This window comes from Myiozetetes cayanensis, unplaced genomic scaffold, assembly GCF_022539395.1.
Source record: "Myiozetetes cayanensis isolate MyiCay16 unplaced genomic scaffold, myiCay2020 scf4, whole genome shotgun sequence".
NCBI lineage: Eukaryota > Metazoa > Chordata > Aves > Passeriformes > Tyrannidae > Myiozetetes > Myiozetetes cayanensis.
Window position 1 is genome coordinate 23,824,474 of NW_026087631.1, and position 288,358 is coordinate 24,112,831.

At 38.3% G+C, this 288,358-nt stretch overlaps 3 protein-coding genes, 2 long non-coding RNA genes and 1 other non-coding gene across 32 annotated transcripts; 3 read left to right on the plus strand and 3 right to left on the minus strand.

Annotated features, from left to right (window-relative positions):
- The first annotated feature begins 40,237 nt into the window (after positions 1-40,237).
- MEF2C (myocyte enhancer factor 2C) lies at positions 40,238-56,256 on the plus strand. Its single transcript, XM_050329794.1, has 6 exons — positions 40,238-40,256; positions 41,101-41,273; positions 42,487-42,510; positions 43,449-43,578; positions 44,435-44,570; positions 51,482-56,256. The coding sequence occupies exons 1-6, from the start codon at positions 40,238-40,240 to the stop codon at positions 51,801-51,803; spliced, it is 804 nt and encodes a 267-aa protein (XP_050185751.1). The 3' UTR covers positions 51,804-56,256.
- A 20,325-nt stretch (positions 56,257-76,581) lies between these two features.
- On the minus strand, positions 76,582-82,733 carry LOC126646880 (uncharacterized). 8 transcript variants are annotated; one of them, XR_007630435.1, is made up of 5 exons: positions 82,663-82,732; positions 81,022-81,128; positions 80,392-80,517; positions 79,136-80,166; positions 76,583-79,044 (listed from the first exon to the last, which is right to left on the minus strand). It is a non-coding gene; the product is annotated as an uncharacterized LOC126646880 (long non-coding RNA). The 8 variants fall into 8 exon arrangements; XR_007630433.1 differs by having other exon boundaries at positions 79,136-79,239; positions 79,398-80,166; positions 80,392-81,128; XR_007630434.1 differs by having other exon boundaries at positions 81,022-81,073; positions 82,663-82,681.
- On the plus strand, positions 82,234-202,431 carry LOC126646882 (uncharacterized). 15 transcript variants are annotated; one of them, XR_007630443.1, is made up of 9 exons: positions 82,882-82,953; positions 84,082-84,546; positions 84,692-87,206; positions 91,626-92,402; positions 129,005-129,334; positions 133,722-133,828; positions 173,225-174,518; positions 194,976-195,189; positions 197,937-202,431. It is a non-coding gene; the product is annotated as an uncharacterized LOC126646882 (long non-coding RNA). The 15 variants fall into 15 exon arrangements; XR_007630449.1 differs by lacking the exons at positions 129,005-129,334; positions 173,225-174,518 and having other exon boundaries at positions 197,937-198,781; positions 199,248-199,346; positions 201,334-202,431; XR_007630438.1 differs by lacking the exon at positions 173,225-174,518.
- Positions 158,899-158,971, minus strand: TRNAD-AUC (transfer RNA aspartic acid (anticodon AUC)). Its single transcript has one exon. It is a non-coding gene; the product is annotated as a tRNA-Asp (tRNA).
- LOC126646879 (uncharacterized) lies at positions 180,902-216,411 on the minus strand. Of its 4 annotated transcripts, none has more exons than XM_050328568.1 (5): positions 216,220-216,411; positions 211,207-211,303; positions 193,402-193,451; positions 182,943-183,084; positions 180,902-182,375 (listed from the first exon to the last, which is right to left on the minus strand). In XM_050328568.1, exons 2-5 carry the CDS (start codon positions 211,238-211,240, stop codon positions 182,311-182,313), a joined length of 291 nt encoding a protein of 96 aa, XP_050184525.1. In that variant the 5' UTR covers positions 211,241-211,303; positions 216,220-216,411; the 3' UTR covers positions 180,902-182,310. The 4 variants fall into 4 exon arrangements, 3 of the variants coding, with proteins under 3 accessions (XP_050184525.1, XP_050184524.1, XP_050184523.1); XM_050328567.1 differs by having other exon boundaries at positions 180,902-182,378; XM_050328566.1 differs by lacking the exon at positions 180,902-182,375 and having other exon boundaries at positions 182,522-183,084.
- A 13,842-nt stretch (positions 216,412-230,253) lies between these two features.
- On the plus strand, positions 230,254-272,448 carry TMEM161B (transmembrane protein 161B). Of its 3 annotated transcripts, none has more exons than XM_050328550.1 (12): positions 230,254-230,294; positions 238,535-238,638; positions 243,054-243,134; positions 247,297-247,394; positions 249,088-249,244; positions 253,961-254,112; positions 254,636-254,696; positions 256,395-256,535; positions 259,900-260,013; positions 261,130-261,304; positions 263,359-263,455; positions 264,244-272,448. In XM_050328550.1, the coding sequence occupies exons 1-12, from the start codon at positions 230,292-230,294 to the stop codon at positions 264,516-264,518; spliced, it is 1,458 nt and encodes a 485-aa protein (XP_050184507.1). In that variant the 5' UTR covers positions 230,254-230,291; the 3' UTR covers positions 264,519-272,448. The 3 variants fall into 3 exon arrangements, with proteins under 3 accessions (XP_050184507.1, XP_050184509.1, XP_050184508.1); XM_050328551.1 differs by lacking the exon at positions 230,254-230,294 and adding an exon at positions 230,402-230,451; XM_050328552.1 differs by lacking the exon at positions 256,395-256,535.
- The last annotated feature ends 15,910 nt before the right edge of the window (positions 272,449-288,358 follow it).

Sequence of the window (288,358 nt, forward strand, 5' to 3'; positions counted from 1 at the left end):
ACCAGTCACTGGATATTTGCTGGTTTCCATAAAATCCTCACTCTTTTCCTCAGACAATTAGATCCAGTATTAGTAAGTCTCAGTCTCTTACAACTATTGAAAAAACCATGAGTCCTAACAAGCGAAAAATCAGAAAACAAATGAAAAAAATTATGAATGGATTGAACAAAACATTAACATTTCTGGCTTTTACTTTTTACTAGCAAATTACAGGGCTTCTCTCCCTTTCTCTTTTTAGTTTGGGCATTGTTTGTTTTTTTTATTCTGAAGCCAACCTCATGGTTGAGGATCCAGTTTGCTATTTCTCAAAAACTGGGGATTGCAATGCTGGTGATTTTATAACATTTCACTGGCTTCCAGAGTCCTTCTATTATGTTGTTTTCACTTTCCCCCTTTCATCCTTTTCTTCCTCTCTGCCTGTCCCATTTCCAGGACCAGCTCTGGAGCTTCCCTGCTATTCCTGGAATGTCTGACCAAAGACCCAAGGAAAGGCACCAACGTCTTAAAAGCTCAAGTCTCCTCAGATTACAAGTAACATCGAGGTAAGACCAAATGCTGCTTGTGCTACCCACAGCCACTCTCATCCATGTCAAACTTTCATTGACAACAGCTGATCTCTGGCAGGCAGTTGAAAATTTGGAGGATTCAGGGGGAAAAAAAAAAAAAAAAAGGAAAAAAGAACAAAACAAAACCCAACAAACCAAACAAACAAAAAACACAATAAAACCAATCCAATGTTAAAAAGAGCAAACAAATTGACAGTAACATGGATCACTCACACTGACTTAATAGATTGCCCTAGCTCTTCAGCATGGGTGACTTTACAGCCACTGCTATCCCAGCATAACTATTGCTGATCATGTTGCTCTGCACTTTAATAAAAGTAAGACTTCAGAAGGAAGTGTGGTGGAAATTTCCAGAACACAGATGGTCTGTTTGAATAAAGACAGGCTTTTTTATACTTAATTGCTAAGCCTGGGAGTCTTGGCTGCCCTGCCCACTGTCTCTGTCTGGTACACTCAGATGGGTTTAGGTCAGTGGGATCCCCTGCGTATAGGGGTGTTCCCTTCCCCTAACATCACTTGCTTCTTTCTTCTTGCTGGACAACTATTGAAAGGAAAAAAAGTATTTCCATCAGCTTTGTTGCTAAGACTTCTGGTTTTCTTAGTTCTGGATGAGTGCTGTCTTTTGAGGCAGCCAGAACAAAAGAGAAATCAGCAAAATCAACACATCTCCCACCAGCTTAGAATTTAGTTCTATTAAATATTTAAGTGCTTTTCAAGTGTTGCCTGAAGAAAATAATTTCTGTGGCATAAGCAGGGCTTGTCTTAAAGGTTCTGTAGAGAGAAAGGACCTTCACTCATCAATAATTAAATAAAACAGTGAGCAGTCTCCTGAAGGCCGTGGGATATTTGCATGTAAAGAATGTTTCTAAACTGTATTAAAATTAATCACATATTTTCAAACATGCTTGAGGTTTTTCTTGAAGGCAGTAGGTAACATAGTTGCAAATTTCCAACTCATAACAGCTCTGGGTTATCTAAAAATAGACCATCAGGTTCTATTTTTAGCAACAGTGGTATAAATCCAAAGAAACCTCAGTAAATTCAGAGTAGCTGCCTTCTATTTGTATTTGAATTAAAAATGTCAAATCAGTCTCTATTTTATTGCTGCACACTACTAAATGCAAATCTCTGATTCTGCAAACAAAATCTCTTAAACTAATTCACACAACTGGAAATGTCCACACTGAGTCTGTGCAGCAGGCACAGGAATGAGAGTTAATATTCTCAGGTAAAAAAAGGGTGTGAGTATTTTTTACTGCCAGTCTGTTTTCCTATCGTTTTGTGGACTGGGACAGCTGAAACAGCAATCGCTCTGAATGCTTTTTAAGCACCATTTTTTTGTTACCTCAGTTACCTCATAAAATTTTCTTTTGCAACCTAGAAACTGACTTATTCCTTATATAGTTTTCAAGTATTTAAAAGATTTGTTCACAATGCCAAGCTGCAGTAAAATCTAGCATAATGTAAATCACTCTCTGATACTAATTTTCCTTTCTCTTTCTGCATAGAGTTACAAATGCAATTAAAAAAAAAAAAAAAAGTAGTGTTTTGAATGGCATCAGTGGAGAAATTGGTGTCAGGGATGGGGTTTAAAAGTCATATCATCTGGTTAATAGCTAAATAAAGTATTTCCTAAGTTGGAGTTTGGCTACACTAGTCTAAATGTTTGAACATTTTTTATTTTAATAAGGAAAATATTTTAAACTGCTGAAAATGGGGAGAAGGTAACATTATCCGCTTGGCACATTTAATAATACGTACTAATGCAGCCCGTATTTCCAATGTAATTTCTCTTCCCTGTTAATTAATGCTGCAAATTGATGTATTTTTCAGAGCAGCAAACCCAAGCAGTAATGTGTTCATGGGAAACTGGAACAAATGATCACTTGCTCTGGAAAGCAGCACACTGCCAGTTTGAAGGCCTCTGTGTTTACATAGTGGCTTGACTCTCAGCAACAGGTCATAGCCGCAGAAACAAAAGCTGCCTGAAATATCATGTAGGGCCTGTAAACCCAGGAATGTGCTGCATGCTACCAGCAGTGCCCTATAGGATCTCAAGCAGAGAGATTTCTGTCTTCCCTAGACCTGGGAGGACTGAAAACATTTCTGATCAGATCTGCTGGGCTACGATTGCATTGGCAGAACTCAACTCATTAAGTTGACAAGGAAGCTTGAAGTCTTTCAACTGCTAAATACTGTAGTAACTCCAAGACAAAGATGTTGCTTACAACAATGATCCCACTATCACTGTTCCCACTGTAAGTCTTCATTAAAAATTTATCCATTTTGTTTTGATGTATGTTTTTCAGAAAGCAAAAAACCCCACTTAAACCTCAACTAAGTTGGTGCATAAACACAAGATGCCAGTCTGTGTTTTCTCTCCAAATGGAAAGAAAAAAGTCCACAAGATTTTATTCAATGAGGTATAATATGTGTGATTATGCAGAGTGTTGTCCTTTCTTACACCATGAGAATCAGTACCTTGAGAGGCGTGTTATACTGATTCTTTGAATCAAAATTCTCCTTTCCTAGACTTCATGTTTTTTCAGAGAGCAAAAACATGACAGGCAATTCAATACTGTTATAAAGAGTAATTCCCTTTCAATATGTGGACCCCCAAGACAGCATCTCTGTGGAGCTGATTTACCTATAGAGTCAGCTAACCATCTCAAGCATTCCTGTGTCTTCCCCAAAATCCAGAAACCTTGTCAATGGCATCAAAACCATGGCTAATTTGGAAAGCATACTTCCTAGTTCTGTGGTCCCTCCTAAGCCTGTCAGTAGATCCATTTTACTTTAGATAGACATTTCTACCTTCTCCACTCATACATAAATCTTACTTGTTATGGTTAGCTATCAATTGGCATTTCCAAAAGCACCCATCTCCATCCACCCACAAAGTAGTCCAGGATAGCAGGGTACCTATTACACAAGCCAAACCAGTCAATCTGTTCAAGGGTGTGAAATTCTGAGCTGGCACTGACTAGTAGCAAAGAATTATTCAGAAGCACCACCACGTACACATTTTAAAATACATTTAAATTCTCAGTTCTTAGACTGCCTGTAAACTTTCTGAGTTGCAGAGGCTACACTCGGATGTAATTAAATACAAGGCTGCTGTCTATAATTATAATGACTCTTTTAAAGGTTTTCATTTAAAGGCATAAGTGCGGTGGCCTTGAAACAACCAGTGATAGTATGTGTGGCTTGATTTCAAATTTCTGTACTTACACAAGCAGAGATCAGATGAAACAAGGAATTTTGCCACTCTTTCTGTGCCAAATGAAGAACGTCTAATCTCATTTCTATAATAAAATCAAAAAGGCACATTAGATTGCTTTTCATACTTAGGATTGCAAGAGCAAGCTAAATGCGAAGGGCCAGCCCTGAACATACTTATTTTCCTCACTAGTGTAATGGAAGAAAGTAGAGCTCCTGATTCACTGGAACTTTTTTGACATGTGTGTTTGAAGAACTGGGCCATTATGGTTTAATTTTTGGGTTTCCAAAATGTGCCTGATCCTTTCAGAAAAGAAAAAGGCTATAACAAAGTACTTTCAAATGGCTGATGCCATCCTAGTTTTCTATGACAAAGCTTATTATGACATGAAATTAAATAGTATTGCCATGCAACAAATGTAGGTTTTGCTGTTGCTACAGGATCCCTTGTCCCTATAGAGTGCTACCTACTACCGTTGAAGAGACACTTTTTAGATTTAACAGATAGTTAAATTGTATTCTCATTAACAAAGTACATTAGGCTACACACTAATAAAAACACCTTATTTTGGACCAGCAAAGCTTCCATTAAAATTGAAGGATATTTTTGCTGCAGAGTCGTAAATTATGCACTTTGTACAGGATTCTTTCAAATCCCAGCCTAGTGAAATACATGGATATACTTCCATTGACTTTAATGACATTTTCATCAGGATCTGAGGAACTGCTTATATCTTCTTAAGGGAGATTCACAGGGGAAGAAAAAAACAATTTTATTATAAATGAAGATGTTCTGAAAGGTTTTTTTACCTATATTAAAGATTAGTGAGTGGAAACTAGATTCATTATAATGTGTAATTCTTTATCTTACCCCAGTCAACAGTGCTAACTTGATTCTCCATAGCTTTGTCAAAATCACCTGAAGATTTGAAATCTTAAGTGAGGGCACAAGGTGTTGAATTGCCAACAAAGAAATCTGTATCATGCCATTTTTTAACAAAGAAAAAAGTCATATTAAACCTTTCAGACAATTGAAATAAAAAATTATTTCCATTTCAATTAGTAGTACTTCTGTTCTTTGTGAGGCAAATCTTAGAAGAGAGGTAAGCTAAGTTTCCCTAGCAAAACTGAGTACACTGTTATCCACTACTCTGTGTCAAGCTCTGTGTACAGGTAACAATGATGGAACATAACAGTGGCATTCCAGACAAGGCACATCATCAGTGCACACTCTGATCCTCAGTGCAAAATGAATACAACAGTGTAAAAGGGCAAAATAAGGCTTGGAGCTCAGAAAATTTGTGTTCCACCTTGTCACACTTGGGGGAAACGAAAAAAGGAGTAAAAAATTCCCCTTTCTAAGGTCTCAGGAAGGTGATTAAAGTATAAGCTTTCACCATAATCCTTCTGGTACTTATTACCCAATCATCTATTGACACACAAAAACGCTCTGTGTTCTTGCTGTTGCTTCAGACATATGTAGAGCACTTTGCTGCTAAAGAACAATTTACATAGACCAGGAAAGTGCAATACAATTTTGCACAAAAGGTAAAACACATTCTTTGTGTTATTGTGACACAGTTTTGGTGTCAGGAGGGGAGCCGACCAGCTCGGGGTTCGCAGCTCTGCTGTGTTTGCTAATAGCAGCAAGAGTCTGTGGGCTAGCTGAGACCTACATGCACCTGCGCAACCCAAAATAAGAGGAGGTGGGACACAGGTGCAGGTCAAGTGTCAGCCAAGGCTGATCTAATTTTATTGAGGGAAAGTAGGGGTTTTTATAAGGTAGGGAGAGAAGGGTCTGGAAGAAGGGGAGGAGGATGCAAATCCTCGTACAGGGATTGGACAACTGGGGATGAATAAACATAAGAGGGTGTAACTGGGGAATGGCTAACAGCCAAAGCCCGCCAAATGGTTTGATTGGTAGGTACCTCACAGTATTCCTACCAATGAGGAGTTGTTGTCGTGCCTCGAGAGGCAAAGTCTCTGAGGGAGAGAAGAAACATAAAAATGGAGGTTCAACCTACATTTAGGTTTAATACTCCAAAACGTTTTAAGCATAAAGTCCCAGGTGGTTGTTCACTCTTTAGGGATGTCCTCCAGGCTACACCCATACACAAATCGTGCTTTCCGCTCGGTAAATGATGTCTTCTCTGGCTCCTCTGGTGCAGGTTGTTCCCCAACATTATTGACCCCCACCAGTTTTGTTGCCCACATGGGGGGCCAGTATCAGATGTAGCAACAAGAGATTCAGCAAAGGTCAAGAGACTCAGTACTACATTTTCCTTGATCTTCCATCTGCTGGAATTCAGATAAAATACTTGTCCCTAGTCCTAAAATGGTCCAAATTCTACCTTGGATATATTCTCCTGAAACTGTGCACTGGAGCCAGGACAGTGTCATTGAAATTACCCTCTACACCATAACTATTAGTACCATTCCTGGGCCTGAGGTGTTTTTTTCCCTAACAAAACATACAACAGTTTGGATTGATTATCTGAAAACCAGACCAAGGCAGTGGGGTGGTGACTGCAATCTTGAGGGACACAGCAGTCTTTTCATCACCACTTGTGTCCAGTCATAGGAGAATCGCAGCTCCTGCACCATCACTGCTCAGGGATCAGGTGTACTAAAGAGGGTCAGCTGGGGAGCAGAGTGGCCATCTCTCCTCCCCTAAAATCAGTCAGAAATGTTGAAGTATGTGCACTCTTCTTTCCCAAAGTCATATATCATCACCCATCTGATGGACAGGGATATCCTTGTATTGGGCCTGGTGCTGCCACACTTACACCAGCATTACAGGGTATAACTTTGGTAGCACCCTGTACTCTGCAGTTGTGCCCCAAACATCCCAGCAGGGCTGGAAGCACCCCATGGGCCCCAAACATGTACTTTCCCTCAGTTATGTTTTTATCACCTTCCAGAAGAAATGTTGCCAATTTAAGCACACCTTCAGCTCTGGTATTCTCTCTGATTTCAGGGGTATCAGCCTTTTCAGAGTATCATCAAGATATTTAGAGGACCTGGCACCAACAAAGCCTACCCATTGTAGTAGGCCATGATAGGTCTGGAATGGCTTTATAAATCAGTGTACAAAAATTATGATACTTGAGGAAGAAATCTTACAAAGACATTCTTGTGAATAAGCTCCTATTTTCTATTTTAAGAACAGTTAGATTTCTGAGGCAGTAGATACCCAATTAATTATGCAACTATCTAAACAAAGACAGATAAAATGAATATATCACACACACAAAAAAAAAAAACCCTCGTGTTTTCTATGCAAAACTTTTTTTATCTTTTTCTTGGTCACAGCCACAGCTCTTGAGGTGGAGGGCAGATTCTAAAGATTGAGATGTTGCTTCCCACAGTACATAATTTTTAGATACGGATCACAACTGTGTTATTCAAGATTTAAATGAATCAAGTAAGACAAAGAAAATCTTGAAAATTTGCCTAAAACTAGATACATTCAAGCTTCTAAAGAATTTGGGAAAATGAACCTCATGTGCATGTACCTTCCTCTTAAAAACATAAAGGAACTTTTTAGCAGTTGTTTTGCTGTTTTCACTACCAGCACATAAAAACAAATTTCTATTATTTTTCTGTAAAGGGCATTCTCTTACAGACTACCAAACAATCAGCTCCTTTATCCTGAAAGTCTGCTGCATTTCCCTGATCACTTTGGGAAAGATGAGGAGTCCAGGGATCTCAAAATCCAGACAGAAGTAAATTAATATCTTGCATACCTGTAAGACCTTGATTTAGTTGTCACATAATTAATTGATTTTTGACACTTTACCTGAACCTATTTTATCAGTGTTTTACATCTTCCTTGAATATGTGAAAAACTTTACTTCAGTGTGCAAAAGAACATCCTCAGATTCTCATTTTTTCGACATTGGACAATTCAATTAGAGTCTGTTAAGCCTGAAAAACTCCACCTTTCCCAATATTTTTTTTACTAATCATTACTAGGTCTATAGTCTTCAAAAATAGGTAGATATATATAGGTTTCTTCTGGTTCACAGGAGGTTCTTTTTCTGGCCTCGCTTTTCTTGAGTGGACAGCACAGAGTGGAAACAATGTTTTCTGGGAATAGATTTACAAATAGGTGTTGATAAATTTGTGGTATATCTGATAAAAGTTCAGAGGTTGGTTGTCCTATACATTTGCAATTGGTAAGACATGCTGCAGAATTTTAGGTTGGATTTAACCCTGCATTAGAAGTGTCTCTCTGCATGCAGAGTTGGAAGAAGGGGTACACAATTAGTTGACTAAGTTGAATTATTTATTGCCCATGCATTGCACAGTTTGTGTGAAGAAAACCTTAAAATGTAGCTGAAATGATGGCATGCATCTTCAATATTTATGATTAAGCCTTAAAGTAAGAGCAGCAGTGATTGAAAATGAACTTAAATGAAAAGCTTAGACTCAAAACTTTTCCTGCTAAGAATCTCACCCACTGTGCTCAAAATGCCAGCAGTGGCTTAGTATCCTTTCCACTGTTCCTGTGGCTTCAGCCAGGGAAAATGAACTGTAGAAATAGAACATATAAGCAAGTGTGTGCAGGCATCTCCAGAGACTTCCCTCCCTTGTTCTGCGGTGCAGGTTCAGTATGGGTTCATCCAGCATATGTTAAGAGATTTGTCATAAAGCTTGGGAAACCTAGCTTATTCAGTGTACAGAAAGCAGAAAATCAAAGGGAAATTTGGCTGTTTCCCTTATCATTTGTGGTTAGAAATTCTTGAATGTTTTGTCTTTCACTTCAGGTATGGAAATAAATATTTCCTTTTTTATTTTGCATGCTGTTTCTCCATAATCAAGTCCTATCAATGTTATGTCTTCTAGCATCATGGCCTTGAGTAATGAGAAAATTAAAGGCCATGATAATAATGCAACTGAAGAGAAAAGAAAAAATGCAGACTGACCGTGGTATAGCAGAGATCTGGAGGGGAGCTATGTCTGGACAGGCCTGCTTACAGGATCAGGGCCTTATTTATCCCACTGTATGTTTGTATCCACAGTTGTTGTGTGTCAGTCTCGAGCCCTCATCTTCCTTGTGGTATCTAGGCACAGTTTTTTTGGTTGAGCAAAAATGAGGTTGTGAGACAAAGCTCATTCATTTTGCTGGAAAGCCAACAGTGACCCATGTGGACATCATGTCATGTTCCTTGAAGCTAGGGGTTTATTCCCTTCATCTTTTTAGGAAAAGTAGGCCCAAAAAAATTGTCTAAACCTTCATGTCCTTAAAATGTTTAATTGACAATTGAAGGGAAACATTATGTTTAAATGCTATGTTAATTACATTTACTTGGACTTCTGTTCCATAAACAAAATTTTGTTAACCTTTCAAATTATGCAATGTTATTTTGACTTATTTTTTTTTTTTTTAGATGCCTGAAAGGATAATAAAGGATCTGAAAGGCAGTAATTATGGACTTATAGTTTGAACCTTCAATGCATTTATTTTTACTATATAATGTAAAGGATGCTTAAAGAAGGAAGGAAAAAAGTAAACCTAGGTCAGGAATGAAAAAGTTTTGGGAACTTTTTTGAGGAAAGGCATCAAGATCTTTTAATTTAGTTTATTGCTTATCTTCTACTTTTTTTTCAAAGTGCATTATCACTTTTTTTCATGAATCCTCATGCAATATCATTTACAGTCTGAACAACAAAGGCTGCCATTAGAGTTAGTGGGATTTCATAGTCTTTTCAGACCTCGTGAATGCTCTGTAACAATGAAAGCACATGTATTAAAGACAGCAAGCTAATATAAAATGAAATAATTACTTCAGAATTCATTTTCAGAGTCATCTGGTTTTTTTCTTGAAGCTTGTCCCACAGGCTGAAGATTATCTGGATATTCTTTTGCTAGCCACTTGAGAAATATTTGGGATTCAGGAGACAGTTCGGGAGACAGAAGACATGCAATGTTCTTGGAAACTATGTGTCAGCCTCAATGGCTCCAAATAGAAAAAAAGTGTGCAGAGAAATCTGACCAACACCAAGCAACTGTTCTGAAGAATGTGGCTTTAGGTTTTCAAAGTGGAGTCAGCCTGCTAATGCCTGCAGCTGTAGTGGGGCAGCTCACAAAAGCAGAGAGCAGACGGGGTACAGAGAGAAGCACTCCCATTTCATCAATTCTTCATGAAAGATTTCCCTTCCTAATATGTCCAGATTGAAAAGTTCTTCACTCTAATTGACCTCAAATAATAACTGCTGATAGAGAGATTTATTAGCTGATAATTACAGTCCTTCATTTATGACATTTAGGTGTTCGACCATAGAGCCTGAGAATGAAATGTGAGTCAAACTGCTGTTCTCTCAGTACAGAGTATTGGGGTATAACTATTTATCCAAGACAGTGGGAGGAAAGAAGTGTATTGTCACCTTGCATTTCAAAATGACCACATCTTTCTGCAATATTGCTTTTAGTGCTGCACCTCCTTTTATTCTAATGATGCAAAATGCAAAAGTAATACTGGTTTCTGTTAAGAGAAAAGCCCCACTTCTTACACTTGTCATAACTTTTATTTTAAGCATGGTAATTATAGGAGGCACAGGTGGTGCTGCCCATAGCTAAGCCTGCCCATGATTTCCCATAATAAGATTCTTTTTTATAAATTTGTTTATATTATAGCATAAAGTCTTGAAATACAAGGAAATATGAGAATTAAGATGAGGACTACATCTTTAAATTACCTCCTTCCCTCTTTGGTTGTGTGTATTATGTCATGCCCTTCAAATACCTCATCATAAACTTCTATGTCTATCAGATTCCAGCCTCATTCAGTATGGAGAGTAGACCATTTTGTGGGCTTGAACTGGGCTTTTCTACTGAAGAAGGCTTTTGTCTGAGGCAGTTGTTTTGGGATTTGGCTGGACACCAGCAAATGTGTCACTGGGTTACAAGAAGAGAAAAGATGGTTTCATAATTAAACACCATCAAATACTACACTATCAAATGCTGCCCTTCAGTATCACACTCCATTCCTGTACAAGCCTGTAAGAAAAAAAAAAAAAAAAAAGATAGATAGCTTCAGATTTTTCCATATCACCTCACAGGCATAGACTCATCTACGATATTCCACGATGTGCAGAGCATCACATTGGAGAAACATGCAGCTGAAATCCACATCTTCCTCTCCCTCAGGATCTTGTCAGAAACCTAGGTTTTTCCAATGAGTTTTTAGTAGATACAAAGTGGAAATCTGAGTATGTTTAGATTAACAAAGTCTACACTAATTTATATGAGAAAATCCCCATGGGTTTGTTATGAGATTACGTTGTTGAAATTGGCTTCTTCCCACTATTTCCACACCCAGACATGGCAACAAATCTCTGAGTCTCATGGCTTTGACATCTTACATAAAAACTTCAAGGTCAATAGGATGGAAGATATGACTGTGTTAACTCAGACCCATTTCCCTTGACAAATTTTTGGCTAAAGAACTGAGTTTTCCCTCTTTTCATCTAACTGATAGTGTGGAAAAAAATATGGAAAAGGTGACCAGTGTTCTAGGTAGAGTACATGCATTGATTTTCACATATAAATATGAAATATTCTCAGAAGATAATACAGTATAGATTATTTGTCCAAATTAAATTCAACAGAATGTGGACATAAATTGAAGTGGCAAGTGACACTAGAGGAATAGTGATAATTCACTACTGTAGTGCTTTACGGAAGTATATCATGCTTTAGACTGCTGTCTAGACAAATTTCTTCTTACAAAGATATTTCAGTAAACTCCTTGGAAGTGCATCATCTAACCAAGTTACGTGAGTTTGAGTTACAAACATGGGCTGTTCTTATCTAGAACTTAAGGTCAGTAGCAGATGTTGCACATTCCTATAGACGCATGCCCAAAGACAAGGACTTTATTTTTTTTAATGGTAGAAATCTGCTAGCTATTCTTGCCTTATCTGCAACAGCTGAGCAATCTTTCAGTGCCACGAGGAGATTGAAAACTTGGCTCATATCTAGCATGGACAAGCTTGCCTTAATCACATTGCTCTTTTACATGTGCACAAGGACATCAACATTGACAGTGCTACAGTAAAGCAGCCATTTGCTGAAAACAACTGTCAACATTGTCAAGTTTTTTGGAACCTTTTATAATATGATTTCTATGACAAAGCTTGTATAATTTTGTTTATCAGCTGCAGTAACAAATTTCCGTAAAGGGGATACATAGAGAAACATACTGCAGATGGATTTGCCATTACTAATTCCTACCTGATACTCTAAAGCAAATGCAATAGAAGACATTACAAGATAAATGAATTGCAATAGCCAGGTCTTCCAGTCCCATATAAACCAATTTAAACCCTCTTTCAGACAGTCTCTAATAATTTACTGTGCCCTAAACTGCACACAGGACTGGAGTTGAGGTAGCACCAGTGAAGAGCAGAGTGGAACCATCACCTCCCTTGACCAGCTGGCTATGCTGTGTCTAACGAATGTTGAGATTTTTCACAAAAAGTTGCAAAAAATAAAGTAAAAAGATTTTGTCTTTGGTTTAAAAGTCAGGTTTTCTCTAATTTCTTCATGTGATTTTATTTCCATGCTAGTCCTGCCATTGAACTTGCAAAACTATGTTTGAAAAAATAATAATTGAATTATTTATGCTAATTGATACCTGCATTTTTAAAAATCTCCACATGTAAGACTCAGAATAGGCACAGAAGAGTTAAATACTACAATGTGTATAGTGAAATGTTGCAGAGCGTGTGAGAGATGTTATTTAGGTTGCAATTAATTTAGCCTTGGGGCTGATGCCTAACCTGTGCCTATACTAGTTATCGGCATTTCTCAGCTCTTCTATCACCTCTCAAGACCAGTCTCTCAGCACCTGCCACTCTTTCAGTTACTGGATCATTGACACAAATCTGCAAATGCATCTTGTTATCTCTGGCACCAAAATCCTTTCAGCTTGCTATATTCCACTTTCATATTTTTCTATGAGTATGTATTATTTAAATAAATCATCAAATTAATAGTATTAAACAGAGTTCTATTAACTACAATGTGAAAGCATTATTTCCAACCAAATTTCATCCCACAGGCTTAGTGCTATATCTGATTATCCAAAATCCTAATTCCTAATTCTGTGGTTTGCCTTGAAGAAGTGGTTGTTTTCTCCCTTTCAATGGACCATTCTTCCCAGTGATCCATAAAGTAGGATGTAAAGAAGAACAGGGTATGTTTGCTCGAGATCCTGTCTCACATCTCAGATAGGTTATGAAGACAGCTCTGAGTTCGTTCCTTTAGTTCTCTTCAAACTGAGCACTAATGCCATGGAAGGCACTGGCCCCTGAACTGTCCCTGAAGAATGCTAATGAGGGCTCTAAACATTGCCTTTAACAACGAACTCTCTGTGTATCATCTTAATCACAATTTCTAAAGATGTCTTTTATATATGTATTAGCTGCTGATGATCTGAGCTGTTCCATTGCATTTTTCTAACAGATACTTGCAATGTCTGGGAGATAATTCAATATAAACTGTACAGTTACTGTTATTTATCTTGAATTAAAGTGAAAGGGGGGAGGAGAGGAGGGATTGTGGCACAGTATGCATTAGACCCAGAGAGTTTCATAACTCCCAAGAGAATCCAGTGCACACTGTCAAAGTGGATAGTGACTCACAGTTAACGTGGTTGGTGGCCAGAGGCTACAAATAATTCTCTTGCCCACATCCCAGGTTATTCAGATGTATAAAAAGCATGAAAGCCTTATTATGGCTTCTGCAAGGACTCAAAATGGTGGTTATGGTTTTGCCATGCAAGGGAAGCATTAAGTGATATAGAATTGTATATGTGGTGCTCTGAGCTTATGATGTAATGTGTTTCTAACTGTTCCTAAAGTTTCAAAAACCTAAAATAGTTAATCTTCATGATGACAAAGGGAAGTAGGAAAATAAAGAGACACACTTGAATGAACTGTGAGGAACTAAAATGCACAACATGTGATAATGCCATGACTCTCTGTTACTGTGCATTTCTGGGCTGAAAAGATATGGCTTGATGGGTAATTTGTCATGGTGTGCAATAGAGAACAACAGTAAAGAGACTTCAGACAGAAGAAAATTACACAAATAGTAGGGTGGAAAGGTATAATTGAAGATGGCAAAAATCTGAAAGAAAGACATTTAAAATTACTGTACTGACCTACTAAATGCACTTGGGCGTGGAATTCTGGCCTCACAAGAAGAGGCATTAAACGATTGCAGGCTGTGACACTACTACAGGATAATGTCAATCTTATGGAGCTAATAGAAGATTAAAAAAAAAAAAAAAAGGCAAAACAAAAAAAGTGAAACAGTTTTAGATTAAATAAAACAGACCCTTATTTTACACTTTTATGAACAGCCTTAAAAATTAGTGAACTTACAACTAGGGAAAAGTTACCTGCAGCCAAGCTTGCAGGCAGTAATCAGACCCATAGAAACACTAGCTCACAGTCTTCTCGTGAACTGCACCAGGATTCATTCTCCACTCCAGGATGTGTGTCTGTAGACAGCCCTAGTGACCTAAGTGAGTATTTGCTGCTACTTCTGATAATTTGTCCACTTGTCTCTGAACAGAGAAATTATACCCAGAGATATCAGTGCTCACTCCAGAGAAGCTAACAGAGGAGAGAGCCAGCAATGTGTCTCTTTCTGTTCAATATGCCCACTTCTGTTCAAACTCTTGGTTCTTCAGCAAACGCTGTTGAGAATCAGACAATCATAGTAGAAACCCATCAGGATCATCAAGTCCAACTCCTGTCCCTATGCAGGAAACCCCAAGAATCACACCATGTGCCTGCGAGCATTGTCCAAATACTTCTTGAACTCAGACAGGCTTAGTGCCTGTCATGGGGAGCCTGTTGCACTGGTCAACCACCCTCTGGGTGAAAAACCTTGCCCTGATATCCAACTTAAACCACCCCTGACTCAGCTTCATGCAGTTTCCTCAAGTCCTGTCACTGATCACAAGAGTGAAGAGATTTGATCTGCCCCTCCACTTGCCCTCGTGAGGATGTTGAAGACCACAACAAGGTCTCTCCTCAGTCTCCTCTTCTCCAGGCTGAACAAACCAAGCGACCTCAGTCACTCCTCATAAGATTTCCCCATCCAGACTTTTCACCATCCTCGTGACTCTCTTTCAGACATTCTCTAATAATTTACTGTGCTCTAAACTGCACACAAGACTAGAGTTGAAGCCACACTAGTGAAGAGCAGAGTGGGACCATCTCCTCCCTTGACCAGCTAGAAATGCTGTGCCTAATGAACTCCATTAAGAAGTGTTTGTGCCTCTCCCTAGAGCATAGAATCATCTAATATAGAGACAAAATGAGATGCCTTCCCACAAAGTAACTACAAGTAACCTTCCTTTAATCCTTCTTTCTCTTCTTCCCATACTCTCCCACCACACCAGTGAAAGTACCTTAAAGGAAGCAGAAGGAGACCTTGTTTTTCCTTTTGATTTATTACATGTTACTTACTTATCTTGGAAAGATATTGTGATCTGAGCCTTTCAGAACCATCAGGGTGAAGAAGGCTACCAAATATTGAGATAACATCTATTACTGACTGCCACGTCTCCATGAATTTGAAATGTTTGTATTACTAGCCAACTTCTTACATTCACTGAAGCACTTCTGTATTACACAGAGAATACCACTAGCATGCTAATAGCTTTGTTTTCACTTCAGGAGACTTTTGAATTTTACTTCATATCTGCATGGTCTTTTATTCAAGACAAATCACAGAGTATACCTCTTGCTTCCCTCAGGGCTACCCGAAACACCAAAAAATCATCCTGAAATGAGTTTCCCAAGGTTCCCTTGTCATGGGTCCAGCACACTGGACAACAAGGAAAACCTTGCTGAATTAACAGTTTCACAGGTTCCTGAAGCACCCCCCCTGTGTGAAGCCTCAACTGCAGAAAGCCAGAGTAGATGCAGAATGAGGCACTATCCTGTTGTAGAGATACACTAAAACATTTTGCTACTGTACAAGCATTTGAACCATAAAAATAAATTATCTAAGTTGCAAACCTGCACATAGCCTGCTGCCAAGTTAAATAAACAATGAAGCAATCCAGATACTCCAATAGAAATTGTTGTGCAATTTGAACCTACACTGTTCAAAAGGCTACTTACAGTACATTTAAGTATTAATGAAGAGAATATTTCAGCAAAATTAGCTTCTGTGTTTGTTTTTGAGACACTATTTGGTAACAGTCAGGGTCTTGTGTGATTTTGTGGCAATTAAATTTGCCAGAGAATCCACCCACTGCTGCAGACGTACATTGCAGGATGCAGACTGTCATTTTTAAAACTAAAATAGGGCCTTTCTTCCCCTTAGTAGCAAAAGAACCCTTCCAGATGTTAACTGGAAAAAAAAGTCCTGTGGAGATACATGCCCAAGTTTGCAGGCACTGTAACACAATGGCTCTAATAGGCATGAACCGCCCTTTGGCTTGAATTCTTAATTAAACCAGAATACTTTACAGTCATTATTTAAATGGTCAGTGATGCTAAGTATTTCACAGCTGCTTGTTATCCTAATCTGTACTTCCCAGACCATCTTCATATTCTTGCCAAATCTTATAGAATTCACCATATCTACTCCTCAAGCCTTCTGTTTCTAGGTCTTGGTAACAATATTGCAGTCTGAAGCTTGCTTAAAAATGAAACATTAAGTCTGGCATAAAAGCAATAGAATGGAATATAAGATTAAATGACATACAAGGCTGAATTCATGGTATCATTTTTGGTAAAGACTTCAATTTTTTTTTTTTTTTTTTAACTTACTTGCAGCAGTGCCTGAAATCTCAGTCTTTTGCAACAGAAAGCTGCAACAGAATTTAGGTCAAGTGAGCTGCAGCATAAGATAGGGTCACAAAGAAAAAAAATATCATAGTATGCCAGCTAAAAGTAACAGTTCTGATCCAAGTCCTCATGTAAAAGAGTAACACTGTGCTCATGTATCTTATCCATTTCAAAGCCTTTGCACTTTATTGACATTTCCCAGACTCTGGTATATGAATATAAAAGTAACATAAGATCCAGGACCTCAGCTGGCGTAAATTAGTGTCTGTTCAGTGAAGTAGTGGCTTCAGACTGGTGCATAGAAAATGCTGGAAAAATATATATCTGGAATTATGTAAAATGCTTCCTATTAGTAACCTTATGTTAAAGCATTCCCAAAGAGATAAGAGGCCTCGTCCTTGTCCTTGTCCTCACAAAATGAAAAAAACTAAAAGACACCTTTCCTCCAAGGATGCCCCATCCTTGGAAGTCTTCAAGGTCAGGTTGGTCAGGGCTTGGAGCAACTTGGTCTAGTGGAAGGTGTCCCTGCCCATGGCAGGGTGTTGGAATGAGATGATCTTTAAGGTCTCATTCAAACCAAACCATTCTGTGGTTCTCTGATTGACTGATTCCTTGAGCTTACTTCTCAGTAGGATACAAAAACCACAGCTCATCAATAAGGGGTATTTTCCTATGTTCTGTTTTTAGGACAGAAATTATTACTCATCAAACTTGAAAAAGAAGTTAGGAATCAGAGAGAGAGTTGATTCTTGACAGGGCACAATCCTTGCCTTGGCAAGGAGAAGTTCCTGTCCTATTCCCCTCGCACGGCTATGTAAAAAGGTATGCTTCTGATCTGATTTATATAGCCACAGATTTAGGAAGAAGTCATGGAACAAAACCTTGGACAAATCCCACAAAGAAATCTTCAGCTTAAAATTGTTCTTAGCACATAAGGCTGAATACTTTATTCACTGTAAAGTAGGCCTTCATGCTGGATTTAATACTGGAAAACAAATTCATATAATCAACATAAGTGGTACAAATCAGGGGTCATAGAACAGCTCTGCTTTTGGCTTTGCTTTCTTTCAGGTGGGGTCAGAAGCAAGATAACTTTTACCTAAATAAATCCATACTGTTACTTAAAAGAAAACAACAACAAAAACAAACAAACAAACAAAAAACCAAAGCAAAACAGAACCAAAACCAACCAACCAACCAAAAAATTATGAACTGTCTTTATACACAGTTAGTAAAAACTCACTCAAGGCAACATAGAGAAAATATGGGATTTGAGCTCATTTCACACTATTTTGATCATACTTATGGTCTGAATAGTGATATCTTGCCCTTACCAGAATTTTCAAGAATTTTCAAGGTGGCATTTTCAAGACTATTAATTTTCATTTGAAAAGGGAAAAGAGCTATTGCTAACTAGAGGGTCACAAGTTGATCTCATGGATTTATACTGTAAGTAAGCTTTAAGTTGTCAGAATCATCCAGCAAAATAATTGCATCAAACCTGCAAGTTCTGCCCTAAAAAACATCATCTGTAAAGTGTATTCTCTAGCCTGAGGTTTTAGTCCCAACTTTATTTTCCCATCAGCATTCCAACTCCCTTTCTCAAGCAGCTACATCCATAGGCATTGCCCAGAATGATTACAGGAGGAAACTAAGCTGAAGTTTTTTCTTTCCTCAAAAGGAGGTTCTAAGACATTTCATAACCTGTGACTTCAGTTATAGAGAGCGGAGCCCTGATGCTCTCATAATGATGCTTGCATGTCTCTAGGTTTGCATTTGCAGAACAGGTGGGTCAAATCCGTCACTTTGTCATCGCTAACTCATTTGTGAGAAAAGTGAGTGTCCCCAAACTATACTCCAGTAGATCTAATTTAGGGAGTTTTCCTCTCCCCTTCCTGCCCTGTTGTTGCCCTGTACTAGGAGTCATATCAAGTGATTGGCCTGTCTGAGATATAGAAATTGTGACTTCTGTGCTGAGTGGTAAGGTGATCAGGAGCAGAAGGTCCTCTTCAGGCATATCTACTGTCTACTCATGTCTCTGTAGGTGAGAAGGCTCCCAGCCAAGCTGCATTTTATACAGGTCATGAAAAGCTTGGATTTTTCTGACAATGGAATTACACCACTCTCCACATATGGGAAGATCAGCTGCAGTTACAGAAGTTTCCCATGTCACTTTTTTATGCCCTGTTCTGGGAGGTGGCATACTCTTTCTACCATTGATGACACGAGAAATACAGCCTCCTGCAGTTTTTCTTCTTCTTTTTTTTATTCAACTGTTGTTTTACTTATGCTAGGACAAAACCAGTTTCCCCCTGGACTCATGTCCTGGGAGATGATGAATTGGCTGTTGCAGGCTCTCCTCTATATATGCCCCTGTTATTCACTCTGCTGACATCATCTTATTGAAGAAAACTCTCCTGTAGCCCAATGGAGCTGTGCAGTTGTATCATCAACACACACCGTATTTTCTCCTAATTTGTTGATAAGGATTGCAGCTAAGCTTGAAATAAGATGAACTAAGAACATTTCATCAAATATGTGTCCTCCCGCCCTCAAAAAAAAACCAAGCAAAACTCCCCAGAGTCTGCATGTATGACCTATACTGCATTTCTATGAACACACTTGCAACACGAGGACATGCTTTCAACTTCCATTTGTAATCTAAACCTGAACTCATCCAAAACACATCATTCCACAGGGCCAATATGAGGAAAGGTGAGTTAGGCAGATGCATTTAGTGAATCCTGTCTCTGCAAGCATTAATATGTGACAGAGAAAGGAAGAAGCTATCATGACCCTGATTGCCCTGACAGGCTGTTATACCCTGATAAGCCTTCCCTTCACTCATGTCCGCAGACCCAGGAACTCCCTTTAAGTTCAGTACAGGCCTTAATTAGTTGTTTTAAGTGCAGTAGTCTCTGGATAGACACCAGACTTTGCGGTGGGTAGTTGTCTCCTGTTCAAACTGTCCTCTGCTTTATCACCAGTCCTATCTTTGCTCTGCTGCCTGGATGGGCATGAACCATGCTGTAGCCTCATCTCAAGCCCTGTCCCTGATCCACCTCCTGCTGCTTCTGACTATGCTCTCAGGGTGATCCCTGAACCTGTCTGATTACTTCACCCTGTGCAGACTGTAATTACAGTGTTCATCTGGACGGTAAGAAATTCCCTTAAAATCTACTTAGAGCAGCTCATCAGAAAGCTGGAAGAGTTAATGGCCAAGGAATATTCATCCAAAGTGAAGTCATTAAATTACTAAGTAAGTTGATCACAGTAAGCATTGTACATTTCCGATTTATGCATCTTATCTGATGTACTTCCACTGTTGTAAATACTATTGTAATCACTCCAGTTTCATGGCAGCTGATGTGCTATACATGTTTGAGAGTGGTATCAATTAACTACGTTATCTATAATGCCATGTCTGCAATTACTACTACTTCACAACTTATCATTAATGCATTTGACAGGGGTTTTCCAAAGTAACACTTATTTAACACTTATTTAGAGGTTCATCAAAATTCCTAAGACTGCCATTTATTATAATCTGATTTTGGATAATTGTTCAAATCAGTGGCTCTTAGAGGCAGCAGTTTTTCAATGAATATGGTACATCAATGCCAAAAACAACAGAGGATTAGAATTATATTTTTTTTATACATACAAGCAACCGCAACAAAACTCAATTCTTCAGAATATTTGAATTCTACTAGAAATTTTTCTGACTACTACTCCAGAACACTGGACAATGCTTGCTATCACAGTAAGAGAGGGAGGGTTGGACAAAGAAAGGAAGTCAAGGTGAGGTTAGCTCCCTGTATCATTTCAAGGAACAGGAAAAAGGAGTAAAGGGAGAAAGAACAACCTGTATATTCATTCTTTTATGCTAGAAATTGTGACCAAGCAGACAGGGAGCAGACAGCAGCCGGCACATCTATCCATACACAGTGCAAAACTTACACAGTTTAGTGTGCACCCTAGTAATGCTCACATTCTGGATAATAATATTAAGTCCAGTGCTTAAAATACCACAAATATCAGAATTAGTTGCCATACAGCTCTAAGCAAGTTGGTTCTATGTATACAGGTATGACAACAGCTTTTAATCACTTACCCTCTGTGATGCCAGATTTCTGACTGAAGTCTCATACAAGCATACACAGCCTGGTATTCTCCTGGCAAACTTCTCCTTGGCACACACACTATTGATCAGGCAGCAGGTATGGTCCCAAGACTATCCCTGCATTTCTTCCACTATTCTAAAATCTGTAGGTGTTACCGATTACCAGTGAAACAACTTTACATGTTTTCTTAACAGACATAATCTAGAATACCACTCTCTTGTTCATTTCAACTTACTGCTGAATGATTATAGAAAATCCAGCATAAGGCACATACCCCAAAAGCAGGTAAAATTAATTAAATATTAAATTGTAATGGTTGAAATTTGGCAATGCACAAACAATGAAAAATCTTAATGACAAATATTAGGCAACTATGTCTATGTCTGTGGTATGAAAACTACCTACAATAACAGACTTCCAATCAACTGTATAGTATGAAAACCCTAAACAAGAAGGACACTCATTTACTGGTTTATTAGTAAACATCTGGTAGTCACAAGGTCAAATGCAAAATAAATCTTTTCTCTATTGAACAGAACATATTTTTAAAACTGAAGGTTGCATGATTTTGGGAGACAACAGCAAAATATGAAAAATGGTTTGCAGGAAGACTAGTTGAATCATTTTTACATGAAACTGGGAATGTTTAATGATACCCCTTATTCCACTGATTCTTTCCAGTGTTTATTATAAATACTCCTTTTCAAATAATTAATTTGACAATATACCATATTGCTGATTTGCACTAAAATGTTTTACTTCTAAAAGCTTATAACATTTTGAGGGTTTTGCTTTGCTTTTAGACACTGTCTATGAATCACTACCATATTTATATTTCAATTCTTGGGCAACTACACTAGCAATGACTATGTGAAACAGTTTTACAAAACAACATATCAGTCTGTAATAAATCATACTTCAGCACAGAAGGTCACTAGTAATTCATTACTTTAAAGTAACTTGTAACCAGTGTAACTGTTCTGCAGTAAACATTCCTGGGGAAGCTCTCTTCTCTTTCCTCTGTTGACAGAATCCTGCAGGACATTTAAATTAATGGCATATATTAATAGACTGCAGATGTTTACACTGCTTTCGCTCCAGTGATATAGACGCAGTCATATCTATCTCAGAACTGCTTTTTTCATTTTAACTATGAGAGAATCTAATATGGCAGGTTTGTTGTGAGTTAGGTATTTGTAGTTCCTGGAACAAGCCTTTCTACGGCATCAGCCTGTCACCTAACACCTGCATGTGAATCTAGTGTGGCTGAGGCAATACTGTAGCCTGCATAGAGCTGAACAGAGCTGCGCAGAGGCTGCTCTGCATGAGACACCAAGTTTGGGCCCTATCATGCCATGTCCTCCCTTATTGCCTCTGTATGCTTTGCATATTGGATCACGCGAGCACACTGGCTACCCAGTGCTCCTGTATGTGTCAGAAAGTACATCCTCTACCTACATGAGTAACTTCTCCCATGGTTTCTTTTAAATCTTTTAAAGAAAATATACAAGTAGGGGTAATCAAGGTGCTTGTGTAGGTACATATACAGCTCTCTCAGGTACAGCATTTCAGCAGAACCAGTAACTCACTGCAAGGTCAGATTCTGCTCTCTCCTTCACCCATCCACACTTCCACTTCAGTGCTTTTAATTTTCATTTCTGAAAAGTTGCTTTCATTTCAGGACATAAAAAAATGGAAAAAGTAGAGAAGAATGTTTCAAAGTTTTCTTTTTCCTCCACCTCATGTGTTTTTCCAAGCAAGGTTGGGCCAGATGATCCTTGATGTCCCTTCCAACTTGGAATTCTACGATTCTATGATTATTCTTTCCCCTGCCTTTAGTTGTATTTATATCAAATCTGACTATTTCTGCTACACAGCACGCATCTGCTTCTGCCTACAAACAGCCTCTGCCACAAACAGAATTATTGAACACCATCTCTTCCCTCTATCTCTTTCACTACCTCCTCTCTCACTCTGTATTTACTCCATTCTTCTTCTAAACTTATGGATCTCTGTACTTCTTAAATTTTATTGTGCAACCTTTTTCCTAAAGTTCTTCCACTTTGAATGTTTGCTCCCCTGCACTGTTAACAGTCATTTAAATGGACATTAAATCTACCTTAATGCTGCCTGACATCCTTTTCACATAACGGTTCAGAGTGCTGCAGCTAAACTCACCCTTTTCTCTAACACCTCTACTGTCGGTATACCTTTCAATTTACTTTTTCTTGGGGAAAAAAATCTCAACTCCTCTTCTCTCTAGGAAAACTTACATAACATCGCCCTCCTTCTCATTTGCCAAATTTATATGTACATCCTTTCTGCCTTCAGACTCTGCACAGTGACACGGGGGGGCCAAATGCAACTTCACACATGTATATTTACTGCTGTATGCAACTATTTGATTAAATTTATGAAAGGGGAGTTTCACACCCCATCACTTCATGGTTGTGAATGTGTGTTTCCCTCCTGGTAAATCTCTGCTCCTACCACTGGAAGCAGATTCTGTGTTTTCAGTATTTCCAGCATTTCATGTTTTTCGCCCATTTTCAAGCCCATATTTGAGCCACTTTTGTTGCGTATGAGTTCCTCAAATGTAGCTGCTTTTTAGTCAGTCAGATTTCTTTCTCTGTCTTTTTCAACTGGATATGTTTCAAGAACGGAAGAGTCAGAATTTAAGGCCCGTTTTTGCTCTGATGACTCCAAAATAACAGGAGGTGCTCCTTGGAGAATTTCATGTCTACATTTTAGTTTGCTGATGATCCTTAAAAGCCTTCATACAACTTAGCTCATGCTTGTTTTCACAGCAATGTTACCTACTCCTTTGCCATATTCTTAATTTTTTTCCTTTTTTTTCTTTTACCACTTATTTGTATTTGATATATAAATTCAGAAAAATATTCAGTGAGTCTTTATTTTTGCAAAGTACATCTAAGTTGATGTTGCTAGAAAAGTGATCTGTGGAAAACTAAAATAGTAATAATAAGTTAGGCATATGATGATCTAGAGTTGTATAATATGCCCATTATCATACGATCTGTGCAGTTTTGTCATAGCTTTTTAGCACCTGAAAAACTGAATATAGGCCAAATGTTGTATCTCTATTTTACGTGATGGAGAAAGGAGACAGATTTTATCTGCAATATGCTCAGGCTGACTTTCTAGCATTTTGGAAGTGATTCTTTAACAAATGCTAGAAAAAAAGACATCTTGGATTAAAAAGCTAAAAATCATAAAGCTGAGAACATATTACTTAGATTTATGTGCCCAAGAGATACCACTACCAATTTCCCTCATCCCTTTCTTTCCCAAAGTCTGTGGCTAGGAAGAATTGGATTTTTGCCAGTTACACAGAGGCAACAGGGCATGCTTCCCCCACGCTCCAGGGTCAAGCCCAGCCTTCACTGTATTTTGCAGTGCACCTAAGCAATCCTGCCATTCAAGTACGCAACTGAAATTTTATTTGTTCAGGATGAGGAACAAGGTCAGACTTGTCTACATCCGGCTGAGAGGGCTGATTTGAGATCAGGCTCTCTTTCTACTACCCCAGTTAGTACCCCAGCAACCTTGTAGCAAGGTCAGGCACATGATGAAAGGGAAATGAAAAAATTGTCATGTGTGCTGCATCCTTCTTTGAAGGTTGAAAGTTTCACCTCTCTGATATGCTTAGTTGGCTCAGAGTAAAAGTTCTTGAGAGCAATCACAATCCTAGGTCTCATATGGCAATCTACAGAGCAAAATGGGCCAGCCGACAAGCAGATTACTCACTGAGGATTTCACAGGAGGTCGGGCAGCTTCAACTGGTCCACACCACAAGCATACTTCTTAAATAAAACCTCTACACATTTGTAAATTTACTTTAAAAAAAAGTATAAACCTGGTAGAGAATCTGGCATGTGACAAGGTAACAACTTTTATCATACAGCAAAGTTGTACAGAGTTTCTATACAAAGACCGTTCCAGCCAAATCAGAGAGGAGAGATCATTTGTGCCATCTGCACTCAGCAGGGACTGTGCTGTGGAGACAACATGGCAAATAAAAACAGTAACAGAGGTAAATGAAAATAATATGTAGGGATACCAACTTAGCCAATCAAGACTCTAAAACAGTTGGATTTCAGTGAGAACTACTGGATCTTTCCAGACAGAAATGTGTTTTTCTGATAGGAGTTGTAATTAGCAAGGTATTTTACTGTTATAGTCTGGCTCAGGTGAAGAAAATGTTTTCTATAATCAAAGTTAAAATAGGATTTTTAGAAAACACATACAGGATATTAAATAATGGATAGCAATAACTCATTTTCATACTTTTTAAATCAAAGTACATTAAAAGCATGCATTAGTTGTATCAATTAATAGGTGGAATTCCAAGAGAATTTTGAATTTGAGCCAAGTTAATGTTGAAATACTTACATTTGTTCTGCGAAGGACGTTGTTCAGAACGACAGTTTTTAAAACAAAGGTAGTTCTTTTTCTGAGTTCCTTTCTCTGCATGGGAATATGGAGACATAAAATCTCCTGTTTCTCTTAGCTTTATGCTTTGATATTTTAACTAAGTCTTGGGGCACACATCTTAATAGGAAAATTATTATTTTGCTTTTCACTTATTTCTTTGTGAAAGCACCTCTTTTATTTTCAGTGTTTTGGTTCAGTTTCAAGAACATTGTTAAGCTCTGAACTTCTGTGACCCACTAAACAGTGACATAGGTGGGTGTGGCTGTTGCCAAGAAAAAATAATCTACTTTCTTATTATTTTTCCTACTTCTTTTTCAGAAATACAGAAAGCCAGACTAGTTTAATTCAATTAGAACAGCAACTAAGTCTGATGATAATGTGAACTACAATCATTGTTTTTCAAACAGTAATGGATAATGAAAAGCTTCAGAATTTTCATTCATTAGGACTTTTAGAACATTAATTTTAATATCAGAATAAGACTGATAGAGGCTTAAAATGAAACACTTGGTTTTATCAAATATGATGAAAGTGCAAGATCTTTATTATGACAGATATGAACCCCAAGAACCAAGCTTCCATAAAGGAAATAATAAAAACAATTACTTATTTGGTACTCAGCTCTTAAACCCTGAATAAGAGAAGTACATATTGAGAGAGAGGTACTTAAAATGTTTCCATGGATACAGGATGATGCCAATAAGGTCCATGTTTCTATCTGAAAGGGTGCCCCTGCAGAGACATACAGCTTGGTGAGTGCTTGTTTATACAAGTAAGTAAATAGAAACCTTGTTTATCTTACAAAGAGCTCCTGACCCGCAGTTTTTCTCATCATTTTTTCAGAAGGAACATTTTGATCCTTTTAAACAGCATATTCTAGCAAAGTACACACTTCTGAATTTTTTTCCTTAAAGTCCTTTGAGTTTATGGCACAGTTTTCAAGTAGAAAGTGGAGTATCTAGATATGCTGCTACCAATCCAGGCAAACCTATGTTGGTGACTCTTTTTTTAACTCTGTGAGAAGACACACTGATGCAAATTACATCTTTCTATTTCAATTACCAGAAGCCACTTCCAGGAAGGGGAAAAAAAAAAAAAAAAAAAAAAAAAAAAAAAAAAAAAAAAGGCAGGGGGACATATAAATTATAAACACCCTTAACTTAATCCAGTAAGGACAAGAACACCAAGTTTTGATAGCACCTCTCAGAAGAGTCTCCATTTACTTTAGGTCTCATTTAAAAGTAGATTGTTCCTAGATTACCACTGCATAAGTGCTACGAACATGTAATTTTGACATCCAGTCTCTCAACATTGCATGCTTTCTAATTTTGGGAATACCTTCTATTTGAGACGTTTCAGTCTTCTAATATTTCTTTGGATAAAAAAGCACAATAAGTGAGTTAAAAGAAAGGTAATTAACTTTAACGCTTAACACAATTTAATAACATGAATTGAAATTTGTGTGTGCTGTGTTTTAAAAAAAGTTTTCTGCCAGCCACAATTAATAGAACAAAATCTCATCTTCTTCAGAGATTATTCTTGGAATAATGCAATTTTAGCATCTATGTAAAGGAGGGACTTTTTTGCCACGTACAAGCTATTTGGCCTTCCTTCTTCTTGAAATGATTTCTGGATAAGATGACCAAGTTGATATTTTCCATTTGAACTCGCAGTGTACTTTTGAAGGGGGATGGCAATGCTGTATTCATTTGCCAGCACTGACAAAGGTCTGCTTGTCAGTGATACCTTTTACAGCTAAATTTACTTGGGAGTGACAGAAGCAGGTGCACCTTGGCCTGCCAGACACTTGTGCACCCCCATCACACAGCCTACAGGTCAACTTCCAAAGGAGAAAAAGCCTTGGTCTGCAGAGCAGAGGGTGAGTGAGGCAAACACAACCCAAACTGGGGGGCTTCTCTTCAAAGCCAGCTGGTCTGGCTTTATTCTACAGGAATTTTTTTACCTGCCAGTTTCATCAACGAAGCCCTCAGCAGGTGCTGACGGGTACAACTTCCTGGAGAAGCAGAAGAAGGGCACTGGTGAGTTTTAATTGAGAAAACAATTAAAAAATAATTCTTATATCATTGGAGTGTTCTGCTTGTCACAGCACCGGGTGATTCAGCTCTGGGGTCGTGGTTACACTCACAAAGCTTTCTTCATGAGAAAGCAGATAAGTTTTGTAGCCTGCTTGGTATTCTATTTGATACAGTGTTTGATTTTAGCTTCTGTTGCCAAGAAAAGTTTCTTGAAACTGACTGGATATTTATAGTCAGTTTCTTTCAAACTGTTTCTATGATTCTCAATGGAAAGAACATAGAGGATTACATGCAGGAACAGCAGAAGCCAGACAGTACTGGCTAGGGTTGTACTCTGTGCCCCCCATCTGCCTCCTTTAAAATAAATTATCCCAGTAGCTTCCAAATAAATCAAAAGGATGTGTTGTCTCTAGACTGCTTACGGTACTTGGAGCTTCAGCAGACAATTCTAAGCCTTAGAAACTCCTTCTGAACACTTACTAAATTAACAATGTTTAGAGCATTTTACAAGACTCAATAATCAAAGGATTATCACACAAAACTGTTGCCTTTCACTAAAGTGAAAATGTAAATTGTAAAACAGAGGCTACAGAGTATTGCTTGACGTGATCCTCTTTAAAGATGATATCATGAATTTACACATTTCCTTATTTTAAAAACCTGAATTATGCGTCTGTGTGTGTTCTTTAATTTGCATAAGAACTTGGAAACTAGACAATGGGGGGAAAAAGATTTATTTTTTCTAGAACAATAAGATTTCAATTAATGTGGAAATGCAGGAAAGTGTGACCACATGTTAAAGTAAATATTTTGGAGGATAGAAAAGCATTTTTATTATGAGTTCTATTTCAAGAACTCATTCTTTTAACTTTGTTTCACAGTATTTATTACGAATTGTTGTGTTAAATTGAAAACATTTATTTAAGACAGTAAACAGACAGAAAACTCGACCATATGATTCTTTTTCAGTAAACAGATTCCATATTCACAATTCACTGCACACCACAGAAGACACTAATGGGGGAGAAAAAGGAATCACATGTCAAAATACAGTTAGACTGTTTCTGCAGTGACTATTCTCCACATGTGAAAATAAATTATTTATCAGCAATAGGTAGCTTGAATAGTAATACCTGAATAATGCCCTTTTAAAGTTCCCTGATCTTTGATTTTGTTTCTGCTAGGCTGACTGATGTGGGACCAGTACAGTTGACAGGGAACTCCAACCTCAGTAGAGGTAGATCAGGCATAATCCAAAAATAATCAATTTTCTTCATTTGAGGAGACAAAAAAAAATGCAGAAGATATTATTTTTGTCTCTGAAATGTGCAGCATGAAAATAATCACGATTTTGTTTACTGCAAAAATATCCTACCATAGGTGAGAATAAAAGGCCAGTAGAATAAAACATTACTAGTCAAAGCATAAAGTAAACCTCTAAATATGAAATATACTTTTTCGGATGGAGCACTAAATGTAGAACAAAGCAAAACCCCCAAAACTAGAACTGCTTTTAAACTGAGCAATGCCTGTAAAACTTTGCTGTTACACGCATAACGTTTGTAATGTATGGAAACCAAATCCCCTTAACAGTCATTAAAACCAAGCACTGTTAAATCCAAAGTCAGTAAATAGGAATGGCAGTTCCTGGAGTTAACTAGACACTGAACATACCACACTAACCATGAAAAACATTGGTTTAGAGCCTTTAGTTCTGTACACTCTAAGTTCATCAGCATTTTACTGTATTGATTTTAAAGGCTCAGAATCAGTAATTAATGTAAAAAACTCCGGGATCATTTCATAACATTCCAGTTAAGTTAGTGTGTATTTCACTGCATTCAGGGAAAAGAGTATTTTGTAAAATGGAAGTTCAGTATAAGATGTTTTGCTTCTCTAGAAAAAGATTGTTTAATGTTTCAAAATTACTCACTGGATAACTGATACCATTAAATTTAAGTGTGTGACCTTTATTGGTCTTTCTGATCTTTATTCTTGTCATCAACAGACTTCAGAACATTAAGTGAAATTCTACAATATTTCTGTTATTAATGAAATACTGACAGATTAAGAAATAGGAAAGCATTATTTAACTCATTGAAACTTTATAATTATTTCGACTAGAAATAGAATTAGTCCTAAAATGGCTGGTATAATCCTTTAGTTTTGTACCAACTATTCCCCATTAACCATAATCTCTTTTGTATCTTTTGTAAACTATGGCAATTTATTCTACAACTAGTTTTTATAATTTTTTTTTTTATTTTGGAAAGCTACAGTGTAGCTCAGCTTTCAACACATGTTTGTCTTTTTCAATTAATCTAAGCTTCAGTGTCAGGAGGACATTTAGATTAGTTATTCCATAGTGCTTGTAAATAAAAAATGGGATTTAACCACAGAATTTTGGTAAAAATCACATTTTAGTGGCTCTGGGTTGTGTTCTTCAAAAGTTAATTCATGGCTTTTCATATGGTGTTACACGGTATTTTCAAAGCATCTCATGCCTTCTCCTTTCACTTATGCTGGTGAAAACTGGAAGCTTTCCACCAAAGGCAATGAAGTTGCTTATAAAAGTTAGATAAGAAGATGAGATGCATGATAAAAATCCAGAGCAGAAAGTAAGAGGAATTGCCTTAATTACTGCTTCATACAAGAGCACTTAAAACATACAAATTTTCCATTTTTTTTTTTATTATAAAGTGTATTTACATATATATAATATATATATCTGTGTATATAAAGTGTATGTATGTCCATATATATATATATATATATATATATATAAGAATGCATATATACACTTTAAATTTGTAATTATTTTCCCCTTGGTACAGTAAGAAAATCTTATTATATAAAATATATAACTTTCTTCATGGACTTTCATTAAGTAATGTTTTTATTCAGACATTCATTGGTTATTAGTCTGAGATGGTCTCCCTGGAAATCAAAGGATGAGGCCATGTTAGGAAGCAGTGAAGAATGCTCTGCCTTGACAGTGTGCTGCAATGTATGGAACCATTGCCTTTCTTGGGGGCTTCAATGCCCCTGAGCTGTTCTGGTGCCTGCAAAGAATGGCTCTGAAGCCACTCCCCATGCATGCACCCCACTGTGGCCCATTCCCAAGTGAAGATGCCTCCAGCATTCACGCACCACTCTCCATGACTGCTTGCAGCTCCTCCCTCCTATCCCATTTTAAAAATGCTGTTGCACTGTACATTCACCATAAACAAGGAAGGTCTCAAAATATATCCCTTGTCACAGTGTATAGGTACACAAACTGTTAACGGAGTTGTCTTCTCCAATCAGAGTAAGGACAATTTATTGCATTGTCAGACATGGGGTTTGTTCCTCTGAAAGCAAACTAGCATTATAAGGCAAATTCTGAAAGCACCACTTAAGAAATTTTCAATAAAGACAAAAGCAACAGTGCATTCTACGCGTAGTTCTAAATGCACTGCATTCTAAATCAAGTTCAAAAAATACAGCTTACAAAGAATAAACAACTAGATTTAAGGTAAGGTATACAAGTTTGCTGGAAGCATGTAAAATAACTGCACAGATAATAATAATAATAAAAATAAATAAAATAATACCCACAGTGAATGAAACAGAAATTACAGCTTTATACATATATACAGCATTACAAATATATATATATCATTAAAAATACATATATATAGTGTACTAGTTCTACTTATATACTTGAAAGTTGTGCTTACAGCATATAAAGCATGTGAAGTTCAATCTAATGTAATGCGTTGTACCCTGAAACATACAATCATCTGTCAGGGTAAAAAGTTGAAAGCTGAATAAAATGATATGCAGCTGCTAAGGATTAATCCTCCAAAACAAACCTTTCTGTATCTGTGTTTCTGGGTTTTGTCTTCTGTTTAGTTCGGGGTTTGTTAAACAAAAAAGCTCTCCCCCAATAATTTTCATCTCTCTCTCTACTTTCTTTTATTGCTATAACAATGACAATACAGAAGTATACAAAATGGATGCTTACTATAGTTTTTGTTATAGATATCTGCAGCATTTGTTTGTTTTCTTTGCTTTCTAAAGGGGAAGCAGGATACTCTCTATATAATATAACATAACTATACTGCAAATAACCCTTTCTCTAGAATCCATACATCTCCTGAACTTGAAATTATCGTAGAAAGAATGCTTGGTAATCACAATGTATTATTGTATTTAATAATTTCAAAGGAAGAGCATACTAATGGTGAGAAAAATAGAAAAGACTGTGAAATAATCTACTTGTATATCAGGAGATAGTTCCTACCCTTGGAAAGATATGGCTGTCCATGTAATAGTAAAAAAAAAAAAAAATCTTGCAGTGAGTGTCATATGCAAAGATAAGCATATATCTTCAGTAACTCATGTGACCTCTTACCAAAGAAGAGATCCAAGCAAGCTCATTCTCAGAAGACATCAGTGAAAATCTGTGAAAATTCAGCCTTAGTTAGGTTTCCACAAGTTGTGTAAGTGTTGACTTAGTAATTTATTTAGTTATTCTCTGTCTCTTCATTGCTCTAATCAACCGTGTCTCAATATTTGTATTTATAAAAAGACAGCTTGAAACAATTGAAAGGCCCTAAGTTCACATGTAATGAACAATTAAGTGAGTCATACAGACTGGTTCTTTCTAAGTGGGATTTTAAAGACAGGCATGATTGACTTCCTTTATGACAAAAAGTTTCAAATGTTCCTCAAGACTGATTTGGATTCTTTAGATAAAATCCTTTTCCTCTTGAAGTCTGGGGGAATTTTATGCTTTCCTTAACTGAGACAGGAATTTCACTGTTTTTTCTGTCTGTGCATTCTTGTTCACTAAGACATCACACTGTCTTCTGTTGCAATCCATAATCTTGTTCAAATTCAGAAAGCAGAAGAAGGCATTGCAAATTAACAAACATCTTGGATTTCATGCTTGTCTTGAATCCTGAAAGGAATAGTTGATGCCTCCTGGATCTGGAATGCAACAATGACTTTGCTGTGAGAAAGCAAGCAAGCTCTTCTTTTAAGCTCTTGAAGCTGTGACTGCAGCTACTCATGGAAGCTCCTGACAGTTTCAGTTAACATGACCCTTGCTTTTTAACTCTTAGCATGATTCCTCAATTAAGATATTGAATCCATAAATTCCATTTGTTTTCCAAATCTCTTATGAGCTGATTTTTCCTTTGTTAACAGTTGGAGCAGTCTCCCAAGTAATAAAAACCAAAGGAGACAGAGATGGGTTAGGTACTGGTCTTTTCTTTGCACTGCTTAAATTTCAAACCAAATCTAAGTAGTATTATGTATGTGCAAAACACTTTACTTTTGCCTGCATATTCCAAAAAAAAAAAAAAAAAAAAGGTTAACAATTAACAAATATTTCTAAAATTTCTTACTTGAAGCAGGAAAATACATTTTCAAATAAGGTCTTCTGTTTATAATTTGAATTATTCTCCTCTTGAAATATTTTTCATTGAAAAGGCAGCTTTCTCAATATAGTAATTGATTTCAAATAGCCTGAAAAGGAAATTATGTGTCATCGGCAAATAATTTGTTAAAAACAGATGATTGACAAAAATGTTATAGCTTTAAACTGAAGGAGGGCAGATTGAGATTATATTTTAGGAAGAAATTCTTAACTGTGAGGGTGGTGATGTACTGGAACAAGTTGCCAGAAAAGCTGTGGATGCTCCATTCCTGGAAGCATTCAAGGCCAGATTGGATGGGGCTTTGAGCAACTTCTAGTGAAAGGGGTCCTTACCCATGGCAGGGTATTTGGAACTAGATTATCTTTAAGGTCTCTTCCAGCCCAAACCATTCTGTGATTCTATGATATGGTTTGTAAAAGTCTCTCACAGGCAGTCAGAAGAGATAAGTCCTCTACTCTTCTCAGGCTTGTATTTTTCTCCTATAGAGCTCCAGCAAATATTATATTTTTCAGCAATATAGTTTCTTCTCTGACATGTCACATTCTGGGTTTTTTTAATTATTGTAACTCAGGATCAACACATACACCAAAAAAAAAAAAATTAGTTTATTTTTTGCATAAACAGAACTAGACAGGAGTATCTTTTCAGCTAGCATACTTATAAGAGGGCAGCTAGGTCCTGCAAACATATTGTGGAGAGGGGTTTATCTTGGACCAGTAAGGGTCAGATAGGAATTGTGCACCTTTTAAGAGACCAGGTCTATGCCAGTAACTGCAAGATCTTGGAAAAGCTGTGATGTGAGTTGAGTTTCAGTTAACTATGGAAAACCACCGTCAATATCTGGTGTTGGCCTCTCCTACTAGACTAAACTGTAGTGTGGAAGATCAGTGTATTTCTAGTGCAGAGCATGGACTAACATTGCAGATGTGAACAGTGAATAAGGAGAGACCATTGCCCAAGGTCTGGGATGTTGTAGTGTGCCAGCTCCTCATGGTAGCAAATATAACACCAGTAGCAGGTGCAAGATAGCTGTTTTACCATGGTAAGATACTTCTAAATGACTCTGATCCCTGACATTTTGGTTGGACCTTACAAAACTATAACACAAGAATATATTCTTGTTGTTCATTGTGCAGTGCCCACAAGTCTAAACTACAGACTTATAATATTTATAAAGCACAAAACTGAGGACCTGTGTCCTTAAGTGTAATTGCCTTAAGTGATTTTTCTCAATAATTACAACTTAGTTACTGGTGCTGATTAGGTGAATTTTCAAGCCAAATAAGATGCTGAGATGAGCATAGCTGTTGATAAATAATGGTGTTAGAACAAAATAGTGCTGTGGAAGTTGAAATAAATCAATCAATACAATCAGAAGTAAAGATACAGGAAAGATAGTGTTTCTGTATGAAAGCTGTATGATTTGAGATTCCTGAAATTAGGTGCCATTAAAGAATTATGAAAGCACATAGTGCTACGGTGTTCTATGGTGTGATCAGACATTATATCATAAACACAGTGACAATACTAACTGTACTGCAAGTTTAAAAAAATACAAACAGGACCTGAACTTGAATCATCTATTGCCCTGTTTCCTTGCTGAGGAAAAAAAAAAGAGGAATGGTGATCATGGAAGAGGAAGAAATAGCATCATCCCTTCTCTCAGTGTATAATTTGCCACAGACCCTCACTGCCTGTGACATACGCCCCTATTCCAAAGGCTGCAAGGAGGGAGTCCATGATGTGCTGAAATATCTTCCTACCGCTTGGGAAAAGTAATTGCAATGAGAAATGTTTTGAAGCATTTCTCACAGTTCCTTGCGTGGGTAGTCACAAGCTAATTCGAGACAGTCAGGTGCCACCTTTGCATTTATTTTATTAAGGTGTGAACTCCTAAAGTGGGAGAATAGTTAGTGCAAGAACTAATTTAGAAACATTTAAATATGGCTCTTTTTATAGCATTAAAACCTAACTACAGGGTTGGTGATCAGGCTAGCTTCCCATGCACTTGACTCAGCAGTAAAGTATTTGCATGCAGGTTTAGTGGTCTGAGATGCACAAGTCAGGTTTATGTTCTCATGGTCTTTAATCCTCCATCTAAATAAACTCATTTATTTCTCTATTCAGCTGAAAAATCATCTTCAATTTTTAGCCTCCCGGATTTGTGACATGTCCTTAGATTTTCAAAAATGTATTTTGCATATGTTTTTCATTGTCAAGTGGCCAAAGAGCCCCTTCTTTACTTTCAGCCTCTGCCTGAGAAACATCGTCTCTGTCCAGAACAAAATCTGAGCCCAGTTGCTGCAGTATGGGAGAAAAGTGACCTTTTGCAGCAATAGTTATGTGCACTAGCACATACAGTAGCTTGTCAGGATGTTCCAGTTTTTCCATGCAGTCACCCACAGGTTAGAAATAATTTTGGCTAGATCATTCATGTTTACAGTTCACTAAGATAGCCAGCAGTACTCAATATGAAGATTTTATAAGGAGAGTTAATTCTTACTTGAGGAACATGCCACCGGGACACACTGGGGTCAGGGAGTAGCTGGAGTCCTGGAACAGCAGAGATTCCTGTGGGTGCAGAGCTTGTCTTCACAGGCAGGACGCATCCCACTTCCCCAGCCAGGAAGCAGGGACAGGGAGATGGCAGCCCCGGGCAGACCCAGAGCCAGGCATCAGGCACCTCCGTGGGAATGGTGATAGAGCAGAACGTCAGCCTGTGGATGGGCATCTGGTGAGGCAAGCCATTAGACTGTTTAGAGGACTATTAATGGCACTAAATACAACATTTAGCAGTAAGACACACGCAATCTCAATGTGTACCGTAAGTGCTTGAACCAGAAAAGGGGCAAAGCAAAACTGAATATTGTGAGTCACAGAACAGAGAAGTCACTTTCTTCATAATATCCTACAAATATAAGGAAATCATACGCAGAGTTTTCCTTGGAAAATTTGAAGAGACCCTTTACCTCCCCTGCAATGGAAGCACTGGAGATTTTCTTGATTTCCAAAATGAGAACTCACCCAGAATAATTAAATGGGATGCACAGTCTGACCTTTAGCTTTGTGCAGTCCCAGTGCAGATGGCATGTACACCTAAATTGCCTACAGTATTGGGAGTATTTTAGTGGTTCCCAAATACTATCTTTTTTCCCACACAGGACAAAAATGCCATTAGTGCCCTTTACATCTCTTTAAAGGGCAAGTTCCCATTGACAGGTATGCAACCTGCATGGCAAGAATGGGTGACTAGAGAGAGACAGCTTAGTTGTACATTGCTGTAGAAATCTCTACCTTCTTATTTACTCTATTTCTAAATGTTTAGTTCTAAAACTAGCAAAAAGAGTTTGAGATAGTTTTGTCCTCTTTCTCCTCCCATTCTTCTGAATGCCTATGTGTTCTCCAAACTGCCATCCCATTTCAGCTCAAAAAGCAGCTGATATTTCACAGGATTCCTGAGAATTCTTTCACCAAAACTCAGTAGATTTTGTGTGAGTTGACTGTCTGAGCTGACTCCCTGTAATTCAGTAAAGAATTAGTTCAGTGTTGTGGGAATGGCAGTTACTTTAACATAAAGATTTCCTTTTTTCTGCATGAAGATAGGTGCAGATTGGTTTTCTTTTCCTACTTGCAGTTAGTAAAGGTTGTGTACTGTGAAATGACTAGCATTTGACATATGAGTAAGAACATTTGATTACCTTTTTTTAAATTATTTTTAGATGAACGCCAATACAGCTTCCTAGCACTAATGCTGTTTATTTTGGGTGGTAAACCATAGCCTATTCCAATAGTGTACATGTGTAAAAAAAAAAAAAAAGACATGATGTAAGAGAGAAAAGAGAGAAAATTGTCTTTTAATTACGGGTAGGAACAATTAGCAGTCCTTCAGAAAGTGGGAAAATGAACTGAGTGAAGACTGCAAAACTGGGTATAAATTTAGCAAAATTTCTTCTACTGTATTTATTTTTTTTTTATATACATATATTTTGGAGTTGATTTGTGGCATAGTTTGCTCTCATGTATATATAGATTAATTCTACATTTAACATTCTTTTTAAGAGGCTTGGTGGTCAGTCCAAATGTTGTATCTCTGGGATATGCATTTAATGTAATCCAGTAAGAACCAGAAATCCTTTATGAAATTGAAAGTACACATTCACCTTGGAAGAAATTTTAAAATTTTCAGAAGTAAGAGAATACAGTTGTTGGAAACTTGAAAGGAGCTTTGATATTTATTAAAACTCCTTCAAGAATTTGGATGTTCTTTTCTTATTACAATTAATGTAGGTAGACATCCCAGATTCCTAAAGATCTCTTAAGTTCTCAATACATATGGTCAGTGAAAAGCACTAGAGTAAAGAAAAGAGAAGATGTATAAATTGTGTGTCTTATTCTTTGTGTTTGTAGGACTGCCATAGAGGATTTTTCATTCAGTATATTTTTATATGTTTGAAACCACTAATTTAAAAAAAAAAAAACAACAATGTAGGAACATGACGGTTTCAAAAGTTCAAGAAATCAAAGTATAAAAAATTTCTAATTTTTCAAGCCTTAAGGGCTTGGAATTATGACAATGCTGTTCAAGAATGTTGAGAGATACAGAAAAAAATTATTCTTTCCTCATCTGTGTTACCTTAACACATGGAAAGTTTCCTGGCTTTAATGCTCAGTACGAAATTATTGACCTAACTCTGAGAATATCAAGAATTGCAGCCACTTGGCAATACCTATAAACCAATGACCATAACTCTTTCTAAGATACAGGTGTTCCTAATGGGGGATGAAAGGAGAGAAGTAAACTTTGTTCTCAGTTGTGTCCTGAGTAAACTTGTGCCCTTCTGGTATCGTTAAATTCTTAAAATATGGAAGGGACCATTTAAGATTGTAATACAGTTAAACCATGAGTAAATGGATTTTTTTCTTTTTAATAATTCTTTTTGAATTAATAACTCCTGGTGCACAAAAGTACATTTTCTGGATGTTTTTAAAAAGCGGTATTGCTGGGATTATTCTTGCAGTTTGTACTTGTATGGAATTCCTTCTAAAGTCAACGGCACCTATGCCTAAGTGCGCAATGTGGGAACATGCCCAAGAAGAGTGTTCAGTGCTCAGAAGGCACTTGTCCTTGTATCCTGCCATTAGTCCAAATGCAAAGTCTGGCACTGCATCTCTTGACAGGTTCTGCTCCACTAACTCTTTCTAGAAATAAGCTCTTTTCTGTGTAAAATATTTTTACTCTTTCAAGTTAGTATAACAAACAGTACAAGGAAATATAGTTTTCTCTGAAAACTTATTGAATTCAAAATGCTGTAAATTTGCAAATTCTGACATATGCCCTTTAAAAGTTGTGCATCCACTGTTTGTATTTTCATTATGCACTACAGAATATATTTGTACTTTTTAAAAATGTTCTATTCCAGCAGAAATATGGCTTTTAACCAAATAAAAATGTAAAGCCAACTTGCTCTAAAATCCATCTGGTTTTCATTTTCTTATAATCTATAATCAGGAAATCCATTCATACACGACATATAATTTTTCCTCTTTCAAGTGGATAGTGAAATGCAATGTTCTGCATAGAGTCACATCTAAATTGATAATTGTCCAGGCAAAGTGTAATTTGAAAGTATAGCATGAAGGTTTAATTTGTACATTAGAAGTCTTATACATATTTTTTTGCCTCTGAATGTAAATGAGGCTATTCTCTTCAGTCGATTTTTCTGAAGGTGGGACAGCTGCCTCAGAGCAGGCCACAGCCCTCTTGAGTTAAAAGGATACAGTTTAAAGAGCTGGTTTAAATGCAGACTCTTCTGAACTGTAAACCGCATGCATGCATTCAATATTGATTTCCAAATGATGGGTTTTTGTATCATTGGTTTAAGGTCCACAGTCTTACATTCCTGAATCCTCATTATACCAGAAGAATAACAATTTGGTGGTTGGAAAGAGGAATGATTATTACATGGCTTTAAAATGCTAGCTGGCATAATATGCCATGAACAGCAGAAATCTCCTGGTAAAGAGAAGATTGCAATAGTTCTTTAAAAGAATTTTATGTTTTTAAATATAAATGTAAGTAATCTGATCACTGTTCAAACTATTCGACATCAGTAGGTGAATAAAATAAAGGTCAGATGAAAGTTTCTGAAGAGTTAAGGTTTTTACAGAAACATTTCATCTCTTAGTGTTTAATAGTGAATTATATCAAGTAAATTTTATGTAGAAAATGGGAGTTCTTTCTTGTAAGGGGTTTTATTCTCCAAAAATCTCAATTAGAAACAAATGTATAGAGTACAGTGCATTCTGGTTTGCTGCATATCTGCTTCAAAGACTTTCATTGTCACTCTCTGAACAAGTCCTTGTCATACAACAGATTTAACAGGGACTTTTACGTCCTGCTGGAATAACATAGCCTGTAGAAAACCAACACCAGAGAAATTCTACTTTTGCTTCAGTTCCCCCTGTTGATCACTTCTCAACACATTACTTTTTCAGTATTCAGTTTGTAAAAGATGAACTTTTAAAAAGCCCTATGTTTTCTAGGAGATAATATTGTCATATATTCAAAACGCACCTTCTAATCTCACTGCCTCTAGTAACACATAGCATTAATTAGAGTATAATAAGTAGCCAATCCATGTTGAGACTATTGTTTGTTTTTTAAAAAAAGCCTACTGACACAAAATGGAAAATTCTTGATAGTGTTCTGCTGATATAGCTTGATAAGTGTAAAATACACTTCTTTTCATTAACATTTTATCTTACTAACTGTAAGATATTAAAGAAATAACAGGATTAACTACGAAAAATATTTTAATACAAAATCTCTGAAGTGATCTGAGTGCTTTTAAGTTTTCATTTTTTTGCAAAGGACTGTGAGATCATGATAATACGAAGCATGAGAATAAACAAGCCAGGCCACAGCAGTTACTAAAGGTACACCATAAATACAGAAGTCAAACACTTTTTGATAATTTTCCTGTGTCCTAAGCCTAGTGTTCACAGTTCAGGGTCTTCCAGAGCCTGAAGTGGTGTTTTTGTATTTAAAAGCCTTTGGCAGATTTTATTTCTGTGAATTTGCTGATCTGATAAATACAATTAACTGATGTGCTTGAGGATTGAAAACATGATTTAATCTTAGTCATGCTTGGATGCACTTCATTGTCCTTAACCAAAAAAGCTAATCACTCTCATGTACTGTCATTTTTATGCCCACCTCATAGACATTATCAAATTTAGTTCCATAATCCATTTATGTCTTTTAGGGCTGTAAACTCCATAAATTTGGGGTGTGTGGTGGAGAAGTGAGATACTTCTTCTTCACTGACTTTGGGACTACAGAGCAAATTTGAAGGTCCAGGATTTCTGACCCACAGGGCTCTACCACTCTCACTAACTCATCTTCTCAAATGAATTCTAGGTTATGTGTCACAGCTCAAGAACTATGAACAAAAGCTGAGCACAGAACAGAAAGTCTTCCCTAGCATTTTTTTCCATGGCATTTGTATGTAAAAGTTTTCTCTTTCTTTAATAGTTTTTGTTCTATTCCCTCCCTGTGACTGGGCTGTTTCTGTATGTCTCTTGAGACTATGCAGACAGAATTTCAAGGTTAGGCTAAAAAGTCATCTTTTACCCCAGTCTTTGTTTGGGTAAGAGGTGAAATCAGGCAGAGAAAATAGAAAGGTCTCATTTTAGTGGAATCGTAGGTCAGTAACCTTAAGGAAACACGGTTGTCAGTCCTGTGTGGTGAGAAAAGGAAACCCTTTTCTGAAAAAGGCAAATGAAGCATTCCCTTGTCAGAACTGTTCCTGGAGCCTGCAGCAGAGAGATGAAGATGAAAGATATGGTGGTATTTTCCAAATAAAGTTATGATCTTGCTCCCATTGACTTTAGTGTTGACGGAATCAGGTCCAAAAAGTGTAGTGAAAGAAAGCCAAAAGCATTTACAAATCTTCTTAGTCCTCCTCCTGCTTTTCTGGAAATTATAGCCTTGCTATACTCATCCTTTGTTTAAAAGCAAAACAAAATCATGACCTACAAAGGGCTGAGTCAGGAAAGGCATGATGCTCTGTAGTTGTCGAGAAAACATGGAATAACTTTGACATTTTTTAAGCCCTTAAATTATCTGACTTTCCCAATTCTCTTGTAAGGCAAATGTCAGATGCTGGCTGCTACAAGGGCACAGTATATTGTGTTATATACCAGAGTGCTGTAAACAGTCATATTTCAGCACATCTCTAAGCTGTCAGCAGCCATGAGAGAAAGCATTTGAAGACCAATTGTTCCAAATATAGCATGTGTTGTATTTTTCCATAAAGATATATGACATAGGTATTTACCATGAGTTTTTTACTTTGCATTTTTAATGTTGAGGTTTCAAAAATACACAGGAGTTTATCAAACTTCTCTCTCCCCTTTTTTTTTTTTAATTTCTCTTTTTTTACCTAAACAGGAAATGGATATGGCAACCCCCGCAACTCACCAGGTCTGCTGGTCTCACCTGGCAATTTGAACAAGAATATGCAAGCAAAATCTCCGCCTCCGATGAATTTGGGAATGAACAACCGCAAACCAGATCTCCGTGTGCTTATTCCACCTGGCAGCAAGAATACCATGCCATCAGTGGTAATGCATTTTCAAAGCTTTTCTTTTTCTCTTCAGATAAGAGTTACTTGAGAATTTCAAGGCTGGATCAAGCAATTAAATTCTTGCTTGTTTGGTCTGTCTTCATAACCTTAAGGTTTGACATCAAGCTGAGGATGTAGGCTGAGCCTCTTTGATTGCTTTTTTGAAGTCATATTTACTTCCTCCCTTTTTTCTGTTAGTTGCAAAATAGGAACTGTGTCCTGCACAGTCTAAACTCCTGCAGTCTCTTTCCTTACTAGCTGAAAGAGCCTTTCCTGGGTTTGTTATAAAGACTGAATTTAACCCTGAATATTCCTAACCTAATATGTTTTTCTTAAACATTTAGCCACACAGACTCTCAGCAAATGGCATATTAACTGTAAATAAATTGATTTGAAGTCTATTACTCTGAGCTCCAAATTTTGTAATGATAAGAGCAAAAGAAGAGGAAGAGAAAAATGAGCATGAAGTTGTGGTGTCTCCTGCCAGGATTAGTGAAGTTTATGCGGTATATTACGCTAGAAGGTTGAATTGGGAAGGTTTCATGTGCATGTCTTGTAATTCCCTTCAAAAAGTCAACTAGTGTTTGCAAGTAAATCTTTTGTGGGTGATTTAACATCAAAAGTGAGCTTAAACTAAAAGGTATCTTGACAGTAAATTTAAGTGACAATATAAAGGCAGCTTTCCATTATGTAACAGACATCATTAAAACAACTTCCAAGTTGGTTACTTTAGCTTGATAAAAAAGAAATTAACCATCAAACTAGAAACCCCCATAAATGTGGTGCTACCTTCTAAGCAAATAAGTACCAAATAGTGCTACAGGGCAATACTCAAAGTCAACCAAGGCTGTAGTAAGCTGTTTGTGTCAAATTATTTATTTCAAGGCCCTTAAAACTGATATTTTCCAAGGGATTTTTTGAGTCGTCAGGTGTAGCATGATAGTCTGCAACCAACAGGGCTGTGGAAGAAACAGTGAATTCTTAACGAAAGTCTTGTGCTGAAAACTGGATAAATTGCCCCTAGAACTGAGACAAACATTCCATTAGAAGGACAAATAAGAGATCTATGACATGTTATTTTTCCAAACTATGCTCAGAAAATGTTTAATTTGCTACCCCTATCAGATGAAAACAAACCCTAAGCTAGAAACCTGCATCCTGGAAAATATTTATATTCACTATTTTTTAACACTCCTTTCCTATGCAATCAGTCTGAGGATGTTGATCTGCTTCTGGTAAGTGGTAATGATGTTCATCTTAATAACAAAAAAAAGAAAAACAGTTTATTTTTCATTATGTAGGTGAAATGTTGATTGAAATAAAATGGAAAATGCTACCATAATAAATATGTTTTGAACAGATAGCTCATTGTAATTTTTTTGGTAGAACAATATAGAAGACCAGGTGTAGTTGTTGCACATATTCAAATTATGCCTGCCAGAATTAATCTTTCTTGTTACTGATGCTTTAAGAGCATGTAAACTTTTATTGCTGAAGGTGGTACAGCCTTGTTGTGGCTCTCTGGTCATTTTTTCCTGCCACTCACAGAACTAGAGTTCTCTAGTGTAATTTTTACAGTGCAACATCTAGTGCCTTTGAGTTAAAGATAAGCGTGTAACTGCTGTGCTATGTAGGAGCCTTGAAAGTTTTTTTTAGTGCACAAAAACTACTCTGAAGTAGTCAGAGCACCATCTGCTGGTAAGAGTTCAGTGTTCAGCAGCCTGGGGGTGTCCATCACTTTCAAAATCCAGTGGAGCTGTGTTTGGGGGTTTTTCTTTCACCTTTTTGTTTTGTTTTGCTTTGTGGGTTTTGCTGCTGTTGTTTGTGGTTGGTTTTTTTTCTGTTTGAGTGAAAAGGAAAACAATGGGAATGGAGCTTATATATTTCATAAGTTTTTCACATGATCTGTTCTTCTACCCACAATAAAAGCAATCTTACAAGTTCAGTTACCTAGGAGATACTGATGTAATGTGTTACTGTGGTGACAACTGGTCTCTTGAAGGCTTGTAAATGATAGGGTTGGCAGAGTTCATCAAAGCCACATGTTAAAGGATTAATTTCTAGAAATTTGTATCAGCCTGTATTTCTCATGCACAGAACATACACAGAAAGAAAATACACTCCAATAACTTAAAGCTAGTCAATAATATGTTTATTTTACTTACTTTAAAAGAATCAAAGGATAAATAACTCCCAGTCTGCTCAGTCATTGGCTACTCCAGTGGTTTCCGTAGCAACTCCTACTCTACCAGGGCAAGGGATGGGAGGATACCCATCAGCAATCTCAACAACATATGGTACTGGTAAGTATGGGTGCAGGATGCAAAGGATGGGGGAGGGAGCAAGGTGCTGACAAGTGTCTATCTTAGTACTAATGAATTAGCTAATGTTCCTTGGGAGAAACTGAAAATTCGTAGCTGATATGCTTTTGCACTACATTTGCTTATTCTGTACCTGTCACTAACTTCAGACACATCTATTTTAAAGTCAGCTGTCTTGTTTGAATGAAAGACTGATTTGGTAGCTTTCTTTCCTTGGTTTTAATAACATTAAAAAAAAATGTAACTTAAAAGACAGTTCTTAGTCTTCTATGCAGGTACCTTCTATGTAGTTGAGTGCACCATCCTAAAGCCATGAGGGTAGTGGGAAGGAGCAGCTTAAGTGTCTCCACACCAGAGTTCAGTAACTTTGTGGGCTATCACACAGTTATTGGGAGGGCATAGAAATGAAGCCTCCAGAGATCCATTGCAGTTCCTGTTGTGTATTGCTACTGTACAGAGTATGCTAACACACAGATCCAATGCTCTTAGAGAAGACACATTTTGTTCTGCAAGGAAGACTGTAATCAAAATATTATGTTTTTCAAGTCTTTCTGACAGTGCATTTGTAGTTACAGTGGATATACAGTCTAAGAATGCTTTGGTTCTTTCAAACTCAGTAAATCCCTGCTAACAGAATAATTATTAGTGCTTTATTTGCTCCCAAGTTAATGAGTTGAGGGAAGAGGAAGGTTTACTTTTTCTGCTGCAACTTAATGTGATTGATGTAATTAAAATTAAAAGGCTTATGAAATGATGTGAAAATTACTATGCTAGTTGTTGTTTAATTGCTTCCTCTTTAATTCTCTCTTAATTATTGTCTTTCTGTTTTCAAATCTAGAATATTCTCTGAGTAGTGCGGATATATCATCTCTCTCTGGGTTTAATACAGCCAGTGCTCTTCATCTTGGTTCTGTGACTGGCTGGCAACAGCAACACCTACACAACATGCCACCATCTGCCCTCAGTCAATTGGGGTAAGCAGTGTTTTCTTTATTTTATTATCCTAGAGCGACTTCAGTCTCCCCAGTAATTACAAATGTAAAATATGTCAAGATAACATATCAGCACATATTTACTCTGTGTAAGAATTCCATTTTGCAAAACTGGAACTACATATTCAATGGAACGTTTGCTAAGTAACTACTATGAAATATTGTGTCCATGACATTTTCTTGGTAGCGTACTCTTTATGTTTTAGTTTTTATTTCTTTAAATAGCATTTTATTTCAATACTAAAACCAAACTGAACACCTATTGTACTATTGCTATATTTTGCTATTTATGCTTTTTATTTCCAGTTACTATAGCACAAACATTTACAGTAAACTTGAAATTTTTCTAAATATTTTTAATCAAGTAAGAATTACACAATTATTTGACCTGAGATTAAGCCTTAACCTTATCTAATAATCACTATTCCCTTCTACTCAACTCTGACATAACAGAAAATAGCATAATTAGGCCTAAGAATTGTGATCCCATAAAAATCATTGTGATGTGCTGATGTTGAGGAGTACAGATATTCCTGTCGTCTAGTGGCTAATTTTGAGATATTTATTCAAGTTTTTGAGAAGCACACTGCTCGATCATTTCAAAATCTTTAGAAGTGTGAAAATTCATGAGGGAGATCACCTAATGCATTCTTGAACATACAATCTGTTGGCTCACTGAAATTAACAGTTGTATGATTTTCAGATATTCTGATATCTTCAATTTCTATTAAGTAAGAACGTAGGCAGGCAGCAGTGTGGCACACAGACCTGTATGAGTAGACATGTTTGAATTTTAAAAGTTTCAGTTATAAAAATAGAAGTTGAAAACAGCAGGAGTGTATTTAGGAGGGGTAATTTAATTCAGATGCATTTGAATTTTTTTTCAGAAAGAGTTGTTGCACATGTGCTATTTTTTCTTCAAGATTGTTGCCATAATGTAGAACTATTTAATAGTATAAATGTGGCTTAAACTTCAAAATTCTTTTTCCAGTTTATCTGAATGCTTTTTGTAACTTATTTTGATCTCTTTACCATGTACAGACAATCTGGGCTTTTAAGGAGAGCTATACAAGTGTCTCAAAGGAAAAAAAAATTAAACCTCATTTCTGTATAAATAAGTATCTATAGATACTAATGATAAAAAACCATACAATTGAAGTAATTGCTGATATAGGAAAAAATAGTCTTAATTTCTTTCTCTTAAACTTCTATTTTCTTTTTGAGTTTACACAGTTTCTGGGGCAGCATTCAGACTAAAGGTTCAACTAAAGACATAAAGTCTCGGATTGAAAGCTCACATTGGATATCAATGTATAAACTTCCAATAAGATGATTGTTTTCAGTGGCATACCAAAGAATGTAATAAGGCTATTTGTTTAACCAAAGAAATGTATAAATTAAATCCTAAACTAACTACATGCCTTTTCAGATATGTCACACATCATGATCTGTTTCTAATCCATATCACAGAATGTCAAAGTGTAATGACTGTGGCTGTGGAATATATTCTGAGTTGCTACTTTTATTATTATTATTTCAGTGATTTGTAAATTAATTCAGCTATGAAAGTCTTCACTGACAGTTCTGAAGAAGTCTTCTATCTCTGCAGAAAATCATAAACCTTTATTTTAGTCACTGAGTTCTGCATGCAAAGGCACCTGTGCTAACTTTTGGATTATTTGAAAAACTCGAAATTATATAGAACATATTCAGTCCATGTCAAGATGAGCTAGAATTAGCAGGAAAATTTAAAAATCAAACAAAATTACAGTCATCCTCTTATATTTGAGAAAATACATCTAGAAAGCTTTTGACAACTTTGCTGACTTAGGTCCTATACTGAACAGATTTGGCAACTGTGAGATGTTTGTTGTTATCAATAGACTGTAAAGATCTGTGAGAAAACAGGTGAGTTAGTGGAAGAGACATTCTAGTTCTCCCTCAGGTTTTGTTTTTCAGCAAAGTCTAAAGGTGAAAACCGACTCTACTTCCGCAGTGCTGGACAAAAGAATTTGGTTAGTAATAGAGTAGGACAGGGTTAAATGTATTAGCATGCTCCAGATAAGTCCCCAACAATTTCAGCAGCACTGTCAGAACAATCTTTAAGGTCATTGGAGGAGATCTCTGCAACCTGGCTCTTAATTCATATTGACTCTGCAATTAACAGCCATACTAGTTCTGGTTTATTTGAGGGCAAATACCTGAGGACAGGGTTCATCTTCCCTGTCTGTGCAGCTTTTGGCCTCTTGCAGAGCCTGGTGAACAGCATAACAATGTAGAGCCTGTTTTGATAAGACTGGAACACTAAAACAAGATAGACTTTTCAACTTTTTAGGTTAAAAAGCAAAATGGTCTTTTAAATGGGTCTGCATCTGGAAAAAGATACACACAAATTCTACTGAAAATCATTCTATTCCAGACTTTGGGATTTGGTCTGAATATTGCTTCAGTGTCTCTTACAGAGCAGGTTATTGTTTATTTAAAATGTACCAAAGAGTTTAACAGAAATTAATTGCTGATAACCAGAAGAGAAATTCATTCCAAACATTATAATAAGGGATCCAAATTTTTGGCACAAATCCATTATATGGATATGTATTCTTGCATCCATATTTCCCAGTTTAAGTCACTATCTTTTCTTCCTAAATTAACATCCACAGGTGAAATTTTGGCTTTCCTAAAATATGAATACAAACATAGAAACAGTATTTCACCTGAATAATCTTCAATATAGATAGTTGTTTGCATAAGAAAAGTTTTTCCAAACTTCTACCCACCCAAACAAAGTTTTCCAAAGTCGTATGTATTGTTGACTTATTCTGTGACCTTAAATAGCAAGATTATTACTTAGCAATGATTACTTTTGATTAGATAATAACCACAGCTAAATATAGGCAAATATCCTCCATTGAACCATTTTTACTGAAAAATTTATATACAGTGATGTCAAGTTTAATGAATTTGTATCAGTTCTGCCAATCTGCTTGTTTTGAATAAAAAGCTCATGTATTTCAGATTGAACCTTTTATTCTTGTGCCTGTATTGGAAATAAGATGTTCCAGTGATTCAGTTTCTTGTTACTATTTGTTTAGAAATGCCTTTTTAAAAAGTATAAATCCTAATGTGTCAGAGCTAATCAAAATACCTTGACACAGAAATTCTTATTCTGCTGCTACTTTGACCAAAAAATTCATATTAAAAAAAGCCAAACAACAACAAACTACCTAAAGAAAAAACAAAGGGGAGGAGGGTTGCATTGCTAGCAAGGCAAAAATATCCTCTATTCTCCTACCTACAAATTAGCACATAACTAAATTTTGCAGTGAATTTTCAATGGTTCGTTACTTGTATTTATGGGGGAAAATTGGATGAAGTGAGGAAGTAAACTAATCTAGAGATGCAAGTGTGTACGTAGGTATGTGAGGCTCCATCTTCCTTCAATAGATTACTTTCTCCTACTGGAAAAGCCTACCTGGTGCATGTTTGTGTCCTCCCTTGTCACCTACTCAGAGCTGCACTTCTGCCTGTGCACGCTGAGCTTCAATACCGGTTGGAGATTCAAATAGGTGGCGACACACAAAGAACTGATCTCCCTGGCATCAATGACGACCAAACTCCCTTCCAAGCTCATGACACCCTACCTTGCTCCCCACCTCTCACACAGCAGAGCTGTGAAGTTCTTCCATGTGGAACCTAGATAGGAACCAACATTTCTCCATATGCCCATCATAATCTAAATAAACACCACATTTTCACTACACTGGTCTAAACGGGAACTGCTGTGCCAAAATAAAACATTAATTTTCTTCATTATCCCCATAAAATTAAGTATTTTCATACAATATGTGGAAAAAGGTGATGACATCAACATGAGTGGACTGCCAGGCACCTATTGAGTGCACATAATTATACACCAACTTTGAAGTCATTTCCTTTACTTTCTTAGTGGGTTTCCCGTATTCAAATCTAATTTGTTTTCCAGAGAATTTAGTGTAGGTTTCAAATGATAAAAAGACGTCATGCTTGGACCAAAATCATGTAATTATATGAAGCAACAGTGTAAAATATGCATTGTAATGTATCAGTGCAAACAGCTGTTTGTACACTCACACATGTATACAGGAAATTAAATAATTTTGTAACTGGCACAATTCTCATTTTTTATAATAGATCTTCTATTCTAAATAGGTCAGTCTTCTGTTTAGAATACAGGTCTAAAGGCTGCACCTAAGTATATAGTATTTCACATTTCATGTGTATGTGTAATAGTAGGTTTCCCTTGTAAGTGACCATTTTAACTTAGATGAGATTCTCAGAAAAATATGTCAGAAAATATTAATGAAATAATGTAAATTACAGTCAAATAAATAGATATTTAAGTTTAGAAATAGTTTTGGCAGAAAAAAAACTATATTTAAACAGGAAAAAAAATTGTGAATAAAAATAATTGCTGCAATTTATTTATGTTGTTTTAAACATCAAAAATTCAGTCCTGACCTGCCAAAATGACTTCTTAACCTTTTTTAAATTTATTTTAAAAAAAATGTTCAATGTGCAAATCAACCTGAAGCATTATAAAACTGCCTCCAGTTTGTATGCCAGGTATTTATGCAACCCTGCTGATAAATCACAAGGAGTCTCTGGAAAAGTCTATAGAAATGCATTCTCATACTCACTTCTGAAGCACTGTTAAAAAGGCAATATTGCAGTACAGCAATACCAGCCATCTTTCACTGAAAATTCAGCTTATCCCTCTAGGTTAGTTACTTTGGGGGCTGTCACACAATAGAATGCAAGTATGTTCCATGTGAACACGTTTGACTGAATATGGTTATTTTTATCTAGCATGGGTTTTTTAGTTATCCCGGGTTTGCAAAGTGACATGTCATTTGCTCAGATCAAACACCTCTAAATCAAATCCCCAGGCTCCACCATCCTTTATAATGGGACTTTCAGGTTTATCTATAAGCTTGGCATCTGAAATCATATGTAATCTTATCATACATGCTAAACTGACAGCTTGTTTATTCAGGTGAAGTCCTAGGATCTCCTAAGCAACTGAAAAATTAAGTCACTGGAAACGAAAAGCAAAAACAATAGGGTAGAAATGTGTATTTGATTCTTGTTGGATTTTTTTAACAAGTTTTCAAGAGGAGTGGAATATTCCAATAACTTGGAATGGCAAAGTCTTATATTTACAGTTTCCTCTATGTGTTAATTTAATATCTACAAAAGCAAAACCAAGGAAAATGTACTCATAGCAAAAAAAAAAAAAAAAAAAAAAAAAAAAAAAATAAAAAAATTCCACATTTGCTACTATGAGTACTATTACTCATGAACTCGGTAATTTATGAAAGGGCTTGTTGCAGATTTGGCACTGTCATCTGTATAGGAATGAAGGGTAGATAAAAGCAATTGGAGGTAGAATGTCCTCTTTTCTGTTTTCTAACAGGATCCATTAATTATTAAACACTGCAGTAATTCCTGATAAAAGCAGCTGATATCATTCAGTATTGAAGGCATGTAGTTTTATTTTAAACCTGTCAAAAGAAAAAGAAATCCATTTTGTCTTTCATCATAGTAGTAAATGTTAATCTCAATTCTCAGCTGATGAGATACCAGGAAAAGTGAAGTATTTCAATAAATGAAAAGACCACATCTAAACTTAACTGTGTCTTCTACATGCTTAAAAATTTCTTCCAAATCCCAGTGTTGCATCTTCTTGAATTAAAAATGCCTGCATATCCCTTTGGGTTTAAAATTCTGTAAAACCAAGTGGTCTGTTGCCCCTACTGCCTCCCTCTGTCTGTATAAATGAGTAGAAACCTTGAAACTGTGTCTGTGGGGTTAGACACTAACTTCAGCCTAGCAGATGGTCTCTGAAGTGGAACATAATAGGAACTTGCATGTCAAGAACTCTATTTTAATAACAAAAAGTTAGGTTTTGCCAGGAGGTGGTGCTTTTGTACAACATATTGTGCAGATACAAATGAGCTCATTTCTCCCATAGAGAGAATGCATGTTCTCAGTATTCACTCTCCTCCCTGCTTGTTTCATCTTTCCTCTGGTATTACCTGCCCACAAAAATGCACAGGATAAAAAGAAAAAAAGAGCTTAGAATAATTATACAGATTAAAAAAGTTAAAAAGTTTCCCTGTAATATTCTGTCTGCTAACAGCATCCTCTGATTTGGCTCTCCTACACACAAACAGTATAGGCCTCTGACACTACTTTTTGGCTTCTCTTTGATAGTTCATCCAAAAGTGTTCTGGATTGAATTACAGATTCATAGATTTAAATTGCAGAATCACATCTCAATCCTCGCATTCCAATGCTATTTTATTCCTGTCAATCCTAGGACCAGTAATTTCAACTCTATTCTGAAAGGTAAAGGTATAAAACATCCCAGGCCAGATTTTTTTTTGTTTCTGTTTTGCATCTGAAGTCACATGTCAAAATGAAGAGTGATAGAAGCAGTTGGGTGCATTCAAAGTAATTGGATTAATCCCAGCAGAAAGCCTATGCCTCCCCTGTCTCAGCCGGTGCATACACACGCACAGTGTTAGTTACACAGAAACCTGTAGGTGGTTCCAACAGTGCAAAGGCTCGCCTCACCAAATTTGTGGTGACATTTGATTTTAAAAAAAATGGAGACAGAGAGATTGAAAGCAAGACCTCCTTCCAAACTAAGGGCACGTCCCACTCAAGTCGACCACTTTGTGGTGCTTTCATCTCCTGGAATTTGTGAATTCTGCCCAGACAACAGTCCCCATGCTCTCTGTGTGCTCTGGTCCTGCGCGAGCCTTTACACTGGTGTTTTGTGTGAGTGTTTGTGCATATCTGGGGGCTCCATGCCTCCTCCGTCTGTAACTGGGTTTCCTTTCCTCCTACAGAGCTTGCACTAGCACTCATTTATCTCAGAGTACAAATCTCTCCCTGCCTTCTACTCAAAGCCTCAACATCAAGTCAGAACCTGTTTCTCCTCCTAGAGACCGTACCACCACACCATCGAGATACCCGCAGCACACGCGCCATGAGGCGGGGAGATCTCCTGTTGACAGTTTGAGCAGCTGTAGCAGTTCCTATGATGGAAGTGACCGAGAAGATCACCGGAACGAATTCCACTCCCCCATTGGACTCACCAGACCTTCGCCGGACGAAAGGGAAAGCCCCTCTGTCAAGCGCATGCGGCTCTCTGAAGGATGGGCAACATGATAACATTATTACCTATTAGTTGTTTTTTTTTTTTCTTGCAGTGTGTGTGTGCTATACCTTAATGGGGGGAGGGGGGAGGGGGTCGATATGCATTATATGTGCCGTGTGTGAAAAAAAAAAAAGTCAGGTACTCTGTTTTGTAAAAGTACTTTTAAATTGCCTCAGTGATGCAGTATAAGGATAAACAGAAATGCTGAGATAAGCTTAGCACTTGAGTTGTACAACAGAACACTTGTACAAACTAGATTTTAAGGCTAACTTCTTTTCACTGTTGTGCTCCCTTGCAAAATGTATGTTACAATAGATAGTGTCATGTTGCAGGTTCAACGTTATTTACATGTAAATAGACAAAAGGAAAACATTTGCCAGAAATGGCAGATCTTTACTGAGAGAGAAAGCAGCTGTTATGCAACATATAGAAAATGTACAGATGTTTTGACAGACCCAGCAGTTGGGTGGCCATGAATTGATTCTAGAAAGAGACTGGGTCACCTAACATACCGAAAATTCTCACAAACATGCAGGCATATTTTTAGAGTATGGCACTCATTTAAAAAGGATCGAAACATTTAAAGAGGACCATACTTGTAAAAATGTTGAGTTCGAGGGCTGACATATTTAATTTTAAAAATTCTGGGTCTGCATCACTTATTAAATAAAAAAAAAAAGTATAAAAATATGTACATTACATTTTGCTTATTTTCATATTAAAAAGTAAGACAGAGTTTGCAAAGCATTTGTGGCTTTTGTAGTTTCCTTAAGCCAAATTGTGTTCTTTTTTCCTTGATAGCTTTGCTAATCTTTTAAACAGTCCTGAAGAAACAAACAAAAAAGGACTTTTTGTATAGAAAGCACTACCCTAAGCCTTGAGGAACTCCATGCTTTGCTAACCAAGATAACTGTTTTCTCTTTGCAGAAGTTTTGTTTTTGAAATGTGTATTTCTAATTATATAAAATATTAAGAATCTTTTAAAAAAATCTGTGAAATTAACATGCTTGTGTATAGCTTTCTAATATATATAATAATTATGGTAATAGCAAAAGTTTTTGTTATCTTAATAGTGGGGAATTATATTTGTGCAGTTGCACATTTAACTATTTTCTTTCGGTTTTCTTTTACTGGGTATACATTTTACAGATCAAAGTCAGCTGTTGAAAGACTGATCTGTAAACAGTTAGACTTTACCCATGGTGTAACAACCTAAATCATTTTAATGCAGCATTTTACAAACAGTTGGGTGAACTGCGATCCATTGTATATACTGATTAGTTCTTTCATGCTGTTTTGTGCATTGTAACAAGTTAAGGGCCCTTCTATTACTTAACGTCCTGCGTATCTTGTAGTTTTCCATGGGTTAAATGACAAAGTGGCGTAACTTGGCCCTTTCTCATTAATGAAGCTGGTATTCTGCCTGTCAGAATTGGGTGTGCAGCTCGAACGGCTGTCAGCTTACGTGAGTGCAGGTGAATATGTGCCGAAGCAGCAGAGAGAGGCAAAGGGAGGGATCAGCACAAATGTGCCTGGTATAAAGATTACTCCCCTCTCTCACAGACATCAAACTTCTACAGAGATCATCAATTAAAGGATCAAACAAAGTCAACTGATCTTACACAGCCAATGTTGGCCATCAGGTCCCTGATTCTCACGGACCTCCGCAGTCACGTCATCTCACAGTGGGCACGTTGTTGAGCAACGCTCCCTGTGTGTTTACACCAGAGCAGGACTTGCTTTAGCATATGGCATCCACATTTTGTCCAGCCTCATACTGTTCCTTTGACTAAGATAACTTGACCAGAGGGAATGTGTCATTTTCTTCAAGTCCCTCTTTGTTCCTCTTGTTTATTAGAAAAAAAAAAAAATGGTGTATTCAAGTGTTTCAGTTGAATCTTTCTGTTGGAGGGGAAAAGTGTTTAAGCAAAATGTTAGTGCCATAGTAAAACTGTAATATATCTCCTTTTTTCCAAGAGTCCTTCCAGGTCTCGCCTACATACATTGACACTATGATGAAGGATATAGCTGCGACAGCGAAATGTCAACACAAAATATTTTGTTAAGGGAAATCCACACTCTTTTTCCCACCTGTATGTGCAGTTGCTGTGCACTGCTCAATGATAGAGTGTACCTCTCTTTAGTAGAGAATGATGATCAGACTACAGTGTGCATTAGGACATAGGCTCTTCACTTACCATGACTTTACAGAAACCTGCCTTACAGGCACTGTCAGCCGTGCAGGGGCTAGTGTATAATCTGGAAACTCCTTAAGCAGAATACTGTGCTACTAATGCATCCATCTTTTCTCGTGGAGCAAACTGCAGGGTAAACAAAGATACGCATGTTTAAAAACAAAACAAAACAAAACAAAAAAAAAAAAACAAACAACAAAAAGAAAAAAGCACAAAAAGAAAAAAAAAGTCAAATGGGGCCCATAATTAATTTTAAAACACAAAATAACCTGTTTTTGAAACCACTTTCTTCACCTTCAGATGAATCAATACTCATATTCTCTTCTGAGAATATTAAAGTTTGATGTGTCAAAAATATGCAAATATATCATAAATGTACCTTGTCATTTCAAGAAAAAAATACTTTATCGGTATTGTAGTAGAAACTTGTCAGTGGGGAAGGGGATTTGGTCTATTGATACATGAAGAATAGCCATATTAATAGTTTACCTTGCGATTTGCCTCAGCAACGCATGAAAAAAATGAAAGATACCATATTTAATGAAGATGCAGTATAATATATTACTGCAAGTAACTAAGCAGAAAGTAGCGTGAAAAGTATTGCCTGGGCAATTTATATTAACTCTGACAGTGATTTTTGTATAAACATGAGTAGAACAGAATCACGTGAAAATAAATGCCAGTTGGCCCTCTTGTCCCTTTTGCAGAGGGCAACTAACTTATACTGGCAAAATTGTGGGGGATAATGCATATTTGCAAACTGATCTAATGATAAGAAGCACAACATTGATTGTGAAGTCACTTTCTGTAAACTATAACTGTCTACCTTTCTTGTTCCTTTATCTGTACCTTACCATTTATTGTATTTGCAAAGCTAATTTGGGTTTATTGTGTGATTCCTTTGTATTTAAGGAGTTTAGGGCAGAGCCCTGAAAGAGTATTAACATTTACTTTACCTTAACCCATGTTATATGATGTTTTAGGCAACATTCTTAATTGTAAGTTCAAACACCTGAAGTGGCATTCTAGACATCTGCAAGTATTGTTATAGCTAAGCTAACCCCTATTAAAAGGTGTTGTCAGTTAGTGTTTAATTGCTGGTGACAATTATATGATATACCCTATCTGCACAACATGTATATTGTATGCATTGAACCATTCGCAGTAAAGCTTTTGTCATTTCAGTGTCTTTCAAAAGTTGTGTTTTATAACAAAAATGGCTTATATTTTTCCCAGAAGAGGAATTTAGCAATTTTTAATGAATAATATAAAAACTATCTGTTGTCCTCAGATCTTTTTCAGGTAAAGCTAGCATAAGAATAGAAGAACTGTTTTCAAGGATGTCAACCCTTTTGTATTGTATGTGTTATCCTATATACCCTCTTTTATCTATAGTCTAACACCTGTTTTGTTTTCCTTCTTCCTTCGCCTGGAAGGTAAATGCTTTGTAATTTTTTAAAAGCCACTTGAAACCTCAATAAAGGCTGTTGCCTAAACATGGCATACTTCATCTGTTCCTGTTTGTGCCATCTGCTGTGATGTCGTCAGTTATATGGCATTAATTTCCTGCCACTACAGGTCTCTTGAAGGACTGATGGAACATTGGTATCTGTTAGAATGCTTCAGACTGTAGATGTAATAAAAGGCTTTTGTTAATACATTTTAACCAAAGATGTGGAGCAATCCAAGCTTTGAGCCACAGACTTTATGCATCAAAAGTATGTTTGATTATTTTCGTAATCAGGTGTTGCATTTCTACCTTCCCGTCATACCTCAGACTGATCCGTACCTCAGTTTGATTCAAAAAAAGGTCAGTTAAGTCATTTAAAAAATAAAAATAAAAATAAAAAATGCAGTACCAGAGTCTTTTGTGGATTAATTAATATCAGACCTGGGTTACTGCAGGCATTACACTTGGATTGCTTCAGATGGTTTGTTGTATCCTTTTTTTTTTCTTTTTTTCTTCTCTTTCATGGGGATTTGCTTCCATAAAACAATGGTGATAACAAAATAGCTTGTAAATGGGAGCATACAAGCATTTGCAACAAATATTAAAGTAGAGGCTCACAGCGGCATAAGCTGGACTTTGTCGCCACTAGATGACAAGATGTTATAACTAAGTTAAACCACATCTGTGTATCTCAAGGGACTTAATTCAGCTGTCTGTAGTGAACAAAAATGAGAAAATTTCAAAAGATTCTCCTGCTGGAAATAAGGTATAATTTGTATTTTGCAGACAAATCAGTAAAGTTACTGGCTTTCTTAGTGATACGGTGTCTGTGGTGCATTTTTTTATTAATTTAAATAGTGTTCAGTTTTCACTGTTTCGCACTGTAACACATGAAAGAATCAGCACTTTAACTGCCAGCAGCTGCCTCGAGGTCCCACTGCCCATTCCTTGTGCTTGCTTTGAAAGCTAAGCACCTTTTCCTGGCACACATCACCCCACCAATTTAAAGAAACTCCACTGTTGCTCTGGAGTCAATATCATTTGGAATGAGGTCATCTGAATCTGTCTCTGTCTGATTAGCAGAGGACCTAGGTGAGATAATGCCTGGCTTTTGGTGTTTAGTCACTGACAGAGAATCCAGACTCTTGTACATACATGTCCTGTGAATCTACCCTTGGAGAGGACCATGCAAAAACCCTAAAAAAAAACATGTTCTGTGTTAAAATAACACATCATTGGTTCTACGCTCTGTCTATATTTTCTAACATAACTGCATTGGGACTGTGTCTGAATTAATCTGTTATCCTTTATGGACTTTTTTCTAGGTTTGGGTGTTTTAATATTTTTTTTACTGACTAATATTTATAGTTTTGGAGTCTAAGAATAAAAGAATTGCTTTATTTTAACAAGATGTGTTTTCATGCCAAAGGCAGACAAGCTATTAATAACTTAAGGAGGTTGGTGAATGTGGCAATTTCAAAAATAACACTACAAGGCCTAGTTTCTAAAGATGTTTATGAAAGAAAACAGCAGTGCTGTTATTTACCTTTTCATGACAATTTCTTTTAAGAGAAATGTTTCCAGTATTGCAGTGTTGGACACAGCATAATAATTGGTTGCTAAAACTAAGATTAAATGTCTGTCATTGGTTTTCCTACATAATACGTTTTTTTTCCAGTAAATCACTTTTTTGTCATCATTGGCAAGAATAAGCAAAATATTTCTGAGTAATAGTCTTAGAAAATTCATATCCTCGAGTCCTTCCTCCTGCAATCAATCAAATGTGTGATTGCTAGTGATAGTGCTATACCTGCACTGGAAAAGGAATGACTTAGCAAATAGAGTCTGTTATATACTTTTTTCTGTTATTTATTACTCTGGGAAAAAATAACCATAAACATACTGTTTATTTTGCTTTAAACTCTGTGAACTGTATTTATAAAAAATTCTTAAAATTGTGTTATGACGGAAGGGAGGAGGTCACCAGTTCTTTAAATACACTGTAGGCTCACATATGTCATCCTAAAAACCTATTGTGAAGTGTACACTTAGAATTAAATAAACCACATGCCTTCACTATTCATAGTGTTTGCTTTCACAAAAAAAGTTGAGGGATTTTTTTTCTTTAGCAAAAATCAACATAGCATCTTTGTAGAACTGGGAAAGTATGCTGAGACAGTTGCTGCATGTGCCCCACAAAGGACAGCACAAACTTAGCAATGTGGCTCATTCCTACCTAACCCTTTCTCAAACACAAAACCTACATTTCCAGAGGCAAAATATTGGGATGAGAGAATCCAAGGAGAAGCAAGGAGAAATTATTTTAGAACGATCAGATCATTAAGTCTGTAAGCAGCAAAAAGAGGTTCCTGTCTCTATTGACTATTCCCCATTAATTCTATTTTTAAATGGAATTTACCAATGCAGCAAGGTTTTACCTACTCCATCTAAACTGATATATGGCAGTCCAGTTTTCTGGAGATCCTGATTTTCGGAAGCTCAGACTGCTTAGCCATAGGGCTACATTTATTTTGTATTCATGTACTGCACTTGGTGCTTTATATTAAGTATTCAGAGCACCTGCAAGACATAAATCTATAGTGCGTTCTCTGCAGTCCATGTAAACACATTCAAGATAACTCTGTTTTTAGCAGGTATTTTGGTTAGCAGTAATATTTGCACTGTTGAAGGTATTTCTTCCTCCTCTTCCAGCAGATTTTGTAGCATGCTTTAGTTCCATTCTGCATCACCTTGATTGCTAGAGATACTGAAAGCTAACATGAGGGTACTCATGGGAATGTTGGATTTGAAATTAATACATTGGTTCTAAAGGCTGCAATGTGTGCTATTGTAATTGTCCTTTCTACCCTGCTCTGTCTTTGTGCTTCTGTCTGTGGTTCATTCAGAATTTTCAGTGTTAAGTATCTGCCTGTCTGGACAATGGTCTGTAAATTCATTTAGACTACAAAATATGTTGCCTCCTTCTGGAGGGCAGTATTTGATCACTGTTAGCTATGCAGGTTTCGGTTCTCTGTCTGAAGACAAGAAGCAATGGAACAGAAGATTTAACTGTGCAGGAAAAACTTAAAGGTGACAAAACTTAAAGGTAGTATGTTTGCATGATAAACATAATTGGTATAAACCACAATTTTGTTATGACAGCGCATTGTATAGCTGATTATTTTCTGTATTTAGGAGGGTTGCTCAGCATAGGTTGTGCAGACTTACAGTGAAAACACAGCATCCCGTGACAAATATGTACAAAAGTGTATCCCAGAAAGTATCAGTAAAACTCTTAAGGAGAAGACAAGGAAAAATTATCTGGAATCTGGCTACAGAGAGTTGACAAGCCAAGGTACAGCAATGGCCAGTAGAAATGCAACTGATTCATTTACCAGGTTTCATTTTGAACCACTGAGAAAACCATGATGAAGGAATTTAATTTTTCTTTTAAAAAGCATATAAATCTCTGCCTTTCTATGCCTAAATACCTGAATATATGTCAAAAGAATGGTGCTTGAAATACAACTTTTATATTTCCTCTGACACTTATTTATCAGGAAAGCCATCACTTTCTTTCATTATAATTTCCTGTATCACATATTAGTTAATCTGGGAAAGCTTGAAAAGAGGTTCCTGGAATAAGTGTGTTTAGTTCATAGTTAATATCCAAGGAAAAGCAGACTGATTTACAGTGGTGCTTTCAGACTGTGGGCACTGAACTTTAACCCAGCAAAGTTTAAGACACAAACTTGGAGGAGAGTGTAGATCAGCTGTTGCCTCAAAGCAATTTTGTGTACCTTCACAGATAAGCTTGTGAAAATATAATGCATGTGGCACTTAGTCATCCGAAGTAAATTTATCTCTCCTTGATGGAGGCCCAGGTCACTTTTTTTGAAACTTTTTACACTATGTTAGCTTTTTCTCTTTTTTCAAGGAACTGAGAGCTGGAAAATACCATTATGACATTCTTTGCAGTTGCATTTTTACAGTGGGAAACCTTGATCTAGTACATATTACTCCACCTCAAAATGAAAACAGAACAGGATGAGCTGGGGACAAATTTGCTTAAAAGGAAAAATTACATAAAATATGAGTTTTCAGATTGGAAAATAAACGAACAAGAGTATATCCTTTTGTGACTGGCATGGAGACAGCAGATCTGCAGGAAAATGCTATCTGCTCTCTCTCAAAAACAGTAGAAACATGGGATGAGAGAAGAAACCATCAGACAGCAGGTTCACAATGATGCCCACATTAGGTGTAATTAAATAATGGGACTTGTGGCCATAAAGCATTGTGAAAGCAAACAGCCTGGATAAGTTCATAAGGGGTTAGATAAATTAAAAAGGCATAGCTCCATTTGTCTTGTTAAGCATGATGATACACTTACAGTAAAGCAAGATTTTCCGCAGCTTATTTTTGAAAAATGAGAGGTATTGTAAGGAACAATTCACATATGCCTTTTTTTTTTAACATTCTCCGCCCTTCAAATCCCCTACAGACCCTTGTCAGAGAGAAGATAATGAGATAAATGGAATTTTGATCTGATCCCACATGGCACTCCTTGTGTCTAGACATCACATAGTATAACCATCCTAATTTTCCCTGCAAACCCTTTTTTTTTCAGACTATGAGTATTGATTTTACAGTGTTGGAAACGAATACAATAGAAATGAAGCATTTAGCATGCATAACCAGTCAAGAGCTAAAACTGTTGTTTAGCGTAGCTTTCCTTTCACAGGAATTCTGGGGAAAAAAGAGAGTTTATGACCTTTGGAAGAAGGGTCAAGCAACTCAACAAGAGTACAAGGATGTCATTAGGTCTTGTAGAGAAAAAATTAGAAAGGCAAAGGCTCAATAGAACTCAATCTGGCCAGTGCTGTGAAAGATATTAAAAAATGTTTTTATAAATGCATCAACAACAAAAGGCAGGCAAAGAGAAATCTCCATCCTTATTGGACACATGGGGGAGCATTGTCACCAAAGATGAGGAAAAGACGGAGATATTTAATGCCTTCTTTGCCTCAGTCTTTAATAGTAAGACTGGTTATCCTCAGAGAAACCAGCCTTTGAGCTGGTAAACAGGAACAGGGGGAAGAACAGACCCTCTGTAATCCAGGAGAAAGTAGTTAGTGACCTGCTGAGCCATTTAAATACTCATAAATCTATGGGACTGGAAGATACACTTCATCCAAGTGTGCTGAGGGAGCTGGCTGAAGAGCTTGCCAAGCTGTATCACCAGTCCTGGCTAACCAGGGAGGTGCCAGATGACTGGAGGCTGGACAATGTGATGTACATCTCTAAGGAGCACCAGAGAGTGGATCCAGGGAACTACAGCCCTGTCAGCGTGACCTCGGTGTCTGGGATGGTCGTGGAGCATATCATCTGGAGTGTGATCAGACAGCACCTACAGGACAACCAGGGGATCAGGCCCAGCCAGCAGGGCTTTCGGAAAGGCGGGTTCTGCCAGACCAAACTTAACTCCTTTTATGACCAGGTGATCTGCCTAGCGGTTGAGAGAAAGCCGTGGATATTGTATATCTGGACTTCAGTAAGGCCTTTGACACTATCTCTCCTATGGCATTCTTCTGGAAAAGCTGGCAGCCTGTGGCTTGGGCAGGTGCTTCTCTGCTGGCATAAGAACTGGATGAATGGCCGGGCCCAGAGAGTACTGGTGAATGGTTCTACATCCAGCTGCCAGTTGGTCACTGGTGATGTCTCCCAGGGATCAGTGTTGGGCCCAGTCCTGTTTGTTATCTTTGTTGATGAACTTGGCAAGAGGATTAAGTGCACCCTCAGTAAATGCGACACTAAATTGGGTGGGAGTTTTTTATCTGCAGAAGGGCAGGAGAGCTCTGCAGATGGGTCTGGACAGGCTGTATCAATAGGCTGAGGCCAACAATGGGTATGAGGTTCAACAGGGTCAAGTGCCAAGCCCTGCACTTTGGTCACAATAATCCCAGACAGCACTGTGGTTGGGGACAGAGTGGCTGGGAAGCAGACCAACGAAAAAGGACCTGGTTGTCCTGGTCAACAGCTAGTAGAATGTGAGCCAGCATGCACTCAGGTGGCCAAGAAGGCCAAGGAAAGATATTGAGGTGCTGGAGCAAGTCCAGAGAAGGGCAACAAATCTGGTGAAGGGTCTAGAAAGTAAATCACATGAGGAGCAGCTGAGGGAGCTGGGTTTTTCTGCCTGAATAAAAAGGGGGCTCAAAGGAAGACCTTGTCACTCTCTACAGCTACATGAAAGGAGGTTGTAGCAAGGTGGGGGTTGATTTCTTCCAAACAGCTAGTGATAGGACAGGAGGACATAGCCTCAGGCTGTGTCAGTGGAGAGTCAGGCTGAACAGCAGAAAGAAAGTCTTCATGAAAAGGGTTGTTAAACTTCAGAACAGCCTGCCCAAGGAAGTGGTGGAGTCACCATCTCTAAAGGTTTTCAAGAAACGACTGTACGTGACACCTAGTACTGTGGTTTAGTAGACAAGGGGGTGATCAGCCAAAGGTTGGATTGGGTGATCTTCAAGGTCTTTTCAAACCTAAATGATTCTGTAATTCGCTGCTTTTCCAATATTGTGAGGCACACCCAATTGATTTAAGGATAAACATGCACCTGTTTATTCCACAACAGCCAGGAAAAATGAGTAAATGCATAAATTACAGACACATGGGTACAGTTAAGGATGCATGATTGATGGAATTAATATGCACATACAGGAATGAGAAAATATCAGTGTGTAAGTATAGAGATGGGAAGTGAGAACAGAAGGGTGACATGAATGCAAAGGTGGGTCTGTAATTTCACATACCTGCTGTTCAACCATGCCCGAGAACTTTACTAAAATACAGATTTGTAGTTGGCTGCAAAGTGCCAGCTAATGCAACAAGACTGCTCCCATCATGAAAAAAAAATGCTTGCATGTGTAAATATGCCAGAATTAGGCATCACATGTTTAATTAATAAAATATATATACACAGAAAATAGATAATTAAGTCTTTGTTCCCTGTCAGAGTACCCAGTTACACAGAAGATTTCACAGAACAACATTATCAGGACATATATTCCATGTCAGAGCTTAAGATTGCTTCTGCAAGCAGCCCATCAGACCAGCATGCAAATGAATATGCTGAATTATCCATCCTATGCAGACTTTATTTACTGTATCTAGAGTGACTGGCTTAACAAAGGATATTACTGGCTGTAATTTTATCAGAATCAGAGGGCTAAGTGTAGAAAATCAGAGCAAAACATCACAGATATGTTACATGGATCAAACTCAAAGACTGTCAAATTATGTTTTTTACTGCCTCTAATATCTCTGCACATAGACTGTGATAATTTAGAAGTTTCCTCAAATGTTTTTGTATCTCTGAGACTGTGAACTAGTCAAGTTTATTAATAGTCTAACCATGAAATCATTTACTGAGGATAATTTTGCTTCTCATGAGAAATGCTCATGACAGATGCGGCATAAATACAACAATCATTCTTTAAAATCTGTCTTGTATTACCTTAACATGCAGAGGTAGAGGCTGAGCCCTTGTCAAACAGAGCCTCCTGCAATGATTTCTTTCCTGTTTATACACCTGGGATATTAGCTGAACAATTGAAGTTATTTAATTCTTGCAGAAAAACAGTCTTTGTCCCAAGGTAGAAGACAGATGGACAAATGAAAAGCATACAAGAAAAGCAAAAATTTACTGCCTTCTTTTTGAAATCTGTTTGAAATCTCAGCTGTTCTAAATTTGAATTGTTAAAAATACTGAAGTTACATTTAAATAGCGGTAAACTTAATCCTGGACAGAGGAAGAACAATGTGGCTTAAGCCCAGGTTTTCAGAACAAAAATGACTGATCAGCAAAATAGAGCAAACTCTATTGTAGCAGAGGAAGTATGTGCTCTGCCTCCTGAAAACATTGGAAAAAGTGTTTGAGACTGATTCAGTCTACATCTTCAGGATGAAATGTGGATATACATCAGGTACAATTACCATCATTATGGTTTGGTACAATTAGCAGGTCTTCTTCCAACATGCAACAGATACCTATCAATGACCTCCTGAGATTTTCATTGAAATTTCTTTCCACTGCCGGCCCTTCAGAGCCTCTTATCTATTAAATACTAGATATAGGCTGCAATTAAATTCCTGAGTTAATGTGTTAAGTATCTAATATTCCCTCTCTTTTGTTCTTATTATTCTAAGAATTTTTTGAGACACTAAAAGGTACAGACCCCATAGTTATATCCGTATGGCTCAGACAAAGCAAAATTCTTTCTGCCACAGAAATTTGTGATACAAACAGCAGCTTTTGAAATAACTGAACTGTTTTTTTAGGGAAAAGTAGTCACAGGAAAGCCACAGAAAAATAGATGCTCCAGCAATTTGCATAGTTTCTGAAGGCAATGCCATAGCAAACATTCAGCTGTTCCTCTCTCCCAAAATGTCTTCGTTCCCCTATCCCCCTTCTACTGTACTACCTTAGGTGTGCCCTGCCTGGAATCATAAAATCATTTAGGCTGGAAAAACTCTTTAAGATCATCAGGTCCAACCCTTAACCTAACACTGCCAAGTTCACCATGAAACCATGTCTGAAAGTGCCGCAGCCACACACCTTTTAAATACCTCCACCAGTGCCCCGGGCAGCCTGTTCCAGGGCTTGACAAACCTTTTGGTGAGAAAAGTTTTCCTAATATCCAATCTGAACCTCCCCTGGCACACCTTGACACCATTTCCTCTCAACTGGAGGCCATTTCCTCTTGTCCTACTGTTTGTTAACTGGGAGAAGAGACCAATCCCCCCCACCTGGCTACAACCACCTTTCAGATAGTTGTGGAGTGATAAGGTCCTCCCAAGCCTTCTTTTCTTCAAGCTGAGCCCTCCCAACTCCTGCAGCTGCTCCTTATGTGATTTACTCTCCAGGCCCTTCCCCAGCTCTGTTGCCCTTCTCTGGACTTGCTCCATCACCTCCCTGTCTTTCTGGTTGTGAAGGGGCCCGAAACTGAACACAGAACTCAAAGTGTGACCTCACCAGTGTTGAGCACAGGGGAACAGTCACTGTCCTGGTTCTGCTGGCCACAGATCAAAACCAGGATGCCCTTGGCCTTCATGACCACCTGGGCACATTCTAGCTCATGTTCACTGTCAGCAAGTACCCCCAGGTCCTTTTCCATCTTTTCACCAGCCTGTAGCACCACATGGGGTTGTTGTGACCCAAAGAGCAGGATCTAGCTCTGAGCCTTGACTATGAAATACATTTTTTTTTATGTTGGACCTCAGGGATTTCTTACCTCCTTCTAACATATTTTAAGATTGAGGACAGAAAAGAGACATGACTTAATGTAACAGCATTTCTGTTTGGATTTATTTTTAAGGAGATGTCCTCATGCAAAGTGATATCCCAAATTTCTACTCACTTGTCATGATTTCTTCCTCTTTTTTTTTTTTTTTTTAATACATGTATACAAGGTACTGGTTTATTTCTTTTTAACTTTTTTTTCTGGTAATATTTCTATATAAATTAGCAGAATGTAGGGAAGAATGCTATCATATCAAAAAGAATTAATTATATATTTCTAGAGAGATAAATAACTTTAATCAGAAAATCAGCTGAGAATTGGTAAGCAGTCTACTTGTTGCTGTTTGGATGCATTGCTGTTTAATCCCAGGCTGAGTAACATCTGAATGAGGGTCTCAATGAAACAAGGAAACTATAATTAACTGCTTATAACTCTAAAGCTTTTCTAGTTTTTTATATAATGAAGGTCTTTTCTTAAATAAGATTACTTCTTTCACTGGTTTTTCCCTTCCGCTGCTGTATCATGTACCCCACAGGTGATGCACCTGGTATAGTGGGGGATTGTTATCTCTTTGTAGATAACATCTGCTTGTAGTTTGCTATGTGCTTTGTTTGGAAGACTGTGAGAATCCAAGAATTTTCTTTACTTTGGCTCTTACTATTTTAGGCAGACAAAATCCTCTGGAAAAACAGGGAGACAGAGCCCTCCCAGGGAGACAGTGTGCAGTTTTTCTGGAATGATGTACAACTGAAGGCTGAGCAGCAGCAGGATACTGATGATGTACTCACAAGAAATCTCTTACCGAGAAAATACTAAAACGAAAGACAGAAGGACTGTTCCCTAGGAGGCTGAGGGGAATTGTCTGAAGATTATACAGTGCAAGATGCCATCAGTTGTTTCTGGAATGGAGCACAAGAACAATAATGAAATTACAAAGTACAGAAAGAGAAGGAAGTTAACTCCCCTACCCTCGTTTAGTATCTCCTCCTGCAGACCTGATATTCTGCTATTAAAAGTTTTCTTGTGTTTAGGAATTAACCTTTTAAGAAAACCTTGCTTGAGCCATAACACTAGTGAGAATGTTCACAATAAGACAGACGGTGTCACCTGAAAGCTCAGCTCAGCCAAGGCTCTCATCACACATCTCTTTGAGGATACCAAGACTCAGCTTCTAGCTTACTGTGGCTGCACAAACAAACAAACAAACAAACAAAACAAAAAAAAATCAGTTAGGCTGCACCGAAAGGTTTGATCTGTGTAAAGTTGTAAAATCACCTTCTGCTTCCTTACTAACTGAAAAATTACTTTTCCCTAGTCATAAGCTGGAAAAAAGAACAGAATAATGTATTTATCCTATGAAGACCCAGTTTGCATCATAATTATTTGGCCTGTTTACCAAGCATGGAAAGTTAAGGCTATATAAAAGACAATTCCTTAAAATAGGGGTAATTTTTCAGGAGGCACTGTGATCCTCCAGATCATTTTTAGCCAATATAGTCTCTTATCATTAAAGTTTTTATAGATGTGAGAATGTGAGCTGCCTGCTTATTTCCTCTGACATAGCTAAACAGACCAACTGTTTCTGAGAAACCTCTGTAGCTGTGCTGGCAGCTGGGGTAAGGCCATATAGCTGAGCTTGGATAGTTTTTCTACTAATGTTAACATCAGTCTCCTTCAAATAATCTATGAATAGCTGCTCAAGAGACAGGCATTAGCCAGATCTTTTCTCTTCTCACTTTCTGAATGTCAGCAGATTTCTCCAGGCTTCTCCAGGATTATAAGGAAGGTAATTTTTCAATAAGGAGAGGTACCTGTCTCTCCAACACAGTTTTTCTACCCTGTTTTTTGGAGTCACAGGGTATTTAGGCTTCAGGAGGATGCTTCCTTTCCATCTCCCAGGTATTTGGGTTTTCTCTGATCTTGCTCTTCAGCAGTCAGTGACTTCAGACTGTTCCCCTGCTCCTTATTAAAAACAAACAAGCACAACACTCTGTCTGCTCTCATACTTCACCCCTAAATTCCTCTGATTTTTGGAGTACAGGTGCAACAGGTGGTCTCATTCCTGTGCTTTGCTCACTATACCATGTTTAGCAACCTTTTAGCTGGTAAACGCAAATCATCAGCCAGGGAGGGACACACAACCTTGGCTCAGCCTCACTCCTGTTCATAGTGAGGAAGATTTCATTTCCTTGAGGTTAATGCTCTTTTATACCAGAGTACAGGCTAAGGTAAGCAGGACTGGGTTTAATTTACAGTGTAAAATTCTTCTCTGTTGTTACAATATGTGGGAAAATCTCATCCTGTACTCACACTACCCAAAGCAGAAAAAAGCAACTTGTTTTGCTCTGTTGGGTACTCGGGTGATGGAGTCATATGTAGCATCATGATACTCTGTCCTGCTTTAATGCTGAAGTAACTTTTTATGAATATTAGGAGATTAAAATTTCAGTAGTGAATAGTTTTATAACCAGTTGGCTTGAACTGCCCAGTCAGATTTGCAGTGCGTGTTTCAAGATGAAACTCATCAAAGGTATTAAAAGGTCTTTGGTTTCCTTTAACAGTCTTTGGAGCAGGACCTATCTGTTCAAAGGCACTTCCCTAAGATTCCACAGTGACCTTGAAAGCTGCCTGACCATTGCTGTGGGCAGATAAGGTGTGGACTGCCTGGCAGCATCCAGGCATTTCCTTTATGCGTCTGCCAGTTTTGCTGCTCAGATCCCATTAGTCCAAGCTGTACCCAGAAAGCAGGATCTGTCCTTTAGTTTGTTAATCCCTGCTCCTGGTGCATGAGTTTCACAAAGGAAAAAATGGCAAAGAGAGTGATTTTTAAAGCTTCTTCCCCCTGGTGGAAGCTTAAACCTGCATCCCTCCTTAATGGTCCTATTTCAACTCCTGGATGAGCAGCAGGAGCTCCTTTTCTCCTACAGGAGCAGGTACTTATCAAAGTGGGATTGGTGAGAACAGGTGTTGTGAGACAAACCCAAACCCACTGTTTGTGTGATCCACAGTCCCTAAGTTTAGAGCTGCTGGAAACAGTCACACACTCTTCTCTCTGTGTGTGGTTGTGTTAACAACTCTGTGTTTTGATGGACACATGACAACAGTTCCAGTAAAGAAGAGTAGCTGTGGAAATGGCTAGTGCTGCTGCTGGTCTCAGCTCACAAGTTTTTGGCAAAAATATAGGAAGATAACATCAGCTATATGAACGTCTACATCTTGAAAACAGAGACGACTGACTCTGTCATGCAAATGGTTGTTTCTGACCTTAAGTCTCAATGTAGAGATGAAACTCTGCTCTTTTTTTATGAGTTTACATTATCTTCAGATAAACCTGTGGTGTATTTGAGGAGACTTCGAGGATTATTCAAAATTATATCTGAGTTTGCAATTAAACACTATATGGTCAATACTTTAAGTAAGACAAATTAGATATATAGTTATGCTTAAGACTATAGTTGTGTTACAGGTAAGTTTAGCATTTAGGATACACAATAATGGAACTTAAATATAAAAGTTTAGGAGACTTCATGAGCTTAATATAAAACCCTGTCTTTGTGCAAAATCAGTAGCAGGTGAAAGTTTATCATCAGTGGATGTTCTTTTACATTCATAGTGTTTGTGAGGGCATAGTTTTAAGGTAACACACCAGACAATCCATATTAAAAAAAGCTGCCCACAGGGAAAATCTATGAGGATGTTTACCTGCTTGTATAAATTTAGATCATGAAATAGAACAGTCAGCTAAAAACTTGAATTATCATCTCCATAAGTCAAACCTAAGAACATATGGCTGTATGAATTTCCTCAAGGCAAAGCTGTGACACAGCACAGAACTATTTTGCATTGCAGACACTCCAAGTTGCATTTTTCCTCTGTCCTCTGATGCACAGGGAGAAGTAATGGGATTTGACATGTTTCTATATAAGAAAAAGAAGACAGAGGTAACACTATTAAAAATCCAAGTTGGGAAGCTTGAATTGCCTGAAATATGTCAATAAAGATGAAAAAAAGAGAGTCAAGAAAGTCTAAAAGAAGATGATGAGACTCTCCTTTTCATAGAATCATAGAATCATGGAATTAACTGGGTTGGAAGAGACCTCTGAGATCATCAAGTCCAACCCTTGATCCAACCCCACTGTTGTTACTAGATCATGGCACCCAGTGCCACATCCAGCCTCATTTTAAAAACCTCCAGGGACGGTGAATCCACCACCTCTCTGGGCAGGCCATTCCAATGCCTGATCACTCTCTGTCTAAAGAACTTCTTTCTAATATCCAACCTAAACCTCCCCTGGCAGAGCTTAAGCCTGTGCCCTCTTGTCCTACTGATGATTACACGGGAGAAGAGACCAATCCCCACCTGGCTACGACCTCCTCTCAGGGAGCTGTAGAGAGTGATGAGGTCTCCCCTGAGCCTCCTCTTCTCCAGGCTAAACAACCACATCTCCCTCAGCCTCTCCTCACAGGACTTGTGCTCAAGTCCCTTCCCCAGCCTGGTTGCTCTTCTCTGGATCTGCTCCAGCACCTCAATATCCTTCCTGAACTGAGGGGCCCAGAACTGGATACAGAACTCCAGGTGTGGCCTCCCCAGTGCTGAGTACAGAGGAAGGATCACTTCCCTGGTCCTGTTGGCCACACTGTTCCTGATCCTGGCCAGGATGCCATTGGCCTTCTTGGCCACCTGGGCACACTGCTGGCTCATGTTCAGCTTCCTGTGAATCCAAACTCCCAGGTCCCTTTCTGCCTGGCTGCTCTCCAGCCACTCTGTGCCCAGCCTGTAGCGCTGCAGGGGTTGTTGTGGCCAAAGTGCAGGACCCGGCACTTGGAATCATCCCATTGGAATCAGCCCAACTCTCCAGCCTATCCAGGTCCCTCTGCAGAGCCCTCCTGCCTTCCAGCTGATCGACACTCCCTCCCAACTTGGTGTCATCTGCAAATTTGCTAATGATGGACTCAATCCCCTCATCTAGATCATTGATAAAGATATTAAACAGGACTGGGCCCAGCACTGATCCCTGGGGGACACCACCGGTGACCGGCCCCCAGCTGGATGCAGCCCCATTCACCAGCACTCTCTGGGCCCGGCCCTCCAGCCAGTTCTTAACCCAGCACAGAGTGCCCCTGTCCAAGCCGTGGGCTGCAGTTTTCAGGAGAATTCTATGGGAGACAGTGTCAAAGGCTTTGCTGAAGTCCAGATAGACACATCCACAGCCTTCCCCTCATCCACCAGGTGGGTCACCTTATAATAAAAGGAGATCAGGTTGGTCAGACAGGACCTGCCCCTCCTAAACCCGTGCTGGCTGGCTCTGATCCCTTGTCCATCCTGTAGGTGCCATGGGATTGCACACAGGATGATCTGCTCCATAACCTTGCCAGGCACTGAGGTCAGGCTGACAAGCCTGGAGTTGCCCTTTTTTGTAGATCAGTGTGACATTCACCAACTTCCAATCACCTGGGACCTCCCCAGAGAGCCAGGACTGTTGTTAAATGATGGAGAGCAGCTTGGCCAGCTTCTGCCAGCTCCTTCATCCCCCTAGGATGGATCCCATCTGGTCCCATGGACTTGTGTGGATCCAGGTGGCTCAGTAAGTCACTGACTATTTCCTCCTGGAATACAGGGGGGCTATTTGGCTTCCTGTCCCTGCCTACCAGCTCCAGAGGACAGTTGTCCCAAGGGCCACCTGTCCTACTGGTGAAAACTGAGGCAAAGTAGGTGTTAAGTACCTCAGCCTTCTCCTCATCTCTATTAACTATGTTTCCCCCCCAAGTCCAACAAGGAATGGAGGTTTTCCTTGCCCCTCCTTTTATTATTAATGTATTTATAGAAGCTCTTTTTGTTATCCCTGACAGAAGCAGCCAAATTGACTTCAAATTGCACTTTTGTCTTATTTTCTTTCTGCAAAGTTATACCCCTAAACTCATTTTGAGTAGACAGCCTTATCTTCCACAGTCAGTAAGCTCTCTTTTTATCCCTGATTTCTTTAAGAATCTCCCTGTTAATCCCTGTTTTCAAATATGTCCAATTTCAGAATGCAGTAGCATATATTGAAGAGAGGTCTTGAGGGACAAGGTCTAGTGAAAATCGAAAGAGGTGACTTTTTTCCACTGTCACCATCTTTTAGCATTTTCATTACCACCTTGAGGGCCACTGTTGAGCCTAGACCTGAGCTGTGGGACTCAAGTAGAGTAGGACGGGAGCTGGTGTTGCCAGGTCACTTATTTACCATGTGGCTTACCAGGTGTAGTAGACAGTACTTCCACAGGGTCCTGTTGTTGACCCTGGAGGGGTCATCAGGCCACCCAAGATATTATGAGGGCCCGGTCCCAAACTATGGACTGCCTGTACACTGGAACACAGCAATTTTTGTGAGTGAATGTGTGTGTGTTTTGATTTTCCTTGTTGTATAGAGGAGCATGTGGTTTGGCGGCTGGAATTTTTGCATTTTCAGGAACACAGTTTTACATCTTGGTTTTGCATGAAGAAAAGCTCAATTCTTGCTGTGCTAACAGTTTAGTCCCCACCTTTGGCTCCCATTGCCTGCTGCAGAACACCACCACAAACAACATCACCCAAACAACAGAGACAGATGAAACAGAGCCTCACAGTCTGACACTCCTGCCCCAGAAATTTATGTTGTGGAGCTGGCATCCAAATAACTAGGCATGCCATTCATGTTGACATCTGTTTCAGAGGAGAGTTTAATCTTTCAATTAACTGTCTTTGTTTGCTTCTTTGCAGACACTGCACCTTCTCCCAGAGACCCTGTTTCCTGAGACACTTGAGACAACACTTTTGGGGTGTCCTGTTCCCCTCATTGCCTGCATAAGTACTATTCAGGTGCCTCCAGCTGCCAAGGAGCAATGTACATACATCAGCACCATGTCACCCCTGCCTTATCACCAACATAAGGAAAAAGTTCTCTTTCTGGACACCCTGTACAGCTGTTAAAAAAAAAAAAAGCTCCTTTTGAAAACAGTCCCTAAATGCTCTCACAGAGGACTCTGTCTCCCTCCAGTGACTATTGAGTATCTACAGCGAATAGCTCCTCAATTGTTTAAACTTAGGTGGCTTAAGTGATTCCCCCAGGTTAGAAAACCAGATCGAACCTGAAGTCATCTCAGCTGACTTTTTGTGTCTTCTAGGATGTAGATTTTCACATGAACCTACACGGCTCTTACTGATGTGCCAAAATACATCTTTGAGGCAGGATAGCAAGGCTTAGCACTTCCCTTCATTTATACTGGTGGCATCCTTTGTCCATCGAAGATTTGAGCCTGCTTTTGACAAATGCAAATACTCCTAACAAATCTTTCCATTTGCATTTTTCCCTCCTTCAGAGAAGACCCCTTCAGTATATTTCACCCCATAAATCTGTTTAAGTCAAGGAAGCAACATTTTTTTTTTTTTAATATACACTTATGTACCTGACTTAGGCTTTCATTTTCCCCAGCATTCAAATAGTTTTTAGGGTGCTTTCCAATTTTCTGGTTTTAAAGGCAGATCTCAGAATGTGTGAACATGAGGGAGTATCCTGGTTTCAACACACTGTTCCCAAGTTGTACAAAAATGCAAAACAATATTTCTGCACACACTAGTTCGTTATCATCGTTTGAGAACAGATTAGTCTTTTTTTCAGCAATCTCAAGACAAGACTTACTGTTTAATTGCCTGTAGATGCTCAAAGAGGCTATTGATTTTCCAAAACAGCACCACTCTGCAGGTGGCTGCAATCATTGACACATGGTGCACACAAAATTACTGACCTAAGTCAAAACTGGAATACACTCTAAGACTCCCATATAACTCACCTTATTTCTCTCTAGTCCAAATATTATACATCTGCAGCTGCCAGTTGTAGGGATTTTTTTGTTTAGTTTCAAATAGTTGATAAAATATTGGAAAGAAAGAGCCATCAATTGATCAATAAGAATCCTGTCATGAAAACACTTATTTGGGAGTTTTTTACACCAGTTTTTGAGGTCTACTGGTTGGCCAGTTCCTAAGTGCATTGCTAAATCAAACTGCACTTTTGCTAAATCAAACTGCTAAATCAAAGTGCAGACCTGCAATTACTTTTATCAGCCAACCCTGTTGTCTTATAATATTTCATAAAACTGTTACTTGACACTAGTTGTGCTGTATCCTGCAGTTTCTTCTTACTTAATCATACATCAATCTCTTCACTATGCTTTGTCTGATGATAAATTCGTTATTTTTTTTGTCCTGTGTAACATGATGTTATAAAAAATTAGGACTACCCATAAAGACAGAACTTTATCACAAGTGATTCAGGACTGTCCTTGGTACCTTTGTAGAGTAGAAAAAGGGTTGTTACTGGTAATAATATACATCTTTTGAGAAACAAAAATTAATTGTAATCCCCACCAACTAAAAATATTGCTGCAAAATGGTCCTGAGTAGCTTCAATTAGGTACAGCATCTACCAATTTTGCCTACATTTTCATTCTCTCCTTCAAATTGTGGTCTGGATTTGTTGTTAAGCAAAAAAACTAAGAGACTTTATAGCTATTACTATAGTTATTCCTAAGAGGTGAAACTGCATCATTCAGCAATAAATCACTCAAAAGACAGAGAATTGGAACTTTAATATTAAGTGAGCTTCTGGTGACAAGACAAGCAGATGGCTCTTTGCGTTACCTAACACTCAAAAGGTGATAGTCACGATGCTGATTCTGTTTTCCATCAGCTGGAGGATGCTGAAAAAAGTACAGGTGCATCACCCAACTTACCTTCTGCAGGTATATTTTCCTTGAGGAAACAATCGCATCAGGGAACTTCAAGGCACAACACTTTAGTTTTTAATCTGACATGTTCTTCAAACAGGTAAATTACTACAGAGAGCCTTCAGTGACCTTACGAAAAAGTGGCAATTTTTACACTTAGTGTATATGCTTTCCATCCTTCTTTGTAGCAGAGAAACAAGGTTATGCAGAGTGTTTTCATATGAAGTGGGATTTATCTTGTCTGTCTCTCTTTGTTCTCACTATCCAAAGCCAAGATCTTACCGTTCATCTTAATTTTCATAGTAAACTAAATTTACTACTTTCGATATAAAAGAATGAGAAAAAAAAATCCTTACTCAGTGCTATTTCTATTACTCTAATCCACAAAATTCAGTGGATTTCATCATGTTACAGACATATCACTGAAGAAAATTGCCATTTTTCTCAACTAATAGGGAGCAGTATTTTTCCATTCAGTTTACTGGGGGGAAGAAAAAAAACTTAGTGGCAATGGGAATTATGGATATTACAGACTTTCTGTTGCTAAAGATGATCTTATTGTCTTAGTACTAAGAGTCCATCACATTGGGAGTAGCTGGAAAGAAATGTTAAATACACACCTTCTAAGCAAGAACAAGCCAGAAGGTATAGCAGCCTCAGAAATGGGATTTAGGAAGAAGACAAGACATGGTCTTTAAGACAGAGGCAGATCAAGGAGTGTGTAATTCTTAAGGAGAAACCTATCAGTAACTGAAGATAGATCCATCAGAGCAGACAAGATGAATGTTGGCTTAATTAGTTGGGGTGGCTGTAGGTGAGGAGGGAGGCTGTGAGCAGTTCACCAAAGAAACACAATATTTTGTGTAAGAGAGCAGAAGGGTGATCAGAGGACAGGTGTTTGTGATCTATTTGAGACAAAAAATCTGAGTCACCTCTGCCTTCCAGACAAGAAATCCTGTGCTGAATGATAAACGAACATGAGATATTAACCTACCAGTAGCAAATGTGAAAATCATCATTTGGACAATTCAGGAGGGAGGGTTGTTGTTGTTGCTGTTAAATGGCTACAATATGGTGGGAAATAGGGAAAACTTGCCTTGGTCGCCAGGACAATAAGCTGAGGGAAGGAAAGCTTTATAGGGAAATATCAACAGTTAATCTTGACCTGAAAACCTAACCAGCAGTAGCATCGGAAAAGAATGGAAAACATAAGAGGACATTGGGAGGAAAAAAGGGTTATCATATGCCACATCCCTCTTTTGGCAGCACAATGGAGGAGGTTGCAAACAAACCAAGATCTTACATGATGAGTAGTTGCTTGTGATGAACAGATCAGTAATTGTGAGTTATTAGAGAAAACTATGTGGTACGTACTTGGCTGAATCACTGATTTCTGTTGCTGAAGGGAATCAGTGTCCACAGCTCACTCAATCTGTGCCACCAGCAGACCTCCTTGAGTTGCCATCATTGCTGGAAACCCCAAAAATGTCAGGGACAATCCAGATCCTGCCATTCAGTCCCTCTAAATCTCACACTGGCATATTGTGTAACGGTACTGAATTTCATCAGTGAAGGGAGACCACTGTCCTGGTGTCAAGAACAAAACCATTCAAAATAGAAATTAAGGACTCTTCAGGGATGCCTGAACAGCTCAGTATTTTATCCCAGTCTCATTTTAAAATAGTGAGATCAGCCTATAAGGGCAATGTGTGTAGTAGTAAAAGCATATGATGGGGTAAAAAACACCTGTCTGTACAAAGGGTAACTTTTCTTCATTTTTCCCGTTACTAAATAAGTAACAGAACAATCTGTTTAAGTCAGCACTGTCTTTCAGTAGTGCTGCCTATACTATAATGTTTTAATTACTCCTTTAGGGAAAATTGCTACTAATATCATAACTATTTGACTACCTGGTCTTTCCCACTTGTAAGCAAAAACTGCAAGTATAGTTTTATGTTTTGTTTTCTGTTTTTTACTTAGTCACATTTTCTTCCTCTGTTTTATAAGTTGATTTGTTTTTAGTGGCAAATGAGGGAGACAAGTGGTCCCTTTTAGGAAATTGGAAGATTATGTTTGTTGTTAAAAATGGGGTTTTAAAAGGAAAAAGTTGTATTTTTCTAGAGTATAGGTGCTTGTTTCTTTTAATCTCTACTGGAAATTTGATAGATATTATTTGCAACCAAAAAAGTAACATTTAAAAGAATACTCAGTGTACACTCCAGAGAGTGAATAATTGTTGGTTTCTGGCCTGCCAAATATTTGTCAATCTGAACTGTAGCAAGCATCAGTAAAAAAGTAAACTTAATTTTAAAATTAATTATAAGCAAAAAAGACAATTTAATTGTAATTGTGTTTAAAATTCTTCTTTCTTTTTCTGAAGATAATTCCATTAACAAAAGCGTTCATTTCTTCACAGCTGAAATATGGTGTTATGAGTCTTTTTGACAGACTCCTACTTTCCCATTGGGGATCAATCTCAGAAACAAACTTCTGCTCTCACCCACTTCACAAAAATCACAAAATGTCTTATCTGAATTTTTACATGTGTGCTTATTAAATTTTTTAATCTTGTAAATGTTTGCAAAGTGAATGTATTACCTTAGAAATCATTATAGTTACAGTCTGCCTGTGCTTCTCAATGCTAGTCCAGTGTTGTGGGTTGTACTTTTGGGACTGAAGCTCCTCTCTTGCTTTGGGGAAACTTAGTGGAAGTCTTGTTATTGCTTATGCCCCAAGTCAGGAGGCTTCACTGCAGTAAGAAAAGCAAGGATCTACTAAGATCACCTCTGAGTTAGAAAGTAAAGCTCTCAGGGTGACAATAGGCCGTAAGAATCATAGCATTACATCTGTATGGGGCAGCAAACCTGAATACATTTTGGGTCTACATTTTAATTTTAAAAATACATGACCTCAGTATTGCTCAACATTTTAAAAAGCATTTTAGTCCTAAAAGTGTAAAAAAATGAAAGGAAAGAAAAGGAAATATGAAGTTAACTTTGATATTTCATATTTTTTCCCCTATAATAAGGTCATTTATTTGATTAGTGATTAAATCCATTACAAAAATAACAGTGGTGTTGTTACTGCATCTAAGAATGGAGGAGGGAGTAGGCAGCTCCAAGCCTTAAAAAAACGTTCTGGTATCTAGCACCTAACACTTATGTCTACTGCTCTGGACACTGCAGGAAAAAAAAGTGTAGTTATTTCTATTCGTTTCTATCTTGCTCTCTCAAAATTGTCCAACAGAGAACAGATTTTTAATTTTGTTTTATTAATTGTATGATGGGCATTTAGGCAGTGTTGAGGACAAGTAACTGAGCATCTAGCCATTATATTTAACAACTGTCCAACATGAAGTCACATAAGGAGACTTTTGTATGCATCTCTGTGAACTAAAAGCTAGCCCAGAAAATAATCTTGATTGCAACCATCTTTAGGCCAATGAAAGATCATTTGATTTTCAAGTATTTAGAGCTTTATTTTCATTGCACTTCTGCATGTCAGTTGCTGAATACCAGATAAAACATTTTTCATGTTTATAAGTTTGTCTGAAAATTCATGCAAAACAAAACAAAGTTCCATGATATTTTAGAAAGAAAAATTATTTTTCCCCATGTTCCGGATAAGTAATCACAAGCAAAGCAGAAGAAGGACTTTGTGGGAAGCAGAGCCTGGCAGCAGAAACAAGACTCTGATTCTTCATCACAGTCACAATGAAAACAGCTTTGAATGGGTCAGCTGACACTGAAGTAGCAGTTTTCTACCAATGTCCAAACTTGCTGGTTTTACTCTCAGTAGCAACAAAACTCTGACACTGAGAGGGGTCTGTTAGGCTCAGTAAAGCTAAAGTCCACTAATAAACATGCATTTCCCTTCAAGAGTTAGTTATTCTTGGGCTTTCTGATGAGATTTGGTGACCAATGAGAAGAGGGATGGCTGCTGGGAACTTAATCCTCGAGTTATGCTTCCTGAAGAAAACTTTCACCTACAGAGACCAAACTGTCTCCTCTTTCTCTGGACAGTAGAACCTCCGTGAGGATGTGTGGGGCAGGATAGGGAAGACCAGGGAGCATCTGCCCCGGCTGGCAGAACTGCTGCTTGCCCCTAACAGAGGATAACATAAAATTATAAAAATAAAATTTTAATACATAAATAAATAGATAAATAAAACCAAACAATGAAACCACCAAACCAAACAAATGCAATAAAACCCACACAACTCCCAGCAAACATGTATAAAAAACCAAACAAACAAGCAAAAACCACACACACACACACACACACACACACAAAATCACCAAAAAACAAACACAAATGTTCTTTTCCACATTGCAGGTGATTTTTCACGTCCATGTCATGGACATGTTTTTCAGCCACCCTCCTACCTGCACACCCATGTTCAGTGTGACCCACCTCCTTGGCCTCATTCCACCGCATTTTCTTCAAATTTTCTCCCCCCTTCCCTTTCCTCCTCCCCTCACCCTTTATAATTTTTTTCCCTTTTTCCCTATATTTCTCTTTGGCCACTGGTTGCTCCAGAGGGACCCACCGCATTTACCTTAAAAAACAGGAAGTGTCCTTTATTTTTCAGACTTATTCTGATTCGGTTTTTTTTTTTTTTCTCCCGCCTCGCCTTCGCACACCTTGTCTGTACTGTCACTATTTTTCCTGCCTATTCTGATGTTTACCTGTTTCTTGGTTCTCGAGGCAGCGGGAAGGTGGTGCGGGATGTCCGAGGGAGCGGGAGGATGCACTGCGTGTGAGGAGCGAGGCGCTTCCGTGCGGCACCGCCTGGGGGCGCCAGCGCCTCATCACATCACCTCCGTCCCTCCTCGAACACCCCTATCCATCCTCGATCCCCGCTTCCCTCTCCTATCCCCCCGTCCCTCCTGGGTCCTCCAGTTCCTCCTCGGTCCACCCGTTTCTCCTAGGTTTCCCCCGTACCTCTTCGATCCCCCTGCGTCCTTCCCGCCGCTCTCTGTCTCTCCGGGCTCGGCAACAACCCATGTACCGACCGGCGGTGAACAGTGGCTCCCAACGAAATGGGGAAGGGGGCACCGAAGGGACACACCAAGTCTGACCCTTCCTCCCTGTCTGTCCGTCCTACCGTCTGTCCGTCCGTTCTGGGGAGAGGGCACCGCTCCACAGGTTGATTTCTTTGTGCTTTCTCTTAATAATAATGCTAATGAGGATTATTAATAATCTTATTTATCATGGTAAGAATAACAGGTCTAATGTAACATACTATTTGAGGGTTGGGGATTTTGAAATTATGTTTATCTCTCCGGAGGGAGAGAGGAGTGTGCATCCATCCGTTCAGAGCAGCTTGGAAAGTAGGCAGAAACCCTTATGCCGGGATGAAAAACCGGTATGAAGGCGTTTGGAAGGGGTGGGTGCGTGCAAAAGCGGGGTTTGTAGTTGTTATTTTCCCGAATGCTGGAGGTTTTACTCCGGTGAAGTTCGCTGGTGGTGGCAGGGCTGGCAGGGAGTCCCCGGCGGAGGCGAAGAAGCGGGGGATTCTCCATCGTCCTGTCCACGTGTCTTCTCTGGATGGCGCTGTCTCCTGCCAAACCACACCAAAGAGAGTTTTCCCTGATCTGGAGGTGTGTCCCTACGTCCTACTCTCCTTCCCGTTCCAGTTTTGGGCAACCTACCGGTGAGGAACAGGTTGTTTTTTTCTGGAAGTAGGAGGAAAGAGGCCATGTGCTGCTGGTGCCTGGAGAGAAGCTGTCCGAGCAGAACGAGGAGGCTTCCTCATCTGGCAGAGACTACGGCTGGGAACCCTTCCTCAACACTTCTTTGCGTTTGGTGACCTAAGGTCTCCCTTCTGACCAATATCTGTCCCCAACAGCAGAGCCGCAGAGCTCAGAGCACCGCAGGTTACGGGAGTGTTTGCAGCACCACAGGGACACCTACCTGCTCCCTGCCGTAGTGGGGATTGCAAGTTTGCTCCTACACAATGTTGATTACATCTCCTGGTGGGCCCCCGGCAGCAGATCCACGATCACTGTAAGCTGAACCACTCCTTAACTTCCTCGGTCTTTATCGAGTCTAGTTGTTCATTTGGGAAAAGAAAAAAAAGAAAGCAGAAAGAAGAAATAGAAAAGGGAGGGGATGGGACAGGAGAGGAGCTGACGGGACGAGCAGAGAAAATAGTGATCTTTTTTGAAGATTTATGCTGTTATTCCTACACTTCTTAAGGAAAATTATCACCTTTAAACGTACCTGGAAAATGTACGCACACACATTTAAAAAGTAACTCGTTATCCTCCGATGGAAATAACGATCCCAACTGAAATGGGTCGGCGGACTCAGGGAAGAACCGCCTAATGCTCCTCCCATCCTCACATACCAGGTTGGGATGCGCCGGTTGGTACCTTCTCAGCAGGAAAACCCCCACCTCGTTTTTGAGGTCGGACAGGTTCCCAGCTCCCCTTCCTTACCCACACAGAAACCGGAGATACCACCGTGTCCCTGCCGCCGTGTGGCTCCGAATTCTCCAGTCTTAGAATCACAGAATCTCAGCATCATGGAATCATAGGATAGTAGGATGGTTTGGGAGTGAGATGTCACCCAATTTTAAAGACTTCAACTCAAACCTGCCCAGCCAGAGCATGTTCAGAAGTTCTCAGAACTTCTCGGTTTATTACCTAGACACACTTTTATAATAACACGCCACTCGGACCTTAAAAAAAAAAAAAAAAAAAAAAAAAAATTCCAGAGAATGCAGCAAACTTTCTATCCTCGTTTTTGAGACAGTCCTCAGTTCTTCGGCCGAAAAAATGTCCCCTCCCCTAACGGAAGTTTTGACTGAACAGCAGCAGCAGGACTGAAGTCTACCTTAAGTTATTTAAATAACTAAAACAAAACAATACATTTAACACTTACGATGTACTTGAAGAGATTTTACCTGGTGAAGAGGAGGATGAAGTGTGCCCTGTTTAAAGCCATATTCTCTTCAGGGAGTGCCACGAACCGACCGAGTATCCCGATCCCATCTCTCACTGTCTGGACAGGCAGTTTTCAGAGTGGCCTACTGTTTTGCTCAGCAATGCAGGTGTATTATTCGCGGTGAGAGTTTTAGGGAGAGAAAATCATTAGTGGAAAGACCTAAATATAATCAAGCGTTTCACTTGGCCCGAATAATTAAGCAGGATTTTAAGTGTTTCGTCCCCTATTGTACGGCTTCAGGCTCTTGGCAAGACTTTTTCATCTGATATTTATGTTCCATACAGGTGCACGGCTGGAACTCTAATAAATTCGGGAGTAAACAATTTTAAATTGATCAGATTCCTCCACCCCCCCTTAAATTCCTTTAAAAAATCTGGATATAGCTTGCCTTTACCTGCCATATATTTATATGTAAGTTTAACAAGGGATGAATTTGAGAGCTGCATTTTAAAACAAGCAGCCATACACCTTTGTAACTTGAACAACTGAGCCAAATTACCCCCTGTTAAAAATCGGTTACACGGATTTCAATGGTTTTAAAACCAATTTAATGATGATTTCATGTCTAATAATTCACTTTTTATCCCACCTGAATTCTTAGAGATCCGCAGCAGCTGATGCTTATCATCACTGGAGCTGACCTGCCCAGAAAGAGCTTAACTGTTTTCTGAAGTTAACAGCAATTTTTAAGAAAACCTAATTGGGAAAAAAAAAAAAAAAAAAAAAAAAAAAAAAAGGCTCTGACGTTGTCAATATATCCAAGAACTACTGAAGAAGAATAAACCTGAGTGTAAGTGTGTCTGGAAAGATGTAGCACCAGAAAATGGATGATCTATACGAGAAAGTGAGTACAGTAGCAGTAGTTACAACCAGGGTAAGGAAAAAAATTGCAGATTCAGGAAGTTTCGTGTTAATTTTTGTCTACTTCGGGTAGTGGCACATTACAGTAAGGATATGCAGACCATTGTTCTGATACCAACTCTTCTTACTGTGAAATGAAGTCAGTTCTAATACATTTTAGTTTCTGTTTTGAGGATAAATAAATTGAAAGGAGAATATTTCTGCAGTTATTGGAATGAACATTAATCGAAGGATTTTATTTAATAATTTAAATAATAATTCACAACATGCTCTGACTTACCTATTTTTATTTATTATATTAATCATTTTATATAAAACCAGAATGGTTAGAAACTAAAGGCAATTTGTGAACACAGTATAGGATGCTTAAAATGTCTTTTCTTTTTCTGTTTATGCCAAAGAATCAAGCAATCTGGTTTTAAACATACTGTAATTCTTATTAGTTTAATTCGGTATTATTAGCACAATCTCTCATTACTTTTTTTGGGTTTTGGTATATACTACATAAAAGATATAAACATCTTGAAACACGTTGACAAATATTAGTATTGGCTCATTTTCACTCTGTTTAAACACGAAACTTGAATAACCCCATAGAAACCACAGCCTGGTTCATGCTATACGGCAAAACATACTTTACCCTCATTTGCACTATAGAGGGAAGAAAGTTTAGAATGATGCTATCTCTGGCATGCAAATCGTGTGCAAGTCGTGACGGATGTCGCAGTCACAACCGTGGGATTGTACCTGCCGGGTGCCAAAACTTTTCGACAAACCATTGAGAGAAAATTTCCAAAAAAAGGTCTGACCAAGGAATGAGTGGGGCAGTGGGTGAAGCTGTAGCACTGGAAGTTTCAAGGGGATCTGAGGCGAGACCCCTCGACCCCAGCCGGACCCCAGGTCGGACACAGATGTGGTGCCCTGGTAACGGGGCAGGTGCCGCTCACCGACCCCCGGCTAGCGCCGGCGCTCCAGCAGCGATGCACAGACACCTTCTGTCCGAACCCACTGCCCCCCTGGGGTGCTGCCCACCGGCAGAGCCCACCCTCCCCGAGAACGCTCTTCCCCCCGTGCCCTCTGTCTCCTCCGGCCCCGCCGCCAGCCCCCTTTCGCAGAGGCCTCTTAAATTAACCAGCAGCAGCAGTAGGAATAATGATGATAACAACAACCAGAGGCGGCCGGGAGGACTATGCCTGGTGCATGGAGAAACTTTCCCACCCCAGCTGCCAAAGCACCCGAGACCCGACAGTCCCGTTCTCGGAGTGGGACGCGAGCTGCCCCAAACTCGAGCACCGCTGGACCCTACAGGCTGAGCCCCGAACCCTCACCCTGCCCGACCCGGATCCTGAAGAATGGAGGACCCCCTCACCGCAAGACGTGTCCTCGTCCCCCACAGCTGTCTGCCTTGGGGCGGGAGCGGGGGAGGTAAGTAAGTGGGAAATACCGAGCGAAAAGCGAGGAGGGAGCCAGTCACCGTCCGATGAGGGGCAGCTTTCGTGGCCGCTCCCCTCTCTCCACCACCAACCTCGTCCCCGGCCCCTCCGCCGCCTTTTCTCTTCTTCACACCCGTCCTAGTGGGGCTGGGAGAAGTCTCTATCGGGCTCCCTTTGAGTGACGGCGCCCAGCGGGCGGCTGCGGAGCGCGGATAGGAGGGAACGGGGTGAGTACGGAACAGGGGTGTCTCCGGGAAGGGACGTGGGGGAAGCTTCGTGCAGTCCGGCCGTGCCGTTCCACCCTGAGGATGGAGAAGCGTGTCCGGTGTTGAGGGTGAGGCAGTGCGCCGTCCTCTCTCCGACCTTCATCTCTCGACCTCTTGTAATAACGAGGGAGGTTATACTTTGGTGTCCGGGCCGAGTGGAAAGAGGGGGACTAGCCAGGAAGGCGTCCCTTTAGGGAGAGGGGAATCCTCCGCCGCTCTCTTTTATCTTTAGCACCCTCATGCTCCCTACTTTCTTACTGTCAGTGACCAGTCTTATTCAAGTGAGAGGAAGCTATTGGATTTCAAACCTGATCAGCTGACGTGGGTTTGCCCATGGGCTCATTAAGCACATACACACGCGCGGGTGTTCGTGGGGTACCCGCACGGCGCTGCCTGCACCCTGACCATCGGGCTGCACAGGCACAGGGGTTAGGGAGCGGGGACAGGCCTGGTGAATGCCCCTCGGGATGAAATGAAAATCAGTGGGGTAGGAACGAGGTGATGAGGTGCATTCCCGGGATTGTGTGGGGTGCGACGGTCTGTACTGGAGAGGGTATAGGTCATAGCCTGTGCGAGAGGACAAGGTACAGGTCTGTATTCTCCCGCCCAGTGTCCTTTCGGGGATGTGAAAGAGACGGAAACTGAAATCCTGTAAGGGTAGGGGGAAATGGTTTGACTACCCTGTACAAGCAGGGCCCGCTACACAAACGCGATCCCCGGTCAACCCTCCCCAGGTCTCGCAGCGTGGAGGCTGAACGGCGAGCTGGTGTCCGCTGCGCATCCTTAACTCCATTTCTTGATTCTTCTTGTGGAAGATGGGGAAGACAGGAGCGGGAGTGGGCTGGCAGGGCAAGGGGCTCTACGTGCTTGCCCTGCTCGACGCGCCGGGGAGGTGATCCCGGAATCCCTACCCCCTATACCGGGGCCAAGGGTTTGAGCTGGGAGACCTCTGAAACTTTTTGTCAACAAGCATCAAAACGGTGACGTTTTAATGAGGGTGCTGCGGTCCCGGCTCGGGGGGGTGGGTGCTCCGACAGCGTGGGAACCGGCTCCAGTAGCGCCGTCCGTCTGTCCTCTGTCCGTCTGCAGGGCGCGGTGCAGCGGGGAGATGCGATACCGACAGCCGGGGAGTGAGACGCTGACGGCGACATGGTATCCAGGGGCAAGGATGAGTGTCAAAATAGTCCTCAGCCGTTTCGGGTGTTACTGGGACAGAAAGACAACATCCTAACCAGAAGGACAGGTGGACAAAGGTCGCCGCCGCGTCTCCTCCCCTAGAACCTCCTCAACCCATAGGGGTTCTGTCGTTCCTTTTAATCCTTATTTTTAAACCGCCCCGAGCAAGACCGGCGCTCAGATAATCTGCTCGGTCCTTGGGCTGAGATACCTTTGCTCAGAAGGGCACCTCGAAATTGTTATCTTGGTGAGCGGAGGACTAATTTATGCTCAGGTTTTACTACCTGGGAGATGAAACCGAGTTTCTGTGTGTTTGCCTCAGTGCGCATCGCTGGGACACATCGGTACCAGCAGTACAACAGCTAAAACACGCGAGAGGTAGGCATGTCACGCGTGCTTTTGTAACAGCATATAGCCTTCACCCCCCTTTTAAATTAAAATATTTGATGGCCGTGCGCCCACAGCCTTTTCTCAGATAAAAATAAAATTCACCTTTTTTTTTTTTTTTTTTTTGTCGGAGAAGAAGAAATAATCTCCTGAAGGTGCAGAAGAAAAGTCCTCTGAGACACAGCATAACAGAAGTTACTCTTCTGCCTGCTCTCAGTCTGTTGATATACCAGACAACGAAAAATTCCTAAAAGGAGATCAGGAAAATTTATTACCGAATCACACCAACTTGGAGGAAGCTCGGCTAATGAACTAACAAAACAAAACAAAACAAAAAAAAAATACGGGGAGGAGGAAGAAGGAGTGGTTAATCCAACCAAATGTAACCTCCAACTTCTCGGGAGTGCATCTTCCTCCTGACAGCCTACCGCGATTAGAACTCTTCACGACCTTTCCCGCAAGTAACAACTGCATTTCCGTAACATCAAACCTTTCGGTTTCATTACTTTTATTAAAAGACGAAGGGAGAATCGCAGGAAGGTAAAAACCTCGTGACCAGCGACCAAGTGCTTCCAAGTAAAAGGTCTTTCCAGGCAGCACTGGTACAAATTCAGTAAATAACGAGGGGCCATTCTGCAGGGAGAAATATCGAAATATTACCGTTCCCTGGGATATTAGAGCCTCCCCTCCCCGCCCCCTGCATTTCGAAAACTTGACTTGTCTTCAAACAGACACCCACAGACCGAGACCGTATTTTGATCTCGGCAATTAACATGCGAAGCACGTGGGGGAATGAGGGAGGCGGCAATTACACACATATCCCGCCCCAGTGCGGACGAGGGCAAGGAGTTCATACGAGGTGGAGGGCCCAGGGTGCTGCATATCACCCCAGGGATGGTCTACCCGCAGAACACCCTCATTACCGCTAGGTTTCTCGTCTCTCTCTCTTTTTTTTTTTTTTTTTTTTTTTTTTTTAGTGAAGCATAGCCCAGTTGCGAGGGGTAGCGCTCGAAGAGCACTGGGAGGAGCCGGGAGACAGGGGGGGCCGCGCTCGGTGCGGGTCCTGCCCGCGGGCCCCGGCAGGTGCCGCTGTTCCCCCGCCGCCGGCACCGGGGCAGCGCACGGCGGGGCAGGTTCCGGAGCCCGCCGGGGGCATCTGGGCATGACACCGAGCGGCATCGGGTGGGGAAAGGCCCCACGGAGGAACTGGGTGTCGCTCCCACCTCCTTCCAACTTTTTTTCCCTACTCAGAAACGGGGTGCGTCCTGCCGAGGGGTTGCAAACGGGACGAGCAGTGGTGGTGACAAAAAATAAACTCCGCACCCACAGAGTGAATTTAAAATCAAAACAGATCAATGAAACAAATAAAGAAAAAATAACACCAAAAAAAAAAAAACACAAACAAAAAAACCCCCACCAAGTTCACTCCTTTCCACGGGAACATATTTATGGAAAAGAGCTTGCATTTAAACGGCGTCTTTATGATAAGTTATTTTTTACCTAGGTATAAGCTGGCTACGAAAATAAAAGCAGAAGGAACGTCGCGAAAATGGGGCTCATCCCCCTTCAGCCTGTGCTGAAAGCCAAAACCTCGCCGTGCGAGGAGATTCGACTGCTCTGTCTGCTCACCCCGGGCTGGAGCTGAAGTCGGCTTTGTGCATGCTTACCAAAACATGACAAACTCTGACGAAGAGTTTGCTGTACTTCAGACTCTGGAAACCTCAAGAGCTACAGATTATTTGAACTACGGATGAAAGTATCTCAGTTTTCACCCCCTCTTCTCCTGCCGCTTTTCTCTATTTCTGCCTCTGTACCTCTAATAAGGAGAGATGTACTTAACCAGAAAAGAAAAGGCATTGGCTTATTATTATTATTATTATTATTACTACTATTATTTTCAAAGGAGATGCACCATGAGGGTGTATTTGTACTGGAAGTTTTTAGGTAAGGAATTAGATTGTGTGCGTGTGTGTCTATGTATGTGTGTAGAGAGAAAGCTCTAAATTTATTTTTTTCCTTCCTGAAAAATAAATTAAATATTTTTCTCCACCAAATTTCAGTTACTTCACCTAATATTATCTGTTCTTCGTTCTACATGATTTCATTTCAATTTTAAGTCTTGTGGAGAAAAAAAAAAAGTAAGTAATTAAAAGAAAATACTTTAAATTACCTTCCACTATATCCACAGTACGTGCACCTCCACTTTTCTAAAAAATAATATTCACATGTACAGCCATATGCACTTCGGATTATTTACATATATGATAAGAAGACAAGGATGAAGACACAAGGGAGAAAATTTAAGTGTGACTTAATGAATACTGAGTTTAGAGGACCATAGTTATTAAAAGCACTGATGGGGGGAAAATAAAAAATAAAATAAAAAATAAAAAAAATGGAGGGGAAAAATAATGAGAAGATGTGGAAGTGGATTTATTTCACGTATTCATTTATGTTTAGTCTGACGCCCTATCTCATCTTTGTGGCTGCAGCGGCCAGCCCAAATCTGACCATCATTAGCGCTGTTATGTATTCATTTGTTTGTCTATCCTTGGACGAAAATTCAAGAAATCGCCGACTTCCATGGCATTTCGATCACCTGGGATGTTCGGTGCAGGCTCGTATTTTTAGCAGCAGAAGGCCGATATTAGGTAATGCTTTGGCGGGGGGGGGGTGGCAGGGGAGAACGGGGGCGGTATTTATTGTTCCCGTTCCCCCCATCATGTTCAAATGGTAAGTGTCTGGAAGGGGGTGGGGGACACGCAGCACTACCCACGCTGCTCGTGGAACAGGCAGCGGCGCAGGCAGGGCGGGGGAGGGGCGCACTGCCAACCCCTCCACCCCCGGGGCTTGTTCAAAAGCCGCCGCTGTGATTCGCGGGGCCGCCGTGCAGTAACGCGGGGCGAGGAGGGGAACCGGGGTGGGGGGGATGCTGCGAGGCGAACCCCCGGTAGCCCGGCCTGGGGGGTGCTCCGGGGGTGCAGGTGGCGGCTACCCCTGTCCCGTCGTGGCTGCGGCGAGGCCCGGGGTAAGGCACCGGGGAGGGGGCGGGGAGGGAGGGAACGATGCGGGATGCGCTGCGGGGACAGAAAAATGGACGGACCCGCTCTCACCTCCTCCCGTCTCCCCGCACACGCTAATGCGGGTCCACAGGGGAGCGACAACTGCACGAGCGCTAATTAAAAGGGACAGGGAACGGGGATGGTCAGGTTGCGTCCGCGGGCCGGGAGTCCCCGGCACCCACTGTTGATAAAAATGTGTAGAAATAGTACTTTCCTAATGAATTGTTGGTAGATGTGGTAAGAGTTAACCTAAGGGATGACCATGCCGATTTCCGTTTTGGGGTGGTATTATTTCTTTAAATGTATTACGTGTAGCCATCTGACCACTTTTTACTGGATAGCATATCCGCGTACGGCTCGTAAAACTGCAAGGAGAGGTAGCGCGGGGAATTCCGTAAGAGACGACAAAGAATTAAAGTATACTTGTGGTGAACCAGGCACTGAGTAACAGAGATGCTCACTACTTGTGGTGAAACAGGCACTGAGTAACACAGACACTCCACTCTTTATTTAAAAAAAAAAAAAAAAAAAAAAAAAAAAACCAAATATGCATGTCAGTCTTTCGAGAAGGCCAACTTTTGTCTGATAAGTCCATGCAGGTAAGTCATTCATAGTGTAATAATCATCTATGCATGCACTTGAGTTTGCTTTTTTGCCCTTTTTTTTTTTTTTTTTCCTTTAAGGGAATAAGGTTCTTGTTTAAAAACATAACATTCCTGGACTATAAAAACAGAGTAATATTCTGGGTTTAATCATATTTAAACTAGTCTTATTGCTACTCTTCTTTCTTTTTATTACCCGTTAAGGTAAATATGCTGACAATCTTTTTCATATAATTCAAGGCCTGTGGATTTTCAGGTAAAGCAGGCGTAAGGCTACAAGCATATGTTAAAATAACATCTAAAATCCACTTTTTCTATAAAGAATTATGTAGTGGACTTAAAGCTGCAAGTTAAAACGAGGTGTAATACATTTAATAATGCAACAATAAGACAGAAAATACAAAATGTCTTCCTCGGAGAAAGCTTTCCATACCTGGCTCTGCACATTTTAAGAGAAGATTTTGAAATAAACGATTCCTGAAACCAAGGCAGATATAAGTGCTTTTATGGGTCATAAGACAGTAATGAGATATTATAAGTCCATTTACACAGTCCCCCTTACACACATTATCTGTATTTCTTCATACCCTTAAACGGGCAGGAACGGACGTGATGGTGGTTTTAAAATTTGTTTCTTAATATGAACTTAATTAGGCAAACTCCCAGTTTCGAGAGAGCTGTGTGATAGCTGAGCAGGGCAATAAGATCCTCCTCCCTTCTTAAGGCCCAATAAGCATCTTGTGCACCTTGATTTGTAGTATTAGCACTGTACATAATCTGTAACCTTTTACAAACAGAAGCATGGAGGAATTGGATATAAAGACACACCGCAGAATCTCGCCAAAAACCGGGGGAATAGGTAGGGGAAAAAAAAAAAAAAAAAAAAAAAAGAAGGATATTTAAACAGATAGAAGAAAGAGGGCAAAGGAAAAGTGTTCGGGTGCGACTTTCAGTAAATTAAAAACAATGCAAATATACCTTTACATATGCATCAGTATTAAAAGTAACACGCTCTGGAGCCCACAGGAGCAGGAAGAGGATAAGAGAATGGCGCAGCGGTGGAGCCCTGCATTCACACTGGGGCCTCGGCCGCCCTCTCCCAGACAGGCTCTTCTCCGCTCAGCAGCCTTGCTCCGATCTCTCATTTCGAGGATGTTTGTTTTGTTGTGGGTGATGATGATGTTTGGAAGAAGAGGGAGGCCTGTTTTTTATTCCGTTAATTAAGATCTTCCGCAAATAGGGACGATTGCTCTCAGAATCCACGGTCTCTTCTCTGAGCAGGAGGATTTGCATATTCTATTTTTTTTTCAAATTTTTTATGCCCTAATTTCCTTGATGTATGTAAATGCAGGCGGACGTGCAGTATGCCTTCAGCTGACGTCAATGGACGTGACCTCTCCGCTAAACCTTGAACCTGAAGCGGGGATGGGGGACGCGGGGCAGAGGCGTAGCCGCTGAGATGGTCTGCGCTGTTCCGCGGGAGTGTAGGCTCCCGGCCGCGCTCTGCCCTATGAAATAGGCTCTGGCGGCAGCAACAGCAAGCAGCAACGCTGCCCGCCCCAACGCTTACTCCCAAAAGAAAGCCCACCTTCCCCCAGCACCACCGAGTCCCTCCTGCCTTTTCCCTCTCTCTCTCTTTTTTTTTTTTTTTTTTAATATATATATTAGAAATTATTTACAGCTTCTTTTCATCAGGAGACGTGCGGGAAATAGAAATTTCTAACCAATTTAAAACGATTGTAAGAAAATTTCTCTCCTGTCTCCTAAAAATATTGCATGACAGAGGAGGGTTGAGCCAGTGGAGGCGCAGCATCCATCCGGGCGCCGTTTCGCAGCGAACCGCGGGTACGGGACTCGGAGAGAGGGAGGGAGAGAGGGAGGGAAGGCGGGCGGCTGGAGGAGTGGGATGGCCGCAGTCTCAGTTTCAGCCCTCGCCTCTCTGTTCTGCAAGTCCAAGCCGCTCTCCCGGCTTTACCGTGATCTCCCCATCTCTCCACGGGGAGGAAGGGCGGTGTGAACGGAGAATCGATGAGTATAGGGTGGTAGCAGGTGGTGGGTGAGCGGTGTGTGCTCCTCTTTCCTTTCCACCTCTCCTTCTGGAGACTCTGCGGTGTATCGTGATGTTTGGAGAACATTCGGAACTTCAGCCGGCGAGGCGTCAGGATGAGAGGGGTGTTCTCTGTTAAGAACCGAATTTCTCTCCTTTTCTGCTGACTTTTATTAAGTCCTTTGTCAGCCTGCTGTGAGCCGTTCCACAGCCCCTCTGAGGACCTTGGCACAACCGTTCCTAGGGCTGCACCACCGCACACTCACTCACCGCTTCTCCTTTCAAGCATCTCAACTAAACTTCAATGCCGTCTCCAGGAAGCGGAAACGCGAGTGTTTTTCTGACCAGGGGAGCAGTAGCGACTTGTAATTTTTTTTTTTTTCCACTCAGAGATTCGTGCTAAATTCCTTAGGTTCTCTCAGGGCTGGCGTTTCAGTCCTCACAGAGATCTCTTTGTCCACCGGATCACCGGGGCTGTGCCGGCAGGGGATGCCGGGCTGCCCAGGACTGCGGTGGGGATTTTCCCGCAGAAACACTCCGCGGAAATCCGTGCCCGAAGACAGCGGAGCTCCTCCCCGCTCCGTGGAGCCTCGCACTCCGGGCGGGACACACATCTGACATCATATACATACACACACACATTTTTTAGATAGATAGATAGATAGATAGATAGATAGATAGATAGATAGATAATATATATGTAATTACATATAGACATGTCTGTGTGTGCGCATCTGTAGCTTGTATATATACATATATTTATTAATTTTTGAGCGTTGTACCTCCCCCCGCCCTCCCCTACCCCTCACAGCCCCCTCCCCACACACATACCCACACTCCTGCACTGCCCACGCGGGGCGTCGTGTAAATCCGACTCACAGTGGGGGGTCAGCACGACAACACCCCCTCCCCGTCACATCCCATACACCCCTCAGGCGGGGGCTGGGGTAGGAATGAGCCATCCTACCGCCCCCTCGCCCTGCACCATCTCCTTCTATCCCTCCTCCGTCCCTGCCTTCATCCCTTCCCCTCTGCACACCTCCCATTCCAGTGCACACCCAAACTTCTCCCCAGGCACCCCCTGCGCCCTAAAACCCAACCGGGGCCTTTACGTGCGTTTTCATGCTGTTTCCAAACCAGAGCGACAGATGAGAGTGGACAGAAGGATCCGGTAGCACTTTAGGACACTCTCTTTCCAGCTACGAGAGGTCACACTACAAGTTCGCATGACAACAGGGATGGGAAAAGGGTATTTTTTGTTAACAGAGTGATTGTTTTTCTAATTTTTTCTTTCTTTTTTCCTTTTTTTTTTTTTTTTTTTTTTCCTGCGCTTGACCGGCTGCTTGGTTTGGACAAAAGTTGTACAAAATGGCAGTGCCTTTCAAAAACAAGACTCGGATGAAACTCTTCTTCAGAAATTAATTGGAGGAAAACATCTTAGAAAACTCGACCTTTTTCTTCACTTTTTTTTTTTCCCCCTAAGTTTCCAAAGAAATGCGAACTTCCCTTCTTCTCTAGGAAGAGGTAGCCATTGCTCTTCTTCACACTAGACATTTCCAATTTGTTCCGTCCGTCAAAATGGGACTATGAGAGGTATTGGTGCAAATTCATTATCTCTGGCAATGCATAACCTATAATAGGAACTGAAAAAGACCGTGGCAATGGATGAACAATAGGGCTTCAGTTCATCAGCAACAAAAGCGTTGGGAAATTGCTTGAATTTCAGAGCACGTCCTCCTCAGCAGAGAGGGCTGGACTAGACCTTGGCCAACCCCCCCAAAAAACTTGCAGAGCCTCACATACAACAGTTCACTTTCTACTCTGGGGCATAGGAAGCATCGTGGAAAAAAAGAAAAAATATAATGGCAAGCCCAAGCCAACTTTCTGTGTTTCTCTCCCATTTTTCTGGATGGAACATTTCTAACTGGTTTAGAGTCATTGGAGCAAGGAAAACACCGTGGAGCTAAGCAGCATTTTTAAATAGGGATGGTGAGGCGGAAGACATGAATTTCTGGAAAATTGAAAGACCTTTCTCTGGTTCGAAGGGCTTTGGCTTTGGGGATCTTTGTTTGTCGCCGTTGGCTCAGCTTTACCTATATCTGAGGTCACATCTTTCCCTGATAAATGCGAAGAAATGTAAGTACCGCAGTGTTTATGTATGTGTGTCGGTGTCCTCAATTCCAGGCAATATTTGGCATGCTGAGCCCCGGGCAGATAGAGGTCTCCCGGCTCCCTGTGAGTCCGTGGAGGCCACCTCTTGCTGGGTAGACCGAGAGGGTCTCCCCAGCGGAGCTCTGGCCACTTCCTCTCGCTCATGGAGAGACATTTGATTAACAAGGCAGGGGTTATGACTGGACACGGCGGCTTATGCCGGTGAGACGATTTGTGCGTCTGAAGCTAAACCTGTTGGTCGTGGAGCTGTATTTGGTCACGGGAAATGTTGATTATCCAGCAGACCACCATCAGTTGCCGAGCTGTGGCTTCTGAGAGAGCCCTTTTTTTGCAGTGCCTGGGTGCCCTCGGAAAGTGTGCAGGTGTGCAGGCACAGGAACAGACAGTCACAGAGCTGAAGTATAGCAGCTAACTCCAAAGGCCTTTACATAGCCGAGATTAAAAAACTCAAACAAATAACAACAACACAAAAAAAAAAAAAAAAAAAAGAAAAAACATAAAGGAGGGAGGGAAATGGGGAGGGGAAAAAAAAAAGAAGGAAGGGGAAAGATAGAAGTCAGAGGCATATCTTGCAGCTGGTCGAGGTGCATGGGATTGCTTGCAGCAGTTTGTTCATCTGGCGTCTCGCACGTGTGAATCACTAGGAACAAGCAGCCATCACTTCCAGGGTTCTCCAAATCCACCCCAGCCAAAAAGGCTCGGCTCAGGAGTGTACCTGGCAGAAGGGTGTCAGGGATAGGGCAGTTCTGCCAGAGTTCGGGGAGGGCTAATTAAGTGCGGCCCGACCACTCACCACGGCCCAGGAGTGTCCCCATGCATCTTTCTATCCACTAAAAAAGTGGTGGAAATCCTTCAGCAACCCCGGTCCACAGCAGTCCATGGGATGGGTGAAACGGCTTCATTGTAATATCCAAGAACACTGTTGTTCCCTGGGAAATAAGACTTTTTTTTTTTTTTTTTTTTTTTTTTTTTTTTTTTCCCCGTCTGAGGTTGCTGTAATGGATATAATGCAATGAAAGCGAACAGCTGAAGTTGTATTTATTTACTCCAGTGGCCCTTGATAAGCTTTCGGGGCTGTAAATAGAGACCATGCCTTCCTGGTAATTCAGGTTTCAGGACAGCATTCAGGTCTGGAAGAGCTGGGAAATCCAGTGGGGAAATGCTGGCTTAGTATGTTTTGCATGTTTTGAACTGAAGGCTAGGTGGAGCCTCCATCCTTTATTAAGTAACTGGCAGCTTACAGTATGCAAATCATAGATATGCCTCTATAATTTTGGTCACTTCTATTCAGCAGTCCAAATAATATTTTTAGCCTTTTCTTTTTAAGCATAATTCTCCAGAAATAACAACAAAATTTTTAAAAAAGTATATTATATTATTCATAGGATTTCCTGTAAATATTGATTACTATATTTAACCCTGCAGATACAGGAGGACATCACTCGTACCTGTTTTCTGTCATATTAAATCATCTGCAGGAAATATGCCTAGTTATTTCCCCATTTAGTCTAGAGTCAAACGTTTTAGTGATTTATCTAATAATCTCAGAAGTTAATATACTCAGTGCCTTCTAAACACATAGGTTTATCCATTCTCATGTACTCCTGGAACAAGAATCAAACACTGAAAGTGTTTAATTTATGATCCTTTGGTGGTTTTTTTTGAGGGGGAGGGTACTATTTTTCAGGTTTAGGCAACACAGACAGACCACAGGTAGTGAAATCACGACAAGAAACAGTAATTTGTTTATTTGTTTAATAAAAGTCAGACAACGACATGCATCACCTACAGATATGAATATATGTTCTTTAACAGCACATAGTGTTTCCATGTGTAATCACTGACTGTGTGCAGGTTTAATATTATTTTTTTTTCTGAGGCTGAATTCTTGATACTTTTTTTTTTTTTAGTTAGTAATTTGGATTTGTAGTAGATATCCCTTTGCATACTATAGGTTTAACATAATGGAAGTGTAGTCTGTGGTTGTCTGTCAAATGAAATAGTGATCACAAAAGAAAAAATGAGGCACCATTATTGGAAGGTGAGACAATCCAATAACTTACCTGGCTGGGAGGAAAAGGATGCTGCTCTACAGGGAGAGATGGCCTGGGTTGCACTGGCATGCCATGGTGGTTTAACTCTACATGAATTCTGTCATAATTTAGTGTGAAAATGGAATTTATGTAACACTACACCCTCTTAGGTACCTCACAGCAGCTTAATGGGGATTCCTGTGTGTCTTACCCACAGAAGGTAGGGATGCTGGAGATAGGATGAGTATCTGATTGCAATAATTAAAGAATCATAAGCATTCCTCTTTAAAGTCAATAGATACTGTTTATCCTTAAGAAATCCATGCAGGATATTCCTTCTTTATGTCACAGCCATCTGGAGACCTATAAAAAGATTAGAAAGCAAGCATGGCAATCACATAGTAATCTACAGGCCATCAGTGGGAATTTATTAGGCAACTAGGAGGAAAAAGTCAGTGTTTGTATTTCATGTCTTCCAGTAGGCTTCTACAGTTTCTACAGTGACTTCAGAATAAATAAGTTTTATTCAGTTATGTAAACTGGAAGAGAGCAGGCTGTGTTAACTACTGCTTTTGACAATGCAGGTGATGTTTTGGGTAGAATTTTCAGAACTGTGCATTGCTTAAACTTTCCACATACTAGGCAACACTGAAATCTTGGAAATGTGCTTTACAACTGCTGCAAACATTTTTGTAATATTCAGAATAAGCAAATACTTAATGGACACATGACGATTTTAAGGCCTTACTAAGTGTATGAGAACTAGGAAATGTAATCGGTAATATGGCTAATGAACAGCTACATCATTGGTTCTTTTGACATAATCAATGAGTAATCAACAAAAACTGTGTATTGAAGTTACTTCCCAAGTCCGAGTGTGAGATGGTTGTGAGAGCAGAGCTTGATGTTTTGAAGGTGCATCTTTGAAAAATACCTATTTGTAATAATATACCTTACATTTAACTGTATATCCAGTGACACATGACATCTGGTGACATGCTTGTATTAACATGTACATATCCATTTGTGTTAATATGGTTATATAGAGATATGTACATATACACCTGTGTATGTACATATACACCTAGATAAGCATACACGCACACACATACATGAGGATCACTTGAATTTCCATACCTCTGACTGAAAGAATTTAATCCATAAGCTCATAAGCCTGTCGTCATAAGTCAACACATGCTTGATCACCAGCACTACTGCCCCTAGCTATTGCCATAAAAACCACATCTTTCTACCTGTCTGCCAATTCAGAAAAACCCATTAGAATTTTACATAATATCAAGGTGATCATGTGCCTCTGGACGTATCAGATGTCTGATTCAGTTGCCCCTGTTGTGCCTGAACAGCCTGAAAGGTAATGAAGAAGCTCAGTAACTCATAATGCAGCATTATAAGTATTCTAACCATTCGGTGTGAGTCTCTGAATTTTCCACAAAGAACACTGGCACAATGAGCTCTCATGTCTCTCAGGTAAAAAGCACTGATGGCAAAAAAGTAGTCTATAGGAGGATAAACAATATGTGTTTAAAAAAAGAAATGCTCAATTTCAAGGGCTTACAATCTGTAAGGAGAAATAAATTAGCAATATTTCTTCAGTATTCAAGACTTAGCAGACTGGCAGATTAGCAGTGTCTATGTGCTGCTTCTTGGTGGCAGTATTAATTTTTGGAAGTGTCTGACAAAGGAGATTGTTTCCTTGTTTTCATGTTTTTGTAATTATGATAAAAATTTGGGCTGGTTAGTTGATATTTTACAGTATAACTATGTGTATCTGCATATACATTTTATCTCAAACACATACACAGACATGTTCCTAGACTGACATATGTACACATGGCTCCCCTGCATACACATAAGCACACATTTCCTTTATCATAAAAGCAAGCTCTGCAGCCAACACAGAGCAACAACAACTTCAGTTTGACTCCATGCATTTAAAAAATTCCACCTAAAAAATAGTAACCTAGGCAAACACAGGTTAATTTACAAACAAATGCATTTAAATGCAGTATAGCATATTGACTGTGATTGTGAGGGAACATAGTGCATAATATGCTGTGTTTTATTTTGCACCTTAGAAGAGGAGTAGCAGCATGAATTTTAACTGGTTATTCCTTTAGGAGTTCTGAGCAGTTCATAGTATGTGTGTGTGCTGAATTTTTTGGTGTATGTCTTATAATGACCACAGCACACAGTAGCTGTTGAAGTGCATTTTTTAATTTCTACAGAAAATATGGTAGATCTCAGAATGTTCATTACTCACATATACTCAGGAGGCCTTTAATGTTCTATGCAAATTATATTGTTAAATAATTCAAAGTGTACTGTTCTTTTTGGAGAGTGGGGGAGGGGGAACTGAGAGAATTAAATCCTAAAACTGCACGTAACGCATCCCAACAGTTTAGACTTGCCTTCATTGGTTCCACGAGTAACATCACCATGCATTTCTTCGCTCTAGGTACAAGGTTAATAAAAATAAACGATAAATCAGCGTTTTTATTAAGCCAGATGATGCATGGCCTTAAACAAATGTTGCTGCAACGTTCACCTGTGCTGCATTCTAACACAGACACAGAGAAACTCTCAAGCTGGGAGGGAGGGGGGGAGGGAAGAAGGGTGGAGAGGTGGAATAGATGCCACAGAATACACTGAACCTGCTGCTCTCAGCTTCCCCCACGGGCAGACAGGGGAAAACGCCTTGGACCGTCCTGATGCGAAGCTCAACAGAGATGTGGAGTCAAAAAAAACCCAAAACACAAAAACACCAACCAAACAAACCAAAACCCGCCAACCAACCAACCAAACCAACCCCAAACCAAAACAAAACAAGAGGAGAAAACCACACAAACCCCTCAAACAAACAAATATACAAAAAAACCCCAGAAACCCAAAAAGCCAACCAAAAAAAAAAAAAACCAAAACCAAAACAAAACAAAAAAAGCCCTGCAGATACCCTACCACAGAGCAAACTGTCAATGTAATTACACATCGACTCACTGCGTAGCACAGCCCTGCTCCCGGCCTCCGTGTACCAGGCCCCGTTCCCGCCGCAGCATCGCTGCGCACCCGCGGGGGCTGCCCGAAGAGGAGCGCGGGCTCCCCGGTGCCCCCCGGCTCTTCCCGGGGCCGGAAAGGTTGCTTCCCGCCCCGGGGGAGAGCGTCCTGCCTCCCGGCCTCTGGATGTTGGAGCGGTCTGTGATGCCGAGGAGGAGGAAGGTGACAGCGGCGGGCGGATCCCCCGCGATAGGACGGCGGAGGCGGCGATGCCGGAGGCGAGACCGGGCTCGGTCCCGGCGCCGGCGGCTGGTCGCTCATGCATATCAATAGCCGTTTGTACTTGAGGTTTCTCATGACATCATCATTACCTTGGTCTCCCGCGGTCCAGGACCTTTGACCTTGCCTGGTTGGCCCGCATTTTGGCACTGAAAGCCCTCCAATGATGGCCCTTTCCTCCTTCTTTCAGACTGGGGACAGCAGCAGCCGGCAAGTCCGCGTCTTCTTCTCCCTGGCTCTGGGAGCCCCGAGAAAGCGAGGATCTTCCCCTTCTAAAACACACACCGCACGCAGATATTTGCAATCAAGCTGCCACCATTTGGCAAAGAGAACTATGCCGTGCATAATCTAAAGGGATCAGGAGACGCATCCTCGAACCATCTTGTCACTTCTACTAAATGGAATTTTTGTTTCTTCTTCCTCCTTACACTGCGATGGAAATTGCCGATGGCTTTACATCTTTATAGAGGCTAAAGAGTCTTTCGTGAGAACGAGGCGATTTACAATGCAAATAGAGGCCTGTAAAAGGATGGATGCTCTTCTCTCTTAACGCAGCTTGAGGCATCTTAATAGCCGGTTTTATTTTCTGATTTTAACAGACGAATTGTTGGCTCTCCCTACTGGAAATTACTGGCTGAAAAAAAAAAGTTCGGAATAAACTTTGAAGGCAACAGATCTCTCCTGGATATTATTAGGTTCACATACATACAGAGACACTTGCATAAAAGGATGAACATAAAAGGATGTTTCCTCCACGAGGAGGAAACAACATACCTTTTTGCCAAAAAACTCTGGATTCTAGCAAGGACTAAAAAAAAAAAAAAAAAAAAAAAAAAGCTTTGAGGGAAGCGAGGAAGTGAGTTGTTATCTTTGGTTATCTAGCTGTATGAGTGTTTTGGTCTTCATAAAGCTAGATAACCGAAAGTAAAAACTCCTTCAAGATCATCGTACAGCGTGTGAAAATGAAAGACTGCTTCAAGAGACAGTAAAACTCGAGAAGGGTCAGTAATGCTTATTGAAACTAATATTTTTACAGCTGGGGAGTGGAGGAAATTAAATGGCATACTTATTCCAAAATATGAAGTTATCAGATGGCACATAATGGATAGCCACCCGCTGTGCAGAGGACATGGTACTGATGGTAAACAATGCATGTCCAACCATTGCTGTTGAATAAATAAATAAAGAGAAACCCAGACTAGCCAGCCTTAAACTGGGCAAAGAGCATATACATGATTTATTTTTCTATTAGAAAGCTAATTATAAGTTTCATTTTGCGAAGTGATTCATTGCAATGAAATGGCCTTAAAAACAAAGTAGTTGGTAGTTGGTGATGGTGAAGACGGTGGTGCTAATGATACAGAGTGGACTACTGAACTGAGGAAAAAACCCCCAAACCAACAAAAAAGCAATAAACCAACCTAAAACCTGTCTGTGTGCATCTGAGACAAGGCATCGAGGTTAATTTCAAATCCTGTGAAAGCAGGCTTTCAGAAAAAGTTTACACTGAAGTGTAGGCAAGCTTAATAATTTATATCTACTGAGAACCCGGCGGAGCTGCACAAAAATGGGGAAGAAAAAAAAAAGTAATGGCCGATTTTTATTCCTCTATTCAAAACACGAGACAGATGCTTCTCTGTTGCGAGAGGGTTTCCTTGAGGAAGCTACTGAAGCAGAAAGACATGATGTAGACGAGATCGCCTCCCCCCTGTCAAAGTGTAAAAAAATGTTCTGTGCCTTACTCTGCGCCTAGCATTGGAAATGAAAGTGACATTTACTCCAAAACCCACGTGTGCGCCTCCTCTCTTTTTGTTTAAGGATGATCAGATCTATCCAGGAAACAGCTCTGGCATCCCATACCGAAATAATTAGGACGTATATAGTCCTGACTAAAAAAAAAAACAAAAAAAAAAAAAACCAAAACACACCACCAACAAAAAACCAACAAAAAACCCACACCAGTGAGGGGAGGGGGCGTGCGGGGTTGGAGAAGCGGAGGGTCTGTCTTGCCTAATTGATTCCGTTAAACGGCGCGCAGGAGATGTGAACGGCTGGGCGCTCCCATTCCCACGCTCGGGGCAAGCGGCAGCGCCGTGCCCCGGCTGCCGGTGACAGACAGCCCGGTGGGGGCCGGGGCCGGGGATGGGGCCGGGCGGGGGGAGTCACCGCCGGCACCCGCGACAGCACCTCCCACCCGCGGCCATCCGAGGGGTGCCGGGCGAGTGGACGCCCCGGCTTCCCCCGCCCCACCCCTGCGGAAGAAGGGCGGAACCTGAGCTCGGGCGGAACTTGCGCCATTCTCCTGCGGAGGGCGCGGGCTGGGGGATGCGGAATTTAGTCCCGGTGGAGGAAGGGAAAGACAGGCTTGCCTGTCTTGCGAAAATCCCCGTGTTTTTAACAAATGTTAGTTCGGGTGCTATTCAACTTTGTTGTTACCGCGGCTTAGGCGCCTCGTGCAGTGAAATCTAGGAAGATTAATTGTTCGGGGTAACATACTTCCTCTGGACTTAAGACCTAAGCGTCTTCCCGGAGGCACACTGGCATGTGATACTGTGTTTAAAACCGAACGTTCTTCACAGCAGAATAAAATAAGATCAGAGATAAGGAAACGGGGCTCAGCGGTCTCCATCTGTCTGGGGCTAACTCTCTGTGCACCGCTTTTTATTGTTATTTAATTTTCTTTTGTATTTTTACTCTGCTCTTGAACTGGTTATATAAAAGATTGGTTTCGGGCTTGTAGTGGGAACATTCTTCATCACGCCGCACACCGTGGGAGGGATGGAACAGGGTGTCCTGGAAGTAGCAGCCTTGCTATCTATCTAAAACAAAGAATTTGGCCCCAAAAGTTGCCCCATCCTCCCTGTAGTTGTTAAAATAACCTCAGTTTCGTCAGAGGGTCCCGCCTCTTGGCTGCCGTCAGTTCCGTCCGGGGCCCAGGCCAGGCAGTTTTTGAGGTTAAACCTCCCTTTTGGCTGCTCTACGCGTGCCAAAGTTTTATTGCTGCAGCGCCCGGAGAGGGGAGCCGTGTTTATTTACATCGGAACAGTGTTTGTACCACCAGCCTTTCACCGACGAGTGCCCGCACGCCTCTCATTTACTGCTTGTCTGGGGGTGCTATTTACCTAGAGCCATTGTCTACTACAATTAACATTTACATGACAAAGTGCGAGATTTCCTTTCTCAAATAGCTTCAATTAAGGCCATAAGCTGTTTTCTGGGGAAACCCATTGTTTACTTAGTCATGAATGGGGTCAATTTACTTAAGCTGCTGCTTGTGTCTTGGTTTCCAGTGTAAATTTGTGAAGGGAGATACCCTAGAAAAATAGCAGCATGTCGGCCATTGTCACCTTAAGTTGTTTTGTACATTATTAATGTTACGTAATCAATCAATAAAATACGACTGGCTATTATTACTATTATTATTACTGCTTCACTTCTTCAGAAGCAAAGCGTTTCATTTTGCTGCATCTTTTCTCTGGCACAGCTAACTTCTGACTTGGGGAAAGAGAGCATTTTAAAATGTGGTAGCAGGCCCTCAATTATGCTTTAAGGGGCTCATGCACCAGGTAACTAGGAAAAGTAATTCTTTCCTAGGATTATCCATCTGTTAGGTGCTGTTCCCTTAAAACTTGTGGGGAAAGAAAAATCAAACAAAAAAAACAGTAAAGCTTTATGTAACATATAGAAAAATCCCACAAAATAAGAAAAAAAGTTTAATTATCAGTGGAGCAGTTCTCTCAAAGCCAGTTTTAGGACTGGAAGAGACCAGATCGAGTTTATTTAGCATACCACTGCATTGTAAAACAGTTGGAGTGTAGTTGCAGGTTGCGTGAGTATGCATGTTAACTAGCAGGGACCCGGGCTTATTCTTTGTGAAAAGGGAGCAGCACATTGCTGTGCAAGGCCAATGTTAAAAAGGCAGCTGAATTTAACACCATCTGGAAGAAAAGATCCCTTCACGACTTTCTCACACCGTCAGACAAAACTAGTGTCTCTTGTTCTGAGCCCTTGTCTATGGAACCATGCAATACTGAGTCATTATACTTTTGCTGAGAGAAAATTTGAGAACACAATATGGGTAACCAGTGAATGACCAAGTTTCATTGTGCCTGCTTAAGTCGATTGAAATCTACGTCTAGAGCTATGAATGGCAGCATTGTTTTCCTCACCGGGGCTGTACTAAATGTCAGCACAGTGTAAAGAAAAACTTGAAGTCTGCAAATAACTTACCAGATCTCAATTATAATATTTTCCCACACTAGAACTAATATCATTGCCAGGGTCTACAATGCATGAAATACAATAAAAAAGGTGGAGGAAAAAATGAGTTCATTTACAAGTTATTTTAGTCAGAGAAACATTTTAATTTTTTTAAAATGAGTTCAGCACATAGAGTTGACTAATTTGTCATGAAATTTAAAAAATTAACTGTGCAAAAAAACTTATATTCAGCAACTATTTTAACCCTCCAGATTGGGATAGATAAAACATTAGTAAGTGCATTCCACAGTACATGGATTGCTTCTTCTATTTCTTCTTGAATGGTTAGCAGAAATAAGCAAAGCAAAGGGAAATATATTTTACCAGGTGTTGGAGGATATTCATCAGGGCATCTCAGTGTTGACACAGGTACCAGAAGGAAAGCTTCCAGTTCTTTTAATTTTTAACTACTGCTTTTTTGCCCTCACTTTATAATGGTTTCTGTTACGAGTGCTGTTCAGTTCAGTCCTCTGCTTAGCATTCATGCACAGTGCAAACTAAGGAGCAGCTCAAAGGCATGGTGAGGAGTTAGTTGTGTGTGCTTTGTTAGAATATCTGTTTTAAACCTAAGTGACCACGACTCTACCTGTGTTTCATAAAGCACTGTACAGTTATCAGCATAAAAACTTGAAACAATGACTAATTACCCTTGTGCCCAATAATGCATCCCTTCAGCTGCTCCACCTGCTACCTCTCCCAGCAGGTCCATCACCTGCAACACTGGACACTGGGAATGTTGGTTCATAGTGCAGGCAAACAATCATCTTTTCTGACTTTCTCATGTAACCACTTGTGAGTGAGGGGCAGCTGGTGCCATCTGAGAGCAGAACAGAATCAGGGCAACATAGGCAGGTGTCATGGAGGTTTAAGGAGAAGCCAGGCCTTCACCACTTCCTTGCCCACCATACAAAACCTGGCAGCTGTTGGAGGGTGAGTTTCTTCACTTCTCCAAATAAGAGAGTACCAATACTTGTACAAATAGGCAAATTCATGTATGCACCTCCTCTTCCCTGAAGTTGCCATGAATATGCAATAGCATAGAGTGGATTAATTGTTTTTGTTTCAGTTAAAATAGATGTTGTGGAATATTTCCTTTTGTGGAGGAGCCAAGGACATGCTGCCTGTTAGGCCAGATCCTACCCTTTCCATGTGAATTAAAAGTAGTTTTCTGATTTGTATTGGTTACTCCCAGAAGGAGGGGTAGGTGTGCATAGCTGTCCCACAGACACATAGTGGAAAAAGTCCATTTCAATTTTTAAAATGTGCACTACTTCCATAGATTGCTCACCCTGGAGTGAGTGCAATAATTACCCCTTACCTCCTCCATTGTTTAATTTAGAAGAAAGAAAATGTCAGACTCTAACAATTAATTTTCCTATAGTAAGTCCTTGAGGTAAAAATTATGGCATTTCTTATGGCACTTTCTAGGAATGGGAAACGAGAAAGGAGCCCTTTGACTTTGCTGTTGACTGTCAACAATAACCTGTTTTGTTCTTCCTGAAGCTCTCCCTCGTGTATAAACATATCACTATAAACATACATGTGTGCATGTATGCATATACACGCATAGCACGTGATGAAAAGCTAGTGTGACCCTGCCAGGGTCAGAGTCTGACACGGATGAACTTGTGCCATTGACTTTGCAGGGATCAGGATCGAGTCAGGCTGCCTAACCTGATTTGAGAGTATACGTATGTAATGCAGTGCGAAAAGAATATAGTGTTCAGTCCATGTCTTTAGACCTGGTGCTCAAAAACCTGTTTTTCTCTAATTCCACAAAAGTAATGCTAAACCATGCTTGAGGTGCGGAGCGGGGGAGGGTCGGAAAATCTCCCGGCAAACGGGGAGGCTGCGCTAGGCCCGCGGGCTCCCGTAGCCGCTGGCTGCCCTGCCAAGGCCGCGCATCCCTCCACAGCTCCTCAAGCAGATCCCCCGCTGGTTCGAAGTCCGAACCACCGGCTCGGATCCACCGAAGCCCATCCCCGTCGCCGAGGGGATGCCGGGATCCAGCCGCCGGGCTCCTCCCCCGCTTCCCGGAGACCGCTCTGATTGGTGTTTCCCGGGAGACAGGCGGTGGCGCGCTCGGGGTGCGGCGGGATGCGCTGTCCGGAGCTCCGAACCTCTGCTCTCCCCGTTGGTACTCAGTCCGTGCCCCCGTACCTCATCGCCTGCCCCTTTCTGCTGTTAATTGCCGTCAGTGGTAGCGCTGCCCTCCCGACCAGGAGCCGTCTCTCATGGCACCCAGTGTCCTCTCCTCCCTGTGCCAAGTAAATGAGCTGTTATCGCGGCTGATCCGCCTCGTCGGTGTGCTCCTCCGATCAGGAGGGTTCCGAAAAAAAAGATTCGGGTCTTAAGCTGTTACTATAGCCACTTAATAACATCATGCATGGACATTTAAACTTCTTGTAAGTCGCGGAAAGGATTAGGGAGAAATCTCACTGCGCGGGGCTAATGATACCGTCTTGGCTCCGGAACGCTGTCAGGTGGAGCTCAACCTGCCCACGATGGTGACTGCCCCGCACCCCTCACTGCAGGCACTCTGCATGGGCCGCTAAAAGCCTCTTTGGAGGGTCCTGCTGTCACCTCGTACCCAAGGTGCTTTTTAACTTTTTTTTTCCCCCCTTCATGCCAGACCCACGTTTGTGTCAAACAATTTCATGGTGAAATGGGACAACCCCCATCAGGAGCAGTCATCTCCATGTTGGTGCTGTAAGAATAGGTCCATTTTTGGATGCCGTTATGACTTTGATTACCTTACTTACACGTGTGGTTTCTTCCAGACCTTGTAACTAAAGGAGTAACATATCTGAAAGGACTCTTTGGTGCCCCAGACATTTGGGATGCTGTTCATTTTAAAATCTGTGACCACTTGCCTTTCAAATTTCTGTGTCTGGCCTACATCATAAGAACACCTTTTAGAAGTGGTTTATGCTAGAATGGTGAACATACTCATATTTAATGTAAGGACAATATTGGGATATTTAATGTAAGAACAAGTCAGAGCACAACTGATTTTTCTTCTCCAGGTGTAGAAGCTTTGTTGCCATGTTTTTCAGTTCCTTCAGCTCTTACTGAAATCACAGAATCATAGAATGTCCTAAGTTAAATCATAGAATCATAGAATGTCCTAAGTTAGAAGGGACCCACTGGGATCATTGAAGTACAGTTCCTAGCCCTGCACAAGGGCCTGACAGGCCCAAGAATCACAACATGACAAATGGTAAATGGATATTCCCTCGTCCTAAACACTGATGGTTTAAATATCTATGCTGATGTGCAGTGTGTGATAAGAACATAGATCTTTTTTATTTGCTTAATGACTGTTATGGCTCTGATAATGCTGTGAGCCATAAGGCACGTGAGTAAGGTTGCAGCAGGGAGCAAGACTGGCAGACCCATGTGATAAAGTAAGTAAGGAAACTGCCAATGCATGGGAAATTGTGATAAGGGATCACCTTCTGCTTAGCCTCCTGATCTCCCATTTGTACATCAGCATCACCAAAGTGGGAGCTATTAAACCACCAAAGTGGTTAAAATTAATTCATAAGTAAAGGTCTGCGGGAGGCAGTCAGTAATTTGTTTTCTTTGGAGCGTTAGAAGAGTTTGTTGGGAAAAATTAATATCCCATGCTTTGGGTCAAAACTTGGTAGGTCTATATTTGGTTCAAATAGGACCGGCATTTCACCCTTTGTAAAAGGACTTGTGTGGTCTGAGTGGGTTTATTTTCCTTCTAAAATAAACTGTGTCAATGCAAAGGGGCATATAATTGGTTTTTTCCAAACTTTTTTTTTTTAATTATTTTTTTCAATTGCATTTATTCTGTTAATAATACCAGCTCTCTGAAAGGAGCATTAACATAAAAAATACTCCAGTATCATTGTCATATATAATTTTATCTTCAGAAAACAAGAGTTTGGGTTGTAATAAAATAATATAATTATCACGAGACTAATGGTACTAGTTTAATGTAATTGGAATCTAACATACAATAAATTTGTATAAGAAAACTAGAGTTACTAACAGAGAACCTGCACAGAAAGGATAATGTAATGCATAGGCAGTTTCTTCTCACCTGCCTAACTTAGCACCAATTGTGGTACGTGAGAATAGGTAAAAATTAACCCTCTTTTGTATAAGTATGAATTACTATCTTTAGCAGTTCTCTGTCACAGAAAGCTGTAGCAACTCAGGATTCACTGTGGATGCATAGGAAAGTACAACCTGGTGGTGGTATGGGCTGTAACAGATCCATAGACAATTCTTCACTTATTTTTCATATTAGAAAATTGTCTCAAAATAAGCCATTAAAATCTTTTTCTCTATGTCTTCAACTGATGTAAGCATACATTATATAGCTCCCTGTTCAGCTGAGTATTGGGGATTTTATGAGGTACCAGTATTTTACCAGTGAACATAAATAGAATGTTGGGAAATATATGAATATTAATTTTATATCTTCCTCTGAATTCCTGTATTCTTGTATGGCTGGGCTCATATGACAGCTATATATATTTTCTTTTTATTTTAGGAGCATGTACATGGATAAAATTGGCATATGCAAACTCATATGTATTTGTCCATGTAATTTTGAAAACAGAAATCTGTGATCTGTGTCAGCATGTGCATTGTCATGAGGTGGGTTTACTATGTTCCATGCTATCAATAAGCTCTACGTCATTTGCCTCAAAAAGACTTCTTGTGGTGAGGGAAGATCCATAGTTAACACAGTTCCATAATACAGATCAATAAAACAGTTACCAGGAGTGAGTCACCTCTGTCACCAGTCTGTGTGTATTGACAAGACAGAAAATTTCCATTTCTTCCCTGCATTGTCCTTTAGCACTGATGACCAATGAGATAGACTAAAATAACTACACAAAATGAAGTAACCACTTAATGATATTATAATTAAATTGACATTTCCTCTAATAATTGAAGAAGAGAGACTCCAGGACAATATTAATGATATTTAAATTTAAATTTTATTCCATTCTAGTGGGAACAATACATTATTTCCTAGAGAATGGTTTAATTTCTATTATGTGTTCAAATTCTTTCTTTGTCTTAAAACTGAAAAGAGAAACCAAAGATTTACTTTCATATTTTACGAACAATCCATCAAATATAGCTCTGTAATATATTACAACATCTTGCACAGTACTATATTATGAAGTTAACCTGATACCCAGAGTCACTACACACATTCCTGGACGTCCTCCTGATATCTCTCCAGTCCACTGGATTTTGAATTGTGATTATGTAAATTTTTTACTGATAAATAAATTACAGTAATTGTAGTTGAAATACCACTCAAATTCTTAAGACTGTTGCATCTAAATAATATATTATGCATTCCTTAATTATTTATCAAGTCTAATTAAAAAACTGTAGGATAAAGCATATATTTAATTTTAAAAAGCATTTTTTGTGCCAGGTCCAAAAATGTTCCAGATATCAGAAAGAAAATAAAAGTGAGGAAACACAGTTTCCATCATTAAATGTAAAGAGTTTGTTTGGATTAATAATATTGTAACAGTGGTACCATTCTTACTGTGAACTTGCTATCAATTATAATATATCTTGGCCAATATATAGAATTTTTATTGGCAGGAAGACAAGAAGGGAACAATTAACGTGGGTAAAAAGTGACTGTATGGAACAATAAGAGAAGAACAGCAGTTTTAACTTGCACTGAGAAACAGTGAGGAGATACATTCTAACCCCAGTGTTCAATGCTAAATGTGTAAAATCTCAATGAGCTGCCTGGTGGTTATGAGCAGCACTAGACTGTTTTCAGGGGAACTATTTAGCTATACTTGCAAAGGAACTTTATTTTTAGTCTCATGCAAATTCTAATTCTCGACTGGGTTCTAATCACCATGTAAAAATCATCACAGGCATCATAAGATCTCAGTGTCCATATAACAGTCTTTATTTCCCCTTTTCAGAACAGACCTTTATCTGGTTGCTAATGAAATACAGGAGATTGATTGCAGAAAACCTGCAAGGGGATATTTACTGTACCAGATATAGGAAGCCCCATTTGGTGCATTAGCATTTAACCATTTTATGCAAATTTAGTGAGAAAATGACTCATGTATATGATTTAATATGCATCAGCGATAACTCTTTACATCCTTATAAGAAAAAGGAAATTAAAAATTCATTAGAAAACTAGACTAGTGATGCTAAGTAGTTAAAACATTAAAGCATATTTCAGTGTTTTGCTTACACTAGTGTTCTCATCATGGTGCCACCATTTCATGACAGAGTGTAGAGGAGGAAACATTCAACTTAAAATGTCTGCAGGCACACATCGCTGGATTTTTATGTCACTAAACAATGAACGAGCATAGCCCTGAATACCAACTATTTAATTAGCACTTTTGCCAGCCATGCATAGAAAATACCTCCTTTACATGTATCATGCTTACCAATTATTGCCATAAAAAGCTACTGGTTTTTTTTAATGTATGTCACATTCTAGTAAGCCCACACAAGAAAAGCAAAGCATCTGTTATTATCTCAAAAACCTCAAAATTCAGAAATTGAATTAAAACAAGGAAAGTCTTTATTTCTCTTGGAGGTGTATTTTAATTATTTAATTTAAACTTAAGTGTACTATAAAAGGCTGGATACAACTAATAATTAAGAACTTCAAAGGACCACAGAAACCCTCCAACAGTCTGCAGTTTAATTAAAGGCTATTATTACGAACCTCTTGAACATTTAATGACAAGTGGTGTCTTGTAAATGATACATTTGAAAGGTACCACTCCTATTCCTGTTGTTAGACAATGCTGAAATATGCACATTCTCCCAGTGAAAGACTCTATTTTGAGCATAAATGCGATACATTTATGAAATTAAATATTTCTGTCACTTGGAAAGTATACCATTTTGAAGCATTTTTCTTGGAAATATTCTTTAGTTTTGTTCATGTCCCTCAACATCTGCAAAATGAATAGAATATCACTGAAGAGATATGCCATTAATATAAATGAAAGCCAGCCGTTTGGTCATATTTTGCTGGTAACATACAGTATGCAGAAACATTCCCTGGAGGTACACACAGTAAACATAAGATACTATATTTAAAACGAAGATGTAATGTCTCAATGTAATTTAAAATATTCCACCTTTGAAAGAAAAATTCTGTGTATTTTACAGATTTTTCACAAGCAGCATATATTCAAGAATTTGTAGGAATGTAGGCCAAAATACCTATCAAATCAAAATGTGTTGTACTGACTCTTAGTCATTGAGCCCAATCCTGTAAAGTCCCTGTTTTTCAGGTAGTCTTCACTGTCTTATGGTGTCTTTCAAATTTGGCCTCTCCTATAAATAAGAGCTACTAAAATAAACAGAGGTTTAAGTTTGCCTTATCGTACAAAAATTTGGCATTTCTCATGAATGGATACAATCTTATGTATTTTGAGTTTTCAACTGGATTTTTACCTGTTCTTTCTGCTTTCATCCCTCTGGTTTTGCACTCTCAGGTGAAGCCAAATCCTGTGCTTAAAACCCACACTTTAAGAGAATGTTAAGGGCCACATGATATTTGAACTCTCAGGTGTAAAATGATGAGCTTGCCTAAAAATGAACTAATGAAAATGTAATTTTAATGTTCTAATGATTTTAAAAATTAAGATTTTCCCCCCAAAATGTGCTTAAATAATTGCACACACTTTCGTGATTTAAGGTAGTTTATTGTCTAGGTCTATCAATACTGGACTTTAAACCTGAAAGTACTTATTTACTAATAATTTAGAGAGGGCACATGAAACAACTCATGTTTCTGTATTTGGAGAGGCTATAAATACTTATGGGAAAAATGAAAGAATAAGCATAAACAAAACAGGTTACTGACGTTGTTTGGAAAGGAAAATATAAGATTTAACATGGAAAAGAAAAAATACATGGGTGAAAAAAAAATCTGAAATACATATAAATATTCAAAAGAAACATATACTTAGTAATAAGAGATCTAAGACTGAAGTGAACAACAAGTTATTGGGTTAAAATGTGATTTAAAAACAAAAGACAATGAAGTAGCATCAATGCCTCTTATGCAGTATATTTTTAAGCATCGTGATGAGAACCCATCATTTTGGCCTAAGAGTATGAGACTACCTGGAATATAACATGCCTGTTATAATGTAAGACCTGTAATGAGTCAGACTCATAAGATGCAGAGAAAAAAAAGGGGGAAACAAAGTGACAGAATGGAGGGATTGCTTTGGAAGGAAAGCTTGAGGGAAGTGATTGAGCAAACTGATGACCAAAGCAAATGTGTGGGTGTTTGGATAATGAGTAATTCCAGCTACCAAAGACTTGCATTGTGTCAAGTGGTCATTGTTTGTATGCAACCAGAACTTTCTCTATTGTTAACCAAAACCGGGCTAATAAAACACCAAACAAAATGCAGTATTAGGACAGTGCTGACATGATGGTATATGTACCTAGGAAAGGTAAATAAAGTGAGCGGAAAAGATGGCTGTCTAAATATCTGGAAAAATTCCTAGAGAAGAGGTGCATGGTGGGTTAGATTGGTTCTCTGGAGAATACTCCTGAGAACTCATTGCAGGCTGCGATCTTGAGTACTTAAGAAGATTGGCTAGATTATCTCTTAGATCTTTTTTCATCTCTAAATTTTTGTGACTACACAGTTATTTGATTCAGGTGATTCTTTTGCCTAGAGCTAAATCTTCAAATAAAATGATTTCTAAAGATAAAGCTGGATAGTTCATTTGCATACTCAAGAAGCACATGTGATAGAGACCTATCATGATAGTGTTTGTTGCCTGGACATCATCACAGGAGTAATAAGAATGCAATCATCTTGAAACATAAAAGTAAAAAATCGCAAATGAAAACAGTTGGTTTAAGATTCACAATCTTAAGCTGAAAATCCCAAAGGTATAATTATATTAGGTATAGGCATATTCCTTCCATTTATTTGACATAGATAGATATTTACTGCCTTTGCCCTTTTATTCACAGTTTCCCATAAGACAGTGTCTTAATTATTCCTTTCTGTGAGCAGGTGAAATACAAATATAGCATGTTGCATATGGTTATATTATGGTCTGTAGCAAAATATCATGTTTACAAATACAGTGGTCAAAAAATTTATCTTTTAATGTCTATGTCTTAGACAGTTTGCATTGTTCTTTAAAAACCCTTGCATCTTTCCACTGAAGTCAATGAGTGATGCTGGTCTTGGTGCAAAGACAGGATTTCTTTATGAATATCTGTAGAACATTAAAATGATTGAGTCTCAAACAATTTATAAATTATTTTTTCTGAGTAGACACTGACAGAATACCCGATTAGCTTACTTACAGAGGGATTTTTCCTGATTTCACACTTCATTTTCAGTTTGAACATGGTGTGAGCATTTGGAAACCTTGTTCAAATAAGAGTTACTCCAGCCTGCCAAATACAAGTACTTTTATAATATATAATCTGAGAGCTGATTTGGTGTCTCTGAGTTGTTCTGTGTGTTTTACTGGCATACATCCCTGTTGTGCAGTTTACATTTATACATATATATAGACAGAAATATGTATGCAGAAATATGTAAAATATATTTTATATACAATATACGTGTACTACCTAGAAAGAGTTTACTTCAGTGTAGAATTTATTTGTGTTATTGTTTCCTAAATTAGAGAGAAAAAGATGAACTTTCAAAATAATAAATATGTTGTTTAAAAAGGAAATAAAAGGAGAGGGAGAAAAAAAAAGCTGTCAACCCTAAATACATTTTAACTTATTTTTTTTCCTGATAATTTCCAACAATGACTAAGCATGACAAAGTGAGTGCTTTCTCATATGGTATTGTTTGCTCTAATACTACCATGCCATTTCATGGCACAAGCTGTATGTTGGTTTGTATTAGGTACCACAAAGGGTTGGTGCAGGTGTGAGTACAGCCTTCTTCACAGGACCTATGATTTGCAATCCCTCCACACTCCACCTCTTGTTTTTCCCCTCTTAGGCCTTCTTCTGTGCTTGCTGTCCTTTCCCCAGTACCAGTGCAGGGGAGGATTTTGTTGTAAGATGTAAACACAGAGAACAAGCACAGAGCTGGTGCTCTCAGGATGAGAGCTTTGCTGTCCTTGAGGGTAACTAAGTGAGGAGAAACTTGCTGCATTGAGCATCAGTGTTAGAATTCAACCTTTACAAACCAGGGCATTCTCTGAACTATTGGCTTTGGTTTTTTCCAGTGAGTGTTAATAACATTAATTCGGATTTGCCTTGATTTAAAGTGAGAACTGAATTAAATACCTTTTTTTTTCTTTTTTCCTTCTCCCCCTAGGTTTACCAGTCTTCTTTTGTGTTTTTTTTCTTTTAATTTCAATAAAAATTATACCATTTCTCCTCCATGCATTTTTGCACTATTTAAATAAGTGATAAGGTTGTAAAATTTGTGTTCTAGAGCCAATCAAAGAAATATGGTAGGTGATGGTAGAAGTAAGATTGTAAAAAAATAATCACATATATATCATGTACATCCAGCATCTCTGGTTGGTTCACTGTTTGCCAAACAGCAGGAATTGATCCGTAGGGTATAGACTTAAAGAGAAAAAACTGTGCAGTGATTAAGAAAATTAGAAGTTCCTTAGTCAATCAGAATGTAAAGCATTGCAAAGTTAAGAACAAACTTTATACAGCATTTGAGCATGTCTGCACAGTAATTTTCAAAAACAAGTCAGTTTTATTATAATTTTGCTATGAAAACTCTTTATACTATGTGCTTGTGAAATTTATTTTTCATAGATCGGAGTGAAAATTCCAGATGAAATTTTATGTAACATATACAAATTTGGATATAAATAGATTATTGCAACAAAGGTCGTAGAGTTCTGGAACTGCTGCTCCAAAACGCTAAGTTCTGAAACTTAATAATAAAGTATAGAGATATTTTTTCTTTTTCATGAATAAATTTAACAAAATTACATGATTTGTGATTTTGCCCCTGGGTTTCTCTGCAAGTTAGATATAAAATGTGTGTATAAATTAATAATAAACCTTTCTGTACAGTAAGTTTGGGGCAGATTATAGGTGGATTAACTGTAGTTTAACAAATATTTCACAAACCAAGTATTTTAGTCTTTTTCACAAAGGCAGAAAACTTATTGAAGGAAATAACATCAACTCTCTCTTAACCAGTTAGGATGTAAGAAGACTTCTGATCTCCTTTTAAATTCATCTATGTATGTTGATTAGGATCTAACATATTCCATAAAATTTAAATATCTAGTAGTAACTGAATAAAATACAAAATTATGGAGTATTCTAATTTATAAAAATGCGATCTGTTGATCTTAACTTATAAATCAGGATGAAAGTAAAACCACTTCCCTATCTTTAATTTGCAAAGACATAGCAAGTAATATCCTTACAAAACACTTGGCATGTGTATATGTGTATGTGAGTGATAATACATGTAGATGCATGTTTAAATTTATGTATAAGATCTGTAGGTATATGTATATGGAGAGAGGACACCTCTCATATCAAATCATTCATAAATGTTTATTAATTAATCATAAAAAAAAGGTACATTTGATTGTGAGGCTGATTGTTTGGTTCTGGGTTTTTGTTATTCAGGGAAATCTCTCAACTTTGTAAACATTGTCTTTCAGAAGATCTTGAGAGAGGACCTTCTATCACCAAAATTATATATAAATATTTTTAAAAGCTATTTTCTATATATTAAGAAAACCTGAGAGAATTATCATTCTGTCAAAATATTTCTGATTTAATTTGGAATTCTACTCCCCATGAAGGATCTAAATGTCTATGTTTTCCCTGGGAAATTTATCTTTTGCAGTCAGCTTCAGTCAATATTGGGCACAGCTGAATTGGTACTGCAGGTACTGACTTGGACCTTATTTATGCAGGTATAATTAAGGAATATTCACTATTGTTTGTGAATGAAGGTGTTTAGTGTGTGATGAACATCTGATACATCTGATACAATTTTTTTTTGCCAAAATGAGTCTTCTCATTAGACATGACCTCAAAGCACAGATGAATCAAGGGCATATTCAGCACTGCTTTTTTCATCTTAGCTGCGCATTTAGGTGACAACTGGGTTATCTTCAGTGAAGAGTACTACAGCAACTTGATATCTAGTAGCATAATGACATTAGAAGACTGAAGAAGTTGAAAGCAGGGCAACTTGGAAAGGAAAACAAATTTTAATCTATTACACATTTTACTTGAGAAGTCATTTGGTTTTAATAATAAAGGCACATTTTAAGAAGAGGTGTTTTTGACTTTTGAATTAAGAGTTAGATGCAACTTTACTTGTTTAACAGGACTGTGGAGAACTAAATATTCATACTCAGGGTCCTAATATTTTGATATAAGAGAAACAGTCACCCAGGATAAGGGTGTTGTCAGAATAAGGGTGACAACTGTATCAGTAAGTTAAATATCAAGGCAAGTAAGTCCTGAATCTTCCTACCACTGGGATCAAGCACTGTATTCATCAGGCTGTCATACAAAGCCTGTGTAGGTATAAGACTCATGATGAGTTTATCCAGGAGATTAATCTTCAAAAACTAAAATCAGAACTTTTCTTAGGGAAGAAATAGTCTGGTGATGCATGTGACTACTTTATTACTGAGTGTCACTGTTTCATGCCAGTCTCATTTTGATGCGTTTTAGTTTAATCTTGATGGACTCAGCTGTGTATTTTACACCTTCATAAGTGAATTCTGAAACTGAGTAATAATAAATGCTTTATACATAATTAAAAGGGTTCCCTTCCTCTCCTTCCTTCTCTCCCTCTCTTTAGAATTTTAAATAAAAGTCTGTAGTGAAAGGAAAAGAACCCAGCACATGAGGTGTGCATAGGTTAGTTCAACTGAAGTTCTTGAAACTTTCATGCTTTGGCCAGGTGAATCCCTGCCTTCCCTCCCTTCCCTCCCCTCTAAGGACTCAGCAAAGGTACAACCCTGCAAAAAGCTAAGTGCCTTCTGTGATATGCTCATTTTAATTTTAATGGAAGCTGAGGTTGTTCAGCACCTTGTAGTAGACACTCAGCAGCTCAAAGGCCATCAATTTCCTTCTCAAATGCAGGGGAAAGGACAATAAAGTAAAATCTCAAGACAGAGTCAATGTGCCCTTAAGGAAATTTCTTTTCCAACCCAAATCTAGCAACCAATGAAAGGTCGTGTTGGACATCAGGACTTCCTGACAGAACAAGCTGTGGATGGAACCTGACTGTTCCTTTCTGAACTTTAATATCTATCTCTACAAAACTTATGTAGATCAGGAAAATAGAAGAGTGGGAGCTTTCTAGTTGACTGCCATCAGTGGAGCTGGGATAGGTTTCTGCTTTCCATCAGAGAATCTCAGTCTTCTGGTGGGGGCACCTAAAAGAGATTAGTATGAATAGGAGCAAATACTACACAGTGGCCAATCAATCGTCTCTGTTATTGGGTGGTCAAATTTCCCATCAGTCTGAGAGAGCTTAGCTGGTGCACTCCCTACAGAGGCAGAAAGTGGAGCTGTCATACAACTCCACTTACAACTGAGTCAAGTTCATAATTCCTGTTGCTTTCCTGATGCTGAATCCTTTATCTTAAACTCTGAAGGGAGATAAAAACTATTTTTATACACTGGACTAAACCCTTGCCAAAATAAGAAGGAAATATTCTTAAGCTTTACTTTACTAGATGCAGTATGAAAATAACCAAAGAATTCTGCTTTGCATTTGTGATTATTATTGTTATTATACATAAGCTCTGTATGTCAACAAACGGGTTTTGGACATATTTTAAATGTCAATATTTTTATCTGATTTACTTTTTGTAAATACTATTTGTTGTAGCTTACTAGTGAGCCATGTAGTGGTTTTTCTTTCTCCAAGGTATGCAGTGTGTTGTGTGGATATCTAAACTCTTGCAACATTGATTATAAAACTCAATTTTGAGATGTAGGGTATCAGTTCAGATACACTTGATAGTTGCTATATGTGGTTCTAACCTGCCTGTTACTGACGGGTTCTTGCTTTCATTGAGAACAAATCCTGTCTCTTTGTTGACTGAGGTCAGAAGAGAAGAATACAGGAATATAACTGCTTGAGAACAAGACTGATGGGAAAAGAAACTACTACTGAAGACTTTCTAGTTTACTGAAGGGTTTTGATCAGGAAAAAAAGACAAAACCAACCAAAATGTTTGGTCTTACCATTATTGAACTACATCTCTCCGCATTCTAATATTGTGTCATGGGGTCAAAGCTGAGATTCCTTCTCTCCTGTCTAATCGAGTTCTAGCCATGTCACTGGAGTTGCATAGCTGTAAGTGCCTGTACACTGAACAACAGTCCTGGTACATAAAGGAAAATAACCCCAATGCCATAGGAAGACTTTTAAGCAAACATGGTGCAAGATTTATGTGTGGAAATACCTAATATTGCAATTAGATTTTGAAATGCCAAAATAAGGAATAATGGGAAACTGACTTTTACTATAAATTTTAAAACCTGGAAAATTTTATAGTTGCATTTGTGTTCTAGAAACAGAGGCTACCCTTATTTCTCACAGAGAGAAGAATCAGGAATGGATTTAAATGGAAGAAAGAAATAAAAGGAGTTGAAAAATAAAATAAAAAAAAATAAAAATTGAACATGCTAGTTAACATAATGAGCTTAATCTAAGTATAATATCATAACTGCTAAATCCAAGAAAACATTATCTTTGTTGAAATAATCTATGAAATTCAAGTATATGTATTCTTACCTAAGTTAAGCAAAGAGCTAAGAACCATTTTTCCAACGTTTTCCAGTTCCCCAACTTATGCATCCATTTCAAAGATCACTTTTATCAGTTTAGACAATAGAATTAAAATCATGACCAGTAACTACTGTAGGTAAAAAGTGGCTGAGTAATAAAGAACAAGATTCTTTCTGCTATGACAATGAATAATTTAAGCAAACATACTGACTTCCCTGCTCAGAAAGTTTGCAGATTCCCAGCCTATAGAAATGAAGAGCTAAGATCATGTCTCCAGTTATTTTTAAAAGTGATTTTAGACACAGCAGTCACCATGAAGCTTGGTAGTATTATCAGGTAATCTATAGGAGCAGATATTGAGCGTGGATGTCTAAAACCCCGTCTATTGTTCTACACAGACAGTAGTGCAGACCTCAATTTCTTCATTGGATTTAATTATTTAAGTTTACATTCCTTCACTGATAACATCTGATTCTCTGTTCACAGGACTTTAATACAAAGAACAGAGTCCCCAGATTTTTTAATTGCAAGTCTGGAATTGCTGTGGCTATTAAATGTGGCCATTTCAGCTTATCAAACAACACCCCCCCCCAACAACAATAAAAATAAAACAACAAAAAACAAACAAACAAACAAAAAAATGCCAAAACCAAACAAGAAAAACCAAACCCACAAAATAAATCCTGCTTTTTTTCTCAATTAACTTAATAAAGTGAAAAATATTTACATAAACATGTTCACTTAAGACTATGGTGTACTCATCCAAAATAAGGAGGGAAAACATTTTTCCAGTTGGATCACAGTATTTTGGGGAAACTTGTTTTGGTGTCAAGCATACAAGCCATTTAAAACTATAGATGGTCTAGTTTAGGATTAAATAAAACATTTTTAAAATTTCTTGCTTCTAGATATATTTTACATCCAAGATTAATTTCCAAATGAATCTTTCAAAGCAGTAGTTCAGGTATTCTGATGGTTCTTCCATTGTACTTAATTCAATATGTGGGGAAAAAAAAGTTCATAGCTACATTATAGTGATTTTTATAACTTTAACAAGTATCAACAGATGTCACAATTTTAAAATTAATCTGAAAAATTTGACTACAATGTACCAAAATCAGCATATAAAACTAATTTACTAATTTTAAACCAAAATCAAAATAATAGTTCAGATATGGCAGTATTTTGAGATAGTTAACAGAAAAGTAATGCAACATACAATATAAATATAATTCCCAGTTATTGTAATATTGTCAGGGTACCAGTGGTGTAATAGTTGTTTGAAATGAGAAATATGTAAGAGCATTTAGGAATGTAAATTATTACTCTAAAGTGATAAAAATAAAAAAGGAATACTTTCTTGATAATTGCATTCTTTATTTACTAAGCATGAAATATATTGAAAGGAATGTAGCAAAAATCTAACATGGATAATTGATATGAGTTTTTTTTTTCTGTCTGTTTCTCAGTCCAGAGATTGTTTTTCCCTATTTAGCTGGAAAGTAGTCAAAACCCAAAGACAATGCATATGCTTCCAATTTTGCATCATTAATTTCTTATTTTCTGATTTTCTCAAAGACTATTTCAGTCAATATCAGATTGTGACATTGATTGTGAATTAGAATTGCCACTGACTTTATTAGGAGGTTCTGCTGAGAAATCAGTTCCCTGGTCAGGATTATTCTGGAAGAAAGTGAGATTCCTCTGAAAGAAAGAAAGAACCTGATGTCTCATAAAAATAGGATAAGGATATTGTGGTAGTGGTATGAAAGTTGGAAAATGAAAGAGGAGTTGATACCAAATGATACACAACAATAGAAATCAAGTTAAAGATGATGTTTTTGCTTTTGGCTCTTTTTCAGACCATAAGATAAAAACTAATATTTTTCTATTTCTTCAGCCTGAGGAAGGCCTCAAAGACAGAGGAATGCCTCTGATGTAGTTCTGTACTTCAACATGTGTTTGAAAAACTACAGGAATGTTATTGGGGCAAAAGTGATAGGACAAGTCAGAAGAAAACTGCAATTGTTTACCTTGACTAAAGAGACTCTGAGAAGTAAACACCTGGAGTTACTCTAAATTCAGTATCCTGTCCAGGGACACTTCTGGTAAATAATTAAGACTATTAGTGACTTAAATAAGTCCAGTTATAGATCTAAACATTCCTCTGAAAATCACTGTCTAAACATTTCCCTGGTGGATTTTTTTTTTTTTTTTTCCGGAGGACCTGGTTCAACCATCCTGAGTTTCATAGTATGATATAACTTGTGCATGAAGTTTAATTGAGATTAAAAGGCCAAATTCTAATCTCATCTGTACAAGGGGTACATCTTGGATAAAGCTATTAAGGTAATTTGAGTTCCTTTAGATTTACTGCAGTGTAAGTAAAAGCTTATAGGGTAAATTCACATAAAATTTATTTGTACTTGTACAGGCTACATGCCTGGGCACCTAGGTTTTCTCTGAAAGATAAAAGTTTCAGCTTTTATGTCCTGTATTATAGCCCTACTTATTTATATATTCCTGTAAATTAGTGGGTTATATTCCATATGTAAATGCAAACACTTAAAAATAATCTGGTTTTGAATCTGAGGAGAGACTTGGGGGAAGGGGAACAAAAATACTTTTTTTCCAGCTCAGGAATGGCAGTTCATTTCTTCTCTCAAAGATCTTGTATACACTTACTCTTGTAGCATATTTGCTAGCATGCTTTGCTAAAAATGGTTCTGCCTTTGACAGATGTGGCCTTAGGCACGCAGAGGCTGTGACATTCATGGGCATAATATATGAAAGTCTAAAACACAGAAGATACATCTTTCTGATTACCTCAGAATATAGTGAGGGAATCACATCGACTTTGTATGGGTAAATGCAACCTCCAGAAGAAACCAAAGTATTATTGTTTAGAGTTACAGGAATGGGCAAAACCAAAAACTTCACACATTTTTAGCATGACCTATTCACAACGTTGCACAAGCCTTGACTAATTCATCAATAAGATAGGTAATTTGACATGAGGTCTTTTCCACTGAATATAATTATGTCTTGAGTAAAAAAAATAGTGTGTATGTATATATACATATACACTATATGTGTGTATATATATATATATAGTGCATGTCATTGAACAAATTATGTCAGAGAACAAAACACAGCAAAGTCTACACAGCCATGAATGTTTCCATAACAGAAGTATGCAGAGTATAATACAGAAGGCAAAATAAGGACACAATGGTTAAGGCATATTCTATTTCCTTCTAGGCCTAATTTTTTTCAGTTAGGTTAACTGGGAATTTTTCTGTTGTTGTACAGAAAAGAGTGCAATGTTTTACAGAGAAAAAAAGCCCACCAACACTCTTGGAAACTATGGAACCGTTTTGAAAACAGGAACCAAAATATTTTGATAAATACAGCAATCCAGAGAAACAATAAGTGAGATTTAAAATCCCCAAATGGAACTGTATTATAGATTTTGAGATAACAAAAAATAGGGGAGGGTGTCACTCTTATGAGTTTGAGGCTTACAGTGGGTTTAAATTGCAAATGTATGCGAAGCACCCAGAAAATGCTCTGGTAGATAAAAATGGCAACTGACACAATTAGCAATAAACCAGACTTACCAAAGGCAGTGTAAATGTAGCTGAGAATCAGAAGTGTTTTTCAAGCACAGGTTTTAGGATTCTAGATTATGGAATGAATAATCTTGAGCAAAGAAAATGAGGAAAATACAAAATATTTGTTGAATATTGATCTACTGGGGACTAAAATCAGTAGTGTTTACTGAAATGCTTATCGCCATCTTAATATGTTTCATAAACAAGGACCCAAGTCTTGTTTGTAAGCTAGGAAAATATATTTTGCACTTATTTTGTATTATTTACATATCAATTGTAGAGTTTAATTTTTCATATAAGCAGTTTTAGTTACAGTTTGAGATTATTTTTTTATTTTTTCTGATATTAAAATTTTACCTATACATATACATTGTTTTTGGAATGAACGGTAATTCATGCTCCTTATAATTTGATATTTCAGTGGATTACTTCTGACTTCATGGTTATATTCCCTTACAAGTAAAAGCTGCTGGTTCTACCTATCCATTAGGAAACTCTAAAGCAGTGGTTTTTATCACATTTCTCTGCTATTGGGCTTTTAACTGCTCAACATAACTGTGTATGGTTGAACAAGTGAAACAGTTGCAGATGTTATTTAGTAACTCCTGCCATAGAAATTAAATCAGACTGCATTTAATGAATGAAATAATTATGAAAAACTGAAAGGAATAATTTAAACAAGATGAGAGGAAGTGATATTTCTTGAGTTAGCTGCATAATTGATGTGTTAGAAGTCACTTCCAAAGACAATAACCAGGATGACACTTTAGCAAAGTATTAGATATGCTATCACAACTTGAGTAACCACCTGATATGAGAAGTCAACTGTGTACAGATAAACAATCAACAAGTCAAATAATAAAACTTTTGTTCTGGACTGGTAACTTCATCATGGGCCTTTTCTGTTTGTAAATGATTTTTCTTTTGTTCAGATAATGCTGGCCAACCAGACAGTCAGGATGATCTGATCCAGGATATCAATTCCAATGCTTTTTTCCATTGGATACATAATTCCTACAGAACTAATGGAAATTGCACCTACTACAACAATGGCTGAATTTTTTTTAGCATCGTGGTTACAAAAAAAAAACCCTAACCAAAAAAATAAGTCCTTAGAAAAATTGTATAATTTAAATTCATAAAACAATGTGGTCCTTCAGTTGTACAAATGGAAGATATCTTAAACTTAAGAATTTTATAGGACATCAATAATTTTATAATTTTAGGGCTACAGTGTTTTAAATCTCAGCAAATATGATTGAAATAAGGTTTCCTTAAGCTACTTTAAAGGTGTTCTTTCTTTAATATGGCTATTTGACAGATCAAATATTCCACTGGAATTTTAAACTGAAGCTTTCTTTTTATCTGTAAGAGTACTGTAAACGCACAAAACCCCTTCTTCTGTAAAATCTGATGTAAGCCATGCATCTGAAGTCCTTTTCTGCAAAATTTAATCCACTTTCCTTTGAAACAGAGCAAGACTCCTGCAAGCCTTTTGCGTATATTTTCTTTTGCCATTCTGGTTTCTTTTCAATCTGATTTTCATATAGGTTTTTTCTTTCTATCTTCCAATAAGCATTTTCTTCTCTCCCTGAGTCTCTGTGAAGCTCTTCTGCCTCTTTCTTCTGCACACCTTTTGACTTTCCTACCCCTCTCATTCAAATACTCGCAGATGATGTTTCTCTCAAGTTAGTGAAGTATCTCCGTGTCTGGATCACTTGTGCTGTGAGGTTATACAGTTATCTGTCACACCAGCCAAATATTCCAAATTGGTTTAGTTACTTTAATGAACAACCCAGCATAAATAAGACAAAACCCTGCTCTTTTTTATGTGAATGAGAAAACTTGTACATTGCTGGAATCATTATTTAAAGATTTTTTTCTGATTGTGGCAAGGATCACAAGACCAAAATTACAGTGCATTTTATGTATGCTTAGCCATCATAGAAGTAGTAAAAGGGAAGACAAGTTTACAACCCTGTAGAGTATAAAACTTCTCAAGATCACCTCGATGTGTGCATATGCATTCTGAGACTACAGAATATGGAGAATTTAAGGGCAGGCTAAATCATCTCAGCTCTTTGCCATCCAGTTTCAATAAAAAGATACATATATCCAAGATTTATTAATCAGGTTTGCCTATACACAAATATGCACACTAATTGGACATTACTGACAAGACGTTGTTTATTGCTGTTTCTTAATTTGACTTCAATCCTGAAGTCATGTCTCAGAATGAACTGGTCTCATTTTAAGATCTAAGAAACATCACTTTTGTTAGTATATGTTTCACATTGACTAAGAAGTGAACACTTTAAAAATTATTATTATTATTATTTTTTTTTAATTTTGGGTTATCTGGAATTGTATGCTAAAATAAAAATAATAAAAAAAAAGAAATTAAAGGATTTGCTTTCAGAGGATTTCAGACCTCTGACCCAGCAGACAGTCAAATACAAAGTATAGGTAACCAGAAAGCACAACAATTAGATGAACCAAATCTTTTCTTAAAAGTCCCAAGGTCCACCTCAGGCTTGGTATTACACTACTGTTTTGATGGGATGATATAATATTTTATTTTTGTTTTTTTTTTCCCTGCAAAAAAAAAAAAAAAAAAAAAAAAAAAAGAGAGAGAGAGAAAAAAGTGAAATAAAAGTCTTTAAAATAAAATAAATAAAAAAATTTGTTAACCATGTTTTGTCTACATTCAACTACCCTTTCTTGACCAAAATAGTCAATTCCATTTTGTTTAGAATGTTGAGAATCAGTGTTTTGTCAGGGTCAAAATGCTCAAGAGTTTCAGAAATATGTTTATCCTCAGAGGCCAAGTCAGCCTCAGTATAAGCCAAAAACCTTTTAGGTTGCTATATAATTTTTCTCAAAAGCAAGACGTTCTTCTGAAGCATTATCACCCACATGGTGAGAGATGGAGAGAGACAACAGATGTTGCACTAGAATATGTAATTTACCTTCTTTCAGCTTCTCTGACTCAGTTTCTGGCCTTTATTCTGTTACATGAATAGGGATTAGGCATTTCTTCTTGGAATTAGAAGTGTATTTTATAGTTTTAGTTATGTATTTTGAAATAAAAATATAAGATTCCAACAATAAAGGAATACAGAATCATCCTGGTATGTTTCTATAATAATTTGCTCTGTGGAAGCCATTATTATAGAACTGTACCAGGATCATGAATAATAGCTTCAATGAAGATAACAGCAATAAGAAAATCGCTATATTAGAAAAAAAAACATTTAGTCTGGGCCTCTGTTTTAAATGATTGTATATCTCACTTCAACGGCACTATGAAGAACTTATCATCAGTGAGGTGAAAAAAATAATGCGTACTAAATCAAACACAGCAAATCAGGAGGTGCTGAAAGGTTATCTGCAAACTTCTAATTAAGAGAAGATGTTGAAAATAGAATGCAATGACTATGGAAAAGAACTGGACTTGTCCCATTAAATACAGATTATATAGTACAGTACCCTATGAAGGGCAGCATGACATGGGGACAGCAGCTGCACCTGCTTACAGGGAAGATCCCTGAAAATTCTTTCCTGGTATTTTTGGAAATACGCATGTAAACATCATTACAGGAGGGCAGTGCAGGATAAGTAGCACCCACAGTGTGCCATTGTGAAGGTTTCCAGTGGTAACAGCAATCAGGCCCTTGCACTGTTTGTGATTTTTAGGTAACAGTATTGATCATAACTCTTCCCTGCTTGCACCCATGCCACCTTAAGAGCAGGCATGGGGCCAAAGGAGTTTTACTTCACCTTTCTTACAATATTCTCAGGTAGAATGTTACAAAAAAAACCCTGACACTGAAGAATGGGGTTACCACTGTTCTATGAAACCACTTCTTCCTCCTACAATACCATGGGGTTTTCTTTTTGGAGGATGAAAGGAAGAGTGCGGCCTTCCTTTCCTAGATCAGAATAGTGACAGTGATGACATGAAGCTTAGCAGTGTTGTTTTTTTGCACTTTTTACTCCTCTGTTTGGGGGTTCTCGTTGCAAACCTACAGATCCAGGGATGATATTAATCCAAGTACTGGACTTCATACCAAGACTTCTCCGTTGTTTCATGTATGACAGAACTGATTATTTTAATTGTTTTTAATTAACAGAGTAATATTTTCAAACTATTTTTCATAATATTCTGTGAGAAACTAATTTTCAAGATTACACAAAGTATTCAAGACAAAAAAATTTCTTCAATAATAGACAGGTAGGGTTTGATTAGGGCTTTTTCTTCACAGTTACCTTCTGTAAAACAGTATTTTGCACAGAGAAATGTAATACAATGTATTACTCTCAGACATTTTTACTTTTTCAAATGCTTTATATTCTGATTTAATACTTAGGTTGCACAGTGTGCAGTATTATCTTGATTTCTTGTTATCACCTACTGTTTCTTAATTCATGAGTTTTCAGGACAGATGTTTTTTCTGGACTAGGACATCTGCACAAACATATATTTGCAAAAGTACCAACATTAACATTTTTGGTACTTCCACCTCAAGGTAAAAAAGACTTTCTTACCTGCATTTTTGGTGATCACACTGACATTAATGGATAAAAGTTTTTTCCTAAAATAATATTTGTTGTTTCTTTATACTGTTCTATTTCTCTGGTTCTATTCAGTTCCAGAGAAATTAAAGATGGTGAAGACTTAATAGGTTACCTAATGTTTTTCTATTCCACTGAAGGATTGTTCCTTAAAATGTTTTCTCTTGAAAAGAACTGGAAGTCCACTATGTCCCCTGGGAAACTTTTAAACAGTCTAATAGAACTCACCATTAGAAATGTTTTCACCTTGTTCAGTTCACATTTTCCTTTCCCGCATTTCATTCATTTCATCATCCTCACTTCTATTTAATGACAATAATCTGACAATCAGACTGCATTGTCTTTCCAGATACATTCCCAAACATTTAGAACCTGCAGTCATTCTGCAGTCATTAATAATGCACAGTGACCTACAAGTGATGAAAATTCAGTCTCCAAAAGCAATTCTGCAAGATGCTGGGTGTACCCTGCTAAGTGCTGCACAGCCCTCAAATTCATCACCTTGTGGTTAAATTCAAGGCTCTCATCTTGGTATTCAAACTTTATTTGACCTAGACATTTGACCTGCTTCTGCCCTCGCTTTTCTAATAATGGTGTTACCCTTGGTGGCCTGGCCACCTCCTCCTCTACTTGTCTGTGTCGTTTTAACTCCTCCTCTCCATTCACATCTTCAGGAAACTGAATCAGGGAACATTCACTTTCTTCTTAGCAGGACCTCTGCCTAAACTCTAGTTTAGGCATTAAAATTAAAGCAATTCCTGTGATATTTCTGAATGTTTGGAAGTATATTTATTTTACAAATTATAAATATTGAAATAATCAACCCTAAGGTAAACTTGCTTTCTCTAAATAACAGAAGTTACTTAGCTTTTGCCATGAGGTTTACATCTCTGCTCTCATTTCATCCTGTTGTCAAAGTCATCTTGAGACTGCAGTAACAGTAAACATCTCTGGGGAAAAAAAATATTTGCTTTGGAAGTACAACGTCTAAGAAAGCTAAAAAAGAGTTAAAAATAATTTAAGAAAGTTAAAAAATGCTTAAAAAGTTATAATTTTTAATTTAAAAACCTTAATATTTAAAAAATTAAATGCTTCAAGAAAATTTAATGCTTAAAAAATTAAAAAGTTATAAAGAAATTATGTATTCTTAGTAGTAAAACAATGATAGTAGTAGTAGTTTGATCCTGAAATTTCAATAAAGAAAAAAAAATCTGCAATTTCCAATATGGTTTGTACTTCAACATCAGATGTGGGTTGGGCTTCAAGTAGATTAAGAAATAGAAGGTAATTGGAGGAAGATTTAATTTTTGGGCATAACTCAAACTTTTTTGAGTGGAAGAAGTAACAGGAATTTCCCTGTACGTGCAAATACTTCTCACTTGAAAAAATAGATGCAAAGAATGGTTTAGGATGCTGAAGCCTATTGATGACTAACCTGCTTGAAATGAATGACAGCAGTATTTGCAATCAGTCTGGATGAGGTTTTGAACTGCATCTGTAAATTATTTGAGCTTGAGCTATTTGCTCAAGTGTTATGGGCAACTTTTTATAACTTTGTCAAAGCTGTTTGTTAGATAAACATAAATCTATAGCTCTCTATTGACAGGATCTTTAGAGTTCCCAGGCTGATGTGCGTATTTAGTCGGAAGGTACTCATGTGCTGCAAAGTGCTATATGAGGAGAGCAAGGCAGAAAAAGTAACCATGCTGTATCCATCCAGTGATGCTGGATTAAATAAATGACAGGGGAATTTCATTCAAGAAACATTTTAATTTGAGTTATCAGAAAAAAACCCACCTTTTCCCCATGTTCTTTCTGATCTTGCATGAAAACAAATATAGAAAGAGCATCTTCTCCTAATTTTGGCCCTAGTTCTGTTAATATCTTTTATTATCTTCTGCTACTCTTTTGGGAACTGTCTTGGTTTCATTTTTCATTTGACCTGACATCAGTATCTCTCAATTTTACAAGAAGACATTTTTTTGTTTCACTGATATCTGAATTTTCTTCCACTGTTTGCCTCAGGCCTGACTTGTATTATCTACGGACAGAGGCCCATGCACCCTTATGGGTCCCCCAACATTTTAAATTATCATCACTTAAGAGTTTTGCACAAGAGTCTTCTGTTCTTAAAGGGGGAAAGAATCTGTATTACAGTTATTTGTACACCAAAATACTTCAGAATGCTTAGCCTATGAAAAAATAGAAACAAAAAATAAAATTGTGTTATTTATCTGGTTAGTGAAAACAAAGTATTTTTAAAAATATTTCATTATTTTAAAAATCTTGTGATTTGATATTTTGGGCAAATCTACCCACTCATAAGTCAGTCTCCAACAAAATCATGATTATTTGAAAATGAGTTTGGTAAAATTGTGCAGCTTAATGCCTTCGCTACTTATCTTTCCCTTTTCTCTGAGCTACAGAAAACTGATACCAAAACTTTCCTCTATGAACTTACTTTTACTTGAAATGATATCCTTATGCATGGAATAGAGAAACTCTCTTACTGTCATTCCTAACTACCTTAATGCCTTTCTACAAAATCTTAATTGAGAAGAAGAAATTGTAGTCCTTCATTTATTCCTAACTTGATACTATTTCTTTGAAAAATGAGAAGCATAGGAAAAAGAGAGAAAATTCTGTGTGCACACGTGCTCTCATACATCTGGCCATCACATTGCCAGATGACAATCACAGACTTTTACTTTGCTCATATACAATTTTAGTTGTGTTTGACTACTCAGCTACATCCAATCACCAGGTTCTTGTGGGAATGGGACTATACAGAATTCAGACCCTTCACACAGGAGTTCATTGTTCATCACTGAAAAGTGGCTCTGCTCCAGACTGTTGCCCCCCCTTGGAAGGGGCCAGTCTTTTACTTTGTCTGATTAAACATTGATTGCTTTTTTATTGGAGTCCAGTGAGTAGATCAGAGTAGGGGCTGATTTGTCAGCTGAGGAATCCTGTGAACAATTGCAAAATCCATGTCTCCATTTGCGATGGACTTTGTGCTGAGAAAATTTGTGTGACTTAAGAATGTATTCTCATGAAACCAAAATTTAAATTTTAAGCTTATAATTCTTGTAGTACTGGATAAATAGGAAAAACCCTGAGTATTATGCAACTGATGGTGAATTTCATGCAATTCATTGTTATGCTTGGGGTTTTTTAAGCCAGCAGAATGCTAGAACCTGGATTTTGTTCTGAACAAAGACATTTCTGGCAAAATAATGCAACTGACTGCTCGCCTGAGTGTTTAATATAATGCTCACTTGTGCAGAAGTATGCCAGCTGCTGATGCATAAAAACTACATCTGGTATCACCTATCTCTTATCTCAGTCACTGACATGGCCCAGCTTTACTTAGTTTAAGAAATATGAGCACTGCTTGACTGCAGATAAGTACACATCCTTGTATCACTGAACAGAGTTATTCTACCCCAGTGTTTACAACTTATATAATTTGATGCTGATTTCCTTGGTACTATCTGTTTTTCTACAAGACTTTCTGGTATATTATAAACTCTTCTTATACAATCTTTTATTTTAACATTATTTTCAACTTGGCAGTATTTTGCTACTGAAGTTTTGAGGTAACAAACATAGTTGAGACTCTTTAATCAATCTTCTATTCCACATGGAAAAGATACAGTACTTTTCAAGCCTGTGATTTGATGATATTCAGTGGAATGTCAAAGATAGCAGAGCTTACTTGTTTTTATTTTTCAACCTGGCAAATTACTTTGAAAATCTTAGCACAGATTTCTTGTCCATTATTCTCCATATTTCCAGAAATGGTAAGCAGTCCCTCTTTCTGCTGAAAAAAATGAAAACCCACAGGGTTTCTACAAACCAGATTTTCAATATGAATACATTAATGCTTGGGTTTTTTCTTACAGCAATTATCTGTGCTTCATACTATTTTGCTGTTAGTATTACTGTAGAGATAATAGTAAAAAAATAAGACTGGTCATCTTGCTAGGAGTTGAGGCTTTACTTTCAGGTTTTTTTTTTTTCTTCTCTTTTCAGAGTAAGCAGACAAGTGAAGCTGCAGAAAGTGGGGATTATTTGTAAGACTATTTCCAGTACCATCTTGAAAATGCATTTTGGAAAATTGGAATGGAAAGGAGGGATATTTTGACACATAATCTGAGAGGAAAACCAAAAATGTTTAAAATGGGAGTCCATACTGATAACTCAACGAAATTGCTGGAAGGGGTTGTTTTATTGATAAAAGTCATGTGACACTTTTTGGCCAGGAAGGCAATTCCTGGCACAGATGCTGCCCACAGCACGCTGCAGTAGTGGGAGTGAAATAACTGCTGCATCACTAACACCTGTGAACATCACCTGGGAAAGGTGAGCTCGGGTGGGGGTTGGAGGTGGGGGCTCAGACGTTGGGGGGCAAAGGAGGGGGTGCTGGGTGGTAGTGCCTGGCATCAACTGCCACTGAGGGATGGGTCGTTGGGGAGGGTCATTAATAAGCTCACAGAGAGGGGCTGGTAGTGCCTATGCACAGAAGGAGAGGAAATCAAGGGTGCACCAAGTCAGGGAGTGCAAGAGGAACTGTTTCGAGTGATGGAGGAGGATGCGTGGTGTGTGACAGCTGGGTCTCCTGGGTAACAGGGCTCACTGGGAGCCGAGTTGCGGCAAGGCGGTAGAGACGTGAACAGGAGAGGGGGAGCTCAGCAAGGGCCTGAGGCTGCTGTCAGAGCATGAACGAACTCTGAAAGAGGTTCAGCGTCTGCAGCAGCAGGGTGCTGACATACAGGAGGATGCTGAAGGGGCCTTTGCCCTGGGGATGGAGATGTGAGTCATGTAACTCTTTTCTGAACCTGCTGGTATTGGAGTGACCCTTGTTAAGCAGCCTGAACAGGGTTCTTTTAACATCCCCACTGAAATGGGAAAGTTGTTTCCTTTGGAATGCAAAATATTAATTTTTTTAATTCTTTTTAAAGTAGTCTTAAAATTTACAAGCCTGAATTTCTAATAATTACTGTTCCAGCTCATATATAATTTCTGTGTTGCTAGGATCTGTAACACAGCACTTACAGCTAAAATTGTTAATGAAATAAAGTCTTTTTGGGTGACCTTAATCAAGTTCTAAAAATTGTTTTCATATTTAGTCATAAAGCTTTATAAACACTTTACAAAAGCCTGACAATCTAAGGGGGAAAATGTTGGTTTTCACCACACTGTGTTTTCAGAAGTTTGAAATAAGAATTTAACTTTTCAAGAAATTGATTTTTATTCTCCAAGGTAAAATCATTAGAAACTTAACTTTCTTCTCTCAGTATATAGCAGGAGAATCACATATGCATATTATAAAAATTTAGCAATCCCTTAAATGCTGCTAATAAGGGGAATAAGTCCTTTTGTGTGTCACATTCTCTCCTTTACATGAGAGAAAAACTGCAGTATTTTGGAATCTAGCATATACCCAGCAAATACATATATATATATATGAACATGTATACATATACACATTACATTTATGTAATAATAATAATAATAATAATAATGTAAACAAACATAAAAAGGCAGCTTTCACATTTTTTTAACCTTATGTATCTTGTGATCTACAGAATGGACTCAATTTCTCTCTCTTTTTCTCTCTGTCTCTGTACCCACCTTCCCCTTTAGTTTTAGCAGAGGCAATGAATAAGCTCCGTTGTCTTGATTGTATGATTTAAGTCATCAGACTAAAGACTAGGAGTAAGATCATATAAATGAAAAGAAAAAACCCAACAAAAGAACAACTATAAGAGATTGAGACAAAACTGTTCCTTCTTGTGCATCAAAAATATGTCACTTTGCATTTTGCAAATACTTATGCATGCAAGAATCTCCTTCAGGGTATTTAGATGACTCGCATGCATAATATTACACACAGATACTGCAGCATCGCGGTCTTGTTTGTTGAGTTCCTCTTAGAAGGTCTTTTATTCATGTGAAAAATGTGTTTCACTATAGATAGCCCTTGCCTACGTGTAACCCCATCACAGCTCAGCCTGAAGAAGCAGTTCCTCCAATGAGATAATAACTTATTTTCAGGACTAGGATACTGGAACGTGTTTGTGAGAACTGCAGTGGAAAAGTGCTCTGTGTAAATGGCTAGAGATTATGTAAGAAGGACAAAAATAACAAAGTAAGAGAATACCACATTAGTGATATAACCTGTATTTCTAAACTATTATACAATGAGTGACTTAGTTTGGGATGCTCCTGTTGAGTGGTCCCTTTAATTTTAAGTATAGATGGCTGCTTCTCATTTTGTGTGGCAGATCATGAAGAAAGCAGTCTTATTCTTTTGATATTATTTGCAATGACATTACTAAGAAATCAAGTAAAATGGAGTAAAGAGCTTGTTTGTTTGTTTGTTTAATGAATTGCTACAGAAGCAGAGTTGAAATGCTTTGTGTCTTAATTGCTTTTGAAGGTCCCGGTCCTGTAAACACTTTGGCTCCAATAGTGGCAGGTTTCTGTGCTCCCATACTGAATCAGGGGGGGTTCTGCATGGATTCACTTCCCTGCCCCCGTGCTAATGTTTACTGGCTCAGGGCCGAATGCTCATGCTTAACTTCACGTGCATTAGTCATGCCATTGAACTCAAAGCGGGGAGGTGACCTTAGGAGGCAGCTTACATCAGGGATGCACAAGGCATTGTTCTTATGGCAGTTCTGCAAACACGGGCAACAAACCTGTCTTGCACTGCAGCCTCACAAAACCAGAAAGACAAAGCAAATGGGTAAGAAACTTTAATCTAATATGAAGGTAAATTTATAAGGTGAAGGATAAGCAGCTCCTGAATGTGTAACGCAGCTTTGATATGATTCATTTTTGAAGGTAAAAAAAGAAAACAAACCAATAACTAGTATGTTTTTAATGTGATTAGAAAAGTATTTCTGAGAAATATTTTCTACAAAAAATGTTGTATTTTATGTCATTACATACTTGTAAAATGCTAACTGAATTCACTTCAGAGAATGACAATGTCTGGAGAATATAGGTAGTGAATGACCTCACCTATACTACATTTACGTATATTTGAAATTTGAAAAAAGGTATTTTACATAGCTTCATTGAATGTCTTGAGGTTATGAATAGCACTGACTTGAAGTTGTAAATGATAAATGTCTTTCCATCTCTCTTCTCTTTAGACAGTCTGAACTTTGTTACAACTTCAGAATGGCAGCTTGTGCTAAGCATAGTCATTAAGTAATTCAGAATTGTATCAGTATCAGAATTGTATCAATACAATTGTATTGTATGTAATATCAGAAATGTATTTTTTTACCCAGATGTAAAACATACAATCATTATGCTAGGGGAATATTCTCATGTAATATTACAGTTACTATCCTGAGAATTTTGCCTATTGAATGTTGGAAATATGTACTCTTCCACATCACTTACATTAAGGCACACTCTAAAAATAATTTTTCTCAACCCTAAATTTCCTTGCCCATTTACGTCTCTGTAGTAGGTCTTTCTAACACTCTACACTGGGACACCGCGTGCAGCTACATTCCAGTAGCCTGCTTCCTTTTTTAGTTACCTGATGTATTTTGGAGTGCGTCTTGATGCAATTTCTGCTTTATATGTCTGGGATGGACACAGTCAAATTTGGAAACGAGATTCGGTGCCATCAGATGGATGTATGACTGGGAGCTGGGTTCCTACATTCCTGAATCAAAGTCTCCATCCCTTTTATCCAGTTCTGCAGGGACTGCCTACTGATGTATTTGGCCTAGTGATAAAGACAGATAAGCCTTGTGTGCATCTTTAGCTCCACTCTCACTAGGATAACTATCTAAATATTGTACCAATGGCTTGATCTGCCCAGTCTTGGCTGCCCAAAGGTCAGCCATCACCCTGTGTGTGATGCTTTCTGCAGAAGAAACAATGAGACTATTTCAGACAAAAACCTCCCTGTAACCTGTTACCTGGGCTAAAGAAATGATCAAAGAAACCCAAGCTCAAATACAGAGCCAAGATTAATGGGACAGTTTCAGAGTAGTCCAGATTGCTTGTATTTGTGCACTTGAAAAAGAGTTTATTCTGGTCTTTCTGGTTAGATACCAAAGATAGTTTGGAACTTCAGCTAATAAAATGGTAGCAAGCTGAACTAAACAGGTGCTGCTAAGTTCTGCAAAATTATCTTACAAATTTCTCACACTCTAAGCTGTTTCTTCTTCAGTAAATATTTTTCTAGAAGAGGTTTCTTGCATGAATGTCCACTATTATATAGTGCTTTAAAACAGTACATCTGCTTTGAGGTAAAAGGCCTCACAATCAGTCACTGTGGTAAAGATTAAGTTATGTTTTTATTCCCTTTTCACAGTCATAGAGGTATACACAGAGGTAGAGTTTGTTTAGAGGTCAAGTACAAGATATTATCAGAACTAGGGTTAAAACTAGGGATTTTACAATGCTGTTCATTTACTTAGAGCACTTGCTATTTCTATTTCATTTGTCCTTTAATACAAAATGAATTAATTACAACAAGAATGTTCAAAAGCAAAGTATCTTAAACATTATTGTGTGCTTATTTCTGTGTCAGGTTACCTGTAAAATTAATGATTCATCCTGATGGAGGAGCACACATCTACATCAGTGTATTCCACATAGAAACAAAGAAAGGAGGCTTTGTTATTTAGAGTTTGATTTAAAGTAAAAAAAAAAAAAAATTAGTAAGCTTCATAGCAAACATTTTTCTAATACACTTAATAATTCTATGTTTCAGAGTAGTGTATGGCTAGTGACTTTTCTTCCCGAGGAGAATGGCTGAGATGTCTGTTTGGAGTTATTCCTGGAATTAGACCAGCATGAGGTCTCCTCTACCAATCAGAGGTAATACTGCTAAAAGGCAAGAAATCTGAAGTGATATATGTCCAATTGTCTGTACATTGACAATATCAACCCTGGAAAAAGTTTTATCTGCTTGGTTGCAAAGAAAAGATTCAGAAGAATGGGTAAACCTGGTAACATCAGTCTCTTCTGAGGCATATTGAGTTGGTGGAGACAAAAGCTTCTCTAGGTAATGGGCAGGTTTTATTAACATTGATAGCCCAGACTTCTGCCACAATGAAGTACATTATTGAAGGTTAACTATTTATTTACCTAATAATACGCAGCATAATGGAAAATACATGAGTGTTGTTATTTTTGGTTAGTTTGTAGAGCCTTTATAACCTCAGAGACTCCACTAGAAGAAAATCAGACAACTTAATATGAGAATGTGGACAGTTAGTTAATATATATAATTAGTGGTATATTAGTGCTCAGGCCTAAACCTTCTGCTAGAAAAAAACCACTCAAATTCTGGTTTTCTGTTATCTAGTGTTCACCAGAAGAGGTTTTGGTTGCAATTATTTTCTATCAGGGTGAGCCTGACATAATATGAGGGCAGAATCAGCCCCACTAGGATCTACACACATAAGTAAGAAAAATACCATTTGCCAGGTGATATGCATGGAAACTAATTTCCTTGCTACGGAATGAACTTTTGAAATGTTTTTGTTTGGGGTTTGTTTTTTTTTGTTCTTTTGTTTCTGTTTGTTTAGTTGGTTGGTTTTTAAATGGTGATAGCTAAAAAGCAGCAGAAAATATGTCCAGGTCTGAGATATACCTGTCTCATTCTGCGTTATTGAGGTTACATAAACTGTGTCTGCCCTCTTCATTTTAGATAGTAGTCTGCCCTTGGAAAGATTGAATTATTATGTAATATCTTTCTCTAATTGTTTCTCCCTTTAGAGTATTTAAAAATTGGATTGTGTTGACGACAGTAAAAGGATAAAGAGTGATAAGATATCTGTAGTATAAAATAAAATATTGCTTCTGCTAATAATTTTAACAAGATAAGTCAGTATGATTTTAATAATTTTATAGGTACATTGTTCTTCTGCCACCTTTTTTTGGGAGGTGAAATAAATTGCCAACATTCCTGTTGTTTATGCAACCTGAAAAACCTGCATCAAGACGTTTAAATTACTATCAGATAGCAAATTAAAATATCATGAAACATATTGCAAACAATATCCTTCATGTTAGAAATCCCATTTATTTCAAATGGGTGACCTAATTTAAGTGGGAGCTCTATAAACAGGGGGTTGCAAATCTAGGCTCTTAATAAAAAAAATCCTCACTCCAAAAATAGAGAGGACAAGAAACAAGCACATTTTAAGGAAAAGTTTGAATAAAAGCATTTTTCACACATTTGTCAGTTATTTCAGTTAGCAAAACTCATGTTTACACAAGTTAATAAATACCTTATCTACTAGGACACACTTGTAAGTTTTATAGGTATCTAAACATCTCTTGAAGACTCTCTTAAAGTTGCTCAATTTCTTAATAACTGCCTCAATTGCATAACTCCTCTCAAAGGGTGTCACAATACATATAAATATATATGTATACAGTTCTCATTAAGAGGAAATATGCATATACTTATGTATGTATTTAAATACGTATATATATATATGCACATCCTTCTCTAATTTCTAGTGGCCTCTACTTCCAGATGCAACCGGACTTGTCTATCTTGCATTGGCCTTTTTAGCCCTTTAGCCCTTTAGCCCTTTTGAGCCCTTCTCAAATCTTCATTCGCGAAGCCTAGCCATGAGTTCCAGAAGTAAGTGAAATGTTTATGCTGTTGAGGGGCATTCTTAAAATGCCCATTATTCTGTAACACGTGCCAATTTCTTAATTTATTAAGAAATATTTTATTAACTTGAAGTGCAACAAAACACTTAATCTCTCCACAGTTTTAAATTGTATCTCCACTCTGTGAAACTATTAATAAGATCTTAGACTGACTTTAATGTTGCTCACCTTGGTCTTTTCTTAGATATATGTAACTCAGGTGCTGGTCTTTCCTGGTACAAGCTAAAGACAATAGAAAAGGTAGCATATCTAGAACATGGGAAAAAAGAGTACTGCATAAAAATTAAGCTTTTTGAAAAGCAGCAAATACCTTATTTTAAGGTATTGTTAATCGAGGAGTAGCTTAATTTAAGAATTTGTTTTTATGCGAACTCACGAATGCAAATTACCTTGCAGTGCTACACAGCTGCTCATTAGCAAAGTTTCGATGTGGTTTCATCTTGACTGTGAAGACAGAGTGAAGCTAACTAAGCTAGCCAACAGCCTCAAGGCTGCCCCACCCCTGCCAAAGCATTTAGGTAGGACAAATTTTGTGTTCAGTTGTGCTGACTTGGATCAGTAAGGTGGCTATAGTTTTTGTGATGTCTATATTCTGAAGAATAGAAACTTTTGGATATAATACCAGCGGGTATTTTTTTTACTTTTTATAAATTACTTAAAACATGTATAGGAGCAGCATCAGCAGCTCCATCTCTGGCCTAAGGAATCTTGAGCATTTCTTCGCAAGTTGAGCAGGAGGGAGGAGTGAGTGCCCTCACTTAGGAACTACCCATTCCTGATGGTGCGTGATAGTTCTGACTTTCTCTTCAGAGATAAGACCTAGAGGCAGCCAATAATAAGGACAGGCAGAAGGATTTGGAATTTAGTCTGGCTGAATCCAAGCCAGTTTAATCTAAGTAACTCCTCCATTCTGACATCTCCAGCTCTAACAAATAGGTCACAGTCTGGTGGTGAATCTATGATAGACATATGTATGGAAAGCTGAACATGTCCCAAACAAGGCTATGTTTTTTTTGATTTGAAAAGTAAGGGTCCTGAGTCAAGTACTGTCAACACTCTCCTTGTTTGTTTCTTTGTTTTTACGAAACAATGTCTTGAAATGGGCTCTCCTATCCTGAAAAGGCCAGGCTTTAATAACCAGGATGAAAGCTAATGGTAAAATACATATCAGCAGCAAACACAAACACCTCTTTACCTCTTGTTTCATATCATAAATGTTGTTCAGTTTTAAATAACTGATCAGTACAAGAAGTGATAAATGGTGTTGCTGTTCTTCCAAGGTCTACACGTTACTTGAACAGGTGCTCCTTTTGTCATCATTTTACAGAAAAATAGTGTCATGCACTGGAGTTTATTTGGCAAAGATAAAAAGACAAGTCCTTCTCCTTGCATGAATACCTTGTAAAGTTATCAGTTTGGGAATTCTGTCTAAAAGTTCTACTAAAAGAAAATTGTACAGTCGAGCTCTGAAAAGTTTTGCAGTGCAAGAATTAAAGCTTGCTTTGAAGCCATTCTGATACTGCCACATACTGTTTTTCTCACTTATTCAACCAGCAGAGCTTGATGGTAGGATTTTCAAAGCTGCAGCACAGGTTACTTTCATTTGAGCCAACAGAGTAACCAGTAACCGAAGTCAGACACTTTTCTGGACTTGGGCCACACTTAGAGGGAGACATCACATATATTTTATCTCCAAACTATGTATCAGTGAAATTCAGGGTAGGTGGACTGCTGGGCTCTGCATCTGGAGCTCGGGTGGGCTTGGTAATCCTACAGTTCTACAAGAACTATAATCCTGTGGGAATTTTATTTGCAAAGTGGGTATTTGTTGACTACCTGTGAAGGGACTATCATACTAAGAGATAAGGGCTATAAACTGAGTGGAATTCTTCTGAGCACAATGGAAAAGAAATGAGAACAGTCCTCTTGTTTCCTGAATCACACCTAGGTGTACTTTGTATCTGTAAATCAGCTTTTTAAAGCTGGTGGTGTTCTTCTTTTTTTAATCCTTAGATGTTATATATAACTCTCTTTGCAACAAAGGAAGTACTATAATATATATATGTATGTATGGAAATAAAACTAGGAGACAACAGAATATGGTGCATTTTACAGGCAGAGGGAAAAAAGAATACCCTTGGAGAGCTCTGTCTGAAGACTGTAAGGCTGGTTTTTATTTTCAGAGGTAATGTTTTCAGTTTTAGCTCATTTTCTGGAATAAAATCTTTTTAACAAATAGTTAAAATTTATTGTTGCTCTTATATCCTATTCAAGATATGGTGCAAAGGTAAAGCTGTGAGAATGTAATAGATGGATGGATGTTTGCCAATTCCAAATCCATTTAGTATCCTGAATATCATGGCACCACAGTTTTTTGTTGATAGCTGAGGCACCAGCAACTTTAACTACTGAAAAATGGGTGTAAAAGTGTTAAAGACCCAGTTTGAATCCAGACCGATATTAGGCTAGAGTTTATGTATCACCATAAGGAAAATCAACATTTTGTGCGTGAAAATATCTAGTTTAACTTTTAGAAAAATTTTAGCATCTGCTTGTGTGAAAACAATATAATTTGCTTTTTAACAGATTTTTTTCTAATATATTTTGCATTAGAAAATTTTTTCTTCATATTTTCAAAACAGAGAAAGTGCATGGGTTTGGTTACAACAGAAACATGTGAAAATTCATGGATCTGGATGAATGTTTGTACATATATAACGAAAAATCAGATTTTAACAGCTAAAACTGAAACATTGCTTCCACCCTCTATCACCAACAACATAAGGAAGCAACTGCAAGGCTGAGCCACTCAAAACTAACAGCACTCATCTCAGAGCAGGTCAGTCAGTCCCCGTAGAGAATCTACGAGCTGGATAAGCCAAAACCAACCCTAAACAGACGTGTCTACCTGTTTGCAATTTGTTGACAGCTTCAGAGATGAATTTCAATGCCTGTAGCTGTTGTCTCCCTTCTGCACTAGAGGCAGGTGAATACCTTGCATCAACTTCATGAAATGTTTGTTCATATCACTATTGACTTACTGTAATTGTCTCTGCTGTTTTGTATACAAATATTCTAAGAAAGCAATTTACTGGAGAAAACAATTAACAGAAAATTTTAAACAATTACTAAACATTCATGATACAGAAACTTTTCATTCATAGCCAAGAGTGTTAAAAGCCTCATTCGAAAGGTATCATTAACCCAACAGGAGACAAAAAAAATCTTATGTTACTTACATAGCCCACATAAGGATATTGACTTAGAAATAATTATTTTAGATAAAAAAATGCTAGTTGCTTGTTGAATTAATAAACATCTCAAATATGTCTTTGATGTAAGTATATCAAAGATGATATAAGATAATATTGTGAGATCACTCACCAGTTACTATCCTGGTAAACCAGATTTAACTCAGGGAAATTAATTTCGTTTATTACCGATCATATCAGAATAGGATAATGAGAAAAAATCCACAACCTTAAAACTCCCTTCCCCCCACCCTTCCCTTCTTATTGCTATGGAAACAAAATGCATTCCGGAACCTCACAACCTTCTAGGAAACTCTTTGTAACTGCATACCTAGGAAGGGGCAATTGCTTTCCTTGTCTTGTAAGTTCGTGGTGGAGATGGGAATGGAAAGGCAAGGTGTCTTTGGGTCTGTTTTTTTCATCTCTAGTTTATTTTCAGAATTGTCAGCTGGAACAAGCGTGATAACTCATAAGCATGTTTTCTTTAAAAATCTTCCACAGCTAACTGATTTCTGTCAGCTTCGTAAGTGTCTAATGGAAGGAAAACACCCTTTCAACATTGTTCCTGGGAGTTCGGTCTTCCTAAACTTGCAGATCTGTAGTCCTGGACAGTCTATTTGCGTGAAACAACACCACTGCAAAAGAGTTAAACACTTCACAATGGAGTATGGGTTTACTTTGGAAATTCTTTCATTGTCTAGAAGTGGAATGTTCACAGGCAGAAAGCTCATGTGATGGACTGAGATTCTCAGACCCTGGGTGCAATGTGAAGGCACCATGTGGATTTTGTGGTTGGTTGTTTGTGTGGGTTTTTTGTGTTTTTTTGTTTGTCTGTTTGGTTTTGTGGTTTTTGTTTGTTTGTTTGTTTGTGGTTTTTTGTTTTGGTTTTGGTTTGGTTTTTTGGTGGGTTTTTTTTGTGTGTGGTTTTTTGTTTTATTTTTGGTTTTTTGTTTGTTTGTTTGTTTTGTAGTAAGATTTTCCATAAGAAAAATGGGAGGAAGTTGAGAATAAAGCCCTTGTATCCTTCACTGCATAAAGACCCGGAAACATCATAGTATTTAAATTATTGTAGGCTGGATTGTTCTCTGATTATTTACATACTCACCGATTTGCTGACTTTATTTAGCTGAAAACCCACTCCTGCTCTGTCTCTAACACTTGAGATTGATCTTATTTCTCCTACATTGGAAAAATGTCTCAGGTGAGATCTAAAAGGGATTCTTAGTCATCTCAGACTAAAGCTCTGTAAAAACAGCGTTTTATGATATGGGATGACGAGCATCTAGACTCCTCAGGGAGACTCTGGAGTCAATCAGGTCACGTTGAGTCACCTTTTGGTTTTAAGTGAGGGCTCATCATGAGCTCCAACAGGAAGGAGCTCCTGTTTTCTGCAGAGGAGGATAGTGTTGGCTGCCTATGCAGCGTGGTGATTTCTGTGTCAATCACACACACAGTGAGGCAGAAGCTAGCACAACAGCATGCATGGCAAATCAAAGTCTTTTAGATTTTCTAAATATCACTTATAACCTTCATGAAACTACTGCATGAAGAACTAGGTTTTGCCTTGGGAAAGACAGTATACAGAGTATTGGTATGGATGTGTGTGTGGAGCTCACTGAGGGTTTGGTAGTTTGAGTGATGCGTTGACAACTCCGAGCCCCCGTGTGCATATTCCTAGACTATATCTTCCAGTTTTTGTAGACTATGCCCCACACAAAATAAATGTCATAAGAACAGAAACAGCTGCTACTTCCGTGTATGAAAGATGACCTCATTAATCAGTGCAAGTAATAATTGGAACAAATTCAATGTCACAATTAAAAGTACATAACTCATTATTTTATTTAAAAATATGCACTAAACAAAGCTGTCCAAATTGAATAATTGTGGCAGCTATCAGAAAGGCACAGACAAATTCTTACAGATAATATTTCCTCTCTTGAATTATGAAGCTATTTTATTTATGCTGCATCATATTGATGAGGTGTAGCCAATTTTTCTGCTGGGAATGCTTTGTAACAAGGTGATGTGGACAGTATCCTGTTCTTTAAGACTGGTGTGAGAGCATCCTCCTTTGAGACAGAAAATGCTTTTTGTCTTCAGATTTCTGCAGGAAGGTGATGATGGTGGTAATAAAACAATTGAGCACAACTAGAATAATTCTTGTTTGGAAAGAAATTTAATTATATTGTGTTTGATTAATTCTGTTGTTCCCACAGGATTTTAGATATTAAAGAAATGGTTAATTTCTTATATAGGAATCTCACCGAAGTACAGGTACTTGGTATAATGCAAACTCAAGCAGTCAAATTGTTCCTTTCTTTTTACACCCAAAAATTCCACCAAAGGCAAAGATGTTTTTAAAATTAATTCGTACTTCTCTCAAGTTGGACCCAGTTGTGTTCCTGTAGTAGTAAGTAGGAGTTTACCTTTCCCTTTCAAGGGGACAACTTTAAACTCTCTCTTACCTACTTTTGGACAATAACCAAGAAACTGATTCTGAAACCTTCCCTCTCATCAGCAGATCCATGAAATTGGTGCATAAATCAGGATGAATCTGACACAAATTTCCGTAACACAAAATACAGTTGTTACAGTATAAGAACAGCAAGAAAGTAGTAACACAATTAGGGGACCAAGTCTCTTTATTTTCATATGCAAGGCAACCAGGAATCTTCGGAGCTGAGGGCTGCGTGTCCATGTAGAGCCTTATCTGTCAAATTCAGTATATTTTATAGTCTAACTTTATCAAGATACATATAGTTAGACATGTAGCAGTTAACTTACTTGTTATAAATAAGCAGGTATTTTTCAATTGTTACTACCACTAGTGTGTTTGCTTAAACTGTTAACAGAAAAATTGGATGTTTATAAAAGCAAAAGTTTTTTGGAGATAATTTAGACATCAACTTATTATTTTCTCACATGATAATAAATCTGTGAGTATTTTGTAAGCAAGAACTTTCATCTGGTTTAATGTTGAATTTTATTGAAAAATTAAATGCTAATATTGGGAGATTGGAACAATTTTAAAGCAGGAAAAATATTTTCTCTGTATGTAGGTTTTGCTTTGTCACTGTGCTGCACTCTATATCAGAAGAACAAAGATTATATGCATAATAAGACCATGCAGATGAGGTGAAATCAGCAAAAGTATGGTGGGGGAGGAGAAGCTGTAAAATATGACCATCAATATAACGACCAAGAAGTAGAAAAGTTAAATGTTTAATGCTTGCACATTTGAGTTTATTTTTCTCTCATCTTTTTGAATGTGGAGGCTGAGGCTCTTGAAATACCAGCATGAAAAGATGTCTCTTTTGGACCAAAAGCATTGATAATGTTATTTAACAGACTGTCCAGTCTTCCTGACTTCCTGACCTACAGCTATTTACTTTTATTTTTTAAAAAAGAAGCAGCATGGTAAAAATTAGCAGCAACAATAGAGGAGAGGGAGAAGCACTGCTGTTCGTGTATTGATGAGGGTGTTTTTTCTTGCCCTGCTGCACTGCCTGGATGCCAGCTCCCCATCTCAGCCATGATGGAATCTCTGAGTACAATAGAAGCACAGCAGCAATATGAATTACAAATACATGTATATTTTACTGCACTGACTTTCCTTTAAATGAATGTAGTTTAAAAATATCCTGCTTTCCAAATTGCTTTACTACTGAGGCAAGGTCTTGCAAAAACATTATGGTTACTTATAGAAGAAAACAAAATCTCAAGTCTCAGACTGAATAAACTTCATCTCCAGGCTTAATAATGTTAATGTAAACTCTTCTGCATCTGACTGCAAATTAACTATCTATATGAAAAATATTACTCTCATTTAATATCATGGAGTACATGCTCACATTAAGAGCAAATGTATTTTATTAATGGAGAATTTATGAGGAATATCTTTTTGCCTCAAATAAAAATAGGGAAAAAAATGTAAATGCTACATATGCACATATGGCGGGGGTTTTGTGATTATTGTAGCCCAGTTAAAGTAATGGATCTCAAAAAAAAAAAAAAGGGGAGGAGAAAATACACCAAAATAGTGTGAAATTAATATTAAAAATATGTTTAAATTTTAGAACCAGATTGAGCAAATTTTCTTAGGAGCAACTACTCATATGAGTAATCCATTGATATTGTGGTTTACTCAGATTTGCATAGTGACCTGTAAGAACTTGCAGAATCAAGCCCAAATCTGTAAATACTTAGAAAATAAGTCACTGATTAAATCCTTCTCTTCACAAGATGGAAATGTCCATTTGGCAATTATAAAACATAGTAATGAAAGGTTTTATTAAAGAAGTGAAAATTAGCTAAGTATTAATTACTTCCTTTCAACCAGTTAAATCCTTTCTTTACCCTTTACTGAAAGAATAAGTTTTAGCATTTTAACTCTTTTGCAAAAAACCTAACATTGTCAATATCACAGTCTGGGGCTCGATCAACACAATTGACAAGGATTTACAAACATTTTCATTTCAAATGCATTTACATATATATAAAAATATGTATGTGTACGTAACTTCTTTTTTTACAGTTATTTTACACAAACAGAACCTTAAGTAGCTGAAGTACTAAACAAACCAATCAAAATACTCTTCGTATATCTCTAAGTCCATAAACCTCTTAAAATTATGTCTTTAAAAAAACCCCAAACACATAAATTATGGAAATACAGACTGTATTACAGAATATATGCCAGTTATACCTTGATTCTTGTTAGAAATTCCCACAAGAATATAGGCATGCCAGTGATATAAACTGCAGTAACACAAAGAAAAGGTAGAACACAGGAACTTATAAATGAAACCATGAATAAGAAGAAGCAGGGATGCTAAGATTATGTATGTTAGCAGTACACCCCTTTGCTTGTAAGCCATGAGGTAGAAAGTTGTGAGATGCAATTTTACCAGCCTCACAGAGAGGGGAGTGTGTGTGTGTGTGTCTGTGTCTGTGTGTATGTGTGCAAGAGAGGAGAGAGGGAGCAGGAAGGGAGAGGTGGGTGGGGGGAGAGGAAGGGGAAACAGGAATGGAGGTGAGGACATGCAGAAACAAAAAAAAATAATAATATTCCAGAATGTCTAATGATTTGAATATGGTCCATCTATCTGTATTCTATTGCTATCAATACTGCACGCAGAGTCAGAGAAGCAATTGGTAGTCTGTCAATAGTTTGTCTTTTATTCAGGCACTTCTTGACAATGAAAAATGTATTTGTAACTTCAAGTATGGGCAAAAATTATACGTTTGCTTTAATTTACTTTTCAAGATACAGCAGTGTTTGTGTGCCTCAGATGTTTAATGGGCTGCTTTCCAATCCTAAATACTAGCATATATCTTAGTTGCTTGGAATACCTTATTACTAGCGAATTAATATTAGTAGTCACAACTTATCTTTTAATAATAGCATATTTTAAAATGTTACCGTTTTAGGGATATAAGATGAAGTGAAGCTCAGGGAAAACAATGCATTCCTTTGGTGTTATTTGGCTCCATGGAGGCTGTTCTGTGAAAATATAGGGTATTTTTTTTGTTTGTTTAGTGGATGCTGCAGCCTTAAAAAAGAGTGACTGAGTTGGCTTAACAAAGAGAAGGAGGGCTGAGTGTGTTGCTTGCAAAAGAATAACCACCCACTTAAATGCACACTAAATGTAGTTTGGGTCCTGAGTGGCTTTTGTTTTCCATGTCTTTTGTAAGCTTTTACTGTTTGATTTTTTTTTTCTTCTGCATCAAATGTCAAGTTAATTTACAGGGCACTATTGCTGATATGTTTCCTTGGTCTGTGGTTTTCTGTGAAAGGCAGGCAGCTGAGACCAAGTCTTGGGGTGAGGGGGGGAGGTGCAGAACATTCACTGTATGCCCGCGCCTGTAAATTGGCTTGCCCGTGTGACAACAGGATGAGGGAAACCTCCTGTCCTCATTTGCATCCTGAAGAATATCCAGGGTTAAACCGACTGATTTCCATACAGGATTTAGACCTGACATTTATTATTTGGTTCACAGACCTCTTGAAGGAAAGTTTGTTTTCCACTCAGATGGAAAAACCTTCCAAGATAAATAAAGCTGGCTTAACAGCAGCACCAGCAAATAAAATACCTTCGCTATATTTCTTAGGAATTTATCCTATGTGATTACCAGACAGATGCTTGCCACCAAATTATCGTATTTTTCTCTTTAGCAATTCAAAAGAAAATATGTATCCTATCTACCGCATGTCATTTGGAAAATGTCTCCATTTAATTCCAGAAGTTTACTTGCCATAAATAAAATTATAAAACATGGGTTTAAAGGAAAATTGAAACAACCCTTGAAAAGCTATGTAAGAAAGATTTTACACCTTTCTATCTTCATGTATGGAGATGTCATTCTCTATCTGGTCTATGCATCAATTAGTGTTTTCCAAACAGCATGAAAATTCAAGTATCTCTTACATGTGAATGTGCATGTATTAATTTTTAACATAGAACTAGCTCATTTTTTATCACCTAATAGCTTCCTAAAATATTTTAGTGTTGCTTAGCACTGCAGTTTTAATAGCTAGTAGTGATAAAAACCCAAGATCCAATATTTTAATAAAATTTTAAATAAACTAGGTTTTCACTTTTAATGAGAGCTAGTACAATGCTTTGATTTGTCACTAATTTAAAGGAAGACATTACAGTTTTTACCAGGTGCTACTCTCCAGATGGCTCTCCCAGTAAGTCTGGGATGCAGTATGTCAGCACTTTTAGTGAGGTGCTTAGTGGCTTTCAGGATCAGGGTTTTAGCAGGCATATCCACTTAAACGTGGCTCCCAAATCTCTAGTCTTTGCTGAACAGTTCTTGAAACTTAGCATGGTCTGAATAGTGAGAACAGAGGACAAATGCCAGCTCAGTCTCCAGGCTGATCCTACGAGTGTTAGAGTATGCTAACACAAATATATTCACTGAGAGCATATAGGGGTACAGCCTTAGTGTTTTCCTACTATGTTTTATTCAAAGAATTCATGATCATATAGATTATCCAGAAGCCATGCCCTAATGTCTGTTTTGGCCTCATGTCTGTAAGACACTGAGTGTCTTCAGGTGATCATTTCTGGTGGCTGTATGGAGATGTCCGGAGCCCCTGGTGGTCTAGTGGTAAGGGTGTGGCGCTGTCACCGCCGAGACCCAGGTTCGATTCCCGGTCAGGGCCACTCCCGGGCAGGTGGGGCTCGTTAGCCCTTAAAGGCAACCCACCTACGTCCTAAGGACCTCGCTGCCACCGTCCAAGCTCGCTTGGCCCCGGCAGATGAACCTTAGGATTAAAGGGTGGGCTCAGTTCCGCGCACACTGTGTCTCACCTAAAAAATCCAATGCGCAGGCTGGAAGGTGGAAAGACCTTCCCCGGATCTTCACTCGCAAAGACTGGCCATTATGGAGATGTCCATGCCTAGACCCTTTACAAACAGGGGGAAAGTGAGGGTAAACCTTGGTCACTCCTTCTGCGGCTGACAAAAGCACAATATGTACTCAAGAAGATAAAATCCCTATGCTTATGTCAATGCATATCCACATTTTCTGAAAAGTATGTTTTAGACATTCATTTGATCTTCATGAATGCTCTAGCAGATTATAAATTTTAGCTTTTTTGAACATGTAATGCTTGGGGACCATACTGTTTTGTGCAGATGGGAGGCACATGCATCCATGCTCATGTGCAGACGTGCACATCCATGAACCTGGGTACTCTGGTGAAGCATTTTTCCCTCCTTTCATACACAGTAACACAACCATAAGTTACATTTGCAGTATGTCACAGTCAGATTTATACTGTGAGTATATACAGCTACAAATATGTAAACCACCTGATGTGGCACCCCTGTGTAATGCAAAGTAAAAGCTTCCCATATTGTTTCCTTACATTCTGGCTAATTTCCCCTGTTAAATCTAAGATCATAGAATAATAGAATCATAGAAACAACTGGCCTGGAGAAGACCTCCAAGATCATCAAGTCTTGATCCAACACCGCTGTGGTTACTAGACCATGGCACTCAGTGCCACATCCAGTCTCATCTTAAAAACCTCCAGGGATGGTGAATCCACCACCTTCCTGAGCAGGCCATTGTAATGTCTGATTACCCTCTCTGTAAAGAATTTCTTCCTAATATCCAAACTAAACCTTCCCTGGCACAGCTTAAGGTCATGCCCTCTTGCCCTTCTGCTGGTTGCCCGGGAGAACAGACTGATGCCCACCTGGCTACAACTTCCTTTCAGGTAGTTGTAGAGAGTGATGAGGTCTCCCCTGAGTCTCCTCTTCTCCAGACTAAATAACCCCAGCTCCCTCAGCCTCTCCTCAGAGGACTTGTGGTCGAGTATCTTCACGAGCCTGGTTGCTCTTCTCTGGACCCGCTCCAGCACCTCAATATCCTTCCTGAACTGAGGGGCCCAGAACTGGACACAGCACTCCAGGTGTGGCCTCCCCAGTGCTGAGTACAGAGGAAGGATCCCTTCCCTGCTCCTGCTGGCCACACTGTTCCTGATCCAGGCCAGGATGCCATTGGCCTTCTTGGCCACCTGGGCACACTGCTGGCTCATGTTCAGCCTCCTGTCAATCCAAACTCCCAGATCCCTTTTCACCTGGCTGCTCTCCAGCCACTCTGTCCCCAGCCTGTAGCGCTGCATGGGGTTGTTGTGGCCAAAGTGGAGGACCCAGCACTTGGCCTTGTTGAACTTCATCCCATTGGAATCAGCCCAACTCTCCAGCCTATCCAGGTCCCTCTGAAGAGCCCTCCTACCTTCCAGCAGATATACACTCCCCCTCAACTTGGTGTCATCTTCAAATTTGCTAATAGGACAATCAATCCCCTCATCTGAATCATCAGTAAAGATATTAAACAGGACTGGGTCCAACATTGATCCCTGGGGACACCACTGGTGACCGGCTGCCAGCTGGATGCAGCCCCGTTCACCAGCACTCTCTGGGCCCGGCCCTCCAGCCAGTTCTTAACTCAGCACAGAGTGCCCCTGTCCAAGCCGTGGGCTGCAGCTTTTTCAGGAGTATGCTGAAGCCTAGAAAAAATTGATGAATAAAACAAAACATACATCTATTTTCGTAAGTACAAACACAGTGGTGTATTTATGTATTTAGGAGAGACAATGAAATGTATTATTAAAATTTAAGAAGAATAAGTAAGTTCTACCAAGAACATACACAATTAAAATTAGAGCATTGTATTTTCTCTTTTATATGACCTGCAACATTTTTTCTCTTTAGGCATATCAACATAGAATAATTTCTATTAAGACTGAAGGATTCATAGAATAATGAACCTTCAGTTTTTTAGTGTTTTAGTTAGTGAATATTTTGAGGCATGTGGCAGTGTAAATAACAAAGATTTTATTTTGCAAATTAATTAACTCTACAGTAATATCCAGTAACACTGATGTTTGCAGTGAATGGACAATTTTAATATTCTTTTGTAAAAACCTGGGCTTCAATCTTATTGTTGCATACAAATGTGTGGTGAATATCTACTGATATTTTGAGGTCTCACAGTGCATTACACCTTCATCTACAAGTAGCTTTACTGATCTTAGGTGAAACCATGTCATGAGGTGTGTTAACCTCTTAAAATATCAAGTACAAAAATGCTCACAGTTAGTAATCATTATAAACAGTAAGTTTTTAGACTACATTTCAGTTAATTCTCTAATAAACAGAAGATCCAAACCTCTGTGAGGTACAACAGATCTGGCACATAATTGCAGTTTGCCATAGTTAACAGCAGATCATTTAATGTTATTTTCACTGGGGTTAAAAGAAAATTGAGGAGAAAAGCTTGTTAAATTGCTCAATCAGTTGGCTGATTAGATTATTGAAGTAATTAGACAGATCAAACTCATTTTCAGAAAGTAGCCCAATACTTGAGACATTTTATTCTCCGTTGTTTTCTGTAGGGAATGAACAATAACATGTAAAATATCTACAGAAAGACTTTTGTTCTTTTAATGTAAATAATTTGCACTAAGGTAAGGCAGTCTTACATGGATGTATGCATATGAGTTATGCATTAGAAAACTGAAGCTTTAGAAAGTAGTATGCTAGTAAAATATTTGATTTTAAAAATATTTTGTTCAAATTCCTCCAGTTCACACTGCTCTCAGGAGAGTCCAAGGAAATATTAAAAATACTACAGAAATAAAAAGGAAAAGATATTTGTCACTCTCATTTAAATTGATGTATGCTTCTGTCCTATAAACATCACATTAGATAATCCTGGAAAATTACCATTAATTTCCATAATCATGCATATTCATGGTGGTGTTTTGCATAACACTAGCATCAGTTTGAGGGATGGGGCCTAAGAGGGGAGGTGGGTGATTAAAGACTGCATGGTTTAGAGGACTAAAATTGTTACCAGCAACCTAGAAACAGACTCAGCAACTGTTCTGTTACCCTTGGTTTACAAAACCAAAACAATGTGCCTTGCACTACTCCCATGATGCTTCCAATATGCTGCCAGTTTTGTGCATCATACTTAGCCAAAACGATTTAGCAAGGAGAAGTTACTGAGGGACACTCATTTTAATTAGGAGCACCTCTTCTTATTATTGGCAATTGTAAAGAAAACTGTGAATGAGAAACCAGTGGAGTGCTTTTTCAAAATTGCCTTTTTTTGTGGAGAGTAGAAGGATTGCGCTTCCAGCACCTGTTCACCGGACCCAGGTGAGCCTGTTGCAGATTCAAGTGCATCCTCACTTCTGCACTTAAGATGAGGTCTAGGCAATATTCAAGCAAAATATAGAAAACAGGAGAGACAGAAAGGTTGTTCTACCTCTGCTCAATAACTTTTTATACTGAAAGTGGAGAGCAGAGTTAATCAGAGGCTCTAGAAGTAATTATTGGCAGGGTTTGGGCAACATGGATGCTTGGATAAACAGCTATTGTTCTTTCCACCAGATTCCTAATAGAAATAACAGTACTGGCATTGTCCTCCACTTCTCATTAAGGGGCTTTGGAGAGGGAGCTGAGTGTTGGGAGGAGGGTGGGAAACTGACAGTCAGACAGTGCTGCCGAGGAGCCTCTCCTGATCCTGCTGCAGTAGGCTCTGGCTTTTGGCATCGGTGGTGCATGGGGAGAAGCCAAACCTGTCATACCATCTTCTTATCAAACCTTCAGTGCGGTGTCAGAAGTGCCGTTAGAGCCTAATGAAGAAACAAACACAAGAGTGTTTGTTTAACACACAAGTTTGTTTGCCCCCAGGGAGATCCCGCCACAGAATGTTTCATTTGTGGCAGTTCTTGTATTTGTCTTATTGTTTGTTTATTAGTTTGAGGGTTTTGTTTGTTTGGGGGTTTTGTTTTGTTTTGGTGTTTTTGTGTTTGTTTTTTTTCTTTTGTTTGTTTGGGTTGGGTTGACTTTTGGGTTGTGTGTGTGTGATTTTTCTTTTTTTTTTTTTTTTTTCTTTTTTTTAAGGGAGAGAGCACAACATGGATAAGGTGATGTTACCTGTTTCTTGTTACCTGTTTTTTAGACATCATGTCATGACCAGTGGTAACCTGGGAAATTGCAACTGACTAGAACTGCATTTGCAAATACTCTGTCAGTAGCCACAGAGTCCGTGAGCCTGTGCTTTCAAAACACTGATATTGTCAATACCGCACCACTCCCATTCAAAGTGTTCCTTTACACATTCTATAATATGAATGCATGCTTTTGGATAAAAATTGTGCACATCTTTGTGTGTTGCTAAATTCAATCCACTCTTCAGGATCAACATCAGCATGTAAGGGCCTCAAATTACTCCTAGACCAGGTTCCAAGCTCTTCACCCTGAATGACACTCTCTTCCATAAGCCACCAATCCATCAGTGCTTCTTTTGGGCCCAAAGGCTGTGTACCATGAGCACAGGAGTAAGGAGTTGGACTCAGTCTTGTGGGTCCTTCCAGTGCAGGACATTCTATGACTCTAGTTTTCCTGTCGCATTTTGTGCTTCTGTGTTCAGAGTAAGGCAGTCTTAATCAGGGTACCAACACAAAAACCTTTTGCATATCCTATTTATGATGTCTCCAACAGGATTGTTGTGCTTGCAGCTTGAAGAATTAAAGCCCTGGTCTGCAAGTCTCTAAACTAAACTGTCTGCTGGAAAGGCTGACACTGAATAATGGAAATCTGTGTAAAGTGGCTTGTAGAATTATATCCTCAGTAATGACTCATGATTTAGCCCTCTATCAGGCATTCTTAGATGTAAAGGTACACCTAAACGTGAGAATTTGTGTGCTTGAATGTATATTACCAGAAAAATGAACTTGGGGAAAACATACACACAGTTTTTTGTTGAATTTATATCATTAGGTAATTTGGAGGCTGGAGGTTATTTAAATATTTTTATTTATAAGGTATTGAGGTACAGATAAATGTACATGTACATAAAAATATTTCTATTTTGTGTTTTCATAGCTGGGTATGTGTGAAAGGAAGCCAAACACTGCAAACAGTTCTCAAGTGTTTCTTGCACAGACATGTACCTATTTACCTGAAAGTGGTCAGGAAGTTTGACAGGTATTATACTGCAATTATTGTTGTTGTAAGTAATCAGTCATCAGCAGAAGGGTATGCTCTTCACAGACCCAATGTGAAGTTTCACTTTGTTTATACTGCATTTAGCTGTCTGTCAACCACAGGATGCTGGTAGTCTGTTTTAAATGTTAATATTCTAAAGAAGACAAGGGAATCTTAATTGAAAGATCTGTTTGTCAAGCTACAAGGCATGCGCAGAACCTGTACAAGAAAGTTCTATAAAAAATCCCTATTCTTAAATCCTGGGTGCATGTTTGATGAAGGTAGACTCTTGCTATAAAACAACGATTCAGAAGGATGTAGTATCTGATTGTTAAACAGGGACTTTGCAAAGCCAAAAATCCTTTATGTTTTCTGGTTTGTACAGTCAAATTTTTAGAAGGATGAACTGAGAATTGTTCACAAAATTCAGTTCCTCTCAAAGTATGCTCTGCTACAGAACCAAAATGCATAAATATCAGAAGTATATAAAACATTCATTTTGTGAATGCTGGCACATAACACCAAGTCCTCAACAGACTAAAATACTGTTTGTATGTTACATTTACGAAAACTTTGACTTCAGTATGTTTCCATATTCTGACTCACTCCTGACTAGTTGGCAAGAAGAAAAAATGTTTATGATGCGCTTGAATTGCAAAGCAAGACCTATTTCACACAGTCTCCACCCTCTGGGATCTCAGTTAATATAAGCCCTATTTCATTTTTGCAATGTTCAGTATCATTAACACACATTATTAATTTAATTTTATTTCCCAAAAACTAAGAAGTATCTTTCTATTATGAGGCTTAGCATTACCTTTTCAACACATAATGGTCTAGTGTTTTGTCAGTTGTTTTATGAAATAAAATTTCTTTCTTTGTGAAATGCTTCTGCAGATTCAGAGACACCTCAGACAAAGTCCTAATTTTAGTAACAATCCTAATTATATTATTTGGTTAACTATTTACTAATCAGAAGTCCCCTGTTGTGATTTTCTGCTATTTTTTGTGAGGCTGCTCATTCAGGATCAAAAATGTATGATTTTGTTGTGGTGGTTGTTGCTGTTAAACTGAGCAGCAGCCCTCCAGCTATTTTCAAGGAAGGGAAAAAAAGTTGAGCAATATTGCTAGAAGTGCAGTGCCATAGGGCCAATATTAGTGCAGTTTGCAACTACAAGAGCATATTTTTCTTTACACAAATAAGTTAACTTTGGAATAACAAAATCTAAGTTTGTTATCAATTACAGAAGAGCTAAATAGATTCTTAGAAGTGTAGCTAATGTAATAATGTATGTGTGAGAATTGTGCAAAGTACAGCTACACTGTTTCATAGGTGATTATTTGTCCCTTTAAGCATTTCTGGGTACATATACAATTATAAGATTAAAAAAAACAGCACCTGAAAGCACTGTTTAGCTTATGCTACCTACTATAGGTATGTCATGAGGTCCTGACACACATCAGTATAATATTTAAATATCCAGTGTGATGCCCGTATACAGTGCTTTTATCTATTTCATTTAGATATGTGATTGTTGGTGCCAGATCGATACAGAGAATATTATGATAACCACTTTTTAAAAAAATTCTGTTGCTGGCCAGTCAGCAGTACTACAGCCTTCAGACTCCAGGAATAATTAGCCCAAATTATGCTTTAAAAAGCTTTTGAGAAAAATTAGACTGCATATACAAAGTCCTTTGAGGATATTATTGAAATGTTTTCAAAATAAATGTAGTGATAATGCCTCCCTTTTAATGCTATTTTGTTTGAAGACAAAAAGGTATGTTTCAAAGTGTTTAAAAAATCAGAAAGTGCACATTTATGTATAAACCTCTATATACACATGCTTACAGTATCCAATGTGTACATGTAGAACATGTAGAATATTTATACATGTATGGGATATTTATACACATATTGGATATTATATATAATACATATTATACACTGTGTTCATATTGTATTTAAATTTAAATATAGATATATAAAAATAAGTGTGTAGATATATACATATATACATACGTATCTATGTCTGTAGACACATTTATTATATTTAAATATACATATAAGTACGTGCAGCATCCTCGAACTTTTTATCCAAGTAAATTTTCATGGTTTTCATGTAATACGACACTGTTACTATAAAAAAAAATACATCAAGTATAATATAAAAATACCAAGTATAATGTCAAAGAACAGACTCATTCTTACAAAGCTTAAGGAAAATAGCAATAGTTTATAAAGCTTGTGTTTTCATTTCTCCTTCTTTACTAGGAAAGATAATAAATAAAGGAGAATAAAAACCTAGTAAGATATCACCATGTTGTTTACAATGAATCATTTAATAAAGTTGTGAATATGCTTTTTTTAATTAATTCTGTAGTATTCCTGTGAATAGCCTTCACCAGAACTACTTATTTAGTTAATGACACATAATGCAAGTGTAAATTGCAGAATTAGACTTTGAAAGGAATATTAAAAATACTAACAAAATCACCAGTGCAACTCTGCAAGATACTGAGTAGTTTGAAGCTAATCTGACATGAACTCATAGGCAGGATAAACTTAAAGTGTGTTCTCAAAGTTAAGAGTTATACACAGGTTTATCTGCTTTACTGAGTGGGAGAGAAAATGAACAGAACTATGCTGCTCTGTTTTTTCGTGGCTTTTTGAGTAATATTTTCCTGTGTTGAGAATAGCTCCTTTGAATAAGGAAAATCACTCAACAAATGTATGGGACTTAGGTTTTGCTCTCAGCCCTGCCAGAGATTTCTTTGTGAGGAAGGTCTGCCTCATGATGCCAAATTCAATCTGATTGATTAGATTCATTCCCAGCGAAATAAATACAAACAGTAAAAATTATTTTTGTCTTGCACAACTATAGAAGTGTTCCATTTGTTAACACTGGGGCATTATCATGAGGACATGTTAAAGTCCTCATGTAGCATAGAGCTGGTGAGCACCAGATGGTGGCTGGGAGGATGTCCTGAGTAGAGTCTGAGCAGTGATACTGATGTTATCCAGAGGAGTTCACCAGTCCAGCTGGCTGCACAGGGTAGGTGAAGCACTAGATGAAGGAGGATGAAAAGGCCCTGTACAGGTTTCACTTAGAATCATAGAATCACAGAATGGTTTAGGTTGAAAGGGACCTTAAGGCTTATCTAGTTCCAACTCACCTGCCATGGGCATGGACACCTTCCACGAGACCAGGCTGCTCCAAGCCCAGTCTAGCAGACTTTCCAGGGACTGAGAATCTACAACTTCTCTGGACAACTTCTTCCAGTGCCTCACTACCCTCTTAGTGAAGAATTTCTTCCTAATATACAATCTAAAACTATTCTCAGTTGCATCTATTCACTACCAATGAGCTCTACTCAAGCAATGCAAGACAGAGTGGCAAACTCAAAACACATCAGCGATGTGCTTTACAGAGCAAAGAATATATTAATTGATGTCCAAAGTAGAGTTATTTTGCAGTTTCTTGAAGAAATTCAGTGTTTCTGCCGGGGGGGGGGGGGCTATTTTGGAAATAACTGCTTTTTAGTGTATTCCTCAGGCAAAACAACCACTTTTTATGAGTTAAGAATAAAAGTCAACCTTGTCAAAGTTGTTTTGGAAATTTATAGAGAGAGACATGAAATACTGGAGGCCACAACATCTTTCCATCCCCCTTCAAATTTGGCACCAATATAGAAATCTAAATATCAGTGTGATGTGCCTCTAGACCTACTGTTTTCCAGCAACAACTTCAGCTTTCCTGTTCAACTTTCTTACAAAAATATTAGTGTTAAATAAGGAGCTGTGCCACAGACATGTCCATCCCCACAGCTTTATGTGTATCATTCAGCTTTCTGCCTTTTATGTTTCTATTAGTTTTCATAGAAAAAATTTACTATTTCCCCTTACTTTATTTTTTCTCTTAGCTCACCATTACTGGGGGCTTTTTGTCAGTCTTTACCTTCAGAGGTAATTGCCTGCCTTTTGTTTCTTCATTTTGTCTCCTTTCCCCTTTTCTTTACCTCCCATTGCATTTTCTCCCATATGCCTCCTGTTCATCCACCACCATTCACTGTTCTGACTCTCATTTGGTGTGGCCACACCTTCCAGTTTTCCCTACTCACACAGCCGTGCTCAGTTGTTCTGCCTCTGCAGACAGCAATGCTCTCATCAGGTCCCTGGCATTGACTTCACAGCCACCTCTCACTCACTTGTGCACAGCCAGGGATTTCTTCTGCTAGGCACGATAAGGCACTTGGTTGGGTGGCGCAGATCCCTAGGATTTTGAAGCCTAATTGGGAGGCACTTTTCCATCCAGAGAAGTGCCATGGATGCATGTGGCTGCTCTTTTAGGTACAGGAGGGCTAAAGAAAACTCTTTATCAGAAGAACTTAGGTTACCACTCCTTTTGGTAGACAGTGCAGTTGAATCACAGTTTGCCTTACAAAAGCACCATCTTCATGTGTTAAGCACTGCAACTGTTGAGGGTGGAGAGATGGTACCAGTCCTGTGTGCTATCCAAGGATCAAATTGCTCAGTCCAGTTTTGTCACAGTCTGTTTAAGAGTGGATTTTAAATTATCACCCGTATGTTAATTTTGAAACATACCTGAAATATTTATTGCAAGTGTAATTCTACGTACATTGTTTAATATTATGAGCAGTAACAATATTTTTTTTCTGCTTTCAACTCTTCAGCCTTTCTTATTTCTTATAAAAGTACAGACATGCAGTATCTGTCTTGTAGTAGCAAGTCATCACCCAAATTCTTAGCTGACCTGCACGATGTGCAATTATTAAATCCAATGAGTTGTGTTATGTGAAAAGTTCCCTGCAAGCTTGTGTAGAAAAGTTCCTGTGCTCCTCAGTGCACAAAGCGGCTGTGAAACAAAGGTTGCTGCACATCCCAGATGCTGGGTTGTGTTCTCAGTGCTTTTCCCAGGTAACCACAGAGCAATAGAAATTAGTTTGAAGGAGTTGTTTTGTTCCTATCAATATGGATGTACTGGCCAGAATGCCCAACACACAGTGCATGCCCAGGCACTTGCTCTTAACTTAAATCTTACCTGCTCTGCATGTGGTGAAATGTGAGATTCTCCCTCAGCTACTTCTGTGTGATCCCCTACAGCATCCCGCAAAGTGTTCTTAATTTGAGTGAAACATTTAGCAGTCATATGAGGTTTTTCTAGGTAACCTTACTAGTGCATGAAAAATTCTGCTTTACTATTTTATAGATACCATTGTACTTTCAGATATGACCACATACATTTGTATTAAATCAAATTTGCTGAGTATGTCTGTATGTGGGCTAACAAAAATGAATACTCCAGTTGTAGGCACTGCTGGGACATAGACTAAATTTCATTCCTAAGTCTTTCTGTATTTAAAAATTAATTTAGCTGCATGCACTCTCTGCCAATTAATTCTTACTTTATTTATTTCCTTATTTTCTCAATATCTTCCAAATGAAATATTGACTCATTTTAATGAAGGAGTTTATTCTTAGTTTTAAGTGTCATGTAAAGGCCCTCAAGTGGAAATTGTTACTCAGAAACCTCAAGGAAGTGATCAAACATACAAGCTTTGGCAAGGATAGGCCCTCAGACTGCTGTGGAAGTCTTCTGTGGGAAAAGTTAGTGAGGTTTGCAGGACTAAGTCCAGACACAGTAAGTGTGAATGCAAGAAACAAGAAGTTTGTAGAGATGTTAGTTAATGACAAATGTATTTGTATTTGTAAAAGATGTTTTCACCTCTGGCATTCATAAAATGTATACCATAACTCTATATTGTAGGTGTCAATATAAATACCAAAAAAATTCTCTAGGTGATATATTTATAAAGTGAACATATTTCACATAAAACTCTATGATTCAAAATAAAAAAAGATAGCACCAAGTGCCCAGAATTGCAGACAGTGAAGCACACAAAGCTTTGTTGACTTCTGTGGGACTGCTTATACAATGAAAGTTACTTGTACTCGTAAGCGTTCTCATTATTGTGTTCTAATAATGTCGTCTCTTTTTATTGAAAGCACTAGCACCCTTCGAAAAGAATAAAGATCCTGCTACAACATCGGTACAGGAAAAGCCACTGACTAGCTCAACAAGTTTATAAGGATATACAAACGTGTATTTCTGTTACATTGGTATCCACTTCTATTTGGGCTAGACTGCTCCACTGAGCAGTAAGTAGTGTGCAATGATTCACATAAGAGAGACCTTCAGGAAATCAGTACTTCTTTTTTTGTTCACCTCTTTCTCCTGAGAAATATTAATCTGTAGGTGACCTTAATCTCCGGATTAAGGACTGGATGTGGCACTTAGTGCCACGGTCTAGTAGCCACGGTCTAGTAGCCACGGTGGTAGTGGATCAAAGGTTGGACTTGATGATCTCAGAGGTCCTTTCCAACCTGGCTGATTCTATGAATCTATGATCCTCTGTATCCCTGTACCTGCTGAGGGTTTGGAGATGTTGTTCATCCCCTGTGCTTGGCTCATGCTGTATCTGCTAAAGAAGTGCAAAATGATTGCATATGGGAGTTGAAAACTACTCTTATATGCAGTAAACCAACCTTTATTATTATTATTTTCCAGACTTTCTGTTAGTAGATAAAGCCAAGTAAAATCTTATGTTCCTCACTAGAGCATAAAACACTTTGCAGATTTTACTTTTGTGCCAATTATTATCGGGTAAAAGTATGAAGCTACGGGATTGCATTTATAAAGAAATGTACATAAAAGGAAAAAGAACTTTGAGAATGTCATAAGGTTCTCCATTGTCCTCTCTAAGGGAGCAAACTAGTCCATGCAGAAGGAAGGGGATCAGAGCTATGGATCCAGGAGATCCTTCAAACCAGTGACAAGTAAAAAGTGCTCTGGATAAGAGTCTTGCAGATGAAAAGCAGCACAAGTGACTTAGAAGCCACGCTGGCGAAACTTCTCCAGGTATTGTGATGAGCAGTGCACAGGGCCCTCTGAAAACCAGCACAGTAGCTGAGGATGGAAGCTAATACTGATGAATTGGCAATTCCTTGCAGAATTCACTGGACAACCTCAAGCAAAGTGTGCTGTGGAGGCTTGTGTCATTTCCCAGTTCAAATCTTCCCTGTTTCCATGCTGCTCTACTGCCTTTTAGGGGGAATTCTTCTGATCATACTCACTACTGTCATAGTTTTTTGGTACTCATGGAAGGGAGAAAAGCACCAGACTGATCTGTTACTTTATGTACTTAGAAATACAATGGCTGATTATAATAATAATAATAAATAATGGCCAGTCTTCGCGAGCGAAGATCCGGGGAAGGTCTTTCCACCTTCCAGCCTGCGCATTGGATTTTTTAGGTGAGACACAGTGTGCGCGGAACTGAGCCCACCCTTTAATCCTAAGGTTCATCTGCCGGGGCCAAGCGAGCTTGGACGGTGGCAGCGAGGTCCTCAGGACGTAGGTGGGTTGCCTTTAAGGCTAACGAGCCCCACCTGCCCGGGAGTGGCCCTGACCGGGAATCGAACCCGGGTCTCCGCGGTGATAGCGCGGCGTCTTTACCACTAGACCACCAGGGGCTCCATTAATGGCTGATTATACTTTGATTTCATTACACCTAAATGTCTGTTCTGATTGCAGTGTGATATTTTTCCACAATTTTCTTATTCTGCAGTGTTTGTGAATTCTTGTCCTTGAAGTACAGACTTCAACTTAAGTGTTCACAACATCCTTGTTTAATAAATTGCCTTTTTTTTTTTTGTAACAACAATACTATTGTAGACTTCACAGACAAATAGCTACAAAATTGTGTTGTTTATGATTAGAAAAAGAAGACCAGAATTTAATGTGTTTATCTCCTCGCGAATCAAAAATTTCTGTTAAATCACAAATATTATATGATCATAGAATCATAAAATGGTTTGAGTTGGAGGGGTCATTAAAGACAACCTTGTTTCAATGCCCTGCCATGTGCAGGGACACTTCTCACTAGACCACGTTGCCCCAGGTCCCATCCAGGGATGAGACATCTACAGCTTCTCTGGACAGTCTGGTTCAATGCCTCATGACCCTCACAGGAAAGAATTTCTTCCTAGTACCCATTTCTTCCTAGTACCCAATCTTTCTTTAGTTGGAAGTCATTCTCGCTTGTCCTATTGCTACATGCTCTTGAAAATAGTTCCTCTTTAGATTTCATGTAGGGTATCTTTAAGATTTATTATAATGTTACCTTAAAATACTTTTTGAAAAATTTTATTTAAAATAAAAATCCTTAGAAAAGTATTATTCCATTTTCCCAGAGTGTGTCACTGTGAATGAAGACCAACAACCCTTGTCAACAGAGTCAGTTTTTTCATTTTTAATGGAAAAATTGTTGCCAGAAAAAAACCACAACAAACTAAATAGAGATTTTTTGGTTTTTCTTCATTGGAAGAGTAAAAAATTCCATGTGAAACTAAGGTTGGAAACAAAGGCAAAATGTACAAATGCTGAAAAGGCGTTTTTTTCAAACAAGTCTGAAATTTTTAGGGTTTGTTTTTTTTTTTTCCCTCCATGTCCACAGACAAAAAGGTGATTGGAATATTCCTGATACTTTCAACAAAAAATCCCCCATTAGTTCCTACTTTATGGAAGACTTGGTCTCAGCCAGAAGTTGTTCATGACCTGTGATTTACCTTGGGTTGTGTTTATTTGTATTCAAAGACTATCCCACTTTGCTGCCTGCCATATATAAAGGATGAGACCACACTGGTACAGCATTGATAGCCAAAACCAGGCTAAGTTTTCAATTAATCTTAGATGACAAACTTGTAAACATTCTGTGAGACTGCTCAGTGGGTTTAATGTGATGGACAGATGCTTGAGAAAGGGGAAATGTCTTTGTTCTATGCCATGACCATTTCTTTCTGGTAATAGTTTATCAACAAACTAACAGCTCAAACAGAAAAGCCTTGCTTTTTGTATGTTAACACAGCCTAAAAAATTGCTTGCCATGTCATCAGCATAACTACATGAGTTGGGAACGAGAAGACGTCAGAGGACTCTACCTTCTTCAGTGTGGACATTTGTTCTGACATGTCTCCTGAAAAGGAGGGAAAGATGGGAAGGGTCCAAGCAATATTCTCCATAGAGAAGGCCACTTTGTTTACCTATAGCAAAGGGATGCCGTTGCTGGTCTGTACTGATGTGCGTTGTCACAGAGAGATTTGCAGATCCTTACTGTGTCCTGTGTGTGTCTTAATAACAGCACGCTACTGACTGTAATCCACTAGGCTGATCTTCAGGAAAATTCTGTTGTTTTCCATTGGAAAATGCATGCCAGATGCCAGTTGTTCCTTCCTCGCAGTGTAGAGGATGTAACCAATCATGTATTGTTTACATCAATAAACAAGTGCTCTCCAAAATGTGACACTCAAATCAAGAGAAAAATACCTTCGCAGAGCATCTTGTGCCTCCTTAATCTGCAGATACTGATGTGCAACATTTGATTAGCCATGACTGGTTTTGTTCTCGCTTTGTTTTCTGCTGTGAAAATGCCAGTGAGGGTCTGATCAGGATACTGAACATATCGATAGCAACATTGCTAGAAAGAGAACAATCCCCAGCGCTTACTAGCAGGGTCTGTCCTCATGGTGTAATTGTCATTTCAATGCAGGGAACTGGAGCAGAGGAAGTGACAGGCAGTGTTGAAAGTCTGTCCACACGTGTCCACGCTGCAGCTGGGGTCACCAGGATGGGGGGAGGTTCAAGGTCGCTACTGACGTTCACCCCTCATGGCTTCATTGTCCCCATGCCTTCTCTTCTTTGACACATTCAAGTGTACTTTATCGGTGCCATAAAGAGCTAGTCAACTGATACAGTTGCACTCCCCCCGGGGCGCTTGTTTGGGACTGTTGATACAGTCTCAGGTTTATTCATTAGCTGAGCCATTAAAATTGTGGATTCTCCTAACTACACAAGTTTGCTTGTTTGGTCCAAACATTTAGCTATGTCATTTTAAAGTTTTGCATGTTATTCATTAATTATCTACATTTTAATGCCATGTCATTTGTGCCCAATAAAAGATTACCTGAGGAACCCTACCATTTACCAAGTCGGTTTAAATATAGGCATCTGCAGAGAACAAAAATATACATAAAAAATGTAACCAATAAAAATAATCTAGAATAAAAATCTAGATATTTATTTGTTTTGAAATCCAATTACTAAGAAATAGAGTCTCCAATGAGAAAAAGGGGAAAATGTAAGCTTGGGTCAGTGAAAGAGACAGTGATTAGCTCTGTTGTTTTGGGCTCTTTGAGCTTCACTGGTCCAAAAAAAAACCTCATTGGTCCAAAAAAAAAAAACCCCACTTATGAGTCTATTGAACCTTGCTGAACTTTGGAAGACAACTTATGTTGTGGTGCTCATCTGAGTTGTGGTAGCAAAGCGTGTTTATACAGAGAACAGAAAAAGTGCTTCTTTATTAAGTGCTTTCCCACACAAGCCCTACAGAGATTACTGATGATAGCTTACTCAAAAAATATTTTTTACCTGTTAGAGCAGTTCTTTAACTAAAAACATTGATTTTTGGGAATCCTGGTGTTATGTGCTACAGGAAACTTTAAAACTCATTTTACTGCTTTTTTAATAATTAAACCAGAAGAAAGTTTGGGTTTTTTTGAACTTGCTTTGGATATATTTATTTTGATATTTGTCTTGATGCTTGATCAAGGACTTGAAGTGTATACAGCCAGATCTCAACACCATGGTAAACTTTGCCATTGCTTAAGTTGTATATCAGAAGCTATTGGTTGCTAGATGTTCTACTCAGAAATACAGAGTTTACCATACAAAACTATCTCCTTATGTTTTTTCTCCTGTCTGCTTGAGCTGCTTTGTCCCAGGGCTGGTGCAGGAGAGGTTGCAGCAGTGCAAACTTACCACCAGCATGCCTTGTCTGATGGGGAGGAACAACCTCTAGAGGCTGCAAGCTGCTGAGGCAGTCGACAAGCATGTCAATTAGTGTCAGTTGTTGCCATTGTTCTCTGATATGGACACTTGTCCATTGGGAACCAGCCTGAGACCACCAAACTAATTTGACAGAAACCAGTGAATAGGCACCATGTGACAACAGTCTTCAGTTACATATCGGCTATTGGAACCAGCCTGACAAGGGCATGCATCAGGCCTTATTGGCAATGGTGAAGCACACACGAAACGTATGTATCATAATGGAGGTAACAACAGATGTTCAGGTGATGATATGAGGGAGCTCTGGAGGTCAATGGTTGTCTCCAGGTGAGACATCACTGATGTACCCTATGGTGAGAGTCCTATCTACCTCTAGTTGGCTTTACACTTTATCAGCCAGATCTCACCCAGGTTTTAACAATTTAATCTGGGTCTCCAGTGGAAAACTACAACCCCAATTGGTTCATTGTCACTGAGTCAATTAGCAGGTTTTAAAATCACCAGATCAAACACCTGGTAAACTGCTTTAGCAGGAGGTTTTGAGAGATTCGAGGGGTGGTCAGAAAGATCTGGCTTTGTCTGGCAGGCTTTTTCTCTCCTTCAGAGCCATCACAGGACAGACCTGGTAGCCAGAGGCCTAACTCTTGTAAGTTATATGGCTTAGATGGAGATCCAGCTTTAATTTTTCAAAAAAATTTACAATTCGAAGATAAAAAATCTCTTCCTTAGAGGTACAGCATCTGACAGCAGATGGCTCCTCTGTGATGCTTATAAATAAAATTGAGTTTATTTAATCCCACTTACTTTGCATGATCCTTCCCCTGTACATCCAAAGAAGTGAAGCAGTTACTGTAACTGAACATGAACATGCATCCAAAGGCTCTCAAGTTCGTTATCATGTACTTGCAAGTGCATAAGCCCTTGACTTCACATTACACTACACCAGTGCAGCAAAAAAGATTTAACTGAAGCTTTTCTCTGCTTCTTCCAGTTCTTTTTAAACCAGTGCATCTTGGTGAACAGGTGAAACCAGTGATTTCCTGTAGCTTGGAAGAAAGCCAGTGTTTGAATTTAGGCACTGACTGTGTTCTCATTCCTTCAGAATTATTCCACTTCTTCAACTCAGCCTTGCCAGACATTTGAGTTTTATCTCATGTGGGTTTTCTGGGTAGTTCCTGGCTTTATAGGTTGCAGTACAACATGGATCCTTAATAAAAAACATATTCTTGTAAGGATACTAATACATTGCCAAATGTATTATATATAATTTATATAATGTATAATAATACATTGCCTTCATCCACTTCCAAATTCACTCTGAAATGGCCAACAGGAAAAAAATATCAATTTCGTTACAAGGAACATCCCTGTGAGTCCCAAGAAGATGGAAACACCAGCTGTGTTGTGCATCTGGCTTTGCTTGCAAGAGAAGGTTTAGGCAGGACTGTGACTCTGGTCCAAGAAACTGCAGCGAGCAATGGGAGTGAACCCAAATAAAGCTGCTCCCACTATTCTTTGTCCTGTATTTTCTGGGAAATTAAGACACGAGCAAGCAGTGCTAAATGACTATGAAATAAAAGCACAACAACAGCAAAGAGCATCAGTGTAGCACTGTGAAGTTATTTGCATAACACATTTTCCACCACTTTGTATGCATGTGTGTGCAAGTACAAATATACTAAAGGCATTGCAACCTTACTTAGCTAGAGTAGGTGTAGATGTTATTCTAGTTAATCTGTATTTCTGAATTAATTACAAGGCCATGCTAGTAAAAAACTAAACCCTGCAAGTAGACTTCTGAGTCTGATTTTGCTGGTTTGGATGTGTTGTGAAACCAGCAAACCCTATTTGCATCATCAGGAGTTGCAATAATCAGTTTTTATAAAATGAGTTTAATTAGGAGTAAGATTTTCTGAACCTCCTAAACAGCTTTATGGGAGAAGTAAAATCTTTTATTAACTCAATTGAGAGGATACAAAAGGAGAAGTTTTCAAGTTTGTGAACATTTCTTGACATTCCAGCCTCAGAAGAGATATGAACTCTTCCTATAAACTTTGTCTCTTGTATTGAAAACATGATGGCCACAACAAAATTATTATAAAACTGAATATAAATTATAAAATATATAAATTATATCTATTTATATATATTTTATATATTTATATAAATATATAAAACTGGTTATTAATTATACATTTCAGCATTTTATTTTTATGGGCTTAAAATTAGGCTCTCCATTTCTTGATCGACATGACCATGTACATTTTTGTTTAGGGTATTTAGGATTTATAGTGGTTGTGCATTGTGTGGTTTCAAGGCTGTGTTGCTCTTCTGGTTCTTCCTACTGTCTATTATTTTTTTTTATGCCATTTTGTCCTAAAAACCCTTGTATTTCAATGACTTTTTTCCATTTTGTAGACCTAAGTCTTCTACTGATAAAATCAGCGAGACCTACACCCCTGATGGTTGAAGAAATAGAATAAAGTCATATTGCTTGGATAAAATACATCAAACAAAGGTTCTTCTTGTGATTTTAAAGGCTAGTTGATGCATCATTTGCTTTAACAGATTAACTTACCGCCTCACTTATGCAACACATTTGCATTCCTGTACTTCTTAAATAAGGAGTAAACACCACAATGTATCACAAATTTTTCACATGAGATCACTCATGAATGAAGAAGTGTTTAACTGTGGCAATATCACAAAAATAACGTTTAGCCTTTTTTGAATGAATGACAGGAAAAATTTCTGTATCCAATAGTTAAATATAGTTCTGGTGATCTGAGGCACTGGTGTAAGTTATTCTAATTTCCTCTCCTTTTTTTGACCAAAAAGTATACATCTCACCTTACATGGAGTACTGCTTATTTTAATTTTTGTTATAGCCTGCTAAGGCTGTAACCAAATCATTCTTACACATTGTTGGAGGGAGGTTAATTAATTAATAGTAATAAAAATCAACCTTCTGAAACTCAAACTGGAATTAGTCCAGATTGCAACATATTTTGCAGCCGTAATAAATGCATTTTTTGTTCAAAAGTAGACATTTTAATCACATTATCTGATTCTTTAGATAAATAGAAATAATTTTCAGACATAAAAGGCTTGCTGGGAAAATTTAATTTTACCTTTCAAAAATACAGAGTCAAACCAAGCAGTATACAAAGGAGAAATTTTGATAATATTTTGTTCTTGCAAATTAAAAAAGAAAAAAGAAGAAAGAAACTGGGAGGTGAATGAAGAGGGAGAGAAGAGAAGAAGGGGATAGGAATGACTTGCTATTCTAAATACTCTTTGATGTAACTTTTAATCTAAAATTAGAATTAGTTGATGGATTTACTTAGTAAATAGGCGAATATGTAATCAAGACAACAGATTCTTATTTATTGGGAAATCTAAGAATCTAAGAGTATCTCTTAACAGCGTATAGTCAAATACTGTGCAACTGGCTTGCTTTGCCATAACAGTTTTAGAAGTGCCTAATAAGGAAAAAAAAGAAAGCTATCATTGTGTTAATAGCTATGTTAATGTAAAAATAAAGCAATATTTATCCTGTAGGAGTAGCAACTGTGTTGTACTGTTAAATTCAGTGGCCTATGATGTTCTTAGCAATGAACACAACCAGCTCAGCCTGGTAAGAACAGGTAACTTGCAGTAATTCAACGCAGGCTCAAAATTATCTTATTTTTAACAGTTGCATAATTTGCCATTTGTAAATGCGTTTTAGTTCTTTTCATTATTCTTGCAGCAGGCAACTGTGCTGGCATCTTGAAAGTTTTGGGGTTGTTTATTGCTGGCTTATTGCTGATGGTTAGCAGAAGAGACACTTTCAGGTTCAGTTTGAGGAACCTCAGGCTCTCTTTTAGGCAGTTCAGCCTAACAAAATTAAGCCTGACATGTTTCAACTCTACTACTTTGTAAAATAAACATGAAACAATGGTTTAGATTTCTAGTAAAACTCTTGAACCATGTGAAACTCAAACTTTCCCCATTCCTTTACACATCTGTAAATAAAGACCATAAAAGAAGAGCACAACAGGATAAATCAACACGAGTTTGAAATCCACTGCAGCATATTAAATGGTGATGTCTCTCTAAGAAAAAGGGTGACCCTGCAGCTTCTTGCAGTTTGAAGCTAATTGTTTTCGTCAGGATGGGAATGTCTGGAAGTCCATGGCAGTGTCCCACCAGCAAGGCTTCAGTAACTGAGCTGGCTTGCGGAGAATGAGCTCACTTTGTAGCAACACAGCATGCTCAGACACCACCTATTCTGTTCTCCAAACTGTCATGCATAACAACTTCATTGTGCTAAATTGAAGTTGAAAGCAACCAAAGGCTATGAGAAGGAGAGGCTATGAGAAAAGCATGCTGTCAGGACAGGCAAAACCTGACCTGGAAAGTAAGCTGAGAGACAGGAGAATAAAAGACCAGGGCCCATGAACACAGCATATTGTTTCATTTTAAAGTATGATTCCCATACCGGGAAAACTACCAAATGTGATGTAAATTTATTTAAATAGATTCCACAGCTTAAAAGTTTGCCAGCCGCTCTTATCCAACTTTCCCAGCTCTCTGATTCGTTACTTACAGTGGGAATATAATGATATATAGTCATCATTGTAACAGCTTCTTTGCAGAAACACAATGATGATTAATAGCTAGTGGCAACTTTTCGCATGGGCTCTGAAGCACTGTAGCATTAAGCAGCCAAGCACTCCCAAATCCCCCTTTTCTGTTCCACTGAAAAGTACTCTCCTTGTACCTTGCAGATATGAACAAAGCCAATCTTAATTCCAATCAGCTTTTTCTCATTCAAGGAAACTTTGTCTTTTTCATAATTGATTCATGTGAATTTTTCTTTAGTCTTTCACTGAGCCTGACACTTTTCTTTTTGCTGGATGGAAAGAGGAAATAATTTCAGTAATAGGAAGGTTTGCTTTGTTTTTCTTTCCAAAATATTATTTGAGACATTTCCTAGTTACTTGAGCTAATGCACATTAAAAAGACACACAGAAATGAAAATGGAGCCTTAACTTTCCCTTCATTGAAAGATTATTAACTACATGCACTGAGGGATGAGCTCAGAGGAACAGCTTTAGTTGCGTAAGTCAAAGACTGGAGAGCAACAACAATAAACTGTCTCAATTTATTGTATCAATTCCCATTCCCATTCCCATGAGAAACTTACAGTTGAAACTGGAATGAATTCACTTTTCCTTGCAAAATTGTTTCAAAGATATGACAACTTTAAATAGAAGGATTTTATCAGATTTATTTGGAAATACCTAGAAATAGTTTATTTTCATTTAAACGTTTACTCACTGATGTGAATTTATTGTTTTTCCACAAATAGCCTTTCCATGTTGACAGATAAAAAATATTCTTAGGACTGTTTCAGTGTTCCTTTCATCACTTCCAGTGTGATACAACTACACTTGGAGGCAATAATGTTTGATCTACACCAGAATAAGCATGGGGCAGATCAGCAGGATGCAATTTTAATTTTTATTAGGAAAAACACTTTTAAAGAGAAAAAAAAAATTGTACCATATTAGAAAGCTGCAATTTACAAAGAATATTAGTCTTGTTGCCCCTCTGTAAGAAATTACAATTCTATATCTTCGCATATGTAACAAATACACTGTTAATATCAGACTTTGTACATTATTGGTGTTCCACTCATGAACTCATGATTTGATCTGTCCAATCCAGGAAAGTATTCCTTTCCTTCTATTTGCATATTAGATATAGTGTAGACAAGAACTGACTTTGAGAGTAGCATATTGTCTAGGAATAAGTAGTATTTGCTAAAATCCTTTCATATAGCATGTGAGATGGAGAAGTAAATATATCCATCACCAATTTTTCTTTTAATTGCACTTTAAGAGAACACTGTGGCCAAGTTTTCCATAAGTTTGGTGAGCTTGTTGTCCAGAAGAAGTTAAAATGTTCATCTTTAACTTTTGAAATAATGAAAAATATCTGTGAATATTTTCAATTGTTTTTTATTCACAGAAGTTTTTTATTTGTTTTCTTTCAGGGATGAAAGTTTCTAGTGAGATGAATGGCATGGCCGATTGGGTTTATGATTTTCATCAAAATTTTCTTAGGATTACTTAGGAAATCGCATTGTATATCAAAACTCTCAAGAGATCAAATTTCTACTCAATTTCTTTGTATTGCAGTGCTTTGCAGGCCTGTCATGTTTGCTCCCTCTGTATGTTTACAACCCAAGTTACCCTGGGGTAACTCAGCAGAATTATGTATGATTTAATACACATGACCCAAAACTTGATTCAGGCTCATAGGATTTTCTTCAATTATTATTAATGCTCAGGGAAGTAAAAGTTGCATTACAAAACTGCTCTATCAGTGTGTGAGATTCTCCCCTCTTAACTAAAAGACATACTGCTTTGAAGAAAAACTTGCATTATTTTCTGCAAACAGTTTCACTTTTGACATTTAATTGAAATTACTTGGCATTTAATTGAAAGAGTTAAAAATAATTTAAGTTCTAATAGCTACTAGCAAATTGGATATTATTGAATAACACTTGTTTGCAGATATTTAAGAAGGACTATCATTAGAAATATTCCCAGATACCTGGAAATCTAAAGCTGCATATGAATGAGGGTGGTCCATCCACTAGTTTATGGGTCCCAAATCCCTCAGGTGATGTCACAAATTGACCTAGTGTCCCTGTGAGCAGTGTTTTCTCTTTGAAACGCTGAATTTTCTGCAAAAAATGTAAAATCTTGTGTAGTCTGTACACTCCTCATTGACTATGCATCTGAGAAGCCCTACGTGTGTTGTTTATTTCAGCAAATACATAGAATAATACACACTCCCGATAACTTCAGACAATGGTATGCAAATAACTGGCATGGGGGGCTAAAATCTCAGATGACATACCCTTTTCAGGATGTGTCAGCATGAGTACATTCAACATGTCAACATGTCCATGCATGTTTTGGAGGAGAGCAGAATCCCAGCACAGATAGGGTTTCACAGCATTTGTTCTACTTTTTGGGGCTGCCTCCATAGGAGTTTCACAGAAACCAGCTTTATGCAACTGCAGTTTTAGATGGGAAAACTTCCACCAACAGTCTCCAAAGATTTGTAGCATAGGTCATAATCTGCTGAAAATATTCAATGGATATGACCCAAGGGCACAGTCAAATATTCTTGGTCCTTGTAGAAGTTTAGTTCTGAATCTCAGGCTTGTGTACCCAGTGAATATTACACACTGTCTTCTCCTACACTGTGAACTTCTAAGCCTCAAACTTCAGCTATCTTCCCTTACTTTGAAGAATGTTCATTCCCCTTCCACCAGCAATTCTGAGATATTTTCATATGCACCAAGTCTTTCCTTGGTTTCCCCAGGACAGTCCTGTTCAAACCCAAACAATACATATCTGAACTAGTAGAGCGGTTACAGGTTTGCAGGACAAATCTAGTAAAACACTGAAGTACATATGCTTTCTTTTAGTGGGGGAAAAAACCAGTCTGATTTTACCATCTGCACTCACATTGCATGGTAACTTAAGACTTAAATGTAAGACCTGCTGAAAGGGAGCAACCACCAGGAGCAGGAGTCAGAATCTACTTCTTCATGATTTTTGAGAGGTAAAAAAGAGATAATTTTATGGTGTTTTTTCTTTCTCATTTACACTAAGTTGACTTCTTCTCCCTTTCTACATTCAGCTTTATTAAATTTTTCTGCTTTGGCACAATTTTAATACTGATATTTTACCTAGTTTCATCACAATTCTGACAGCTCACAGAGAAAGAAGCTCTGGGAGTTCTTCCTGAGAACCTCTTCTCTCACATGATTCTTCTCTTTCCTCTATGTTTTTTTCCTAAGATCCAGAAGACCCCCCCCCGCCCCACTACTGTTCCATGGACAGACACCTTGACTCTTTCATTACCTTTTTTGACACTCTTTGGAAACTCTCTTCTTCTGAGCTCAGGGACATCTCAGTCCCTCTTTGGCTTTGGAGCAACCTTCTAGCTCACTCTCTCTTTTTGAGTTTGGTGGCATCGTATGAGCTCGTCCATTTTCAGAAGCCTTTGGTCAAATTCTATAAGATCATAGTGTTGTGTAACAATGTCATACCCTCCGTGCATTGAAGATCTCTGATCTGATGTGCCTACTACAGTGGTGTAATTCTCATTGGAAGAGCACACATTTATAAAGAAGAAGGAACTTTGTACAGATCAGTTCTATCTTAAATTTTATCATTCCAGGTCTACACAACTACACATTTCCAACTTAGTCTGTTTCATTATCCAGTTCTAGATCATGACTTTCTTCTTTGTGGGTTTTTAACCTTGTGATGAATCTAGATTACATATCTGAATTAAAATTTTTCCAAACCTAGTGAACAAATTCATTTAATTGTCTTGGGAAACAGCACTGTGAATGCATTTTCATTGCATTTTTTACTTAGTTTCAGCTGCAACAGCCTCTGTTGAGTCAAGAAGCCCAAAAGCTGCAAAGAAAACCTGTTTCAGTTCTAAATCTACTCAGATATTCAGAGTACAGCTTTTTTATTTCTAAATCTCAACTCTGAAAATCATGAAAGAGAAAAAAGTCTTTCTAAAGGTTATCCTAGGATAAGCCCTCATCTCCTATTTTTCCATTTTTTATTTTTGCCCTGGTTTCTGCATATTCTTTGGATCCTCAGGAAGAACAATAAATCATTAGTGTCATTAATATCATAGACACTGATATCCTGTGACATCATGTTTCTTGAATTATTCTTTTGGTCCCTGACAATTTCTGAAAATTTCTCTTCATTGCTCTGAAGGGCGCTTTATGCCTAGAATTCTACTATGTCTGTTTTCCTTTACTTTCACCTCTAACCTTTTGCTTTCTGACTCTCGTGGGTCACCAGCTGTTGTATGCTTATCCAATAAAGGACTTTCTCAGAAAGGAAACTCCGCTCAAGTGTAATACATTATATTTCTCCGAACTTCTAAAGCAAATATTCTTCTGCAAAGAAAAGAAGTACTTCGTACCCTTTAGGAAATAAGAAAGCCAACATACTGCTCCTTAGACTCAATACATATTGCCTCTTGCCTGAATATCATACAAAATAAAGCTCAGTAAAGAATGGGGTATGATGATGTAAGTAAACACTGAGGGGATCTACTGTGATAGTAAACCTCTATGTATTGTGCTGGTGGAAGAGAAAAGACTGAGAAAGGACATGGAGAAGTCATGGATTGCCACAGTTGATGGTAAGAAGGAACATAAGGCCAATGGCTACTGGAGATACCAAAAAAAAATTAGTAAGATTAGGATAAAAAGACATCCTTCCTTCATTAACTCAAAGTAGATTTTCACATTAAAAAGAATTTTTAGAAGTTTTGAGAGGCACTGGAAAATTGGAGCAGGTTCAGTTTGGGAGTAGCAAAGTGATCACAGTGTTGGGAAACTTGACATGTGGAGAAAGGTTGGAGGAATTGGGTTTGTTCTACTCAGGATCAAAGGATCTTGTATCTAAAAAGTTTTTATAGATTAGAAGGTGTTCTTGCTTCACAGTGATTCCTGGTGATAGACAAGAGGCAAAGGGGACAAGGTGCTTCAGGGAAAACACTGTCTGGATAGAAGAAAAACTTACTTAAAAGTACTCTTAAATACTGGAACAGTTTGTGCAGGGAAGTGGTAGAATCTACCTTGCTGGAAATATTCATGTCTCGTCTGAACAAAGCCCTGGATAACCCAGTGGAAAGCCTAGGACGTTGGACCAGATGACTAGAGGTCTCTTCTAACCTAGACTTCTCTATTATTCTGCATCTCATACTAGATCCTAGTGTAGCATTGGGTTAAAATCTTAGAATAAGGTTAATTTTAAAGGCTATGTTAAAAATTAACATACATTTAGAATTTCAAAACAAACCCATATATTTTTAAATTATCTTCATTTAACAAGGGTAACCAGTTTGGCAGTTTTTAAAAAAACTGAGGGTTCCAGATCAGTGTGCTTGGTTCTTCAGCCAGCCATTCTCCACTCTTACCTCAAGATCCCTCTGCCTCCTAAGTAGCTCTGACAACCTGGTTGTCTCAACTGTCTGTTGGTTAATTAAGAACAAGATGCTGTTAACTTCAGTTAACATAAATAAATGACTTTGATTAAAATGTTTATTGCAGAAGCAATCAAACAATATAATTTTGTAAAAACTGAATTTTAATTGTTTTGATTGTATTCCATTATCATTGGTGTAACTACATGTCTTTTACTGTACCTCAATTTTGATTCTAAAAACCCCCTATCACACCCTCTTTAAAGAGCAGTGTGTCTGCTCTTTAATTCTGACAGTGTTACTACCACTGGGATTCTTGTCTACAGTTACAGGGTTTTTTATATAATGTAAACTCTTAATCTTTCTTTCATTATTAGTATTTGCCTCCTATAAGACCACAAACACTATCCTCCATCTCTGAAGTCTCATCTTCTGATGTTCTTTTTGCCACTGACTTAAAAAGGCCAAAGACCAAGTGATTTCCCTCTTCTGTATATCTTCAAATGTTATGTTTCTTGTATTAATTGAATAACTGTACTGCAGTTCTCTGTTCAAGTGCTGATTTTACAGTCTTTCCTGACTTTTCTGCAGCTTTGTTTCTTTCTGTTGTTTGACTTCACTGGAGGATTTAACACTATTATAATCATAAAATCATAGAATCATAGAATGGTTTGGATATGAAGGAACCTTAAAGATCACCTAGTTCCAACCCCACTGCCATGGACGGTTCTCCTTTCTTTTTCTATCATGCCCAGTCATGTTCTTCCCTATGCCCTTGTTTCCTTTAGTAAACTCTTTACTGTACCAAAACCTCACAGTTTTGTGCCTTTATCCTTCTCTCATCTTCAGGCACACGATGTGCTCTCAGTGGAGAAGAGGCTGGGCAGCAGTTGTTGGAGCAGATGCGTGGAGCTTCTGGAGGACTATCTGAGCTGTTGGTGACAACTTCTCATACTCCTTTCCTGGACAGGGTTCTCACTTTGGTACAGAGCACTTCAATACCTAATCCCCTTGACCCCCTCTGGGATGAACATCTCTGGCAGGCTGACTGTTAGCTCAGGAAAAAAATGAAGAAGAAAGAAGAAAGACTTAAAAGACATTCAAATGCTAATGGTCTTCCTCTCCCTGTCCTGGAGTAGGCTTTATGCCTCCAATCCTTTTTCCTAATTCGTTGAGTAGTGCTGGTTTACCACCAGCACAGTGGTCCTTTCAAAGCCATACTTTTGAATGGCACTTCCTATTTCAGCTTTTCTTTAAACAAAACAATTGTGTCTGATCTCCATAACTAGAACAAGTGCAAATCTGGAGTGAAAGATGAGGCAACCTGGCACACCCTCAGTTACAAACTGTCTGGGGGTTCAAATAGCTTTTGATATAACTTAGATCAGCCTGAAGATGATCTCAATGACCTCTATCTGTCCTATAGGAACCAGTGCACTGGGTCTGGTCATGATCCCTCCCTATCCAACCACTGCTATGAACAAGAAAGGGCAAATGGTTGTATTTATCCAGCCTGCTGAGGATGACAACACTCCTTCAGAGTCCAGATTGGACTTGAGCAGTCCTTGACTCAAAAGGTTTCAGCAATCCAGCCATGAAATACCACAAAGAATCTCACCTGGAAAAATGATTAAGGAAACTTATGTCATGACAAATATAAAACATAAATAAACCTATGACTGAAGAAAACAAGAAGGATGAAAGTGCTCCTTATTTGTACAGGATGTTTTACAGGATCTCTGTAAAATAAAAAACTACCAGTCACTTGGATGAGGACTGGTTTGCCTCAAGGGGGAATTTGGTTTAGGGAACAGAGGTCCTTGAAGACTTATTTTCCCACATTCACGTAATTTTTTGTTTGCTCACTTAGAACTGACAACAGGCTTATTGATCTACAATGCACACAAAAAATCCTTTCTATTAACTGTTATCAGTAACAATAAAATTATAGCATACTGTCGTGGAAAATAACTCAAAAATAGGAATAAATTTGGCATGAGGGAAGATGATTATTTTCATCTTCCCTTGTAGAAACTGCAGAGTAAGTGCTTTTAAGATGGACTAGAATGAAAAGCAAGGAGGAGATGTGGTTATATTAAAAAATTCAGATGAACTACAACTTCCCTTTTTCTGAAGAACTGAGGTGAGCTTCTCTTTGAGCCAGCCTAGTTCAAACAGTGAGAGAAATAAGGGAACTACTGTGCAACAGCCACCACGTGATTGACCTCTACCATTTGTCTCAATGAGCCAGGAATGAACTTGAAATACACAGAATGGTGTGACAGGGAAATAAAACAAATCAGTAGAAAACGGAAAAAAAAGCTTTTAAGTACGACAAAACAAAACTTTCTCAAATCTGTTAAGTGTTGGTTCATGGATATGATTCAAGACGTAAACCAACACAGCAATGTAAATTGGGATGGGACTGGACAAAGGGTTATGAAAATGAAACATTTCCTGTAGAGTTCCTGTGCTTCTTTGTTTGCATTTCTAATTGGAAAATAAATCTTGAAGACATGCCTGAGCCATCTTAGCTGTTGGATGTGAAAAACTTATGCTCCGATGCAGTGATTCTAGTTGCTTATTGTTTCACAGCTCCAAAATTCTGTGAAACACTGAGAATAATATAAAAACAGAGTATCAGTGTCAATCTATCAAAAAGAAATCAAACTTTCAATATGTAGGTAATATTGCTACAAACTATGAAGGTGCTCTAATGTCTCATGCCCAAGACCGTATGTTATAAATCCACTAGTTTTTCTGAACTAAGAATCTTTGAAAAGACAAACTTTTATCAGAAGTCCTGTTAAACTTACACCAATGAATGTAATACAACTGTACCTGATACTATTCTTATATCTCATAAAACTGCCTACATTTTGACATTTCCCCTATTTGTTTGTGTTTAACCATGGAAATATAGCAAAGGGAAAACCAGAAAAATCTTGAAATCTTCTGATAAGATACCTTCTTCAAATAATGTTTAACTTGCAATAACTCTTTGAGCTATGTAGAACAGAGTATTTTAAACTTTTCCTTCTCCATCAACCAAGTAATTGTTAAAATAAAGAGAAAGCAATTGAAGTATCACCTAAATGGCAGACAACACATTTTGTTGTTTTGCTGCAAGGTAATCTATACATGCCAGGGCATAAAAGTAAGGGCTCTGTAGCTCTTCTAACAGAACTGCTTCAATGTGAAGTTTTTAGTTTTAAAATTGATAGATTTGTTTCTCTTTTGATGGAATATTAAACTTTTACAATTAAAGTTAACTGTTTATTTGGTGTAAACTACAGCTTTTGTTTCCTGATATAACAGCATTTCTCCATGATGTAAAATACATTAATACTACAATTTTCCGTTCTATTCAAATCAGCTTTTAATTGAAGTTCATGTGAATGGGCTATTCTTTGTGATTCTTATAATCTTATAACTAGTTTATGTTTTTTTTCTGCTTGTCACAGTTCATGTGAATTGAAAAAGTATTTGGTTTAGAGGTGTTAAGAGTGATCATGCACAAGAAAAAGTAGCTTATTTTCTAAACTTTCTAGTCAGATAACATTTTCAGATGAGTGAGATTGAGTACAATTTTCTTTTGAACTGTTCTGTCAAAAATAAAAGCAGTATTCAACAGAGGAAAAATTTATTTTTAGCTAAAAACATCTCAGGAGGATACCTTTGTTAATTGCATGAAATATATTTCTTTAGTTGCTTCCTCTCCTTCTCTTCATTTTTTTTACTGTTCTTAATTTTTCCAAATGTTTACTGTTCTTTAGATTTTTATAAAGGGAAGGAGGGGAAGGTGATTAGACCATGTCTGTGTTGAGAACTAGCTTCAATACTCTTTATTGTTAAGAATGTAACCAGATGCTTAACTAAAATATTTGATACTCTGTGTTTCAGTGCAAAGCTCCTTTTTAAATCACAGATAAATTAAGGCCAAAGGAAAGGCATTACCTTAATTTATGAACTAAGGAAGTAATCTGGGTGTAGGTTTTTGAGATATCTAACTTCCTACATAGGAATTAAGCTAAATCTGGAGGTAGTTTCATGTTTAATATCTTTCACTGAAAGTCAGACCTTTTGAAATCTAATGCAAGGCAGAAGTCACATGTCGAGATTTTGTTTTGAGAGGGTGTAATTGCATTGGTGTAGTGGGTGGACCCTGGCTGGATGCCAGGTACTCACCAAAGACATTCTATCGCTCCTTTCCACAAATGTACAGAGGAGAGAAAACATAACAAAAGATTCACGGGATGAGATAAGGGCAGGGAGAGATCATAGATTACTATCATGAGTAAAACAAACTTGACTTGGTGATATTAATTACATTTATTACTAATAAAAATCAGAACAGGATAATGAGAAGTAAAACAAACCTTAAAAACAGCTTTATCCCATGCCTCCCTCCTTCCCAGGCTCTACCTCCTTCTGCTCAGCGGCACAAGGACATGGGAATGGGGGTTACAGTCAGTTCATCACAGGTTGTTTCTGCTGCTGCTCACAGAGAGGAGTTCTTCCCCTGCTCCTGTGTGGGGTACCTTCTGTGGGAGACAGTTGTCCACAAATTTCTTCACCGTGAGTCCTTCTCATGGCTTCAGTTCATGAACCAGGATGGGTGCCTTTCATATGGCGTGCAGTTCTTAAAGAATGGGTTGCTCCAATGTGAGTCCCCTATAGGGTCACAAGTCCTACCAGCAAACCTGCTCCAGTGTGAGCTCCTCTCTCCACAGGTCTGCAGGTCCCTGCCAGGAACCTGTTCCAGCCTGTGCTTCCCAGGCATTTGCAGACTTCTTTCAAGCATCCACCTGCTCCAGTGAGTATCTTCTCCATGAGGATGCAAGTGGATCTCTGCATCCCTGTTGACCTCAATGGGCTGCAGGGTCACAGCTGCCCCACCATGGGCTGCACCATGGGTTGCAAGGGAACCTAATCTCTGATGCCTGGAGCACCTCCTTCCCCTCCTCCTCCTTGGTGTCTGCAGCATTGTTCCTCTCACTCTGCTGTTCTCTGAGTGCAATTATACCTACACTTTTTTTTCCTTTTTCCTTCTTAAATATGTTATCAAAGAGGCAATACTACCATCTCTGATTGTCTTGGCCTTGGACGGCAGTGGGTCCATCCTGGAGCTGGCTGGCATTGGCTCCATCAGATAGAGGGAAAGTTTCTGGTAGCTTCTCACAGAAACCCCCCTGTAGTCTCCTCTACTACCAAAACCTGGCCACGCAAATCCAATGTAATCAGTCAGTTTAGTCCTAAGCCCTTACATATTGCTTTACCCTCCATTACTTTGTACAGCATTGCTGTAGTCAATGAGCAGAATTTTATGAAGACCTGAACATGATTTTATATAGGTTTATGTATGTACAAATTGGCTTTATAGCACTCAGTCTGAATGATATCAGTCAAGAAGGAATTAGAGAGTCTTTTTTTGTTGTATTATAGCAAGAAATCTGAAGGTAAATGATACTAATGGTGTAGCAACACTTGTGTTCATATGTTACTCTCAAGGTACAAGTGTGGTTTTGTTATATGTTTTGTTTTATTCTTTTCTGTTACAGAGTAGCATAAACATCGTTAAATCAAGATGTTTTTCTGCAATTTTTTTTTAAGGAACACAAGGTCACTTGTTATTGTAATTGTACTCCCTGATAGGGATAACATTTCAATATATGTATGCATTCTATACTGAATGTCTCTTATGTACTGCAACTATGTTAGTTATATCTGTTATGTACATATATTATTCCATCTCCTCTTCAAGCTGCCTTAAACCAGTTGATAATGATCCCAGTCCCACCAGAATCAATGAAAATATATTTTCACTTGATTTCATTAAGTTTTGAACCTGAGCGGTAGAGAACCTCCCTAGAGCACCATAAGGACCATGTTTTCCTTCACAACAATTTTTTAGTTTCTTTTTTGTTGTCCCTTCTTGTTAGCTTTAAATCTTTGTAGCTCTGGTTGCATAAGCTTCAGGGATTGTGCAGCAGAACAAATGGTCAGACTCCTTTGATCTACACACTGTCAACCTCAATCTTCAGATCAGATCTACCATCAGCAGAGGAAAGGAAAATATTCATAAAAGCATTTATACTTATGCACTATCCAGGCAGAATGCTGTCTGGAGACAGGAGATACTAATTTCCTAGAAGGTTGAATAGTTTCTGGACATGAAAATCTGAGAAGTTTCTGGTTACCTACCCAAGCTTGTCTGCTGCTCTGAAGTTTCTGAAAATCTACTGAAGATCTCTGAGAACAACACCGATGTGATCAACCAGCAGTAACTACAGGAGAAACGGGGCAGGAGGCTGCTGGAGCAGGAAGTAGCTGTTGGCCTCTGCTTGCTTTGCTTGTGCCAGGATGTCCACTGCTCTGATCTGGTCTTTGAGGACCATCAGTACTGAGACCAAGGAGATAAAAATCATGGTCTCTCTTACCTTCTGTGAAGAGCCATCTCAGCTCTCCGATGAGCTATGTCATGATTCTTCTTTGATCTTGTACTGTCACTGAATGATGAAATTCAGTTTCCCCTTAAAGACTGAGAAACCTAGGCCTAACTGTGTCATGAAGTCTGCTCATGGTTGGTCCTGGCTAGCTCTCCTCAACAACAGCATGACCATGGCAAGCCTGTGGGTCAAGCCAGGCCATCAGGCAGAGGGGATCCAGTCCTATGGGACTTCATGCTGAATTCTTAACACCCATGTTCTCCTTGGAGGCCATAAAGATATTTCTGTCTTCTGCTGCTTCATCCATGGCAGTGTGTGCATAAAACTGCTTTAAAACAAATAAATCCCGTTTGAAATATTGGGGTTTCCCCCTCCTTTGTCCCAAAATTTAATTTTGAAGGGTTCGTGGAGCAATAAGAATGAAGGTTTCAGACTGACAACTTTGGGGGTGTGGGACTTGTGTTTTGATTTTTTATTTGCTGAGGGGTTTTTTTGTTTTGGTTTGGTGAGTTTTTGTGATGTCTGTTGTCCCCTGGATGTGAAAGGTCCTTAAACCAAGGACACCTTTTTAAAACTGTCTTCTTTCCCCACTGACTGGAGAAGTTTTTCTTGAAAGTCTACATCAGACTCTGAAAATCCTCCTGTAGTCTCTGAGAAAGTGTAGAGCGGAGAAAATATGCCAATAATGCTAGTAGATACCTTGAAATTCAGAACTTATCTCCCCATTAAATTCTCAATATCAGCTCTTATTTCAAAGATTATTTTAGAACTAAAAAAGTAATTTAATTTATTTTCTGTCCGAAGTTCAAGTCATTAGTCTCTATCCAAATCACATTATCTACCTTTTCCTTGCAGCCATAAAGACTAGAAACTCTCAATATTTTTTTTGTCTTTTTTGACCAAATTTTGATCAAATTACTTCTTTTCACAAAATCAATTGGTTTCCATAATTGAGGTCTCCTTAATAGTCCCTGAAATATTGTCCAACACCAGCCAAATTATAAGAGTCAGTCAGACACATCACAAATTAGACTCTAGTTAAAATGTTTATGAATATGATCAATACAGACAGATTACACATTGTAATCTCTGGCTAAACCACAGATCAAGTGCTGTACAGAGTTCCCTGTGTTGTGTTCCCTGGTCACATATAGACCAGGGGATAAATCCTACTTCCATGGTATAATTGCACTTACAGTAGTGTCAGGTTGCTGGAGAGAGTTAATAACGGCCACACTGAAGAAAACAATAAGGGCCATTTAGCTCCAGATGCAGTCCAGAAGTTCTGGGGAATACGTGTCATCCCCACCCACAGCACGCCTACACCTCTCCTTTCACTTCAGGAGGCAGCTTTTCCATTACCATTGAACTCTCAGAGCAAAGTGATATTGCTACACAGGGAAGGAAAGAAATCTCTGAAATACAATCCAGCAAGAGGGGTATATTGGCCAGAGAATAAAGTGAAGTATGAGACAGAGGAAATATGCAGTAATTATGAATTTTCTTGGAAGGAAATAATTATCTCTTTTGCCCCACAAAAGTGTAAAATATACTTTAAATACTTTTGTCCAATACCAGTTGAAAGGAGTAGTGCATTCTCACAAAATACCAGGGATCAACAGAGCTTTACTTGAGAAACACAGCTTTTTAAGGGGCAGGTCTCTTGTTAGACTTGTGATGAATTACCTTTTTTTTTTTTTTTTTTTTTTTTTGCATAGATATACTAAATAGCAGAGATTGCAACGTAAGTTTCTATATTAACTTGATATCATACATATACCAGGTGGATAAGGAAGGGATTTAAAGGCAAATAAAATGTAACTGCAGAGAAGTTTAGCACATCAAATCTGATCCATGTTTGTATGATATGTGCATATGACCAGGGTAGGCTCAGCAGCTTCATTTCTAGATTTTCTGTGGTGGGAATATGTGATTTTTTTTTTTTAGAAAGATAAAATCAAGATTGCCTATAACAAAGGTGTGCTGCCAGCAGAAGCAAAGAATCACTCCGTTTTTCCAGATAATTCCTTCCGTTAGTTAATCATGACAATTGCATAGTGAGCAGTAGGACTGAGATTTCCAATGAAAAGGAAGATTCAGCTTCAGAAGGATTTTTTAAAGAAAAATATGTAATTTTATAGATACATGAAGAACCAAAATTATATGGTTTTCTGAGAACACTTTGAACGTTGAAGAAATAAGACTGAAAAGATATACACACCCTCTGTGAAACTTCTTTATTCCCTTTTTTGCTTGTTTTCCTGATTCCTTTATGATGGAGGTGGGTCTTAATAAAGATGAAAGTGCTCGAAATCTCCTCTTTATTTTTTCTCCATGCATCCAGTGTAATTTCCTTGCACTGTATGTGATCATTCTTCTTTTTCAGAGGTTGAAAACTCTACATAGTGGGGATGAGACATGTCACTGGAAAGGATTTTTTCCATCTACCTTTCTGGTCCCTCCTCAGTTCCTTAACATTTTGATCTTGGCTGCAGACCTCTTACATTAAATGTCACTATATGGGCACTAGGAAATGCAACTATACAAAAATAAGAAATAATTTTTCCATCCAGAATTTGAGCTGAGTTGTATATTCTATAATTAGGAAAACATACATATCATACATATAAGAAAAATAAGAGCAGATCAAGACAAATATAGCAAAATTACATTATTTTCCTTCTTTCCTTCCTTCCCCTTCCTCTACAGCACTGTGTCTGCAAACCATTTGGGTCAGAAAATTATAGATAGATAAACAATGACCTCCACTTCATAAATGTTTTAATACCCATAGTTATGATATCACACTCAGAGATTACATTATACTAACTATTCTTACATGGGTTTTTTGCAGCCTGTTGTACATTGACTCTGCTTGTAAGCATGAACAAGAACAGAGAAATGGATATAAACACACATATAATAAAAATCAGGTATGAATAGAATGCAGGAAATACTATAAACTTAAGCTTCATAAAGAGAAGATTTGGAGAAAAAAACGGCTTTGGTTTTCTTCCTCAAAATTTTACATTTTAAATTTTACAACGTAAAGTGAAATATTCATGTTGTCTTGGATGTGTTTTCTATACCAGAGCTCTTGCAACACCACTATAAAAGGAATGAGCTTCTAAAATAAGTTCAATGGAATGCTGATTCTTTTCCTTGATTATAGCCCTTTTCATGTCAACAGTATTAACTGCACATTGCAATGTCTGTTTCCTCCCAGGGTGAAACTAGCAGCTACGTGACATTTAAGCTGGAAATATCATCATTGTTTTTGGCTGAGGGGAGAGCAACTTGATGATGTGACAGGACAGATGTGTTTGTCGAAAGCTTTTCATATTATAAACAGCAAACATTGAGACATCTTATACAAAAATGTTATCTGTATCGAGTAAATACAAATAAATAAGGACTTTGCTGAGCGGTGACCTGGCAGATACATTTGCTGTTGCAAGATGCATTTTCCAGAGCCCCATGTTCCATTTATTTGAGCATGATCTCAAACAGCCTCTTCCTGGGACAGATGTGTTCTACAACAGCAGCAGCAACTGCTAAGCAAAAGAAGATAAAACTGGAAATCATCAAGGGGGAGGCTGTTTTTCTTTTTAAAGAAGTAACACAGTAAAGCACACTATAAGAATAATCAATGAGCTAAATTAAGCAAATTTCAAAATATAGTACTGTTTAACCTGTAGTAACTAAAAAAGCTATTAAGCTTCCCATACAAATATGCTACATACACATTTTTATTAGTTCATCACTTCTAACAAAACTCTAATAATTGGTTGAAAAGCAATCTATCAATATTTACAATACGAGCACTTTCCAGGAAGTGTTTAGAGAAGTAGGCTATGGCCCTTTTGTGGGGTCCGAGTTTTTGAGCCAGGACACCCAAGGCCATTCCCTGTCGTTCATGTGAGAACAGCCAGAATGGTTTTGTTACATCTGGCAGGCCCAGTGCTGGGGCCTTCATCAATTCTTGTTTCAGTCTTTTAAAGGCTGCTTCTGCCTCCGGTGTCCAGAGTAGAACACTTTTGGTTTTTTTAGCAGTTCATATAGGGGCTTTGCAAGTATACCATACTGGTATATCCATAAATGACACCAGCCTGTCATACCTAGAAAGGCACGGAGATCTCTCACTGTTTCCGGTCTGGGCATCTGGCAGATGGCTTCTTTCCTTTCCGTTCCCAGAGATCGTTGCCTTCCAGAGATCTCATATCCCAGGTATGTCACTTTTTCTTGCACCAATTGGGCCTTCTGTTGAGAAACTCGATATCCGTTTAATTTCAGTAAATTCAACAATGCAATTGTCCATTCTATACATTTTTCCTCAGTTTCAGTTGCTATGAGTAAATTATTTACATATTGTAGAAGAACGCCCTCTCCCTGTGGCCATTCCCATTGCTCCAATTCTTTAGATAATTGATTTCCAAATATTGTGGAACTATTTTTTTTTAAAAGGTAAGATCGTCTGATTCACATTCTATTAATAATCCTAATTCTAAAAATTTCTCTGTTATGGGTTCAATTCCCTTGTCCAATCTTTTAGTCTCAGTGGATATTGTTTCTTAGCCACTGGCTTGGCTCCTGGTTGTAGTTTTGTTTGAATAGGAATTGCCCATTTTGGCAATTAATTAAATTAAATGCCTAATGCCAAATTGTGTGAATGCTCATGAGAAGAAATGAAGGGGCATGACTTAAGATTGTTTATATTTTTACTAGGAAACACCAAACTTCTCATTTTGCCAATAATTTGTAAATATTAAATGGATGGTTTCATATTCTTCTAGCAAAATACTGAAAAGGAGAGTTTAGTAAAGGGAAAAGTAGTATTAGGAGTCTAGGATCATGAGTTTGCTCCTTTCTTATCCGACCTTCATGAAAGCAATGTAATTTTTTTTTTTTTTTTTAATTTGAAAGTATGACAAAAATCTTAGCTTACAAAATTAAAGGCAAACACAAGTAATCTAACAGGGCTTAGCTATTGTTCAGGTAGCATCTTTAGATGCTACAGGGCAGTAGGGAAGATGTTAACAGCAGTTCTATTTCAAGGAGAATTATTTCTCATGGGGAGACACAGAGATTCAGCATTTCTCATTTTTCATTTTAATGTCTTCTTTTCATTTCTGTCACACTTGGCTAACTGTCACACTAGTTAGCCTAAAACTTTGGGGTTTTTTTTATGAGGTGTTTGTGTTATAAGGCCTTTATTCAGCTGAAAGAATCTCTAAAGTCGTCAACACCTGTGTATCTCTTTCTTGTCTTTTTACTTTTTTCTATTTTGCATTAGTAGAAATTCCTACTCCAAGTTAAGTTTCTCTTGTTTTGTGATTAACACCCAGAACTTGCACTTTTTTGAAAGAAGAGTGTAGGCCTGATGGCTGCAGTCCATTAACATTTTCTCAATATACTTTGCTCACAACTTGTTTCCTTCTAGCTGAGACCTTACTTATAATGACATAATTATTGACACTGAGGACAGAGTGTGGGTACATGAACACAGATCACTTTGCCTCATTTCCTTGTACATTAGTATATTGTGAGAGATAAATAACTCACCAAACTAACACATAGGGAATTGATCCTGAAGAAACCTCACAGTCACTTATTCAGGTTCAATATAGCCTATTGAACTGTTGCTTTTCAAAGGCAGTCCCAACAGTCAACAAAAATGTGCTTCAATGTTAAGTAGCAAAAAGATTTCAGATAGAGACTAATTACTGTATTTGCAAATAAAGTGCTTACTCAGGGAGATAACTTGTATATTTTGAAATAAGGTGCTAATTGTAATGAAGTAGGAATTTGAAAGCCCAGAACTGAAAGCTCATGGACAGAGTGTAATTGCATTTCAATAGAAAATATGAAATTAAAAGAAAAAACAAAAAGTTAAGAAAATGTGAAGCTATTAATTCCATCTTATAAAATTAAATGAAAGAAAAAAAAGAATTTATGGCATTTTTATGTAATGGCTATTAGAAGTTATAGCTAAAATTTAATGATCTTAAAATATTTTCTTGCATGTTCTACCTTCTTTAGTTGTTATGTAACAATTACAGCTGATTCCTGAGTAGTTCCAGAAAACAATTATTATCCATGGCATTCCAATCACTAATTACTGCTTTTACTGAAAGCAGTTAATACTTTTGTCTTAATAAAATTAAAAGTTTCATTGAGAGTTTAAAAATTACTTGTAAAAATGAAAATATGTAGATGCCTTTACTACTTGCCATGGGCCAGTCTCCAAAGATAAAACATAAATATCCCTACTTTAGATCTCAGTGGGATGGACAAAAGAAAGGTTTAAAATTGGTTGCTGCCAAAGAATCAGTGATTTAGACTTGGTTGTATTCAGTGTGAGTAAAAGGAGGAAAAGTTCAAGTAGAAATACAGCATATATGTCATACCTTTAAATGAAAGTCTCATGGGCAGAGAGAACTTTAAGGATATGTTGGAGAGGAATGTTTAGAATTAAAGACGTAAGTGAAAATTAAGGTTTCTATAATTACTTACAATCTATAAGACAGAAAGAATTTGTGATTCCACAAGAACAGGAACACTATTTTTTGGATGTTAAGCAGAGAAGTGACAGCACCATATTAAAAAAAATGAAGTGGGTTAGCAAAGAAAATTAATTGCAATAAGTATGAAAGAGAATTTTTGTGTATGTAGCTGAAAACTTTAAGATACTGAAAAGAGATTTATTATTTCTTTACAGAAATAAAGGAAGAGATAAAAGAATCTGAAAGACCAGTAGAGATTTTTTTTTTTTTTAAAAGTGCACTGGGAACAAAACAGATCCTAGAAACTCTGGAATTCTATTAGTAAAGAGTTGTAATAAGCCTATTAGTAGATAGGCATCCCAGAAGCAGCCAAAATAATTTCTATTCTCCATTTGGAAATGACAAGTTCTTATTACATAAGAATATTCTTTAATGAGATTAATGAGTATTTTCCAGTCAATTAATAGATGTTAAACAACATCTGCCAGTAGGTCTGATTAATTTAACCCAAGAGCCCTAAAAGACTTGGCAGGGGAGAGCACTCTATCACTGATGTCAACTTTTAATAAACCTTGAAACAGCAGGGAAATGCCAGAAGACTGGGAGAAAACTGCTATGCCAATATTCTGAAAGGGCAAGTGATTCTAGCCAAGTAACTTCAGTTAGCAAAAAAAATAATTCCTTTGGGAACTAGCTGATAGGGAATTAAAGGACATCTCACAGGTGATTAGGGAAATTAATTTTGACAAACAGACCTAACTTCTGAATAATAATACTACTATTATGTCATGTAAAAAAGCTGTTCTCCTCTCCTCTAACAACCCAAAATAAATAAATGGTAAATGGCTAATGGGTGGTTCTAAAACAAAAACAAATATGAAAAGAAGGATTTTCTGCTGTGACATGCAGGGAAGAGGAAGTGTGCTTGTCAACGTTTTCACTGAGCTAAATCTAGCTCAAAAATTGCTGGTGACATAATAAACACTGATGAGGACAATCAAAGTGTTCAGTATAACACTTAATAAGAGGGGTCTATTCTGATGTTTTAATACAGATATATGAAAGTTGCAGTGACTGCAAAGTATGGGACTGGAGCCTAGCCAATAGAGACTGAGAAAACTATCTCAGTGTCATACTGAACTCCAGTGTTTCTGTGGCAAGGAAAGGGTGGTGCTATTCATGCAGCTATAGCATTATATAGAGTTAAATCACCACCATATTAGTTTAATTGTGGTGTTCTTTCAAAGAAGAGTTGCAAAGCCAACACAGGAGTAGAAAAGAACCCTGCTGCAAACTGAAAACAACAGACTAATATGAGAAATTAGACACTATCTTTTGACAGAGAGGCTGATCAGTCATCATAAAAATTACAAAGGTAGGCTGCAGGATCTCCATCTCTCAGATGAAGACTAGGTGTCTTTTAGGAGATGTGCTTCAGCTAAACATAACTAAGTGTTTAGGCAAAGAGAGAGGCCCTTGAGCTCAGCACAGGAAGGAGCAAATGAAATGTATGGCCTGTGATTCTTGGAAGGTTGTAGTGGTGTGATCTGATGAAACAAGCCAAACTTAAGCTGTGGAAATTTATGGGTCAATAATAATAATCATAACTATAAGCACATATGCAATTGCAATTGAGATAGTAATATACATTTTGAATTTTACGTTATGTCTGAAATTTAATGGAGTGACAGAGCCCAGGAAAGTGGATTATTCTATGGGGAAAAGAAACAAGATTTGGGGTCACAAAAGTTATCCACGTATTCTTCCAAGGTCCTGGAGAGATACACCTTTTGCATCAGATTAGGAGACAGTTGATCAGAAGTAATTTTGTCACATAACATTCCCTGGTATCTTATGGTGTGGTGCTTCTCCATAGTCCCTGAAACTGAGCCTCCTATTCTAGTTTTCTCTCAAATATGCCATTTCCATGGAGTTTCAGAACTTGCACCTGCAGGTGGAACCTTTCTGCAACCTCTGATGGGTGGGCAGATGTGAGGCCATCAGTTTCTGTCCTTTGTCTACAACTTAACTGACTTTGGTATTTCATCTAAAAAAAAAAAAAAAAAGGCTGCTTACAAAACATCTGTGGTAAGGCTCAAGAAGAAAATTTCTCAAATATATTAAATTACACTAGTTGTAACCTTGTGTAGATCTTCTTCTCCTTTACCTGCTTGCCGCCTTTTGTCTTATTAGCATCCTCTATCTATCTATCTATCTATCTATCTATCTATCTATCTACCAATCAACTTTAACATTTCTAAGTAAACTTGGATTCCATGTATGCTGAAAACAGCTGTGAGGATGTCAACCTTTTATAATTACAATAGTTATGAAATTGAGTGCACTTCTCCTGTAGCTTCAAGACAGAGGCACAGAAAAATTCTTCAGTGGGGTTTTTCTAGGCAGAAGTTACCCCAAAGCTGTGCAGTGGACACTGAATCACAGTGGAGTAAATCACAGTTTTACTCCTCTGCTTCCTTTGAGCATCTTCTCTAGGGTGCAGGAGAAGGTCCACACTCTTGTTATCCCTACTGCATTTTTCTTCCCTTCCTAACAAGGACACAGAAACCCCAAAACATCCTCCAACATGCTTAGAACTGCAGTATCATCCAATTCTCTGCTCATTTTAGAAGAACTGATTTGCGTATTTTCCTGATTGTTTTGTAACTATTCCAACAATAGAAACTCATTGCACACAGCTGCAACACAGCACTGTAGATTTTGTCATTTCCAAATACATACTCTTAGTAGCTGTATCTGCTATTTAAAGGACCAATTGACTCTTATTATGCCCATTTATTTGGCTTTGTAAGCATCATTTTTTTATCTGATGTGTGGAAGAAGGTATGATATTAAAAAGAAAATGTATTTTTCTCATGGTTTAGATGAAAATTTTCATGTTAGTGTAAATTTTGTAATTTTAATTGAATTTTTTCTGTGCCTCACTTGGGGAAAAACTCTTGGCTATCCTGTATTCTGAGAATTTTCTCTTTTTTGAATAGATAAATTTTTGTGTGTTGAACATTTTAACACTTTGCTCTTTTTTTTACATGATTTTGTGTTCCCCACCTTTCCCACCTCTGTTATTGCTTCAAAATCAGCTGCTTAAAAAATAAATTAATTTGTGAAAGAAGACTTCTGAGAATAAACTTGATAAAAATATGGTGAAAACAGGTTTTCAAGTCATCGGGATTTTGATTCTTGTTTTCACGTTAGTCTTCAGATGATGTCAATGTCATTGCTCCCAGAATTAGTTGCTGACAGCTCACCCCAATAGGATTACTTGCATACTTAGAGTGAAGCAAGTGCAGAATTGTTTGCAGAACCAGGCTCTTTAATAAGCAGCTATACACTTGACTGCAAGAGCATGGGATGAATAATGAGTCATCAGCCCTCTGAGGGCAGTGTAGATCAGCTCCGTGGCTGCTACTCTGGAACATGGCCAGACAACAAAATTGCAAATGTGTTTTTCTCTTCAGTTTCCTCCCTCTTCCTCTCAGAAGAAGTGGGGCCCTGACATTGTGACATTTCTTTTGTTCTTTGATCATTGTATTTTCAGACACCTGTAGAACATCTCAGAGGAGATTATGGGTGGTCTCGTTAATTAGTTTTTCAGTTTGACATCCTGGTGCATCAGCACGATTGCTTTGTGAAAGGAAGTCTCGAAAAATGGCTCTTTTTGGATAACACCTGGAGGACATCAGCGACATCAGAGCCTTTATAAAATGGACAGTGTGGGCACACAGAGCAGGAGAGCTAATTCTGATAGTCTGTACTTTTGGAGAACTGAATGTGCCTATGCATCTTTCCATTTTCTTTTTGAGGATGCTAAATGGGCACTGATCTCTTGCGAGGAAGATTCTCACTTAGTTATGAAGCAGAAGAGGAGTGGCTTACATGTCAACCGGTCAGCAAAGGCTTTCATCATAATTTCTTTTGTGACTTTTTAGCTTGCAAGATTGTGAACACAATGTTTTTGGTTGAAGTATTACATGCAACATCCTTTTTCAATTACCACACCAACCAACTACACCCCCAAACTCCAACTTCCTTCATGAAGTACCCGATACCCAAGATCAATGCAACCCTAACGGGACTCATTTAAGATAAGAAAGCTCATGTATTTTATAAATCAATAATATTTTATAAATCAATAAATTTTATAAATTTACTGCACAGACTCACAGCAAATGCTTACTTGTACAGGTTATGTATGGATAGGATTTAAACTGTTTTGTATTTCAAAGAAATTATCCAATGTAGAATTAGTCTTTGGCTAAATGTATGCCATAAATATGCAGGATGACATGTTACAGATGAGCTGATGCCACAGTGGGAGAATCTTATTTTTTGCACTGCCTACTTTCTTGTTGCATGTCTACAGTGACCTGATGTTGTGAGCATTTAGCTGGCATTGGTATTTTACCTTCTACCTCCACAAAGGCAAGGAAAAGTCCCAACATACACAGCTCCGAGACATGGCAATTATTTTCAGCTTACATCACTCTTCTCCTTGGGCTGGCTGCACTTATTTAAAATAGACTTCAGTGGGGTGGAACAGATATCTGCCAATGGCTAATTAAATTAAGGGTTCCATCTGGACTCACAGATTTAACTCAGAATTTCCTTACATTTATGATTTCACTGTGTAACAACATAATTATATAAATCAATTGTCACATTCAAAATACATATACAGATATAATCCTTGACTGTGTTGCATAAACCCACACATCTTCAATTACTAGAAATGTAAATCAATTTTCACCCTTTTAAAAAACAGGTTTTGCTTAATAAACATGTTTATTTTACCTGTGCCAAATACTTTTTCCATATTTATAAAATATGGCCTCTGATAACAGTCCTATTTTACATCAGGTACAAAACACAAATTATCATCCTTAACTCCTGATATTTTTGGGGTTTGAATAGATATTGATCTTTCAACAGAACAAAACAGGTTGGCTATTATTTTCTTCTGCTCATGTTTTGTGTTATACATAGGGAATCCTTTACCAGTAACATGCTTAAGTAATGGGTTCTGGACATGCATACTATAGAATATTTTGTTAGCACATGAACGGAAATGTCCCAGTCTCCAAATCTCATCTATTGCAAGCTTTAAAAGATTACGAATGCTCCAGAGGGAACAATGACTATGCCCATTGCACAACTTGCATTACTGGTGATAACTGAGCAAAAACTAACTTCACATCATGAAAGTGCAAAGCAAAATAAAGAAATTAAGTTATTTGTATCAAGTTTGGCTATATCTGCTAAATATATTCTAATCATTCTAAGAGAGAAAAACAGAAGGCGAATAGGCAATGAATAAAACCCATAATGGTCAATAACATGTGTTGCATGTTTTTTGAATGGAAAGTAACTTATCACATCTGAAATAAAAGCTGTTTATTCTTGTGTTTCACTGTCTGTAACAGTCCTTGCAATTTATCTGTGAAAAAGTGAGAAACTGTAACTCCATTAGCATATGAATACTTGACACATCAAATCGGTTGTACAATAACAGAGGAACATTTGCTATTGCTGTGTGCACACAGACAAAGCAGCCATTTTGAGGGGGGAGAGGGAAAAAATAAAATAAAATGGTGTGGGTATTTAACCCATTGTTTGTCTCTCGGTTTCACATGGCAGTTTTGATCAGTGTAGCCAGGCAGAGTGGCTGGAAATTCCAAATCCAAGCATGCAGGTTAAATGCTGATACAAAAATGTATTCAGATGGTAGTGGATGAGACAATAGAAGAAATGCAAACCCAGTCCAAAATAAGTAAATTAGTGTAGTCTTTTAATGTGTACACCTGGGGTGGGGTGAGTAGAGAAATGAGAAAATTGTACAGAAATTAACTGTTTCCTATGTACAGTTTTATTTCATGGCAATAGTATTGTGAGCCTTGGGTCAGATGTGTGAAACTATTTCTCAAAGAAACTGCATACATAATTGAGGCCCTATGCAGGGTTCTCAGTTGAAGTTGCCAGGCTACATTCATTTCAAAAGCAGAGCCATTTGTTATCAAATTTAAATTAACTCTCTCGGCCCTGGGTACATAGTTTGAAGAGCAGCTTTGCAGACTGTACGTGCTGTCTGAGGGAGGAGGAGTGATGCCTGCTCACTGACTGTAGTGTCATTTTGCAAAAAATGGAAATTTTTCTGTGTTTAGGCCTGAAAAGCAGTAATCTAAGAAGGTAGATTTCTGAGGAATAACTTTATGCTTTTTTCTCTCTTGGAAGACACACTGGTCTTTATTCTCCCTTTCTTTTCTTTTCCTTTAAAAAAAAAAAAAAAAGGTAATGATTTCAGCTTTAATTTGGGAATAAATTAACAAATCAATATTTGCTGCTGTTTCTTCTGGAAGCACACTGTGGCTGCCTTAACCAGTTTTGTTTTTTTCTTTTGCTTTAAATGGGGCTTAGAGTGTTTAAACACATAGGTTAGCAACCCAAGATATTTGTATTTTTCGGATCCCCTAGCCTGTACTTGGACTGGTTACAGGTGTAACTACAACATGACTTCTGTTACATTAAAGAGATAAAAGATTGCACTAACTGTTATAATTTTTTGTTTGTTTCCTTGAGTGTCCCAATGTGCCATGTGCTTGCCAAGCAGAGGAGAGATATCTGTGCCCCAAGGAGCTCACTTGACTGTTACACACAAGAGACGGGATTTTCAATGCCATCTCTTAAGCAGCAAAGGGCAACTGATAAAAGCACAGAGCCAGAACCACAAACATCCATTCACCATATCAGTTTGTTTTCCCTAGGCTCTTTTCTTCCCCACAGTTGCTTTCAGTAAATACTGTAGCAGTTGAGTGTGAATGGCAAAATATTTGTTGAAAGTAAATTTCATATTCTGTGAAGAACTCTGTTTGCTAGAAACTTGGTAGCCATTCTTGGTGGAAATGTCAGACAATCCCAAGCTCAGCAGGAACATCCATGTTCTTCAAGGTAAAGTGCTTTGGCTCAGATCCATAAGGATTACTCCCTAACCCTCACTGAAATCAAACATCTTTGAGACAAAAAGAAAAGAACAGATACAGCACTCTCCAGCCGAAGGCAAGTGATGAGCTCAGTGCAAGTTTTGAATATTGGTAAAGAACTCACAGAGCAGGGAAAAAAACCCCCCACGCTAAAGATAGCATTCTTAACTGTCTGTGCTTTTACTTCTTCATAGGAGATTAGGGCATTTAATCTACATTCCTTCATCAACATAAGATGCTGATTTGTTAGAATCAAGTCAAGCCTGTTGTAACTGTTTACAGGTGTACTGGTAAGACTGAACTTATTTTTGTTCAACCTCTCCAGGTTGAGAGAGGACTTTGTTACAGTAAAGGCTATGGCAATACTACTAAACACCAAGGTGCCACATTAAAACGACCTTTCTTCTAAAAGAGGAACAAACAGCATTTTATTATTCATATATATAAAGATGTTATTCATTTGTTTAAGCAGTTAGCAGGTGACTATCCCAAGTTGCCTATCACTTAAGAGAATCATCCTTTGTACAATCTGCAAATGTCTTCTGAAAAGAAAAAGGAAAAGATTAACTGATTTTAAAAGTGAGGAGAGTAAAGTTATACAGCATAATATTTGCCCTTTGATTTTTCTAAAGGAAGATACCTCCCTTCCAACTCTAAATATTCTGTTATTCTGTGATATCATGTGTGCTTGCCCCATGCTGCCCTGGATGTTACTCTAAAGCTACAAGCCATTTGCTTATTTAAAGCCCTGTGCAGCTAACAATGCTACAGAGCTAGTAAATCCTGCAAAGCAGTCTTTGAGAATCTTGTTTATTTACTGGTGGAAGTGATGGACCATGCTTGTGTATCCATGGCAACACTTCAACGTGCAAGAGCAGGGCCAGGTCTTTTCTTGCTCCTGCAATATGAGATTAAAAGTAAGAGCCTAAATCTTATTAAATAGCAGAAGCTTTTCAAAAGATAAAACATAGAGTTTATGGGACCATATGATAGTTGTTCATGGTAATATATCTGTGCTATTTCAATGTTTTCATTAGTTTCCTCTGCTGATTGTAAATAGTGCTGAATGGTGAACTTACACGGAAAGAGAAAACTTTGCAGCTCATCCTGGATCTTGTCAGCATCGAGCCTGAATTGTTAAGAATATCTGTTTTAGAAGATATTAAATTGTATCATGCTGTAATTTTTATCTTTTCTTGAAAGTTGCTACAGGTTCTTTTATATTTTTTGTTCTCATGCCAAATGCTTTGATTAGGAATGTTACATGATCCAGCGGATTAGTAATGCAATTGCCTATTTATATTTATAAATCCATGCTTTCTCTCAGTGCATTTGTGTTTGCTGTACCATTGATATGTTAGACTGATATGACTGAGATGCAAATTATGTGTATGTGGTGGAATTTAGACATAAAATCAATTCTTTATGAGCCATAGGTTTTCTTACTGTTACTCTTGATTGCATTACCTTTGCCTTGAGAAAGGTTGTGCACTTTTAAGATTTAGAAAGACACCTTGAAAAGTTAAATCAAATTAATTCTTTGTTAGAATATCTATGCAATAAAGGAAGAATTTAGCAATGGAGCAATAGGCTGTAGAAGAAAATTTATCTTCCTCTAACATGACCAAATTCTAGCATAGGTTTCTCAGTATTCATAGACTTAAATGACACAAGATTTTTATTTAATGCATCAAATGTCCTCCAAGTATACTGTGTTTTCCAGAAACACTAGTATTTAGGCTAATATCTAATTTACAAGACTAATAGATTACCTATATTCTGATTACAGGATAAAGAAAGTTTTCTGGTTTAATATTAAATGTGTTACATGCATCTGTCAGTTGAATCACTAAAATTACAGGTGAAGTCCTGAAAAAATTAGTAAGCCTTAGCTGAGACCAGCCATCACTGTATACTAAAAAAATGGGTGTCAGGGTGTGGCAGCTCTGGAAATGATACAGAAAACACCCAAGTAGCCGGTAGCCAGTAGCCAAAAGCCCAGCAGACAGGCTTTTCAGAATAACAGCAAAATGAAATAGGTTTGGTTGGTTGGTTGGTTGGTTGGTTTTTTCCAAAAAAAAAGGTAATAAATGTAATTTTTTTCTCATTTTCTATCCCATACTGTGTACATTATAACTGGACATCTCTGCATAAACAAAATATATCTCTGTAAAAAAGTGGCTCTGTTAAAAAGCTGTTTCAGAAGGTATCTGCTCCTCAGATGGAAGAGAGAGAAAAGTTTTGGTCTTCTGTTGCGTGATTTTGATTAACATACTTCAGCGCGACAGGAGATTGCTTACACACCTGTTGTTCATGTGTGTGCCTATGCACACACATAAAAGAAGCTGTGAATTTGGAGGGTAGCAAGGGGATAAAATTGTTCTTATTGCTGTCTGGGTTAGCATTTACTCAGTCTGTGAGGTCAGAAAGAGCCTTGTGATAATGGCACCCATCTAAGTGAAAAAAATTTGAATTTTCAGCAGAAAAAGGAGTGGAAGACTGGATAGGTCTATTTGCAGGCTAACTTTACAGTGTGACATCTTTGTTGTTAGAAAAACCAATATTTTTCAAGATTCTATCTTTGATGTTCATGCCAAGTTTCTATTCATCTAGTGCATAGACTCCTCTTTGCAATATTCTTCTCTTTTTTCAGGTTGAACTTGGTAGACCATCACTGATCTACCATTTTCAAAACAGTTCTAAGAAGCTGTTGTACAGAAACGTCAGAGGAAATTCCTAAAAGGAAAAAAAAAAAAAGAAAGAAAAAAAACTGGCCAAAGGAGAGAGCTCTGCAATCTCCATAACACAAGGAGATGGGAATGGGATTGATCCCCTTTGGATAGTGTTGGTCACTCTGGTACTAGTATGTAAGTATTTATACAATAGCATAAATTTCCAATACAGGTAGTTTCATTAATCATTCATTTCTGATGATTCAACACACTTACTTTTAGAGCAACTTGTTGATACTATGGGGATATTTCCCTCCTTCATGTTGGTTGACTGGAATTCAGACAGATGGAAGAGACTCTGAGAGATTTATTCAGTTTGTACAGTTTTAGAGAATAGTGTGTCTTTTTGAGGGGTGAAAGGGACTGCAGGGAATAACACTATACCTGTTACTACTTAGAGGCAGGTAAGGAATATTGCAACCTGCAAGGGATCTAGCTGGAGATGATAGCAATGTGTCTCACTTGACACTTTAGTAAGGTCCCCTGTTGGAGTTTGTTCAGACTGAGTAAAATGCTGATTAATGCTCTGAGGACATATGTCATGGATTTCTTGGTTCTACATGAAGAGATCCTTTAAAACATTCAGGAATGACCAAAAATTTGTTTGCCATGGTGATCGTCAACCCTTGAAGGGTTTGCTTCCAAGGGTAAAAGAAAAATTAGAGATTTTTTTCTATCCATCTGAGAAAACTTGTCTTTTGAGTACATAGGGGTTTGGATTCTGGTTAAACAAAATTTTAAGACTACTTTTCAGGTTATAATGAAGACAGAGGAACAATACAGAGCTTGTTAAGGAAACCAGCAGCAGCTTTACAAAAAGTGGCTATGATGATATCTGCTTTCCTAGTTTTTTTTTTCACTTTAATAGGTATGTGTGTATATTTTTCTTATTTGGTACAGAGTATGCAGTGCACCTGAAAGTGTTCAAGGCCAGGTTAGACAGTGCTCTGAGCAACCTGGTCTAGTGGAAAGTGTCCCCACTCATGGTAGGAGGGTTGGAACCAGATGATCTTTTGTGCCACCTCCAACCCAAACCATTCCATGACTCTCTGATTAGCATTTGGAAAAATTGCTTCTTTCCTATAGCTGAGCTGGGATATTTTAAAATCTGTCACATTATACATGAATCGCCCAGAACTCTTTGGCACATGCTGCAGATATATTTTCAGTGATTTTTTTTCTAAAAATACGTAACTTATTAGCAAGTTCAGCTGCAAGAATTAGTGATTTTATCAGCTACATTTATGCACCCTGAAGTCAGATATCTTTAGTGTAGTTGCACAATGATAGTAAATGATAGTTTGCAAATATTTTTATGCAATAGTAGATTAAAATGCAGGCAGTAAACCCAACAGAAAGCAGGCAACAAATTAAGACAGGTGAAATAACTCACCAACCAAAATTTAAAATAAATTGAAAATTAAACGTATTTTAAGAATAAAGTGAGTAAGACATCCTTGTTTGTAACTTATTTCCACATAGAAAGATAGAGTAATTCTAGGAATTATAATCCAAATGCAGGAATAGGAAAAATTCAGCTCTTCTATACATGGAATACTGTAAATTTTTTCTTTGTATTGTCTAAAAGTGAGGAAGGGCAGTGGGAGCGACAAAGATAGAGAATTGGGTGATAAACATTAATTTTTATTAGTTGAGAAAATAATAATTATGGAAAACCTGTAGCATGGCCCACAGTTCTCATCAAAATATTTTTACTACTTGTTCCCTCAGGATGCCAGCCATCCGGGTGTTTCATAGACAAAAATCAAAGAATCATTGAATACGCTGAGTTATGCTGAACCCACAAGGTTCATCAAAAGTCCAACTCCTGTCCCTGCACAGAACACCCCAGGAATCGCACCATACGCCTGAGAGCGTTGTCCAAACATTCCTTGAACTCAGACAGGTTTGGTGCTGTGACCACTTCCCTGGGGAGCCTGTTCCAGTGCCTGACCACCCCTTTTCCTAAAATCTGACCTAAACCTCCCCTAACTCATCTTCATGCTGTTTCCTTTAGTCCTGTCACTGGTCATCAGAGAGAAGAGATCAGTGCTTGCCCCTCAGATTCCCCTGATGAGGAAGCTGAAGACCAAAATAAGGTCTCCCCTCAGCCTCTTCTTCTCCAGGCTGAACAGATGAAGTGATCTCAGCCACTCCTCATACAGTTTCCCCTCCAGTCCCTTCACCATCCTTGAGGCCCTCCTTTGGATGCTCTCTAATAGCTTAATGGCTTTCTTATATTGTGGTGCCCAAAACTGCAAACAGCAGTTAAAGTGAGCCCGCAGAGCGGGACAATCCCTTACCTTGACCAGCTGGCAGTGCTGTGCCTGATGCCACCCCAGGGAACAGTTGGCCCACCTGGCTGCCAGGGTACTGCTGACTCATATTCAACTGGCCATCAACCAGGACCCCCAGGTCCCTTTCCAGCCTCTCATTTCCCAGTCCATATGTACATCTTAAATAAAAAAATGTAACCACTCTGGGCAGTTTATAGCTTAATCCGGAACACAACATATACCTGAACATGCAAGCACACTCTTGTTCTTACAGCTGTGATTTGGTCTAAGGTCAGCGAAGTTTTTCTTGATTTACCTCCCTCTGACATAGTTAAATGATAGGAAGATGTTATTTGCATTAGTCTGAAAATAAACATCTAAGCAAATGGATAAGAATTTGTCTCTCAGACTCACAACATGCAGGTTACTGTGGTCCCCTAGCTATCCTTATGTCCCATATGTGTGAAACGTATATATGAATATATTATTTGTACATGGTCTAATCAAACACTTTACATGATGTATCTGTTTAAAGCTATATTAAACACCCATATTTTTTTCTATACACTGCACTGAAATATAATTATCTCATTTCATATTTTATAGGAGAGATGGAGTTTGGAACTGACTTGATGTACATGTGGCAGGAGGCCAAAGCAGAATCAACATCCAGAAGAAAATGCCAAATACAATAAAATAACAGTGACTTAATATGATTTAATATAAATAAATTGTTTGAGGTTAGTGGAAAGAATCCTTGATCTTTTCTTCTTGTTATAAATTAAGATGATTGTGTAATGTATTCTAACAGTTGTAACTCCTTCCAACTAGGTCTATCCATCACAGCTTGGACGGAAACACTGCTTTTTTTTCATATCATGGAACCAAACTGTTGAGGAGGGTTCATGACAGTAGACCTACTTACCCTGTTCCTCCTGCTTTTTACAATTTCCTCTGTGTTTTTTTATTAAAGCAAAGGTACCATCTATTACTCTGACATACTGTTATGCAGCCATCCCATGAACTGACACCTCCAAAGTGGCTTTGAGTTTCAGAACACAAAACTTGACTTTGAGCTATGCTTAGCACAGCTGGTGCCAAACAATGTGAATTTTCTTCCTACATCATATATAGAAAGGCCCTGATGGTGCCCTACCTCTTCCCTTCTCTCATAACATTTAGATGTTTTATATGAAGGAATCACAGCAGCTGATTTGATTTCACCTCTGAAATCAAATTTGATCTCACCTCTGACACACATTTCACTGTTGAGTCCTTCCTTCTTCATCATCTACTGCTTAACCTCCAACCTCTCCCTTCCCAGACCAGAAAATCTGAAGTACTTTATACAGAGGACAGATGCTGTGGACTTGAGGGGATCTCCAGCCCTGGGGCATCATACGGCTAGGGCATGCTCCAAGTGGCTGCAGGAAGGGATAAAGCTCGGTAAGGTAAATGTGTGACAAAAGCCTGTGTTTCCTATGATCCCATTGAATTACCAAAGAGAATATAGCAAAGAACAGATGGGAGGTATCTCTGACTTCTCTGCTTGCTTTTGCTTCATGTCCATGCACTGTGGAGTGCCATGTCCTGTCCAGCCTATACCTTCTTGAAGTTTTCATGAGACAGGCAAAGCTGAGAAAGCTCAAGAGGCCGTAGATCATAGACCGGTTTGGACTTTTAAAGGTCATCTAGTCCAACTCCCCTGCAATGACCAGGGACATCTGACATTTGATCAGGTTGCTCAAAGCCCCATCCAACCTGGCCTTGAATGTTTCCAGGGATAGGGCACCCACCACCTCTCTGGGCCAGGGCCTCACCACCCTCATCATAAAAAAAAAAAAAGTCTTCCTTATGTTTAGTTTGAAACCCATCTTTTTATGCCTTAAAACAATTTCCCCCATCCTAACATTACAGGGTCTACTGAAAAGTCTGCCTCCACCTTTTTTACAAGCCCTCTTTAAATATTAAAAGATTGAAGTCTACTCTGCTGCAGTAGACTTGAGAACAAACCAGGTAAGTACCTACAAGGCTTGATAAGACCGACTACTCTTAAACATTCTCTTGCTTTTGCATTTCAATGACATCTTACCTAACGTGTTTCTCAATTAGTTACTAACAAAGTGATGATATCAGTGTTGCCATAGTATCAGCACTCTGAAGAACATCTGACTGTGATATACTGTATCTTCAAATGGACAATAAAATATAAAGCATTATTTATATTGAGTTGACAAAATGATCCCCAAAAGATACTAAATCTTCCATTTAGCTCATCTGTTGTTTAAAAATAAAGGAGCAACCATTTATGTTCACACATCTGCTGCTTGATCTCATCACCATCATTATCATCATCATCATCATTATTTTACATTAACATAATTACTCTTTGTGTAATGTATAAATTCAAATACAACCTGTAATTGCATTCTAACAACTACTGGGAATTAAATGCTTACTTTCCAAAGCCTGGTATAAACGGTGTTTGCAAGTATACACTATGTAAGTATGAGAACCGTTATATTACAGGAGACAGGTGTTAGAAAGTGAAAATTATTATTAGTTTGCATAGAGTTAAACTCAAAACCAATAAGGGCTTAGCTGGTTTATGTTCTGTAATGAGCAAGGAGCTTAGGTTGCCCTCACTGACATTTTCAAATACCCAACTACATTGATTTCTTATTTCAGATGAAAATCACACAAAGGTTGTGGCTCCTGGAATCAAGAAAAACTTTAAAAGTTTTGGTTCAATTCTGTTTTCAAGCTCTTTACTTTAAGTGTGGTGGGACAATCTATAAAGAAGAAATATATTCTTCTGTTTAACTGATACCGTTTGGACAATTCCAAGACAAATCCTGCACCACCTACCTATTCTCTGTTCTTCAGTGGAGCTGTGTAAAGCTACTCAAAAAGTCATCCAGTTTGGGGGCTGCGAATTTTTATTTTTTGTCCCTCCCAAGACAAAAATACTCAAAATGTTAAAGATGGTATAAACCTGCATCACAGCTGTGTAAGGTGGGCAGAGAGAACATTTTTCATTAAAATCCTGGCACTGGAGAGCTTCCAAGTCCTAAAAAGAAGTTAGAAAAAGTAAATTACAGGGCTATCAACATGGCGTGAAAGAATGGAAGATCAAGAGAAAACAGGTTTCACTTTCACTCTCTGGATTAGAAGGAACTTCTTCTTGCCTCTTTTTCCTGTGGGATTGGTGGGTGTGATGTACAATGTTGGGTAGCCAGCAAAGAATGGTCCTCATGTCAGGAAGACAGAATAGTCTCAGAGCAGTTCCAAGAAGAACTCAATTTTAACTGGACTTGAAAAGGACCATAATTATCCCCTTGAACTTTCAGTAGGTTGTGTCAGATACATCATTAAGAAGGTTCCACTAATACTGAGGTATACCTGCTCCACGGAGCAGCCTCAGAGAGAAATATTCTGCTAGACTTAGGAGCTGTGCTGCCTGCAGGCCTGACCACTGCCTACCTCCTGCTACAGAGCTGCTATGAAAGCCCAAATTGATGTACTTGATCTGTGCTGAGAATTACACAATGTTCCACAATTGCAGTGAGAAGCCATTAGTTCTGCAAAAGCTACTATATAATTCCATGTAGGCACTTCCCATTCAGAAATATATTTCAATTAAATTAATTTCTGAATAAAAAATTAAGTGGAGAATTCAATGGATGGCACCAGGGTCAAAGTTTGCCATTCTGGATTCTCATCATTTTGCTTTAAAAAAACCCAACAACCTCACCCCCCAAAAAACTGTGAAAACACAGTTCACTTCCACACTCTTTTGTACATCTTTTTAAAAGTATCTATATAAATAAGTACATACGAAAGAATGTGATTGTCAGAACCATTAGCTTATGTTTTCCACATCTTAGTCCTGATCCTTTTTCTTTTCCCTCTCTTAGTATTTGAATATCTTAGTATATCTTACTATTCTGTAATAAAGAGTTAATGCTAACTTGTTTTTATGTTTGTTTGCTTTGTTTTGCAGATGATGCTGCATTCTGTAAGAGTATTTTTAAGATGAATTACTGATTATTGGGAATCTACAATTCTGGGTGCTTTGGAAACAATACATGTTAGCAACAAAAAGAAAACTGTCTTTATCTGTATTGTGAAATATTCTGAAAAGTGTAATTGTGGGAAAACTGTATAGTGAGATGTGCAGTTTGCACTTCTTTGGGAAGAGAGACAGTTCTGCTTTTGGACAGCACATGGAATAAGAACAATCTTTGAGAGGAGGTACCACCAAAATCTGACTCTCAGTAACTTTTATCTGGTCCCTGTCATTATTTCCTTATTGCATCATATACTGGAAATGCAGCTCTTCCATTAAATTTCTACTCACTTTTTGCTTGCTTTCGCCACCATGGACTACAACAGACAAATAAGTTAGTGACGTTTTTTCATTCTCAGCATATAAACTTCAGAAACAGGCCAATTTACCGTCAGTCATAATTTTGCTATGGAAGGCAGTGAGGAAAAGCTATGATCAGTACCCAAAGCATCACATTTCTATTTTTTAATATTTATAAATTATATCTTAAACTTAAAAACCGGTTTGTTTCTATGAAACATGATTATGTATATTTAATTCTTTAAAGGTTTCTTAGAGAACTATATACCTGCATCTTCTCTATCAAATTACTGTTTTCTCAAAACTTTGTACTCCTTGTTTCTTGTTCTCAGCAATATATTAGAGAAGATAAAATTCAATGCAAAAAATCTTAAGCCAGTTTCAATTTACTTGTACTTTTATTGTTATTTTGTATTCATATTATAAATACAGAATTTAGCCTTTCAGAAATCCTGCAGATCCTTTGCAGACAAAATCTTTTTTATATTGCTTGAAACAAAGATTATGAAATGGAGTTGTGAGATTAGTTCTCTGTCTGTGTGTAACAGCCCCAATCATTTTTCATTCCATGTTCTTCTGTCTGTTCAGAAGACTTTTTCCACCAATACAACTTAACATTTGATGTATTTAATATATATGTCTTTTTAATTTTCTAATAAAATTAAGAGTTTGTGTTGCTTAAACATACCTCTTTGGTTGGACTTTTAATAAAAATATTTCAATTATTTTAAATTGCCATTTCTAGGTCTTTCAGAAAATTAAGCCGATCTTGATGTATTTTAATCTGGGTATTATGGTGATGGCTAAAACCTAAAATTCTGTGCAGCACTGTCCTATAGCAACAGAAGAATGAAAATAGCACACAGTACTTAATTTTAAATAATTTTTTTAAACATTTGGGCCACACAATATATGACCATAACACATTCATCACAGTTTATAGAATTAATGGCTTTGACAGCTGTGATTTTATTTCAGTGTTCTGAACTGTTCTGGAAAAAGTGCTCAAACCTGCATGGTGGCAATAGTGGAAACAAGGTACCTGTGGCGTTGTTTCTTTACAGATAGGGCAGAGCTAAACTCTGCTCACTGACCATCAGAGAGGAATGAAGCAGCTTAGACTTCCAGTGGATATCAGTCCTGACAGCTTTGCTTTCCTCCCCTAAATTAATAGAGTGGAACTAACAGTTGGTGCACTGGGCAAGGTGCATTCAGCTGCAGGTCCAGCTACATTTCCATACAATGAAGTGTTGGTATCAGACAAACTGCAGGTAACCATCCAGAAAAGAGGAAAATAAGCCCATGGACAACCATCCTACTCCCCATTAACTACAAGTCTTTTCTCTGACCTCTAAACGCTTGAGCTAATGGGAACACTGTGCTGAACTGCGCTACCTAAAGGGCTGCTGAGTCTTGCTTCCACTTAAGAGAGAACAGCAAACAACGTTTCTGTAATACGTCAAGTCTCTTCAGAGCATTTTACATGGGAACTCATTTAAACCTTCTTGCTTGGGAATAATTCACAGTATAGGAAAATCTGGCTTCAGATTTGTAATGGATATTGCACAATAGAAAGTAAAAAGGCAAAAAGCACAAAATTTGGACCTTAAGTGTGCACTTACAGTATTTGAGGGCAAAATTAGTCCCATGTTACTTAACAGAAAACCGGAAGAGAAATGCGTATGGACCTACAACACAAATCATTAACCTAGGAGGATGAAGGCAATGCCACCAATATCCAAAAATGTGCAAAGAAAAAAAACCACATGCATTTTTGTATTTCCTTTTCCCTATTATTTCATCTCTGTGACATTAGCTTGAAGTGTTAATAAAATTTCCCTGCTACAAGAGGTCATTTCACAACTAAATGTAGCAACTTGAAGTGGGAAATGTAACAAACACGAAAAAGATGTTTAATGAGGTGCCATTCTGGATATACTCTTTGAAGAGTACATTTACAGAATTGTTTGATTACTTAGAGCGTGCAGGAAACAGTAAACTCAACAGAGTATTAGTGTTGATTTTCAGAATTGCATTCAGCTCAAACATCACCATTCCACTTGGAATTACAAATAAATCTGATACTGAATTACCTAATGTCGTGGAAATGTTCCTGTGCAATTTGCATAGCAAAATGCTCAGAAAAATGGTTCTTCCTTCAGCCTAAACATTAAGAAGGTAAGACTCGAATTTGCTTATTCATATTAAAACAACTGCAGTCAGTCTTAAGATTGATGCAAAAGTTTTGTTTAAACAGCACAGAACTGCAGGTTAAACATATCTCACATCAGTTGGATCTTTACATTTTTGCCTGCTGACAGCAAGTGTAGAATAGTTTACCTATAAACTGCCAATAAGCCAATACTCCAACTGTCAATGTTGATTTTATTTAAAAGAAACAGGTTGTGTGAGTGGCTTTGCACATCAGTGCATAGACTCAATGCCTAACACTGTTGCATGTTCATGTTAGCTCCTAAATCACAGCATGTAATGTACAGAATTCAATCTTTGGCCCAATTATTGTTGAAAGAGCAAGAAATCATAGCTATCTAATCACACTAGAATGGACTGTGCTGCTGGAAAGAGTTTAGTTTTGTGTCAGCTGTGTTGCCATTAATTAGTGTCAATCAGATATCCTAAATAAAAAACAAATGCTATTTTTATTATTGGTGGTGGTGGTGGTGTTCTTATTCTCAGTTTTGTAAAATTCTTTAACTGTTTCTTGATGTTATTCTACATTTGTCAACACGTTGATAAAAAAATACAAACTTTTTTCTGCATCTCTCGTGGTGCTGCATGGATGTTATACATTGAAATCAACACAGAAATTCAGCAGAATGAGTAATGGAGGGAGGTAAATTCATTAGAGGGAAGAAAGCAGAAACATGAACAAATTTTAAAAATTACTATTAAAAAAAATCAACCTGTGTGATGTCCACTTCCCCTCCCCCCACATTTCTGTTTGGGTTTTGAAAGTTTAACTTCTCTCTGTGTACCCAATTTAGTCTCCTTCTGGATCCTGCAGTGACACCACAGCAACTGTTCTACTTTAAAGGTTTCATTAATGACAAATGGCAAATGTTGATATCTGAACTGGATAGAAGTCATCAATACCTGTCCTCCTTGACTCTTTCAAGATCACAGATAAATTGTTTCAGCCAGCTGTCTGCTACCTCAAAGGCGAAATTTATTAACCTTGGTGACTTAAAAACAGTTAGAGTCATAGAATGGTTTGGGTCAGAGGGGACATAAAAGATCAGCTACTTGGTACACCCATGCTATGGACAGAGACATGTTCAACTAGACCAGGATGCTCAAAGCCCCATCCAACCTGGCCTTGGACGCTCCCAGCAATGGGGCATCCATAGCTTCCCTGGGCAATCTGTGCAAATGCCTCACCACCCCCACAGTTAAGACAGTAAAGAATGTCTTCCCAATATCTAATCTAAATCAGTTTGATTCCATTCCCTCTTGTCCTATCACTCCATACAATTGTCAGAAGTCCCTCTCCAGCTCCTATGGCCTCTTTAGATGCTACAGGGGCTTTACAGTCTTGCCAAAGCCTTTTCTTCTCCAGGCTGAGCAACACCAGCCTTCTTGACCTGTTTTCATTTGGGAGGTAAATTAACTCAAATATTCCCTAACCTGCACTTTCCCTTCAGTAGCTAGAATAACCATGACAACTAATTTCAGCCAGTTAATGACTGAAAAACAAATTAAACTCTTCTGCTGGAGTGTTATTAGTATATGTTTTTATCCCCTGAGCAGTGAATCAAACCTTGCCTTTGTTTTCTGCCTCACTACTACTACACTTGCAGAAGACTTTCCAGATATGTGGTGTCCCTGGTGGCTTCTGAACTCACTTTTCACCTTAAGGACACGACAAGACTTTCTAATGTGTCATATCTGGCCTTTTATCCTATCTCCAACCAAGGTCAACAGCAGTATATAGGAACCAGGATAAGAAATGGGCAATGGTATACTAACTGTTTATCAGCATCTTGTGTTCAAGGAATATCCTGGAATATTCCTTCTTCTGGAAAAAGATTGGTAAAAATTGGTAAAAACCATGACCTTCAACTCATTTTTAACCTGTGTCAAATAACATGATATTTGTTCGTAGTCTTCCATTATATTAGATATGCCAACTATTCACATAAAAGAAATAAATTGAGTTCATCTCAGCACAGGGAGTAGAAACAATGGGTCGTATTCAGATCTGACTTAATAAATGTGGTTATTTTGGATTTCACTCTTCTGTAAGTGTCCACAGCTAATTTTAATTTACTTGCACCACCTTTACCATTATGCAGCTCTCCAGTTTTAATAGAAATAAGCCAACTCAGGACCAAATAATCAGTGTTTGAAGTAGGATTTACAGATAAAAATCTGAATTTCTTTCCCCACAGAGGGAAAAAAGGATTGTTTTGCCATATGGTCTCCAACACAAATTAAATTCTAGTTCCAAACAATCAAACAGATAAACTACATTATCTCTTAAATAAATGTAGACAAAAATGGGTATTTTATCTTAAGGAGAAGGAAAGAGATAGGAGAATAAGTAATTTCCTTTAGGAGACCTAAACATGATGTGGAAAACAAGAAAACAAGCTTAAATGGTAGTTTAATTTTTTAAGAAAAATTTTAAGTAATACTGTGCCCACAGCAGGTAGCTCACAAACATGTAAATCATTTTATCTATAAATAACTGAAGATTACAAGAAACTGATTTAAATACTTTAATTCTAACTTGAACAAACAGGGTGATTGGAAAAACAGAATTACAACAGACTTGGGGTCTGGCTTGATAAAAACTATATTAGCTGTACTGATGTGAAAGGGTTGTTTTAAGAACGAGTAAAAGGAAAGGAAGAGAGGAAGAAAGGAGGGGAAACTGCTGATGGTTGATAGGAAAGAGGATGGTTGTGCATTATACCTACTCTCACAGCTTCAACCTTGTCCCACTTAAGGATCACCGTATGGACACGGTCACACTGCACACATTCCTTAACTCAGATTAATGCTTGGGAATGCTTCTGAGTTTTTTATTAACACAATCCTTGCTAGTGTAGGTTTTCTGAGCAATTTTTGTTATACTCATTTCTATGATACCTGAGTTCTTGGAGTCTGTGTTATAGTTTCTTAATTAGAGTCACAGTTGGACACTTGACTGTATGCTGATGGGTACCCTCATCTGAAACAGCCATGATGCTGCAGGTGTGATAGGGTTCATGGGGCAGGAAGCCACCAGGTCAGGAAAAGGCTTTTATATTATTTTATTTTATTATATTTTATTTTATTTATTTTATTTTATTTTATTATTTATTTTATTTTATTTATTAGGGTTTTTTTTATTTTTATATTTTATTTATTTCTTCTGTATCAGGTTTTCCAAGTCAGCTACAATGTTCTTACACTAGAAGTTTCTCTGAACTCAGCTGAATGTGGCCCCACACAGGCTGACCCACCTAAGCTGCTCCAAAAGCAGGGCTGGACAATGTGGCCTCTAGAGGTGCCTCTTGCTGTAAAATAGTGCATGATTCAGTGAATGAATTTAACAGAATTTATATGTGTATGTGTGTTTAGCATTCTCAGCTGGCCTTCACATATAAAAGATATGCAACTCACAGAGCAATACTGCACATGAGTTTTCCCACTTGTCATCATGCTACAGCCCTATAAAGCCAAACTGCACCTCAGGCTGTGACTGGCACAGTGCTATCAAGCCCAAATATTTTTTTCTTGTGGGCCAGTTGAATTTAACCTGTACCTAGACAAAGCTGATCACTAACTACATGTACCAAGCATCAGGTTCCTCATGCCCTTATTGCCAGTAGCAGCTGTGCCCCAAAGTGATTTTCCTCTGTGAATACGTTATCAGAATTGGCCTGTGCACAGCGGTGCCCATTCTGGTACCTGCTGTGATGGCTATCAGTCACCCTAAACTGGCTCTTTTGTTTCTTCCAGCCACCAAGTCTGTAATTGCAATAGTAATTCCACAACCATTTAACTTGCCTGATATGCCAAGAATAAGCAGCAGTAAATCACTCTGCAGGTCTGTATAACCTTGCATGTTCACCAAAACCCAGAAAAAACCTTCCTATTTTGTACCTTTTTTTGAGATCAGAACTTTATTTTCCAGCAGCAGGAGATACTATGAGACACTCTGATGGAGAAGGGAGACATGGGGTATTATGTCCTGAAAAACCAGAAAAGATGTTTATCCACAAGTCAAGAACAGCACACAGAGCTGAGATGTAGGTGTTTTCTTATATTTTTCAACTTCAGAAACATGATCTTTACAGACAGGTGAAGGGAGTGGAAAGAAAAGGAGGTAAGAGGAAGCAGCAGAGAGATGCATTTGTGTGCTTTATAGGAACAGTGTAACTGCTCTCAGAATGTCACTGTGATGGTAAGAGGAGATAGCAGGTTAGTGGTTATGAGACTCTACCAATAAAGTTGCAGAGGTTAATTTCAATTATCATGATTCTTTTTAATCTGATTCTGTTCCATCTGCAAAATTAAAATCAAAGCTTTATTTCTCTATGAGATCTTATCAGAGCTCTGTTTCCCTCTGCAGATATTTATTTAGTGAAAATCATCACCCTTTCCATACACCTATTTCCTGGTCATCTGATTCAGCTCCTGAGTCCTGCAAGGCTCTTGTCAAAACTGCCTTGTGCAGGGGCATCTGCAGGCACACAGTGTGAGAAACCTCCTGTGGCAAATGGTCTTCATCCCAGGGACAACCGATGCTGCTGTAAAGATTTCTACCCCTTCCCTCCACCTTATGCCAGGTCAAGAAACAACAGAGTGATTCCATGTCGGATTTGTGTGTGTGCAGCTTTGATGATTATCCGGTTCTCTCCACTGCACAGGATGCTCAACAAAGAAGCACACAATTCCTGATTGTAAATCCATCACACTTGACTTCCTGGTATGCTTCAGAAGTAGGAATATCAATTTAAATAGAGTGTTTCCAATTAGCACATCCACAAGTGATGGGTCCACTCCAAAAGCAGGAGGTCTAGAGCAGTGCAGAAGGACCACAGCAAAGATATCCCTGGTAGGAAGAGAGGGATTTGCAATTAACATGTTATCAAGAAGCCCATTATTATAAATGCCTTGGTGCAATCTTGATTAGAAGAAAAAAAAAATAGAAGATTTCCCCAGTGAGTTTCAAATTAAAACAAAAACAATAAAAAAGGGGGCACAGACAGGTAAGATGAGTGAAAAAATAAGCCATTATGGCCCAGCCTTGCAGGCAGTAGGCATCTTGCCAATGTGAAACAAAATCACCTCAGAGAGTACCTACCCACTGAGTGCCATTTTCATATTATAAAGATGCAGGCATAGAAGATCCACAAATTTTTCCCAGACTTCATGTGGTGCAGTGCCTAAAATTTCTTCAGTATCTTGACAGGTTTGGTTTGTGGTTTTTTCTTTCCTTTTAGCTATCCGTGGCTGTTTCTGGCTCAGAGACATCTAGGTGTTAATGGCAAAAAAAATTCCCTTATGACAGAGTGGCAAGATGCATGTTAATTGACAAAGCTAAGTTCCATAACAATGTCTTTTTCATAGGTTTCTGATGCTTCCTCCTTAAAACAAACAAATAACCAACCTTGTCCTACCTGTCTATAGCAAAGGCCTAATTCCAGCTCAAGTATGAGCTTCAGCAAGTGAAAAGCTGAGCAGTCTACATTACTAATTAGAGTGTAAACATTTAAGAAATATTCTTTCTTTTTATCCCTTGCTCTTTTCAAAAATGAAAGGCTGTAATTTACATGTAGGGTGGCTCCTAATTGCCTCTTCACAATACCTGCTTGTTTTATTTATTTTCTACCTTCTTTTGGAATAGGTGGAGCACAAACTGTGATCTACATGTATACAGTACTCCCCAAAAGCACCATCAACTCCCTCTTCACAGAAGGCAGAGCCCCAGACAGGATTTCCTATGCATTCTGCTGTGATCTCAAGTGATAATTCTATTGAATTACATTTTTAATTACATAATAGTTATCTTCAGGCATATGTGTGCCTACATGGGCACACAGCTATATGTTTGGTATATAACGCTGAGTTTGTTTGCTTTTCTGTTTTGTAACTATTCCATCGAGAACATGGTTGCAGGACGCATCCAGTTTTGGGGGTGGGAGGGGAGGGGTTTCTTTTCTACAGCAAAATATGGCTGCAGGAATGGCTATGTTTGGGCTCCATATGCAGGGTCCAGCCATATATTCAAGCTGGACAATAAAGCAGGGGAAAAACAGCTGATACACAAAAGGGACCGTCTAGACAGTGACCCATCAGTCTGGCTAAATTTGGTGCTGGTGCTCCCAATGGGACTGTAATATAATTGTTCTGGTGTCTGCATTCATTCCCCCTGTCAAACATCGTCACAAATATACATCCTTTTTCCAATACCATAGGTCCATAGGCCCAAATTGTAGCATCAGATAGAAGTGGCTCAGGAAGAACTACCTAAGCAAATATCTGCTAATATGCAGAAATCCTGTTATTTATTTACTAGAAGAAGAAAACAAAATCAAAACCAAAAAAACCCAGCCAACCAAGCAAGCAACCAAAAAACCTACACAATTTTTCATCAGAATGGAATTAATTTGACTGTCAGTCAAAATATAACTATTTTAATTAAGAATATGGATTTTTTTTTAAATACAAAAATATATTTTTGTGCAGGTACAAAGTCAAGTCATCTTCTCCTGTAGATTTATTAATGTAACAAAGAAAATTTAACATAAATTCTGAGATATCAATGTGAAATGATAACTATGAATCATAGATTGTAATGAAGGTAAAATCTAATTTAAGAACAACCTTAATGATGAAAAGTGTTCATGAAGAAAAAATGCTGTAATTTTATCTTTTGAGATTTAAAAGAAACTAGTGTTTACTTCTTTAATTCCTGAGAAGTGACTATCTTATTAATTTGTATTTTTGCTTATTCAAAAGACATTTGAAAAATATTGAAAGCACAAACTTATCTTGATTATGGCTTGTTCTATATATTTCAGAAAAAATACACTGAAAATTCTGAAATCTGTAAACAATTTAACAAGAAAATCAAGCACAAATATGGAGCTTCAAAAAGAGAAAAAAAAGGAATTAAGAGCTGTGTCACTACGTCCACAGACAGAATGGTAGGAGTCAAAACTTACAAATAAAATGCAAAGACAAAAAATCTCCACTTTAGGAAAGTTAAATACAGGAAATGTGTTTCTGATTTGTCCGTCTACAGTTTTATGTTGTTCTCCATGCTGTTTTGTCCTTTTGTTTCAAGAAAAAATTATCCCAAAACCTTTAGATATAAATAAGATCCAGGATTAATTTCAGACATTTTAAAGAAACGTCCCCTGGGCTTATTTTATTTTAGAGGGTGTTGCTCTCCATGTGCATCAGTAGCTATTTATGTGGCATATTGAGTCCACACACACACTTCAGGCAGAGACCACGAAAAAAGCCACGCTGCCCCACGCTGTGTAGCACCTGGACTGCATCCTTGCATGACCACGCAGCTCATATTGCATACAGCACAAATTTCTTCTCCATCATTTACCGATTATGGCAAAACGTAGCCAGAAGCCTGAAGCGCCAAGAACACAAATATCAGGTTACACTGCAAACAAACAAAAAATTCTCTTCCCCCGCCCCAAAACTCTGGTGTGTCTCATTCCCTAAGTTTTCTTTGTAGAAACTTTGGTTCCAGCAACTTTCTGCAGGATGAGTGAGGGAAAGAAGAGAAGAGAAAGCCCAGGTAACAGGAGGGGAAATAAGTCCCCCACTCTCTGCCCAGAAATGCCCTGAAGGATCTGCCTGAGCTGCAGCTCATAACGCAGGTGCTGTCCACCTAGAAAAAGGAAGGGTGGGAGAAAATATATAAATATCGAAAAAAATAGATTAAATAATTAAAATGTAGGTTTAATGGGGATCACCGGACCCTCTGGAAGAGGGAGTGCAAGAGGAGAAGGGTGTCGGGTTTGGGGGTGCTGGGATGGGGAGGGGGGATACATGTGTGCCTCTCGTGTTGCCTCCCTCCCTTCGTCCTCCGCGCTGGGGGATGCGGAGGTTGGGGGAGTTCGAAGGCTCTGCAGCTGCCCCTCGCACTTGAATAAAGAACTTTTCTTTCTGGAGGGGGTGAGATCCGTGAATACTTTACCCAATAAGAGATGGGGCATATTGAAAACTATATTAAATTACCCTGATTAACAATTTAGCCACGAACAGGGGAGCTTTGGGAGATCTCTATAGTCAGGGCTGGGGGCTATTCATGCCAGCAGCTAAGAGGTCGAAAGGTTTCTGAAGTTCACAGGCTCAGAGCCTTTGTTATGCTAACAGACAATCTCAAATCAGCTGCCTGCTGGAGTGTGAAATATAAATGATTCCTTGAGAACTTCCAATAAGTTGTCACTCTTGTTCTCCAAATACCAGGACAGGCTGTTAATCTACAGCAGGGTCCTTTTCTCGCGACATCGCGATTCCTAAATTAATCTCTTTGTATTTCAAATAATCTTTTAAAGGAAGCTATCCTGCATAATAGCCCAAATACATCTCAGGTTTTGGTTACAAAACGAAAAATCGAGTTTCTGCGAACTTGACTTTGCCCGTGCCGGAGGTGTTTGGGGTGGGTGGGAGAGATGGTCCCAAATACAGCAAGCCAGTACCCAAGTAGGATGGAGGGGGATCAACGAGTAGTGGTAGACTGGGAGCTGGAGAGTCCAAACGTCATCCCCTCGTCTAGCTCTGAACAAAGCCCAGAGCATGACTTACTCTTCCAAAGCTACCTGTTTCCCCACTTTAGGTGTTTATTTAGAGTGCCAGGAGCGGCGAGGAGGGGGCTGCACCTAAGAAGTGGGCGAGGTCTGGGGAGGGTCTGAGCTTTGGACAGACAGAGAAACTCACACCCTTCTGCAGGACGTCGACGCTAATCCACGAAGAGCAGAACAATGAGTTAATTATCTTTACACACAAGGAAATCTATTAGAGGATGTGATCTGCTCTTACTCGAGGAGGAGAGAGAGGTTTACCCTGTGAGAACCCTGGTGGGGGTGAGGCGGGCGCGCAAGGCTTCTCGGCGCTGCGGGAAGAGGGGAGACCTCCCCGCCCCCACCTCACGGGGCAACAGTGACCACAATTATAATGAAAATGACACGAATTTAGTTTGCTTGCACTGGAAATAAAAATGTTTATGTCGTGTCCCGTCCCCAGCCCCAGGGAACGCGAGGAGGGGGCTGGGTCCCCCAGGCACCCACTTCAGCGGACAAGGAAGACCCGTGCGCACGCGGGTTTTTTGGGGGTTAAGTTTGGCTGAAGGAGGAGTTGCGGGGGCTACAGGCAGGTTCGGGCCTCTCTGATCCACGCAGCACAGAAAGCGGATGCCTTTTGCCGGCTCCTTATACTGACATCGACTGGACGTTGTTTTATTTCAGGGTGGGCGGGGGGAGAAGTGATAACTGTTTTCCTCCTAATCAGCATTTATTTCCCCTTTTGGAAATTGATGTCGTCATTTTTCTCAATAAGCTTTTATAAAAATTTTCCGAAAATAGGAGAAACAAAAGTTTGGTTTATGCTGTTGGCAGGAAGAGAAAAGTTTTTGAGGTTTTTAATTTTTTTTTTTTTTTTTTTTTTTTTGAGCTGACACAGGTACGGGGGTTATTATTCAGAAACACTAGAGTCCCGAATTATTCGTGTCTTCTTGAGTTATTAACCACACTTGGCATTTCCAACATGTTTTGAATTTAACAGAGAGCTGACTAAACGGACACAAATTGATGTTGCAATTTTATTTTGCAATTTAAGCCTTTTTTTTTTCTTCTCTTCCCTCTCTTTTCTTTTTTTTTTTCTTTTTTTTTTTTTTTTTTTTTTAAGGGAAAGTTTTCTTATTTTCATCAAGTTTTCAAGCAAATTCAAACTCACCACGTTCAAGCTGCTATTAAGAGTTTGTTAGAAAATTGCCAATACTGGCTTAATCAATAACGTCTGGAGCAGCTAATCCTGAACTGAACGGTCTGCATATTAATGACGGTGTTGCTGACGACATTTATTTCATTGACAAATAGCTTCACACACTTATTCCCATGTTTTTGGTGGTCGAGTTGGGAATTTCAGAATTTAGCTTTCCTTTACAAAACCTCTAACAAGGTTAGGGACAACATAATATTCGCTGGTGCAGTTATTAAGTTACAATAATCAGATTTTTTTTTGGGGGGGGGGAGGAGATACATTTTATTTTTGAGACGATATCTTTAACTACATAGTATTTAAAGTACAAAGTTAAGAATTGCATTAAATATTTCTCTTGTTGAAATAGAGTCGACGTTAACAAGAACCAAATCTCTTCAGCTTTCCATAGTGACACTGTGAACATTTAAAACAGTGATCAGCTTTTTCAATAAATAAGAGCAATATTAACCAGAAATAAGTTAATCTAGGGGAAGGTACATCCAGGAGATTTCCTATTTTATCATTCCTGAATGGCACACCTGCACGTTAGTTTGCAGACAAAATAATCTCGTTCTCAGTAATAATATTTTGCTAACATGCTTGCTTTTCGTAAATACGCTTCCACAAAGGGCTATAGAATGCAAATATTATCATTCATAAGTAACTATAGAGGCGGATGTCATTTCCTTGTAACCACTAGATGATTGCTTGACGTATCAAAGGGGAAGGCAACTTTTCTATAGTATATGGAATGATAAACATATATTTTTTCCCATATCAAGTACTATCTTCGAGGCCAAACATGGTAACAGCAAAAGAATAGAAATACTGTGTGGAAAAGGAGAAAAAGTGCAATATGCCACCCACAAGATGGCTGCCTTTTCATTCTTTTCCTATAATTACAGAACAATTTCTATAGAAAATTAGTGGAAAATGTTCTTTAGCAAACGAGTCAGAGGAACTACATCGCATTCTCCTAACACCTTGCAAACCGTAACAAAATGTATTAAACAGAGTTAAGCTTATACACATAAGCAAAGCGTCATACATGTTTGCCTGAAGGAACGCCTTCAGCACATAGAAGTCATTGTATTAATATCGACAAGTTTTGGATGCTTGAGGACAGAAAGATGCAGGAGAATATGCAGCATAAAAGAAATTCCTTCAATATAAAAGGTGGAATTACAATACATGTATCCAACAACCACACCGTTTAAGCAGATAAGAAAAGTACAATGCGAATAACACATTTAATGCATTTGAAACGGCTATGGGGAGGCTTCTCAAATTCGGGTAAAAAATACTAATGAAAATATTAATACATCTGCTCTTGGTTGAAATCTACTATTACTAAAAATTGTAGAAATCATGTAAGGGCAACGGTTTACATTGTATCAGAATTCGACCGACTTTAGACAAAAAATGAGGCTTCCGAAGAACAGTAAATAGTTTGGGTTTTAGTCTATTCTACAAATTAGGTAGGTTACAAGGTTACTCTGTGGGCTGAGACTACATCCGAAGAACAAAGCAAATGGTTCAGTTTCTATAGGAAATATAATAAACCCCCTTTTATCTAAAAGCCATCAGGGACAAGCACTCAATGCAAGTTAACAAGTAGGAGCCGATAAGATAACATTTATAGGAGGTCAGAAGTCAAATGCCAGTCAAAGGCTTTTAACCTCTTGGGTCATAAACAGGAATAGTTAAAACACATAGATAGTTATTTATCGGATTTTAAAGGTATCTGATCATCGTGACTTAATAAGGTGAAGATTTAACCAATTTGGATTTATAGAAGAGGAACTCTGTCATAAAATGCAAAGCTTCTAGCCTTTAATTCTTTTTTTCATTATTTTTAATTCTCCTTTCTGTCTCTTGTTAATCTATATGACCCAAAACAGACAGGCAACCAAAACGATAAACGTTATCTTAAAACAGGTGCATACCCAGTCAATAAGTGGATTGATATGTGCAATCCAAGGCTTGTCTAAGGATTCAATAGGCTAAGTATTTACAGTCAATATACATAAAAGAACAATAACCACCCTCCCTATTGTGGTGTTAATGCCAATGGAGTTTTGCTTTTTTGCTTTTCTTCGAGTACACTAAAATAAAAAGTAATTCATTTCACAGTAAAAATGAAGAGATGTCCCTTTAAAAATTTTTAAGAAAAAAAAAAAAGCAGCATCTGATAATAAAAAAATATCTAATTTTAAGTGCATAAATATTTCCTGTGTATTTGCAAAAGCTTAAATCACACTTCTAACCTATTCTCTACATAATTTTTATTTCCTCTTTCAGATTGAGTCTCCAAATTCTGAGCTTGCCTACATTTTTGTTCAAAAGCGCATTTTGAAAATAATGCTTGAAAAATTAAATAAAATGTAATATTCACCTTCCAAGAGAGAAATAAGGATTGATGCAAGGCCCTTCTAGGCCCGCTGTTTCTTTCAACAGAGTTCACAATACACTAGGTGAACATTGTGGATTTAAACGCTTTAAAATATTTATCAGAAGTATTTTATCACCATATTCAAATGACACCTGGAGCGCACTCACCTTTATTGACAATCTCTGTTCTGAAAGTCCATTTGCTCCACGAAAGCCCCCCAAAGCATAACAACAAGGACTAACCGTTCTGATTCGGTTAATGTTTAGTAAAAAACCAAGCAACCTTAATCAGCATGCTGATTGCATCGCCAACTAACAAATAATTTACTACTCTGAGCATTGCATTCCATTAAAAGCTCATTAAATTTTCTGTTCTCCAATGGGAGCTTTAGCTTTTGAATTGCATGCTTTTGCTCCAAAATAAACCACACTTTTTTCACTCTTTTCTCCCCCCCTTCCCTCCTCCCTCCCCAAAGGTGGGAATTTCAATACCTAGGTACACGAAAGCAAGAATAAATACAGCTCAGATTTTATTTTCAATTGTAAATTTAAGATCTCTGGGTGTTGCGGGGTGGTCAGGGGGAAAACTGCTTCGCTAGATTCTCCCTCGAGCAGTTTAGCTTTAGTGAAACATCCCTCTTCCACGGAGAGAAATAGGGAATGATCCGTGGTGTAGCTGTGGGAATGCTTTGAACAACTCGAGGAGGGGGGAGGAAAGAGATATACATAACACGGCAACATTTTGTTCTTTAAACTGGAAGCGATTGCTTAAAGAGAAAGGAAAGGAAAAAATGTTAAAAAACCCCAAACCCTTTCAATTTTACTCCTGTAAACAACGAACAAAAGAAAGAAACCCGCCCTTGGGTTACAGAGCACAAAACTTCTTGACTGTCCTAAACATCAAGGACTGCAGTTAGGATACTTTGAGGGGGCTCACAGGGGAGTAAAAAGCTCATTTTTCTCAGCCTTGCATACTAAGTAGCACATAATCGTTATATTTAATAAGTAAAAGGCAAGAAAATGTCAGCCCCTAAATTAACATGCATCTTTGGACTGCTAATTGTACTCATTGCAAATTTGGGTCATTTTGCATGAGTAACTCTAATGTAGGGCTGAGATTGCCATATAGCATAGTGAATTCCTGATTCCCTGTGCTAATCCTGAACTCGGTGATTGTGTCAGGTGCAGTTCTGTATGCTCCAGCAGCTGGTTCATCCTCATCAATGCAAATAAGGCAACTCCTATAATCAGAACCTCGTGAGTCTAAAGCCTGATTGCTGAGGGCAGCTAAAGTGCTACACAGGCTCACTTTCAAATCATGGTAATTGACAAGACAACAGTAATACTCCTCCTGTTTGAAGACTAGCCCTCTGCCAAAAAGACCAAACAAATTGACGGGAAAAAACACATAGGGACAACCTGAGGTTTTGGGGTGTACAGAATTCATATATAAATATGTATATTTTATATATATATATGTATATGCACACACACACATATATAAATTAGAGTGAAAGCCTGCAGTGGCGATAATTAACGTAATATTTGAATACTTATGAGGAAGTATCCCCAGCCAATGACTACATGTAAAGCGCGGGCCGCCTCTTTTCTCAGGGACGTCCATCTCGTCGTTGTGGTCTCCCGGCACCTCCAGTGCACTGCCCCGCCGCCCCTTTTAGAGGGGAGCCCCGTTTGGGGTGTCCCTCATTCACTCACCTCTTCCTCACGGCTTTAGGGAAAACCCTAAGGAACTCCCTCACTGAAATCTGCCCTCTGCCTATCCCCAAATTTCAGGGTTTGTCCTAGCTTCCTTTCCATAAAGTCCCCTAAGCTTGAGCAAAACGCTGCCTGAAAATGACTAAGGGCGTGAAAGGGACTATAAGAAGTCAAAGCCACGCCAGTGGATCCGTATCAACGTTTATCATACGTGCATACACTATAATACATATAATGGTAAAAATAAAAACAGTGGGGAAAAATAGCCTTTCCAGCAATAGTAAACCCCCTTAGACAGGGGAAAGCCAAGACTTGCAGCTCCACTAGCCACGCCCCTCACCCCCTTTCCCCCCCAGGGGGTTGAAAATCCGTCTCAGGGAACATTTGGTCCTGAACCAGAGCTCCAAGCACCAGGAGCTGCACTGTATCCCTTAAGATAGGCAGGGAGGCAGTGAGAGGGGGGATGTGAGCACCGGCAGTCCGGGCCGGAGACAGGACTTCGAGCTCACCTCCGAGCTTTCCTCTGCGGGGAACAGGGGAAAAACAAACGATCCCTGCAAAGTTTTGAGAAAGGAAACATCATATTTTCCTTTTCCCCTTCCCTCCGGTCCTCAACCCTTGTGCTTCCCCCCTTCACAGTTTTTAGGAGGGGTGGGCAGTGCCAAAAAGTGCACCAAGTAAACCAGACCTCAAAATCGTGTATTTCCACAGCGGCTGCAGCCAGGCTGTCCGTCCGCGCCCACTCGCGCCTCATCCTCTCCCCGCCCGTAATAGAATTAACAGGCATTGTCCTAAAAGCAAACCAGAATTTGTCAAATCATGTGTGACAGGCGATTTGCTCACAATATCCACTCTTTTCCGTTACGGAAACAACACCCATCTTAGTCTGTTTAATACTGGCTGACACAGGGCATCTTCCAGGCAAACGTTTGCCTTGGCAAAACATTTACGCCCCGCCCTGAATTCTTCGTATGTCCTTCAGGCACCCCTGAAAAGGGGACCCTGGTACTCTGATGATGTAACTCTTGAACAAGATTATTGCCTTGAAAGGATCCCCGATGTTTTCTGCAGTCTGTTTTCTGCTTTGTTCCTGGTTCAATAATTCCTTTTAGGCAACCCGAGACGTGCCGGCAGAGGGGGTTCCTCCCCACGACCCTCCGACCCTTCTCTACCGCACTGGTTTTCAAACAGCGCTGGGACTCTCACACGCTGCAGGAGAAAAGCAAGCTGCCCATCCAGAACAGGGCTGGATCCTGCAAATCTGTACACCCGCAGTCAGGCTTTCAAGTCGCGTCCCCTCGAGACGGGACGAGCGGTAGGGCTGCTCGGCTTGTCCTGACCGCTGCCGGACCTCGACAAGCTCAGGGGAGATGCTGTGCGTCCTCCATGTGCTGCAGCTACCTTTTGCAGGGGTCTCAAAAATTAAAACTCTGTTTCACTCCAAAATCCTTTACCCTGTGGGTTTTCGGTTTGTTTGTTTTATTTATTTGTTTTTATTATTATTATTGTTTTCCCCTTCCCTGAGCAGGAAGTTTTTCTGACTTTCCTTTTGTAATAGGTGCTATTAGGCAGGAAAGAACCCCCAAAGACATTTCTCTTACACAGAAGCTCATACAAAGTCTCTTACTCCTGCGAATATTGCTGATAAACTTTCTTAGCATGTATCTGAATTCCGGTTTTCCTACACATTGGGAGAACAGAATGAGGAGTAAGAGATTATTTAATTTCCATTAATGATATCCATTTGCATCTCTGTAATTTTGTGGTGCTTTCCCTGCTCTTCACAGGTGAGGATGCCAGGTTTGAATCAAATGTTACTTGACTTTTGAACTAATTAGAAAATTTTCTATTGTAAAAATAGAAAAAAATATTTTAAAAGATAATTAACTTTTCCACCAGTCATAGTCTATTCTAATGTGATTTCCCCCCCTGCTATTAAAAGCATTTCTTTTATTTGCAGCTGATGGTCTTTGGTGATTTGGTGGGTTGGGGAGTGAGGATCAATACTTGTGACCAAAATTATACACTAACTTTTGAAACTTAAAAAAATAGGGTGAGCCACATATTCTGACTAATGTGAGTGAGCTCATGAAGCACTTGCTCTACAATTAGCAGTCATGAAGAAGACGGCATAAAGACTTTAACCATGTCCAGACAAAGGAAACAACATGCTTATGAATGTCACTCCAGCAAGGGAGTCCCCAGCCAGCAGCAACCTCCCAAATCCATTTGAGCAGATAATTCTCCCCAACACAATCTGAGAGCTCTTTGGCTAACAGCTTTTCAGGACTAGTCAACAAATTACAAACTAGAAAAATTCCTCCCCCCTTAGAAACACCAAACCTTATACATTTCTACAAGCCTCTTTGTGTGTTTGTAGGTTCCTTTTGGCTTGAGCCAGGCCCCTGGTCTTCCTCCTGACCAGAGTAGAAATAGACACCAAGCTTTCCCTGTTGTTTTTATAATATCAGCTAAAGACTTTTGACTCATTCCACAGTAAAGGTCATACATCTCTTCTTCACTGAGAGGAAAAATGGTGGCAGCAGTTCATGCCCATTATAAACATATAAAAATACTTCAAGAGCCTGCTCATGATCAGTGTCTATCCTCAAAAAGTTTAAAGCATATCCTGTTAACTGACTTATTTTAATACAGCTCAGCCTCTGTACACTCCCTACCCCTCAGAGCTACCTTATGTAGGCGATTTTTGTAGCAAAAGTTCACCATGTTCTACTGTGTTCTTATACTCCATGAGTTACCACAGCCATTACACTTTATGAGTTGGGAAATCCATTCAGTGAAGGCTGAATAAACAAACTAGGGAGGCAAATAAGAAGCAATGCAGCCAAAACTGCCCTCCCTCCCTGCCCCCTCCCCCCGCCAAAATGACAAGGAAAATAATGAATACATGAGGATGATCTAATGTTGAAATGCCTTAGTGACACATACTAAACACACTAGTTCTAGATAATCATAGCATACTCCACGGTAAGAGTCACAGTTTTAGTTAATACATGCTGTTGAACCGGAGTGAACTGGACTTACAGCTGAATCTAAGAAGTCAGTTGCCATGGACAGAAAGTGTACAAACTCAGTCTTCCTTGTGAGTCAAGTGCACAAGAAAAGCTGAGCAAGACACAGATTGCAAGACAGAATGGGCTGGGTTATCAAAGACGTGAGGACCCTCCCTGCACAGTTGGTGGGGTTGGATGTGTAGGAGGGCATGGAAAACTTTATGCCAATGACTGCCTTAAATCTCAGGTACACCACCCTACCTCTCAGCTAGTCATAAAAAAATTCAGCCCTGTACAAAACAAGAGGGGAAAAGAGATACCAGAAGATAAAGCTGGTTTGGGAATGTTACAATCTTCAGCATTTAAAATTCCACCTTTATTCTGTGTACCAACCGCAGTTTGAAAGCACAGCCGTGACCCTTGTACACTCACACCACTATCTTGCTGTTCCAGGAGATAGTCTCTATTATCTTGAATTGATCCTGTTTGAACACCAAAATGCCTTAGCTGAATTTTATATAAAAACTGGGAAATTATCATATAATACCTGTAACATTATCATAATTTTAAAAATGCCAACTCTGACCATTAAGGCAATACTCAAGATAGTCTGTGGTAAACAAAAAGGATCAATTCTTGCTATGGAGGAGCAATGTGTCAAATCAGAGCCATCAAAACAATTTTATTTTCCATTATTTCCTGATTTTTTACTCTTCACTGCACAAACAACTTGCTAGTATTAAAGGAACATGGGAGCTTGGAGCTGATTGTAGTGCATTTACTCAAGTAAGTATTTGGGTGTAGTAATGAGTTTGTTTTAAAATATTCATATTATATAAATGTTAGTTGAAGTTGACAGTAAATATTGAACAGACATATCAAAAGGGTAGCATGTCATCTTCACTTCTCCTGTACTGTGTAACATCAGACAGCTGCTTGCTCTGATTGTATCCATTTTCTTACAGAAAATTAATTTTTAAAAGTTACACCAAAATGATGATTAAGCATGACATATAAAGAAGGAGGAAATTCAAAGAGTTTAAAGGAGGGAGCTGACTGAGCCATTCACAAGAGATTATGATCAAATTTCCAGGACTATGTTTGATTTGTATCAATAATTAGTACTTAGTTATTAGGTTTCTCGGTAAGTTAAAGACACATGGAAGAAAAAGGTCTAAAGCGATGGTAATTTGTCAAGACAAGGGAAGCATCAGGAAAGTGCGGTTATAACAAACAAACAAACAAACAAACCCTTCTATCATTTTTTTCCCTAAGTGATGCACGACAAATAAGAATTTCATAAGCATTCATGCAGACATAGCAAAGATCAAAAATGCTCCTGAGACAGGGATAGAAAGAGGAAAATACAGCTTATGACGTGAACAGACACTTCAAGAGGGAAGAGATTGTGCCATCTAATTTTCTCCTAATTTAATATTGGTATAATTCTGTCTTCTACTAGAGGACTTCCGGGGATGGAGTTCACATTCCACATATCCTCATACAATCCCTCAGATTTATATGGGTGGATTGCATTGAGCATGTGTAAATGCAAGTATATGCATGATTACCGCTGTTTACTTTCCTAACTAAGATATTTTTTATTTATCTTTTGGGCTTTTACATACTTGTATATAACAGTCGCTACTATTTGCAAAGCAGTTCTGAACTAGTATCCCACTATGAATGCTTCCTTCTGTAGACTGGCTGAATTCAACCATTTTTGTAGAGAACTTCATTTTTGTGGTTGGTTTTTTTTTCCTTTTTTGCTCTCCATAGGCAGCCAAACAAAAATGCTTTGAAATATTTATAAAACACTCACTATGGGGAAAAAAAGTGTCATATGGTTTGCAGTGAATAGAAAAGCATTTTGAAAGCCAAGAGGCTATTTAAGCATTGTCTTTTTCCTCTTCTTTTTCCCCTCATAGTGTGCAAAGTCTTCCTGCAGAAAAACCCTATCAGAATCCTTCACTGTTAAACTGCCATGAACAGTTTTAGTTAGAGAACTGCTATTAAGATGTTGTTTTCTAACAGTCTTATACCAACAGTGGATGTAGAGACATATACAAGCCAGGAAATCAAGACGTGAAGCAAAATTTATTTGTCTTGGAAGGCTTTTGTCAGCAGCAATTTCACGACTTTCAAGTGTCAGATTTAACCTATTTCTCATTTGATGCAGATGGTTGTATTCTTTGAGCTGTAACTGAGAAAACACACATGCTTTTCTAAATGTTTTTGTGCCAGAGGCAGGCTGGACTCTTCTCTCCTACATTACACAAAGGTCCACTTCTCCGCTTACCTGGAGGGATAGGGGAAAGGAGGGGAAGGGAGGGGAAGGGGAGAGGAGGGGAAGGTTTGGGAAGGAGAGGAGAGGAAGAGGGGAGAGGGAGAGAGAGGGAGAGGGGGGAAAGGGAGGGGAGGGGGGAAGGGAGGGGGAGGGAGGGGAAGGAGGGGAAGAGGGGGAGGAGAGGGAGAGGGGAGAGGAGGGAGAAGGGGAAGGAGAGGAAGGGGAAGCGAGGGGGAAGGGGAAGGAAGGGAGAGGAGGAGGAAGGGGAAGGGAGAGGAAGGGAGAGGAAGAGAGGGGAAGAGAGGAAAGGGGGAAGGGGAAGGAGGGGAAGGGAGGGAGGGGGAGGGGAAGGGGAAGGGAGAGAAAGGGAGAGGAAGAGAGGGGAAGAGAGGGAAGGGGGAAGGGGAAGGAGGGGAAGGGAGGGGAGGGGGAGGGGAAGGGGACGGGGAAGGGAAAGCAGTTGCTTGAAGTAGTCCCTCTGCCTGAAAACCAGGTAGGCATAAGAGGTACATAAAATCATTTTTGTAAATCCATTTTTTTGATTTTTGGTCATCTAAGTAGCTAACCTTTCAAAGATTCAACTTAGCAGTATTCACTGGAGTCTAGATGTTAAATCCTCAATTGAGGATGATTCTCAGAATGTTGACTAAGAATGCAACAACAGCATTCTGTCTAGTTTTCTGTAAGTATTAACATATATAGTATATAAACACACACATTTTTAAACACACATAACCACATATTTAGATATGCATACATGTATATATATATCAAGGCTTCCCATATATACAGGCCTATACACATATACACACAAACATATATATATATACACACTGTTTCTCTCTGTACTTTGGAATATCTACAAGGGCATGTGCAGACATGCCTCTAACATTTGTGAAGAACACTTTACAGATTATGGCCCAAAAGACAGTGCACAAATTCTCAAAAAGACTTTGAAACAGTAAACTTTCTTATTCAGGGTGCTGTTAAACAACAGACTCAAACTTGACTGAACACAAATCTCACATTAACAGCAGAACTAATGAAGCCTAATCTCCTTTGTGCTCGTGTCTTATGCTTGGGTTTTTTAATGTCTGAATAAAATATTAGGACCAGCTGATGCTTTAGCTGCATTTAGTGTGCTCCTCCATGTAGCTTTTAATAAGGGGTGAGTTCACATTGTAGTGCTACTTGTGCTGGGAGCAATAATGAGGGTCTTCCTTGACACTGGCTTCACACTTTCATCAGACTTGTAAGAACTTACTGTCTTTCAGGCTGGTTTGGTAGGAATTGGACAACAAGTTCTGCAGCATGTAGATGAAACATCTCATTGATGAACATGCTCATGTGCAAACACAGAGCAGTTACAGCTAAACTCCTCAGGAAAACAGACTGAAATGTTTAAGGATGTAAAAATACGTTTACTTCTGGTATGTTTAAACTTTCCTATTCTCTGCAGTACTGCAGGTTGTTAGAGAATCCCTTCAGAGCACTATAGCAGAGAGTTTGCCAGCAGAAGTATTTTTATTATTTTTAAATCTTTTTCAATTTTTAGTTTATTATTCCCTTTTTAATCTCAGAGAAATAAAAGGGCATGATTGAAAACATTCAGCTTTTTCAAACGTGTCCCAAAACTCAAGGATCCTGGCATTCAGAACTATGTACCCCCTGTTAACACTGAAACACTGATTGTTTCAGAATCATTTACCTGAAGCCAGTTTATAAAATTCATTGATCTCTCCTCTGCATACCAGAGAACTAATGCTAACTCTGCCTCTCTGACACTCCACACTACAGAAGAAGAGTTCCTCATATCTTTACCTCCAGATTTAATAAGGCACACAAGGGCACAGCTGAAAACACTCAACAGACGTGTTGTTCTGTTCTGCTTTTAAATTTGAGCTTTACATCTTGACTACATTTATTTTAGACATTTTTGACCCAGATTCACCCTTAGTATGACTGGGATAAAATAAATGGAATTGCATTGGAAATTAATTTCATTCACTATGCTAAAATCCCTATGTCTTCATAATAAGCCCGTGTCGAGATGTTTTTAAGATTTCCTTTACTTTAAACTGAGTGAAGAATTGCTCCTATAAATAACACTCTAATAGGGAGGACATTTAAGAGTGAAAAAAATGCAGAGATAAATAAGTACAGGCAACAAAACTCAATAGATTTTATGCTGTGATCACAGAGCACCACTTCCAGTTAACGCCACTGAAGCAATGCGAGACTTTATTATTGGATATAAACAACATATAATGAGCATCCATGGGACACTGGATAACTCTCATTAGTGAGGGAAGATCTTCATAACTCACATGTGGGTTTACCACTTCATTTTATTAACTTTCACTCATTAGAGAGCAGTAGAGCTTTCCAGTGTGACAACAGCCAACTTCTTCAGGGCCCACTGCATGTCAGCTTTCCCCATGCTGGCCTTTTGGGGATTTTTCTGAAGAAAGGATTGGACATATGATTTGTTTGTGAGTTGTTGGGAAGGTTGACAGGGACAACAAACGAAAATGAGGGGCTGCTTGGTTTTTCATGCAAGAAGCCCTCTGTACATACTTGACTGAGTCTTACCTGTCCCCTTTCCAGACAGCACAGCAAGATAAAAATTCATCATTGACTTTGATGAATAGCAGAGGAACTGGGATGGGGAAAACCTGTCTCCTGACCCTCATCTCCCCTTTGATAGCATGGGACTAGAGCAAGTCATTACCTGATCCCCACCTGCTCACAATCTGTCTTCTTGGGGCTGTTTCCATGGTCTAAAGTTACACAAATCACCACTTTTGTGAGGAATGCAGAGGTATGAATAGGGGCTGAGGGATTCCTAGTCCTGAGCCTTACAAATGCTGCTTGTTCATTCCGATTTGTAGAAGAATAAGAATACTCTTGGAGCGTCTAGGTTTTGTTTGCTTCCCTCGTCTCATCCTCCCACCCACCCTCCTAAACACTTGTAATACTTACAAGTGCTTGTTTCACATTTCTGGATTCCCAAGGAACTGTGACACTGAGCAGAGAGGCCTGTGGCACTGACACTGAGCATTGGAAGAACACTTCTGTGAGGTTGTTAGCTTGCTCCCAAACCTCCAAACATTCCAGAATCACTTCGCTCATTACACTGCTCCCCTGTGAAACAGAGGATTCGTTTTAAAATTCTCTTTCTGATCTGCAAGACCTTCAGTGGTCCGTTTCCTGCAAACTGGCTCAAGCTCTTTTCCCCACTTGCACTGCAGGTTCCAACCCACTGATCATCATTTACTGCTGGCCTTAATGCCAAAATACCAGAGACCTTAACCTTTTTTTTTTTTTTTTTCATCACACAACAGGAATGCTTTGCCAGTTTGCAGCCCACTCACTGAAACAAGAATGTTTTGCACATGAATGCCATTCTGGAATACTGCAGCATGTGCTGGCCCACTGCTGATACAATTACATTTTGATGATGCTGTTATGACTTCATTTTTCAAGTACTTCAGTGTATATTCAAACAATGTAGATGAAACCTAGTACCTTGGAGTTTTGATGTTTTGATTTTTTTTAATTTTTGTAGATCTTAGAAGTAGTTATGTAGTAAATGTAGATTTTAGAGTAGCAGCATATTATCCCTTTACCACACCAGCTCAAACCCGTTACCCATTCCCCTATGAATTCCCTAAATTCCACAGCCTGCTTAGTCTCTTTTTCAAGGTAGAATTGTAGAAGAACACCGTAACCCTACGGAAGAAGATACAGCCATAGACTCAACAACCTTCAGGCCTAGAATTCTGGAAGGCCTCCAAGGACATTACGTGCTCTGAAGACGATGAAGAAGAAGAGGGGGTCCCAAAACGCCCCCAGACCCAATTTCCAAGAGGCGTGGCAGGGGCAGAACCTGGGTGGTGGCAAGATGAGGATTGGGCGAAAATCATTGTACAAACTGTGGACATCTGTATTTCGGGAGCGCGCGCGCGCGCGCGCTGGGGGTATTCCAGAAGGGAATGAGCCTGGGGGCTCATTAAAACTTTTGTATCCTTATCTTATCTCCTACCTAATTTGGCTTGGAGTCTTTTTTCCCCACAGCCATTTAGGCAACAAACCTTAAGGTACAATAGAGAGAAAACCACTCAGTGCTTTCTAAAAGGAAATACTACTGTCTGAGACATCTATTTTTAAATTCTTTTAACACATAGTGCTTAAATGAAGTCACAACACACCCATAAGCCTTTCTAGCACTACTGAACTGTTCAGCAAGAAGGCACTTGCTGCTCAGTAGCTTCTTTTTTTAGGGGAAAAAAAAAGTGTGCTCACTACAGAAAGAACATTTCCACTTGTGTTAATTGTGTTAATTAAACAGAACAGTAACCACTTCTGAAGTGACACAGTTGATTAAATGAGGAATGCCCAGTTTTGGCAGTGGCAAATTTTGTTTGATTACTCTGTTGTATATTGTGTACCATTTGAAAGGACACATTTTAGACAACATGAGTTTTCTACACACACAGATAATATGTATGTGTGAATACGTATAAGCATGGCACAGTTGTGTGAACCAATACATAATAAAGATGAACTTTCATACATAGTTAAAATAGTTTGGTCATAATATTAAAATACAACAGAAAGGTTGAGTGTGGGGATTAAGATCTAGAAAACCCAGTCCAGTCTACGCCCCATGAGGCAACTTAGTAAACATAGACACATACCCATGCACATAAAAAAGAATCCACTGCCTTTTTAGTAATAACTTTCTGTCTTAGGGTATGGTAAAACAGGGGAAATGAACATACTATTGGCACAAATACAAGTGTTTTCTTTTTGTTCTGATGTTTTTTTGGAAATAAGGCACAAATTCTTATGGATCTGTGAATCTGTCTGCTTCTATGCCAGTAAGTGATTTTTCACCTAATTTGCAACCCCTGTCCTGTCACTAAAATCTAAAAATTATGGAAAATACTTTACTTATACTCAGAAGATTCACAATTATACACCTAAATGGAAAGTTTACAGCCTGGCATGCTGTCTGCCAAAAAAAGAAATTAATGAGGTCTCTCCAGAACATATTTTGATGATTTTGCCACCATCTTTCTTCTTGAATTAGGCTTTGTGTCTTTTAATAGTCTTCACCTTACAAAAATGAAAAGCATCCAAAAAAAATGGAAAGTTAGAAATAATCACAATACGTTGTAATTACGTGTTCCTCTTGTTCACTTCATAAATAACTTTGTACTGATATAGAACTGTAAATTTTCACATAGTAGGTGACTTGGCCTTCACTGATCTAAACTTACCTTCTGCTTGCCATACGGACATTTATTATAATAATGGTATTATAATATTATAATTATAATATTACACATCTATTTAATAACATATGTTTCGTAATAGAATATATTTAATACTATTTTATGTATAATTATATATTATAACTATTACAATATGATATTATAATAAATAAGCATTCTATTTGAAGTATTCCTTCATCATCTTGGTTCCCTGGCCTTGACATTACAGTGCAGACTCCTGAAGTGTCTGTGTTTCAACTTCTTTAACTGTGGTTGTTGAGACCACATTTGACACTCTCAAAATGTATTTTTGAGGAGCTTTTGCCCATTTTCTGAAGAAGAAGGCCTATGTGCCCAGTTTAAGCCAGCCTTGCATCCAGGTGGCACAGGTAGCAAAGGCATGTCTGATCTCAGGGGTTTCTTAAAACTTGCCACTGTGTGAGACAACAGGGCTCAGGGGAATGACTTCATAGGTGAGATGGTGTTTGTGGCAGCAGCACATGGGACAATCTTTAGCTCACTGCTGCAAAGGCTCCACTAAACCCATATAAATCCATTCCAAAAATCCATTTTTGTATAGTGATTACAGGATCTTTGGCCTTGTTTTGTTTGCATACTGTTTTTGTTAAAAACCCAGTTAAGCAACACCAGAATTAAAATACTAGGGTTCTAAACTCATGATTGCAGGAGTTCAAGCTGACCAATAGGTAATTCTTGTTCAAGTTAATGAAATAGTTCTGTTCATTAGCAGTTTTGATTGTTTATTTTTCACAAAATGCCAACAAATCCATATCAGCAATGAAATCTAATGCCAAAGAGTTCCACAGTTAAAAATTTCCTTTAAAAGATATACTTTTGAGTCTTACACCCAAAAGTGTTAAATGTGTCTCAGATCAGTTGCTCTCCAAGTGCATCTCATCTCTCACCCTTGCTACATCAAGATTGATGCTTTTCAGTTTTAACATTGCTTTCTTAAGAACCTACTGATTTTCTTTAATATTCTGTCTGCCAGGAACACATAGTCTAAACCAAATGACTTTAGAATTTGTTATTTTCTTGACAGTGCTCTTCTCTACCATGCAGCATTTGCCACAAATGTCACCAAACTAGCGTTCATAATAGGGAGGCCCTCAGGGCAGACCTAGGCGGGGAGCGGACACGGGGCCAAAGGGCGAGCAGCGGGGCCGCTGCGCCCCGGGACGTGCCCGGGGTGTCCGCACTGCAGCGGTACGCTGCAGTGCGGACACCCCGGGCACGTCCCGGGCGCAGCGGCCCCGCCGCTCCCTCAGCACCGCCCGCCAACCCCTCCCGGTGGGGCCGCCACCGCCGCCGCCTCCGCCCTCACCGCACACAGGCCTCTGCGCATGCGCAACTGAAGCGCCGCGCTCCTCGCCTTCTGCCCTCCCCTCCGCGCCGCCGCTCCCCTCCCCCGCCCCCCACATCTCCGCGCTGTTCCTCCCCCCATATCATCGCGCTGTCCCGCCACACACATCCCCCTCCGCCGCTGCTCTCCCAGGGGCACCGCCGGTGACCCGGACCCGGCGGGGGAGTCCGCGCTCCGGGACGACTACCCGCGTCACGTGGCCGAGGTCGCGCCGGCGCCCTGCTCGGGGCCGCCTGCCCGCGGCGGTGCCTGACAGGGCCGGTGCCGAGCGGCCCCCCGGAGGGTGCTCCCTGGCGGGCTCCTGCAGTCCCCCCTCTTCTCCCCGGCTCTCAGGCGCGGAGCTGCGGGGGCGGCGGCGTCCGCCGAGGTGCGGCGTGAGCGCGGCGCTGCCCCGCCCGCGCAGGCAGCTCTGCAGGCAGCCCAGGCGGGCCTGTCGGCGCCGGGGCCGCGGCGTGACCTCGGCGCGGCGCGGCGCGGGCGGGAGCGGCGGGCGGGGGATTTATGTGCCGGGCGCGGGGCCGGGCGGGGCCGGCGCGGGCTCGGGCACCGCCACCGGCACCATGGTGAGCGCGGGCAGCGGGCCGGGGGCGGCGGGGAGCGGGGCCGGGCGGAAAGCGACTCCGGGCGGGGCGAGGGGCCGAGCCTGCTGTAGGGCCGGGCCCCGGCCGTGGGAGCGGCGAGGCCGCCGCGTGGGACCGTCGGTCTCTTGATGAGCTCTCGGTGAGGGAATGGCCGCGCTGGGTGTGCTTCGCCGCCACCTCTCGCCGGCACCTTTGCTCTGCCCGGGGCTTCCGTCCGGGCTTTTTCCGTCCGTTCCCGCTTTTCCGCGGGGGAGGAGAGTGAGGCACTGCGGTCTGGCCTCTGTGGCAGGGTTGGGGTGTCTGATCATAAATACGCGGAGCCCTCGTCGCCCTCCTCAGCTCCCCGAACGGAGATGTGGTGAGGAGGGGGGCGATCTCTCCTGCCGTGCCAGCGGTGAGGGGGCCAGAGAGAATGGCCTCCAGCTGAGACGGGGGAGCTTCAGATTAGATTAAATGTTCACTGTCAGGGTAGTGGGGCATTGGAATAGGCTGCTCCGGGAGGTGGTGGAGTCAGCACCCCGGGAGGTGTTCAGGAGGTGTCGGGATCTGGCGCTGGGTGATGTGGTTCAGTAGTTTAGGGGTTGCATTGGCAGTGCTGGGCTGACGATGGACTTGATGATTTCAAACGTCTCTTCCAGCCGTGACGATTCCGCGATTCTGACTGTTTACTCATATCTTCTGTAAACCAGGGTGATTAAGTGGTCTTGGATATATGTAGAAACCTTTGGTGTTCGTTAATGCCAGATCCTTTTCGGTGCTCTGGGCCGGGTCACAGTGTGTGCTGTGGCAGCACGGCAATGTCACACAATCCTAGAGTGGTTTGAGTTGGAAGGGACCTAAAGCAAAAAGAATCCCACTTTAAATTGCTTTTCACAATAGGTGTTTCAGCACAGCCAGAATTTGTTGCTCTGAACATAATGCACAATAAATGGCCTTGTAATGTGATAGGGGAAGAACAAAGTTTGGTGTAATTGTTAAAGGTATAAACTTGTTGGATGTACGTCGCTTAAACAGAGGAGTCTAAGTAACAAATTTCAAATTATGTAAAGATATATCACTATAAAGATGCTGAATTCTGTATTTAGGTCTTAGTTACTGTTGAAAACACTGGAGTTGATGAGCTCAGCTTTTAGTGTACTTATAGATACAAAGAGCAAGGATACATGAGTGCAGGTATAAAAACGTGTTTTGTATGTGCCGTTGCACATATAATAAAGAGAATATTTAATGTATTTTATATCTGTTATAGTGTTCTTTTCTTCCATATGGCTATGTGACTCTTAAGTTTCAGTGTCATTTTAAGTATGGCAAAAGTATCTGTTTGTTGAAACAGGTTCTTAAGAAATGCACTTTACCATTACATTTTTAATAAAGTTGCCTTTTAACTGTTCTCATAGTTACAGATTTAATCACATATGATTCTACTAAAGCTCTTTTTAATAGTATATATTATGAAAAGTATTTATGAAAGGCTTATGAAAAAAACTGTATTTCTTTTCCTTATGAAGTATATTTCTTTTTTTCTTTCTCTAGAGATTAGAATATTTAATCAAAAGGTCATGAAATACTCATTTGTAGGATTCCATGGGTGCTGTGGCCAGTATCCATACTGGAAGCTACTTTTGGAAAATTGTGAGCTTTTCCTCTCAGTGTAGGTCCTTGATTAAATAAATTGAGTGGTTACTTGTGCTGCCTGATGAGGTTGAAAAATCAGGTCCAGTTTTCTGTGCTGGGTGCTGGCAGTGTGGACAAATAATCTTTGTGTGTGATTCCATGACGTCAGCAAAGTGAAAAGGTAGTTGTCTACTTCTACAGTGTTTGGAAGCTGCATTCTCCAGTTCCAAAGCAACAGGAGAATGAAACGTTCATCAGTTTCCTTTGCACCAGGAGGCTTATAAATCAAGTCTTAAAATCAAGATCTGCCAAGCTGGGACTGCCAAGACTCATCTATGCAGCTGCAGTGCCAGTTAGGTCATGACTTTAAACTCTGCACAAGTGTCTTAATACTGTGCAAGGCCACAGTGTTTTAGACTCTTCAGCAGAGGCATCAGAGACTTTTCACTTTTTATGCTTGGAATTATTCCTTTAATGGCAGAGCCTGCTCTTTAAAAAACAAATGTTCTAGAGAGTGGGAGCTTCCATAGTTCCTACTTGTGGTAGTTGGGGAAGTATTAGGTAAACTAGATTTTTAAAACCTTTGAATAGTAATAGTGGAGTATATCCTTGTTTTTTTCCTGTGTTGTAGATCAGTTCTCTGAACTAGTTTTACTTGTAATCTAATAATACATTGCATATATATTGGTGTTCTTTACAACAAATATTCTTTAATGGTCTCTTCAGTAATAAAGATAAATCTGTGTTTTTATAAATACCCTTGTTCCGGCCATGGAATTTCTGTAGCAATAACCTGATTTGCCTAATGATCCCTAGTTCTGTAATCTTTGTGCTTAGAGAGCCTCAGTAGAAAAAGACAAAAGACTGTCAGGTAAAATGGAAGTTTATTGGCTGTCTTTTGAATCTGTGGAAAGACACTGGTCAGGAGAGAAGTGGCCCTTGGGTAGGAAAGACCTGTGAAGGTGAGTGGTTGGGCTTTGAACTCCTTGTATATTCGTCATACCACTTTGTGCATCGTTTGTTCATCTTTGCTGTCTTGTAAACAGTGCTAGGTGCATGAAAATTCTGATTCAGGGAAAACTTGGTTGTGAGAAAAGACGAAAAATAAAAATCTGAACTTTGAAGAGGTCTCTTGGCATAGATATCTCTCCCAAGATTAGCTTTGTGAATACCTGATTTTTACAAATAGTAAGATTTGAATTGCCTCACATTGCTGACTGTCATTCTGACTACAGGTCTTTTGTGAAAGTGATCTTTTTCACAGGAAGCATTCATTTTAAGATGCTGCACAGCAAGCTCAATTTTCTTTCACCATCCCATATAATATTTTCTATTGTTTAAGAAACAATTCTGAATTGCATTTATGTTTCAGAAGAACACTGTCTTGGTTTTGCAAGCTACAGCTTGAGCACGGACTTATGGATACAGAGAAAAATTTGCATGTGGGGGAAATTGACATGTAGAAAAGTGTCATTTTAATAGCAAAAGCAATAATGTGTCAGCTATTAAATGGCATTTTGAAAAGTTTGTACCAATTTAGCTTTCAGCCTCCACAAATACCATTACACATTTGGAATTGCAGGAGATAAGAGTATTTGTTATATTCTTCTAGGGATCTTGCTGGTCACTACTAATTTTCCATTTTTTACTTGGAAATTCACAGTCTTGTTAGCATATTTGCCTGCTGCTATTGAGATTTATGCCTTGAATTAAAATCTGTAGAATACTCCAGTGGAGTTGTGTAAAAATCTTCTTTTTACAAGACTTGCCACTTCAGAAAGAAAGCAGCTGGCATTGTATTTCTGAAGGTGAAATTGTAGACTGGGTTCTACCAGCTGTTTTTTCAGGCATGCAGTATCCCTGCTGCAGTCTTGGTGCACACAGCAGTTGGCTTCAGCTCAAGATGCTTGTGCAGTGGAGGAGGTGGTTATTGTCAGAGAACAGGTTGTTTCAAAGTCCTGTGTAAAGCAAGGTGTTTGAATTATTTGTAATATATACACATGTGGTAAGGAAAAGAAAGATGGAAAAAGCCTGGTACTACAGGTAAGGAGGAATAACCTTGAGGAAGGTCAAAATGAGGAGACTTGAGTGGTGTCTTTGCATAAAATAGTCAGCCTTGGCTATCTTTGTGCTTCATGTTCTGTAAGTCAATTGATGAAAAGAAAAATGTCCTTCAGGCGGAAGTACTTTTAAATTTGTTGGGTTTTCTTTTTTTCGTCACTCTGAGATAGCTGTTGGTGTTTTATAAGTACACTTAACCTGTAGATAAGAGTTTTGTAACTTTATCTTAATTGCTTATTCTTAGTTTTTGTTCTCCTCGCTATCAGCAACTCTCACCAGGTATGTAGTACAAGACTGTGAAAAGTTTAAGTTGTACTTCATTCAACCTTGTGTTGTTGGCTTTTGGAGCTGTCACCTTTTTTTTCATCAATTTTAAGAAATATGGCCAGCTTTCCTTTAATGTAACTGCTAGTACTACTCTTGTGGACCCCTTATGTGTTCTCTGTTATGATTTAAAGCTTTCATGTGAAATGTGCTGTGTTAGGCAAGCAAAGGTCAGATGGCCATACTTATTGAAGGATCTGGAAGAGAGCACAATGACTTGTGAGACTTCTGAGACTCTTCTAACCGAAGACCTTCTGGGACAGAAACACAGCTGGGCAGCACTTTATTTGACAGGGTTTCTGCGTGGCTGTACTATTTCAGTCTTGGTTTTGGCCAGGTGGTTTCTTTCTAGGTTCTGTTTTGCAGAGAAACTGACTTACCGTGTTACATAGTCCTCCTTTTTTTGGTCCCAATTCTTCCTGGCATTAGAGATTGACAGAAATGTCTCTGGCTGGTGGAATACTGACCTCTGTCTCTAGCGTCTTGAACTTGGATTTCAAATTCCACGCTGCAAAGTTGAGGCATGACAGGGACATGGATGTATGTGGAATCAATGTGCTGAAGGTCTTAAGAAATGGGTTCAGTTAACATGACTGTCCACAAACTGCTCTGTATCTGCAGATACTTTATTTAGTCTGTGCAGCAGTTCCTCATCTCTTAACAGGTGAGTAGTGCTTCTATGAGTTTTGGTCAGCCTGGTCAGTGATTGTGTGCTTAATTTCCTTATCACAGGTCAGGTGATGTGTTCCAGGTTTTGTCACTGGAGGCCCTCAAAACCCCCATATAATGTGGCCTTTGCCCCTGTGCATCTTCTCTTTCAAATACATATCATACTTTATTTTTTATACTCATGATTTTTAAAGTTGTGGATTTATGACTAAAATCTAAACTGTGTCCTCTAATTTAGAGTGTGAGAATAGAGGATGTAAGATATTGGTGGGAACCAACACCCAGTTTTCATTCTTGTTCCTGGAATGAGTGGTTTTAAATTTAAACTGGTATCAGTGGTAAAGTGAAGACTTGGAAGTATGTGGGAGGCTGGATCTAGACAGGGCCTGAAGTGAACCCTGTATTTTGGGGGAGGGGGGAAGACGTGTTCTGGTGTCATAATATGGGGTAGTTTGGGATGTTGTACATATTTCTGGTGTGTTAATAAAACATACAAGCAGAGTGTAACCACATCCAGGCAAAAGGGTAGAGTTGGCAAAAAGTTGTGCTGTGCACACAGCATGTTGAGTGACCACATCACCTACTGTATTCCTGTGCCATGTGTTCTTGGCAGATTGCAGGAAGATTAATGCAGTGGATTTTTTTAATTTCTTGTCACACCTTTACTCTATTAACATATTACTTGTGGTTGTTTACTTACCTTCAGGAATCAAGTGAAAAAGCCTATATCAAGTGACCACATATATCCATTTTTTTAATAGTAGGAAAGTAAGTGTAGGAAAGTACGAGAAAGATACTTCCACCACAAAGTGAGATTTAAAGTTAAGATTAGTGATATCATTGGGATTTGGTTGTTTTTTTTCTTTTGCAAGGCTTAAAACTTGCTGGGTTGTTTTCATTTGTATGCTGAAATGTTTGCAGGTATTTCCATTTTTAACAAATGCAGCAATAACCTCTTTGGGAATTAGCACTGTGAATTTCTGCTGGAAGGGGATAGAGAGTATGCAGAGAGATGTTCAATGCCTTAAGACAAATTGTTTCTAATGGGTTCTGTTACAACGTGCGGTCTTCACCTGAGTAAGAAAACAAGTTTCTGTTGGCAAACTTTTAAGTAGTCTGTTGATTTGTCAGTATTTTAGCTCAGCTAGTAGTCCTGCTGCCCTGTATAAAAATAACTGCCTTGATTTGTATCATTTTCCCTCCTGTTGTCTTGAGTTGAAAAGGCATTTTCTTTCCTTTACTGATGGGAACCTCTAGGAGTAATTGAAGAGACACACTGGCACCTGATTAGGCTCCTAATAAAAACTGTATTCTAGAGTGATATTAATGTAACTTTACTCTGAGAGAGTGAATTCTGAGGATCATGGCTTAGTGGGCAGGCGAGATAAAGGGACAGTGGTTTCTCTCTTACATTGGGTGGCAGTGGTCAGGCTTAGCGTGAGGTGGTCAAAATAAATACTTGACTTTTAAAATGCGTGGTTTGTTTTGTACACGAATTAGAGAGTATATACTTCCTTAGCAAGTTAGTAATTTAAAAATCAAATATATTAAGCAGGCAGCTTGTTTTAGCAACACTTCCTTTCACTGGAAGCACATTTCCGTTAGCCAGGGAATTGGTTTGAACAATCTGTGCGTGGAACTATGCATAATCCTTAATAAAGGTAGAGTGGTCAAAGTAATACATGCAGCTGTCACTCCTGATCTTGATTCCTGATCTCAGTGACGTAGACCATAAACAAAAATGAAGTCATAATTTTTGACATACCTCAGGGAACTGATGGCACCAATGTAGTAGTAGTAGAAATTCCAAGGAGGGAGGAGGCAAAGAGAGGCTTGGGCACTAAAGAAACTTAATGGTATTTGAACCCCTCCAAAAGTGTTACTTCACAGTATAAAAAAGTAACGAGTACTTCTGAGTTTGGCACCTTGTTATGAGATGTGTGGTAATATATTGAAGGTGTTTACAAATACTGCAAGATAATTTAGGCTATCTTAATCTCTCTCAATCATGTTAAATTAAGGATGATACTGTACCTCATGCAAAAACGTTTCATCTGTGCAGTATTGACACAATTTCTGATTTATTTAAGGGGAAAAAAAAAGAAAAAGAAATAGCATTGAAGGAAGATAAGAACTTTCCTTAGTGCAGTATTTAAGACCAAAGAAGATATTGTTGGTTGGTAGGGAAGGGGAAGGCTGGTGAAGAGGTGTAGGTTAACAGCTTGTTGCATAGCAGGTGTGGATAGCAGGGACTTGGCTTGTATGACCATGGGACCCTCTCTGAGGTGCAAGGACTGCTGGGGAGGGACAGCATCCTCCTGACCAAGTGGGGCAAAAGCATTTTTGCCAGCAGTCTGTCCAAAGTGGTATGGACAGCTTTAAACTAGGACTGAGAGAGGAAGGAGGTGATAACTCACAAATCAAGAGGAAAAACTGGTGGACTGAGCTGGTAAGCAAAGGATGCAAGGTAATGTTGAGAGGAGTCCTTGAAAACAACTAATTGGAGGAGAAAGGAACTCACCCATGTACGTAAAGGCAAAAAGGAAATATCTGTATATACAATGAGAGAGAATATATATTGTGTATATTATGTGTATTATGTACATAATAATAATAATAATAATAATAGAGAAGCTCTTAGACCTCTTCAGGGAAATGAGCACATTTGAGTTCATCTCTGACCTGCCAGTGCACTAATGCATGCAGCGTGGGGAAAAATGGCAAAGTATGGGGCTATATGAAGTTACAGAGCTACAATTTCATTTGGATAACAAAGATGTGATAGGATAGGCAGTACAATTCCACCATGGATGGATGCAGGCCCTTCAGTGGGGATGGGCTGGGAAACAGAGGAGTTGGACTTACTCTCTACTGAGAGAACAGTAGGAATGCATGGAAGTCTGCCATGGGATTAAAAAAAATTTTAAAAACCAGCAACCAGCAGTTACTGAGTGACTGGGAATGAGATGGCTGTTAACACTACTGAAGTGCCAAATGCTTTTCAAGAGTTGGATGTTGAAGTGAAACTATGCTGATCCCTGTGTGCCCTTCCTTCCCCACATGTGCCTGGAATTCAGTGTGGGGCAAATGCTCTACACTAATCAAAGACTGAAATTTCACAACATGGATGTTGTTAATGGTGAAGTTACTGTTGACCCCAGGGGGTTTGTGGTGTCAGCTGTTACATTGTGTCAGAGCTGAAGAGATCACAAACCCCAAATTTATAATCAGGGGTGAAGGTTTAAGGCATAAAGTCTTGTGAAATGCCATGTATATGAATGGCCTTTCCGTATGTGAAGCAGGGAACATATATGACTGCCAGTGTGACCTGGGAATGCATTTTCCCTGTGATGAAGCATGTAAGATTGTAGCAAGTTTCAGGGGATTTTTTTTTTTTTTTTAACTGCTACTGTATCCTGCCCCTTGTTCCTTTCCAGTTTAAAATTAACCAAAAAAATAACCTATCATACAGAGTGTTTTGATTTTTTTTTTAAAGATACTTTATGACTTTTCCAAAACACATACTGACTTATTATTAACTTATTTCTCTACAGGGTGTGATAGGTGTACAGCTGGTGGTTACCATGGTAATGGCTAGTGTTATACAGAAGATCATACCTCACTATTCTCTTGCTCGTTGGCTTCTCTGTAGTGGCAGGTAAGATAAGAAACACTTGCTATATAATGTGTGACTATGGCAATGCAGTTATACATTACAGTAGTAACAGTAATTGAAAAGTAATTGCTGTTCTTAAATTTATTACTGCAGCATTCTGACACCTGATTTTCAGGCTCAAGGTAAAAAGACAGTATTACTGTAAAAGAACAGAATTGTTTGTTGCTACTAATGGTATCAGTCATGAAGTTAATTGTTCTTCAGCTCTTATATTAAAGGTACAAGGTACATCCTTTAATATTAAAGCTAAACTGAATACAAGACACTGAAGAATGGAAGGATTTCTTTTCCTCTGCACTGCATCTGTGGTGTTGTTAAATCTACCTCCTGATTAGCTTTTCATATAAACAGTGGTTAGATATTTAATAAAAATTATATTTTTTTAATACATCATAGGACAGGATTAGTATAAATTCAATATACTACTTCCTGGTATCAATAGATCAGGCAGACATAGTGAGTTGCAAGGGGAGCATTCCCTGTGTGGCTCTGTCCATAATAACAATGAAAAACAGCTCTTTTGAATATAAATCAGTATGCTAAATATTAAAAGGAATCATAGATACTGGTTTTTTCATTTGGTAAGAAAAATAATTAGTATGATTAGAAGGTAGGGTGCTGTCTTTTGTAACTTCAAATTTTGAGAATATCAGTAGTATTCAAGGAGTATCCCTTGAATAGTAATGTACTCCATAAGAGTATTAATGAGTCTTGTATAATTTTCCATTACCTTTTTTTTCTTCTGCATCTCATAATTACTAGCTTGTTTCTTCTTAATTTTCCACATTTCATCACCCAAAAAGCTGCTGATGAGAAATGACTGTACATGTTGGTTAGATGTGTCTTAGGTATAACAGAAAACAGTAATTGTCAGATGAATACTACAAGCAGAAATCATACTCTTAATGAAGTTTCATTGTTGACCACCTCTGCAGGGTGTTGATCACCCTTTTTGTGCCCTAAAAAGAGTATTAAGTTAATGAATATGAAACTGCCTACCATTTACTTTTAAAGTGTGTTATCACTAGACTGTTTTTTTTTATCAAAGGGCATATTATACTTTTTATGTCTATTTAAACTTTTATTTCAAAATTTAAATATCTAATTGCTCTTTTAAAAGAATTGCTCAATGTTATGCCCGTATTCTTCATTCTTTCAAAGTTTTCACTCTCTGTATGCTTGCTCTAAGGCATGTACCAATGATAGGGAGAGGTTTGCTGTTCAAATATTTTTTCCTAATCCTTTTTTCCATTTATCTTTGCACATCTGCAGATTGATAAATACGTGAAGCAAGATTTCAGCATTTGTGCTTAGATCATTCTGCTTCTACTGAAGTCAATGGGAGTCCTGTTATTACCTTTATTATGTTAGCCTGGAAGCCTCATTCTTGCTTTTCAGTGTTCTTTCATTTATCTGGTAACTTATTTTAGTGCATTGTAATTTCAGGCACTGTGAATAATCCCCTGAATACAGGACTTGTATGAAGAGTCAGAAATAATTCTGTGTTCCAGAAATAAAAACAAGTTAGAAGCTTCGTGGCAACAAGAATCTGAATTGTAATGGCAGAAAGAAAAACAGTTATTTTCATGGTTTAACTGAGAAACTACCTATTATCTCTAACCTATTTTATTTTAGTTCTGTCTTTTTGTCAGTGGTATTTGCTTTGACAGACCTGTGCGGCTGGGGTGGTAGGGCATTTTATACACAAAAATATACAGGTACAAGTAAGCACACTCCTAAGCTGTTCTAGGAAAAGTTACCACCTGCTCCTCCTTTCCTTTGTCGATAGACTCCAACTCATCACCACCAGCTGTGGTTTTTAAGTGACTTGAACTAAATGTCTTGTTTCCAATGGGTTGGCAAGCTTTCCTGACCAAGATAAGCTGAAATGTCCATAGATAGTCCTTGCCAAATGGGAGGGAGGATAAACGTGTTATCAGACAAGACGGAAGCACTGAAGTGACCAGTTGATTTCAAGATGCTGTATGTGTACAAGCAGAGTCCATTAAAAGGAAGCACAGACATTTCAAAATTTAAAAGAGTTGTTAGAATAGACCTAAGATACTTACATCATTGACTATCAAAGGGCTATTTACTTAAATTTGTAAAGAAACTCAAACTTTTTCAATCAATGCTATTTTCAGAGCTTGAATGGAATTTAAATATCATATTTATTGGAAGAATTCACAGCCTAAATATCTGCATATGCCTTTGCATTTTTAACTAATAAAACTTTCTCTGCCAGAATTTTGCTATTTAAGTTGCTTAGCTGTTTTAGTTGTTCTGTTACCATGCCACTTCAGGAAGACAGGAGAAAGTGGATGTTTTGTTGTGCATTTGTTAATGATCTTCATTCAGATGAACTGCAGCATATCTGTGTGGCTGTTGCTATTCCAACTGACTTGGATATGTCAAAGCCACAGTTGTGAGATTTCAGTTTTAAGCATATATAAGCTAAAACAGATACAAACTATTTTTTTATTATCTTACTCTTTATGAAAACATTCAGATCTCCTGGTTTTAGGATTTTAAATGCAAGGTGTGTAGGGTTTATGAACTAAAAAATCCGCAGACTCTACTGTAATTAGATATTACTTGCAACATAATATTTTATATTATAATTAAGAGGAAATTGTAATTTAAGTATTTGATTTCTGTTAGCATACTACACAGAACAAGAATTTTGTCTGTTCTGCCCCATTAGGTACTACTTCTCTGTGCAGGAAAGATTTTGAAAAAATTCTTTACAGCATAGGTGACTTTCATCATTACAGAACTACTTATGGTAATGTCAGCATGCCAGACTCAGATCTGGGAGATTGTGAATGGCAAAGCAGAAGACTGTTTCTCTGCTTATTCACACTTCCTTTGGGTCCTGTGAAAGATAGGAAGAAGTCAGCATCTCCAGTGTAGTTTGTTCTTCTTGGATGAAAAGGTGGTTTCTCTAGTTTCTGTGTGTCTCAGTCTTAACAAAGTGTCTTTTGCATCAAAGTTTGCAAACCTCAAATTTTTCAGCTGGGACCACACATGATGAAAATAAATTAATGAAACAACTTCTAAGCTTACACTGGAAAAAAAATCCTGAGCAAAATTCAACTCCTCTTTTCTCCCCCAAAACTCTCTGTTTGTGCAAAGTCTGTAATATTTGCCATTTTCAGCTTTGGAACTGGCAGTGAATTCCTTCAAGGGAAATTTACAGTGTTTGATGTTTTATTGACTGGTACTGGAGCTGAAGGAAGCCTTTCCAAAACAGAACTGGGAGTCAAATGTCATCAAGTGGCTTGAGGTTGTTTGGGTTTTGATGCTTGCTTTCCAAATTTGCCCTACTATCTTGCTGAACTTGGATGTGACATCAGCTCTAATTCACCAGCATAGATTTGAATGGTCCTACTTGGTGAAGTTTCTTAATGTGAGAAGATGGTTGCAGATTCCATTATCACCTCTAACTATTACCAGTGTTAACCTATGTCCCTGTGGGTGACAGTTAGTGTCCTCCTACTTCCACATACATTTCCCAAGTCTGTTTCTATTAATACCTGGTCTCCTTTTTGAGCATACTTGGCCTCAGCATTTGAAAGTAGAGATCAGAGTGACATCCTTCCTGCATGTGGACAATAACCTTCCCTTGCTCAATATGGAGAAGGCCTTGTTTCAACTACTAAGGTTTTTGATGTACTTATAGATTTAAGTAAAATATACCATCTTAACACTTAACCATCTCCATGTTTCTTCTTCAGAATTTCCTTGCCACTTCTTGTCTTTTAAATGAATGAGCAATGGATGATATATTGAGTTGTGAAAGTGGAAAAACTTGTAGGTCAACTGCATGTAAATTAGTGATTTTTTTTTTAATAGGACTTTTTCTAATAGGCTTTGAAGATAGCAGTGAGGAGGCTTTTAGGAAAGGAGTGTTGATGTTATGATATGCTCTGCTTAAGGAAAAGACTGGTAATGGTTATTAGATAACAGCTACTTCAGATTCTGAAAAAATGCTGGTTTTTGAGGATATAATTATGTTTTATAAAATTGTTTAGAGTATGGTTCTGATGGGTAATTTTAATGGTATAGTTATTCTAGAGAACCTTTTCTCCTTGTATTTGGTGATATCTTTAAAATTTGGTGTTTTGAGAACTGAAGGGCTTTCTTATGAATTACAAAGTGTCAAAGCTTCCTAGTCATGAATAAACATCTGACGCTGAAGAGAGCTGAAATTTACTTGTGGTTCAGTTCAGCCAAGATTGGTACTGGCACACAAGGGTGTCCTGCTTAGGAGTAGTAAATGACTGGTGTCTTAATATGCGTATAGATCTGCATCAAGATACAGTTTTTTTTTTAAAAGCCCTACTCTGAATTGCAAATACGGGTATTGTTATATTTAAAATTTTCTTTTTCTTCAGTTTACGGTGGTATCAACATCCCACTGAAGAAGAACTACGGATTCTTGCAGGGAAGCAAAGAGGGAAGAGCAAAAAAGACAGGTAAATACTTGTTTCAAGCTTTTCTTCCCCTCTCTTCTGTTTTTTTTCAGCATGTTCATGTAATAACTTTACCAGCCAACTTTTGTCTTTGTGTGAGTTAAAAACTGCAAGTTGCATATGACTACCCCACTTGCGTGAATTGTCTCAGTTCTGTACCAAAATGTGTTCTTTCAGTTTAACAGAGGATTGAACATTACTAAGTTGTGCAGAACTGGTTAATTTCCAGTTCACAAAATGGTCTGCAAAACTGCTAATTTGGTGGCAAAGCTTTTCTTTTTCAGTGGATGTATTCATTTAGATAAAAATTGAGGAAAGCAAATCTTAGAATTGAACCTCTTCTGTTGAATCAAGAGAAGAAAAATTTGAGTATATTAGTTCAACGTATGATTATTAGGATCTGCCATGCTTACACAGCTTTGAAAAAGGTATGTACATATGAGGTGAACAGAGCTGCTGGGATCATCCAGGAAACAGTAAGTGGGGAGGACTAAAAGAGCTGGGCTGGTTCAACCAATCAAAAAGACAACTGAGGGGGTGGAAGCTGTCTGTCAGCTTAAGCTGGAAGCAGCTTTCTGGTGTTCAGACATGAAGTTCTGAACAGAAGAACATGTACTTCTGAACAAAAGTACAGCTGCATCAAGATCCAAGACATCTTGAGGTGATGGCACTGGCCATGTTGATGTGATATTTCTGAAATGGCTATGTTTGAAACAGCCAACGCCCTCTGGCTTTCTTTTGGCAACACAGAAGGTTTCCTTTAGTACTATTTCTTCTATCCCAGTATGAACTCTTTTATAAATAAATCTTAAGACTTGAATTAATTTACAGATTTCTCATATAATCTATTAATTGTAATGTGATTTTTGTCCGTGTTTCCTAGCTCTTAAGATGGATGATTGGGAACATTATTTGCTTCTGTGATCTACAGAATCACAGAATCATTTAGGTTGGAAAAGACCTGTGAAGTCACCGAGTCCAACCTTTGACTGATCACCACCTTGTAAACTAGACCATGGTAGTGTCATATCCAGTCATTTCTTGAACACCTCCAGGGATGGTTAGCCCACTGCCTCGCTGGTCAGTCCATTCCAATTCTGTGAAGAAATTCCTCTTGATGTCCATCCTTAACCTCCCCTGGTTCAGCCTGAGGGTACATCCTCTTGTCCTGTCACTGGTTACCTTGGAGAAGAGACCAGTCCCCACCTGGCTACAGCCTGGCTACAGCTACCCTAAGGTCACCCCTGAGCTTGCTTTTCCTCGGGGTAAACAACCTCATTTCCCTCAGCTTCTCCTCATACAGATCCTTCCCCAGCTCTGTTGCCTGTCTCTGGATTCACTCCAGCACCTCAATGTCTTCCCTGTATCGAAGGACCCAAAACTGGGCACAGTACTCAATGCGTGGCCTCAGTGGTGCTGAATACAGGAGACAATCACTGCCCTGGTCTAGCTGGCCACACTATTGATGATACGGGGCAGGATGCCCTTGGCCTTAGTCAGCCTGGGCACACATTGGCTGGTGTTCATCTCTTCTGTCAATGAGCACCCCTAGATCTTTTTCCACTGGGACACTTTCCAGCCACTCTTCCCCCAGCGTGTGGTATTGGGTTGTTGTGACCCAAGTGCAGGACTCAGCACATGGCCTTGTTAAACTCATACCTTTGGTCCCAGCTCACTGACCCAGCCTGTCCAAATCCCTCTGCATAACCTTCCTGCCCTCCAGTGGTGAACACTTCCACCCAACTTGGTATCATCTTCAAATTGACTGAGCGTGTACTCAATCCCTTTGTCCAGATCATCAATAAGGATATTGAACAGGACTGGCCCCAACACTGATCACTGGGGGACACCACTAGTGACCAGCTGCCAACTGAATGCAGCACTGTTCACCACCACTCTCTGGGTTAAGTTGTTCCTTGTAAAATTAAAGCTATATAATAGTAATTTTTTTTTGCAATATTTTTTGAAATTCAGAAACTCATTTTACCTAACAGTTTTCTGTGAGAAATTAAGGCAAAATAATTGTGAATAGAATAACAATTTTTAGCAATCCATTTAACCAGTGATATTTATTTATGTGTAAAATAACTTTGTTACATAATTATAACTTTATGTGCACTCATAGGAGCCTTAAACAGAAAAACATAATCACACTGCCAAGTAATAATTGTACTTTGCTCTTATTGCCTTTCCTCAGCCTTGCCAGTCTTCTGCCATAGTTGTAGTAGGTGCTTGTAGCAGGGTGAATGTTAATCACCAGGATTGTAAAACTTCAGAGAAACTAAAGTGATAATGTGGAGGGTTAAATGATGTTTGCTTTTTTAACAGCTGAATAATATGGTTATTTTTTAGTGAATAAATGTACCTCTGTGTCCTCTGAAGAAGTGACTGTTCTTGGGGGAGAACCATAGTTAAGTAGGAATTGTTCCTGTTGATCAGTTGGATGTACTGATTTAGGTTGCACAGAACGGAATGCACATCTCCTTGTGAGTCATCTCAACAAGATGTGAAACAGATGGTGTGGAGAAATACAGATGCATCGACTTGATATTCCCCATATCTTTTCAAGATAAAGAATCTGCTTTGTCCAGCTCACAGTCTTGAAAAATGGAATACCTTCTCCTTAATTAAATACTTTCCCAGTCTGAACTAATTAAAAGAGAAATGATGAAAGGAGATACAAGGAACTTGCTTGAAAATTAGCCTTAGAAACAGCTGTAGTGTGAACTTTTAGTCCATTTTATTCAGTGCATATTACACTTCAGTATAGTCTGCTGTAAGTTATAATAGCACCTGAATATTAGGCAGATTTTCTACTTCAGAATAATTTGTGTTACATTAAATTGCTAGGCTAATGAAAAGGTCCATAGCTAGTATCAGTTACTTTGAATTAAAGCTTCCAGTGATCCCAGGTATATTCTCTTGGATTGTGGGTCCTCTGGGATAATTAAAATGTAGGAACACCAAATTTTGTTGAACTGAAATAGCTACAGTCATCAAAATGCTGATCTCACTCAAGATGATGGTACTCCTGGGTGTATGCAGTAGGAAAATAATCAGGAGTACAGCTGTGGGCACGGAACAGAAATTTTTGAGTAATGCCTTAGATTCCTATCCACAGTTTGTGCGTTCAAATTCTTATGCTTTGGATGATACTAAGAATTAATATAACTTGAAAAAATTCTATTAGTGCTGTTTACATGTATTCTCATTTCACATATCAGCTGAGATTGACTGAATTTCTTTTTAATGCTTATGTCCCAATAACTTTCTATGTCTTTCTATGGAAAATCTAACTCTCCTTTTCTAATTTTTCTAATGTGGCAGAGTTTACTGTTTCCTTCTAGTCATTTAGAGGTTTTAAGTTTTGGGTTTGATTTTTTTAATCTAACAAAACATTTTCTGATCTGCTTTGATGATTTCTTTTTTAACAGTGATGAGATGAATTTAACCTTAGTAAAATTCTGTCAGAATTTTACTGTCAGACCAGATCTATCAGACCAATTTCATCTAACTTTGTTAATTTTCTCCTAAGAATATTGCTTTTTTTCAATTTGAAGTCTACTAGTGTGACTTATTTTCAGGGAAGTGAAGATCATGATGTTGGCAGAGTTTCAGAACTCTAGATGAAAAGCACCCTGTGTACATTTTTTAGATTAGAAAGCTATCTTGAAGTTGTCTTTGCCTGATGGCTGGATGGATGAATCTTTCAAGGACCTAGGTTAATCCAGATCATTTGATTTACTTGCTAAGCACCCTGTTGTGACAAGAGGGGCTAATACTTTTTCTGTGATTTTTTTTTTTTTGTCTGTGGGAACACCACGTAGCTCTCTGAACAGAGAAAATCAATGGGCTGAAGTAAATACTGGCCACTGGATCTTGACCTAATACTTGCTCAAGATGCAGCATATAGAAACCACTTAAACCTATACCAGAGCAGTACGTCAAAGTCTGTTAAGATAAAGCTAGGAACCATCAACATACCTGGTAGCTTCTCAAATTTCAACTTGAAATACTGCTTTAAGTCAGATAGATAAAAATATTTGCATTTGGGGGAAAAAAAAAGTGGTCTGCATTTTTCTTAAATTTGAAATGTCATTATATATTGAAAAAGTTTATTTTGTCATACCTGTGTTTTTATCTACTTATTTCTTTATTTTAACAGAAAATATAATGGTCATATTGAAAACAAGCCCTTAACCATTCCAAAAGATATTGATCTTCATCTGGAAACAAAATCTGTGACAGAAAGGGACACTATTGGTAAGAATAACTCTGTGCAAACAGTAATGTTTCAGATATATCCTTATTGTTTCTATCAGATGTTTATTTGCAATGAATGCTGGAATATCTCCTTTATAGACAATTAATGAATAGAAGTAAAACTGATCATAAATGAGAAAGCAAATATTCAGGCTAAGTCTCCTTTCAAGTTCCATAGGTGCCATTTTAATAACAGTGCTGTGGAAAAGGATGAATATAAAGGTCTTAAGCTCTCCCAGGGGAGGTTTAGGTTGGACATCAGGAAGAAATTTTTTACAGACAGTAATCAGACATTGGAATGGGCTGCCCAGGGAGGTGGTGGATTCACCGTCCCTGGAGGTTTTAAGATGAGACTGGATGTGGTACTAAGTGCCGTGGTCTAATAACCGCAGTGGTGTTGGATCAAGGATTGGACTTGATGATCTCAGCGGTCTTTTCCAACCTGGTTGATTCTATGATAAAGCACAGCTATTGGATCAGACTTCCATAGCAATATGAGGCAACACCAAAAGAATCACTTCATAGTCTATTCAAAATAGAGTTTGTAGGTTTGTACAAGAAAACAAGAATTGGCAGATGTGAAAACATAATAGTTTCTGCTTATCTAAAATAAGAAATGTGTGGTTGACCTTTCAGCCACGCACTGGAAACATTAAGATGAAATGCTTAAAAATGCGAAGTGACACAAATACAGAAATATGCAGAATTAAGTGTTTTGGAAGTTGCTGTTTTTTAAATGGTGATTCTTGATTCCTTAATCACAATCAGTGTTATTTCTTTGAAATTGTAGCATTTAATTGTCTACCTGAGTGATACAAGATAGGGTTTGACTGTCTTTAAAAAGTTACATGTACAGTTTTTTCCGGTGAATCTAACCAGATTGTTATTTCAAAATAAGTATAGGACTTGCAAATACCCAATTTTGGCCAGTTTCATGTGCTTGCCAACATTTGGCTTGTAGTCAAGTCAAATGTTCAGTAATGTTTTTTTGACTTTCAGATTGTGAAGGTGTAGGAAAGGTGTTTGTGTGGGACAGGCCACACTTTGTTGTCAAAAATTGTTCTTTGTGGTTTCCAGCACCTCTGGGAGCTCTCTCTTCATGTCATCCAGCCTGTATGCAATACAGTACAATCCCCAGAATTTTTACAGTGAAATTTGTACAGTGACTATTGCTGTACAGGATGTATTAATTAAATCTGGAAGAGCAAGCCATCAGTATCTTAGATGTTGGGATTTTTTAAATAAAGTGATCATGTGTAGTATGATTAATTAAATGTAGTATAATTAATTAAATGACTGCCAGTGAATTTTAACAGAAAGTCAGAAAAAACTCTTAACTGGAATTGCAGCTAGACTCAGCTGAAGAACTGAACTATTTTTTTTCTGTAGTGTGAAATCTGCATTACGTATGCCTTTTCAGTTTAGGATATTAATGTATAAAAACAGAGGTGATAAAATAGTAAAATCTTTTAACCATATCAATGTGAGTAGTAATCAAGTATCGAATGACAGAAGTGAAGAGTGAAGTTTATGTTGTTGAGGAAGAATATGCGGCTTTTTCACTGTTGTTGCACTTCACTTGATTGATCTGGGTCTACCTAGACTTCATTTAGTTGAAAACCTTTTTTAATTGTTACTGCATTGCATATATGTTAAAGCATACCTTTAGCAATCACAAATTTTTATTTTTCAGCACTGCATTATTTTCCGGAATATCAGTGGTTGGTGGATTTCACTGTTGCAGCTACAGTTGTGTATGTGGTGACAGAAGCCTATTACAGCATTGTGAAGCCCTCACAGGAAATGAATATCAGTGTAGTGTGGTGTCTGCTTGTCTTGGCTTTTGCGGTGTATCCTTTTCTGTTTTCTTGAATCACTCTACATGTTCCGAATAGTTTACATAATTGTGTAATTCCTGTAAATCTCTGTGTTGCTAATGGGAAGGATACACAAATATTTAGCATTTGTGAATCATGTAAGCTAGTACCATTGTTGGATAATGTATATGCTGCACATGCTCTTTGTAAATGCTGGTATCAATAGCTTGTTAACATTAATACCAAATAATTTATGGGAAAAATATATGTGTGCTTCTCTGTAGTATCCAGTGGTTCTAAACTAAATTATTTTGCTCAGTTTGGCAATCACAAATAGACTTCTGTACAGAAAGTACAGCTTTTGGAGAAGTTTGGAAGTGTATTTCACACTTTTTGTTTTCAGTATATTTAATACTTCCTGAACAAAAAAACCCTACTTGCTTCATTTTTCAAATCTCGGGAATAGCCCATTTAAATAACACTACAATTAATTGCAATTCTAGGTGAAACAGAGTTGTAAATTTTATATTGTAGGAAAATCCACTGCAATACCACTTTCTTAGTGTGGTTTTGAGTACAGTCCTACCACTGCTTTCACTTGTTCATCAATTTAGGGCAAAAAAAACTTTAAAAAAGATTTAAACTGCTTGTCAGTGTAAGTTTTCTGTCTCAATAGGGTGAATGGGCAAGTAGCTGTCAAGAGTCTGTATGGTTTCTGGGCTGATGGGATGAAGTAGTGTGACCCTGTGCAGTGTGGCAGTGCAGAAGGCTGCAGTACCAGGAAGCACAGTCTCAATTTTATATTAGCGTTAGCATCTCCGTAAATATGTCAACATAACTTATCCCAGGCATTACAGCTTTCTGAGTGAAGGAGAGTGATGCAAAGGGTGATATGCAGAGGCATTGGGAGCAATGTGGTTACTGGAACCTAGTGAGACTACATTTCAGAAGAAAAACGGTTCATTCACATGTTGTGACATCAGGCCTCTGGGATGCTGAGAATACTTAAAACTTACTCAACTAATTACTAATTTGGTATGTCAAGACCAGAATGATTGTATGATAATTGACATGCTAGAGAAATTTGGTTACCTCCATATTTTTGATTGACATCAGTCAATGTGATATGTCAAAAATTAAATACAGAACAGTTTTGTGTTTTGTTGACAAGTGTGTCTTCTGTTTTGTGGTTGTATGGTAAGACATGATAGGTTGTAATAAGGATTTGTATGACTGAATGACCAAAAAAGTTTAGAGAATTTGGAAACGATGATTAGGCATTTTTCAGCTGTGTCTTCTAGAAATGGGTGTTTTAATTCCGTTCAGTAACCCACTCTTAGCAATTTTTAATGTTCATAGTGTAGATAACCAGAAAAGTCCGAGAAGCTAGTATTGTCTATACATCTATGTATTAACAGAAATTTAGTCTAAAAGCAGTAGTATTTGTGTTCCTGGTAATGTGGGTAAGACAGTTCCAGGATAGGGATCTCTCTTACCTGTAGTGGAACAGAAAAATAAACCTTTAAATGGGTAGCTAGTTTCAGGAATACTAAAGTGTGTTTCTTGAAGACACCATTTAGAAGACCTACTGTACCAGCTGCTCAATTTGTAATATTTTTGAAAGCTGCGGTATATTGTGTTGGATTATCAGGTTTTTTTTTTTTTCATCTCTCACTGTTTCATCACACACTTAGTTTCCAGTGCCTGAGATGGAGTAACAGAAGAATTAGCAAAACAAAGATGTTAAGGGGGTTTTTAAGACAGGTTACTGTCATAGCCTTCTGAATTTTGGCTTAAACATTACTTTTGCAATGTTACTGAGAACTCACTTTGGTGTAGACGATAACGTTTGAATTACAATTTTTTTTTAATTATTCCTTAGTTACACTTTACTGCAGATAGTACCTCTTCACAGATTGATTTCTCTTATTCTGAAATTTGAAAAGCTGAGTGTTGTCAGAACAAATATTCAGAATTAGCAAACTGAGTTACTGATCACAGTTTTCACTGTAGCAGTTGCAGCCAGATGACTAGCAAAAGACTGCCTTTGTGAAATAAAAAAATGCTTACCAGATGAGATAGTCACCTCACAAACAGGGACAGAGACAAGGCAAAGGTGTTTAATGCATTCTTTGCCTGTCATCAACACCAGTGATGGACTAAGTGTGTCCCAGTGCCTGAGCTGAAGGACCATGGCTGTGAGGATGATAAACTTCCAGCTGACTCTAAACCTGTGCTGGATTTACAGGGCTCCATCTTACACCCAGTTCTCTTAAACATCGTCCTAAACAGCTTGGACATGGGACTTGAAGGGATGCAAAGTAAGTTGGCAGATGATACAAAATTAGGAGTTGTTGACTCCCTGCAAGGCAGGGAGTCCTTTCAGAAAGACCTTGAGAAATTCATTAATTGAGCAATCACAAGCTGTAGGAAGTTTAAAAAGGGCAAGTGCTCTTCTCTCTGGTGTCCAGTGACGGGACCCAAGGAAAAGGCATGAAGCTGAGTCAGGGGAGGTTTAGGTTAGATATCAGGAAACGGTTTCTTACCCAGAGGGTGGTCGGGCACTGGAACAGGTTCCCCAGGTAAGTGATCACAGCACCAAGCCTATCTGAGTTGGGAGAATGCTCTCAGGCACATGGTGTGGTTCCTGGGGTGTCCTGTGCAGGGCCAGGAGTTGGACTTTTGATGATCTTTGTGGGTCTCTTCCAACTCAGAATATTGTGTGATTCTGTGAATTGACAGATTTCATGTGTTTTAGTAGGAACAGAAAATGGATCTTTTTCTCTTCAACCATGTGGACTGTATAATTCAAAAATTACATAATTATAGCAGTTTAAAAAATAAAATTATTTTTCTAAAGGGATGTACCATAAATTCTGCAAGCATATCACTTCTTGTGGCCGAAACAAAATAAATGAAAGTGGGGGATGAGGAACCTATTAACATAGCACTGAATACTCCCAAATTATTCCTTCAGTAGATCCTGAATAGTAGATCAGGCAGTGAAAGGAAGTGATGAAGCAAGCCATAGTGCTTCGATTTTCTCCAGCCCTAAAATAGGAGCAGTGGTGATTATTCAACTAACAGAAGGTTTCAGTCACATGTAGTTTGCATAATCATTAATCTATTTATTGAGTTCTGAATCTGTACTATAATTGGAGTTTATTGTCAGTATTCTTTCTTTTTCCTAGTTGAATTTTCCGTATCCTTCAGGCACAATCCATAGTTGAAAACATGATGTATCTAGGAGGTTATAAATCTGATTATAGGTTAGGACTATAGATCACAAACTGTTATTAAGTCCTTTATATAACTTCAAGGTATATTCAGTTTGTGATTGATGTCCCTAGCAGTAAAAAGACATTTGGTTTAAGATGTATTATTAGAGAAATAAGGCTTTCCAGAACACAGTCTATATGACCTATTATGTACCTCTTTTTGGGATGAGGTAAGTCTTCCTTTAGATATATAAATTCTTTCTGTAAAGTATGAAGAGATCTTAAGTTGATTACTATGAGCTTAGAACTGTTGGAGGCTGTGCTTAGGCCCCTTTCCTGTGTGCATGTGAAAACCTCTCTGCATACACATGAAATGCAGCAAGGCGTATGTAAAATATGTGATGCCTGATGAAGTGCGGTATTGCATAATCATATTTTCTTGAGAGATTAACTGTTGACTGTTTAAATGTTTTACTGAGTAGATACCCTAAAACATGTTTTCATATATTCTACATCTTAAAATTCTACAGTATTAAAAAAATGCAAATATGAATGTTATTGTGTTATGGGGAAAAAAAGGTGCACAGTTTACATTTTAAATCTAGTTTTTTCATGATCTCTTTGCCTTTTCAAAGCAGGTAGTGCCTGGGATGATCTCCAAATACTTTATTTAAATCTGCACTGGATATTGCCTGTCATTTGAAAATAAAATAAATTATGATGGACTGCAGTTCACAGTAATCAGAGTTGACAGTGTATCATGAAAAATTTGTCGTAGTCTGTTTAACTTTAGAGATAATTATATTTAGAGATGTGTAAAAGAGGAGAATACTCAAAAAATATTTTTAAAACATCCTGATAAGAGAGGTGCTGTTGTCTTAAATGATTGTCTTTGTGGCACTAGGGTTAGATAAAAGCACTTGATATATCATTCCAGTCTGTGTAGGGTTTTAAAGGTTGATTTTGTGTTTCCAAGGTGAGCATGGAATAGATTTTTCTTTTCTAGATAGTACTGAATGTGCTGTTGTGCTACTGTCTGATAGCTGTCAAAAGATGTCAAACATGCACAGATCAGGTGCTTAGGGACATGGTTTAATGATGAACTTGGGGTGTTAGGTTAATAGTTGGACTCAGTGATCTAAAATGTGTTTTCCAATAAAAGTAATTCTATATGTCTGAAAGGAGAGAAATACAAGTTCCATCTTCTCATGTTTTTTATGTTTTCTTATTCTAAGTAAGCCTAGATCAAAACTGTTCCAGAGTAGTGTATTCCTGGCTACCCATTAGGTGATTATTATGCTTTATTGTGTTCTCTAATTTAACCTGAAATTGGCTGAACACATATTACTTTAAAAAAAAAAAAAGGCACACCATAGAACAGCCCTAGTGTAGACGACCAAAATGCAACTTTATAATTCTTAGTTATTTTAGTTGTTACAAGTTATTATAGTTATTACAAGTTGTTATTATATACAAATGGTTATTTAGTTTCTTTATAAACTTAATCTTCCTTGACATTTTTCTTGTGTAGTAAGGTACTGTTTTCATTGACTACCCATTATTTCAAAGTTGAGGATGGAGGTGAAAGATCAGTCTGTGTCACCTTTGGTTTTTTCTTCTTTGTGAAAGCAATGGCGATTCTCATTGTGACAGAAAACTACCTAGAGTTTGGACTGGAATCAGGTAACTCCTTTTTTAGTGTTTGAAGCAGCTCTTGTGATTGCATGATCTGAAAAAATTATTTCCAGCGTTTTTGTGAATATTTGTGTTAAAATGAGTGTTATGTGTCATACACTTCTAAAAAAACTTTGGTTTGGAATGCAGATTTTAAAGACTATTCTGAATAGTTTCCTTGTTTTCTTTTAAATAGTGTAATCTTTGCCTAGTTATTTGTTTTGTTGATTATATTTGCCTTCCAGTTTTACATTTAACCCTTTTTGACTTCCATAACAAAGTGAAGCTCCTTTACTGGAACAGACCAAAAAAATGTTACATTTTTTCATCTTCTTGAAATGAACAAGTATTAGAGATGTTGATAATCAAGTTTTATTGTATTATGGCTAACTAATTAGTACATGAAAAGCTATGCTAGATATGTGAAAAATTGTTTGAAAGATGACCTTTTACCTAGCATTTTATTTCCAAAAAGGAAATAAAATTATTCTGCATTTGTACTGTAATAAAATAAATATATGTGTCTCTGCAGGTTTCTCAAATTTCTCTGAAAGTGCTATGCAGTTTCTTGAAAAACAAGGTTTGGAATCCCAGTAAGTTTCTGGAAATACATTTATCTGTTTTATGTAGGCATTTATAACTGAATCACTTAGATTTTCTTAACAAGCATTTGACTTGCATGTTTTGCTCTTGTACATGGTTATAATATCTACAATAATGGGAAGAGGTGGCTTAATGAAAAGAATCTGTCAGTACCCAAAAGTAACTGAAGGTGCATTAGTGTTTTCTTTTTAATACAGAGGTGGTTTCTGACATTGTGATTGTAGCTCATAAGATTCAAAACTGTAAATGGTTTTCCATGGTCTTTCTCTTCAGCTTTGCATGGATTGTTTAAAATAGGTGATAGATGTTTTTTACCATTCCTATGGCACTCAAGAGGGTGAGTGTGCAAAAGCTACATATGGAGTTTGAGAAAATTGGCATTAGGAATAAATTTTGCTGTTCAGTCTTGGTTTTGGGTTGTAGTAATGTGCTCCTATCAGGCAAAAACATCTGCTTGCTACAGGATCTCAAAGTTTTGTACAGTCTGTTGGAGGAACATGCTATAGCTTTGTGATGTTACATAAATACACAATCACTGTCTCAGATAGCCTTTGTTTATTGAAAAATGGATTTCTGTCACAGTTGTTTCCATATACATGTGCTCTAAAATTTATGGGGCATTTCATCACTGGGAGCACAACTTTGAATTTCTTACTTGGTAGGTGTCAAGTATCATGCAGAAGCCATGGGATATCTTTATTTTTGAAGAACAGAAGTTTCCTTAGATTAGCATCATTTATGAATAAACTCATGGGAAATCTGTAATGGAATCTCATGTGTTTCTTAGCGTTTCTTTCTTCTGCTTTCCTAAGCTATTGCAGGTTCACTAACTTCTGTATTAATTTTCATTTTCAGTGTTTAGTTTTAAACTTTTGCAGTGCTATAAAATTGCTGTTTATAGTTGCAATTGAGTGGATGATGGTGTCTCTTGGTAGTTTATATGACATAGATTAAGAAAGAATTTGAAACACAAGATCTGGTTTTGTTTCTCTTTAATCTGTTAGTTACCTGTCACTTGTTTTTTTGTTGTTGTTGTTGTTTGGGGGGGCGTACTTGTTTGTGTTTTTTTTTCTTTGTGTGATCCAGTGTTTGTTGATTTTGTAATTAACTCTGTAATTTGGTTGATCCTGAAAATATTTTCTGTAATTTTTTTTATATACTATGTTAATCACTTGGAAGAGACATGTAAATGGGCACATGCATGTTTTGGATAAATTTGTGAAAAGCTGCAGGAATAACAGTTTGATAGAGCTTTTTAATGAATAATGGTAGAATGAAGTATCCATTTTGTCTTTGACCAGTTAAGCTGGTATCTGTTCCTCTCTTAAAAATGTAGTCCTTAAAATCATTTTATTAGCTATTCCTGTTATATGATTTGTTGTTACTTACAATATAAAATTACTCTTTTTCTTTTCTGCTAACAAATTAACATCTTATGGGCAGTAGCTTAGGTTTTCTGTTTTACTAGGAAATAAATAGGTGACTTGGTTGGGTTTTGAAATGATTTTTTTTTTTAATTTGAGCTTCTGATTGGTTTGTAATAATGCTGGTATTCCAGAGTAAGACTGTAGAATATTGTTGGCTTTTTTATTAAATGTTAGATACTGTTGAGTTGAAAGTAGTCTCTGATACCCTCATCCCCCAAATTCCTCCCCAAGAAAATGCTTATTTCCTTTCTTTTCTTTTAGGGGTCCTGTGTCTAAACTAACCTTCAAATTGTTCCTGGCTGTTCTGTGTTCACTTATTGGTGCTTTTTTGACATTCCCTGGCTTGCGACTGGCTCAAATGCATCTGGATGCTCTGAATTTAGCAACAGAAAAAATAACACAGTAAGAGAAAATATATGCAAATAGGTATATGCTACTCAATCTTTAAATCTTTTATATCTGAAAATAAACAAAGCAAACTATTCCAACAAGAAGGTAGTGACTAAGACTTCTGTTGCTGCGTGCTTTTCATATCTTGAGCAGACTTGCCACCTGCCTCTTTCTGCTCAACCTGTGCTCTGCCAGTCTGTTACAGTCTTTGCCTTGTAATTAGAGCCCAATTAAAGGAGCTTTTCCTTCCTCCTGCAAGAGCTCCACCATGAATGTCTCTGTGTTCAGCTTTCATTCCCCCATCATTTCCTTCAGGAAGTAAAAGTGCAACCACAGACTTTTTTTTCCCTCCCCCACCTCCAGGTGGGCATTGTGCCTTTAATCAGTCTAGTGTAGGATACAGTGCAAAAATGACCCATAATATTTAATAGGGGTCAGATGTAAATATCAGTTTAAATGAATATTTTCATTTTCAGTCATTCTTGAGTTTGGTGGTAAAATGTTTTCTCCATTTTCACTATTTCTCTTCAGCATTCTCTGGTTGAGGGTGAAAATCCAAATGTCTTTCACAGATCTTGATGTTTTATACACGATAATGGCAGATTCTGCAACATTGGCCATTGTGGCTACTTAGTCTGGTCAGTTTCCTAAGAGAACCATTATGTTTTCTGATAGGAAAATTATTTTTGTTCTTTACCGTCAGAAATTCCCATCTTAAAATTAATCTGTTTGTTATGGGTCCTTTGCACTTGGTAAATTCATAAGCAAGTACACTGTGTTATACTGGCACTCTGTGTAGTTGTCCAGCTACAGCTGCGAGCTGTTGGCTTGTTGTATGTGCTGTTAAATTTCTCTCTGTGTGTAGACTGTGACTTGAGTCACTTCCTAATCTGTTCTTTTCACCTAGACAAAGTTCTTAGTTTTCAGTTTTTATGATTCTCAATATTTTAAAATTTCTTATGCCTTTTCTAAAGTATTCTTTAGTTTTCTAACATTTTCCTTGATCTGTGGACATTGCATCCTAGGCAGAAATGTAAACTCTCTGAAACAAAAGTCCATTAATCAATACCTAAAAGGCCAATTAATATTCACTAGAATGTGGTTATGAAAAAATAAACCTCCCTAGCTTCATGTTTAGAGGATATTGGAACTGATTGTTAAAGATAACTTTATGCAACACAAAGCTAGTTATTTTCAAAAGTCTACCTATACTTTGACTATTCAACGGGAAAAATGATGATTAGTGGATTCGAACTTGGTCAGATATCAATATAATCTGGTAATGAAATTACAAACAAAGAATCATTGTCAAATGATAGGTTCTAATAGGCCTGGAGACCATTACTTGCCCTTAGTGATATGTTTCTATCAATGAGTACATCATTTATTGACTGTAGTTTTTTGACAGTGACTAAAGGGGTGCTGTAAATGAGAATGACATGTCACTGATACGAAGCTCTCTAATGTGGTTGCAGGAAAACCATTTATCTCTGGAATAAAATGCATAGCCTACTTAAAAAAGCAAACAAGCAAACAAAAGCAAAGCAAAACCAACAAAAAACTAATCCCAAAAACAAACCAAAAAGCTAAACAAGTTCCTAAAACTGTCCAAAAAACCCACCAGCTACCAATGTCCCCCAAAACCCAACACAAACCCACAAAACTAAACAACCCAAAAAAGGCCCAACACAAAATCCTATTTCTTTACCGAATGAAACACCTAACTTACAGGGAATATTGACCAAATAAGGCCCAAAAACTTGAAGGTTAATGATTAAGTACCACTTCGCTAATATGTACAAAATTATTAATGTGATTCTTTTAGGGAGTAAGTTTGTTGTTTTGGGTAAACAGAATAAAAATCATCTGGTGTCCCTTTTGGTTTTAATAGCTCTTTGATTTCCTTTTTTCCCCCTTTAGCAGCAGTATTCTTTCCTGCATATATTTGGAGTCTTCTTAACCAGCTTGTATCATTTTTGTATATGTTCCTTTGTATACATTCCTCTTTTACCAGAGTCTGCTTCAGGAGTCTTTCAGCCTTTCTGTCTGTACTTGAAAAAAACCCCACAACCAAAGCAAAAAAAACCCCCCATAAACCAAAAAACAACAAAAATCCAAACAAACAAAAAACCCCCAACAAAAACCCAAACCCAAAACAAACAAAAAAAATCCAAAGAGGTGATTTTAACCACGGTTTGTCACATTCCAGTCCATTAACTCAGTAGGATCTCTTAAATAAGTAGAAGTTCAGGTATAAGGCTTCCACAGTGTAATGAAATGCTTAGGACAGTTCTTTGATGACGTTTTGTTCCCTAGCAACACTAAATAGCTATCAGGGCTTGTTTCTTCATCTAAAATCAATGATTTAAATGTATATGATAACATCTTCTGAAACTTGCCAACATTTTAATGGTTTTAGGAAGCTGATAGTTTTCAATCAGTGAGGTCTTGTGTTCTTTAGAACAACTTTTGATTACTTTGTTTTTTTCTAGAGTGTAGAAGCACTGTGGTGGAGGTGGAAGTATAAACAACCTGATTCTATTAGTGAGGAGGCATTGCACTACCAAACCCACCATATCTCTCCAATTGTTTTAATTTAAGTAATTAAAAACGATTGGGATATGGCGTTTATAAATGAAGAAGGATATTAATTTCAGGAAAAGCTCCAGAAAACTAGATCCCCTTTTAAAATTCTTCTGTTTTGTACTCAAAGATCACAAATGATTACTACTTTTATTTCAGCTGTACAGTTTCATACAATACTTTTAAGAGGAAAAAACTGTGCTGGCTTTTTTGGCTTTTTTCTTTGGTCTGAGTATCTTTAATTGAATGTAAGTACCAAGTTCTATTTAGTCAGGGTTCCTAAATAAAAATATTCATTAAACTGTGAAACCTGACCTGTAAGAACTGTTTCTCCTGGTCTATATAGGTAATGGAAGTTAATCTGAGAAGGTTTTTAATAAAGCAAAAAATAGTAATATAGCAGCATATTCCCCATTATTATCTGAGATGCTGAGTTTCTAAATTAAAACTGTAATAGCGGTTGCAGTTTGGTGTTAGGCCATCATATAAAAATTTTCAACAACTGTCTTTTACTACAGTGTGGCATAGTGTGTGGAATTCCTTTGGTTGGATTGTTTGCGATAAATATTCCAAGAGCACTTTTTAGAAGCCTGATCTGGTGTGATTTCACAATATTGGTATTACTGTTTTGTTGAAATGTAAGTCATGCCTATAAAATAGGGAAGCAATTTTCTTATTTGTCTTTCTCTTTAATTTTAAAATTAAGATCTCTCCTTTTGAATCCATACACCCTGTTCAACAATATGGTGATTATTTTTGTTTAATAACTTCCTCTTTTTTTTTCTTCTTTCAGAACATTGCTACACATAAACTTCTTGGCACCTTTATTTATGGTTCTACTGTGGGTAAAACCAATCACTAAGGACTACATCATGAACCCCCCTTTGGGCAAAGAGAGCATTCCTTTGTAAGAGTCCCTTTAAAAATTCTTTCTGGGGTATTGAGAACAAAATCATGTCTAAGTAGTGTTCTTTGATAGTCATAGGAATATGAAAGACTTAAAATATGATAGCATCTGCTGTCTAAGGTATTTTGGAAGGTGCTTGAAGAGCTTCTGTTGTTTCAGAAGAATGAGAATTCATTGCAGAATGTTGAATGTTAAGGTGGTGGTTCCCAAAAAGCTGCTGTCTTCTGACATCTGCTTGGCAGTGTTGGGTTGTTCTTTGTAGGGATGGAATACCATCTCATTACTACCTTCTGGAACCTTGTATGTTACATATTGATGTGGGAGAGATCAGTGTTTCGCAGAAGACAGTTGAGATCTGTTGGCATGAGAACGGAGCTAGGCATTTTGTCTTAAGATCTACATGTAGACAAAATGCATATGAAATTGGTAGCTAAAATACTAAAAACATAAAAGGTGAAAGAATTTTCAAGAAGAGTGGTATCTGAAATTAATATTGTATAATTAGTATAGGTGATTGTCATTGTCACAATTAGTCTAGTTCAAAATAGTGGTATTCAAATAGACTTGAAGCAGATATGATTAGCTGACACATTTCTTGCTTTCTAGAGCTGAGATACACTTCTAAGGTGGTTCTGTTATATAAAACATCACAAATGTACATATTTTGTGCATCTGTTTTGTTCCTTGGTTTATCTTAAAATGAGGGTTGAGCGACCTCATGCAACTGGAGTACCCACTTACTGTTCAATACTGTGTCTGAAAACCTGTATTATCTGCATGATATTGAGTTTTAATGTCCTGCCTTTGTTACTCAGAATTTAGGCACTTAAGAACTGTTCTTGTTTACAGATAAATGAATACTAATTTGGATCTAATGCTGTAATAGGGTTACTGAGAAGTAGCAGGAGGTAGAAGCAGAAGCCAAAGTGAATATTACTTACAAGTGAACTTCATAACTGTAGATTGTGTGTTAACTATTTTTGACACTTTGCCTCAAGATTTCTTTACAGGTGATGCAAACAAAAAATTGTAGCCTTTAATAAAAGTAGGTGGCCCTTGGAAAAAGTAAGTGGCCTTTGAAAAACAACATCATCCTTTTTTTTTTTTTATCCACAGAATGTCAGAAGATACGTTTGACACTGTCAGGTTATGGATTATAATCCTGTTGTGCGCTTTGCGGTTGGCTATGATGCGCCATCATTTGCAGGCCTACCTGAATTTAGCCCAGAAAAGTGTGGATCAGATGAAAAAGGAAGCTGGCAGAATAAGTATGGTTGATTTACAGAAAATGGTAGGTATGGTTGGCACTAAGGTTACATATTTGGAGTACTCTGACTGTGCAAATGTTTTTTTTTCCAGCTGGTTGCATGTTCTGTGGTAGAAAAGCTGAAATCCAGATGAAGCTTCTTAGACTATATGTCCTATAAAAATAGCACCATTACAGAGAAATTCTACAAACCAAAAATACGGAGAGATGTATCATCTGTATTATGCACATGGCTTCTCCAGGTTGTTTGGAAGTTGTTATAAAAGATCCCTTCAGATGTGTTGTGATGTGTAACTGCAACATGGGAAAGAAAAGGTTGAATTTAGATAGAAGGGTAAAATATTGTTATGAACTATTATTTTAAAGTTGAGGGGAAATTTATGATAAGGAGGTTATATTTTGGAATAAAATAAGAGATGTTTAATTCTGTCAAACCACTCTCAAGTGCACTTTCCTAGTTAAAAAATTGCCTAACTTATTGTGGACAAGGCAAGATTTCTTAGATGTACTTTTTTTTTTATTTTTTTTTTAAAGAAGAATGAAGAAGTATGTCACGAACAAATGAAGGAGTAGAATGGTGTTGTGTGTTACCTACAAAATAAACTTAATTTTCTAGCATTGCATGATCGTGCTGCCTGTTGATCCTACTGAGTTGGAGTGTTGCAGGAGGAATATTAAAGTATACTGTAAGACAAAGACTCTCTCCTAGGATTGTCATTGTTACTTTTGGTTATACTAAGTATCTGCAGGTCCTAAGTGGACTATGCAGTAGTTATTTACAAATGAAATGGCTACAAATTTGCTTCAGAAAAAAAATTAGAAAATACAAGTAACAGCAACTGATTAGGACAGAACTGTCCCAGTTGCTGTAAATGCTTATTTTTGGGAATTTTAATCCTGTCCAAAAAACAGTAACGTCTTCTCTGTGTGGCATTTCCAAAATCCATTTATCCAGTGTCTTCATATCTTCTCTTTGAGAAGGCCATAGTCACTAGATCTAGTCTTGTCTTAAGCAATCATGTCTGCTTTACCTTTTTTTGAAATTTCTACCAGTAAATTCTCTTCTATCTGTCATTCTACAGTGATCATTACTTTTAATTTATTTTGTCATCTTCCATCAATTTTCTAACAATATTTTTTGTCTCATGCTTTTTCTTCTGTTACTGTTATACTACTTTTTCTTCTCATGTTAGTATTTTGATACTTTGTCATTATGAAGCCTTTTGAGGTTTTAGAGGTATTTCCAAAAATGTCATGTCTGCCTTCATCATTTTTGCCACCCTGCATTCTGTTCTTTTCTAAAACCCAATTAGCTTTATTTCATTGCTTGCTTGCTATTGATTTTGTTACTTTTCTTCCTTCTTTATTCGGTCTAGTCTTTTAGGTCAATAGTGTATATAAGATATGTAATGTAACAATCTTGAGAAAAATGGAACAGATTGAGAGCAGAGGAAGGGATTTCAATGAGCCATTGTGTATATCTAAAATAAAGATCATTTAAATGCCGTTATTGGTCAACTACTAATGAAAAATCATCTTGTCATTGTTTTTAACATAATGGTTCACAGTTCACAGTTCGAAGTTTTAAAAATATCTTGCTTTTGGAAAGAGACTGCAATATTAATCAAACTTCCATTTACTTTTTATGAGGCTTTGGACTGTGACTATTACTTCATTTTTGAAATAGGATTTAGTTTGTAAGTCATTGGGAACTTTAAAAACTAAACATTTAGTTTTGTTTCTGGCTATTGAAATAGGAATCTTTGATGGTATGCAATTTGCAGAAGCCAAATTGATTCTCTTTGTTTTAACAGAACTGATACTTCTAATTATTTCTTTTCAGCTCTTCCTCTCAGATTTGTAAATGTCCTGAAACTAGAGTTCATTGTAGGGATTTCTTCTTGAGGTCTTTTGAACACAGTAGGTCACATGGCAAGACGTGTTAGAAAACTCTTATAACAGCTTTAATGCAGAAGTACTGGTGTTTTTTTAGTAAATTCTTTTTACTAGACATGGTCATAGGGATTTGCTTTACTCAGCCTGGACTCATGAATTTTACTCTCTTCTGTTTTTCCCAGGTGGCTCGGGTATTCTATTATCTTTGTGTAATTGCACTGCAGTATGTTGCACCATTGGTAATGCTCCTTCACACAACTCTGCTCTTGAAAACACTAGGTAGGCAAAACTGGATCAACAAAAACATGTTCAGTTTAACGCCTTACTAAAGAGAGTTAGAATATATGGGTAGGACTTGCAATACAGAAACACGCTGTAGTTTCCTGCACTTTAAAACATTCATGTGTGGCTTTAAAGCAGTTTTTTCATTGCTGCTTTTGATATCTTTCAAATATATACTAATTTATTATTGAAAAATTGTGTAATAAAACTAATTAAGCTTTTTACTTCCATTGAAATATTTATCTTTTAAGAAGTATTCTAAAAGTGAGCTGTATATTTAACTGTTGGTTTAACTTCATGAGCATATCTTAAAGGTTTTTTTTTCAGCTTTTTTAGCTTTAGTAGGCTTTTCGATTGGGAATTATGAAATATGGGGTTCAACCCCCACCCCTCTTTTTCTTGTGAGAGATGACTTCCACAGCCTGCCATGCGGTCATGACATTCTTTTTTGCAAAAAGGCAGTAGAAGGAGATAGGCTTTAATAGGCTGTGATTCATTTTGTTCTGGAGTAGACATCTATACCTGGTGAGATGAATTGTACCCAAGACTTACAGGGGTCCCAAGGCAGCTACATTGCAGGATGCGAAAAGGAAAGGTGAATCCTACCCCAGTAGTTTACTCGTATGACCAGGAAACCATACTGATGAATACAGTTAGTATTTACTAAGTTACAGAAAGTTAACATTTTAATGTATGTGTTAAAAATACATCTAAAATGATCTGTTGAGTGATAGAAGTAGTAGAACTTAATTTTATAAAAATCTGTTATTCGTTTCTTTTTACAGGTAATTATTCCTGGGGCATCTACCCAGAACTGAATTCTGACACTCCAGTAGAAAACAGTCTTCCCAGTTCTGTTTCTTCTGAGTCTCCACCTGCTGATGGAAAGATGAAAGTAACAGTAGTACAAATAACCATGGCTTTGGGAAGTCTAAAGAATATTTTCACTCCTCTCCTGTTCCGGGGACTCCTGTCTTTCCTCACCTGGTGGATTGCTGCTTGCCTTTTTTCTACAAGCCTTTTTGGGCTCTTCTATCACCAGTACCTGACTGTGGCATGAACAGGTCAACTGACAAAGCAAGTGTGAGGTCAAATGCTAGATACAAACCCAGGTACCCAAGAGGAGTTGAAGAGAAAAGAAAACTATATATGAAGAGAAAACATATCATAATTGTTTTTAAGCACTTCCTCTGTGTTCTCAGGGTGAATAATCTTAAAATGTTTAAAATCACAACTGGGTTTGTTATTTTTGTTACCCAAATGGTAGGTAACTAATTGAATTATAGTATTGGGACAGACTGACATTATTGTGTGATAGATGGTGGTAAGCATGCTGAAATGATGCGACCTCTGAGTATCTTGGTTTCCATAAACAGCAAGCCAGCCTCAAAAATTTGTGTTTTACACGTTGAAGTCAGTGACTGAACTGCATTCAAAGGGTACTGGTTATAGTGATGGTGGCTGCCTATCGATTTAAGTCTTGAAACTGAGCCATACTATGAAAGGAGAAAGAGGGGATTTAAAAAAATTAATTCTGTTGGATAGCTATTGATCACTTTTCTCCATGAAAAATGAAATAATCCAACAGGACAGGAGAGATACTGTATATTACAGTAAGGAAAGTTGTATAAAATTTAAATTTAACAGGAGTAGATGTATGTACCTGACAGGTATTGCTGCCTACATATTTTGCAGGCATGCTTGTGCAGTAAGAAGAGAGTTATAACAAATATATTATTTCAGTCCCTGCAGTCATTTTGGAGTAATGGCCATCTGTATTGGTGCTAATACTGATCCACAGATTCCATCTGGATCTTTTAAATTTCTTCTTTTGAGCTAGTAGATAAATTCCATTGAATACACAAAATAGTAGAAAATAATTAGTGACAACAATCAAACCTTTCAAAACAAAACAGTTTAATCCTGCTGACTGAGAGTGTATGTATATGTGTAATGTGCATATAAATATATATTATATATTAAATATATAATATATATGAAGTTATAAAATATGGAATCTTTATTTTAAATTACTGAATGTATCTTACAGGGCCGTGGGAGAGGGATGTATGTGTATCTAGTAATTTCAAGATCCCTTTTGAAATGAAAATTAAATTTTTTTTGGAAGTTCAGTTGAAAGGGCTATTTGTTTTTGGTGCCTCTTCAGAGGTACTCAGCTATACTAAAGAACTTACACTGTCTTGGAAGAAATGATCTGCTTAAACTGTTAATCTTGAAATTTCTGCTCTGTCAGATCATCATCTTTTGCCACTTTAATCTGTGTTAACTTGGCCATGTAATAAGAGTTAATAGATCTTGTCTCCAGAAATAGATTTTCTGTATAATAAAACAGCTATATAGTAAGGAGGAGCAAAGCATTAACTTTGCAAGTTTTGCTTACATAGAGGGATAAATTCCAAGTATAAAACCATTGACAGTTTTTCAGATGTTTTGTGTAATTGCAAAACAGAAAGGGGATTTATATGCAGTAGCTTTTTTTAAACAGTTAATATTACACTTTGCAGAGGTCAGTGGGTTTTTTAACTAATACTAGCTGTTTTTATGTTACTGTTCTTTTTCTCTTGAATTTGTGTACAGCTTTTGCATATAATAATCATTTATAAATGGAAAAGGTTAACTAAATATTTAATATGTAGCAAACCTACCATATGGGAAAACAAACTCAATGAATGCAGAAAATCAAGAATTTAAACTGGTGATAAACTATCTTACTGTGTTGAATGCCTTTTAAGTTATTTATTAGTTTATTAAACTGTGTTTAGTGATACGGGGGAAGATTTGTGTACACCAGCCAATACCTACCGCATGCATTCGGGATGTCTGAGAACACCTTGCATGATGCTACTGGTTTCAGCTCAGTGTAGTATTTCAGTGTGACTGGTGCTGCAAGCTTTGTTGTTTTCACACCAGCTTTTTGTAACTAATGGGGACAAAGGCTTAACTGTGAATTGGCCTAAAGAATAATATTTGACTTTATAGATTCAGATCTTAAAACATTCCTAGGAAGTACCTTTCAGATGAACGGTAGAATTACAAAATATGACAGGTCCAGCAATACTGGACTTCCTTATTAGTTCAAGATATATCATTACTAATAGAATTAACAAGGCCAGCTTTTAAGTTAGAATTAGGTGTTCAATGCTAATCCTTTGTTCAGGAAAATAAAACAATGTAAGTGCAATTTGGTTTGGATAGTGAACTTGGCTGAAGACTCTCACTATGTAGGAGATGTAACCTGTTGTTGCAGCCTGAAGGAGTAAATTTTATATAATGGAGAATACTTCAAAATAATGTTCAACATCAGAGTTTCTGTTGGCATAGTTATTTATTCTGCAAGCTTATAAGCACAAGTGAACTGTAGTTATATAGTATCGAATTCAGCAAAGGCAGTGAGTAGATCATGTAGCTGAGCTTCACAGAGCTTTTGCTGAGAGCTCATGCTGTCTTGCTATTCCAACGTCACACTGATCACAATGAAAAATAGGCACCTGGATGTTGCTAACATTAAGATCAATGCTTCTAGCCATTGCTGTTCCATTGTTCTGCAGAACTGAGTGGCTGACCTTCTGGTCAGCAGTCTGATCTGAGTGGGAGATGGTCTTTCATTGGATCCATTTAATCCTTACATGAATCCAGGAGGCTTATGAAAAACTAAAATAAGCCTTTAAAATGTGAAGTGACAGTGAAACTAGAGGGCCTGTATTGCTAACATTTTGAGCAATTATGAGATATACTTAAAAATGTCTTTTGGGATTGTTACTTTAATAGTCCTGACTTCCATATATATTATGTAAGGTTCAAAGCAGTATCTGCTCACTTCTTTAGTAAGTTCTTTTAAAAGAGTAGCTAACAAATTCTTTCTTCTTTTGTTTCATGGAGATCTTTTATCAGCACCTGGGAGTGAAGGGAAAGCATCTTGCAAAAGTGGAAAAACAAGTAGAATCTGACTGAAAGCTTGATAGTTTTTATTCAGGTTTCTGACACATTTTATCTTGCTTTTTCCCCAATGCTTAATCATAGAATTCTAGAATGGTTTGGGTTGGAATGGACCTTAAGAGTCTTCTTATTCTAACCCCCCTGCCATGGGCAATGGCACCAAACCAGGTCACTCCAAGCCCCATCAAACTTGATCTTGAACACTTCCAGGGATGGGGCATCCACAGTTTCCCTGGGGAACCTGTGCCAGTGCCTCACCACCATCACAGGGAGCAGTTTCTACCTAACACCTAATGTAAATCTCCCCTCTTTTAATTTAAAACCATTCCCCTTGTCCTGTGACACTCTGCCTGTGTAAAAAGTTGTTCTCCCTATTTTTTATAAGCCCAGTTTAGTACTGGAAGGCCGCAGCGAGGTCTCCCTTAATTTCTGAGAGATGTAAAGCTGAAATGTGCCTTTGGCAAATAATCCATATTTGTTTATTTCTTCAGTTCAAACCTCCCTTTCTCGGTGATGTGACTTCTTTAGCTTGACTTTGGTCTCTGATCTACAGTGCTTTCCTGATGTCCCTGCTCAGAACAAACTAGGCTAAATTTAGTTTGGTGTTGTATTTTGACTTCTGTTGTTTTGGTTTAAATTAAGCTATTTTGGAAGGATTAGTTCCTTTAAATAGTTTATATAACTTTGAATTCCAGGTGAAACAAACTTGTTAACCATTGTTTAAACACTGCACTTTTTTAAAGTAGGTCCCTTTAGACAAAGTGTTAAGACAGTGATAAATCCAAGTCTTCCAGTAAGCTCAGGGAGGTCCCAGATCTAACACCTGGGCTATTTCTGAGTTAAAAGAAGTTGATTAGAAAAAGGAGAATAAATTATAGCAAGTCTATTCTTCCACTTCATAGGTGAGATTCTCAGGCAGCACTTGTCCTCTGAGATACTTTCTCAAGCTATAGGATTTGCCAGTTTTTGAGGTCTCTTTAGCCACACATTTTTTTCCTCTTCCAGAATTCTCTTGCATAAGAATCAACAGATTAAATAACGGGGAAAAACAGGTTGTATTGGTACAAGAGGACATAATTGTACAGAGCAACATACTTAGAAAAAATTAATTTTGGTGGCAGTTGTTGTTCTCCTCCTTTGAGTCACAAGTACTGCAAAATGGTGGATTCTTCCTTGGGTTTTGAAAAAATGCCACGAAGATACATCAACACAATTACATAACATAATCTCACTCTATGTAAAGGTTAGCGAGTACAGAAATTTCAGCTACCTTCAAAGGAACAATTCAGTGTTGTACTTGGTTACAGTAACTACATCTAAGTGGTAGTAGGGGTCTTGGATGTATCACATAGAAAATTTAATGTGATCTTAAAGCTGTCAGAAGACTCTGCAAGGTAAAAGGCCTTATGCCTCTTTATTCTCAAAACTGTGCATTTTACAGAGAAGATTTTGATCAATTTTTAAATACTATCTTCCTGCTTTATCACATGACACAATGTGCACATTTATTTGACAGACACAACCCCTTCCCTCCCAGACTTAACCCCACAGTTTGTCACTATAAAGTAACTATATAGTTCTAGTTAAGGTTTAAGAATTAAATGCACGGAGAAAACGGAAATCTTGAATGAGAATGAGGCCAAAGAAAATTATGTGTTCTCTTGGGGATATCTTTCTATTATGGCTGAGCAAAATCTAATGGAGGAAGGCAACAGCAGGTTATTTGTATCCTAAATCAAATATTAAATGTGAATCTTTACCATTATGAGTAAGACTGTTATTTTTAGCATCTGCAGCCTAAATCTCAAATGGCGAGCTAAGAGCAATATTTTGACCTCACTGATATTTACTCTAAAGAGCATCTAGGCAACAAGTTTCTGAGGCCAAATGTCTGATCTTGTTAAGCAGGCTGGTGCTGCATGGCTGGTCTGTGTTTTGGGGTGATTTTTGTGCAAGTGCTTCTTTTGGAAGGTTTGCCATGCTTTGTGACTTGTGCAGCACTTGCAGTGAAGTGGATGGCATGTCTCTTCTCCACCCCTGAATATTAAACTAAGAGATCTTTCTCCTCTGGGTGAGATCGTGAGGCCAAGATGTTATTTCCAGGCTGCTTTTACTGACATCTGTATATGCTGCACTCAACTTTTTCCAGTCTCTCACTGTGGACTGCCAGGAGAATAATTCTGCACTGGACGTTGTTTTGCATGCCAGTGTGTAAGTATTTTTATAACTTTGATTTCAATGGCGTTTTTAATGAAAATTATTTTTAATCCTAACACCATGGATCATACTTTCATTTTTTAAATTAATATCAGTGCCTGCAACTAGAAGTCAAACACTTCTACACTAATTTTTTTTAAACTTGATGTCCATACTGAAGTATTCACAAGTATACAGTTTTATATCGAAGTGCAAAAACCACCTGTAAATACCAAACTTCTCCATATGATCACACGTCAGTCAAGAACCTTGATTTATATTTGCAGCATTTCTCTCATAAGTATGCTATCCATGTGAGTGCTCTTTATAAAACACACATTTCAGTAGAGTTTTGAGTAGCTTTTTACGAACTCCTTAATGGTAGGTCATTACTGTTTTATAATGCTGCAAAATACTTTTTAAAACCTGGCTTAAAATTTTTGTGCTTAAAGTCAACCTTGTTCTCTCTATTCATAGTAATTCAGCCTCCCATACATGTTCTAAGCTTCAAGAATACATATTTATAGTATTTTTGATAAAAACCTGGGATGAAGAAAAATGCACCAAAAAATTGTATTTCATAATTACCCATGTAGTTCATACCCATGTCATGATGTGCCAACAAACAGTTTTTATTTTTCCTGTCTTTGGTCATTCCTTTGTCCCATTGTTAACAATCTTGCATATTTTCAGTATGTCAGGTTTACTAGGAGGGATATACATCGAGAAATACTCTAATGTTTCAGTCTTCCCATTTATGTGAGCAAATATTAACGTAAAGATTTCTCATAAGGTAGACTTGTTACAAATTGCACAGGGAACATCCTCCGAGTTGTAAATATTTTACTTTAAATATGTCTCTTTGTTGCTGGGAACACACAAATTCAGTGTTGTTGTTCTGTTAATAGTTTGGTGTTTTTTTTTTTTTTTTTTTTGTCTTTTAAGTGAAAAGCACATAATACTTTCTACTCTACAACAAACCTAAGATGAAAAGACTCCCCTCCCTTCATTTCAGTATTTGACAAACGGGAAAGACTCTAATATTATTTATGTAAATTCTAGCTTCCTCTTATTGCTACATTACTGTTAAAATCCAATTTTTATAGTTACAGCTTTAAAAGTACTAAGACTGTCATGCCTCACAGCGAAGATGGTGTCAAGTGGCATTTGCTTTATATTGATCTGGTATTGCATTACCTGCTGCTTCAAAACAACTTGCCTCCTATACTTTTAGAGGTTCATCAGGATCTGTGAACAGGAGAGTGCAGCACATGTTGGAAAAGCTCTATTTTCGGTTCAGATTTTTTGGCTTTGTTTTTAGTGGCGTGGATAATACTTAGGTACAATTACTGCAAATAATAAACAACCTCCAGTAACATTGCATTCTTTTTGTACACTGTAAAGTGCCTAATCATGGGTGATCCTGCTAGCCCTGCCGTTTGCTGTGAAATTGTTTCCATACAGTTTTTTGGCATATGTAATGTCCGTTTGTGGTTTTGAATTATTACACAGTGGAGGCAAAGAAGATTTTGAAGAAATATTATCCATTCCTGTTACTTAAATGGTAATCTAACAGCTTTGCCCATATCTAACTGGTAATTTAACACCCTGCTGCCACCTGTGCACTGTGTTTCTGGTTTTATGATTGAGAGAGGATTTACAAGATTCTGAAAGGTTGACTTACAAGTTTTGTAGTGACACCCTGGGTGTTAATTATACCCCAGTTGTGCAGGCACATGGGTGACTTCCTCCAGGTAAGTTGTTCTGCTTGAGCTCAGAAAGGCTACTCTGAAGTTCACAGAGTCTGTATGGATTCAGAGCACAAAGAGTACCAAGTGTAGTATGGCTGACTGACACCAAGCAAATCAGCTCCAGAAAGTTACACTTGGTACCCTTTTGTAGAATACTGTTAGGGTATTGAAGAGGGAAACCACCCTTACCTTTCAATTGCTTCTCCACCTCCAAGAATGCAAGAACTGAAGGTGGAACCTGCCTGCTCTGGTTCAGCAGGGAAATTAAACAAGTGAGGAAACATCAGGTGCCTGCTCCTGAGTTAATTATGCATTCTAAATGTGAAGTGCTTCTAAGTTGAGATGGTGTTGCCAATTCAAATCTACCAAAGGAAGCCTTTTTCCAAGAGAGGCTTAAAACAGCATGTTGAGCTTTTAGCTCTAAAATGTGGCTGTAGCAATCCACTGTATGTAGTACACTGTTGGGGAAAACTTGTTCTAGTAAGCTTGCTAAACATTTCCTTACACTATTTATAAGAAATCACATTACTTTTTTTACTGTAGAGCATTTAAGAAGCTGGTTTTGTCTTGCTCAGGCAGCATTTTATATAAATGTGAAAATAGTAAGGATTGGTTTGTCATCTAAATGCCTAAATCCCTTTAACAACAGTCAGTTTTGCAAAGTCGAAGCAAGGTTATACTTTCTTACTCCCTTTTCATTGTGCCGAAATGTTATAGTTTAACTTTGCTTTTATAATGCACACATTATTAAAATTAATTTTATATCTATTAGTTGTTAATGGTAATACCACAGCAAATCTACGAGAAACTGTGATATCTGCTGTATATCAACTGGCCCCATCAACTTGCTTGCCTTTGTAAAGCATTGATCCATGTTGGACATTTAATGTCTACTGCAGTGATGCTCTTATAGTATTTTAGTATCCCTACATGTACTCTGCATGTCTTGCACTTGTGCACTGTAAAAGACTGTTTTACAGTACTTTAGGTTGAAAAAACCCCTTTCATTATTTTATATAGTATTTCCCATATCCAAAATAGGACAATTTCTAAAGCCAAAGATCAATAAATGTTTATTGTCTATCAGTGTGATTTTTTTTTCCTATTTTGTGTGATACATGCCACTTTTTATCAACTTTTGCAAAATCTCCAAAGAGCATATGATAACCAGGCTTTTTATCAGTTTCTCTACCAGTCTGAGTTGATGCTTCTTTTAGAAATAATTGAGTAGACCATTTATCCCTTTCTTCTTTGGAGTATAGCAGAATAAACAATTTTCTATTATCATGTGAACAGCAATCTACCCTCAAGAAACCACTTACAGATTTCATATGAATGTTTTCAGTTTTGAGTGTTTCACAGTCTAAATTTGGGAACAGTTTCTGAGGAAAAGATTCACTATACATCATGGTGAGTGGAAGAAATTCTGAGTTTCCCTGTACACTCGCAGAATTTGTCACTTTTCTTCTTGACTGCCACCCTTCCTAGCAGAAAATCACTTAGGGGTTGTATTTGCTTCTTACAAAAAGAAATACGTTTAAAAACATTACATGGTCTCTTCTATGTGTTTCATCCTAACAATACTAAGAAGGACTATGCTTAATAACATCTTGTAACTTTTGGTTTGTTTTTTTATTTTTGGAATATCACATTTGATTATGCATGCATTTACTTTCCATATGTGCAGCACATGCAAATGAATGATGCCAACGTTGCTCAGATAGTTTTGCAGCAGTAGAAGAAAAATTCCTTGAGAAAACATCCTCCTCTAACCTAAAACCAAAGACCCCTTCACTTACAGGCATCAGTCATGTTGCAGAGATAAGTGTCCCACAGTCCTAAGAAGAGCTAGTCTTGATTGTGTCAGTGGTGATTTGAAAGTGTTCAATGCATTTGAGCTGTGGGTCCACCTCCTGAAAGTGATCAGTCTCAGATAACACGGTGAGTTTATAATCATGGTTAAGAGGTTAATAAGCTCTGGTGGGAGATCTGCTTGCGTCTCAGAAACCAGCTCAGACTTCAGTTTTCTCTGTGCATCCTGCAGCTTGAGGTTGCCCTTGGACTCTGCAATCCCCAGGACTTTGCAATAGAATGGTTGTTTAGCCCCCCAAAAATGGTGAAAACCTTGGCAGTGTGCTGATGGAATGAAAGCAAGCCTTGAATTTCAAGGATTGTAATGATTTAAAAGGTCTTTAGCAAGGAAAACCAGCAAAACTGATCCCATGCAAGCATGCATGATTCACTGCAATAGCCTAGGAACTGCCCAATTTTTTGAAATGTTTTAGCAGAGTATGTTCTGTGGTAGAGGAAGGCCTGAAAGTGTACTCCAGCTAAGAGGGCAAGCATCTGGTACCTGTCCTGTGCTGGCTGGTCTAGGAAGGGCTGAGAAAATGTTAAAGTTGCTGGTTTGATTTGGATTTTATGAAGAATTTTCAAAGAAGGTACAATATGGTTATTGTTTCTTGCCTCCTTAATAGGCTATTACCTGGTGGACTGGAAAATGAATGCAGCAGAGACTGGGAGATGATTCTTTTGGAGGACTATTCATTCTAAATCTGCATTAAGAAATCAAAATTAATTTGTTATTCTGGAGCTGAGGATTAGTGTTTTGCAATCCTGTTGGGTCTGGGGGAAGGTCAGGTTTTTAGTTTGTGAAATGAGAACCACTCTACAATAATAATATAATAATGGCCAGTCTTCGCGAGCGAAGATCCGGGGAAGGTCTTTCCACCTTCCAGCCTGCGCATTGGATTTTTTTAGGTGAGACACAGTGTGCGCGGAACTGAGCCCACCCTTTAATCCTAAGGTTCATCTGCCGGGGCCAAGCGAGCTTGGACGGTGGCAGCGAGGTCCTTAGGACGTAGGTGGGTTACCTTTAAGGGCTAACGAGCCCCACCTGCCCAGGAGTGGCCCTGACCGGGAATCGAACCCGGGTCTCCGCGGTGATAGCGCGGCGCCTTTACCACTAGACCACCAGGGGCTACCACTCTACAATATGTCTCCCTTTAAAGCAGTTGGGAAAATAAAGCATCCTTCTCTCTGAATTATGAGGTTCACAAGCTGCTTTCAGTGGTTCTGAATAACCAACCCATCATGTTCCTCTCACCTGTCAAATCTGAAAGCAGCTTTTCTACAAGGGTAGAACTTCTGTGATTTCCTGAAATGCTCATTTTTATAGAATTAGGGGGTAGAGCATGTAGCAGTTGTGCATATGTCAGAAACTAAAAGAATTAAGGCACTTAGTTGGATTTAGGCTGATCTTTTAGCATCAGAGATGTCTAATTGCTTCCCATTCATTGGTGTTACATTGTGAATAGGGCAGACTTGCAAGTTTTCCTTGTAAAATCCAGTTTTCTTTTTTGAGTGAGCATATGTTTTGGTATCAGCCTGACAAGAAGAGTGAAATACAAAAATCTTCAGCCCAAACATCTGTAGCTTGTCCTGATTGCCGGTTTCCCTCTCCTCATGTTCTTGGAGTGGGATTAAGCTGTTGATGCCATTTTGCAGACAGAATGAGCTCACAGAATTGGGAAAGGGGTGACAGGGAGCAACAACAGCTGAATAATATGTCAAAGAATTTGGGCAGCAATTTGCAGAATGAAAGATACAGAAAGCAGTTCTTCTGAAAAGGGATTTGCTGGCCCCAGGAAAGCACAATGTGATTATCTTTCAGTTCAATGCACAATGCTGGAATCCATCTGGAATATGGGGATTGAATGTCCCTCATTAAAAAACAAAGGGCAGGTTGGAGATGATGTGTAGTGCAGGACAAACAGGACCAATGACATAAAACTATACTGTGGCATGTGTTGCTTTTCATGTGAAAACCTGGGAAAACTGGAGCACTTAAGGACTAAAAAAAAATTATTTTTAGTTAGAAATGTAAAAAAAACCTCTGCAAAGTTATCAAGGGAAAATTCAGAGGTACCTTAGCATGGAAAAAACCCATTCAGAGGTACCTTAACATGGAAAAACCCCATGCATCTAATCTTAGAGGAAGATAGAACAGGAACCAGAGACTGGAACCTGACATTAGATAAATTACAGGAGTAGTAAATGTTGTTTTAACAGTGTCACTATTTGCATTTCAGCTTGAAGCAGTGAATTCTCCAGAGCATGGTCTTCGTGTGTAGGGTGTAGTGGGCGAGCAAGTTGTTGCTCTAGTACTACAAAGGCAATTAACAAAAACTAAAGGAACCGGGGGATCAACGACTAAACCACTGTTTAATTCAGTTTTATTCTAAGAACTGGAATTTTGGAACTTTTGTATTGACAGTGCTGTGGCTGCTTTTCCACATGAAAAATTTATTTGACACAAACTATGCGTAGACATTTTTTTATATTGCATTGGTTTTAATGATTTAAGAAAGTTGTAAAAGATTTTAAAATTAAAGAAGTGGTAATGTAAATTTGAAAATAACAAGATAGAAACTAAGGAAATGGGAATGTTTTATCTGTCTCAAGGCGTAATGATATTTTAGAAAGGAAAACTTTCTCTTACAATTCTTGTTCTAAATGCTGCTGAATGGAACTCCACTGAGCACAGTTTTTAGCTGCAGAGTGGTGTTTTCACTGCAGCAACCTCCACAGGTGCCTCCTATGTCCCCCCATGGATACATCAGGCCAGCCAGCCGAGGAACATTTATTTACCATCTCTCTCTGCATCCTATATTTGTGTCCTCCTCCCCCACAGAGGGACATCAGGCACATATGCTCCCACACCTATCTGTAATTACAGATTTACGCAACTCTTACTCACCCTTTGTATACTCATACAGACTACCACTGTGTGCTCCCCTCCTAGATGATCATCTTCCACATTTTAATTGGATAGTGCTTTTAATGTATATCACAATGTCATGGATTTGCCAACCAGCACCCCACCCTGGGGCTGAAAATAGTTTTTCCAGGTGGATTTCTGGAGCAAAGCCAATCAAAAGTTTAAGTAATGCCTCTGCCAATTACACACTTAAGAAAACGGAAGAGAAGCTGCAGAAGAAATTAGGAGCCATGTAGGGGAGGCAGCAGGCGCCAGGTGTGAGCCAGGCCCTCCTCTTTGCCCCGGCCCTGGGCCAGGGGCAGGTGTGGCACTGAAGCCCCCCTGACTGACACCTCTTAACAGAGTGGAGGAAAGAACTCTAGAGAAAAAAAACTGCTGCAGAAGGACAGCCAGGCAGAGAGAGAGCTCAGCCTCCACGGTCAACACTGGCAGCTGGAGGAGAGAGAAGAGAGTCCCGAGGAAGAGGTGGGGGGGGGGCTCCTCTCCCCTTCTCTCTCCCTTCAGCAGGGAAAGGACTGAAAACTAAAACCCCCTGCCATCTGTGGAAGATTACTGAGTGAGGAGACCCCCTGCAGCTCATGAAGGAGTCCGTGCTGAAGCAGGTGAATGCATGTGAGTGCACAAGAAAGCTGTGACCCTGTGGGAGACCTAAGATGAAACAGAGTCCTGCTGGAGACCTGTGGCCCATGGAGAGAGAGACCTATGCTGGAGCAAGTCGTGCAGGGTAGGGCTTGTGATCCCAGTGAGGGATCCATGCTGGTGCTGCTGAATTTGTGACCCTGAGGGACAGCAGAGAATTGGAAGAACTGCTGCCCCAAGGTGGACTCACACTAGAGAGGTCCATCAAGGACCATCTCTCATGAGGAGGGACCCCACAAGAAATGGACTCAAAAAGCCATTACCCCTTGTATTTGTGGTGAAGACTATGGTGAGGCAAGTGTCCCCTTGCAATCCGTGGAGGACCCCACAAGGCCTGGGTAACCCCCAGCCTCCGGTCTTAGCCCAGGAGGGGGTAGGCCCAGCCCTGAGGTCGACACAGAAGAGAGAGAGAAAAAAAGACAGTTCCAGCTGCCACCAATTGGAGCTGTCGTCCTAGAGACAATAGAAGAAGAACTTTCAAGTGCTGCAAAATTATTTAGAAGATCTGTAGCTCTAGATAGGAAAAGAGACTGCTTCTCCTCCTAAGCTGATACAAGGGGGGAGGGGTATTTCTGTAAATACATAGCACTTTTGCCTAGTTAGAATTTTTGTATATATAGTTCCTTAGTTTTTATCTTGCTAGTAATAAATCCTAATATTATTCTACCCACATCAGATCTCTTTTGTCTGCATAAACCTTCTCTCAACTTATAGCAATTGTGTGGGAGTGAGAGAAAATTGACCCAAAGTAAACCCAGGACACACGATTAGCTTTGCTTGTTGTTTTGCAACAACTTGGCAACCCTGGCTCTTACCTGGCTGTTGTGGTTTCACCTCAACTGGCTGTGAGGCCCTGCACAGCCACCTGCTCACTACCCCACCAGCAGGATCGGGGAGAGAATCAGAAGGGTAAAAACTACAAAACTCGTGGGTTGAGATAAAGACAGTTTAATATGGAAAGCAAAAGCCATGCCAAACAAAGCCAAACAAGGAATTAATTCACTGATTCCTGTGGGCAGGGAGGTACTCAGCCATTGCCAGGAGAGCAGAGCCCCATCACACGTAATGGCTACTCAGGAAGACAAACACCATCACTCTAAATGCACCCCATGCTATTACACCTTCTTTCCCCCAGTTTATATACTGAGCATGATGTCATAGGGGTCTGGAATATCCCTTTGGTCAGTTTGGGTCACCTGTCATGCCTATGTTTCCTCCCAGCCTCCCATGTGGTCCCAACTTCCTTGCCAGCATGGCAGTACGAGAAGCAGAAAAGGCCTTGGCTCTGTGTAAACCCTCCTCAGCAATAACAAAAACATCCCTATATTATAAAACCTGTGTTCAACACAAATCCAAAGCACAGCCCCATACTAGCCACTCTGAAGAAAATTACCTCAGCTGAAAATTGCACATCTGGATATTTGATAATTCTCAGATCCTTTTAGGCAGTGCTGTTGCAAGACAATTATTTCTTTTTTCTTTTTTATAGTTTTTTCATTTTTTTATAGTGTAGTACTTGGCATTTTGTTGTGTTTATTTAAAAAAAAATATTAATTTCAACCCATTTCTCCAGTGTATCAAGGTTAACTTCAAATTCAAATGAATTATAACTTGGGTACATTAGGCTTAACATGTTTTCTACACAAGCATGCGAGCATCATACAATCGTAGAATAGTTTGGGCTAGAATGGACCTTTAAAAATTATCTAGTCCATCCTCCGAGATGTTAAGAAAAATATTGAAGTGTATTGTTCTCACAGGAGTGTGTGCATACATGCATTATACATATGTTTACATCTATGTGTTTTTATATATAAACACCACTCCCATGGCGATCAGCACTCAAGCACTCCTGAATGAATACATCTAACTTTTCTAAATATTTCTTAGTCTTTTTTTTCTGTATCCTGGCCTGCCACTGTGAAAAACAAACAAAAGAAGAGAATTCCAGCAGCTTGTTTAATTTCCCTCTTAAGAATGAGCTATTAATTTTCATTCTTATTTCCACTGTCCCTTAGATGTTCTTAGGTTTCTTGGTTTTGTCCCTGTCTGCCTGTTGTAGATTTTCTTATGCTTCCTCTTACTTGTTTGCTGTTGTCTGCTTTTGTTCTGAGTTTGGTTATGAAAGAAATCCAGCTTTGTTCTTGTTCTGATTCTATTTTTCCTTCCATGTTATCATTTCTCCTATCCATTGTTATTTATCATCTCTCTTAACTCGCACTAGAAAAGTCACTTTTTTTATAGAAAGAGCTGTTGAAAGATTTAAAACACACTTAGGTCACCCCACAGCATAAATTTATCATTTTGGGAAAGCTTGTAAAGTCCAGCTTTGCTACCTTTTGTAAAAATGTCCATTGTCTGGCAGCTCCACAAGTCCCTGATGTTTGCATCTATACAAAACAGAGTTATTCTAAACTTACGGAAAAAGGATTTTTATTTCAGAATTAATAGTTACTTTCAGTTATGCTTTATACTTTTTAACAGATTTTGATTAACAAAATGCTTTCAGTCTGTGTTCTCATAACTTCCCAAGGAACTTAAGGAGCTTGTAAGTGTTTTCTGTCTGTTGCAGAGCAATATCAAGAAAGGCAGCAGCCTTCTGTGTAAAGCATTAAATAGAAATAAATATGCCCAAAGTCAGCTGCTGATGCCTGTGATGCAGAGTTATGCTAAACAGAGCAGCTCTTCAGGGCAGGAAGAAGTACCCTGAAAGTTGGCCTATTTGCATAAGTGGATTTAGCAGTATTTCTGCTTTTTAACAAACAAATTAGGTTATGTTAACATCAGTCTGAAATACAGTGAAATAAGTTTTGAAATGGTCAGGGCACATGTTGCTTAAATAAAATGTATTTTTTCAATATATGTTTAGTCTCTCCAGTCCAGTTTTTACATCCATCTTCAGTTTCCTTTTATTCTACTACATAAAATAGTAGAAGGTTCATTTTTTGCAAGCTCTTTACTGAGAGAGGGATATTACATCTTAGAAAATGACTATGCTAAGCTTTTCACATAGACTTAACAAATAAAAAACTAACTTTTAAGATGTGTTTTAAACTATTTAAAAATTACTTGACTAGATTTCATGGTTGTAGTACCTCTTTAGCCTGTCTGCTGTCTGGTGAAAAATTAAATGCAAGATGGGAAGAGAGGGGTAGAATCTGAATGGTGAAAAATAACCACTGTTGGTGCATCTGAGAAATGATCACTATGCAAATGACCTTTCCTTTAGGAAATTTTAAAATAATTAAATCACTTTAATATACTTCTAGCAGGCCATTCAATTAAAAGGGTTTTAAAATTAAGTTTCCGCTGCTGAACAAACAATAATTGCAATTGAATTGCAATTATTGCAATGAATCTGAATTAGTAATGTAAATAGTTTATTTGGTGGGTAAATGTTAGACCACTACATGGTTAGAAACGTGGAGAGAGAGTTTTACAGGGTGAAGTGTTCAAGCCTGTCTACCTCAGCAGGAGGAGAGGTCCCCTGTGTGGAGGCCCTGGTCTTTTTTTGCTAAGACTTTTTTAAAACTTGGGCCTCTGTCTAACTGGCTAAGCAGAAGCACATTGATACTGGGTTTAGATGGAGCAGTGTTGAGCCCAGTGTGAATCCCAATTGAATTCTCCTTAATTTTCCCCCATAAAAAGTCACCCTTCAGGTGAGGGCTGGACATTGCCCAAAGGATGAGGAGTTATCCAGGACACAGCAGGTTCTACTATGTCCTGGGGAGAGATGGGTTTGAGATCCGTCATGGTCATCTGAGAGTTATTTCAGTTCTATTTCATGTAGTACATGTGGTTCCTTTTCACAGGACTGGTTTTGAACTCTTGAGATACCTGAGAACTGTTATGCACTTACTTTTGTCAGCATTTTCTTCTTTATGCAATGTTTTACGAGATGCCTGTTCTGATCCTGCTGCAACCCATGGTTTTTCTTATTCTTTGAATGAATTAGTATGTTCTGATAGCAGTTTCTTTTTAACCTGTGTTTCACTGATAAATATATGTGTGTCTCACAGACTACACACATGAAAGGTTTTTAAGGGAATCTGGGCAGTGATGCTCAGTCCCTGGTGAATCAAAAGGGATGAATTTTGATTAATTTAATTTAATTCAATTAAATTCAATTTAATTGAAGTTTTTGCAATTTAGTGACTGTTTTTTTGTGTCGTGCGATGCAAAATATATTTCACAAATTAGCATGAAATACTGGTTTAAACTCACTTGTAAAAAGTAAGAGTAAGCACATTTAAAAACTGATTAGAGTTGCATGGAGCTGTTCCCCAGAGATTCTAACTCTGGGGTATATGCTCTCCCACTCCCAGCTATTTCCATCATTGCTGTTTTGCCCATTTAGTTTGCAGCTGGCTCACCTTGTTCATTTGTGCTGACTTAGTTTAACTGATTACCTCAGCTGGCCATGGCAGAGAAGGGGAGGAAAAAAAAATAAGGGAAAAAATAAAATAAAATGTTACTGCTACCAGTTCTGTCAATGCACTGATTTTTCTCCCTTGCAGCTTTCTCTATTGTTTCACATTGCTGGCAAAAAGGATTTTTTAGACAAGGAATTGAACTATCCCATTCCTATCCTTCTTTAAATAAGAGTTTAGGACTTTTTTTGTAATTGATTTCTTAGTTGAATTTGAATAAATTTTTGTGTTCTTCTGCGTTTTTCTGAAATTTTTGCTCCCACACATCAATACTCTTTTACTTTAGTGGTGAGACTGAGATATCCATTATTCACACAACTTTCTTGTTAAGAATGTCTTACCTAGACAATTCAATACTGCTCTTTGCTGTGTGTTTTGAGTTATAGGAAAAAAATGTTAAGCCTGATATATTTGTTAACATATTTTCAGTACCCAACACAACATGCTTCAAGTGTAAATCTTCTCTTGACCACAAAACGCTTTCACTACTAAAGGAATATCTCTGAAGACTGTCCAGCCCCTTCATGGTTTGTTTCTTGGGGATTTTTTTTGCTCATGAAGTGGATATTAACCAAAAAAAAAAAAAATTTATGATAGCTTAGCAATGTCACATAAGATAACTGTGTTTTTGTGTTTTTTAATCCACAAAGTTTTTTGAATTTGGTTTCATAGGAATCCAGACAAGGGACTTTTTTTCTTGCATTCTTATGACCACTATTTTCTTTTTTTTTTTTTTCACTCTGTGAATAACAAAAATGACAAGGGAAAAATACAGAACCATTTCACACCTGAGCTTGAAGGGTTGAATTACCATCACTTTGAAGATGTGCCTTTTATATGTCTGCAGTGGTTAAGAAAGATTTTATGGAGCACAAGCGTTTGGAGCATGAACGTTTTAGAGCAATTCAAAATTACTGAAGAGCTACAGATTTTGTAAAGTGCTTCAATTCATTAGTGACTCAAGCGGCATTGTAGTGAGTTTTGTAGGGCTCTTAGCGTGGTCATATGCACAACCTAAAAATAGTCTTGTAATTTTTCCTGGCCTTTTTCCCCTCTCTGCATGTTGGTGCTGTTGCTGTAAGTGTCCCTCTGCTAATACAAACATTCTGTTGAGCAGCAGCATCCTGCACACAGGCGTAACCTGGCCCAGGTGAAAGGAAGGGCGATTATTGCAGCTCTACCATCACATCCTGATGCTAGTGGTGACATTAGTCATGTGAAAAGTGTATTCCTTCACTGTGGAAAAAAGACGGTACATTTCATCCTCACATGTCTAAAGACTAAACAGTTTGCAAATCTAAGGTAAAAAAAAGACTTGCTATTAAAAAAAAAAAAAAAAAATCCAAAAAGTAATTCTGACACACTTAAAAAAACCCCCAAAAAACAAAAAAACTGTTGTCACTTTTTTACTAACTATTCTGGACATGGAATCACTTTCCTATTCAAAGTGATCTTAGAAATTGTAGAGAAATTGTCCTCTCATGTGGTGGCATGATTTGGTTATTTCGAGTGTAAATCACATCTTTCCATCGATTTTTCTCCTCATTTTGAAAAGCAACATGAGAATAGTTCAATTTACTTAGAAATTTCAATTGTCCATCCAAGTCAGGCAGGAGTGCCTGAAAGGTGGGAGTTTATAATACAAACATTCTGCATCAAAATAATGAGTATCCACATATACCATCAATAGTGCATTTTCTACTCAATATTACAGAGAGCAAAGTAAAAATTCCTAACAAATTTACAATAAATTTACTGCAAACGCATGATTTTTTTTTTCACCATTAGACATTAGATGATCTGTGCCATTTTTTTCATGGGTTGTTGTTGTGGTTTGACCCTGGCCAGATGCTAGGATACCGACCAAACTGCTCTCTCACCCTCCCTCTGCAAAGTAGCAGAGGAGAGGGAAAAAAACCAGCAAGGAATTCAAAAGGACAGATAAGGGCAAAACAGATTCAAAATAGGGAATAGAACTTAAATTTATTACTAACAAGATAAAATCTAAGAATGCAGTCCCCCCTCCACACCCCTGCTTTCTTCCAAGTTCTCCCTCCTCCCCCCAGCAGTGCAGGGGGATAGGGAAGGTGGGGGAGGGTCACAGCCAGTTATTGCTTCTGCCACTATTTAAAGTGAGTCCATCTCTTGGACAGTAGCTCTTCCAAATCCTCTGTCCCGGGGATTACTCCTCCATCGGGTGCAGGGGGGTCTTTGCACCCTGATGGTCTTCTATGGGCAGCAGGGGGACAACCTGCTCTACCATAGTCTTCACCACAGCTATAAGGGGTCATGGCTCTGAGTCCTTCCCCTGCTTCTGTGGGGTCCCTTCCCACAGAAAACAGTCCTTGATGAACTTCTCTCTGTGGGTCACTCCCCCAAAGGGGTGCAGTCCTTCCCACTGGATCCACAAGTCCTACCCGGCAAAAACTTGCTCCAGCATGGATTTCCCTCTCCATGGGGCACAGGTCTCCTGCAGGACCTTGCTCCATCCGTGGGTCTCTCACGAGGCTCACAGCCTCCTTCATGTAACCACCAGTTTCAGCATGGGCTCTTCAATGAGCTGCAAGGGGAGGGGGGGAATCTCCACACCCCAACAGTCTTTCACCAGTGGCAGGGGCCTCGGGTCTCAATCTTTCCCCTGTTGGAGAGGGAGGACTACCAGGCCCTTTCTCCCAGCTTCTGCTCTGACCTTGGAGCCTGCTTGTTATCCCATGTTCTCCTCCGCTCTTCCCTGGGCTGGAATTTCTTCTGCGACACAGCCTTCTCTTCCTCTGTTCTTAAATACATTATCACAGAAGAGCATATCATTGGCTCAGCCTTGGCCATCACCAAGGAAATCCCTCCTGGAGCTAGCAGATACTGGCTTCCTTTTAGGACAGTGAAACTTCTAACAGCTTCTAATTGGAATCACCCTTGTAGCCCTCCCCCTGCTACTAAACCCATGACAGTTGTTTTTAACTTTCAAAATCCAGTGTCTTCTTAGCTGCTTCAAATTGTGTTTTGCCTTCTGAATGAGTGTAAACCCAAGAGCATAAACAGAATCAGAGTGGGTAGGATTTGAAGGGACTGCTGGTAGAGTTATTTTGTCTAAGCTCCCTAACTTCATGGATTTATGTTTGCCCATTTGGGGATGGGCATTTGTTTTTTTGTATTGGCTGGAAACAGGTGACAGCAATTTGCTTCCTTCAAAGTTGATGGGAACATTCACCCAAGGGAAAAAAAAGGAAAATATCACCAGTATTCACATAAAATTTGTATTAGTATTCACCCAGGTCTACCTGTAATAATGAATTTAGAGACTTTCCTATTTAGAGCACTTTTAGTAAGGACACTTTGTGAATTAACACATTATGACAGATATGCCATACCCTCTATAGTTATAATTTTGAAATCAGTCAGTAAGGCCTCAGCAGTCTGGTTTTTATTTGTAGTCTTGGAGGCATCTGACGTGTTTAGGACTAACTGTGAGAAGTGTTAAAAAGTGGCAGTAAGTCAAACACAGTTATGCACAGTCTTAAACACCCACAAAAGAAAAAAAAATAAGTAGTAAAGCCTCAAATTCCAAGATATTTCAGATATTGCAGCTGGTTTACTGTCAGCTTGGTGGTGAGGAGAACCTAAAAGCCCCACTCACAGTGCACTCAGACCCCATGTGCAGGGGTGACAGATTTGGTAGATGGAAGTTAACAAAAGCTCATTTTTCTTTACTTTCAGTCAACTAATACACACCCTCTGCTCTGGCTCCACCCAGAGCACTGGGAATTTACATCCCAAGGAAGCAGAGCAGAGTGCAAGTCCTGGTGAGAGAAGGAAGAAGTGATGTCAGGACAGGTGAAAATTCTTGTGATATGGCAATAAGGATGAAAAAATAGGACTGGAAGTGGTGGCAGAGCAAAATGGAGCAGTATCAGACACGCTGAAGGTAACTTTCCCCCCAAATCTGTGCTCTCTCTCTGTGGAGGGTGCTAGGAAGGTGCATTCATTACGAAGTCCTGCTCTGGTGTTCTGGGCTCTGTCTCAAAGCTTCTTCGAAGTCAGAGCAATTTCTCTTCTTCAGGACCCCTTTGTAGCCTCCAACAACACGATTTTACAGCAGGTACAAATTACAACCTCAAGGGACCTTCTTCAGTCACTTTTCCTCTCCTCTGTCAAAATTATTTTCATACCGTTTGTCTTCCATACCAGGTCACTCTACATCACAAGGGGTATTTCTTGCCCTTTCATCATATTCTCTTTTTTGAGAATTTAGCAGCATCATTAGTATTTGGGAGACATCTGGTTGCTCCAGGGACGTTTCTCTCAAACCTTGTTCCTACCTTTGCTGCAGTTGTTAGCATCTTCCACCACTACAGCATCACTCCTCTGCAAATTATCACTTATTCATTCCACCTGCTGCTGATTCGTGATCCCTTCCTACATGTATATATGTATGTGTAAAGTCACATATATAACAAAGAAAAAGAAAAAAAAATTACTCACCTCTTGAGATAGTGCTCTGTCTTCCCATCTAATACCCACCTCTTCCTCTCTTCCGAACACAGACAGCTGCTGCCACCTCATATATCTCCCTGCAACTTTGTCCAAGTGAGTTTGTTTCCAGATTTCTCTTTTCAAAAAGAAATCCCTTCTGGAAGCTGCTGAGATGTGGCCTGAGCAGCAGGATTTGATTGATAGATGGTTTGTTCTCCCACTGAGTTACTCAGCAATGCTTAGGCAACTCATGGTGTGATGCCCAGATGATGTGTATGTGTCTCCCTGCATAAGGATCAAACCATCAGTTTCTGAGATAATTTAACTCCCTGCATCTAGTTTTGAGAGATCCTGAATGCTCAGCTGGGAATGTGGATGTAGCAGACAGCTGCCTTGCTTCTCATTTTAAGTTGTATATGCAACTTAAGCTCTCCCTTGGCCGGTCTGCCATGGGGCTCTAAGCTGTTTTGTTAACAAAGAATGGCAAAAATAAACAGAGGAAGAGGAAAACCAGGTGATAAGTGGGGTTTTGGGGTCTTTTTTGCTGTCATAGAATGATTTGGGTTGAAAAGGACCTTAAAGCTTATCTCACTCCACACCCCTGCCACGGGCACGTCACTTCCATTACATCAGCCCAAGCCCCACCCAAGCTGGTCTTGAACACTTCCAGGAATGGGCATCAACAGCTTCTGTGGCACTGTGCTAGTGCCTTGCCACTCTCACAATAAAGAATAAAGGTGCTATGTAGAAGTGCTAGCAGGAATTCTTCTAGAAATCTTGTGCTGCATCTAGAATATAAAATTGCATCAATATTAACAACCAGCTTCTTGTGCATGGCCGTGAGATTTACAGCTCAGAGAAAGACTTTGATAAGATACTTTAAGCACAGACAACCTCCTTGTCAGGACAAAGAGTCTCAGCAGTGCAAGCACAAGTAACCCCTACCCACAGTCTTTTCAAAGACAAAAATTAATTTTCTAATACTTTTCAAGTAATTCTTCACATTATTTTCATTTTCAATGATGTGTGAATTAACCATGAGACTTCTGAATGAGGGAGTAGATCTGTGTGGCCAGCTTCAGTGGTCCAAAACACAGGGCTTTTGTTGATTACTGAAATGTAAAACATTTGACTGACTCTGAACTTTTGTTTTCTTTTTAATTACTACTATGTCATCCCAAAAACGAACCAAAAATACCAGTGTCTGGAATCAAACTTTCAAGTAAAGTTACTTTTTTAGCCACTATGTTACATATGTTTACACTACCAAATGATTCAAATTCAACGAGCTCTTATTTTGAGAAAATTAAAGGCCTTTGGCCACAGGAGTAAATATATACCAAGAGGCCTCTAACTGAAGGCACTCCTTTTGTACTGCTGGTTTCTCTTGGAATTGTATGGGAAATGCAGTGGCAATATCTTCGTGTTTCCCTGCAAGTGACTTAAATATATGCATTGATGAATGTAACAGAATTACTCATATGTTTTGTGTTAAGCATAATTACATATGCTTAATTGAAATTTATTTAATTAAACATAATTAAGCTTAATTATTAAACAGAAAATGCCTTTGCATCTGACAAATCAAAGTTATTTTGAGAGTGTCAAATAAATTAAGAGCCTTATACTTCTGTACCTTTAATCAGCTGCTAAATCAAATAATGTCAAACAAGGTCTGACTTGCGAAAGCAAAATGGTTTTTCTGATGTTTTGAATTGCATCATTTCAGTACTTTGCACACTTACAGGTTTACAAAACTAAGAATCAATCCCTATAGACTCTGAGTTCTGCAAAGAGTGAACTAAATAAAAGAGTTAGAAAAATAAATTTAAGAAAAGAAAAGGAGGAATTGAGCCTTCTGTTTTGTGTGGCTATAGGTGTACTTTGCTACTGGCTGCAGGGCTAACCCCAGCAACTTGTTGTGGTATTACTTAGCTGATTTACAGGTCTGACATTTTTACTAAATAAGTGGGTTTGGTTCTTTTTTTTTTTTAGAGTGTGCCACAATTATGGCCCATCACATAGGGCTACTAAGGGGCTGAAGTCATTAACTTGAAACTTTTGGGGATGTTGTGTCATGCAGATGTGGTTGAGAACTTCCATTGCCTCTGGTCTGTGGCTAAAAGATTTCAGTGCTCCTTGTTGTCAGTCCTGTACCTTTTCTGGGAATGGGTTTTTACTTTTAAAAGGTAAAGGTTAATTTTTTCTGCATTTGCCAACTGACAATTTAATAAATGTTTTGCATATGTAAGAACAAACCTTGGAAAAAGAAAAGATAAAAATAAACAATATTTTAAACAAGGGGATCCTACAATATTTCTTTTTTATCCTGTGAGAGGGCAACACATACTAGCTTTTAAGGAAGGTATGGATTTGAGAAACATAAAGGTTTGGTTTACGTTGTTGTTGATGATCATGATACTACTACTAATAAATAATAGCAGCTCATATGTAGAAAATAGCAAGCCCATCTGAACTAAGTGCACTAGCTACAAATGTTCCCATAGTTTCTAGTACAAAGCATTACAGTCCCAGTGACAAAATCAGGAGTGAAGGTAAAGTGTCAGCAATTACTCCAGAAGTAGAACATCTCCTATGGAGTCTTTTTATTGTCTGATGCTTACATATCACTTGCTGGAGGGTGTGAGCAGGAGATCAGTGGACCTGGGCTGCAGCA

What these genes read in the sequence shown, in the direction of transcription:
- MEF2C (XM_050329794.1), top strand. An exon ending in AGAATACCATGCCATCAGTG is followed by an intron (nt 41,274 to 42,486) that starts GTAATGCATTTT and finishes CTATGCAATCAG; the next exon opens with TCTGAGGATGTTGATCTGCT. An exon ending in TCTGCCCTCAGTCAATTGGG is followed by an intron (nt 44,571 to 51,481) that starts GTAAGCAGTGTT and finishes TTCCTCCTACAG; the next exon opens with AGCTTGCACTAGCACTCATT.
- LOC126646879 (XM_050328566.1), bottom strand. Translation starts at nt 211,240, where the DNA reads ATGAGCTGCGTGGTCATGCAAGGATGCAGTCCAG. An exon ending in CATGCAAGGATGCAGTCCAG is followed by an intron (nt 193,452 to 211,206) that starts GTGCTACACAGC and finishes TTAACAATTCAG; the next exon opens with GCTCGATGCTGACAAGATCC. An exon ending in GCAAAGTTTTCTCTTTCCGT is followed by an intron (nt 183,085 to 193,401) that starts GTAAGTTCACCA and finishes GTTTCTCAACAG; the next exon opens with AAGGCCCAATTGGTGCAAGA.
- TMEM161B (XM_050328550.1), top strand. An exon ending in GCAACAGAAAAAATAACACA is followed by an intron (nt 256,536 to 259,899) that starts GTAAGAGAAAAT and finishes TTCTTCTTTCAG; the next exon opens with AACATTGCTACACATAAACT. An exon ending in GGCAAAGAGAGCATTCCTTT is followed by an intron (nt 260,014 to 261,129) that starts GTAAGAGTCCCT and finishes TTTTATCCACAG; the next exon opens with AATGTCAGAAGATACGTTTG.